General features: G+C 42.6%; 2 protein-coding genes and 1 long non-coding RNA gene across 6 annotated transcripts in view; all 3 read left to right on the top strand.

Annotated features, from left to right (window-relative positions):
- The window catches only part of ITGB8 (integrin subunit beta 8), a 143,851-nt gene extending 61,651 nt beyond the window's left edge, over positions 1-82,200 (top strand). For 2 of the 4 annotated variants that reach the window (XM_075587173.1, XM_075587177.1), the window contains 12 exons: positions 6,128-6,296; positions 31,769-32,015; positions 37,180-37,345; positions 38,006-38,164; positions 42,496-42,591; positions 42,676-42,765; positions 44,177-44,311; positions 49,653-50,058; positions 58,910-59,132; positions 61,902-62,005; positions 76,193-76,353; positions 76,461-82,200. In XM_075587173.1, coding sequence (XP_075443288.1) covers positions 6,128-6,296; positions 31,769-32,015; positions 37,180-37,345; positions 38,006-38,164; positions 42,496-42,591; positions 42,676-42,765; positions 44,177-44,311; positions 49,653-50,058; positions 58,910-59,132; positions 61,902-62,005; positions 76,193-76,353; positions 76,461-76,583 — 2,079 coding nt within the window. In that variant the 3' untranslated portion in view covers positions 76,584-82,200. Of the gene's footprint in view, positions 1-6,127; positions 6,297-31,768; positions 32,016-37,179; positions 37,346-38,005; positions 38,165-42,495; positions 42,592-42,675; positions 42,766-44,176; positions 44,312-49,652; positions 50,059-58,909; positions 59,133-61,901; positions 62,006-66,375; positions 67,169-76,192; positions 76,354-76,460 lie in introns of those variants that run through there. The other 2 variants (XM_075587175.1, XM_075587176.1) reach the window with 2 other exon arrangements.
- Positions 82,201-111,888: 29,688 nt separating this feature from the next.
- Positions 111,889-253,661, top strand: LOC142487595 (ATP-dependent translocase ABCB1-like). The gene is made up of 29 exons (XM_075587172.1): positions 111,889-111,954; positions 126,686-126,798; positions 132,135-132,225; positions 145,166-145,223; positions 147,343-147,496; positions 165,407-165,467; positions 172,222-172,413; positions 177,868-178,039; positions 179,403-179,527; positions 180,384-180,561; positions 181,803-181,916; positions 187,833-187,943; positions 188,052-188,177; positions 193,577-193,780; positions 194,130-194,300; positions 194,413-194,574; positions 194,926-195,168; positions 196,314-196,463; positions 197,902-198,006; positions 206,199-206,276; positions 218,582-218,665; positions 218,836-219,039; positions 228,283-228,383; positions 229,269-229,409; positions 232,155-232,311; positions 236,640-236,837; positions 242,070-242,276; positions 242,660-242,806; positions 252,763-253,661. Exons 2-29 carry the CDS (start codon positions 126,747-126,749, stop codon positions 252,952-252,954), a joined length of 3,978 nt encoding a protein of 1,325 aa, XP_075443287.1. The 5' UTR covers positions 111,889-111,954; positions 126,686-126,746; the 3' UTR covers positions 252,955-253,661.
- LOC142487596 (uncharacterized) lies at positions 151,211-154,476 on the top strand. Its single transcript, XR_012799263.1, has 3 exons — positions 151,211-151,288; positions 151,654-151,679; positions 154,292-154,476. It is a non-coding gene; the product is annotated as an uncharacterized LOC142487596 (long non-coding RNA).
- Positions 253,662-288,358: the final 34,697 nt, after the last annotated feature.

Genomic DNA, 288,358 nt, shown 5'->3' with positions numbered 1-288,358 from the left:
ACTGGGCTGTGGAGATCTTGAGTGTGGCATTCAGGTGTGTGTCAGTAAGTTGAGAGAATAGTTTTGTCTTGTTCAGGTCCATTACAGAGGAAAACCATTCATAGACGAAACAAAATTTCACAGCAAAATAGTTCAGTCTGAGATAGTTTGGTCCTATAAATTGATAAAATGTGCTAACATCAACATGGAAAAGCTTATCCTTAAACAGCATCACACTGTAGCTCGATTATTTCCATTTACAGCTCCTCTGGGACATCATACAGCTTGGCAGAAAATGGGTTGCGGCACATTGCAAACGCTCTCTCAAGCTTTCTAAAGTTACAGAATTGTTCTTGAAATTCTTTTCATACTTCAGCAATTCTGCTCTTGTACTTTTCTGTGACAATATCACAATGTGACCCTGCCATGTGACGTAGAGATTTAAATGTGGGAAAATGTTCCTAAATACTGTACTCTCGGAAAGTTGCTTTTCTCAAACCTTAAGCTTTATCTCAAAGGCACAAATGCTGTCATAAAATTCTGTCACCACTTTTTTGCGCCCCTGTATCTTTGTGTTGAGACAGTTCAGGTTTCCGTAATATCCACCATATACAGTTAGGTCCGGAAATAATTGGACACTGATACAAGTTTTGTTATTTCGGCTGTGTACCAAAATCAATTCAAGTTACAGTTGAATAATGAACATGGGCTTAAAGTGCAGTCTATCAGCTTTAATTTGAGGGTATTCACATCCAAATTGGAAAAGGGTTTAGGAATGACATCTCTTTAGTATGTAGCTCCCTCTTTTTCAAGGGACCAAAAATAATTGGACAATTGACTCCAAAGCTGTTTCATGAACACGTGTGGGCGATTCCTTCATTATTTCATCATCAATTAAGCAGGTAAAAGGTCTGGAGTTGAATCCAGGTGTGGCATTCACATTTGGAAGCTGTTGCTGTGAACCCACAACATGTGGTCAAAGGAGCACTCAATGCAAGTGACACAGGGCATCCTTAGGCTGCAAAAAAAAAGAAGAAAATCAATCAGAGAGATAGCAGGAACATTAGGAGTGACCAAATCAACAGTTTGGTACATTCTGAGAAAAAAAGAATGCACTGGTGAGCTTTGCAACACAAAAAGGCCTGGACGTCCACGGAAGACAACAGTGGTGGATGATCGTAGGATCCTTTCCATGGTAAAGAAAAACCCTTCACAACATCCAGCCAAGTGAAGAACACTCTCCAGGAGGTAGGCATATCATTATCCAAGTCTACCATAAAGAGAAGACTTCACGAGAGCAAATACAGAGGGTTCACCACAAGGTGCAAACCATTCAGAAGCCACCAGATTAGACTTTGCCAAACAATATCTAAAAAAGCCAGCCCAGTTCTGGAACAGCATTCTTTGGACAGATGAAGCTAAGATCAACCTGTACCAGAATGATGGGAAGAAAAAAGTATGGAGAAGGCTTGGAACGGCTCATGAACCGAAGCATACCACATCATCTGTAAAACACGGTGGAGGCAGTGTGATGGCATGGGCATGCATGGCTTACAATGGCACTGGGTCACTACTGTTTATGGATGATGTGACAGAAGACAGAAGCAGCCGGATGAATTCTGAAGTGTATAGGGATATATTGCCTGCTCAGATTCAGCCAAATTCAGCGAAGTTGATTAGATGGCGCTTCACTTTACAGATGGACAATGACTCAAAACATACTGCGAAAGCAACCAGGAGTTTTTTAAAAGCAAATAAGCGGAATATTCTGCAATGGCCGAATCAATCACCTGATCCCAACCCGATCGAGCATGCATTTCACTTGCTGAAGACAAAACTTAAGGCGAAAGACCCATGAACAAACAACAACTGAAGTCAGCTGCAGTAAAGGCCTGGCAAAGCATCACAAAGGAGGAAACCCAGCGTTTGGTGATGTCAATGCGTTCCAGACTTCAAGCAGTCATTGCCTGCAAAGGATTCTCGACAAAGTATTCAAAATAATTTTTTTATTTATGATTGTGCTAATTTGTCCAATTACATTTGAGCCCCTGAACTAAGGGGATTGTGTAAGAAAATGGTTGCAATTCCTAAACGTTTCATACGATATTTTTGTTCAAACCCTTGAATTAAAGCTGAAAGTCTACACTTCTATTGCATCTCGGTTGTTTCATTTCAAATCCATTGTTGTGGCATACAGAGCCAAAATTATGAATATTATGTCAGTGTCCAATTATTTTCGGACTTAACTGTAAGTAAGCTCTTGCAGCCATTTATTCTCTTGCAATTCAAGTACAGCCTTTCCTTTCTTATCAATAAGCAACTGTATTTAATCATACACTTCATAGAAACGTTTCATTATAGTTCTTAGACTTTGCCACAGAACTTCACAGAGAATCTCATTTTTCTCCAGAAAGCAGTTAAACTGCCTGTGGTTGAGACCTCTTGCTCGAATAAAATTAACTTCAGGGGTTTACTACACAGCTCTTCTTGGTGCAAAATGCAATGGAAATGATTAAACTGATGGTTTGTGTTGACAGCTAGTAACTTTTACAGCAGCTGCAGCTTTACTACCTACCATTTGTAGTGCTCCGTCTGTGGCCAGACTCATAGCTCATACCCAGTTCACACCTACAGTAATCTGTCCAGAGCTCCCACCAAATTATTATAGATGCCATCAGCTCTTGTGTCTTTAATCTAAACCAATTCTACAAACTCGTGTTATCTGCATATTTTCATCAACACGACAAATGACAACCGCAAGCTGTGCCATGCCAGTTAAATGTATGTATATCTTTATTTATATATATAGCGCTGTCCAGGTACATAGTGCTTTACAATACATTCATACTTTCGTCAATTGCCACGGAAATTCAGCAAAAAAATTAACTTTGTCCCAGAGTTTACTGTTCAGGTTCTCAGATAAATCACTGATTGTCTCTGCGACTGTGTTTCTTGAGCGATTAATACTTGCTAAAGCTTGCTGCTTATCAGACAGAATAATTCTACAGGTTTTAGCATGCACTTTTTCAAAAACTCCCCTTACAAAAAAGGATTTAGAAATAGACACAGCTATTTCATGAGCAATCATGTAGCTTGCCTTAACTACAGCCTCAATTACTTAATGAACAAGTCTAAAAACTGATTGCTGTTTCTTTAACAACTTTTGTAATTCAGAACTGTTGTCTTCACGTAACTTCCAGTATATTTCGCGTATTTCTCACCATGGTTATTTTCATAGTGTTACCAAGCATTGTATTCATTCACAAACAGTTACCAGTTTCATACGAATCAAACAAGTTGGTTTTCCATTCACTTTCACTTTTACTCTTCTTTAATAAAGACATACTGTAAACTATCCATTGTCACTGCATTGAAAACTATCTTTGTATGACCATCAGAAATCACAGCTTCGGAGGCAACCCTCCTGTGACGATGCTCGTCTCTGATCAGGAAGCAGATCTGCAGGGCTCAGGTAGGGATGCCAATTAACCGCATCAGTAGTCGGTAAGCAGGCAAAGGGTCAGGGCAGGTGGCAGGTAGCGAGGTTTGGGTAACGGTCCAGGGTCAGCAACAGGGATTCCATATGAACAGGCTAGCCTCAAGAACAGATTATCCACAGCAACAGGCTAGCCTCCAGAACAGGGAACTCACAGGGATAGGCTAGACACATGGAGAGGCAAGCCACGGGGAAGACTCAGGAACAGGGAAGGCTCACCAACAGGGAAAGCTCAGCAACTAGAACCCAAGGTGGCCAGGAACACAGGGAAACGTATACAATGCTCAGGCAGGGGTTGAGAGTCACTGGCTTCTATTTAAGGTCAGGTGCAGCCAATAACCAAGTTCACAGCAGCCAGGTAAGGGCAGGTTCCAGCCAAAGCTTGGGCTGGAACCCTTAAACCTCTCACTCTGAATGTGAAAGCTTGACTCTGACGTGTCACACAGGTATTGGACATAAATAAAAATAAAAACTGTAGAAAGATTTTTCTTCAAAGATCTGAGACACCTACTTTGTAACCATTTTAATTTCACAGGAAGCCTAAGTGCATTGCTCACCCAAATATTTTAGTGTTATGTGCCACGTATTCCAACCACCCCAAGCAAATTCCTGACCACGCTGTCCATGCCCCTCACCTCATCACCTGACAAGAATGCCACTTTTGCCACCATTGTTCTGTGCTGCACCAGACCGAGCTGGATGAAAAAGTTAGGCGGGCCATATTCGGCCTGTAGGTCATATGTCTGACACCCCTGATTTAGGGTCTATGGGGCTAACTTAATAGTATCTCTAGTTGTATATATGACCCCTCAAACCACCCTCAAAATAAATTAGTTAGAGTTGTCTGTGCTGAAAAAGGAACATACCTGAGGTATATAACAAAAGACAAAGATACCCAATGCTACATCCAATATGACAAAATACTGTACATAGTTAAATACTTCAATGTTAGTATTGTCATGAATAAGGGTAATTTAGTTAAACCCTTTTGCCCAAGCATTATAAGCCTGCAGCCACTTCACGGCATGACCAGAATGCAGAATACTAACATTGAAGTATTTAACTATGTATTTTGTCATATTGGCTATCTTAGACTTTTGATGTATACATTCGGCCACATGAAAGGTAGTATGTGAGGGTGGCACACTATTGCTTATAAAAAAATATTAATAATGTTTTTCTCCTTGGTGCTCACCCTCTGTTGACCCCGGCATCTCAAAGCTGGATCCAAGTATGTCTGAGTTGATATTGGAAGTACAGGAAGCACACGGGAGCCTTATGTTGAATTCAAACAAACTTCTATTGTATTAATGCATCAGAGCAGGCACATATATATAGTAACGCTTCTGGACAACCCTGTCCTTTCTTCAGACCATACACCGTACATCATACAATCATTTTATATATATATGTATGTGTATGTGTGTGTGTATGTATGCATGTATATGTGTGTTATGGTGGGTAAAAAAAGTGACAGAAACCCTCCACAGACCGCTTCATTTTGCAGAGCCAGTATAACCAACCCCACACTGAGGAGACCCATTAAGGTCAAAACAGCTGTCTGTGGGTGGGTTTACTGGCTATGCATCTTAACCCAGGCTGTGCTCAAAGCTGTGAAATGCAGCAAGCATAAGCTTACAAGGGACCATGTTATATGGTTTTGAAGCAAAAGGTGGCACTTTGTGCTCATTTGCATGTAATTTCCCAGAATCCCTTGCTGCAGTGCTGGGTGATAATGGTGAAAGGCAGGGTTGCAGACCTGTCAAAGGCATGCAAATGAGCATACAGTAATATTTCCTAATATATATATCCTGTGGTGGGTTCTGGTGTTAGAACATGCTGGAATTGTGTGATTATTAATTTTCAACTGTTATCAGTTGTTTGGAGGTGAGTGGCCCCTCCTTCCAGGGTTTAAGCTCACCCCACCCTACTTTTTAAGTAGCACATTTTTCCATGTTCCTGTGCTGGACTGGTCTATTAAGGCCATTCTCTCTCCACTGCAGAGGTAAATGAGAATTTTCACAGGTACTGTTACCACCCTTCAGGTGGCAAGATAAAAATGTTCGAGTGTCAGCTGCGATGTGAATCTCGGAGCTAACCGAATAGCACGATTTGTCAAAAATTGCAATTTTGAGCATTTTGTGACCACCCGCATGGATTGTCTGTGCGGGAGCGCTACCGATGGGGAAGAAGCACTTCTCGAGTGAGTTTGGCATGTTATCGCTGCTTTCTGAATAGCTACACATGCAGACTCGCTCGAGAAGTGCTCACAATTCTCGATAAGTCACTTATCGAAGCTACTAGAATAGGCCCCTGTGCTCTATGTGCTGAATAGCTGAATAGCTACACATGCAGACTCGCTCGAGAAGTGCTCACAATTCTCGATAAGTCACTTATCGAAGCTACTAGAATAGGCCCCTGTGCTCTATGTGCTTTTTGTTTTCACAGGTATTATATAAAGTTTGCTATGTATTTTTCATCAGGGAACTGAATTGCTTCATAGTAAACAAACACTCTTTTTGATCTTTTTAAACAATACCTTTAGCAGCCAAAAATTATTATATGTATCAGACTTAAATAATGTAAAGATATACTCTGAGACTGAAATAAACTTTGTTTTTCACAATGTCTTTTCTTTTTTTTTTTAAACAGGACTTTATGGTGGAATCAACAGTAAATGAAAGATGTGACACAGTTTTCAATTTAATATCCAAAGGCTGTAGAAAAGATTTAATAGAACACCCCCCAGTACAAGTACTGAGTAGCAAAGAGGTGAACACTCAGGTCACTCCAGGAGACGTTTCAGTCCACCTTAGACCAGGTTAGTGGTGTATACAGTTGTTTATTGGAAGTTCTTCAATGCACAATGTAAAATTACCGTACTATTACTAATGTTGCTGTGTTTTTGCCTTTGTCCTTTACACCTGTAACTACAGTATATATATTTTTTAATACAGTATTTATGTATGTATAATACATGTTAAGGTGGTACCCCTGCAATCTCTTAATATGCATGTCGCTTAAAACCACCATTAGCAATCTGTTGTTTTTTAGTGCTGACTTGTGTAAATGACATGATTGTATTCAGTGTTGTTATTACAGTACTTTATTGAAAGCTGTGATTGCACGCAAAATCCTTCAGCTACTATTGAAAAAAACTCTTGGAATTTTTTATGATCTTTTTTTAAATATAACTATTGTATTTTGGTTCAAAATTGGGAGAAACAAGCACTTGTCAGTGAGCCAGATTCAATAAACGGGATTTGCATTTGCCAAAATGAATCGCTTTACACCTTGGGGGAGAGCAGGCTATTCATGTGGTCAGGGTGGGGGCGGGGTGACTGGGCCATTCATGCAGTGGAGGTTGAGGTTGAGTGGGCTGTTGATTGGCTGGAGGGGGGGAGTGGGGGGAGTGGGTGCAGGTGAGCTGTCCTGTGTAGTGGAGAGCAGGGGGGGGGGGGGGTTGGGGTAACACAATATTGAGCGGACAGGGCCCATGACATTGGTAGACCAATAGGGGAAAAGGGCATTGGTAATTTTAGTATTATTATTGTAATAATTATAATATAAATACAAACCATTAGCCAATAATAGTTATACACTCCTCTACCTTGGGAATAATGGTCAGGTAATGTTCTGCCTATGTAAATTAATACTTTACTATCACATATGGAGTGTGAATGCATCATGCGAATATTGAAAGTTTTAGCCAGGCTTCCATGGAACATTACCAGATATCCGTTGAGAAAAACATGTTAATTGCATTTTACTCTTATTTTCCGATTGTTTCTCTATTATAGTGTATCTCATAAAGGTTTATAAATGTTGTACTGTAGTCTTATAAATTATATACACTATAGAAAACTGTTGGTGTAATTTAAAATGTAAACAGCAGTTTTATTTTTATGTACAGTACAGAAGATATGGGGCAGATTCATGGGACAATTTGTCATGGTAAGGTACACTTGGGTGAAGGAAATTTTTATTAAAATGTCTTACTTGGCCCAGTGATAATCACTCTTAAGAACTTTTTGAATACAGGAGCAGATGCATACTACTATAGCCTGGGTCCCCCCTGGTCTCCTGTCTTCCCCTACCTATGGCTGCAGCTGTGTCTGGTGGGGGGGGGGTTGCGGCAGGTCCCTTGCAGGGCGCTGCCATCTTAGTTGCGATCGCACATGCGCAAGATGCCGTGCATGTGCAGTGATAGGGTGCGAGGTGGTCACAGCAGGAAAGGTCCTCCGCGGGGACTACAAGCCCCAGCAGCCCCTGGGGCTACAGCTCACATGTTACACCGCAGCCAAAAGGGCACTAGTATTCCCCTGTTGAGGAGAATATATACATTGCACGCGCTTGGAGCACACCAGTTGGAGGTGGGATGAGGAACGGGTAGGGTGTGTAGGTGCAAGGCATTTGTGACCCCTGCACCAGGCCAGAGACCCCCTTAGGCCCCAGGTATGACCCGAATCCCCTCAGTTTGTGGTTTCTGCATGGACCGGCCCATCAGTTAGCGACATGGCCCCTTTAGTATCATAGAGAGGGACACAGGCAGGACGTGGTGGCGAACTGGTGATCCGGTGGTCTGGGACCAGACCACTATATCTATCAGAGACTATCTTCAGTGGTGATACCATCCACGTGGGAAGTCACCCAATGTAGATGCGGACGTCATCGTTGACTACAACCATCGCTGGATCAGTGGATCCCATCCCTTTGTTGTGGCGCTACCGGGTGCTGGAGTACCCTGCAGTTATCATCAAGTGCACCAACTTTACACACGGTAGTTGTGGACAGCACTGTCTCACACATTTGGGAAGGTTGCTACTTATGGACACCGGGGTGGTTGGGTGCCAAAGGGCCCCTCAGTACTTTGAGGGATATTCCATCCAGGTTGGACATTGTGTTGGAGGTCGGTGTGAGGGTATGGCTGTTCATGGCCTAGTTGGTGTGGACTGGTTATCATTGTTATTCTTATGCATGTTACTCTTACTAGTGTGTGTATTATTGCATGGGGTCTTGTAACAGGGTTCTCCCACATAGTAGGATCCCATACAAGTGGAGGCGCTGACACCTCACGGATCAGGCACACCCCAGGCTCCCAGCAGCGGAGGCCCAGGCCTCCTGTGAACCGCAGGTAATGCACCACATGCACAGTAGCTATCATCTCCCAGGGGATGAGGGAAAGTGCACTACAATTGGAGGCGCAGCTGAGATCTTAGACCTGGGGTGCCCTACTCAGCAGTCAAATTTGTAAACTTATCCGAACACCATGTTCACGCCCTCGCAGCAACAGGTCCATGACTGGGCTTTAGAGCTCCGAGAACCACCGCGACACGTGGTCGCACTGGGAGGGGTCCCCGCACTCACGTCCATGTTCACTGTCCACGACCAAGTAAAAAAATCTCCTGGTATGAGCGATGTCAGGATCATCAGTAGAAAATCTGTCACCGCTTGCCAAAGCAGTGCCGTGTTACTGGCCACCGGGCAAAAGATATGCCCAGAAAATGCCCCTCAGGTTATATACCTGCCAGAGACTCTGCCTGATGGGTGCCCACTCATATACCCTGGGCTAGCATCCCCCAGGGCTACCTCCCCTCTTGGACCCTCCGCAATGGGTCCCCCGCTTATTGAGGCCTCCACCTCCCCCTACATCCCCAGTGAGTGGAGAACCGTAAATATGGTCATGAGTACTCCCGCGAGGCTCGACGCACCCCTACCCCGGGTAACATTCACCCCACTCAGTACTAGGACTGACCCTACCGCAATTAGTGGAGGCCCTAACTATGTCTTCACAAGCGCAAAATTACAGGAAGCGAAAGCCTTTCTCCGGGACGACCCCCACCCCCGTGGGTGAAGAAGGGATTGATTCCTGGAGGGACTACACCCTCAAGGTACTTGATGAATGGCCCTGTTCCGAGGTGGTGAAACATCAACGGATAATGGAGAGCCTCTGACCGCCAGCATCCACCATGATTAGTATGCATCACGATCAAGACGCCGATATGTCGGCCCACAGAATCGTGGATCTGCTGATGTGCATCTTTGGAAAAGACGAAGATGAAAGTGATATGTGGTCCAAATACTATGACCTCAGGCAGAAGGATGGAGAAGACCTGTCCATCTTCATTCAACGGATCCAGTTGGTCCTCTGGAAGCTGCAGAACCACAATGTAATTCCAGCATCCACCGTGGATGAGTACCGTCGCAAACAATTCCTTAGATGGGCCATCCCCACTCATCACATAGTGATCATGATTAGGCGCTCTCTACTGCAATAAGCTCCCATTACCTTTGAGGAGCTTCTAGGGGTAGTAAAAGGACATGAGTCGTATACACGCTTACATACTCCCAAGTAGGACAAAGAGGCCCACAAGGCAGAACCCAAGGGAGTGTCGGCTTCAAAAGTCAAAGAAACATACAGCACTGAGGAAGATCCTCCTCCCCAGTCACCTATAACCAAGTCCAGGATGTCCTGGAGAGTATCCCCCAGCTACAGGGCCTGCATGGACTCAAGTGGCATCATCTGCTTCAGCTGTAGCCAGAAGTGCCATTTCTTGGGGGCTGCCCAGAGAGAGAAAAAAAACTGCAACTAGAACGTTCCATCCACAGTCAATGATATGCTAGGTTCAGACTGCAGAAACAACCTCCCCGCCCTCATACAGTGCATTAGTGCAAAAAACGATGAAACCTCATCATCATCACTCAGGATCCCTGGTTCCTCAACAAGGGGCCTAATCCCACTGTCCCAGCCTAATCCCAGTGTCCAGGCCTACAATACCAAACTCGGATGTGATTATAGCTCCTTTTGCCAGAGAGAGTTAAACCCGGCAGGATCACCCTCTTGAACATCACTGTTTTACATACTTTAAGAATAACATATATAGGACTGTTACTATAAACTCTACCTATATAAAAAAAATACATCATATCATTTACATATAGGGGTAATGGTGGACTTAACCTTTATTTAAGAGCAGCCAAATCTAGCCCTACCTTCCCTTTGTAACCACAGTGATTATTAAGGCATTAACAATGCATGTCTTCATAACTGCTATGGGTAACCAAGGAGCAAGGAGTTAATGATGCCTTCCTTTTACAGTGCTTTATTCTATGTAATAGTGCCTTACATAGTGCCTTAATAGTGCCTTGCATTAGATGCTTGTCCCGTTTACTGAATGATAGTCTGACTCAAAAAGAGGTTCTCACACATATCTTTATTGTAAATAAGGCAAGTTAGAGCCACAAGTATAGTCATTATCAACAAGGGTATGGAGTCAGTTTCTTCTCAGGGTGGGAGTAACAATTAGCCAGACAACAAAGTCAAATTTGATCCAAAATTATTTGTTACCTACAATAAAACTAGTGCTTGTGCTCACACCTACTGTATTGAACAAAGGGAGTTATGCATCAAAGTCTTCTGGCTACAGAACTTAAGTGAAACAGGAGCAAAAAAAATGCACCATATTTATCAAAGCAAAAAATCCCATTGTGTCATATGAGACCTTATTCTTTGATACATCTGGTGCCTTTTTCTTTGAGGGAATTTGATACAGAATTTGATAAATAACTAGAATTTTATATAGAGCCTCCACAATGTGCTCGAATGACCTGGTAACATATTTATTAGTAGTGAAACTGACCCAGAGCCTTGCCCTAATTAAAAGATAAAATTAGTAACTGTTTCTACAGATAAAATCAGAGAAGCAGATTTTTTTTTTTAAAGAGATGACTCATTGCTAACTCAGCACTACATGTCTACAATTTTCCTCCATTGGTTTGCAATTATAAAGCAATTATTTTATAAATAGTGTAACATTTTTATTCTGTAATACATTTCTTATTTTAATTCTCACTGGTATTGAAAATACATGTTTTTTTTTTTTTTTTTTAACAGATGTGAACTTATCTAGCTAATTACAGTTCTCCAGGGACCTTCACTGGCCTTGGGTACATATCCATTCTTTTTGGCTGACATGAAGTATTGGCCCTACTATTAAAGCTATTTAGTTTAGGTAGTATATATCGTTGTGTGACTATTGTAACTTTTTTTAGTGATGAGAGTGACATATAAAATATTCAATGATATTTTTAATTTGTTTGCACTATGACCCAGTTCTTGAAAGATTTTTATTCTTTCCCATTGCACTTCTATGAGCTAATTATGGCATTGCCCAATTAGCAATTTACACGTTATGCTACAAATTGCCTAAGGAATATGAGATCATAAAAACAACCCTTTAAAAGTTCTAAAATAACATGTCAATGAAATAATGGAAAATGTTCACTCAAATGTATGCTGTTAAGTCTTATATTGCAGAAAACGTTGTGTACTTTAGGTAATGAAAAGTCTAGACATCTTGGTGCCGAATTATCAAGTATTTGGCCCAGTGCTACTGAAACACATGAACGGACATGTTGGCATAGTCAAACTGTCATTCTTTTCTAGGTCTATAGGTCTGTTTTTCTTCTACAGTGAAGTCAGTTTGCCATCTATTTCATATATTCTAGCCACACCTAAACAGATAATGGTATGATATCATGTCTAATAATATAGGCTTTAGGGATCTCGTCAAAATAAAACTACATCATAGCTACATTGGCAGCTATAATTAGTAGCCAGGTGCTCCGTGATCCAATAGCAAAGTTATGTTTAAATAACCTTCTTTTTACTGGCAATTAAAAAAATCAACCTGTAATCTGCCCTTATGTAACCCTCTTAATATATAATAATACTACTAATAATAGCATGTTCTTGTATAGCACTGCCCCGTGGATCTTACAATCTATGTTTTTGGTGCCTGAGGCACAGGGACATAAGGTGACTTGCCCAAGGTCACAAGGAGCTGACACCGGGAATGTAACCAGGTTCCCCCTCAGTGCCAGTCAGTGTCTTTACTCACTGAGCCACTCCTTCTCTACTGAGAAGTACAAAAACAATTTGAGTCTAAATTTATATGAAAATTCTCCTCACCCTTAATATGAACTATTGTGGTTCTATTTAATTATAGACAGAACAATCAATGTGGTTGCTACTGTACTTCCCAGAAAGATAAGTGTAAATAAATACTTTCATGTATGTGTTATCCCAATGTTAAATCTATCTCAGTGATTTACCAAATCCCTTGTACTTATGCCACTCTCTCCAGATTCTCAGTGACCTCAAACTTCAATCCTGTCCAAATCGGGGCATACAAATAGGACCAAGGAAGTAGAAGAGGAAAATATATATAGTGAAGTATTTAAAAAAAATCAAATGGAAGGAAAACAATGGTTTCTTATGCACTCGCATGTATCAGATGTAAAGCATTTAGTCAGCAACCATTCCATGGTGTTATACTGTTTAACCTTTTGGGTGCCCCTAGTCACTGTGTCGTCCCATGATGTACTGGCTATGTCATTCTTTCACATCTTACATTCCTAAGGAGTGAAGGGAGCTCTTCCATTACTGGATTAGGGGCTTCCATTAAAAGCTGCCACAGTCCGACTAGAACCCTCTCTATCCACTTTTAAGACCCACCTTAAAACACCTGCTTAAGGAAACATACGAATAGCACCATGGCTGATAATTTACACATTGTACGTAAACCTTGGCCCCTTGGTTTGGGGCTTACCAGAATGCCCTCCTACTATCTCTGTACGTTCTTCCTACCAACCAGTTAGATTGGAAGCTCTAACATTAGTTCTATGGTTTTTTTTGTTCTAAGCATTATATGTTATGATTTAAACTGCAGAGCAATGCATGTGTATTTTGGATTAACATGAGTTACCTCTTAGATGAGGACCCACCTTAAAACACACCTGCTTAACGAAGCATATGAGTAGCTCCGTGGCTAATACTACACACATGATACATAAATCTTGCCCCCTTGCAGACGCACTTACCAGAGCGCCCTCCTACTGTCTCTGTATGTTCCTCCTACCAATTAGATTGTTAGCTCTTCAGAGCAGGGACTCCTTTTCCTGAATGTTACTTTTATGTCTGAAGCCCTTCTTCCCTTTATGTGTTATTTGTACTATTTGTTATTTATATGATTGCCACGTGTGTTACTACTGTGAAACGCTATGTACGTTAATGGCGCTATATACATACAGTCATGTGACTGCAACATGCTGCAGGGTTCATGGCACTCTGATGTCACAGGCTCTCCGGCAGTCAAAAACGAATAGATTAAAAAAACAGAAATTACTGTATCAACTCCAAAATTGATCATATAAACAGCCCAGAATTGAGGACTCACGACGTTGTTGCTATATCCCCATTTCCGAATTTCTGCTTTTTCTGGCACTTCCAGTTTCATGGACGAATTAGAAAGAGGCTGTCACGCTGCGCTCACCACGGACAAGGAGGGACCCCAGAACTGAAGAGAAAAGGGTAATACTTGCACCCACAGCTGCGGCGGCACGCCTGGAAGGTGGACAGTAGGTGTCCGGAACTGCACGGGAGAAATGGTAAAAGTTCAGATACTCGCCGGATAATTGGGAAGTTCCAGTAGAATAGTCGGTGCCGAGAGCCTTAGGTTTGGAGCCGGGAGGTAGGTTGGAATCCGTAAGCCGAGGTGGAGGGTAGGAGAGTTCGGGAGGTCATAGGGCAAGCCAGAGGTCGAAATCCAGAGCGGGTCCACAGTCAAGCCGGTTCGGTACACAGGAGTTCACTAGAAGACACAGAGACAAAAGCACTAAGGCAGGCATGAACGTGGGTAACGCAGGTCACACAAAGCTATGCTCAGCCAAAGAAGGAATGGCTGAGCAGGGTATAACTGTGGAGAGAGCCCAATGGGAAGAGGGGGAGGGACAGAGAAGCGAACCCATGGGAGACAGGGATAGGTGGAGAAGGTGCCACAGCTGATTGGCTTGACGCGTGGCTTTTGGGCGGTGCACGCGCATCAGGCATGTGCACCGCGCGGGGGAGGTATGCGAGGCCTGAACTGGGGCCGGGAGTTCCTCCTGCGGAAGGACAGAAAGATCCGAGAATGTGCGTGCGCATGTGCGCGTCCTGTGGCGGCCGCGGGGACCAGGGAGGAAGGAGGAGGGTCCCGCTCGCGGCGGAGACCCTGTGGAGCCGGGGTCTGGGAGCGCCGGGTAAGTTTTGGCATCAGGGGAACCCACTTTGGGAGAGGTGTTCCCCGCGGTCTTACAGTACCCCCCCCCCTTGAGGAGCGGCCTCAGGACGACTCCAATATGGCTTTTGGGGAAACTTAGAATGGAAGAGTCTCAGCAATCTGGGGGCATGTATTTGGTGGTAGGGTACCCAAGACCTTTCTTCTGGACCAAAGCCCTTCCAGTGGACCAGATACTGCACAAACCCCTCGTTTTTCTGGAATCCAGGATAGACTGAACCTCAAACTCCTCCTGCCCCTGAACCATGACTGGTTTAGGGCCATCTGGTGTTTTATGGAACCGTGGGTTTTGGGACACAGGTTTCAGCAGATGGGGGAAGTTCCAGGCGATATACCACAGGATTGATTTGTTCTACCGCTGAAAATGGACCCAAGTACCTGGGGGCCAGTTTAAGGCTAGGGGCCTTCAGTTTAATGTTCCTGAAGGAGAGCCAGACCTTATCTCCTGATTTGAAGACTGGCGCCTGTCGACGGTGGAGATCTGCCTGTGCTTTTTGTCTGCGGGTTGCCCTTCCCAGAGCTTCTTGGATCTTTTTCCAGGATTCCTGCAGATCCTTGATTCGGTCATCCGCCGCTGGGACTCCGGAAGGGACTGAAGTGATGGGAAGCTGAACCGGGTGGAAACCATAATTAATGAAAAAGGGGGATTTCAGTGTGGAGCTGTTCCTCAAAGAGTTATGGGAGAACTCTGCCCATGGGAGCAAATCTACCCAATCGTTCTGACTGTCTGCGACGAAGCACCGGAGGTATTGCTCTAATGTCTGGTTCCTTCTCTCGGTTTGCCCATTAGTCTGGAGGTGATACCCGGAAGAAAAATGGAGGATGATATCCATCCTACGAGCGAAGGCCCGCCAAAATTTGGATATGAATTGTGTACCACGATCGGATACGATGGAAAGGGGATCTCCGTGGATGCGGAATATTTCCCAAATAAAAATGTCTGCCAGGGTGGTGGAATTGGGCAGCCATTTGAGAGGGACAAAATGGACGTGCTTGGAGAACCGGTCCACGATTACTAAAATGGTATTCATCCCCCTAGAGGCCGAAAGTTCTACAATAAAGTCCATGGACAGGTGACTCCAAGGGCGTTCCGGTATGGGCAGGGGTCGTAGGAGACCATAAAGCTTTTTACGAATGATCTTGACCTGGGCGCAGATTGGACAGGTTTTCACATATTCAAAAATATCTTCCGACATGGTAGGCCACCAGGAGGTGCGGCCAATACAGTCAGAGGTTCTACTGATACCTGGGTGACCGGCTGACTTTGAAGAATGACCCCACTCTAGAATCTTCTTCAGGAAGCGTGGAGCTGCATATAGATGGCTGACTGGCATCTTAAGGCCTCTCGGGAGGTTAGACTGTGCTGCCATGACCTGGTCCAGGATATCGAAAGAGTTGGCCGAGATTATATATTTGGGGGGTAAGATTGTCTCGGAGGTATCTTCGGAGTTGTCCTCGAACAGGAATAGTCGTGAGAGTGCGTCCGCCTTTTGTTTTTTGAGCCGGGGATGTAGGATATGAGATAATTGAATCTCGAAAAAAAAAGGGACCATCGAGGATGACGTGCTCGAAGACGACGTGCACTCTCAATATATAATAGGTTTTTATAGCCGGTGAAGATTGAAATGGGGGTCTCTGTTCCATCCATAAGATGTATCCATTCCTGAAGGGCGAGTTTAATAGCCAGGAGTTCTCTATTTCCGACGTCGTAGTTCCGTTCTGCTGAAGATTTTTTTTTTTAAATGAACCCGCAGGGGTGAAGTTTGGACTGTGTGGACTGTCTTTGTGAGAGGATGGCATCAGCACCGATATCAGATGCGTCTACCTCCAGGATAAAGGGAAGCCTGGGGTCTGGATGACGCAAGATTGGGGCGGAAGCGAAAGACTTCTTGAGGGAGTCGAAAGCTTGGAAGGCTGCAGGAGACCAGGCTGCAGTGTTAGCTCCCTTCTTAGTCAGGGCAGGGATGGGGGCCACGGTGGATGAAAAGTTCTTGTTGAATTTACGGTAATAGTTTGCAAACCATAAGAACCACTGTACGGTGTGACGATGGGGAGGATTTGGCCCGGGATTAAAGGGGTTACACCCCAATTGGCCACCCTCTAACCCCACCAGGGAGACAAGGGGTTAACTGGGCTGAGGCCCAGAAATGTGATTTAACCCTTGTCATAACCTGAAAATGTATATTCCACTGTTCCCCTGTTTTATTGTTATATCAGTGTCTGCATCACACACACACTAGGATCCATCCGGGAGCACAAGGGTTAATAGTTGTTTAGTGATTATAGCCCTTTGTGTAATTTTCCCGCCTTTTCAGGCACCATTTTGCAGGCTCCCATAGGCCGCCATTGAGCTCCATGTGTTTCAATGGTGAATCTTGCTGTTTGGGTCCTGTTTCCTGAGAAGACCAGCAGATGGCGTCCGAGAGGAGGAGCGGCGGTTTCCCATTGTAAGTCAATGGGCTCATTGACTTCAATGGAAATCCTCGAAGGAGCTTTCCAGGAACAAGTTGGCTGCCTTCCAAACCGCTTAACCGCAAAGCGGATACATTTTCAATAGGAGAGCTTTGATCACTGATTAGCCAAGTTCAACGACAAGTGGCGTGGGAATAAACAGTTCTAGAGCACCTAGAAATAAAATTCTTTCTGCCCCTAGTTCCTAGACCTCCCCCCACTCGACCACAACCGGGTCCCCATATCCTGGACCCCCGATAAGGGTCGAACCGAGAAGAGAGGGTCGCGCCATAGGTTCCAATGGCGGCAGCAGAAACATCTCAAGAAAACGGCTGAGTGTGAAAAGCTGAAATTTGGGAATCCATAGCTCCGGTTCCGGAGGGTCCAGAGGATCAGGGTTTGGGGTAACTGTAGTCACTGCTCCGGCATCGCTGCAGAACCATCCTTGACCCTCGGAGTATGGACCCCCTTGAAAGTTCGGGACTTTTCCCATAGACTCCAATGGCGGCCAAACCCCATTGACCGGCTACGGCGGCGTCGCCCCGTTGAAAGTCTATGGCGGCGGAACCCATTGTTTTCAATGGGGATTTAGTGAAAAACCGTGATTTAATTTACAGTGGAGATTTTTGTATTAAAATTTGAAACGGTTTTAAGTGTATTTGTGTATCTCCGGTTCCGAAGGTCGTAGCTAGTCGCATATTGGACCATAGGGTGTCCCAGTTCTGTCATTGAGAACTGGGAAGTTTGGACCTGCTGGACCTAACGGAACCAGATATTTTAATATGTTTATGTTTTATCTTTCATACTGTGTTTCAATGTATGGGTAAAACCCAGAGGAAATTCCTTTGCATACCAGGGTAGCATATGGCCAGAAAGGCGACCCAATGTCTAGGACTTAAGTATGTTTCAAAGGATTTTGTCACCTCCATTGTTTGCATGAGGGCGGAGATTACTCAAACCAGAGCAGTCTTCAAGTGTTCCATTTCACACCTCACAATAAAGCATATCCTGCCAGGAATCCAATCTGGTAGACTAGCTGGCATTCCTGATGCAGAGGAGGGGTTACAGAAATGAGACCCCAGAGCTTTACTGCGCATGTACCAGCTAGCAGGGGGCATGTATCAAATTGTGTTCCCACGTTAATGAGTGGCTAGAGTTAATTGAAAACCAATCCACTGTACTCAATGTTAAGGATAAGGCACATAAGGTCCACCCTTTATCCTTTGTCTGTTCTATACCATCTTGATTGCTGAGAGAAACGCTATGCAATGTCTTCATGCCAGAGGTCTTTCATGTCTTTCTTGTCTTGATGACTATGAAGAGTGCTGTATGAACTGCCAGTCCAGATATGACTGCTTCATCATTTCCATTTTAAGTAAGTGTCTATATTTTGCCTGTTATTTGTATATCTGATGTGTTCACCTTTATCAAGGAATAAATTATATTTTATCATATCTAAGTCTCGTCCCAGTTCAGACCCAGTTATAAATATATATTATCTTTTATATATATTTGTGTGTAAATTACAGCCTGTCATAAAGTCACCGTGACATACGGCTTTCAAGGAAGTGGGTTGCGGCCATTCTAAGACAGTTTTGAGTTTGGTAGGGTCCATAGAGAAACCTGTGCTAGAAATTATGTATCCTAGAAAGGGAATGGAAGATAGATGAAAAGAACATTTCTCTAGCTTGGCGTACAAACGGTTCTCTCGAAGATGAGACAGGACTAATTTGGTGTGCTGAATATGGTCAGGGAGGGATTTGGAAAAAATGACGATATCATCAAGGTACACGATGACGAAGCTGTTGAGGAGATCGCGGAAGATCTCGTTGACAAACTTCTGGAAGATTGCCGGGGCATTGCACAGGCCGAAGGGCATGACTAGGTATTCATAGTTCCCATCCCGGGTGTTGAAGGCGGTCTTCCAATCGTCACCCTGGTGGATGCGGACAAGATTATAGGCTCCGCGGAGATCGAGCTTGGAAAAAATTGTTGCCCCCTGTAGGCGGTCAAAGAGCTCGGAAATGAGTAGCAGGGGGTAACGGTTCTTGACCGTAATCTTGTTGAGACCTCTGTAGTCAATACAGGGGTGAAGAGAGCCATCTTATTTTTTGACAAAGAAGAATCCGTCTCCAGCTGGGGATGACGAATTCCGGATGAACCCCTTCTTCAAATTATGTTGGATATACTCGGACATGGCTTGGGTCTCGGGCATGGAAAGGGGGTAGGAACGTTTTTTAGGTAGCGTGGCACCATGAAAAAGGTCAATAGGGCAGTCAAAGGCTCTAGGGGGGGGCAGCACCTCAGAACGTACCTTGTCGAACACATCTGCAAGGTCCCAGTAGACCGCTGGGAGGGAAGTTTTGTACTCCACGGGTAGTTCCTCTCTGGCTATCGTCTGTTTGGGGGGAAGACAAGTCTTGAGGCACTAAGGGCTCCATCGTATGGGTTCCTTGTTGGTCCAATCCAGCTTGGTTGTGCAGTTGGAACCATGGGAGTCCCAGAATCCCCTCCACCGAAAGAGTGTGGATCACATCCAAGGTAATCCTTTCTTGGTGACCGTCCTCTGTAGAGAGGGATAGAGAGCAAGTCTCCAGGGAAATGAAAGCTGGTTGGTGAGGGCGTCCATCTATGGCCTCCAAGCCGACGGGAACAGCTTTAGATTGGAAAGGAATATTGTTTCTGCTGGCAAAATCCTGATCAATGAAGTTTCCTTGAGACCCGGAATCTATGAATGTGGACGCGAGAAACGGGGAGTTATTCCAGGCAAGAGAGATGGACAGCATTATCCGAGTAGGAAGTTTCTTCGGAGAAGGGGAAGGGGAAGAAATTGTACCCAACGAGACCCCCTCATACCTCATTGAGTTTTGGCATTTCCTGGTTGCAGGGGACAGCTCGCCAGCAGATGACCGGAATGCCCGCAGTAGTGACAGAGTCCACCATCTCGTCGTCGCTGTCTCTCAGAAGCAGATAGCCGATGACTTCCGAGCTGCATAGGTTCACGCTTGATAGATTCGGACAGTCCCTGCCAGAAGGCTGCGGAGAGGGCGTTGTCATTCCAAGAGGTCTCGGCCGCGATGGTCCGGAACTCCAGGGCATACTGGGCGACGGGGCGAGTACCTTGAGAGAGATGGAACAAAGAGGAATCTGCCGTGATCTTGCGACCAGGCGTGTCAAATACTTGCTTGAATTCCCGAAGGAAGCGTGGGTAATCATGCGTCATGTTGGCTCTCCGTTCCCAGATAGGGGATGCCCAGGCCAGGGCATTTCCGGTCAATAGAGAGACGATGTAGGCCACCCTGGAGCGTGCAGTAGGAAAGCGCGATGGGGACAGCACAAATTGGATCTCACACTGATTGATTAATCCTCTGCACTCGTGGGGATCCCCTGCATAACGGTTAGGGGCCGGAAGGCGAGGGTCCGAGGCTGTGGGGAGATCCAGAGAAGGCAGCGCCGCGGCTGCCATAGCAGAGGAGCCTGGGGAGTGCTGCAACAGAGAGATTCTTGAGACATGGAGTTGAGCTGCGTCTCCACCTGGAGGAGTCGATCCATGGCCCTGGGTTGATCAACCTCACCGGGGTCCATGTCCATTGGGCTGAGCATAATGTCATGCTGCGCTCACAGCAGCAGCAGGAGGGACCCCTGAACTGAGGTGAAAAGGGTAATGCTTGCACCCACAGCTGCGGGGGCACACCTGGAAGGTGGATAGTAGGCGTCCGGAACTGCACGGGAGAAATGGTAAAAGTTCAGATACTCGCCAGATAATTGGGAAGTTTCAGTAGAATAGTCGGTGCCGAGAGCCTCGGGTTTGGAGCCGGGAGGTAGGTTGGAATCCGTAAGCCGAGGTGGAGGGTAGGAGAGTTTGGGAGGTCAGAGGGCAAGCCAGAATTTCACATCCAGAGCGGGTCCACAGTCAAGCCGGTTCGGTACACAGGAGTTCACTAGAAGACACAGAGACAAAAGCACTAAGGCAGGCACGACCGTGGGTAACACAGGTCACACAAAGCCAAAGAAGGAATGGCTGAGCAGGGTATAAATGTGGAGAGAGCCCAATGGGAAGAGGGGGAGGGATGGAGGAGCGACCCCATGGGAGACAGGGATAGGTAAAGAAGGTGCCACAGCTGATTGGCGTGGCTTGTGGGCGGTGCACGCGCATCAGGCGTGTGCACCGCGCGGGGAGGTGCGCGCGGCCTTAGCTGGGGCCGGGAATTCCTCCTGCGGGAGGACAGAAAGATCCTAGAATGTGCGCGCGCATGCGTGCGTCCTGTGGCGGCCACGGGGACCAGGGAGGAAGGAGGAGGGTCCCGCATGCGCTGGAGACCCTGTGGAGCCGGGGCCGGGAAGCGCCGGGTAAGTTGTGGCATTGGGGAAACCCTCTTTGGGAGAGGTGTTCCCCGCGGTCTTACAGAGGCTTGGCTTCTGCAGTCCATTAACTGGTGCCTGGGCAAAGCTCAACCTACGCGTTTCTCCTGGATCGGCTTCCGCAAGAGTATTTTTATCAATTAAATATCTGTAATCTTTGTATCCATTAAACAGTATTAAACTATATGTATGTTTATTTCTATCCCATATGAGACCACCATGGAAGGGTTGTGGAAGGCATTATTTACATCTGATACATGTGAATGCATAAGAGACCCTTGTTTTCCTCCCATATCATTTTTTTTAATATGGCAGTATACAGTGTACAGCACCGACATTGTTTATTGCACTAAATCACGACGGCACGCCGAGATCTACCCCAGCTGCCGCCAGTAACAACCGCGCGCCGCCGCGTTTCCCCCACGCACCCCCCCTCCACTTCGCGCGCAATTTACCCCCCTTCCCGACCCCGTACCCGGCTCCTGCTCTGCCCCTCTGCTTCCCCGCACCCCCGCTTACCTTCATTTGATCTCCAGGGGTGTCGGGGAAGCCTTGTTAAGACGGGCGCGCATGTTACTGTGACGTCACAGTGCGCCGCCATGCGCCGCGGCTACCCGCTTCCCAGACGCATGTAGCCGGCGGCTTTTGCTGCAATAAACAATGTCGCTACTGTATATATACTGTTGTGTGTAAAAGAAAGTAGGTAAATACAACCTCAGATGAACAACAACACATGACATATTACACTGTGTCATGATTTATTTAACAAAAATAAAGCCAAAATGAAGAAGCTATGTGTGAAAAACTAAGTACTCCCTTACTGCTTCCATATGAATTAAGATGCTAAGTAGCAGACAGGTGCTGCTAATCAAGTGCCCTTGATTAATTGATCATCTGCAAGTGTGACCACCTCTATAAAATCAGACGTTTTAGCAGTTTGCTGGTCTGGAGCATTCATGTGTGTGCTAACACAATGCCAATGAGGAAAGACATCAGCAATGATCTTAGAGAAGCAATTGTTGCTGCCCATCAATCTGGGATGGGTTATAAGGCCATTTCCAAACAATTCCATCCATCATTCTACAGTGAGAAAGATTATTCAAAAGTGGAAAACATTCAAGACAGTTGCCAATCTTCCACGGAGTGGACGTCCCAGCAAATTCACCCCAAGGTCAGACCGTGCAATGCACAGAGAAATTGCAAAAAGACCAAGAGTTACGTTTCAGACTCTACAGGCCTCAGTTAGCATGTTAAATGTTAAAGTTCATGACAGTACAATTAGAAAAAGACTGAACATGTATGGTTTGTTTGGAAGGGTTGCCAGGAGAAAGCCTCTTCTCTCTAAAAAGAACATGGCAGCACGGCTTAGGTTTGCAAAGTTGCATCTGAACAAACCACAAGAATTCTGGAACAATGTCCTTTGGACAGACGTGACCAAAGTGGAGATGTTTGGCCATAATGCACAGCGCCACGTTTAGCGAAAACTAAACACAGCATATCAGCACAAACACCTCATACCAACTGTCAAGCACGGTGGTGGAGGGGTGATGATTTGGGCTTGTTTTGCAGCTACAGGACCAGGGAACCTTGCAGTCATTGAGTCAACCATGAACTCCTCTGTATACCAAAGTATTCTAGAGTCAAATGTGAGGCCATCTGTCCGACAGCTAAAGCTTGGCCAAAATTGGGTCATGCAACAGGACAATGATCCCAAGTCCACCCCCAAATCTACAACAGAATGGCTGAAAAAGAAAAGAATCAAGGTGTTGCAATGGCCCAGTCAAAGTCCACACCTCAACCCGATTGAAATGCTGTGGCGGGGCCTCAAGAGAGCTGTGCATAAACAAATGCCCACAAACCTCAATGAACTGATGCAACGTTGTAAAGAAGAGTGGGTCAAAATTCCTCCACAAAGATGTGAGTGACTGATAAAGTCATACAGAAAACGATTGCTTCAAGTTATTGCTGCTAAAGGTGGTTCTACAAGCTATTGAATTATAAGGTGTACTTAGTTTTTCACACATGGGGGAAGGGCAGCAACTAAATAGCACAGGAAGCCAATCAGACCAGAGCTGCATAGGAGGCAGCAAGGAGCAGGTGATTCTTGATTGCAGGTTCAGGGAGGGTTTGACTGGAAAGTCTATAGCTCTGTAAGGATGAGTTACAGCCAAACCCAGGAGCGGATTCCTTACAATTAACTTATGGAATGGGATATTTGGTCATGGCCGTCTAGCCGTGAACAAGTTCCCATTGGTGTTTAGCTGCATATTGACACTCCTCCACAGCCATTCTGCCTTTGGAGCCTCTATAAGGATCCCTCAACATGGCCACTGAGGCAGAATATCTGCCTCTACCAACATTGCCGCTGACGCAGGCATTCAGCCTCATTCCAGATCTGTATAGGACCTCCCAACATGGCCTCTGAGGCAGGACATCTGCCTCCACCAACATCGCCACCAAGGCAGGAAGTCACCGCAGTGTGGAATGATTGCCTGCACCTGCCTGCTCCCTTTATAAGGCCTCATTTCCTCCCCCACCCCCCCACCCCCAACTCCTTGCCTGTGCAAGGTTCTTCTTACCTTGTTCCCTGCTGGAAAATTTGTCCTACCTGTCTTCCTCTTTGCCTATCGTTGATGGCCTCGGGTCTGTGACCCCTACTACTCTACCTTCTCCAGCCCTGACCTCGTACCCGGACCTTACTACTCTACTCTACTCATCAGGAATCGGATACCAGGTAGAGGTCATTCTCTACTCTCCACCTCTACCTAGCGGGTCTGTCTCCTGGACAGTACACAGCAATGTACACTACCCTCTGCCACCGGCCGCTTCTATAAGAAGGTGTGTTTTACGGTAGGAGGTTAACTTTAGGGGTTTTAGTTGTTAGGGTAGGGGGTTAACTTTAGGGATTTTTGGGTAGGGGATAGTGTTATTATTATGGATTAAAATTAGAGGTTTTAGGGTAGAAGCTAAGGTTAGGGATTTACCTTGGTGATGAAGTGGTCGGCGGCTTAACGTCCCTGTGGTGAGGTCACTTGTGGAGAAATGCCGGTGGAGATTAGGTCGCGGCAAAACTGCCATGACCAAATGTCCTAGAGTGATTAATTTACCATGCCTTAATGACCACTATGGTTACTAGGAGATTATTAAATAATTATAGTTTAAAGATGTTAAAGGTTCTAATACTTGCATCACCCATCGCATCCAGGCCTTTCAGACAACTTGGTTATCTAATTTATAGCTATTGGATACATAGGTCGCCAACTTGGACTAGACAAACATAAAACTTAAAAAATGTCCCAAGCAATACCAATTATTAGTGGACATTTACATACATATTTCTATGCTAATTTGCATCTCCATCAAAGATTTTTCACTTGAAAGATAGATGCTTTGCATATATTTTTAAGCAAGATAATACTATATTGTACAGTGCCAGCCTATACTGTAGCTCTCTCTCCCACATAAATCATCCTTGAATTTTCCACTGTTTTGTTTCAGGCGCCAAATTCAGGTTGCTTTAGAGAGGTGACAAAAACAGAGACCCATGAGAGCCACTTAATAAGACTCAAATTCTGCCTTAGCTTTACTGCATCTTTGAATTTGCATCTTGTTTTCAGTAGCAAATTTAGAGTTGCTTTTATAGGAAGGAGGGATCAAGGCAGTGACAAGCACACCATTGGGAAAAAAAACATAGCCTTCACTGGGAGTCTTGTTTTCTTTGACATATATAGTATGGTGCTAAATTATTTTACCCTACTGTAGTTTTACAACCAAGAGACTTTGAAGATATCACACTGTCCACTCCCGTCTCCTGCTTGTTGTTTTCTGAAAGATGGGGTTCAAAAATGGGGGTGAAACACTTGAGAGATAGCTATTGTGCTTTTGAGAGAAAAAAAGGTCACATTTAAGGACAATTATGTTTATTTTAAAAACTAAATTCCACTGTATTTGGTTATTTGCCAACTTTGTAAATGGGCTTGTCTCTTTCTAATGTAACTGAATTGAATAATTTACTGTATTGTTTATTTTACTGTGCATTGGTCACCTTGAAGTCAATTCCAACTGAGCTCCAAAGGATATGTGCCAAATAAAATGCAACTTATCAAGAAAATTACATTGACACTCATTTCATTTTAGGAGCGATTAACAGTCACTTTTAAATAGCTGTTTATTTAGTATCATATACATTTAAGATCAAATACAATTATTTACCATTTCATTTGAACACCATTCAATTTTTATTCTGCATTCATTTATTAAGTTTATAAAGTAAGAAAACAGAGTACTTAAATTAGAACAGTAAAATGTGTGCTTTCATACACACACTTGCACTGCAATGCCTTTTTAATATTTTTAGACTGCTAGCACACAGTTTTAGAAGAGCATGTAGACTTTAACAAAATTATTAGCCACTTCTGATAATTATAATTGCCAACTCTCGCTTCTCTGCCATTAATGACTTCTAAACAAACAGAGAAACTTTCTGAAGTAATGCATGGTAAATTCTGACTGAAGGCCATAAAAAGTGATTTTACGCCAAGTTGATACCTGTATAGAATATTATTGAAGTGGTGGCAACAGGATAAATCAGTCATCCATCTGTAGCCCCCTTTCCCTATGCCTCAGGGAAATACGCGGGCAACTACGCATGCTGCTGTACCTGTATGCTCACAGGAGGCCTAAGCCTCCGCTTTTGGGAGCCTGGGTTGAGCTCTATCTCCTTGTGCACAGCGCCTCCACCTATGAGGCACCCCAGCATTTGCGGGATAACCCCTCACAGGAACCAATACAACCACAGTAAGCAATAAGGCCGCGCGTATAGTGCCCGCGACGGGCAACAGGTGACATCACCCGTCGCCGGCGCCGCTAGCGAAAGTTATATTTTGATTTGCGGTGGCGTCGCGGGCGTACTGGTATTTGATTGGTTCAGGGGCTGTCACATGAGGCGACAGCCCTTGAAAAATCAAATATTGGCAGCTACCAAAATTCGCTCTGTTGCATTTACTATAAGCGCACGTGGTGGCGGCAGCAATGCATTTGTTTTTGGGTGACGTCGCGTCGCCTGTCGCGGCCTAACACAACACAATGTTTATAACTTGTCTTTACTGTAACAATACCACACACATAACTGGTGTCCGTCCCAGCAATCCCACCCAAATGTGAGGTAGCGCTACCCCCTGTAAATGATGGTGCTTGTTAGGTACCTGCCTGGGTACTCCAGTACCCAGGTGCCGCTTGCGGAGGTGCGTTGGAGTAGGTCCCACGCAGCGGGGCCTCCGACAACAATTCCCTTCTCTCCTAAGGGTCCCGCTCCTCCTCGTGGGGTGAGCTCCAGTCTGAGTGTCTCACCCAAGTGTTCTGGAATACTGCGGCCTGGTCCCGGGTCGCCGTGTGGCCACCCACCACCAGTGCAGCAATTATAATAATGGGAAGAGTCCCTACAGGGGGCCTTCAACACGGATCTCACGTGTCTCATGGCTTGACTGGGACCTATGGGGCAAAGTCTAGGCCTAGTCCACTGCTCCCTGGACACTACATTCTCCCTGGCCCCAGACTGGCTCGCGGGCTTTCCACCCGCGGAGGATATCCTGTCCCTCCTGTGGCCAGAATCCCATTGGCTGAGACAGTCCACGCCTCCAGTATCAATCCTGTGCAGAAAAAAAGAAAATACTTTTATGCATCTAGCAATATCTTTAGCGCCAACCTTTAGCTGGCGACAAAATATTGCAAGATTTTAAAGTTCGATATGCTAATCACTGTTTAGTGAATAGCAATTACTGGGGGGAAAATGCGATTTTGGCTTTTTTTGACCTGTGAGTTGACTTTTTTGCTTCATACTGTTAAAGGTTGTTAAAAAAAAAAAACCATTAGTGCGCGATACTGCAGTGTTAGCAATGTTTAGTGAATAGCAAATCAGGCAATATCGTGCTACAAAGGCATTTATCGTGCATTAAACCACTTATCACTGTTTATTGAATAGGTCCCATTAAGTGTCTATTTAGTCATAGAAAAAAGGGGGGGTATGAGCCCCTAAGATTGATGCTACAACGTTGCAGTATGTGGATATATATTAGACAGTGGAGTAATACACCGCAGCAACTAGATATACATAAAATCCAATGGAATCAATAACCTTCAATGATAAACCCATAAACCTAGACGGGGGGCTTTTTAAAGCAAGGCTGGTAGAAGTACAGCGGAGCCCTGTCAGAACAGAGCCCCAAAGTAAATCAGATATCCAGCTACTGCTTGCCTCACCTGCGTCTGGTAGTAGAAGGGTTAAGTCAGCTGTCCCGCATCTACGATGAAGCTGTAAGGCTGCCAGGTGCTGTTTGAGGAAATTTGCTGCTGTTGCTGACCGCGGTGGCGTGCTCCTGCTCGTAAGTAGGTAAACAGGTTTGGTAAGAAGAAACGGCGGTCACTGCTGCTCCACAAAAATACTCCAACCAGGCGCGTAAAAACTAAATAATTTTAATGATCAAAAACAAAAAAGAACTTCCACATGGTAGTGTACCTCTGACGCGTTTCGTTCTATACTAGAACTTTATCAAAGAATAAGAAAGGAAGCAGAGAGTGTTACTCTTTGATAAAGTTCTAGTATAGAACGAAACGCGTCAGAGGTACACTACCATGTGGAAGTTCTTTTTTGTTTTTGATCATTAAAATTATTTAGTTTTTACGCGCCTGGTTGGAGTATTTTTGTGGAGCAGCAGTGACCGCCGTTTCTTCTTACCAAATCTATTTAGTCATAGTTCAGAGTTTCCAAAACATAAAACTTATTAAGTATGATTTTGAAATAATGTCAAAACGAAAATGTAATCGCCCTTTCCTCAGTACAGTACTCAAAGAATGTAGTTAATGACTTTTACCTCTACAACAATGATAAGTAAGTGTTTACTATTATTATTTTTTTTACCATAGGGTTACCAGAGGCACTTACTATAAAGGGATGTATCACGTTTGATGCAAATGTGACTCCATTTTGTTCCTTCTTATTTACTGCAGTTCTGAAGTGACGGAAACCTCTATGCACAACAATCTGCACCAGATAGACCAGACAGCATTTAAACCTTTGGTTATCCTCCTGGACTGTGCAATTTTCAGCTCCGGGACCCACCCTGCGTTGCTTACATCAGCGGTGCGCAAACTGAGATTTTTCTGGGGCGGCACGGGCTGTTGCAGAGGTCCCGCACTCTTCCCCAGGTTCAGCCGGCTTCAGGACGCATGACCATGGCAACGCAGTGGGGTCATGTGACATTACGGTTGCCATGGTAACGTGACGTCAAATGACGCCACGGGTCACGTGACGTTACATGACCCCACGGTGTCATATGATGTCACACGAGGTAAGGGTTGGGGCGCACCGACAGAGGAGAGCAGGCAGGGGGGTTGCAGCAAATAAAGTTTGCGCATCCTGGCTTACTTTATTAGGAGCCTACAGTATGTACTTCCAGTCTATACCCAGGACATACTTGAAAACCAGCGTTTACTGTCAATGTATTACTTCCTGGTAAAACATTTTATAAATAAATACATTTAAACATGGCCGTTGCAGCTTCCTATTGGCCCACGGCTTGGTAACCATTTTGAAATCCCTTGAGTGAGGATATTTTATCCCCTGTAAAAAAAAAAAATTAAATGAGCAGACTAGATTGCTGCTTCAAGGGACGTGTGTATTATGTGTACATGTATATATGTAACCCCCTGTGTCAGCTATCAGCACAGGACATGGGCCCGTTAAGCATTACATTCCACTGGACAATGTGACTGAAATTAGTCATCAGAAAACTTCATAACGAGCTTAAAGACACTGATGATGGCACAAAACCATGCAACAACACGTTGCAAACTCTGCAAACATATATGCCAAGATGTCACAGCCAGTTACAACCGTGGAACAATCAATGTGGAAGGATCATACTGCTGCACATCCAGGAATGTGGTCTATATGATTCAGTGCAACAAATGTGATCAAGGATTCTACATTGGGGGAACGAGCCAAAAACTTCAAGGCAGAATGAATATGCACAGACACTCTATACTCCACCACGAAGAAGGAAGATACTGCTCACCAGTGGGACATCATTTCTCACAACCAGATCATTCCATAAATGATTTAAAAATCAAAATCCTCAATGGAATGTTCAAATGCACCCAAGAACAGAAAACATTTGATCTCAGAATGATAAGACTCTTTGGCACCAAAACAAGACGATTTAATGCGGATATTAGGTTTCTCACACTATCACAATTGTTTGTAATTATCCTGCCTGCATCTCTGCAAATGTTCTTATCCACACCTTCTCCCCCCCTGCATCCCCTTCCTCCTCCATGCTGTTACTTGTCACCATTTTATTACCCTATAAATTTCCCACACATCCTTATCTAAATCTGTTTTTTTCTGCCTTCTAAACCTCTGTTTTAGCATTGATTCCTTTGTAAACCACTATTGCACCTGAAGAAGAGAGTAGAACTCTTGAAAGCTTGTCCTATGATATACATTTTTAGTCCAAATAAAAAAGGTATCACCTAAGACTGAACTCATTTATTCTGCTATATTATATATATATATATATATATATATATATATATATATATATATATATATATATATTTATATATATATATATATATATATATTCTCCCTGCCTCTTTCCATTTCTCTTCCATCCCCCTCCCTTCCTGATTCTTTGTCTCTTCTCCCCCTTTTTCGCTCTGTTTAGTGTTATCGTGTATTGTTGAAATGCTTGTGTAACAGTGTTTCCCCCCACACTATGGGAGATTCTGCCATTACAGCGTGTGTTGTGCATGCTACCTCTTGGTAAGCAGTAGGGCTGAGTTGTCTGCCGATGTTTGTGGGGACACAGGACAGGCTTCTGGGGTACATACCCGACATAGTTCTCTAGTGGAATAGCGCCTCCATCTGCCGCAGGCTCCATATGTATGGAGGCGATCTCTTACGGTAGAACACAATCCCATCTCCTTTCCCAGAAAGATCACACACCAGGCAGGAGGTATAATAACTGGAACGGTTTACCTGTGAACTGTCACCTCAATGCACTCTCTGCTGGCCTCTGCCCTAAGCAGTCTCTGGTGTTGTATCCAGCTATAGGATGGGCCCTGGAACTGCACTACGGGTCAAGGGCCCCCGCAGCAGTCTTTGCTGTTCCCTGACTCTCTCTCAGGATCAGGGGAAAGGTGCACACTCACTCTCCCCCAAGGGAAGAGGAACAGGGAAGGCCAGTATTCAGGCAACCTGTGTGTGACCTGCCTCTCTCAAGTGGGGAGAGGCACTGACTAAATTTGGGTGACAATCCCCTTAAGTACAGCCAGGAGGAGGGCACCAGGTCTGACCCAGGATTGGTGAACCCAGGCCTGGTTCCACCTCCTCCCCTGTCACTCAAGGGCACTGCTGGCAGTGGGGAAAACCCACGATAAATACTGGTAGTCCTGCTCTTACCAGGGCTTCCTGCCAGGGAGGACGGACTGCTAGCCAAGAACCAGTCCTGGCTACACTTGGTTAGAGATACTTTTCACTTCTGGACTCTGTATGAACTTTTATTACTATTGGTGAGTGGTTTTATGGACACTTCATAGTGCACGTATGTGCACCTTCTTCAATATTGTTCACCAGTATGTGCTGATACACATAATGTTGTTTTTGGTGCAATCTTTGCACATTATTATTACTGTTTCATTCCTATATATGATTAGTTTATATGGGTTGACTTGGTCAATTCCCAGTATACACTGGTTACTATTTATAGTCACGGTCTTTTTATTTATTTACTTTCACTTACACTTACCAACAGAGTGCAATTTCATTATATGTATGTATGTATGTCTTTATTTGTATAGCACCATTAATGTACATAGCGCTTCACAGCAGTAATAGTTACAATCATATAAATAATAAGATATAAATAACACAAAGGGAAGAAGGCTATAGACTTAAAAGTTACAGATAATATATATTCTAGGCGTATGTGACAGTTACAGACCAGATTAAAATGTGAGACAGACTTAGTTTTGAAAGAACTTAAACTGGTGGTGGATGTGAGAGTCTTCGGTAGGTTGTCCCAGTTGTGGGGTGCACAGTAAGTAGCCAGGGGCACTATGCTACATCTATCTATCTATCTATCTATCTATCTATCTATCTATCTATATATCTGTAATCTAGCCAGTTGTGGATTAAAGGAATGTTATTATGTGTACAATGTTCAATGCATTGCCAATAATATTTTGCTAAACTGTTTTCTTTTCTATATGTAATTGCTGTTAGCACTCTGCCAGCATTATTCTTCTGAGCTTGTTTGAAAAATAATTACATTTACTGACAGATTTATCATTTTGCTTTTATTAGGAGCTGAAGCAAACTTTATGCTAAGTGTTCACCGCTTGGAGAAATATCCAGTGGACCTCTATTACTTGGTTGATGTCTCTGCTTCAATGCTCAACAGTATCGAAAAACTGAATTCCATAGGATTTGACTTGTCTAAAAAAATGGCAAACTTTTCTCACGATATTAGATTTGGATTTGGATCATTTGTGGATAAGGCTGTATCACCATACATTAGTACGCACCCGCAGAGGATTAAAAACCAATGCAGGTTTGTATAATTGTATAATCATTCTTACTCTTTGACCTGTCTTACTCTTTACCCTTGTTTCTGCTTTGTTCTTTTTTTCAAGATTTTTTTTTTTAAATGCATGCATTTCTTAGAATTGGTCAGGCTTTAGTCTTCCAATTGTTGCTTGTGTACATAGGTAATAAATTGATAGCACTGATAACGATTTAACAAACCTTTGGCTGTACTGCACTAATGTAGAATCTATAGGGTGGAAGGTTAGAAGCCAAATAGATTGTTATATCTTACAAGCTACAGAGAGTGTTCAACAGCACGCAGGACAGAAAAAAAAACCTGTGGAAGTAAATGGGCATGAGAGTGTAGCATGCCCGGGATGAAGGACAGCCGGGGGCATGAAGTGTTGCTTGCCCAGGGAGAGGAGAATGGCCAAGTGCGTTAAGGAGGAAAAGGGGGGGTGGGAGAGCCCGGCAGCAGGCAGCAGGCAGCAGGCAGCATGCTGGTCCAGGGGCACATAAAGCAAAACAGTCAAGTAAATAATATGTACAAACCAGACTAGGGGGAGCAACATAAATGATCCAGAGCAGAGCTGAGAAAAATGATAGAGTGCGGGCTTGCATTCTCATTTCCCAGCTAGCTCTGCTAAGAGTAATTAATTAGCACACTGCAGTGAGGCAATCTAAAGTTTTGGGCTGGAACTGCTACTCCCACACACACGACAATTACAGATTTACCCTTCTAATATAAAGAACACTACCACTGCAACACCTGCAGTTTTGTAATTGAAATGTGCAGTGATAAATGTCAAAGAATATACAGCTCATACTAATTTGTTTGGGGCTAGTTAAAAGTTTATACTTATAGTCTAGCACAATAAAAATATTTTGGGCAAATACCTCTGCCTTGCTGGCTGCTTTGGTATACTTAGGCTGAGTCCTTGGTGGTCATTGCGACGCGCGCTGCAGCATGCACACCACACACGACAGCACAGCCCTCCAGTGGCCGTGTGTGTGGGCGCACAAAGTGCTGTGACGCGTACGCTAGCAGGGAAGACAAGAATTGTCTTTCCATGATGCAGTCACGTTGCCGCGTGCAGCCAATGGCAGGGAAGATATGCCCCATCATGGCCGTGCCCATCATGGCCCCGCCCCCCACGCTCTCCCTAGTTCTCCCCTACAGATCGCTGATCGCAGCTGTAGTCTCTGCATGCGCGGCCATGCCGCCAGGCGTGCGTGCAGCAGGCAGGACTGGGGCCGTAGTCTAAGGGTTCTTGACTCTCCCATAGGGCAGTAATGTGCAACCCATGGGTCGCAACACCCTTGGGGGCGATTGGCAAATTTGTGGGGGTTGTCAAAACATTGGAGGATTAACTTTGTGTGGGTCCCTGCTTATGAATGGGACCCCCGCAGCATTAATCTCTGACTGAAACTAGAGAAACTAAATTGAACTACAGCAGCCCGCCTCTCTCCTTGTCTCTCGTTCTCTCCCCAGCAGCAGCAGCCCGCCTCTCTCCGTGTCTCTCGTTCTCCCCTCAGCAGCAGCCCGCCTCTCTCTGTGTCTCTCGTTCTCCCCTCAGCAGCAGCAGCCCACCTCTCTGTGTCTTTTGTTCTCCCCTCAGCAGCAGCCCGCCTCTCTCTGTGTCTCTCGTTCTCCCCTCAGCAGCAGCAGCCCACCTCTCTGTGTCTCTTGTTCTCCCCTCAGCAGCAGCAGCCCGCCTCTCTCTGTCTCTCGTTCTCCCCTCAGCAGCAGCAGCCCGCCTCTCTCTGTGTCTCTCATTCTCCCCTCAGCAGCAGCAGCCCGCCTCTCTCCGTGTCTCTCCCTGTCCCCCCAGCAGTAGCTGCCCGCCTCTCTCCATGTCTCTTGTTCTCCCCTCAGCAGCAGCAGCCCACCTCTCTCTGTGTCTCTCGCTGTCCCCCCAGCGCAGCAGACTGCCTTTCTCCGTATCTCTTGCTGTCCCCCCAGCAGTAGCGGCCCACCTCTTTCCGTTTCTCTCACTGTCCCACCAGCGCAGCAGTCAGAAGCAGTCTCTCCGGCTCTGTTCAGGCACCCTGGATGATGTTATTGATGCTCAAATATTATACAGAGACAGGCTGCTGCTGCTGTAGTGCAAGTTTGTTGCTGTAGTTTCAGTCAGAAGATTAACGCTGCAGGGATCCCATTCAGAAACCGAGACCCCCGCAGAGTTTATCCTTACTGTTTTAAGGGCCACGAGTGGGGGGGTTGCATAGGGAACATTTAAATTTAGGGGTCACGGCTAAAAAAAGGTTGTGTACTACTGCCATAGGGGACTGTAAACCGTGGCAAGTCCATGGTTAACAGGCACCTATGGGTTAAAAACACAATCCAACAAAAAATGACATTGTTATTATTTTACATAATTGAAAGGAGGAGGTCCTCCAGGGCTTAACTACACCTTTTTTCAGTGCCAGGTACCCCTTGGTTACTAAATTACAAAAGTTGTTTCTGCTGCTTCCTCTGCAGAATCCAACATAGATGCCATTGTCGAACAATAGGAATCCACAAATTCCGCAATGCATGACGTTGTTGCTTCCTATTAACAATTATCTTCTTTCAATACAAAACTTCCTATTAGCACTTGGGTTCAGCAAGTTTTTAATGGCCATATTGTTTCCCCAGAAAGGAGCCCAGCAACTACAAAAAGTAGCGTTAGCTCAAGAACCGAGGGATATACGGTAGTGCTGAAAACAGCACGGTTCGGCAGAAGATCCCTTCGTTCCAATTATGTAACTAAATTTTTTTTAAATCCCAGGAGGAATTACTGCTATCAAAAACAACATCTATTGCATTGACAATGACATACTTATAAAATACTACACAACAGGAAACACCCTCAGTACCATTGGGCACTGCTAGATTCTTCCAATGATGGCCCATTTGGCCCCAGGGGTGCTGAAGGGGTCCAAACATATTTACATATTGTGTGGTATGTTTATGTATGGATTAAGTGTACTACTCTGTGTATGAATAAAAAAAGCACTTTCTATCAATTTGACAGCCTCAAATTTTAAATGAAATAAGTCATTTTACACCAAAAAATTAATCTATAAAGAAAAAAAGTGGCAGACCAGGTGAGTGTAGCCAAGTCTGCTGCTGCTTGAAAGTTAATATACCCCCGGTTGCAGTTTTTCATTCATGTTAATATGAATGTACTGTATTGTGTCACACTTGGAAATTGTAATGCATGTGTGTTCCCAAGCATAATCACAAAAATATTTAATTATTGATTTGCTGACCGTGATGTTACAGACAGTGATGTTTACATCCTTTTCCCCCAAATAAAATAAGATTCTAGTCATGCTTCAAGTGTCCATCTGGTGCAATATATATATATATATATATATATATATATATATATATATATATATATATATATATATATATATATATACAGTGTTCGACAAACCTATACATTTGCCCCGGGCAAGTGGATTTAACCCTCGGGCGAGTAAATATTGGCCCAAGCAGCACACGTTTGGTACTAGGTGGCGAGTAGATTTTTTTTGTGTGGCGAGTAGATTTTTTGGGGATTTGTCAACCACTGTATATATATATATATATATATATATATATATATATATATATATATATATATATATATATATATATATATGTCCATCATGTCTGCGCAACCCTGCCTTTCACCATTATCACCTAGCATACAGTGCTTCCACCGCAGCAAGGGATTCTGGGAAATTACATGCAAATGAGCACACCGTGACACACACACACACACACACACACACACACACACACACACACACACACACACACACACACACACACACATATATATATATATATATATATATATATATATATATATATATATTTTTTGTATATATATACATATGATACCGTTTTTGCACGAAATCAGGAGACAGCACTCAGGTAATGTAGATATAAAGTATGTATTCATGGTAAAACAAGGCACAATATCCCATTCGGGGACCAAAACATCGGTATATTGTGCCTTGTTTTACCATCAATACATACTTTCTATCTACATTACCTGAGTGCTGTCTCCTAATTTCGTGCAAAAACTGTATCATATTTTATACATTATTTATGAAACATGCACCTACCTGCACATACTTATCTTTGGAGTGCCGACTGCCACATTTATTATATATATATATATATATATATATATATATATATATATATATATATATATATATATATATATATATATATAATCTATCAACAACAGAAAACATTCCCTGAAGGGAGCACACGTGTATACCAGGGTAAGTACATTTTGTTTATACTTACCCTGGTATACCTGTGTGATCCCTTCGGGGAAACTTTTCCGTTGTTGATACATTGTTTCTATCCCTGGAGCACCGCTTGTATTCATTTTACTTAACTTTTTATGTAATTCTAGCACTAGGTTATTTGGTAATGCAGCAAAGAATAGCACAGCGTCTGTAGTGTGTTTTACAAAGGTAATCTGACATTTACAGAGGTTAGGTAAACACATAACTTCATGTAGAACCAATGTGTTGATCATATTACTTATCTGTCAGTCCAGGACATCAGCTGCTAAAAATATCACAAGAGATTTCCGTTTTGCTAGCAACACAATAAAATCTAAACATTAGCATTAAGGATAAGTGGACCTGTACCAATATTTTTTTTTTGATTAAGCAAGAATGCTTGATTACGTAGAGTTTGAAAAATGCAATGCTCTGATATTTATTCTAGGATTCACCAACATTCTTCCAAACCATTTGGAAGTCAAAGGGGCCAGCAACACATTTCAAAGCAATGCTGGGGCATTGTTGCCCCCCCCCCCCCCCAGTGATTCAAGGGTTTAAGTTGATTTTATGGATTTTAGCAAAAGAACAGATGATACAGTATGTGGCAGTTCCTCGTGGTTGATGGGGTCAGTTGTGTTGTAAAAAATGTGCCCTAATATGTAGTCATTGTCTTTGCAACACATGTAGTAGTCTCTTAGTGAAAGACACAACTATCTTTTTTTATCCCATAATGTAGGATTTGAAATGAGTCCGCAAACATGTTCAATCAGTTTGTAAGCCGTTTGTAAAATGTATGAGTACCTAAACTAATTAGTCCGTGTGAATCCTCAATCATCAGTCTTTTAGTTCATGAAGTAATATACAAATGAATATTTATGATGGACTATCTGCTTTTTTTTTCTATACAGTGATTTTCACCTGGATTGCATGCCACCTCATGGATACATTCATGTGCTGTCCTTAACAGACAATATTACCGAGTTCAAAAATGTTGTTAGTAAGCAGAAACTTTCAGCAAATATTGATGACCCTGAAGGTGCATTTGATGCTATGCTGCAGGCAGCTGTTTGTCATGTAAGTGTATGTTGATCACTAATACAACCTGAGTACTTTTCTCAGTTCTGGGAGATTCCAACGCTCATTGGGGTTGGAGCAAGTGGCCTGGTCAATACGAAATGTCTGGATTACAAGTTCCACCTTTACATGTAACCCAGTAGTGTTTGTTAACATTCAGATGTTGAGTTGTAGTAACGGCATACATCGTGGAGAAACCTGTTACTGATACATTTGAATGGACCATCACATATTCATTTATAAATATGGGTTAGGCATGAACGTTTAAAAATGGCTTCTTTTCATGTTGATCTATTAATTGGTATTGTTGTCTTACTTTAGTTGCAATGTAGGAATGCACATTATCTATAAAGCATTGTTATATTTCAGTAGTTTCTGTGCCAGAAAAAAAGAACAGTAGTTAAAGTCAGTAAAAGAACAGTCAGTTAAAGAGTGAATGAATAAAGATTCCATTTGTCACATAACTCTGAAAATCCAGTTGCTCATTCAAATCTAATGTATGATGTTTAGATTTTCATTAATGTACAAGTATTTATTAGAACGTATTAAAGAAAATGCAAGGATGCAAAGTATTTAGCAATTTTATTTAGAACGGAGTTGATTTCAAGTGAGTTGATTTAAAACTCAAAGCTTTTTAATTGACTTATTTTTATTTTTTAGAAAGATATTGGCTGGCGTAAAGAAGCAAAGCGTTTACTTATCATGATGACAGATCAAACATCTCACTTAGCTTTTGATAGCAAATTAGCTGGAATAGTAATTCCTAATGATGGAAATTGCCATCTTAAAGACAATGTTTACACCAGATCTTCAGATATGGTAAGAAATATGTGTCCAGGCATCTGTGCTTTATTTAGTTGATTTAGATAAGAAACTTGCATTACATTGACACGTCCAATGAGTGTATTTTCATTTGTTAATGACTTTATGAAGTGACAATGCGGAGAATGATGAAGGTCTTCGGAAGACATGCAAATACATTCATGGGTATTTTATATTTGATATACTTTGTATGTGGAGGGCTCTTTTGTCACTTTTTCATACACCATAGCCTGATTTTGTATGGTTTGTTAATTAACAATGTTTGGTGTTTGGGTTTTTATTTTGCCTAAAGTTCATTTGTTTTATTTTGTTCAATGGGGAATATGTAAAAACTCATTCAAAAGAATAATGAAATCCTGGAATCTGGATTTAAATCTAATTAAAAAAATTGTACTAAGACAATTCAGTTGATGGTAATATCTCTACCCACCTAATAATATACCCCTAGGTAAATGAAAGATGGTAACTCATGCCACCTGTAATATATAGCATACCTCAGGACCAACACACGGTTTTGATCCAACTGAATGAATCGGATGCATAATTTAGATAGATAGATAGATAGTTAAAACAATATGAAGGGTTTGGGGAACACTCTTCAATAGTATAGACCAGTCTACTGGAGAGGCTGCAGCTATCAGAGCACCTATAAGGAACTGTACAAAAAAAGCAAAGGGACAGGCACACCAAAACTATGCCAAAAATCTATTTTATTGGCCAATAAAATACTTTTTTGGCATAGTTTTGGTGTGCCTCTCACTTTGTTATATATATATATATATATATATATATATATATATATATATATATAATCAAAGGCTCCTTACCAGGCAGACGAGAGAGTCCAGAGAATCCAGAGTAAGCCTGCTATTCTAATACAATTCTTTTTGCTAACAAGTGTGCTGTCTCTTCCTTGCTGTGCTTACTCTGGATTCTCTGGACTCTCTGGTCAGCCTGGTAAGGAGCCTTTGATTATATTTATTCATATGGGACTAGCACCTGTCCTCATCTGTATTTGTGTGCCATCTGCTCTGTTACACTATATATATATATATATATATATATATATATATATATATATATATATATATATATACACACACAGTGGTTGACAAATCACCAAAAAATCTACTCGCCACACAAAAAAATCTACTCGCCACCTAGTATCAAACGTGTGCTGCTTGGGCCAATATTTACTCGCCCGGGGGTTAAATCCACTCGCCCGGGGAGAGCAAATGTATAGGTTTGTCGAACACTGTATATATATATATATATATATACTATACTAGACTATATATATATATATATATCTCAGAGACAGGGCACTTGAATAGTTTTATAGATATGGATAATCCAGGGTGCATGCCGTCCAAGTGTCAGCATAGTAGCACTCTAGGATAGGAAAAATGGGACAGACACTTCAAAGGTATTTCTCTGTTTCGTCTCCCAATAGAGCCGTTAAGAGCACCAAATGTCTAACAACACTGAACAAACGTATACACTGACCCTCATACCAGGACCCCAGAAAAAACAGTGGAAAACTACCTAAGTGATTCCCTAGTAATGTCAGAAGACTAGTGCACCCAATGTGCCCAAAAAACTAAACTGAAAGGGGGGTGGGGGTGGAGTGGAGTGGAGAGATGGGGGAAGGGTGGGCCTGGGTTAGGATGTATTCCCCTGAGAATGTACAATTCTTGTAGCATAATAAACATTCAGAAGGAAAAAGGCAACCGTAATAAAGTGTCTCAACCAAGGTCACTCTTGTAATCATAGTACTGCAACATAGTATGTCATGCAGGCAATACTGTATGTCATAACAACTGTGACAGGAAATTGTATTTAGGAGAAAGCACAATCATGGGATACGATCTAAAGTTATCACCCAGGGCAGTCTCAGCAGTTCATAAATCTGCCAACAGGAGTCTTCCGTGGTATCCAGGCTCCAATGCGTCGCAGAATACTATGTTGTACTGATCAGGTAATCAAGAGATCCTACCTGCTTTAGAGGGGTAGCAGTGTCCTCCGACCGCTGCTGTTGTCCCATAATCATCATGTCTATGCTCAGCATAAAGTGAATGCTGGTGAAGGCAAAAATCTAAACGATCTCAATGTAAGTCACCTGGTGTGTTCTTAAACAGATGACAAACACACCGGGGGACTGACAGTGTAATTTTTATAAGTTTGTACACTGCAGTTACACATTTGGTGCTCTTAACACAGGCTCCGATGGGAGCTGAAATATAGAGGAATACATTTCACCTTCTTGAGACTTTTGGCGTGTCTGTCCCGCTTTTTATATATATAATCCGTTAATTTACAAAAAAAAAAAAATCTTTAGTCCAGCTTTACGAAACCGTAGCAATTTATTTTACACGGAATATTAATACATGATTCTGCAGTAATTTAAACAACGTATTTACGAAGCGTAAAACCTACACAATTATCACCTAAACTGCACGGTTTATCCTTAACAGAAAGATTTCCAATTTGTTTAATTTTAATGTCAATTTGTTTCTTATTCAGGAAATAGATTTTGTGTGGTATTTTATAACAAGCAGTATATGTACAGTATTGTGCAGTACAATGGTTAACATTTACCCTACTCCAAGTTCCACAGCAAGTATTTTTTATTTTACTTCAGTTTGTGTCAACTAAAATGTAAGAAACTAATAATCCATTTCAAGGCCTGATGTCTTTGACATGAAAAATTGCAAATAAAAAGAACTGCATAGATTACAGATGCATAACTTGCTACGTTGAGAACTCCCATTTAATGTTGCTGACAGACTGGTTCCGTTTCAGATCATGACAAAAAGTGTTAATTTGTATCAAACGAAGAACAGCAAAACTGACTGTTATTCATTATTATGATGATGTGTAAAGCATGCAGTTTTGTCTATTTAATAACTGATTAGCTGAGCTGTGACGGGGTGAATGGGTTTAAAGGGAGGTCGGTGTTTGAGTTCAAGAATGACCATCAATGCATGACAGATCTGCCCTGTAGTACATTGTTGAAAACAAAAACACAGGGGGAAAAGGGGAGAACAGCGCTGTGCTTTTTTCTGTCTTTTAATTGTGTTTATAAAAAGGGATGTAATGTAAGACTATTTCAAACTGAATGTTTACTTCTCACTGGATGAAGTACTGGTGGCAGGTTTTCTTCCATGTTATAGACTGGTAATGCTGCCACTGCCCCTAAAATGCATTCAGAGCAGTTCTCAAGCAGGAAGCAAAGTTTGTGTATGGGTGCTCGAAAATCAGTCTCGGACATTTGGTCATGACTGTTTTGCTGCAACCATATTACTGCCGGCACTTGGCCGCAACTCACATCGTCGCCTAGACCTGTCACCGCCGGCCACTTCGCCATTGAGACAAGTCCCTAACCTTTACCCTAAAACCTCCTAATGTTAACTCCTAATCCTAACATTACCCTCTACCCTAAAAACCTTAACCCCTTACCCTAAAATCACTTACATTAATCCCCTATCCTAACTGCTAAAACTCCTAAAGGTAACCTGTACCCTAACTGTTAAACCCCTAAAATGAACCCCTGCCCTAACAGCCAAAACCCCTAAAGTAAACCCCCTAAGCACTAAAAACATATCTTATGGTAGAAGAGGCAGCAGCGGAGGTTCCAGCAGTGGATCGGCTGTGGCAGAAGGTCCGTCTGCAGCTGAACACCGGTGGTCATATGGTCGCGGAAAAACGGCTGCAGCCAAATGTCCCATTCCGCTCAAGAATGAACAAGGAATAACATGCTCAAAATTTCTTCAATTAAACATGCTGAAGTAGTGACCCCTGTTTGGGTGAAGTGAGCACATCTATATATCAGATGGGTCTTACGCTTCTTCACAATTCATAACCAATTAAGGTATAGAAATCACAAACCAATTTAGGTTCCCACTTTTAAAACCTCGGTCTTGAAACTGTTTAATTTTGTAAGTAATCTTCAATAAAATATCATTTTAGAAGTAGCCATCAGGCTTGAGCAGCCATCAAAGCATTTGTGTACCCACTTGTTCTTCACACATAAATTCAATAAAAGTTGAATCAGCGCACGGCCAAACAGAGACGGGGACAAAACTTGATTAAAAATATACATTTTATTTATGCCATGGATAAAAGGAGGCACTGCTCCTCCAACGCGTTTCGCACCGATTTGTGTCTCCATTCGGCTGTGCGCTGTTTCAACTTTTTTTTAAATATAATTTCTCAAGCATCCAGTACTTTATCCCCTTTTTTAGTTTTCACTGTTGTTGTTCTATTTCATTCGTACAGCATGCTCAAACCATTCATTTTCTAAAATTATTGTAAACTTTTTCTGGCAGGAGTATCCATCCCTGGGCCAACTTGGAGAAAAATTAATAGACAACCATATTAGTGGAGTTTTTGCTGTACAAGGAAGCGAGTTCCACTGGTATAAGGTAATATGATTTCTAGTAGCGATATGTATGTGTTTTGGTGCATTGTCTTTTGTCACATTAACATTTGAATTACATGTTTTATAGGATTTGTTGCCGTTGTTGCCAGGGACAGTTGCAAAACAGTTGAAATCACCTGCAGTTAATCTGAAAGAACTAGTGGTTGATGCATATCAGGTCAGTGCTGTCAACAGACATGTTTTTTTTTTTTTTTTTTAAGAATGTACATTGATTAATGATATCATTGTCATTAACTACATCCTGCTGTCTTATTGGTTTTACAGGCATAGTCCCATCTATTAGGAACTCTTTTTTGTTTTTGTTTTTTTAAACAATTTTGATTTTAAATCGACTGATAGTCTGCACTTATTTTATTGTTAAAATATTTGAAAAACGAGTTCAGTAGTATGTTAACAACTTTGGCTCTTGAATGCAATCAAAGGACAAAATAAAAATGTCTCTTGAAATATTTCCTGTTGACCAGTGGAAAATAAACCAAAAGTTATTTTACTGTCGCCACCTGCTTTTGTTAAAGGAGGACAGCAAGTAAAACAAATAAAAATACAGTACAGTATGTATGTACTGCATCTTCTTTGGCTTGCTGCTGGACATTTTATTGTGATCCAGCCTGCAAAGTCTGGAACTACACTACATGCAATCTGTATTTGATGTATATTTTCATGGCCATTAATGCAGTATACAGTACAGAATGTCTGCGATAATCAACCTTGAGCACTGTAAAAACAAGTGAAATCAGCTGCCTCCCTTTCACACTGTGGACAAGTCCTGCATGGCTCTTTCTGTTCACCTCCCTGCATGAGGGTAGACTTTTTCTTGTTTGTTCTTTCCAATGATTAGCGCAGCATTCTCACATGAGTCACTGTCACAAGCAGCTTACCCTGGATTTGCTTAGGTATGCAATGCAAGCAATTAAAATTGGTGGCTAATTCATAACAAATACTGTAGACACATTTGATTGTTATACATCCAGAGTGTGTTAATGAACCAGTCTATTTTAATTAAAACGTCCATAGATTGGAAAGCTTCCAACACAGAAAAATGATAGGTCTCAGTTTTCTAAAATAAAAGATTTAAAATATTTGTAACAGAAAAATCATGATCTTTATTTGTTTCTCGGCAAATTCAGAAGGATAATTTTTAAATAACAATAAAATGTCAGAGGTGCATTAGAAAGAACAGCACTATTTCTGGCACTTGAAACAATACTAGATATATTCTCTTGTGTTCTTGATAAGTGCTACAAAAGATAAAGCATTGTAATACAATCTGTATCTGCTCTTTGTTTTATGTGTTTTCTGGAATACATTTAAAAAAATACAATGTACTGTACAGTACAATGTTTGAAATACATTTTTTTTTTAAAAGCACATTAAACTTGGATTTCTTTAACAACTTTTTATGTATTTTCAGCCAGCTAGCAAATTAAGATTATACTAGTTTCTTTATGTGGGAAACAGTGCATCTATTCACAATAATTCACACAAACAAGCTTTTCATTTCAGTATTACATTTTTTTTTATTTTTGTAAGCAAAAAACAGAATTACATGAAATGCTGTCTCTTTCCAGATGCTTCTCTCAGAAGTGAAAATGCAGGTGGATAATCCAGTGTGGGGTATTCATGTTAATGTTACTGCCATATGTCCTGATGGAAGTAGACATTTAGGGATAGAAGGTTGTAAGAACGTGAAAAGCAGTGATAAGGTACTGTATGACTCTTCATTCCTAAAGTTGTAAGCCTCTCTTCCTTTAAAAAAAAACCCAACATAGTTTATTTGTTTTCATTAACCTTTAAAGGGGCCTCCTTCCATAATCCATTCAGCAATGTTTCCCACAATCCTTCAGGCCCCTATTAAACTCCATTGAACCTTTGTACTGTAGTTGGGAGTAAGTCACCCTGGAATCTGCTGCTACCTGCCATGGAACATACTGTAGCAAATAGACACATATTTTTTCATTACATGAACCGAAGATCCTCTGAGACTTATCAGCATCCGGGGATCTCCTGGTTCCACAGATATCCATATTTTTGATTTGTGATTGTATTGAAATAAATAAAAATGACCAATTAGACCAAACCAGACCAAACCAGCAGACTGCAAACATTGTAGCTGAATCACTAAAGAAAGCCACAACGTCATCTCAGTGATGCCATTGCTGCTTTTCTATTGGATAAGGGAGCATGACCTGACCTCGCAACCTTTTTGAATCTTCCAGTGTGACTGACACTCCTGAGCCGGGAGGTTCATGGACATCAGGGATTCACAGATCAACTCCAGCTGACCCTGGTTCAGGGAAGATTAAAACAAATTAAAAAATAAAATGTTCCCAGGCTGGATTGCTCCTTTAACATTTTTATTATTATTTGGCAGCCACTTCCTAATTTATAACAATATACCTACTACAAATCTGTATGCAATATTTTTTTGGGTGGGCAGAGTGTTTTATTGTTAATGTATAAACGTATTTCCATTGTCCTAATCGTGTTTATTTTGAATAACATGTGATAATTCAGTGCATGAACTTCTCAAAATTAGGGTTACCTATTAAACTTAGCAGAGTGTGTTTGGCCTCAGTTTGACCTGCACATCTGTTATGGGAAATGATTACACAAACTGTAGATTAAAACTGTCAAATGATTCCATCTGCACTTTCCACCTTATATTACACTTTTCATCATTACATACCATTGCCAAGTTTTGGGCTGTATCCATTTCCACAATAATTTTTTTTTATGCTAGAAATGATTCAAAGGTCATGTTATTAATCTCTACATAATGGAAAAGATAATGGACAAATTGTTCCAGAGTGGAGCCTGGGGTAAAAAACAGTATCACATAGGAGTGTTATATTTGTTATTACTTATACAAATTAAAACAGCCAGAAATAACAGCATTTGTTTGGAGCACTCATTAAGTACTACTAATAAGTAGTAAAATATCTATTTTTTTTATTGAACCATATTAAAATAGAATGATGAACATAGACATAATTAAAATGCTGCCTGCCATATTACCTCCGAGCCCACACTGATTATATACAAAATAGTATTGCCGAGAATCAATAAGGGTATCACTTAACACATTAACACTAATCATGCACTGAATTCGATCATTAAGAAACAATTGAAGATGCCATCTTGGAACAACCAGGGCAGCATGTTATTACATTCACATCTGGCCCAGCACACATTTTGGCTTTTGAGGCTTTTCCACAAACATTTTATGTATACTACAACAGTAATTGTAGGGGTGCAAAGAAGCATACAGTACATGGAAATGACCAATTTATGCAACACGGGTTGTATGATAAATTGCTGACTTAAATTTAGTGATATCTCCAGGTGTGTGTGCGCGTGCGTGCGTGCGTGCGTGCGTGTGTGTGTGTGTGTGTGTGTGTGTGTGTGTGTGTGTGTATGTGTGCGTGCGAATGCATGTGTGGTAAACAAAAACAAAAAACAAAGAGAAGCATGCCTAATAGGCTGTATTCTGCCATAAGACCTCTTCTGGTGAAAGTTCCTAATGGCAGAACACTGCTTAGTAAATATAGCCCATTGTCATTAAGCTTTATAAGATTAGAAGTACTAACTCATCACAAAGTTATTTTTTATATTACTTTCTCCCTGCATCTGAATTATTTGCTGTTCTTCACCTTGTTTTTACTTGTGTGTGTGTCAGAAACCCTATATTTTATTTAAGCTCACCTGGCCTCAGTAATTTGTAGCTCTCAGTACATATTACTTTGTGCTTGAAGTCCTTTCAAGGCTACAGTCAACAATATAGATATCCCTTGGAGGTATGCTAGTAGTAGACAGTGGTGCATCACTAGCCATCAGCTGGTTTAGCTGACACTCCTAGAGCTGCAGCCTAGAAAAGCAGTGGTTGGGAGTTCCAGCCCTTTTGGGTCTACACCAGTACATCCCTTCAAGCAGAATTACTATATGCAGCATGTGAGTAGCTTTAATGAGAAATAATTACCTAAGCTGCCTATCAATCCATTCTCCTGTGATCGATCAGCCAATATCCTGCTCTAAATGGCCGCCTTCTGACTCTGTGCTTCAATTGTGAAATGCTGCATCTGCAATGTAACATGCAACAGTAAATGACTTTCTAAATGGTTGCTTTAGCAAACAAAGGATAATTAGTACATTAATTTTTATATAAAATGGCATTAGGAGTTATAAAGAAAATTAAGGCAGTATTATCTAATACAGGGGAGAGCAAACTTTTCAGTCTTCACTGACTGCACTACCCACCTGCTCGCGCCCCCACCCCCCTTAACTGGTGTTCGGCATCTTCTGATGTCACAACGCCATGTGACCCTTCGGCATTACCATGGCGACATGTTGCTGGAAGCCGCCAGAGACCAGGTATGGGAAGTTAGAGGCCTCGCTCCCACTACATGGTATTTCATTTACATGTCTTTGGGAAGAGTGCATAGTGCGCGCGGAGGCACGACTGAGAGGCAGAATCCTTGAGAGACAAATTAATTTGTGTCTCCATGTTATTGCCGCGTGACGTCATGGGCCACGCCTCCCGATGTCTCCTGCATACAGTGCAGGTTTCGTGCGCGAGTGACATTTTAATATCATTTGTAACTCTCAAAATATTTATCACCACATTTTCTTTCAAATATTCTCTCATTTATATACCAATTTAATTTTCCTTGCCCTTCTTATACGGCAATCCTCTGACGTCCCTGCAGGCCCTTCATGACTTCCTTTAGTCTTTTTTAGTGGAAGATAAATGAAACTGAGTTTCCAGTCTGGTGTTTCTGTATTTGTACAAGCAGGGGATTCCGAGAGTGGAGCAGAGAACACAGCAAGTCCCTAAGGCACGTTCTATAGTGCCGGGCGCGTGCTGCGCTGTGCGCGCGCGGATTTTTAGTTTTAGTTGGACGTTAGTCAGCCTTTGTATATATGGGCCTCGTGCGCGCACAATAGGTAGAGGGGAGCCGACAGACAGCGGCGAAGATGAGGAAATTATCTTTTTGCTCTGCTGCCCGCGCCCAAATGTGTGTGTGTGTGTGTGTGTGTGTGTGTGTGTGTGTGTGTGTGTGTGTGTGTGTGTGTGTGTGTGTGTGTGTGTGTGTGTGTGTGTGTGTGTGTGTGTGTGTGATTGCAGAAGTAAAAAAAAAAATATTTATTAATTTTTTTTCTTTAAAAATTCTTATCTAGGACTTACATTCACTCACACAACCCATGCACACATACATACACACACACACACACACACACACACACACACACACACACACACACACACACACACACACACACACACACACACACACACACACACACATACACATTTATATATATATATATATATATATATATATATATATATATATATGTATAAACCATAATACTGAGTTAAGTTATGGTGAGTAAAAAAAGTGACAAAAACCCTCCACAGGAAAGCAAATATGCAAATATAACTGTATGCTCATCTGCATGTCTTAGGCAGGTCTGCAACCCCGCCTTTCCCCATTATCACCCAGCATACAGCACTTCCACTGCAGCAAGGGATTCTGGGAAATGACATGCAAATGAGCACACAGTGACACTGTGTGCTCATTTGCATGTCATTTCCCAGAATCCCTTGCTGCAGTGGAAGTGCTGTATGCTGGGTGATAATAGGGAAAGGCGGGATTGCAGACCTGCCTAAGATATGCAGATGAGCATACAGTTATATTTGCATATATATATATATATATATATATATATATATACAGTATATATATATATATATATATATATATATATATATATATATATATATATATATATATATATATATATATATATATACACATTACCTGCAGCTCCCGGCTCTATATACAGGAAAAGCATGCGACATGTGCACGCGCGTTCGCATAGGAACGCGCGGCCGCACAGCCGCATGCAGTATGTAGCAGCCCTAATACAGCAGCAGTCCTAAAAAAATCTACAATGGTTTATAGTTTAATAATCATTTTTCAGATATATTTCTTAAAAAGAAAACATGGGATAATATTTCGAATTGGCTGTTCTTTCATTGAATGTATTTAGCCCAATATTGATTTTAGGTAGTATAACTGATATACCTCAAATGTTGGTGGGGCTGCTATTTGTTTGATGATTTTTATGATTAGGGGAGAAAAGAGCACTGGAGGTTCACACCTTAAAGAATATTTTGTGTAACTCTATATTTCTCTTACAGTAATTTGTAACCATCTCCAACAAAACAGAAGTGGAAAAGGTTTAATTTGAATATCTCCAGATCTGGGATATTCATGCATAAGTGTAAAAAAAAAAAAAAAAAGCCAGGATGGCCACATTTATGTTATTAACACAAGAGTGAAAAAATCCTGTTTTTCTTTTCAGTTGAAAATTTGATATTGTGATCTTTTTGTGATGCACAGTATATGAGGGCTTGATACATACAGTATTTTCACTTTAAGTCCTGCTATTGTATTTCTTTAGTGAGAATGGCTACACACAACTTGCTTTATTGGAAGCCAGTCAGTGAAGGGTTTTAACTGTTGATGGCACAATCATTGATGGATGAAAAACTAAACATTCTTATTTTCCAAGTTTCCCTTGTATTGACCTCCTTGGGTAGAATTAGTGGGGTTTTTTACTGGGACCACCACATAATTTGTTACTGCAAAGAGAAATTAAGTGGGGCAATTTAACAATGTTTTTAGCGCATATCTGGGGCAAAAAAAAATTTCTTTGATACCTTGTGTAATATTTTGACTGGTACATGCAAAGGTTGTGCATTGATACTTGGTCCTGAAAATTTAGTTTGCAGCTTTCTACGAGAAAGATGTCATTTTAAACTCTATGTCAAATAAATACCACCTAAGATGAGTTAATAATTTCACTACACATACAGTAATAAACTAAATATTAGGCACCACAGCAAGAGAAACAGATATGCTGAATAATAGGGTAGTTCTCCTGGTGGGAGATATTTTTTTAGTCCCTGTAAATATTTAAATGTAACTTTTTTGCATTTTGTACATTAGACTAACATTAAAATGTTTTCTCATCACTCAGGTGCTTTTTAACATAACAATTGCAATGGACAGATGTGATGGAGCAGAAGGACACAACTACATCATACTTAAACCTATTGGTTTCAATGAAACCGCCAAGATTAGGATACACAAAGGCTGTAACTGTCAGTGTAGGAGCATGTCAAGGGCCAAAGGAAAATGTATCACGGAAGTGTTTCCAGACTGTCAAACCATTCCATGTAAAGAAGATAATTGCAACTCGGATGAAAGCATATATCTGTCTGAAAGCTGCAAGGTGTCGCCAACCCTACAAATGTGCAGTGGTCGAGGTATATGTTTGTGTGGACAATGCTTTTGTCATAAAACCAAACTGGGAAAAATATATGGGAAATACTGTGAAATGGATGACTTTTCTTGCCCATACCATTATGGGAAACTATGTTCTGGTAAGTTAAACACTCTCATATTTCTAAAGCAAGAAGAAGAAATCTACGCTAACTATACAAACAATTCAAAGTGCACAGGATATTAAACTAAACAAATAAATGACTATATTAATGTGGTACTATGCAAGGCTGTAGAGTTAATATCATGAAAAAATTATATATATATATATATATATATATATATATATATATATAAATATATTATAGTGCTAATTTTCACATAGAACAAAGAAAAAAACAAAGAAGTCCAACTAAAAAGTCACATATATCAGGTTTAATGCTATGCTGAAAACGAATATGTTTATTTGTATTGGACACACAAATTGGATGAAACTATTGAACATACAGTATGTATATCTGTATTGTACATTCCACACAGCCAGTTATCAAACATATCTTGCTTATGGTAGTAACTATACTGTATGTAATCACAACAGTATATGCAGGCATTATGTATGTATGTATGTATGTATGTCTTTATTTATATAGCTCTACGGTTTTCTAAATGAAGCTAATTTATTGTGCCACACAACGTTTCGACCAATAGGTCTTTCTCAAGATGCCTAGTCACTTGAGAAAGACCTATTGGTTGAAACGTTGTGTGGCACAATAAATTAGCTTCATTTCGAAAACCGTAGAGCATTGGATCCTTCTTTTCCTTAGTATTGCCCTGGAATATACCTGACAGGTACTCCTTGAACCAGCAGCACCGGTAAAACTGTATGTATTTTTTTCATTGTTGAGTGCAGCATACCCTTTTATTTTTCATTTATATAGCGCCATTAATATACATAGCGCTTCATAGTAGTAATACACGTGACAATCATATAAATAACAAATAATACAAATAATACATGAAGGGGAGACGTGCTTCAGACGTAAAAGTAACATTTAGGAAAAGGAGTCCCTGCTTCGAAGAGCTTACAATCTAATTTATTGGTAGGAAGAATGTACAGAGTCAGGAGGGCATTCTTGTAAGTGCGTCTGCAAGGGGCCAAGTTAATGTATGAGGTGTTAATCATCAGCCATGGAGATACTCATGTGCTTCCTTAAGCAGGTGTGTTTTGAGATGGGTCTTAAAGGTGGATAGAGAGGATGCTAGTCGGATATTGAGGGAAAGGGCATTCCAGAGGTGTGGGGCAGTCCGTGAAAGGGTTTAAGGTGGGAGAGGGCTTTAGATACAAGACATCCTTGAGCAGAACGCAAGAGTCAGGATGGTGCATAGTGAGAAATTAGGGCAGAGATGTAAGGAGGAGCAGAAGAGTTTAAAGCTTTAAAAGTCAGGAGGAGAATTGAGTGTGTGGTACAGGATTTGATAGGAAGCCAAGAGAGTGATTTCAGCAGGGGAGAGATTGAGACTGATTTCGGAAATACTGTAGTAGAGTGATGCTGGCAGCAGCATTTAGAAAAGATTGTAGGGGAGACAGGTGAGGCAGGAAGGCCAGACAGCAGGAGGTTACAGTAGTCAAGACGGAAGAGAATGAGGATCTGTCATAGCTTTGCCGTCGAGCAACAGAGGAAAGAGCGTATCTTGGAAGCATTGCGGAGGAAATAAACAACAGTTTTTTGCAACCTTTTGAATGTCACAAGAGCATGTGAGAGACGAGTCAAGTGTAACCCCTAGACAGCGTGCTTGGGCTACTGCGTGAATGATAGTACTTCCAACAGTAATGGTGAAGGAGGAAATAGGGCTAGGTTTGGGAGGAAATATGAGGAACTCTCTTTTTGACATGTTGAGTTTGTCGGCGGAGGGCCATCCAGGATGATATAGCAGAGAGACATTCAGAAACTTTATTCTGTACAGCAGGTGTAAGGTCAGCATAGAGGTGATATTTGAACCCAAGAGATGTGATTAAGTCACCTAGAGAGAGTGTGTAAAGAGAAAAGAGAAGGGGTGCTAGGACAGAGCCCTGGGATACCCCACAGAGATCGATAGAGGAGGAGGTGTTGGCAAAAGAGACACTGAAAGTACGATGGGAGAGGTAAGAGGAGATCTAGCATAGAGTTTTGTTACGAATGCCAAGAGTATGGAGAATGTGAAGGAGAAGAGGGTGGTCCACAGTATCAAACGCTGCAGAGAGGTTGAGTAATATGAGCAGAGTGTAATGAGTTCTTTAGACTTGTGCATGTTGATTAGTGAAGAAAAGTAGGTTTGTTTAGCTTGAGAGAGGGCAGAGTTGAAACAGGATAGCATAAATTTGCAGTGAAGAAAGTCTGCAAGAGTGTGAGATTTCCTCCAAAGGTGTTCAGAGGAACAAGTGCAGGAACGCAGCATGCGTGTGTAGGAATTTAGCCAGGGTTTGGGATTCAAAGGGCGAGAGTGGCAGAGTGAAGGCGATCATGTAGATCAAGAGAGGAGGATAGGGCAGAGCTGTAGTTCATGACCAGGTTGTCAGCATCTGAAGCAGAGCTGAGAGAGGAGATTGAGAAGTGTAAAGTGGACTCAAAAGCTGGTAGGTTAATAGAGCGCAGGTCTCTGCAGAGACGAGGGGTAGATGGAGGTGGAGACGGAGAAGTGAGAGAGAGAAAATGAGATGAGATGATGGTCAGAGAGAGAAAAAGGGGAAATGAAGAAATCAGAGAGAGAAATGTTTTTAGTGAAAACCAGGTCAGGGAGTGGCCATCTTTGTGGGTACTGGCTGCAGTCCACTGTTGATGGCAAAAAGAAGAGGTTATAGAGAGAAAGCGGGAAGCCCAAGGGAGACAGGGGTCATTAATATGGCAGTTGAAGTCCCCAAGAAGAAGAACATTGGAGTCCTGAGGAGAGAAAGAAAGAGAGCCAGGATTCAAAGTGAGAGAGAAAGACAGAGGGGGATGAGTAGAGGTAGGTAGAGGTAGGTGGAGGAGAGAAAAGATGGACAGTGTGAGCCTCAATGGAGGGAAAAGCAAGAAAGGGAGGAATAGAAAGGGTACGGTAGCGGCAGAGAGAGGAGAGCAGGAGCCCAACACCTCCACCCCTGAGGACGCGGAGTGTGGGAGAAAGAAAGGCCACCATAAGAGAGGGCAGCTTCCAAAGCAGAGTCAGACTGAGTGAGCCAGGTCTCAGTTATAGCAAATAGGAGCAGAGTGAGAGAGAAAGAAGTCATGCACAGGGAGGAACTTGTTAGAAAGGGAGCGAGCATTCCAAAGAGCACAAGGGAAAGAAAGAGAGGAGGAAGGGTGGCAGGGGATGGGTATGAGGTTTGAGGGGTTGACACCAGAAGGAGTAAAAGTTGTATGTAGAAGGCGAGGATGAGAGCATACAGAAATAAGGCAGGGACCAGGATTGGGAGAGATACCTATAAGCAAGGAGGAGAAGCATGGAATGAAAAAGAATGTGTGAAGATAATTTGTAGGGGTGTGTTTTAGTGCAGGAGGTATAGCTTTGTTGTGTCAGAGGGTGCAGGTAAGAAAGGAGTTCATGTGAACTGAGAAGTGGTGAAAGAAGGAGAGATGGGATATACAGTATGAAAAGAGTTAGAGACATTATGATTCAGGTGGATAGAAGTGCGTATTTTGAAAAGAAGTGAGGTCAAAGCAAATAAAAACAGTAGTGGCAGCATGGCAGCAAAAGTTTTGTGCTGAGATGTGCAGTCTGGGATAGATACTGTCCTCCTTTCCAGCGTAGTTCAAAATCCAGGATTCAGGTGTTGTCCACTTGTTTCACTCCTATAGAACTCCTAATAACTTGGTTAAAACACATAGGGGCTTATGCAAAGAAGAACGTTATTTAATGTGAAAACGGCAGGAAAATAGCCACAGAATTGGAGTAAGTTTGGGCGTATGCTGAAAGCTGCGTTACCTCTTTTTTCGGATGAGATTCAAAATTGCCAAGTTTTTCTGGCTACATTGAACTCGCTATAATATAGGGCAGAATGGCGAGTTGCAGTGCATCTATGCTACCTGCATACCACCCTATTTTAACATGGCGAATTTACCAATCTCGCCACGTGTTTGGCAATTTTTAAAGTAAAGAAACCTGCTGTTGCGAATTTTATGAATCTCTCCATGTTCTCTGCAGGACAAGCTTCTCTGGTGCATATTTTCGCCAAAAGATGGCGCTATTTCCCTTCTCTATCCTCTCTGCATAAGCCCCATAATGCTTCAATTGGTTTATGTGGATTTCAGCTTAGATCATACAGTCCTGATTGCGAGTAGAATAAGGGGAAGAGAAAACGAGTGACACGGCGGTCACAGCTCCTCCAAAACAGCCAAACACATTGAAAAAGTAAAAAACTTTATTAAATCAAAAAGGTGAACATCAGCAAAAGAGTGTTTTGGAGGAGCTGTGACCGCCGCGTCACTCGTTTTCTCTTCCCCGTCGTCACATCCGGCCGGAGCACGCCGACACCACGCGCAGCTTGGAACCGCGCTGTTCATCTATCAGTACTGCAGGCAGACCACACAAGTTCCCGTGAGTACTGACCAGCTGATTTTCCATACCGCAGGACACAGGGTGCAGGTGAGGCCAATGGTTACCGGATACATGGATTTACCTTTAGGCATTTCCTTGGACGTGCCTTTCTGTACTTCTACCGGTGTTATATGCTTCCCAGCCCCCCACCCTGATTTAGGCCAATGACGGATGAAGTTTTTTTAAGCTTTTATAGCAACAATTCATGAAGAAGTGGTGTCTTTCTCCTTGTTCTATGGACTGATATATTTACAGCCCTGGTAGTAGCCTCAGGTATTTTTGGGGCTCATTCTCCATTTTTTGTTATTGCAAGTAGAAAAAGATTGCTTGACAAAATTACTCTCTCCAATCTTTTCGTGTGCTGGAGGTGTAATCCTCAAGTCTTTTCAATTGTTTTTAAACTTGAAGTAATAAGCATTCGCAAAGGAAAGTTTGTTCCAAATGTTACATTGAAGCCTGTAACAATATTGTTGTGATTTCACGTACCTTGAAACTGTTTGTCTCTTTTAAACTGTATCCATGTGAAGCTAACTTAATTACTGATATTTGGGTAGGCGTATGAACCGGCATCAAATTGGTCTAGCCTGCTCTGACAGTGCAGGACCAAATCACTTCCGGGCTTGCGGCATATTCAAATACCCTGAGTTGAGGGTTGTGGGAACAGGGAGCTAGACAAAGCACTTGCCGTGCGAAACATGTTGGCCGGTTTTACCTCATTCTTATGATCAAATACATTTTTCATTTTTCTGGAGTCACCCTCCATTATTCATTATCCACTTGTTCATTATTATGGTGGTGCGACGCATGATTCTACCTACTCGTAAAAGTCACATAGAATTTCCCATGAAAATATATTGAAAGGTGCAGGGAAAAAAGTATTTCAATCTACACGTAACAAAACCATAGAAAAGTTCTTATATATATTAACGGTGGATAATTGGTCAACCAATGAGGTATTTAGATCCAGTGAATAGGATTTTTGCTTTTTGTCTTTCTCAAGACAGATGTAGCTGCAGCTTCACTGGACGACAACCAGAGGAACCTACAGTACTGTTCAAACAGAGAGAAGAAGCACATGCTCCCATAGTTGGATCGTTTTTTATATTACGCGATTTGGATGATCATGGTGCATAGTATACACTTTTAAAGAACAGAAACATAAAATGACATGTCCGATGACATGAAATGATAAAATTCGCCCTTACAAAGTATAGCTAGAATAGCAGCTTATCTGGAATTTTTTTTTGCAATCGTCCTTGGCGGTGTCTTGTAAGTGCTCCTCTGATATCTCTTGGAGCTCCGCCATGCCCAGTGCCAATGTCAACTGTGTAACATCTGCTGATTGTCCCAATGCATTTCATTTCCAAGCAACTTGATTGTGGGATACTCGTTATAGGTAAATAGAGTATTTATATAGCTGTGTGTTCCAATAGTAAGTTATGTTATCTACAGTAATTTAGTTGGCTAATGACATAGCCTATTATAGAAACAATGGGTGTTGCTATAGCAACCCATTGTTGCTATAATAAACTATATCATCAGCCACCCAATTGAGACAATATTACTGTTACTATGGGAATACGCGGCTATATAAAGACTGTGTTTACCTTCTAAGATGAGTAACCCCATGCATGTATCACGCAGTTTATGTCGGCAAGCCCCTGCATCACGCGTGAGGAGGGGGTTGCTCCAGGTGACATCGGAAGAGCAGTAGTTAATAGTTGCACAGTAATGTAACCTAGATTTCCCAGTGACAGAATCTGTATCAACATATTAGATTTTGTCTGACATAGGTATTATGGATGCACGCTGGATATCCCAGTGTTCCGATCTGTGAGAATAAAGTAAATGACGAGTTGATATCTTTAAATCTGATTTAGTTTTACTATGGGCCTTTTTGATCAATCTATGGTCTTCCCAAAATGTGTATCGCCATTCCTGAAAATTAGTAAAGAAATTGAAGTTGATAGTCTTACAACATTAGCATAAAATGGTAACTTTTTTATGTACTTCCAAGGTGAGTGTTTTCCAAAGTTCTCCTCATGACTCACAGCCACACCGGGTTCTGGGAATAACCAATGCACTTTTTGTTTTTTTCATATTAAAATATTAGGTGTTTGTCTCAGAAACTTGCTGTGGCCGTGGGTCACGAGGAGAGGTTTGAAAAACAATGTCCTTGGTGATCAGATTATCGTTACTAGAGATGGGTGACCCAGTCGGACTCCATTCCCACACATGCTCAGGGAGGAGTGGCTCAGTGAGTAAAGACACTGACTCTGGAACTGAGATTGGAACTGGTTCAATTCCTGGTGTTGGCTCTTTGTGACCTTGGACAAGTCACTTTACCTCCTTGTGCCTCAGGCACCAATAAACATAGATTGTAAGCTCTACAGGGCAGGGACTGTGACTGCAACATGTCTCTGTAAACCGCTACATAAAACTAGCAAGGGCTATTATGATTATGTTCAGCACCGATTTGACAAAAATCTGATCTGCACACTGGAATCCGAAGGCAGATTGGGCACTAAACAATCCGTGGAATCCACCACCAGAATATTATTCCAGATTCTTACAAGTCTGAAATCCAGCGGATTCTAAATTCCTGAAATATTCTTTTTTGGTGGAGTGGGTGAGAAAGAGACCTATTTTACTAGCCTCTCTCTGTCTCTGTCTCTCTTTGTCGCTGTCTCGCTCTCTTTCTCTCTCCTCTACCAAATACCATATTTCTGGGATTCAGAATCCGCCGATGGATTCTGGACTTCATATCCGTTGGGCGGACTTTTAGTGATAGAAAAAAAGACTGAATCGGTCTTTTTGGTCTACGGAATTCCGCAGATGAAAGGAAATTACCAATTTATGGAAAAATAGAATTCCAGTGGAAATTTCGCCTATCTCTAATCATGAATATACAGTACATATGTACAGTATGTAAAAAATTATGCAATTACTATTCAGTGCAAAAAAATAATCACTCAGAAGCTACCCTGATGGAAATTGTTATGTTCAAAATCTATGTTTCCCGACTATAGTTCTGTTATTTTCTTTATTTCAATGAGTAGTATTTTCCATATCAAATTCCGCTTGTATCACAATTTTGTTTTGGCAAAGAGTTATAGATTATATTGCTTGATATAGCTTGGCCCCCTGCAGACGCACTTACCAGAACTCCCTCCTACTGTCTCTGTACGTTCTCCCTACCTATTAGATTGTAAGCTCTTCAGAGCAGGTAGATTGATATTGGAAAGTAAAGCACTACTTACACGAGAGAGCATATGAATTAAATTCCAAGAGAGCGCGTACCCAAAAAAATAAGACTTGAATGGATCATCTAAAAACAGCTACATAATGGGGCAAAAGACCCCCACCAATGCGTTTTGAGCGTAAGCTCTTTTTCAAGGTGACTAATTTCAATACTCACCAGCTGGTTTATAAACCCGTAGCCCGCGCCGTCGTCCACTCCCCGTTCACTTCCTGAAAGTATCTGGAGTGACGTTAGCGTGATGACGTCAGCGCGCGCTGACGGAGCATCAAAATCATACAACTTTATTAACAAAACTAAAAAAACAATCAAGTATGTGAACATAGACCTGATGGTACCTCGTGTTGACATATAACAAAGACACAATGTGAAAACTGAACACATAAAAAGAAACATATTAAACTAAAATATATGTTTCTATTAAAAGAAAACACCTATATACCATTGAGATAGACCGACTGCCATTGATATATAAATATCTAGCAATGGATGTTAAAAAGATGGTTAAAGTCTGTCAAAAATCTTAATGGTAAAAAAGGGGTTGAATGTAAACTGTAAAAAAAGCTGGAGCAATGAGAGCAAATAAATACATAACAATATGGAGGATAATTGGACATGTATAAAGATGTAGGTTATAATAAGTATAAAGAAAACATTAATAATAATAATACTATAACACCAATAATAACAGCATCCTGTTATTATACATGAGGACATACAGAAACATGATAAACAGAAAATCTAACATGCATATACTATTATTTATTTATTACAGTCATATGTATTACATATAACTTTGACTATGCACCAAATATCAGTATGTCCACATATATAAGACCTATGAAAACCTTAATTAAGCTCCACACTATCCAACTACTCTATGTATTATTTGAGAGATGAAGCATACCCCATGCAAAAAGAGCACCACACATTCTCTTCCTATACTCTTCGGAGCAGGGACTCCTCTTCCTCAATGTTACATTTATGTCTGATGCACTTATTCCCATGAAGTGTTATTTGTAGTTATTTGTTATTTATATGGTTGTTAAGTGTATTACTACTGTGAAGCGCTATGTACATTAATGGCGCTATATAAATAAAGACATACAGACATAATACATTGCTGCATGTAATAATATTTTTTTTTTCCCCCTGATTTTTTTTGTCTCCAAAACAATGATGGTTCTTGCTTATTGTAGGTAATGGTGAATGTGAAGATGGCAAATGCAAGTGTTTAAATGGCTGGGAGGGTGATCGCTGCCATTGCTCATCATCAAAGAAAGACTGTATAAATTCTAAAGGCCTGATATGCAGTGGAAGAGGAACCTGCACATGTGGAAAATGTGAGTGCACTGACCAAAGAAGCTTTGGCCCTTTGTGTGAATACTGCCCTGGATGTGGCAATGCCTGCACAGACAACTGGTATGATGTTTGTTTTAAACTTTACTACTATACAGTATGAAACATATATACCACATACATATGGGTGGTTACCCATAGTACATCCTATAACCATGTAATTCTGATATTTTCTTCTTATATAGGCAGTACTTACACTTACAGTGCAGGAAGTGCATGGTCAGAAAGTGTCATAGTGCATGGTGCTGCTTCATAAATAGTCAAGCATTACTGGCCTAATTTGCATGTGGGTGTTTGGTCAAAATGGAGGAGATCTCCAGTAGCCAATTGTGCAATATTCGGATTTGTATTTCCAAAACAAAGACTTGTTTGGATAAATAGACCAGTTAACTGTATGTATGTATGTGTGTATGTATATGTATGTGTATACATATATGTATACAAAACCCCTCCACAGTAAAGCATATAGCAAATGGAAATATTACTGTATGCTCATTTGCATTTGCAAACCTGTCTAAGACATGCAAATGAGCATACAATAATATTTCCATTATATATATATATTCATATGTGCAGCTATCAGACTTGGTAAAAAAGGTTTCTTACATTTGATGCAGGATGAAATAGTTACTGACATAATTCAGGACTTTCTTAATATCTGCTGCATATCTAACCCTTCATGAAATAAGGTTATGGAATCTCTGAACATCAGATCACATAATCATTTTACTTAACACACATTTATTTGCATGACTGTGATGTCATATTGGCCAAGAGACAAATGAAAAGCAAAATAGACACTGATAAACAGAACATTAACAGCATTTTTTGTTTCTAGGAACGATCGTGAGGTTAAACTGTATTTGTGTGTTTGTTTTTTGCTACTATTGCTCCCGGTGATGCAACAAATATTTCTAAATGTCTCTTTCTTTTTCCTGTATTACGTAAAAGACCTATTGCCTTTAATGTTTTTGTTTAAACATGCAAGTAATGTATCCAATTTTTCTTCTCATGGCTGTCCCTGCTGCAAATCTCAAGCTTTCATCTGTTTATATTACTACTCCCTTCAGTATAATGTTTTCATAGTACCAAACCAAAGGTCACACAGTTCACGTCCCTTACAAATATCAAACCAACGTTTATTCAGTTTAAAGCGGCAACGGCAACTCACCCCTCCCCCCCAAATTCCAGTATTGCTTGTTTTTTTAAATAATACGAATAATCCCCACAAATTGTAGTTTGTAGTTAATTGTAGTTACCAGGACCCCCTGGTGGTTCTTAAGATAGTTACCTGTTTAGTTTCTGGACATTTAAAGGGTTGTCTAATAAGAAACTACAACATCATCTCTCTGACATTGCAGCTTCATATACTGACCCCTGGGATGCGCAAGATTTGACAGCCATTTTGATTTTCTTAAAATGGAGGAAAACACCCGCAACAATTTGGTTCAAGGACCAAGTCAAAAATGAAGCAATTCTGGGGATCAAAATCTGCACAAGATGTTTTAAAGAAAAAAATGATATTTATTTGAACGGGACTTTTTCCTTTGATACATACAGTACAGTTATTTTGCCCCATAATTTCTCCATTTTCACCTTGATATATATTCCCTTAAACTGTACGTATCTCGTCACCCGGAGGGGCTCTGCGGCTAAAAATAGTGTGATTCAGCTCTAAAAAATCCCCAAGTTTGAATTCTGTAATAAAAAAAATGATAATAGTTAAAGAAACAGGTTGCTAGGATTGCTGCTTTAATTGCTATTTAACAAATATTTTTTCTTGAAATAAATACATTGTGGCATATTCATATATACAGTTTATTGGTTTACGTGTATATATATATATATATATATATATATATATATATATATTTATATATATTAAGATGTGTAAAGAAACACTGGAATTTAAATGTTTACAATTGTTTCTCGAAATGCAAAAACAGAATGCTACAGTAACCACAAATTGAACTATTGTAGCCTTTGCATTTTTCATGTTTTGCCATTTTGTTCCTTTTCTTGTTCGCTATTTTGTTCTCTCTGCTTCCATCCAATGCCCTTATTTATTCATTTACTGTCATGAGTATTTCTCACGTTCTTTTCCAAATCCAGCCCTTCACAAGCTTCCTTCTTTATGTCCTCCAATTTTCACTTCTTTTGCGTGCATTTTGCACAATTTGTAATGAATTCTCTTGTACTGTTATTACTGCTAGATGAAATGAGTAAGGCCGCGATTCTAGTTCACGTGGCGCGTGCAGTGTGAGCAAAATGCAGCAGCTCTATCGGGCCGGCCATAATGCGCGCAAGAATTTTGATACGACAAATAAGTTTGTTTTTTTCACGCGACGGCTACGTCACGTGAGCAGTTCAGCCAATGAGGGCGAACCAGCCTGGTGATGCCTCTACCATGCCTCCCCATCCCCTCCATCTAAAGTGTACACATCGCTCGGGCGACAGGTGCGCACAATGCCATGCACGCCGTCGCGCGCGTGCCTGTACTATAAACGATGTCTGAGTTGAAATTGATGTACTAATGGGGTAATTCAATATAGTCTGAAGCAGTCATTGGGGTAGATAGGGCCAAAAACACCCATTGACTTCAATGTGTATTTCAGATGGAAACAGCCCAGTTCAGACTGTATTGAATTATCCTCTAAGTATTTGACTGTGACCGTTCAAAAATGCATGCTATTGCCACACAGAACATGCACATTGAAAAAAGTTATTTGATGGAGCTAATACATTGTGTTAATGTATATATCTCTTCTGTAAACACTGTATCTTTTTGTAATGGCTAAGTACTAAAAACCCAAACATTTGTGTAATTCACAGGAATTGTGAACACTATCAAGTTTCTTCCAATGTTTCTACACCTGCAAGTAATCTGTATAAAGCAATATGTAACAAGATAGTGTATTATATTGATCAAACTTCAGGTATGTATGTTTTAAAAACACAAGGCTATCATTTTTATTTTATTAAGTTGTTGCATTCCCTGGTTTGTATTAATCAATGCTTAGCCTCACTCTTTATCAAAAGCGTCTTAGCAAAATGGGTGCAAAATGGAGTAATAAAAACAGAACCAACTTCCTCAAATAAATAAAATCAATTGGATATACTGTATAGTATCTCAAACAAAAGAAGGGAGCGCAGAGAAGGCAGGACGTCAGAGAAATAGTTCAATTGTAATAACATACATAAAGCAACTTAAAAATTTACAGTTAAGTTTCGCCACTTGATCAAACACATCCCCTCACCGCCGATTACAGCACAGCAAGATCCGCAGAGTCCCACCTCCCCCAACTAACCCGGAGCAACACGCGGTTGTCAAAACGGAAGTGTACCAGGAGCCGACTGATAGGGAGAAACTGATCCTCTCACTGGAGCCGCTGCCTAGCTATATTAATACACTGTCCCCACAAGAAGTTATTTGCTTTTAGGTGTGGGATAAGTTCGGCATTTGAACCTCCCCAAAGACAAACAATTGAGAGCGCTGCTATAGCTAGGCAGCAGCTCCAGTGAGAGGATCAGTTTCTCCGTATCAGTCGGCTCCTGGTACACTTACGGTTTGACAACCGCGTGGTGTTCCGGGTTCGTTGGAGGAGGGGGGACTCCTGTACTATAATCGGCGGTGAGAGGAAGTGTTTGATGAAGTGGCGAAATGTAACTGTAAGTTTTTAAGTTACTTTATGTATATTATTAAAATTTAACTAGAGACGTCCTGCCTTCTCTGCGCTCCCTTCTTTTGTTTGAGTATTTGCTGGTCCCGGTGGATCGCCGGAGAGTACTAGAGCTGTGGGAAGAAGAAGATCAGGCATCGGAGGACTCCCGATATGTGCAGTCTCAACTTTTTTGTTTACACGATATATAGTATCTCCCTTTAAAAATATATATATATATATTTAAATGAAATTGTTTTGCAGCAAGCAGATTTTATTTGATAATGTTTATGACTTGCCTAACGAAAGTGTAAAAAGGCAAATAGTGCTAACCTGGCCATTTATACAACGAAAATTGTGCATCTTTAAAAATGAATGTCTCGATAAATTCCAGACGGCATGCACTGTACACACTTCAAAGTCAAAGAAGGTCAGTCTCAAAGGCAAGGTCAGTGATGTCTGACAAACTGAAAGTAATAGTAATTTGTAGCTTTAAAAAAAAACAAAATATCTCAGGAGACCAAACATTTAAAGGTTATCAGGAGGTCCTGTGGTATCAGGTACAGACTGTACCCCCTCTGGTTTATTAACAACATTCTGTTCTATTCAGGAAGTAAGGGGAATTCAGAGAAGTAATTACAGTCTTATGTGTTGATTGATAACCTGGAGCCATCTGGTAACTCTAAGGAAATCCCTCAACTGCCTGCTGTATAACACTGGTTAGTTATCCATCTAGTTAAAAGGCTATACCTAGGCGGACCTTATGGTGCTAATGACAGCAAATTGTTAATTTGTGTCAAATATAAACTTTCTCCTGAAATATTTATTTACTATTATGGTTTCATTAAATATGTGCTTACTGTATGTATTATCACCAGAATGTTCTAAATGCAAGTAACGTTTGTTTTTGCTATAAAACGCATCTAGTTATTAGTTTTCAATGTTATTATACAAATGTTGAAATGCATCTGGTGATTTTGTGTTTGAAATTACAATATCAACAAGCAATATTTTCTTTTACTTGACAGCTGGTGTGTTACTTGTTTTCTGCTGCATTGTATATACTCGTTGTAAACAAAATGTCAAAACAGTAACATGGAACTGAAACTGACATTAAAAAGGCACATTTTTCAACAGAAGTAAATATATCTAAATGTACCTTAACTGAGTGAATTATCTTGCACATTTACAATGTTCCTGCCAACAACATTTATAGAGGTTCAGCCTCTTCTATTCCAATGTCCTGTTGCTAGAACATTTTGAACTATTGGAAATCATAAAAATAAGGGTTTGCACATATTTTTCAAAATATTGATTTATACACTAACACTAATACAAATTCATAAAATAAGTGCATTGAAAATAATGTGCATATAAATAAGACATACCTTAGGAAATATATGATAGAGTGCATTTAACACTAAATCTCGCATGAGTTGTAAATTGTTGATAGATTTTCAAACCTGTGTAGAACTATTTAAACCCTCATTTAGAGGAGATATACTTGCAGGGCTGTTAGGAGGAAGACACACTCAGGGCCTATGTAAATGGAGGATAGTTTATCTTTGGTGACTTATATATTTGTCACTTCTGAGTGAGTCTAGTTATATTTTGTCCAGGAAATAATCAGCACACCTCAAAAAAATAAAGAGAGAAAGAAAAAACAATAGTGAAGCAAGTTCACAACAAGACTCCTGATGAAGCAAAGGTGAGATATACACTTACATGAAAGTGCCCGAACACAGGCACTTAAAGGTATCTTTTCCTCCTGTCCTCTTGTTTTTTCTTTCTCTCTTTATTTTTTTGAGGTGCGCTGATTTTTTCCTGGACACTATTTCACCTGGAACTGGGAACAGTTATTCTTTCATGCAGCACTCATTTATTTAGTTTATTACAGACATCCACATAGATACTGCTTCCTTTGTATATTGTATTTTCTAGTTATATTTTGTCCGTGTCTGTGTGTGCTTGTGTGGTTTTGTACAGTGTGTGCCTTGTTTTGTTTTTTCTGTAAGTGTTTGGTTGGTTGCAAGTGGATCAGAGTGAATCTGGGTTAGTGTGAGTTCTACTGTTTGATTGCTGTGAGAGATGGAAGAGGAGTGGTGGTGAAGTGGGGGGAGGGGGAGTAGAGGGGATTAATGATTGTGGTAGTGGAGTGCAGGAAAGGAGGAGTAGTGGTGGTACACTACAGAAAATAGTGGTAGTTGAGTGGAGGACATGAGGAGTTCTGGTGGAGTGGTGGAGAGGATGAGTGATGGAGATGTAGCGGAATGGTTGTGGAAGAGGGGAAGGATGCTGGTGGAGTGGAGGAGAGCTGGTGGACTGGAGCAGAGGAAGAGTTGTGGGAGTAGGTGAGAAGGGGTTGTATTTGAAAGGTGAGATGAGCAGTGGGTCAGACAAGAAAGAAAAGAGGGGAGGAGGGTACAGGTGAGAAGATGAGTACAGAAGTGATTGTGATCACTGAACAGGCAGATAACACGCAGACTCATTGGAGGCACAAGGACAGCCTCTAGCACAGTGTTTCCCAACTCCAGTCCTCAGGGAACCCCAACAGGTCAGGTCTTAAGGATATCCCTGCTCCAGCACAGATGGCTCAATCAAAATGACTGAGCTGCTGATAGACCCACCTGTGCTGGAGCAGGGATATCCTTAAGACCTGACCTGTTGAGGTTCCCCGAGGATTGGACTTGGGAAACACTGCTCTAGCAACAGAGCACCAGACATGCAGAGAATGAAATATAGAAATATAGAATATGATGGCAGATAAGAATCACTTGGCTCACTGTGTCTACCCATTTTCACATTTGCTGTAAACCTTCATCCCTTATTTAATCCTTGGTTTTCTTTCGTATTTAGAATAGCCGTATGCCTATCCCCAGCATATTTGAATTCCCCTACTGTGTTAGCCCCTACCACGCCTGTTGGGAGGCTATTCACAAATCTAATGTTAAATTATCTGATGAAGAAAATTAGATCTTCAGACTGTTTAGGTATATATCAACCTTGGTTAATTAACTACAATAACCTCCATGGGTTTTAAAAATAAGCACTAGTGAGAAACTATAGAGGCAGTCAACAGTATTGGAGTATTTCCCCTTACAGAACAGCATTGTAAGAAACAATATGTGGATATCAAAAAAAGTAAATGAGAATATGGCAAAGGAGAGATGCCACAGCACTCAGTGGTGGAGATCCAGCCATAATCATGTTTTGTAGCCGCTATGAGGAGTATATGAAGGCACTGATGTACAGTATGAAGATATGATCCATGCTATAGCGTGGATCATAGACACCATCAAGATTCAAGAAAAAGGAAGCTGGTAAGTTTCAAAGAATCCTACAGTATATTAAATTTAGCTGAAAAGTATATTCTGTGTGTCATGTGAACAGGGTGTGTAAACATAACATACATGCTGTATTTGAAGTCAATAGTCCAGCTATATTTATAGTACTGTAATTTGAAGAGTGCTGTTATAATCTTGTAGTGAACTTCACTTTTCTTATAACAGAAAAGATTCAACTATAATCCATAATCTTTTATATTATAATAATAAATACAATTTAATATCTTAAAAAAATTTTTTTTTAAAAGGAGTAAGGTGGCAACACTTTCATAAACCAGTTAAGTATTTTTGTTTGTTTTGCAGGTGATGCCTGATGACATGCTCCACTGCACACAACAACTGTTCCTCTGGAACTAGTGCAGGAACTGGAGTTACCACAGTCTGCCCAGCAGCCCCAGAAAAATAGCACCACTCCTGTCTGCAGAAGAGGAAGAGCAGTATATAACCCTTGACATTGACACAGATTGAGGAGCCAATGCAATAGTTGCAACTGCATCCTAACATTCAAGGCTGTGCACAAATATTATTTCGTCAATCACTAAGGAGGAAGCTGCATGCTATGTATGAGAACATGGACTATTTAGCTAATTGTGTCAGAGCTCACACAGCTGTAAACAAACAAACTGATCACCGAAAGCCCGAAAATAAAATAATTTAAATAAAAAAGGTATGGCTGCAGAGAGAAAACAATAGGCTTCACCAGCAGCAAAATGCTGTATGTTCCAAAATTGCTACTAATTTAGAGCAACACATATAGGAACAAGCAAACAATTCAAATCAGCTGTGTGCAAACATCCAGCAGGCCATAGGCGTTCCTTGACCCCAAATGCCCACTCCACTAGTACTACCAACACCACCACTCCTGAGCCCTCCAGTGCGTCAACAAGCAATCAAACAACACTTCTGCCCTTTCCAACACCTGTTGGTGCTTAATCCCAGGGAGGAAGATGCACTAGAAGCCAATGTGATACAACAGAATTATTTATCCTTAGAAAAGAGGGAAACATCATTTTATTCTGTCTTTACTTGTTGATATATACCTTATATAAATATATGTATATATGTGTGTGTATATATGTTCACGTGTGTGTGTAACTATCTTTGTATCTATATAAAATAAAAATGTCATGACTTTTAATCATTGCTTGTTGTGTAGGGCAATAATTTTATTAGAAAAAAGTAGCACTTACCTTTATTGTAATGACATTTCTGAAGTTTATCATTCAAAATTTTTTTTTACAGTTGCTCCTCAAAAGTTCAAAATAGAATATAATTTTAAAAAGTGAAATTTACAATATGTCAAAACTAAGAAGTTTAAACCATAATCAAAGGAAATACTGTAGGCAGGAGCTGTACAATAGGGAGGTACTTTATAAGGGAGGGTAATAGGCAGGGATGCTGTCAGGGAGGGACAACTGTCCCAGGCCCGGTCAGTCAAGGGGGTGTCCCCTGCCGGCGATGCTAGAGTTTGTTGTCTGCACCTGCGCAGGCAAGAGAAGCTCTTCCAGAGTCCCCTCCTTCCCCAGGCCCCCCTGCAGGGCCCTCCTCTAAGCTGTCCGACATCCATCTGGAAGAGTGGATTCCCAGAATCTAATTTTATGGTCCTCGGCCGGGCCTGCAGGCCCATCTCAGGGCCCCAGGTAAGCCCACTATGCTCCCTGACACAGCACCCCCTTTTAGCCCCCTCCCAAGGCCCAGCACCTCCTTCCGCAGGCCCAGTACCCCATTATACCCCCATATATGAGCACCCAGGGAAGAAGTATGTATGATGCAAGATGTAAATTATGAAAACTCTTTGTCAGATAAATGTTCCTGGCACCCTTCCTTATCACCACCACTTACAACACCAGCCTGCACGTATGTCAGCACCCTAAGAAAGGTAAATAGAAACACTGAGCACCACCACTATGTAAATAATGACACCTAGCATCATATATACTTCTTCCATGGGTGATCATAAAGCACCCCAGGGAAGCACATGGCTTGTCACTTTATTCATTCATGGAGAATTCACAATTCGTTGCATCTCCCTGCAAGGGGGCACTCTCCTTCAAGGATATGCATCGTGTCACCCTGTCAAGACCCTCCTAGTCCCTACCTTGGATGTCAGTATACTGATGGGACTTTTATTCAATCAACTCTCTCATGACACTCTGGGGTCCTATTCAAGTGGTCCGCTAGCATGGGTGTAACACACATCCTCTATACTGAATTGGACACACCTTAGCCTATATTATGTGGCCCTAGATAAATAATAAACACATCCCCTCACTCTAAAACAATAACAAGTGACCACTCATTCCTACGCATATAGTTACACATTTAAACTAGACTTACTCTATATACAATGAGGCTCCTCATTCTTTATCTCCCAGGAACCCAAGTCTAGAAGCATCTACAGCTCTAGATATACCCAGTTTACTGGTGACATGACAGGTCACTATGACTACAGTGGGAGTGGCTAGAAGTATACTTAGTATCCTATACCAAGTGACAGAATGAACACCTTCTGGCAAGTGGCTAGGTTTATGCCTAGTCACTTCTGTATCATGTAATGAGAGAGGGGCATTACTCTGCAGTAAATCCTTTAGGTCCCTTAACCCCTTCAGTGAACATTGACTTGCTACTTTGTGAGTAATATCAGCAAATGGGACAATGAGGTAGACATTTTGTAATAAATGATAAAATACTGTATGAGAAAATAATATTCAAATAAAGATGTATATGTTCTAATGGCTACCTAAACCAGGTGCCAATTATTTCTGATATTAGAATAAGTGAAATGCTTAACACGGCTTATTGAAACCTAATGAATCATACGTCAGTATTTAATTTTGAGGTAATATCTCATTTGCATGCTCGTTTACTTGTTTGCCATTAAATTTAACTCACAAATATTGTGTTTGTAAAAACCATTTAATTTCTGCCTTATTTGATGAAATACTCCATTGGTGAATTAGGTGACAAAAATAACTACTTTTGTTTTTATTAACTCAAATGTTATGCAGTATCAAAGTTTAGTGAATCTAGCCCTGTGTTAGGTCTCAGAAAGGTCAAATGTTTTTATTTAAACACAAAATGCAACATGGTTTACATACTGTAGTATTGTTATAGATAGGAAGACACATATTTTGCAACTTATTTAAAAAAAATTAAATGAACATTAAATTTGCTAGCTGTCACAATATTGGCCTAGATCAACAAGGTGCTAAGCTTTAGCATGCTTTTACTTTATTGGGGCTGATTCACTAAGCTCCGTTAAGTGGCTTTAAGAGCGCAAAGTACCCTTTAAGCCCGATAAGGCTGCAGTGCGATTCACTAAGCAGGGATAACTGTGCTTTATCGGTCTTAAAGGGTATTTTTTTTGCCCTCGGCGCAAAATGCGCACGATCAGCCTATTGCGCTGATTTTTGCCAGTACTACCGATTCACTAAGCAACGCTAAGTGAATCGGCCTTAAAAAACGCACCAAACAAGCGCGCCAGCAAAAGGCAGGCGCCAAAGAAGCTGGACTTAGAAAAAATTTCATTGTTTACATTTTTGCTGGCACACCATCCATACAACAGGCCCACGGAGGTGTGCGGGGGTCCCCGCGGGGGTGTCCGGGGGTCCCCGCGGCCGTCCGCGGGCCTGCGGTACCAATGGTGTGCCCCCAAAAATTAAACAATACTCTAAAAAATACCCCCATCCCCTAACACATACAGTACATCAATGTGCAAAATTACTATTATCCACATATGGATAATAATGCATTTGCCCATTAAATATACATTAATACAATAAATACATTAAATACATTTTGTACTCACCCTTGTCCGGCACCCACGATGAAGGCCACCCGCATCTTCCTCCCCGTCCATTCACCGGGGTGCTGAAAAATATACAAAATAAGAAAAAGTGCCAAACTAATGTCCCCTAACCCCTTTATGACCTTAGCGGTTATTAACCGCTACAGTCATTAAGGGGTTAAGCCATCCTGACCCAATACCCACCCATCACCCATTTATTTGTACAGTGGCTTCATCATGTGTATATATATATATATATATATATATATATATATATATATTCTAATATATATATATTCTAATATATATATATATATATATATATATATATATATATATATATATATATATATATATATATATATATATATATATATACTGTATATGCATGATTAACCAATATACAAATAAATACTGTACATGGCCAAATACAAATCTCTCCTAATATCAAAAAGCACCAAGCTCAATCAATATCTAATAAATCCAAATATAAATACTCAATTTGTTTAGTGTTTAGTTAAAGGCTGGTTGCTATACATTATTTTATTTGGCTTAATTTTGGAAGATAGATTTTGTTTGATGGTTACTTTGACATAGATTATTTTTTACAATGGTTTGTTTGTTGGATTTGAAGTGTGTAATTGATTTGTATTGTAATTGATTGGTGATTGGATTAATTGATGGTAAATTAATGGTGTTGATGCTTTGTTTTTCTTTAATGATTGTATTTGTATCTTGTTTGGATTAGTGTATTTGATTTGGAGCATTGTTTGACATAGTATATATGATGCAAAGATTAATTTTATCATGTACACATTGTCAAATTGAGTGTTTGTATTTGGATTTATTAGATATTGATTGAGCTTGGTGCTGTTTGATATTGGGAGAGATTTGTATTTGGCCATGTACATTATTTATTTATATATTGGTTAATCATGCATATACAGTATATATATTTATTCTAATATATATATATTTGAATATATATATATATACATGATGAAGCCACTGTACAAATAATTGGGTATCGGGTCAGGGTGGCTTAACCCTTTAATGACTGTAACGGTTAATAACCGCTAAGGTCATTAAGGGGTTAGGGGACATTAGTTTGGCACTTTTTCTTATTTTGTATATTTTTCAGCACCCCAGTGTATGGACGGGGAGGAAGATGTGGCTGGCCTTCATCGTGGGTGCCGGACAAGGGTGAGTACAAAATGTATTTAATGTTTTTATTGTGATTAATGTATATTTAATGGGCAATGCATTATTATCCAAATGTGGATAATAGTAATTTTGCCCACTAATGCATAGTATGTGTTAGGGGGTGGGGGGATGTGTGTGGTATATTGCTATGTTTATTGGGGGCAATTGTCCCCAATAAACATGCTATTATGCCTTAATCCCTTCATTGCCTTAGTGGATAGTGGATAGCTGCTAAATTATGCACTTCTTTTTACCAGCATCAGTATGTCTCTAACTCTATTCATATATCTCCATCTCTCCTTCCTTCACCACTTCTCTGTTCACATGAACTCCTTTCTTACTTGCGTCCTCTGACACCATACAGCTATATCCCCTGCACTAAAAAACACCCCTACAAATCATCCTCACACATCCTCTTTCTATCCATGCTTCTCCTCCTTGCTTCTGGGGATATCTCTCCCAATCCTGGTCCCTGTCTTATTCCTACATGCGCTCGTCCGCGCCTGCCAACTGCAACCTCTACTCCTTCTGGTGTCAACCCCTCCAACCTCATACCCATCCCCTGCCACCCTCCCTCCTCTCTCCCTTTCTCCTGTGCCCTTTGGAATGCTCGCTCCCTCTCTAACAAGTTCCTCTCTGTGCATGACTTCTTTCTCTCTCACTCCCTGCTTCTCTTTGCTATAACTGAGACCTGGCTCACTCAGTCTGACTCTGCTCTAGAAGCTGCCCTCTCCTACGGTGGCCTTTCCTTCTCCCACACTCCGTGCACTGATGGCAGGGGTGGAGGCGTGGGGCTCCTGCTCTCCTCTCTCTGTCGTTACCGAACCCTTCCTATTCCTCCCTCTCTTGCTTTTCCCTCCTTTGAGGCTCACACTGTCCAGATTTTCTCTCCTCTCCCTGTTCATGTGGCGGTCATCTATCGCCCACCTACCTTTACTCATCCCCCTTCTGCCTTTCTCTCTCACTTTGAATCCTGGCTCTCTTTCTTCCTCTCCTCAGACTCCCTGTTCTTCTCCTTGGGGACTTCAATTGCCACATTGATGACCCCTCTCTCCCTTGGGCTTCCCGCTTTCTTTCTCTAACCTCTTCTTTTGGCCTTCAACAGTGGACTGCAGCCAGCACCCACAAGGATGGCCACTACTTAGACCTGGTTTTCACTAAGAACTTCTCTCTGTCCGATTTCTCCATTTCCCCTTTTCCTCTCTCTGACCATCATCTCATCTCATTCTCTCTATCTCGCTTCTCCCCTTCTCCACCTCCATCTACACCCCGGTTCTGCAGAAACCTGCGCTCTATTAACTTACCTGACTTTGAGTCCACTTTATGCTCCTCCCTCTCCTCTCTCAGCTCCGCTACAGACCCTGACAACCTGGTCAGGAACTACAACTCTGTCTTGTCCTCCTCTCTTGATCTACATGCCCCACTTTCTCTCTGCCGCACTCGCCCTTCTAACCCTAGACCCTGGCTAAATTCCCACACACGCATGCTGCGTTCCTCCACTCGTTCCTCTGAATGCCTCTGGAGGAAGTCTCGCACTCTCGCAGACTTCCTTCACTACAAATTTATGCTATCCTGTTTCAACTCTGCCCTCTCGCAAGCTAAACAAGCCTACTTTTCTGCACTAATCAACATGCACAAGTCTAACCCACGCCGACTGTTCTCTGTCTTTGATACTCTACTCAAACCACCCTCAGCTGCCTCTCCTTCCTCCATCTCCGCTCAGGACTTTGCTGACTATTTTAAGGAAAAGGTGGAATCCATACGTCAGAACATCCCCTCTGTTTCTTCTTCCCATCCTACACCTCTTCCTAACTCTCCTCCTGCCTTCCTTGACTCTTTTTCCACTGTCTCAGAGGAGGATGTGTCGCTGTTGATCGCCCCTTCTCACTTTACCACTTGCCCTCTTGACCCCATTCCCTCCCATCTCCTAAAACCTCTTGCTCCTACTATAATCCCTATGCTCACACACATTTTTAACTCCTCCCTCTGCTCTGGAAACTTTCCATCCTCCTTCAAACATGCAACAGTCATACCATTACTCAAAAACAGCAAGCTTGACCCTACCTGTCTTTCTAACTATCGACCTGTCTCCTTCCTGCCTTTTGCCTCTAAACTCCTTGAACGTCTTGTATTCTCTCGCTTGCTCCATTTTCTCAACACCTATTCTCTCCTAGACTCTCTACAATCTGGCTTCCGCACTGCTCACTCCACGGAAACAGCCCTCACTAAAATAACTGACGACCTCCATGCTGCCAAAGACAGAGGTCATTACACTCTGCTCATATTACTCGACCTCTCTGCAGCATTTGACACCGTGGACCACCCTCTTCTCCTTCACATTCTCCATACTCTTGGTATTCGGAACAAAGCTCTATCCTGGATCTCATCCTACCTCTCCCATCGTACTTTCAGTGTCTCTTCTGCTAACACCTCCTCTATTGATCTCTCTGTGGGGGTACCCCAGGGCTCTGTCCTGGGACCTCTTCTCTTTTCTCTGTACACACTCTCTCTAGGTGACCTAATAACATCTTTTGGGTTTAAATATCACCTCTATGCTGACGACACACAAATATACTTTTCAACACCTGACCTTACACCTGCTATACAGACCAAAGTTTCTGAATGTCTCTCTGCTATATCATCCTGGATGGCCCTCCGTCGCCTTAAACTCAACATGGCTAAAACAGAGCTCCTCATACTTCCTCCCAAACCTGGCCCTACTACCTCCTTCCACATTACTGTTGGAACTACGATCATCCACCCAGTAGCCCAAGCACGCTGCCTAGGGGTCACACTCGACTCCTCTCTCACATTGGCCCCTCACATTCAAAACATTTCTAAAACCTGTCGCTTTTTCCTCCGCAATATCACAAAGATACGCCCTTTCCTCTGTTGCTCGACTGCTAAAACTCTGACTCAGGCCCTCATTCTCTCCCGTCTTGATTACTGTAACCTCCTGCTGTCCGGCCTTCCTGCCTCTCACCTGTCTCCCCTACAATCTATCCTAAATGCTGCTGCCAGAATCACTCTACTCTTTCCTCGATCTGTCTCAGCATCTCCCCTCCTGAAATCCCTCTCCTGGCTTCCAATCAAATCCCGCATCTCACACTCCATTCTTCTCCTCACTTTTAAAGCTTTACACTCTTCTGCCCCTCCTTACATCTCAGCCCTAATTTCTCTCTATGCACCACCCCGACTCTTGCGTTCTGCTCAAGGATGTCTTCTTTCTACCCCCTTTTTATCTAAAGCCCTCTCCCGCCTTAAACCTTTTTCACTGACTGCCCCACACCTCTGGAATGCCCTTCCCCACAGTACCCGACTAGCACCCTCTCCATCCACCTTTAAGACCCATCTTAAGACACACTTGCTTAAAGAAGCATACGAATAGCACTGTGAACATTCTGAACACATGATACATAAAGCTTGGCCCCCTGCAGACGCACTTACCAGAACTCCCTCCTACTGTCTCTGTACGTTCTCCCTACCTACCAATTAGATTGTAAGCTCCTCGGGGCAGGGACTCCTCTTCCTTAATGTTATGTTTGTCTGAAGCACTTATTCCCATGATCTGTTATTTATATTATCTGTTATTTATTCGATTACCACATGTATTACTACTGTGAAGCGCTATGTACATTAATGGCGCTATATAAATAAAGACATACAATACAATACAATACAATAAGGTAATGAAGCTGCTTTAATGTATTTTTATTAATATTGTGTGGTAGCAGGAGACCCCTTGCTCCCGCACACTATTATTAAAATGTACATTAATGCAGCTTCATTACCATAGCGGATAGCCGCTATGGTAATGAATTATTATTTATTGTTATGTGTTTTTTAATACTAGTGTAGATGTGCAGGGGGTCTCCTGAGCTGAACCCCATTGGTTTCAGGTCCGAGGACCCCCTACTTCAGGAGTTACAGGCCCCTTTATGGGGTGCCAGTATCCCCTGCACTTTAAATCTCCCGCGTCACGTGACCGGGACATTGAAATTCTGCAGGGGATACCGGCACCCCATAAAGGGGCCTGTATCTCCTGAAGTAGGGGGTCCTCGGACCGGAAACCAATGCAGTTCAGCTCAGAAGAAACCCCTGCTCATGTACACTAGTATTAAAAATCATATTTGGCAGCACGATCGCCTGTAAGAACCGTGCATTGAGACACAGCGTCTCCATGCAGTTCTTACAGGCTGCTTTGTTTATAATAGTTATCGTGCTAAATAACTTTTAGCACGATAACAGGGGGAAAAAGGTGATCGTGCGCTATGGCTCTTTTGGCCAAGGCTGGCCGTAAACGCACCAAACAGCCTTAGTGAATAGCGCTTATGGCTTCAGCCTTTTGCGGCCGAGCGATATAACCCATTTTAGCGCTAGTTAATGTAGCTTAGTGAATCAGCCCCATTGTGTTCTTTGCTCGAATCTGGAAGTGTTTGGACACAAATGAGTGGGGCTCTTCAATAGTTTCCAAACTACAATCAGTGCTGTATTGACATTCATTAAGATTCGCCATTGGATAGAACCCGTGGACAGATTTGTAGACTTCAATCTGCTGATTCTTAAGAATCCGCCAACGGATTGCTGAATCCGCAGAGTGGACTCTACAAATCCGTCCACGGGTTTTGGAATCCGTGGAGTAAATTGGGAATAATAATAAAAAATCCGCAAAACGCGAATCACCCTTTTTGACATTGAGCCACAGAAATAGTTGCAAATAGTCAATATTTGCCAGTTGTATACATTGTACATTGTATACAATGTTTTGCCAAGCTCTAGTGGTGAATAATGTAGCACTCTGAGATCAGGCTGATAAACTGATCCTTTTTTGCCAGACGTACCCAAATCAAATATTGTGGCCCTGTTAAAGGTGTATGCTGTCTCTCTACATTTCATTTGTAATATTTATGGCTATTAAATCACAGAACAGAGTACAATGTTGTAGCAAATAAGGTTTACACTATCTTGTTCAGCTAAAAACTCAATTTGTGTTCGATTTATATTTTCATAACTTGAGTTTTCTTACAATTTATGATTTACTTAGCTGGTGTGTCTAAATACTGTATGTTCTCAAAATTACCTTTAAGTATGTACACAAATATTAATTCTCTGTATTTTATTTCCATACAGAATGCTTCTCAGACCCAAGAATTGTCAAGGTTTTCTTCATCATCTTTATTGTCACATTTTTGCTTGGTCTCCTTACTGTACTCATAACTAGACAAATCATTCTACAATGCAGTAACAAAGACATGTCTTCATCTGATTACAGGGTGTCCACAACTAAAAAGGTAACTAATTATTACTTAGGAATTCCAGTATTGAGACAATAATGTAATCCATGCAACGCTCCCTGAAAAATGAACTTCTCATAATCAATGTCATTTTCTCCCCAAAGGATAAAACGGTTTTGCACAATGTGTATGCAAGGACAGTAACATATACCCGGGAAAAACCAGAAGATATAAATATCAACATCAATAAACTGAGAGTTCATGACTCATTGAAGTACAAGTTCTGAAAGAAGAATATCAACTGAAAGATGGTGACTTTAAAAATCAACAACATTCTCCCAATCATGGGACATGTATCACTACTACAGTATATGTTTTTGTTATGTACACAAACAAATGTTGGTTGCTATGTTTGGAAGCTGACATATTGTTACATACAACGATGCTGCTGTAACAGATAAATGTGCATTACTACTGTATGGTACCACTGTTGAATGTAGAACTTTTTTTTAAAAAATTTTTCAACATGACAAAGCACTGATTACACTTTAGCTAGCAATCCTGTGTATTTAAAGGTAAACTTTGTTACCCGGATAATTCAAGTTAGAGGTCTGCCTATTGAGTTTTGTTTTTACATAGAGTGCAAAAGCTGGTAAGTGGCTGACAGTCATCAATGTAAAGACATTTTCAAGGCATTGATTGTTAGAATATATTGTGTAGACAATTGTAAATATATTTGTTAATATTATTCACTCAATATTCAAACATATTTGAATGCCAGTTCAAAATATTGTTTGGCATATTTTTCTTCATGATATATTCAAAGATCCTAATTCCTAATTCCATAGGCTCCTTCTTACAGTATATTTATCATGCAATCATCAGAACTACCATGTATGCATTGTACAGTATAACACTGTACCTCTTTCTGGATGCAGCTTCATAAATGCAGTGGTAGCTCAGTAACCTATAATCCAAGATTGCTAATCAATACACAACATGGATTTTCACTGGTTAATAAATGTATCCCATAAATAACTAGGTTATGCACCTTCCTTAAAATGTATGCATTTGCCCTCTTTGTATGGATATCATGGATGTAGAATCGCAGAATGACTTTTCTCGCAGCATCAGTCAAAGCACTAAGGACTGGCATTCATTCAGGGACTACAGTTTGGGAACGAGCTTAATGGTCCACAATACCATAACAATTCACCCTATAAAATGTTGAGCCCTTTCTTAGTATTTCTACGTTTTTTAAAAAGTTTAAATGTGTGAGGAATAGTTTGATTCTCAGCATGTACAGTACACTTCCTTACAATTTGAGACACATTCAATAAGCAATGTTAGTAGCGTTAACCCATCTAATTAATGCTGATAGACTGATTATGATCCAAATCATATTAATCTAGTATTTACTAAGCAATGATTTTGTTACACTCGGAAATAATGCTACTTCATTTAACACCTACTAAAGTCAGGTCTACTTATACATTTGCTGAGTATATAAAGTAGAAATCTCTAGTAGCCACGCATATCCTGAAGGAGTGTAGATTCATTGTGAATTCTTGTTGTCGTGTGTTTTAATGAGTTGATAGATTATTTATACATTTTTGGGCCTTATGTAGTATGGTCCAAAGTGTCCAATTACACTGTGATGCGCAGGCTACATCAGACCTTATTACTAAGACCCCCAGGCCCAGAGCCTCATCAAGGTTCTACGCTTTAGCACGCCTTTACTCCCATTCTTATGGCGGGCTGAAGCTTAGCATCCTTTGGTGGATCTGGGCCATAGTGGTACAGAACATTTGAAACCTCACAGGTCTCTTCTTTGTGGATATTGTTAAGCAGCTTACAGATGATGGAAAGATCTCTAAAAAAATTGTATTGAGCCGCTTAATTTAATGTTACGATCAAATCTTAGCATAAATATAAAAGAAAGGCCATGTAAAGAGCACTCAGGGAGTCATCAAAAGCAAATATCACAAAGGCATACAAATACAAATGTCACCAGTCATCACTTAAAATCAGTATATTTACATATTAGCCAGAAAGCCACAGATACAGTGACCATACTTTTTGGTCCTCTCTATTTGAAATATCAAATAAGTGTAAGTTATGCTAATAGATAGTTATAAATAGGCAGAAGAGGAGAGTGTGTCCTCTGACCTTTTGATATATTATCACTTAGTACAAGGATTCAGATATGCCATCTTTTATTGGGCAAATATTGTACAGCATGTTGTATGAATTGAACCAAAAAGCATATTCTATTAAATAGTTTTACAGGAAATATTTCTGTATTCGGTTAACTCCGTGAATCTGAATGAAAATCATAAAACTCAGGTAAAATAATGCCAATTCTCACTTTGTAAAATATATTATTATTTTCCTTGAATTAACTCATATTGGAGAATCTACCCCGTGATAGAAACCCTATAAATCACTCTCCCCAAAACGGATCTTGACAACAGTTGTCAAGACTGAGCCATACAGTAAGTATGGCTAAAGTATTACAGATTACAGCGTTAAAACTCTGATATGATGTATAATTTAGATGTAGATAAAATACAGTACATGCCTGCAATGTACTGTATATGCATTGTACGAGAACTTAAGTTGAAATTCATAGAACAAGATGAAGTTTGGAACTAATTCATATATTTTTATATTCTTCAGTGCTCCAGAATACAGTAGCTTTCTCCCTGAATCATAAGCCCACATTTTGGCATATTTCTTGATTCTGGAAAAACTAGTCTGTTGTGGCATTTAAATTCTAAAACTTCCAATATAGGTTTTTAATTTTTTTGTTTCATTTTTACTTCTTCCATTTTTAAGTGTTGCTTGCCCACTAAGCACTGCAGAAGCAAGTTCCTTAAAGCAGCATTTCCTTGAAGAAAGAAAATCCCCTAGATGGGAAGCAAGGGGTCTCTGGAACGGCATTTATTTCAGGTCTGAGGACCCCCACTTACGAGATACTTACCTCTGTATGTGCTGTTGGTATCTCATGAATGTTTAAAAGCCCCACTTCACACGGGCCAATAGGAAGCTGTGATAGATGACAGCAGGTCTTCCTTCTGGCCTGTGTTAAACCAACATATTGCTCACCCAGCTTGGGCTGCTACTGGCATGACCTACTGAGGTAAATATCTCAGATCCAAGAAGCCCCGGAAGCTGAAATTAAAGGGACTCAGCTCCAGAAACCCCATGCTTCCCACCTAGTACAAAAAAAAAAAAAAAACAACAACAACAACCTATGCGGAACCACACCTTTAAATGTTCTGGTGTACTCAATGGATTTTTTAGCATGTCTGTGATATTAGTGCCCTATTTATACAAGAACAGGGGGTTAAACATTAAAATGCTGTAGTGCCGATCTTTAAACTATCATACAGAAACTCTCATTCAAGTCAATGGGAAGTTCTTTGAGGTAGCTCCCTGATTGGTACTATCACAGTCTCATGAATAACCACCACAGTAGTAAGAATGTATTCTAATAATATACATACTGTTTTTAGTATTTAAAGCAGCAATACCCCCAAAAGTTTATTTTTTATTTTTTTACATTGCCTGAACTGGGGAGTCCGCCAGTGGTAAATCTCTGCAGGACCAGCTTCAGGGGCTCCCTGTATCCTGGGATATCCATTATTAAAAATGTCTCAAATTGTTTTATGAGACCTATTCCTGTACTGCTCTCAATGAATCACTGACATCTACAAGCTATCAAGTGATGGGCATATAATTATATTTTTACAATTGCTCCTTGCCTTGATTGTACAGAGGCTCTGTTTATGCTAAACTGGACTGGTGCATCATTCCATATATAATTTGTATTTCATTGTTTTTCTATTCAGTGAATCCTATGTGATTTTAATACCCTATACTATATATATTTTGTTTTGATAAAGATACAGTATTTTTGGTGTAGAAGCAGACACTCCTTTATTTATTTAAAGCTTTAAGTTATTGTTTATCAAAGCAAAATGTTTATGTAATGGAATCCTGCATCCATTGTGAATGTTGGATCAGGAAAGTTATGATGTGTGTGGCACTCACATTAATCTAGTCATTCGGATTCCAGACTACAAGTCAAGTAGCAAAAGCTGACATGCCCTGGGACATGAATGATGGAATTCCTAGAGGGTGACAAGTAATGATATCTGGTGTGTGTTAAGAGAGTTTCTCACAGAAGAGAGTATTGTGTATCCAGATCAGTTGTATCTTTTGCGAGCAGAACTTCCTTATCAAATAACTTCTGTTTATCCTATGTATTGTGTAAAAAAAATATATATATGTTTTTTTTTCTTCTTTTAAGTCAACTATAACACATGTTTACATTTGTTCTTGAGTCTTTGGGCAGATCCATCAAGCTCCGGTGTGTGTTATTGTACTCAATCTAGAGTTCATTGCCATTCAAGCCAAGTTAACGTTGGATCGTTGTGCTATACCCCACACCCAAGCTTAATGAATCTACTCTTATATTGTCATTATAACAATGCTTTTCTTAACTACGGCAAGCAGTGATGTTCAGAATAAAAAGATAACTCAATGTCACCAATGAGAAACAGTATGTTCTGTTTACAAAATAATAGAAAAATAATGACAATTTATTTTGTGTTCAGAAAACATTTAAATCATGTATTTCCTTGAACCAGCAACCGGGGATAAAATGTATGAAACGGCCCCATACATGTACAAATGTAGCGGCCGTTATTCAAACATATCACAGAGCCTTTTTCATGTGCGCTGCTGTACTCCACATGGAAAATCACGGGGTTGATTTGTTTGAATTTCATGGATCCTGATTTCTTTGGGTGCAATTCTTTGCATTTCCGGGGCAGAAATGAATGAATTGTAATGTGTACAGTACAGTACTGTGTCAATTTGCAGGTGTTTAAAAACCAGAACACTAAAATGCCATTTTCTACACTCGATAAAACACGAGTCAACACGTGGTAATGACGCGCCAGGACATGGGTATTCCGAGGTATACAACGCGTGATATGTTCGAATAAAGGCCGCTGCATCTGTACTGTACAGTACTGCCATGACTGAAAAAAGGAAAGGCCAGTTATATCTAAAGAAAGAATACACTATTTCCACTGCAAAACAGCTACGATTTGTTTATACTTTGCTTCTACAAAGAAACATCTATACATATCGGGTTTTCTATAGTGAAACTAAGCATATAGATGTAAATGATGACAATTTTGTGTAGGTATTGATAGACTGTGTTACTGTATACACCTTTGCGCAGGCTACAGTATGTTACAGGCCTGGGACCCGGAAAAAGGATTCATGCTATTGTAAAATGAGGTATTCTTACAGCAATTCCTTACTTTTCTTGCTTAGCTAGTACTCACATCTATTGATACTAATCTTTAACACAATCTTTGAACTCTATACAATATACACAGTATATCCTTACTGGTTTTTAAATATGATTAACAGGGTACTACTTTTTGTTTCTGTCTTAAAGGTGTTATTGTATGGTAATAACTACAAAATGTGTTACTAAATGTTATCAAATTCATAAAGGTACCATTTGCACTTTCCGTGATGAAAAAACTGGACTTAAGTGGCCTGTGTCCAAATTGCAAGTGTGTGATTTCTTTTATTGTGTTGTATATATTTCTTTCGGTCATGTTAATGTGGATGTGCAGCATTTGGATTCAATTCAATGAAACCAGTGAGCTTTCACTGATATCCCTTACAATATCATGTGAAATTAACAATATTTCCATTTAATATCCAAGCAAAATATCGAAATTATTATTTTGAGCATGTTTTGAATTGTATAGATTTTTTTGGCTATCTCAATTTTTCATGACAGAGAAATATTCTCTTAACATGTAAACTATTATTATGTTTTGGGAATGCCTATTGTTTTGTCAACTGTTTGTTTTTTTAATTTTTTTTTTAAATGCATGTGTACACACATTCCCAAGTGAGTTAAGCTCAAAATTGCTGCTAAAACAAAAAACGAAATTGCCTCTTCCTTTCAATGTTCCAATTGAGTAGTTTTACCAGAACCTGCCAACCAACACAGCTCTTTTTTTTTTGTAGTTTTAAAAAGTCGTCTTGTTATCCTTTATGTTGCTGTTTTGCAGATGATAACGGGTATAACTCCCAGCTAGGCAAGCTGCATCTTGATGATAATAACCATCTATTTTTCTACCATCACCTTAGTTAAATACAGTTTCTTATAATATCTAGTTTTTACTTTATGATTTTCTGAATTGAGGCGCAGCACCATAAAACCAGAGATTATTTTCTGGTACAGCCCAATGGCCATGTGTGTGCTTCAAATGAGTATATACTAGAATATATACAGTGCAGGCAATCAACTTATTTATTAGCAGCACAGTGTGAGCTTTAACTGGATTAATCTATTTAAATCTTCACTCTAGGAGGTTAAGACATTAGTCTCTGTATACATGTTGGTATTTTTTATTATAGAAAACATAGATCTTACATGGTCAGTCACTGATAGCAAGGCATCATTTCTAGAAATAAAAGCAGGAATATTAATGGTAGTGGAGACATACAGTAGTGGCAACACATTGTATTTGGAAAATGTATATGTTTATGTTAATTGACAGGTTTCTAAAAATTAAAATAAAATGTACTTGAGTTGTACAACTGTCTCTTTTTAAGAAATAGTCCATAACAATATGTATTGTTCTAGTTATTACTCCTGTTTATAATTCCTGGAATTTGGGGGTTTCTCAAATGTGTTTTAAAATATTTTTTCTTTGTATATTTAGATCACAAACTGTGTGTTCCTTATTTGTTAATTTAATGACTACTAAATAGTATGTTAATATATTTATTAATGAACTGACACTGTAGAGCATAGTGTTTATTTTTTTATAATAAACGTTGTATGGTTTTAACTGACAGTTATGTAATTTTTTGTGTTAAATGCATTAAATAATTATACAAGATAAATGGGATTCATAATCTTTAGCCACTAGATGGCAGCATCTTATTACAAACAATAAAGCATATACTTACAGGTGTCAGACATTAGTCATTTTACACAATTTAGTTTGGTCATACAGTAGGTCAATGAAGATTTACAAAATCCAATCCTCCCCAAACTGCTGGGGATCACAATACTTTGATCATTATATATTAAAATTTAGCTTGAACACGTACATAAAACCAGACACAGATTACTGGTTGGCAAAAGAGAACATATATTCAAGAAAAAAAAAATCTTCTTCTAAGAAGACAAAGAAATTAAGTTAAAAGGAGCCTTGACTCTAGCACAGCCATTTGGTCTAGTTACTTAGATTATTAATTGATTTAATTGTCACTAGCATTTGCACCCAGTAAAATTCAACTGAGATTTCAAACTTATTAAAGGGGCAGTCCACGCGAGAAAGCACACATTTTGGGGGTCGCTGCCCCTTCATCCGGTACAGTGATAATGTAGATGCAGCAATAACGCAGAAATTATATCAATCCTTCCTTCTCTGTAATAAAAACTGAGAATTTTGATGACAGAAATTTTTGTGAATTTGTCTTCATGAATAATACATTTCATCAACATAATTTTGGGTAAGACAAGAAACGTCTGAATAGCTTTTTCAGTTTTTCAGTTCTACAATGCTGTGATCAGCATAAAATGTCCATACACAGTAGCATGCTGCACAGAAGCAACAACGTAAGCCTGATGAATAATAGTTTGAGCTTTCTTCAAGTTCAAATCTGCAAGAGTTTTGTGGGGGAGGCTGCCCCCAGTGGTTGAGAAAAAATGGGGAATGACCCCCAAGTATACCTGAGGCTACTACCATGGCTGTAATATATATATCAGTCCATAGAACAAGGAGAAAGACACCAACCACATCTTCATGAAATGTTGCTATAAAAGCTTATAGAAACTTCATCCGTCTTTGGCCTAAATCAGGGTGGGGGGCTGGGAAGCATATAACACCGGTAGAAGTACAGAAAGGCACGTCCAAGGAAATGCCCAAAGGTAAGTCAATGTCTCCGGTAACCGTTGGCCTCACCTGCACCATGTGTCCTACGGTATGGGAAATCAGCTGGTCAGTACTCACGGGAGCTCGTCTGGTCTGCCTGCAGTGCGGATAGTTGAACAGCGTAGTTCCAAGCTGCTCGTGGTGTCGGTGTGCTCTGGCCGCATGTGACGACAAGGGGAAGAAAAAACGAGTGACGCGGCGGTCACAGCTCCTCCAAAACAGCCAAACACATTGAAAAAATAAAAAACTTTATTGAAATCAAGAAGTGAACATCAGCAAGAAGACACTCTGACGCGTTTCGTCCAGGAATGGACTTTATCAAAGAGTGGTTCACTGTTAGAATATACAACCACATGCCAATAGATGTTGCTTCCTTTTTAAACTTTTGGTTATGGAAGTTACCACACTAACATTACAGGCTATAAATATTACTTAAAGGTACATTTTCCAAGAGTAATATAGTAAATTTCTCATGAATTACCTAGGCTTTAAGGTAACTTCCAATACAGTGTTTTTATTGCATAAAGAAGACTCTTTAACATATTTAATTACATATAATCAACCCCAAAAATATAAGCTGCATGTGTATAGTAGAAAACAAAGGGCTTTGTGTATCATCGTGAATATATTAGCACAAAGTGCTGTTTTTGTCCAAAATCGCAATGTAATATATCTGCGCACAATATGGACATATTCCAAATACCCCAAAATACAGCCAAAAATGTTTTTCTTTTCTCAGCAAAATAGGGTAAGGTGCCTGTCTCCTCAAGTGTGGCTATACTTATTAACAATAAACATAGAATAAAAGGAGAGAGATAGCACACCATCCTAGTAGTAGAGTAACACTAACGATTCATATTAGGCAGCACGCATAGATAGTGCAAAAATACGTTGCTCTTATTTGAAAGGAACAGGTCACTCTAAGAAGCGATGTTTCAGCCCATACACAGCCTTTCAACAGGTAGTTGTGCAGTACAATGATAAAAGGGTGCAGTTGAAATACGTGGGCAGTGACCGGAAGTGATCTCATTCAGTTTTCAAATTGTTAGGGTGTCCTGTTGCCAAGTGATCACTGGTGGAATCCCCTCCTCCTCTCTCACTGACATTCTCCAACGTGACCGGAGGAACCCATGTAAGGCTTGGGTCCCGCTGCATCCGGCGGCGTGCGCAGCCGCGTGCCCTTCACTCACTAGACCTGAGTTCCTCCCGAGCCAGCTCCAGTCCCTCCTCGCTGCAAGGCTCGCTGTGCACTGTGACGCGTCAGCCAGCAGGGGATACACGATGATCGTGATCCCAAGCGGAGACGCATCACGTGGCCTCACAGTGAGCCAATGAGGAGGGGAGCTGTCTGGAGCTACGGAGGGAAGTCTGTGCAGCCGTGCATACCCCCCCCCCCTCCTCTGGTGCCCGTTTTGCAGTGTACTCCTGCTCCGGGAGTGAGAGAGTGCGAGGTGCTCTGGGAGTGAGAGAGTGCGAGGGGCATCGGGAGTGAGAGAGGGACCCACGGTGGGGCAGGGTGTGGACAGCACGAGAGCCCTCCGCTCAAACCAAGCCCCCCCCGCTCAAACCACCCCCCCGCCGCTCCAGCTCCTGCTCCCTACAGACCGCAGATAGCGGTCAATTGCTTTTCAGCGTGCTGCCTGCATGCAGTGCGGGCGCGCTGACTGAGGCAGCGGGGCCTCAGCCTAATGACGCAGAAGTAAACCCTCAACATTCTAACCGATGACAAGCAAAGTGATATCATACAATAATAGTGTAAGAAACATATTCAATCGGGCCCCACAAACTGAACTTTTCTTCAAACAGTCACATATTAAAAAGGACCACACCTTTATAATAACCAGTGAAGAGACTCCAGAAGATTGAAAAACAAATACAACAGTGCAATCAGGAATCTGTTATAGACAATCAAACGTAGCTCTACATATCCCATTGTTATATCTATCATTGACAAATGATGTAATAGATTTTATAATAGTGAAACAGTGAATAATGGTATATCAATTACACCAACATACAATTATATAAAAAATCCAATACCCCACCATCCAAACATCTATAAGTTATCTATTTATACATCTATAAAACAGGGAAAAGGACCCATTTTTCCTGACCAATTGCCTTCAATCTATGTATGGTAGGGAATCCAGGATACGGTGTGACGGAAGGGGGTAACCAGGCTATATAATAAAGGTCAAGCCCGTTTGGTTACCCTGCTCTGTGTATAAGGGTCCCAGAGAGTTAGCTCTTGGACCCAGTAACAAAGTATAATCACATTGTACTTTGTGTAATAAAACCATGTTTTTGTGTTTTTCCCTTTCCAGGTATGCCATCAAGCAGGGATTGCTATGGTATGAGTTTCAAGGGGGGGGCGTTGCGGAGGAACCTTTGACAGAATGTGCCTAGGAGGTTGGGGTCCAGAGTTACCGGGTCCCCAATAAATGTAACCGGGAATCATGCCTTATTCTTGGATACATGTACAGTAGGCACGTTGTTCCAGCAATACTTCCCCTTGAAAATGAAAGTGCAACTCACTACTAGGGTACCCTGCTTCAGCACAGCCCAGAAAAAAGACTGAGGCACATGGATAAATATGTATTCCTGTAGCTGAAGGAATCCCTAGGTTAAGGGAGGTACCCAAGCTAGAGCCAAGGTGACATACAACCAGTACAGGGTTTGTGGGTGCCCAACCGTATATAAGGTTAGAGGGCTTTGCGAGTCACAGGGAAAGTGTGTGGGGAAATAAGTCAGGCAGAAATAAAGAGACAACATTTTTTAAATGTCTGTTCCCTGTACCCTAGAGACTCCCAACGTTGGGAGTCTAAGTCTTAGGTAGGGTTTTGGGGTGAAAGCATGTATGACAACAAGAGAACTAAGGAGATGTGTCTTAGAATACAATTCTAATATAAAGAATGCTAAAAAGGATCAGTCTGCAGGAAAAAAGTTACCAAGTGTAACTAGACATTTTTATGCACAAGCATGGGGGATCACCACTGGATCGCCTAGCATTCGGGATTCAGAAAGTGTCCTTAGGTAGCTGGGGTGGTGATATTGGGACATGTTTTTTGCAGAAAGAATGCAAGTGGTTATTTGTGCTTTATACGGTGACCCCTAGGGGATTAAATTAGGAATTGCTTTATAACGCTGTTCTGTAGTTGATTATTGATTGTGAGGTTTTATCATGAATCGTCTGTTTATTTCATTTGGTTATGACATCACTACATGGTTTATATATTTCACTATACATGCTGAGGTAGTCACACCCCTGTTGAAGCCTGGAAGCATGAAACGAGCATCAGTGTTTTATGATGTGAACAGCAAAAGTGTGTTCCTGTGGCGCACTTGTGATGCCGAGCACCATCTTAGAATAAATCAACGACTCTTTTACATTCATTTATTAAAGAGACAAGAGGACACTGTACACTATAATTTTTTGAAGTTCTATTTTATTATGTTCTTATTTGAATACTCGTGTACTGAACAAAATCATTTATTTTGTGGTTCTATTGATATCTTATATGAAGTATTATTGTGTTACTTCACTCTAGTCACTATCTATTTAGTATCTGGGTACTTTTCTCAGGAGGGGAACCTGGTGCTTTCCCTTATGTGTTTTTTCTGCTCTCTAATTATTATTATGTGGGAATAATTTAGATATAATCTGCTCTCTACATCATGTGTGTGTATATTTTCATTATTTGATATCATTGGTATCTGATAGAGTGTTGTTGCTGTAGCTATTGCTGTAATAAAATATATTTCTATTTTGTTACATCCCTGTGTTCCCCATATTGAAGACTTGTTCTTTCTCGCCGCTTTTTTATGGGGTGCATTTTTCTTATTCGTGTATTACAACAGTGTGGGTAACCCCTTTTCCTTACTCAATTTAGTCAGCAAGCGCAGGAGGTCAGGCTAATTTTGGAAAAACATTGGGACGTGTTACGTCTTGATCCAGTTCTAGGGCTGGACTTACCATTAAAACCAAAGATTGTTTTCAAAAAGGCAAAAACCATATCCAATTCCCTTTCACCTAGTTTGTTCGTTTCCCATATAGACAGTTCTCGACCCTCTACTAGGGGTTCCTATAGATGTGGTTCTTGTAAAGTTTGTGAAATTTTGTTACCAACTAAAACTTTTGAAAGTAATGTAACCAAGGAAAAATTTCTTAGACGCAGTTTTATTAACTGCAAAACATCTTTTGTAATCTATCTCCTCACCTGTGGGTGTAGGAAACAGTATGTGGGACAAACCACTAGAAGTCTTAAAACACGCTCAAAAATAAGGATTTAAACCATCCAGTACCACTACACTGTACCCACTGCCACATGGGGGATGTTAGATACATTAGAGCATCTGGTATAGAATTTGTGCCACCCCATGTTAGAGGGGGCAATCGTATTAGAAGACTTGACCAGAGGGAGGCCTATTGGATTTTCACCTTAAAGATAAGGGCTCCCTCTGGCCTTAATACTGACTGGGACTTAACCCATTTCCTGTGATCATCCGGCCTCCCTCTGGTCTCTTGTTGTTGTGTGATACCGAACCTCTGTTTCGTTTCCCATTTTATACTGTTGAGTTAAAATGTTACATTAGGTCTTTCTTCACTTTATAGTCCTTACAATTATTGGTTAATATGAACTATAGATGTTAATTCATTCCTTTGATCGCACCTGCGACCCATTTCTTATTTATGGCATGAGATCGTACGGTGATTAGATTGATGTTGCTTGTAGTTCTTAATTGTTGGTTTAAGTGGGTTTGAATACATATGTTTATGTACATATGCTAATACTTTCAAGTACGAGCATATTTAATTATTCATACTTTAAGATAAGGTCTAATATATATTTTTATATATATATGAATTTATTATTTTATGGTTATTATTCTTTCCACACTTATACCCCTGTTTTTTAAAATTACTTCACGTGCCCTTTAATCAATATTTGAAGTCTTGTCCACTTTACCTTTCCTTTAGAAATTATATTGTTTACACAGGATTACTATAGGAGGGTACATGGTGCTGCTTTGTTTTTATTTTTTCTTTATTTATTTTATTTCACTATTTTTCATTGGTTTATATTATTATTGGATTAATGTATTGGAGGTGATTTATTTGATGTAGTATGTGTTTACATAGTAGCATATAATGTGGCCACAAGCAGGGTGGTTTTTTATATGCTTTTTCTCCTTTATTTAATATTTATATGTTTATGTGTATAAAGTGATATATTTTTTATATATTCATTTTTTAAGTATAGTACACATTTAGTCTTGTTTGGGGATTTGGTTAGAGTATAGGGTGATGTTTTTTTGTTAAAACTAATTTTAATATTATTTTTGTTTATTGTTCAAAACTTTATTCTTAGTGATCTATCGCAAGCTCCACTTCCATACCCATGGTGGCCCCGAGAGTGTTCATAGAGGACTAATAAAGTTTATTGTGATTTTTTTCTTCTGATCCTATCAGGATTGGGTAACGAAGGGGGAGCTTTCTGATTGGTCGAAATAGCGATGACGTCACTGTCATGGCACGAACGACGCCTGTATTTATACCTGTGTGTCTGTATTGTTTTTTATACACCTTGTTAAAGGGCGCACGGCCCGAAACACGTAGATGTGTGGTTTCTGGGTGCTCCAGGGGTCATGCTTGATCCTTTTATTTAATAAATTAGTTCTTTTTGCTACCATTAGCCTCCTCCGTTTTTGCTGGCAGTGCACTGCCTTTGTTCATCCTCTTTTCGTATATTACAACGCCTTCATGGGAACGCTATATATTATACTTTAAATGTAGTCATTTTTGGTTCTAGTTAGAAATGGGCTGAACAGTCCAAATCTATTTCCCGGAATTCCTACTTTGCATTTGTAGCCCTGTGTAATTTTGGGGTTACATGCTTCTCTTCTTTTGTGCAGTAATTCCTGTTAAGAGGGCAGGTTTGCTAGAAGTTATCATGAGGATTGGCCTCACCCCCTTTTGATGTGTAGTGTGAAGCAAAGGAAGTGACAGCATGCTCTGTGTCCACTGACAGTGACACAGGGGTGGGTCTTTCTTGAGCTATATAATACGCATCACTTCCTAAAGTTAGTGTGTTATGTCTGGGTCAAGTGTCTGGTGCAAGAGCTGTGAGTCTGTGCAGCTCAAGTGTCAGTAGTTGCAGAGTGACAAGCTGACCCCACACTGTGCCAGGGCTCTGGCATAATGGTGGCCCTCCCTTAGGGGAGAGGTAGCAGAGATATCTCTGTCTCTATTACAGAGTCAGGAGGGAACTTCCTTGAGGTGTGCAACTATGCTGATGTGCGGCTAAGTACCGGCCGCTATGATGGGCAGTCTGCCGTGGTTGATGTCAATAAAGATGCCCATGATTCAAAGAGCCTTCTTGCCTGAGACTGGAGTTAATCAGGGAGAAGTTGCACCCAGGGGTTCTTTTCCAGATACTCCTCCCTGCAGTCGTAGGAGGCTAATGGTAGCAAAAAGAACTAATTTATGGAAGAGATGGAGGCGCTGTACCAACTGTGAGTAGAACTCAGCACTACCTCACGAGCCAGTCCTGGTGAAATCCCCACTACCATCAAGCGGGAGACTCAGGAGTCCTGTGAGCCAGCAGATGCACCATATAACATAACACGTAATGGGGGGCAGTTTCTCACATAGGGGTCAGAATCAGAAGGGCTCTGGGAAACACCATTACAATTGGAGGCGCTGATGAGATCATCAGGACAGGCTTCTGCTAGGCTGACTAGGAAACAGGGAATGTATGCTACCAGTAATGTTCTGCAGAATGGAAGGAAGCCTAGGGGTAGTCAGGAGTACAGGAGTACAATGTTCACTCGCAAAGCACACCCTACGGCCTGATATGGAGTAAGATAGATCTGGAGACAGGGCTATAGCTTTTCTAGTCACCTTGAGGCAGCTAGTCGTAGGATGCCTTAGGGGATAGCCTGGTTAACGCGGGTCAGGAAATCCTGGGAGGGTCTGCGCTAGGTGTAGCCAACAGTAGGTGACGCCCTAAGTACTTCATGGAGAAGCCAGAGTACTCTATCCAGTAACAGACTACTTACCACAGAGCACATACTGGAGGATAGTGTGTACAGCATACAGAGAGAGAGTTAGTCAAGCCTGAGGTACATGAGATGTAGAGGTGCACTGGCATACTTTATTGCATCAGAAATGGCGACTGCCCAGCAGAGAGGAGCACCATGTGCAATCGCAATCGAAGTGTAAAGATGGCAGCAAGTAATGATGTCCCGCGCGGTGAGGAGAGTCCAAAATGGCGGCTCGCGTCCGATGGAAAAAGCGCACGAGGTGGGTGTACCACGGAGGTACCAAATGTAGAAGTGACTTTCGCCAGTTTATTGTGGAGTGGCGCCAAGGCTGTGGCCGCGCCATTTTTTGTCCTGCCTAAATTCTCAGGGGGCTACCCTGGAAGATAGCTGTGAGGACATTGTGATTACGTGCGAAAATAATGATGGAGTATCTGATTGCCAGACAGTGATCACTACGCAAGTTGCCCCTGCTGCTAATGTGGATTGCAGCGTGACCCAAAATGGTGGCTCCCGCTTCCCTGGGAGACCGCGTGGGCTGTGTGCAGAAGAGACTTTTGCAAAATCCTGGCCGGGAGAGTCGCGAAACAGAGATCACCACCCTGAGGGGAAATGTGGCGCAAAAGCCGTGGCCGCACCCTCCTGGACTGTGACAGGCTCAGAGCCAATTCTGGGTCATGATGTGCAGCTGTGGGACCCTCCTCTAATCTCCACCAGAGGGAACGGGGTCGTTGCATCTGCCAATAGAGAACGGAGCTGACTGAGGGAGGAGCTGGATGTGCGCTTCCTGCCCCTCATTTGCGAGGAGCTGGTGAACAAGAGAGACTGCTGCGCCGTGTGTCTCCCTTGCCAAACACCACTACCAATTGTGTCAGGGACACTATCGAAATACACCCCTACCAATTGCCAGGAGGCTTCCTGGTGGGGAAGGCGGGTGGAAAGAGGTACTGTGGTGCCTGTGTATGCAGTGCAGGCTGTCGGGCGGAGAAGCCAGCACCACTGTGAGATGCCCCCAATGTGGCATCCATTATTTGTGGGCCGTGGAGCCGTTTGTGCCTGGGCACGCGGCGGAGGCGCGAGGAGATGCAGCCTTGCTGACGGCTGAAGCCTTGCCCAGAGTGAAAAGAGAGGAGGTCGATCCCGGAGAATGGGGATCGCTGCTAATGACAGTACCTGAAAAGAATGGAACTGGGGCCTGCAACCGTAGCGAGAACCCGTAACTTCGCTGTCGGTCCCCTGCGGAGGTACCCTTACCAGCATCGGAGTCTGCCTCATTGGACGACGAGCAGGGAAGTCCTACGTCGGTGTTGATGCGCCTACCGGCGGGCCACTACAGCGGTGCTAAAAGCAAAGACCAGCGACTTACCGGTGGTCTTGAAGAGCTGAGCATCGAGATCCCACGACAACCTGTGCTGGTGCGCCTGGAGCAGCAAAAGAGTCCCAAGGCCGTGGCGACTCCCAGTTTGTCAGGAGAAGAGGACCTCGTCGCAAGCCAGCGGAGTGGTGAGATACCCTCTTACCTCCCACATGCTCCGATGGAGGCGGCCGAGGAGAAAGGTCCGACCAAGGCCCAAGCGGAGCTGAGAAGCGACCTACTGTATCCGGCGCTGGACATCGAAATGGAGGAAGAAGTTCCGGTGGGGGACCCCACCCAAGATGGTGTCTCATCCTGTGAGAACGATGACGTCACTTCCGGTAGCCACAGCGGAGCCGACCGGAAGCAACCATCGCCGCTGATGATCAGCACTAGCCTGTCCAAAGAAGATATGGACAGATACCAGGAAGCAGTGAAGAGTCAGGGAAGTAGGAAGCCGGGTGAGCCTGATCTGCCCAACGTTGCCATGGGCCGTGGCATCGCCAAATTGCGGATCATAATCCAGCAGTGTAAGAACACTTCTCCCTTCCCTCTTCCCAAGGCCACTGCCCAAACCCCTGCCCCTGTCACGTCTTCCTCTGGGTCCCAGTCAAGCCAAGGGTGGTCGGGGGAGTCACAGGACACTTCGGAAGAACGGCCTGGGTCGGCCTTGGACTAGGGTGAATGTTTCACATCTGATGAGGGGTCGGGGAGGGAAATGATTCCTGTTAGGACACCCCCGAAAATGAACCCTACCGTCTATAATCATTTTGGAAGGGGAAGGCCTAAGCGATATGGGTCGGCATCTAGGTCAACCAATACTTCAGGTGTCTCTTCTCGGGGAGAGACTGAGAGAGTGAGACTGCCTTGGCAGTGGAGGAGCAGTCTGTGGAGCATAGCACTAAATGGTGGGCTCCAATGTATGAGGGATATTCGGAGTGGTTAGACCACACCCGATTTGTGCTAATGATGGCACATGTGGTTGACCACTAGTGGGATGTGGGCGAGTACACAGAAGAGGAACGCCAGGAAGAACTAGCTAGACGGTGGCATGATATACAGCATGGAATAGTTACCCCCAGGGGATCCTTTATCCTGTATGATGTAATTGCCCCTGAAGAGCCCCTGTCTTGGGTCCTGCCAGGCAAAGCAGGAAATAAGAAACTGATTAGAATTAGCAGGGCTGAGAGGGCCATAGTTGCGCACTATAAACAGTCACATGGTTTGGGGTACCCCTATGTTCCAGAACCTCTGATGCAAGAAATAGAGGACAATAGGGATACCTGGTTAAGGGAGGCAGTGGAGGATTACATCAAGTCCAAATCTAGCCACTCAGAGCATAGAACAGAGGTTAGGTCTGTTATTTAATGAGAATATGGAGTGTTGGGCGCAACATCTATATGCACAAGATGGAATACCGACCAGAACATGGGCCCCCTAGATCCTACAGCATAACAGTGCTTGATGCTAATGAGGGGGAGGTAAAGAAGCCTGACCCCAGACATTATTACTGATGGTTAGATTCTCCTAAGGAGTAATCTATTAAGTGTAATTCTGGTTGCAGTAATTATGTACAGTGTGGGAAGATGTATTCCTTTATTGATATTATTGTTTTTGCGTCTTTTGCAGTTGCCCGTTTGAAGGAAGGTTCCGCAAATTTAGGGCCAAGCGGGGACGTTGGATTCCACCAGAGGGAGATTGTAGCCCTGTGTAATTTTGGGGTTACATGCCTCTCTCCTTTTGTGCAGTAATTCCTGTTAGAGGGCAGTTTTGCCAGAAGTTATCATGAGGATTGGCCTCATCCCCTTGTGATTTGTAGTGTGAAGCAAAGGAAGTGACAGCTTGCTCTGTGTCCACTGACAGTGACACAGGGGTGGGTCTTTCTTGAGCTATATAATACGCATCACTTCCTAAAGTTAGTGTGTTATGTCTGGGTCAAGTGTCTGGTGCAAGAGCTGTGAGTTTGTGCAGCTCATGTGTCAGTAGTTGCAGAGTGACAAGCTGACCCCACACTGTGCCAGGGCTCTGGCCAGATGGTGACCCTCCCTTAGGGGAGAGGTGGCAGAGATATCCCTGTCTCTATTACAGAGTCAGGAGGGAACTTCCTTGAGGTGTGCAACTATGCTGATGTGCTGCTAAGTACCGGCCGCTATGATGGGCAGTCTGCCGTGGATGATGTCAATAAAGATGCCCATGATTCAAAGAGCCTTCTTGCCTGAGACTGGAGTTAATCAGGGAGAAGTTGCACCAATGGGTTCTCTTGCAGATACTCCTCCCTGCAGTCGTGGGGACCTGGAAGAGATGGAGGCACTGTACCAACTGTGAGTAGAGCTCAGCACTACCTCACGAGCCAGTCCTGGTGAAATCCCCACTACCATCAAGCGGGAGACTCAGGAGTCCTATGAGCCAGCAGGTGCACCACATAACATAGGAAAGGAGAGGGGGTTCCCTGCTCAGCTGTAGATAATTACTTGCTAGAAAATGTGCTATCAGGTATAGAAACATATGTATTTGTATTTGTATCATGGAGAGAAAGAATCCCTAAGTGATGCACTCTAATCTACTAATCAAAAATAATAAATCTTTATTCAAAAACATGTGAATGAATTAAAACCTAAGAAGGTGCGCTATAAGAGATAAAATACACAGTATATCTATGTGTTAAATGGCTTGAGTCTAGTGATCTCAATAAGCCAAGTATGCTGGGCAAATCTTACAGAGATGTAAGGCACGTGATTGTACCCAAACGTGAGTACAGTTGAAAAGTGTAGCAAAGAAAAAACCCCAATAGGGCTAAGTCAAGAGGTAGATACAGGGTATTCCTGCTTGGTATAGCAGTTGTACTTAATAGTACTGTGTGATATCATATATTTAAAAAATATCACTGTATGAGAGATCTGCCAAATAAGCAGTGTGCATAGGATGTAGTTAACTGCACCCCATTACTAGCTGTGAGACTGTGATAGATGTCAGTATCAGTGATATCCCAATGGTAAAGGTGATAAATCAGGAGAATCCTTATCTGAGGTATATCTTTAAAGGATCTACTTACAGAGCCATACATGTAATGTATGTGCAGCCTAGCGAACACTCACGATCACTGAACAGTCTCAGCAGACAAAATGTAACTCTCATAGCCCTCTATCTAGCTAGAGGGATCCACATCTGTGGCCCACATCTTAGTTAAATCTTTGCTAGAACGGCTCTACTTCGGCAGACAGAGACCAAACATAGCGACGTCAGGTGCGCGACCAACACAAAATCGGAAGGGAACTGCCGGTTTGAAGAAGCTACCTGCAATTATTCCAGGATTTATCCCCGGTTACCCTATCCAGGAGGAGGAAGCTGCAACCCATTACATGGATCCTAAGGGAGCGAGCAATCCGGTATAGATGGACCTTCCCGTTTGGCCTGCTGGTCATACAGAATGGGAGGGCCATCTCTATCAAGGAGCTAGAAGAGGGGGATGAATTCCTCAATAAATTAGGGGTGAAGGAGGGTCCGGTGAAAAGCCCCCACAGAGAGCCGCCGATGGATGCAGACTGGCAGAAAGCGGGCAAGTCGAGAGACAATCGGGATGCAGCAGACACAGATGAAGACTGAACAGCCTTATGGATCCAGTGTGTGGGTTACCGGCTGTTGTGTCCAAAGTTACCGATGTTCCGGTTTAAGTTCCAGTTAAGCCCGTGTTGATCTCCTTCTAACGTAGTCCTTCACTCTTCAAAGGCGCCCGACTGAAAGGACTGGCCTTTAAATAAAAAAGCCGCAGCTCTCTGGCGAGTTGTGATCCTGAGCCCCCCGCAGGATAGAAACAAATATCTAACTATAATTTTCAAAATCTTACCTGAGTGCACAATGGCAGCCAGCGGTGGAACGCACACCCGACAAAATGGCGATGATGGCGGACACAGACCTCATGGCAAGATCCCGGAAGTGGAGCGCGTTCTGGCGGGAGAGCAGCTGGAGGAGTGTCCTCCTTCACGGGCTTCCGGAGTGAAACTGAAGTCGCCCGGATGTGCATCACCGGAAGTCGATAAGACGCCATCTTGGAGGGGGCAGCGGAGCAGATACGCGAGGTGTCATCAAGAGGCGACGCGAACCCCCAGATGCCGTGAGACTGCGACAGCACCCCCGGACTGAGCAACGAGCAGTGCCCAGAGCCCAAGGGAGAGCAGCGGACAGGGGCCAAGGGTCCCGGAAGCCTCGAGAGGGGGCATAGGGGGCTAGGGAAAGGGCCGAGACTGGGGCAAAAGGATTGTGCAAGCGCTAGAGTAGGTAAGGGGCAGAACAGATTATGGGGCAGAGGGGGAAGAGATTAAGGGAAGGTTAGGAGGCAAATATAGTCCCCGGGTGAAAGCAAATGAATTTGTCCCATTCCTCCATAAGGGCAGGGAACCGTTGCGCTACAGCATAAGGCGCAGTTGAGAAACGCTGCCGAGGAGATGTCCGCATGATAGTGGGGTGCGGTACACTACAGTGCATTACTTTATAAAGCGGTAGGCTATGGAATGGAGAGTAAACAACAGGCCTGATAAGAGAGAAAATAGAAACTAGGCAAGAGAACGGCGACAGATAGAGAGAGAGTAAGGAAAGGGGGAGCGTCATTGAAAAAAAGGGGTGGAGGGAAATTTACAGGAGAACGTTGGAGGAAAATAAAGGGAGGAGTGAGAAGGGGGTCATAATCCGAGTTTCCCACAGTGAGGGAGGGGTAGGATGAATTAAAAGTTGTTACGTGGGTGGTTTGTTTGTACATATAGCTAATACTAGAAGGGGGGAGGGGTTTGCCTCCAGTCCGCCTTGGCCATGAGTCTCCACATGAGCACCAGGGGGGTCTCCTCTGAGTGGCTCATGAAAGTCCTCACTGAGTCAGCCAAAGTGGGAGGTAGCGGCAGGAGGAGGTTCTTCCTGCGCTGCGCCCAGGCTGAACGCCCAGGAGGGGCAGAGACGGTGGAAATGGGGGCCTGGTACCGCCCATCTGCCGGATGTTCTTTACATGTGTTTCTATGCTTTGTTGTCAGTGTCTCAATGTTTCCCTGGTGTGTGCCCCTTTCCCCCCCCCCCCTGCAGTCAAGGAGCATGGACGTGATCGGAATGACCTCGACGGAGCAATCCTCACAAAGGGCCTTCCCACTTACCCAAGATGCCTACGGACATGCACAGGTTTGGGTCTACATAAAGGGGTAGAGATATTGTGATTCTCTCCCACAATGTCAAGGGATTTAACAGCCCTGGGAAGAGAAAAGTGGCCATGACGGACTATAAAAGGTCTGACCCAGACATTCTTTTTTTTTTTTCAACTTAAATTTTTTATTTTGAATTGTGTGAGTACATACATGTCATGCATTCATGGTATACATTAGAGGGAAACGTTCCTCTTGCAATTGGAAAACATGCAGCATGTGTAGTATCTGTATATTTTGGACAAACGGGGAGACAAACAGACTGACCGACAAACCACATTTAGCTCCCAGCCGGTAGGGAAAGATGGGGGGGGGGGGTGGGCCGACCGAGGTTCCGCTTCTAAATGTGTGACCGCTGGCTCTCTGCATACGAGAAAGCCGAGAGTCCGGTGGGCAACCGGTGTACCTCACACTCTCTGTCCTCCCATGAACTGCATGTGTTCGTGAGCCGTCGAGGTGTCTCAGGGCCTCTTTAAGGGAGAATGCATTTTACGTCTATCAATGCCAGATCGTGGCCCTATCTACCCCCTGTATGTCTGTCTGTGCTAGCCATGGTGACCAGACTTTTAAGAAATTTGTGCCAGTGTCATTGACCAGACTCGTCAATTTCTCCATCTGGCAAACTGACCAGATTCGGTTCCTGATCTTTGCGATTATTGGGATTTCATTTTGTTTCCAACGTGCTGCGATCTCCCCCCTCACCGCCGTTGCGAAATGTACCGCCAGTTTATTTGCTCCCCTGGAGAGACCTTTTTGCGGCCTGTTCAAAAGGAACCGCCATGGGTCTACGGGGGTGGTAGTGCCGAGGATCCTATTCAGCCAATCATTAACTGAATCCCAGACCGGCGTAAGTTTGGGGCAAGACCACAGCATATGTAACAGGTCTGCGTGTTGTCCACATTGTCTTGGACACAATGGGGAGTAGCTGGGCAGAAATTTAGCTAATTTAGTGGGGGTGTGGTACCATCTCATCATCACTTTATATGCATTCTCCCTCAAAGTCGTGCACATTGAGCTTTTTGAAGTCGCCGTCACCATTTTTGTCCATTCCTCTACATCAATTTCCTCCCCTAAGTCCTTTTCCCACTTAATCATGTATCCTGTTTTGTCCGTCACTGTCTTACTAGAACCGATCACTTCCCCGTACATCTGCGATGTGAGTCCCTTGGTGGATTCGTCATTGGGATGTGGGGCTGCACTGATTGATAAAACGCTCTGAGCTGGAGGTATCTAAAGAACTCGGCGTTAGGGATGTTTTGGTATTCTTTAAGTAGATCGAATGTCTGAACGCCTCGTTTTCCCCCCAGATCTATTAGCCTGTTTATTTTGCCTTTTTTCCAGATAGTAAAGTCTGCGCTGGTCTGGCCCGGAGCAAAAAGTGGGTTATCCCAAAGTGGGGTCATACCTGACGCTTTATGGGTCAGACTACATCTCATACGTGTGGCCTCCCAAACCGAGAGTGAGTTGGTCATGGAGGATAGCAGCATTTTGGCACTAGTCCGTGCCTTTTTGGGGAGCCAAATTAAATGTTCCAGAGCCACAGGGGAGCAGAGCTCCTTTTCTAGGGCGACCCATCTCTTTGAGTCTGGATTCGTGTGCCATTGCACGATTTGGCATAATTGCGCCGCTTTGTAGTAGGACAACAAACAAGGTACCGCCAGCCCTCCTGCTTCCGTGCGTTTACGCATAATTTGTTTTCCCACCCTCACTTTCTTGCCTCCCCAGATAAATTTATCTATAGCTGATTGAAGTGAGAGGAAATCCTTCAATCCTATCGGCACTGGGAGGGTTTGGAAGAGGTATAGGATGCGTGGAAGCAGGTTCATCTTAACGCAGTGGATCTTACCGATCCATGAAATATTGTGGGTGGACCATCTTTTGAGGTCCCCTCTCAAAGTCTGTGTCAATTTGGGATAGTTTGCCTGATATAGCGTCTGATAAGACTTGGTGACGTTGATCCCCAGGTATCTAATGTTTTTCGGTTGCCAATTAAAATTGAAATTTATGGCGATCAGCTTCTCCATGTGCGTGGGGAGATTAATATTCATAGCATCCGATTTGGACTGGTTTATTTTGAATCCGGAAATTCTGTTGAATCTCCCCAACAGGTCAAAAAGGTTTGGCAGAGAGGTAAGGGGTCTAGATATAGTCAGGAACACGTCATCCGCATAGAGTGCCACCTTATGTGACTGGTTTCCAATGTCTATACCCGTGATGTCTTTGCTGTCGCGTATGTGGGCGGCCAATGGCTCCATACACAAAGCAAAGAGGAGGGGGGAGAGCGGGCAGCCCTGCCTTGTTCCGCTCTTAATTTGGAAGGGGTCCGAGACGAACCCCTGGTGGGTAACCCTTGCCAATGGATTCTCGTAGAGGGCAAAAATTGCCTTTGTTAATTTCTTTCCCATCCCAAACGCTCCAAGCGTAGCCTCAAGGTATGGCCAGTCTATCCTATTAAACGCTTTTTCCGCATCCAGACTGAGCGCCATAACTGGTATTGATTTGGCATTGGCTATTTCTAGCAGATCAATGATTCGTCGAGTATTGTCTGAAGACTGTCGACCCGGGACAAACCCGACTTGATCTGGGTGCACCAGTCTGGGTAGGATGAGACCCAATCTATTGGCCAGGAGTTTGGCGTAGATTTTAATGTCCGAATTAATCAGGGATATTGGTCTGTAGCTTTTGCAGTCCAACGGGTCTTTTCCCTGTTTGTGTATTACTGAGATGGACGCCTGGAGCATATGTTGGGGGAAAGGGGTGCCTCCCAATACTTGATTAAACATGTTGCGAAGGAACGGGGTTAAGAATTTTCCGAATTTCTTATAATAAAGATTCGAGAAACCATCGGGACCCGGGGCTTTAGAGGGTTTTAAGTGTTTGATAACCGCCAGTATTTCCTCCGTTATGAAGTCACTACCCATTGCCTCTCTGTCTAACCTACTCAGGCCCGGCAGATTCGCGCCCTTCAAGAAATCTTTCAGGGCTTTGTCCGTGCCAGCCGAATGGGCTACTTTGTCCCCGTCATATAATTTCGCGTAGTATGTTTTGAACTCCGCTACAATGTTTTTTGGGTTGGCCGTGGTATCGCCTGACTCCAGCTGTAGGGCCTGGATATTATAATTACTGGTTTTAGCGCTAATCATGTTAGCCAGCAGGGTATCTGGTTTGTTTGCTTTTTCGAAGAATCTTCTCTTAGACCAACTTAACGATTTCTCCGCCTGAGAGGCCAGGAGTAGATTTAGTTTAGTCTGAGTGTCGCCAATCAGTTGGCGGGTGGCAGGGTCTGGGGCGATTTTATATTTATCCCATAGTGTCTTTAGCTCCGAGTGCTCTTTCCTAATTTTAGCGTTGCTCTCTTTTTTCTTGCGGGCCGCAATACTGATCAGATTCCCCCGTATTGTTGCTTTGTGTGCCTCCCAGAGGGTTATGTGAGAGCTAACGCTTCCTTTGTTTTCTCTAAAGAATGTTTGAATTTCGTCCCCAATCCTGATCTGTAAATCCGGGATTTTTAAAAGGGATTCATTTAATTTCCAGTTTGCTCCTGGCCTGTCCAGTCCTATCTGTGTGCACCGTAGCTCTATTGGTGCGTGATCGGACCACGAAATATCGCGGATTCCCGCGTGGGCGATCTTTGGGACCAGTCTACTAGAGACGAAGAAGTAATCGATTCTACTAAATGAGTCGTGTGGGTGTGAGTAAAAAGTATAGTTTCTAGTGAGGGGATGGAGTTCCCTCCAAATGTCGACCAGCTGAAGGTCCCGCAGTCCCTGTTCGAGGGCCCTGGATCCAGGATCCGTCTGGCGCCTGTAGGGACCTGAGCGATCTAGGGCTGCGTTTGATACTGTATTAAAGTCTCCCCCAATGATTAATGCGCCTTTAGCGTGTTTGCGAATAGTTTCAAAGGATGATGCGAAGAAGGCCGGGTCTTGTCCATTAGGGGCATATATTACGGCGATCGTGATCGGTTGCTGGTTAATGGACCCTGTGAGTAACAGGAACCTACCCTCCTTGTCCTTCTTCACCTCATCCACCACCAGTCCCACCCTATTATGTATCAGTATTGCTACTCCGCGTTTTTTCACCCTTGCGGATGCTAAGTAAACCTGTCTGAATTGCTTATCAAAGTATTTGGGGAAACTGGTGGTGCTAAAGTGTGTTTCTTGTAGTAAAACAATGTCCGCACCCTTACGTTTATAGTCAGTGAGCGCTATTTTTCACTTACGCGGGCAGTTCAGCCCCTTGGCGTTGTGTGAGATAAATGTTAATGACATGAGGTGCTTTTGTTCTCACCTCTTGTCCTGTGTGTCGTAGGTTGGGGTGTCCGGCGCCCCTCGGGAGCACTCAGCCTCTCTGCAGTGCACAGTGGTGCGCTCAATGTCAGCGGGTTGCCTCCTTGGCCGGAGGAGGGGAAGGGCATGGAGAACACATATGGGACACAGGACACATAAAGGGAAGAAAACAACATTGATATGATCAACAACGTGGGTGAGGCAATAATGGTCCCAGACCACCGCCCCCCCCTTGCCTTCGGGAAGGTGGAACTCCTCCAGTGCCCCTGGCTCCCTCCTCCCCTCCACAGGGCTCCTCCGCTCCATCCTCTCCCAAGGACTTTCTCGGCTACCTGGGCATCCGCCCCGGCCCGAGTCTGTAGACGCACAGCGACGGCCAGACTTAAGCCCCCGCCGGCAGACAAATTGTATCATTATGTGCGTGGTATCTCTTACCATGAGCTATCCTCTAGCACTTTTAAAGAACTGACTGTACCGTCAAACCCCCCCCCCAACTTATTCACGTTCCTAACTAATTAACCAAACTTACCTCCAGCTCCCCTCCCACCCTATAGCGAACTCCCCGTAGCTTTTATTCGGTTCCCCTTGACCTCTTGTGCTGCCTCTCATTGTCCCCTTCTGGGGCCTTGCAATTGCTTGCATCGGGCAGTCAACTTGCAATTTTCCTATGTCTAACTCCCAGCCCCCCTCTTCTATTCCTTTTCCCCCCTTCTTCTCGTCCTGCCCCCCCCCCTCTACTCCTCCTTTCCCCCCCTCTTCTCCTCCTTTCCCCCCCTCTTCTCCTCCTTTCCCCCCCCTCTTCTCCTTCTTCCCCCCCCTTCTTCTCCTTCTGTCCCCCCCTCTTCTCCTTCCCCCCCTCTCCCCCTTCTTCCCCTCCCCTCCCCCTCCTTCTGCCCCCCCTTCTCCCCTCCCGTCGCTCCCTTCTTCCCTCCCTTCTCCCCCTTCTTCCCTCCCTTCTCCCACTCCCAGTCTGGTGTGGCCCCGTGTCCCTCTGAGGCCCGGGCATCTTCCTCCCTGGGTTTCTCCAGCGCTCCGCTCGGCCTCCGTATGCTTGCGCTGTGGCTCCTCCCCCTTTGGACAGTGGTGCCGCCATCTTGGAGGGTCCCGTCCGTCTCCCTACAGGCTTTCTCGCGGGATTTTTCAGTTTCCTCCCTGTGACGTCACCGGGTACCGCCCTCAGCCAATTGATCAGTCGGAGAGGATCCAAGATGGCCGCCAGACGTGGAACACTGCTGCTGGGCTGCGGAGGCGGCTTGGAGGTAAGCGTGGCTTGGAACAACAGGTTCCTCAGGCTCTCAACTTTAGAGACGTAACGCTGCAAACTTTGTGAACTGTAACGATGCCAGGTGAGCCGGTTTACCCTTATGTCGCGGGTAAATTGTCTTTTAACGAATTAATATTATTGTTGTTGTAAGTTTTCTCGTTTGCCTCCAGCTCAGTCCTCACTTAGGACTCCGAGGCTGTCGGTTCTTGGTAGATTTCCCAGCTTCCCTCCATGTTAGGTCTGGGGTTGCACACTCCGTAGCCGCCTCTGCAGGGGCCTTATCCTGCAGCCCGAGTTTGGCCAGGAAACTCCCCCCTTCCTCCAGCTGCCGCAGGGTGTGTGGGACGCCATTGCGGATCACCATCAGGCCAAATGGGTATAGCCAGCGATAGCGGACCCCCTCATCGCGTAGTAACTTTGTGATAGGTGTAATTTTTTTCCGTTTGAGGAGGGTAGCGGGGGAGATGTCCTGGAAGACTTGCATCTTATGGCCTTCAAACAGTGCCTCATTCCGGGTCAGTTGGCAGAAGGACTCTTTAGTCCTGAAGAAATGGAAGCGTACTATGATGTCGCGGGGGGGGTCTCCTGGTTGTGGCCTCGAGCGCAGGGCTCTATGACACCTGTCTAGATGCGTGTCTCGCTCCGACTTTTCTGGCATAAGCTGCTGGAGCCATCTGGTCACAAAATCCTCCGGATCCGTCTCCTCCTCCTTGACCCCCCGGATCCGCACGTTGTTTCGGCGGTCCCGGTTATCTGCGTCCTCCCGTCTGTCGGCGAGGTCCCGCATCTCCTCTTTTAGTTGGGTAAGTTTTTTTTCAGTTTTCTGTTGGGCCTTAATGGAGGAGTCGAGTTTCCTTTCCAGGGAGTCTGTTCTAATCCCTATGCTGCCTAAGTCCGCCCTCAGAGCGGTCAGTTCAGACTGGAAGCAGCGTTTTATGTCCATACAGAACTCCCGCATGTCCCGGCAGCGCATTATCTGGTCGTCCCTTCCATGATCAGCCCCGTCTTCCCCTTCAGACTCGGAGCCGCTTTGCATAGGCCCCTCGTGGTTTTTGGCGCGGGCCGCTTCTCCCTTGGCAAAATAGTCGGTTAAGACCGACGAGGTCCGCTTCGATCTCGTTGCCCTTGACATCCCTGCAGCTTCGGCGGGCTATGGGGGTTTTCCGGTGAGTGTCGGCGTAGGTTTCGTGCTTTATTTATTTATTTTAGTGCCGGCTGTGAACGGAGCTTGTAACTCACACGTCCATGCAGCCAGCCGTCGCGCATGCGCCTCTGACCCAGACATTCTTATGTTACAGGAGACACATTTTTCCAAAACTAGTTCCCCGAAGTACATAGATCATAGATTCAAGAGTTGGTTCTCGGCTTCGGCTAGCAAAAAAAAAGGTGAGTTGCAATATTAATTCACAACCGATTGCCACTGAATGTTTAACTGGTTAAAAAAGACAAAAATGGCAGATTCTTAATTCTAAGCGGAGACATTCAGGGCCAGCCCATAACCCTGGCATCTGTCTATGCCCCAAATGAACAAGCAGAAACATTAATGGATAAATTCTTCTTAACTCTTAGTAAAATCGCACAAGGCGGTGTGGTTCTAGGGGGTGACTTTAACCAGACATTAGACCCAATACTGCACAGATGCACCCCAGGGGGGCACAAGAGAACGAACGTTAGGGCGTCTTGGTCTAGAGGGCTGAGAACAAACAACTTAATTGATATTTGGAGGGAACAACACCAAAGAGAGAAGGGTCCCACCTTTTACTCCAATCCCCACGACAGGTACAGTAGGATAGACTATCTCTGTGTGTCTAGCAGAATGGTTTCACAGATCTCCCATTAGGGAATCCATGATATTTCATGGTCAGATCATGCGCCTATTGAGCTGCGGTGCACAGATTTCAGGCTCGACAGACCAGGAGCGAACTGGAAACTCAATGAGATATTGTTGAAAATCCCAGAGATTGAACAGAAAGTGGGGGATAGAATCAGGGTTTATTTTCAGGAAAACGTTGGCAGTGTGGTTTCACAGTCCACCCTATGGGACGCCCATAAGGCAACTTTGAGAGGAGAACTCATAGGGATAGCGAGTAAGCGCAAGAGGGAACGGGAAAAAAGATCAATATATTAAAATCCGAATTGATGGTCCTGTCTACCCGCCACAAAGAAAACAAACAGGCATCGACCCTTATGGAATTGCTTGATACCAAAACAAAGCTAAACTTACTGTTGGCCTTGGTCTAAGTGGACATTTTTTGAAAAAGCGAACAAGCCAGATACCCTACTTGCCAATAAACTTAGAGATAGAAACCAAAATTTTCATATTCAGGCAATTCGGACAAAGAGGGGAGATCTCACTTCTGACCCCAAATTAATAGTAGAAGAATTCAAAACATTCTATGAGACCTTATATGATGGGGCGAAAGTTACCCAGAATAAGGCCACTCGCACACAACTGAAGACATTCCTCAAGGAGGCTAGGTTACCTAGATTGTCTAGAGAGGAGAGGGACGCCCTACAGTCAGATTTCACCTTGGAGGAGCTGCTGGAGGTTATGAAATCACTGAAGCCATCCAAAGCCCCTGGCCCGGATGGCTTCTCTAACTTATATTATAAGAAATTCCTAAAGCTGCTGGCTCCTCATCTTTTAAAGCTTTGTAATTCATTTCTGGAGGGTGCCCCCATCCCGGGCCCTATGCTCCGGGCGTCTATCTCAGTGATCCATAAATCAGGGAAGGACCCAGCTGATATAAAAGCTATAGACCCATCTCTTTGATTAATTCGGATACTAAAATCTTTTCCAAATTGTTGGCTAACCGACTTAACCAGGTGATGCCGAAGCTGGTCCACCTAGATCAAGTAGGGTTCATATGTGGGAGACAGGCGGCAGACAACACTAGACGGATAATAGATTTAATAGATTTGGCACAGAAAAAAATATCTCGTCTATGCTGGTTAGTCTGGACGCAGAGAAAGCATTCGATAGAATCGACTTGCCCTACCTGAGGGAGTCGCTTGGGGAGTTCGGCTTAGGGGGGAGAATGATGGGCGCAATTCTCGTTCTGTACCAGGGACCGACGGCGAAGGTCAGGCACCAGGGCTTCCCATCGGGGGAATTCCTGATAAAGAGCGGCACCAGACAGGGTTGCCCCCTGTCCCCTCTCCTTTTTGCACTTTGCATTGAGCCCCTGGCGGCACATATCCGCCTCAGCCCAAATATAGCAGGCATCCACATCGGTGAACAGTCACATAAAGTGGCCCTGTATGCTGATGACGTGATATTAACAATATCACATCCCCTCACCTCTCTGCCAAATGTCTTCAGTCTTTTGGGGGGAATTTAATAAGATATCTGGTTTTAAAATCAATCAATCAAAGTCAGAAGCCCTAAATATCAACCTGCCGAAGGTTACGGAAAAATTAATTGCTATAAACTTTAACTTTAAATGGCAAGCCTCCTCTATTAAGTACCATGGGGTTAATATTATAAAACAATATAGTGCACTATACAAGGAAAATTACCCCAGACTAATACGGACCCTGAAGGAGGATCTCAGGCGATGGTCAGGATACGGAATATCCTGGATCGGTAGGATCCAGTGTATAAAAATGAATCTCCTTCCCAGAATCCTGTACCTGTTCCAGACCCTTCCAATTCAAATAGTGCAAGATGATATCCTCCGGCTGCAGTCCGCTATGGTGAAGTTCGTCTGGGGTAATAAAACGCCACGCATAAAAACTAGCACGCTTATTAGGCCCACACCTAGAGGGGGATTAGCGATATCTTGCTTGTAATCGTATTTCAGAGTGGCCCAATTATCGCAAATTACCCAGTGGCACACACACCCAAGCCTATGACGTTGGGTAGAACTGGAAAACGAATGCTGTGCCCCGGTGGCATTGCAGGACTTAATTTGGCTACCAAAAAAGGTTTATAAGACCGTAAGTGACCCGCTATCTGCGATGGGCAGCTCATTGGCGGTTTGGGGGACGAGCAGATACAAATTTGCCCTTACGAGGCAACATTCCTTGATGACACTGTTTTTGGGAAACCCTGACTTCGCTCCGGGCCTGCAGTGTAAGGATTTTTTAATTTGGAAGCAGAAAGGCCTCACCAGGCTTCTGCACTTGGAGGGACGAATTTCAACAAAATCCTTTGAACAAATTAAATCAGAAAAAGAGATGCCAAATTCAGAATTCTTTAGATACCTCCAGTTAAGAGCGTTCTATACTAAATTTCCACAACGCCCCAGGCGAACAAATTTTGAGTAGCTCTGTTCCAGAGGGACAGACACAAAGGGACTTATCTCTGGTGTATATAGGGAGGTGGTCCGTCCTGCAAAAGACGACGATAGGAAACTTAGTTACAGGACCAGATGGGAGGCGGACTTAGGGGAGACGGTAGAAGACAAGGACTGGGACTCCATAGTACTAGCAGCATCAAAGAGTTCTATATGCACCACCTTAAAGGAGAATGCGTATAAGGTCCTGATGAGATGGTATCTGACCCCGAAAAGATTGTCTAAGTTTGTCAAAGGTTACCCCCCATTGTGCCCAAAACAATGTGGGGAACAAGCAGACTTGTTGCACATGCTGTGGAGCTGCACCAAAGTGGCCCCAATATGGGAAGACATAAGGAATTGGCTGCAGAGAATTCTCGGTCTCACGATCCCTTTGGAACCCTGGTTGTTTCTGCTGGGCAGACGCACCCCGGGGTTAAACAGATCAGAGCACAAATTAATTGCACATTTTGCAACAGCCCTGAGGTGCAAAATCGCAGCATTGTGGAAGCAACCTGAGTTACCCAACATCCCCAAAATCAGGAATAGAAGTTGGTTTGTTTGCCGGATGGAACAGTTAACGAGTCTGGTTAACGACACCAGCACAAATTTTCTAAAAATCTGGGCACCATGTCTGGCCCAAACGGATATCCCCGGGGTAGATGCCGCTAATATTCTGCTTTGATAGTTGAAAACACATTCTCCTATGATGGGGTGAGATTAGTGATAGACAGAGAGAGGACCGACAGGGTCGTCAGGGAGGAAACCATATCGAAAAGTCAGGGGGCAATACAGGAGATCCTGCCCTCATTCTTAGAGGTCGTGGAGCTGAGTGGAGAACTGAAGCTCTCCTGAATTGCATGTCCCCCCCCCCCCCGCCCCCTCCCCTCTTTTCCTTTCTGTGTGTGTGTCTATGGTCGTGTTACTCAGTATGTCTAGTTCGGTTATTCTTCGAAAAACTTGAGTCGATGTGGTTACTTTATAATATGATAATGTGTTGTTAGATTTTTATATGGCTGTACCGCACACTCAATAAAACATTTTGGTTGAAAAAACAAAAAAAAAGGACACTGGATTTAATCGAACGTACCTTTTGGTGGCCTAAGATGAGCAAGGACATTCTGGACTTCACGAAAGCTTGTCCGGTATGCGCACAGAGTAATTCCGTCCGACACAAACCTTCCGGGCTTCTTCTGCCCCTTCCCATCCCTGAACGCCCTTGGAAACATATATCCATGGACTTCATAGTGGAACTCCCACCCTCCAAATGGATGAATATGATCCTCGTAGTAGTGGATAGATTTTCCAAACAAGCGCACTTTGTACCCTCAAGAGTCTTCCCAATTCGGCCACCTTGGCCAACGTGTTTTCTAAAGAAATTTTCAGGTTACACGGCATTCCTCTCACAATTGTATCGGACAGGGGCACACAATTCATTTCTAAATTTTGGTGAGCGTTTTCTCAGAGACTTTGCATTTCCCTCCTCTTCTCCTCGGGCTATCACCCACAGACCAACCGCCAGACTGAGAGAATGAACCAGACCCTGGAGCAATATCTTAGATGTTTTGTGTCCGAATCTCAAGACAACTGGGTAGATCTATTACCCTGGGCAGAGTTCGCGATTAATTCATTGAGGAATGAATCCATGCAAGAGTCGCCATTCTTCGTTAATTATGGGTTCCACCCCAGTCGTCTTCCTCTCTCCTCCATTCCTTCTGGAGTACCTGCAGCTGATGTTCAAGTCACTAATCTACAAGACTCCTGGAAGAAAATCCAAAAAGCATTGCAAGGGGCCGAACGGAGACAAAAGACCCAAGCGGATCGGTGCCGTCAGGTGGCACCGGAGTATAAACCAGGGGAAAGAGTCTGGCTTTCCTCTAGGAATATCAAGCTTAAAATTCCTTCTCAGAAGCTGGCGTCTAGATTCTTGGGCCCTTTCGAGGTCCTCGAACGATCAACCCGGTAGCTTATCGGCTCATAAACCTTGGGAGGATCGTCCGGAGCCCAATCCTCAAGCGGGGGGGGGGGGTACTGTAAGGAATCAGCGGACACGCTCACTACAGCGGGACCCCGTTGCCCCGGCTCCCAGCACCGTCGCACTCTCCGTGCGCCCTCCCTGCCGGCTCCTTACCTGCTCCGGTCGGGCGCCTCTCCTCTCCTTTGCGGCACACGCTGCCTCCTCTCACACGCTGCTGAGATGGGTGCGTGGGAACCTTACAGGGCGCGTGCGCACCCGATCCTCTTTGCCATCCTCCTGCACTTCTGGCTCCACCTCCCATCAGCTACAGGCAATCTCCACCACTCACCTGGCTGGCTCCCACTCTAGGCAGATGAGATTATCCCTGGCCCGCTCAGGCATGCCCCCGCTCCGCCTCTTACACCCATGTGTCTTCCTACATATATAACCCCAGTCTTCCCTCTCCTTCCTCGCTCTGCATAGTTTCTTGTGGCTCTTGCTGTACAGAGTTCTATGCCTGGCTGTCTTGTATCTTTCAGCTCTCGCTCCAGTTCCTGACCCTGTATGCTACCCTTGGATTTGATCTCGGCTTTCGTTAGACTTCGTGTACCTCTCTACCCCCTGGACTCGGCTTTGGACCTCACTACGCAGCTCTCTCCTGTCCTCGACCTACGGCTTTCGGATCTTACCACTCGGACCTCTGGCACCCCGGACGCGACAAGTATCTGGCTAACCCTCTCTCACCAGACCCGGCAACGCACCCTACCACAATCCGGGCACGCCCTCACTGCTGTGGTTGCATGTTATACCTTTATCCAACTCAGTACTGGGGACTGGTCAGGTCTGCGGGCAGTTCAGCGTTACAGTCTGTTATTCTTTAAAAAGAAGGCACACATTTATTTTCTTTGGAGGCTTTTAATGGTGTTAAGTGTGGAGTGGTTGTTTCGTGGAAAGAAGATTATTTGCCTGTGCAAACTTTTGTTTAATAAAGGGATATCTCACACAAAGGAGTGGAGGAGGGTGGGCAATGTCCACATCCAGCTCGCAGGATGGTTGCCTCTGGCCTCGCTACCCAGTCCCTACCTGTGGTGCGGGTATTGGAGGCCATGTCAGAGAAAGCAGCATGGGTGGAGCCCACCCAGGTGGTCCTAACAGGACGACCGGCCGGATGACTGACCGGACGTTGGCTCCAACTTCCATAATCACTGCCTGGTGGGCTCCAGCTGGGCTGCAGTCTCCACCTCCACACTGCCTCTAACCTTGCCTCTGCTGCACGCACCACAGGTAGGGACCATGGGAGACAGTTAGAAGGAAAGAGAGAGGAGAGAGATGGACAATGGGGAAGTTAGAAGGGGAGTGATAGAGGAAGGGTATGGAGAGTGAGAGAGAAGGGAGAATGAGAGGGACAGAAAGGGAGAGTGAGGCAGAAGGAGAGTGAGACAGAATGAGAGTGAGGGAGAGGGAGAGGGAGAAGGAGATGGAGGAGGAGAAGGGGAGTGAAGGAGAGGGAGATGGCGAGAGAAGGGCGGACAGTGAGGGAGAAGGAAAGTGAGAGGGAGGGGGAGACAGAAAGTAAGAGAGAAGGAGAGGGAGGCAGAAGGAAAATGAAAGTGAGGGAGAAGTAGAGTGAGGGAGGAAGAAGTAGGAGAGTGAGAGAAGAGAGAAGAGAGAAAGAGGGGGGGAATTAAAAGAGAAGATGGGGAAGAGTGAGTGAGAAAGGGTGGCAGAGAGTGGGGGGGGGGTAAGAGATAAAGGTTTGGAATGCTTTGCATGCCATACACTTAATGTAGATTCTACATTGAGTATGTATCCCGCAAAGCTTACTAAAATGGTCAAGTGGTCCTCCAGGCAGAATAATTGCCCACCCCTGGAGTAGAGTATATCAAACCGCTCAAGTTTCAGCTCAACATGTACAAAATATTATTTTAAAATACTGATAGATGTCATGATTTGATAAAAATGTCATCAGTCACCCAGATTTAACCCGTTAACAATGTATCTTCCAGTAGCACACATGGCCATAGGAGGAACTGTACTTGTACAGTAAGTTACTATATATCTGGGAATCTGCATTTTCATGTCAATCCTTCAGAATACAACATGATTAGTGTGGAGAGACTGAAACTCTCTGACTGTAAAATACATAATGTTAAACCAGTGGGAGGAGGGAAATGTGAGATGTATTGGGAGATCACACCCATAAAGCATCAGCTAGAAACTCTGTTACACTCTCTCTGTAGGGCTGGAAATTAACGAATTAGTTGTGTCTCTGTACAGTTTATAAGCAAGAGCATGCAGATTGCAGAATGTGAGTAGAAATTCTAGAAGAAAACAAGCAGACAAAACAGGACTTGTTGTGGACTTGCATTGGGCATAGCTTCTTGTGAGATGAATATTGGCATTTTTATTTATTTTTATGTTATCTTTTATACCCACATCCTTTCTTTAGAGAGAGATACATTGAATTGAAATAGGGTTTAATGTCTGATTTTTGGGCTTGTAATTGAACATTTTCATATGTGAAAAAGAAAGCTGTTTCAAGAGATTTCAACCATAAAAGGAATGATTAAAATAGTCTTATAATAATAATAATAATAATAATAATAATAATAATCTGTCCTTAAGAACTAGTAGTCTATATACAGTATATTTTATCTATCATATAAAGATTACTATTATCAAGAAATAGCGTGGCTGAGATAGGTAAGTACTGTCAATTAACAATTGTATTTTATTTTCTCAGTACATTTAGATTACACTGCATTTTTTTCAAAATTGAATTGCTTATTGCCTAAAGGTAGATTTCACAAAAGCTTCTGCGAGAGATCTAAAAATATTGGGATATACTGAGACTAATTACGTGTTTGTCATTATTTTTAATGTTGTCATTAGATATGCAGTAATGAATTTAGTAGCATTTATATAAGCCAAATGTATTATATTATTGAAATACAGTAAGTAATGCAAAGTTCTAGTAGTCATGTTGACCCTTGAGATTTATAGTGAGTACAGTATTATGAGTCCTATGTTATTTAGCAATGTTTGTACTCTTATACATGCCATAAACGGGGAGCAAGCCAAACACAGATAGAAGGATAAATGAAGAAATATTTATTTAATTTTCCTGCTTGAACAGGCTTAGTTAAAGTCAGCAAAAGTGTCTCCATACAAGAGAGGCAGAGCAGCCGCTTGTACAACAATCTTATAGGAACATTAAAGTCTGTACAAGGTGGGGGTGGATTTCAAAGAGCATGCTCCATTTATTTACATTTTTGCTCTGTATTACATGTACACTAAGAGCTACGTTTTTTGTGTGACTTCTTTGGGAAAGCAGGAGTCTAGTGTGAGCATCAGAGAAAAGTTAGAGTTTGACTGACACAATTTTAGCTGGAAAATACCTAGTAGAAACCTTTTTTCACCTAAGGCTGTTTCATATCAGTACCAGAAGGCTGTTGAAGTAGTGGGCTCTTACACAGTAAGAGAGTGCACCTTGCAACAGAAATGTTGACTAGAGGACATTGAATCTACATGTTACAACCCATTGGTTGTGCTTTCCTCCATCTTGGCAAAGGTGATGGTGTGTTGGAGGTGGTGGTGGTGGTGGTGATGGTGTGTTGGAGGTGGTGGTGGTGATGGTGTGTTGGAGGTGGTGGTGATGGTGTGTTGGAGGTGGTGGTGATGGTGTGTTGGAGGAGGTGGTGGTGGTGATGGTGTGTTGGAGGTGGTGATGGTGTGTTGGAGGAGGTGGTGGTGGTGATGGTGTGTTGGAGGTGGTGATGGTGGTGGTGATGGTGTGATGGATGTGGTGGTGGTGATGGTGTGTTGGAGGTGGTGGTGATGGTGTGTTGGAGGAGGTGTGGTGGTGATGGTGTGTTGGAGGTGGTGATGGTGTGTTGGAGGAGGTGGTGGTGGTGATGGTGTGTTGGAGGTGGTGATGGTGTGTTTGAGGTGGTGGTACGGATACTAATCACAAAGTCTGAGTCAGCAGCAGAAGCAGCAGGTACGGTTGATACCCTACAGTATGTACTGTATGCAGGGTTTGATCAGAAACCCCATTAAGTGGCTCATATTCCTTTGAAATTACAGGTGCTTATTGATTGTTCTCAACTAAAATGTGAACTGACTGCTCAATCCCACGTGCCAAAATGAAATAATATTAGTTATACTCTGGTGCAGAGGGACACATTCATATATATACATTAACCAATTAGTGAGATAAGATTCTCACTCAAGTGAGCAGCGTGATAATCTTATCTCACTAATTGGTTTATGGTTATTGATTGTTGAATGCCTTCAAGGCACATGAAGTTCAGGCAAGTGGAAGTAGATAAAGGTAGTAATCTGTTGGTATCATTACATAAGGGAAACTTGATTCATGTTCCCTTTTCTCATATACTCAGCTTGATAGTTACCAGTTTATGGGACCAGTGTAAGACAGTGCAGAAAAATGATCATCAATAGGAAAACCTGTGTCCACTTTAACTGCTCCTACACATCTTGTAATCTCTATTACCATTTATGCTTGGGCATAGGAAGCATCAAAACCCACTTACCCTACAGAGACAGAATCAGTTAAGGATGGCATACTGTAGGTTTCCCCTATATTGGAGAGCGAGAATTTGCTCGGGCCATCTTAGAAAGCAGCGGAGACTGATGCTTCCAAAGGCGGCATTAGCAAAATCTCACTCTCCAATATAAAGCAAACTAGCAAAACCTCATTCTAAGCTGTTTCCTCTAATAGAGAAAACTCAGTCAGCACCTGTTTCCCAAAGACATGCTAAAGAGCAAAAGCAGCAGCAAGCTCGTGGGGCACTGAGAGGGTGTGCAGCCAAAGTACAGCTGCAGAGAGGTTGTGTGTAATTTGAACTCTCAAAAATGGGCTTCAAAAAACATACAGACCCATATTTTAAGTGGTTATGTTTGCTTGTGTTGATTTAAAAACCTTCAGTACACATTTTTATTTCAAATGAGGGAGTTTGATGTGTGTTTTATTTAGTTATATTTGTTTCTGTTTCCGCCCAGAGGGCAGCTCAGCTCACTTCCTCTGGGCTACACACCATGACACACTTGCTTCAGGTATGGGGAAAAGAAGAGAGAGGGAGAAGGAGAGGGAGATAGAGAGAGAAATAAATTCTTTAAAAAAAGAACCGCCACTTAAAGTCTCTCATTGTTAAGCACCCCCACGCCCCCCCCCCTTCCCAGGATGCAGAGAGAGAGAGAGAGAAAGCACTGAAACATGTGCTCTCTTTTAAAAAGCAGGTGTACATGCATCTGCCTAAGGGTGCAGAATCCATTGGGGGATCCTTTGAAGGGGTTATGTATAGTATTTTCTAAAACACAGAGGAAGTTATGTGCTTATGTGTTTCTTTTGTAAGAATCTGTGATGTGCTCACAAAAGCTGCCCCCTGCCTGGGTTCCAGTGGCCACCAAGCCTTTCTTTTGTCTGATTAGAAAAGGCTCACTGGGCTAGTGCTAAGAGATCTGGACATGCAGGTAATTCTTTCAGCCTATGCTGATGATATAGCCCAGGACCTAGTTGATCTGGAGCAAGCAAAAGTGTGCCAATAGGTCTACACTGTGGCCTCTTCAGCTGGGATCGACTGGTTCAACTGCTCAGGCCTTTTTGAGGGTCCTATAGAGGTAGACTTGTGGGAGGCAGGTGTTTTCAAATATCTTGGTCTACCTGTTTGCTGCGGAGTGCCCAGTCCCCGACAATTGGACCGAGCTTAATTACAGAATAAATGAATAAAAGAAATAAAAACAGAAACAGATAAAATCAAATAAATCTCTTTCTTAATCTCTCTATACAATATATAACGTCCTGCCTGCCTATGTCAGCCTACACCCAGCTAGCTACCCTGCTCTCACCCTCTGCTCTCCCAAACAACACTGACAAGGTAGAGCGGCCACAGATGCACCAACAGTATATTGTTTGCAAAATTAAGATTTTATACAATTTATGGCTCCAAAAGCTCAATCAAACTTTTTGTGGGTTTTTCAACGTTTCTGAAATGTTCAGAGGACACATTCACAAAGTGAATCTCGGTAAGAAAATAACATGACATTACTAAATTAATCTTACTGCCTTTTCCATTATTTGTTCAGGTTTTACTGTATGTTTGGATACAGGGGTGGTTTCGGCGCTTCTGCGCATGCCTGAGTCAAAGAGGCTCCCGGATGTTCTTCAATAAACTTTATTGTAGCAAAAACACACAAGGGCTAACACCGCAATCTACCCCTCTACGCGTTTCACCCTTACAGATAGGGCTTCGTCTCGAAGTGGGGAGAAGCGGTAGCTGCCTGATTAAATACAAGAAAAGCCCACGAAAATGGTTTAAAACATTAAAACATTAACCCCTTCAGTGCCAAAGCCTATTTGCATATTAAACACATAAGTCAATCCTATGTATAAACCGTTCCTGGAATACAGTGTCTATTGATCTTAGAATCTCTAAGTATTCCTAATCAAAACCTTGTATTTAGATTAGACTCAGGCTGTACATTGAAGGTATATAAAGAAAGTTAAAAACTGCTGACAACACTGCAAGTGTCTAATAGGGTCCCTTAAATCAATGTAATACATGAATTTGCAGCTTCAAACTTATATAATGTGTAAAGGCAATTTGTCACAAACAAAACCATATGATACACATTTTTTGTCATAAACATTATATGATGCTGCTACAGCATTAAATGATAAGGGCAACCAGTGAGACGAAAAAAGAAAAAAGATGGGAAAAAGAAAGGGAGAAAGAAAGGGAGGGGGTGTGGGGGGGTGTGGGGGGGGGGGTGTGCGGCATGGGTAGGGGGGGTACAAATCCAGAAACAGCAATGGAAGCTAAAAGCATTCTTAACAGAATTAATTAATTGTATTTAGAACAATCCTATCAGAGGAAATGATATGTTATATTATCACACCCCAAGAAACATATATTGATGATCTAAAGGAAACAGCGCAGATCCCAATCAATATTGAGTCCGTTGGGCTGCAGAGTGTTTAACGTGTATATCCAATGGGCCTCTCTCTGGTGCAAGATCTTAATTCTATCCCCTCCACGAGGAGGTAACGCAATATGTTCAATGGCACAACATTGAAAACTCTCTACAGGACTCAATATTGATATTGATTGATTCGGCAGTAGCGCCGAAACCACCCCTGTATCCTGACATTCCAGACGGCGGCACGCAGGAGCAACCGAGGTGAGCGGGTCCCAGACCGGAGATGCAGGTGAGGTAAGATTAAATATCCCCCTGCACCGGTCAACTCTGTGGCCACGCGGAGCTCCCTCGTACACTGCCCCAGTGTCTAAGACAATTAAGGTGACTTGCCCACATACACGGAAGCGCAGGACAGACCTCTTGGCTATTTTACTGTATGTTTACAGTAAAAGTTATTACTTACAAAAAATAAATGTAAGTCATCCACGCAATACCACATTCTGAACATCGTAACAATTTATACTTGCATTTAATAAAAGGTGAGAGATGAAAAAAAAGAGAAAAGCATAAAGGAAGATAAATAATAAAAACCATGGCATTATATTTTTCAGCATTTAAACTTGAGCCATATTTGTGGTGGGGCCAGATAGTGGTTAATCCTGGACTTCTATGAGTGTTTATATAGTTTTATTTTAGAGCTGTTTATTTAATTTATAATGTTTACCCAGCAAATCCAGTATTTGCTATACTTACATAGTTACATAGTTACATAGTAGATGAGGTTGAAAAAAGACATAGGTCCATCAAGTTCAACCTATGCTAAATTTAGACAACAGATACTTTATCCTATATCTATACTTACTTATTGATCCAGAGGAAGGCAAACAAAAAACTCCATTAAGGGGAAAAATTAATTCCTTCCTGACTCCAAGAATTGGCAATCGGATTACTCCCTGGATCAACATTCTTCCCATGTATAATTATTTGGTATATCCCTGTATACCTTTCCCATCTAAAAAGATGTCCAACCTTTTTTTGAACAAATCTATTGTATCTGCCATCACAGTCTCCATGGGTAACGAATTCCACATTTTAACTGCCCTTACTGTAAAGAACCCTTTCCTTTGTTGCTGGTGAAATTTACTTTCCTCCAACCTTAAGGGATGGCCCGAGTCCTTAGTACTGCCCGTGGGATGAATAGTTCTTTTGAAAGCTAATTGTATTGTCCCCGAATATATTTGTATATAGTTATCATATCCCCTCTTAGACGTCTCTTTTCTAATGTAAATAAATCTAATTTAGCTAGCCTCTCGTCATAAGTTAGATTGTCCATCCCCTTTATTAATTTGGTGGCTCTTCTCTGCACTCTCTCTAGTTCCATAATGTCTTTTCTTAGGATTGGTGCCCAAAATTGTACTCCATATTCAAGGTGTGGTCTTACTAGTGCTTTGTAAAGGGGCATAATTATTTTTACTTCCCTTCCATCCATTGCCCGTTTGATGCAAGATAAGATCTTGTTTGCCTTTTGCAGCTACTGCATGACATTGGGCACTATTGCTAAGCCTGCAGTCTACAAGCACTCCTAAAACCTTCTCCATCAAGGATTCCCCCAATATATCTCCATTTAATTTGAAAGTCGCCTTTTTATTCTTGCATCCCAAATGCATAACCTTACATTTATCTGTATTAAACCTCATTTGCCATTTACCTGCCCAAGTTTCCAGTCTCTCCAAGTCCTTCTGAAGAGAAATTACATCCTGCTCTGATTCTATTACCTTACACAATTTAGTATCATCAGCAAAAATGGAGACTTTGCTCTCTATCCCAACCTCAAGGTCATTAATAAACAATTTAAAAAGCAGGGGTCCCAGTACCGATCCCTGAGGTACTCCACTCATGACTTTAGCCCAACCTGAAAAAGTTCCATTTATGACAACCCTCTGTTGTCTGTCCTTTAACCAGTTTTCAATCCAGGTTCATATATTATTATTATTATTACCTCTTGTGTGAAACCGTATCAAAAGCCTTTGCAAAATCTAAGTAGACCACATTAACTGCATTACCCTAGTCTAAATTCCTACTTACCTCCTCAAAGAAACAAATAAGGTTAGTTTGGCAAGATCTATCCTTCATAAATCCATGCTGACTATTACTAATAATTTTATTTTCCATTAGGTATTCCTGAATATTATCCCGTATTAAACCTTCAAGTAGTTTCCCTACTTTTGAAGTCAGGCTTACAGGTCTGTAATTTCCCGGTTGTGATCTAGCTCCCTTTTTAAATATAGGCCCCACATCTGCTTTACGCCAATCTTGTGGTACTGAGCCTGTGGAAATGGAGTCCTTGAATTAAATTAAATTAAATATTAAATATAATGGTTTGGCTATTACTGAGCTTAACTCCTTGGATGTATGCCATCGGGGCCAGGTGCCTTATTTACTTAAATTTTTTCAAGTCGCTTATGAACTTCTTCCTCAGTTAACCAATTGTTCATTAATATGGAGGTTGTGGCTTCCTCCTGCGGCACTACTATTGAACTTGATTCTTCCCTGGTAAACACAGAGGCAAAGAATTTGTTTAATACCTCAGCTTTTTCCTTATCTCCAATAATAATCTGCCTACCCATCTCACACTGAAAGGGTCCTATATTTTCTTTTCTCATTTTTTTGTTATTAAGGTACTTAAAGAACATTTTAGGGTTGACCTTACTTTCTATTGCAATCCTTTTTTCATTATCCATTTTTGCTAATATTATTGCCATTTTGCAATTTTTTTTACATTCCTTAAAATTCTGATACGATGTCTTCGTCCCTTCTGACTTAAAGAATCTAAACGCCTTCCTCTTCTTGTCCATTTTATCCCCTACCTGTTATTTAGCCACACTGGTTTTGACTTATTTCTTTTATACTTATTACCCAAGGGTATACACTGATAAGTGTGCTTTTCTAACAATGATTTAAAGACTGTCCATTTATCTTCTACATTTTTCCCTGCAAAAACATCATCCCATTGTATTACTACTAGATTAGACCTCAGTTTATTAAAATCTGCCTTTCTAAAGTTTAAGGTCTTTGTTGAACCCAAGAAATCTATTTTTTGATCATTTATTTCAAATGAGACCATGCTATGATCACTGTTACCCAAATGTTCCAGGACTTTAATATTTGTTATTACTTCTACATTTTTTGATATGACCAAATCCAGTATTGCCCCTCTCCTGGATGGTTCCTCAATAATTTGGGTCATATAATTGTCTTTAAGCACCCCCAAAAACCGTTTTCCTTTTGTTGTAACGCTAATCTCATTGCCCCAGTCTATGTCTGGATAATTAAAATCCCCCATTATGCAAACATGACCCAGTTTTGATGCCTTTTCCACTTGCAAAAGTATTTTAGCTTCCTCAATCTCTGTCACGCCTGTATGCCCACAGACATGGCAAGACCCCAATACTGAGGTGGGAACGGTATTACACCACACACCCACAGCAGTGGGAGCGAGCCCGGAGTGTGGTATGGCGTTGCTGGGCCTGTTGGAAAAGTAGTTAGGATACTTGCAACGTCTTGTAGGGTTAATCGTAAGAATGGTCGTGTCCGTGCGCCAAAGTCCAGGGGTACAGAGAGTAGAGTAGTCAGAGTTCGTAAGCCAAGTCCAAGGATTCCAGAGGTCAGCAAAGTAGAGTTTGTAGCAAGGTTCAAGGGTTACAGAGAGCAGGGTAGTCCAGGATGAGCAGGAATCAAAGCCAGGGAAATCCAAAGTAACACAAGAGCAGGTACAAGCAGGAACACAGAGGGAGCAGAGCATAGGACTGCACACACAGGGAAACAGGAACTATGCAGAGCGATGATAGAGAGGACAGACAGGGATTATAAAGGAGGGGACACCAATGGGAGAGAGAGGAGGAGCAGAGAGAGAAGTGGGAGACAACAGGGATAGGTCAGGAGGAGAGAAGGAGGAGACAGAGGGGTCAGACAGCGAAATTGCCTGCAGGTCACGGGAGGAGGAGTCAAGGGGTTGATGAACTCTAGAAGAGGAGCGTGTGCGTGCGCTCTCTGTAAGCTGAATCTCCTCCAACCTTTTTAGCATTCTCCCCCCTAGCACAAAAGATCCCTCTTCATTGAGGTGCAATCCGTCCCTAGAATATAGATGGCACTTCTCAGAAAAGGAGTCCCAGTGCTCTAAAAACCCAAACCCCTCCTTCCTGCACCACTTTCTTAGCCATGCATTAACCTCCCTGATCTCTGGCTGTCTCCCTGCGGTAGCACATGGCACTGGTAGTATTTCAGAAAATACTACCTTGGAGGTCCTTGCCTTAAGCTTTTGGCCTAGATCCCTGTAATCATTTTCTAGGACCCTCCATCTTTCTCTAACTTTGTCATTGGTGCCAACGTGTACCAAGACCGCCGGGTCAATCCCAGCCCCCCCCCCCCCCCAACAATCTGTCTACCCGATCCGCATGTAAAAGGAAATCTAATGGTATTATATAATTTGTGTTACATGAGGCAATCACAATAGATAGGGGAAGTGGACATAACTATGTATTTCATATCATTAGTACTGTATGTTTTAAAATATAGTAAAATGTATATAAAATAGGAAATTTTGGGGGGGGAATAGTTTGAATGTTGTAAGTTTACTTCCATAATGATCATAGAATTCATAAGTCAACCCTGTTTTGTTCAGATAAACTGTATTTTAATTTGGTAACAGTATATAAAATATAGCGAACAATCCCATCCTAACTTCATGAATGTTTGAAAAGCAAAGAGGCATATGGTTTAAGTGGCACAATGCTGGGGCAAAAATCAAAGAAATATCCCTATTGTTTTCTATAGGATTGCTTATTTAATCCATGTGGTGCAGTTTCTCCTACCCTAGAATTGCCTTGATACATACAGTATGGGCCGTAATGTTTTCTTCACTGTAGAATGTTAAAAAGCCACACATTTTATAGTGACACATAATAAAATGACTTTACAAAATATTTATAAAATTACACGTGAGATGTTTGTTCTAGGAATTATCAACATCCTCATTTTTTGCCCCCGGATAACACTTATCCTTAGAGATGGGTGACATTTACACAGAAATTAGAATCTGCAGAAAATTCAAAAGTGTGCAGCTTCCTTTCATCTGTGGACCTGTCTTTTTTAAATCTAAATTTGTTTGCGGATTCAAGAACCTGAAATATGAAAGTTAGAGAAAGAGAGAGTGAGAGAGAGATCTATATTTAGTAGAGTCCCAAGAAGAGATTGGCGAAACAGTCCAAATCTGTTTCCTGGGATTTGCTGGATGTTTTAGACCAAATACGTCCCCCCCACCAACATCCGTGTGCAGATTGGGCACACAAAATAATCCATAAAATCAGAAACTGCGTTTTTGCGTTTTTGAGACTGATCCGCAGAAATCCACAGACCAATGGAACCAATCCACAAAAGAAAACGTCCATCTCTAGTCCCAAGCACTATACACTATATATATACAGTTAGGTCTGGAAATAATTGGACACTGATACAAGTTTTGTTATTTCGGCTGTGTACCAAAATAAATAAATATATATATATATATATATATATATATATATATATATATATATAAAGCAACTGTAAATATTACTGTATGTTCATTTGCATGTCTTAGACAGGTCTGCAACCCTGTCTTTCCCCATTGTCACCCAGCATACAGCGCTTCCACTGCAGCAAGGGATTCTGGGAAATGACATGCAAATGAGCACTCAGTGCCACCTTTTGTCTCAAGCTCATATTACACAAGCCAATCCTCAAGCCTATGCATGCTGTTTTAAACACATCTTTTAAACAGAGGCTGGGATGAGATGCAAAGCCATTAGACCTACTTACATACATGTTTCAACCTTGATGGGTATCATCAGTGTGAGGCTGGTCTTAAAGGCAAGCAGGTTTGAGACTAGACTAGGTAATCACCACTGTCATTAAGGTTATGGTGGGTAAAAAAAGTGACAAAAACCCTCCACACTAAAGCATAAAGCAACTGTAAATATTACTGTATGTTCATTTGCATGTCTTAGACAGGTCTGCAACCCTGTCTTTCCCCATTGTCACCCAGCATACAGCGCTTCCACTGCAGCAAGGGATTCTGGGAAATGACATGCAAATGAGCACTCAGTGCCACCTTTTGTCTCAAGCTCGTATTACACAAGCCAATCCTCAAGCCAATATATATTGGAGTTCATCAGTAGCAGAGTTCCTGAGTCCCACTGTGGATTAAAGGCTTTAAATTGCTGACAAACGGTAATTGCATATCTTACCACCTAAGTCCTGATTGTTCTGACATACTGCCCTATGATATATTTCTCCCCCCCCTCTTCTCTTCCTCTCCCTGCAATTTGCGCCTAGGTCACTTCTTCTCTCTCTATATATATATATATATATATATATATATATATATATATATATATATATATATATATATATATAAAGTATATATATCCCCACTAACTAAATGATATATTAGTGGACTTCTTTTAAAATTTTAAATTCAATGTAAAATTCAAAGGTGGATTTCACAGGATCTGGGAGGAACGGAGCTGGTGAAAGAATAGGATGCATGTGCCTCATTTTTTAGTTCTCAATCCACCTTCGGATTTTTGTGTGCAGATCGTAATTTGGTAAACAATTCGCGGATCGGATTATGGTAACAAAAATAAGCAGATCTGATTTTGACAAGTTTGCCCATCTTTCCTTAGCTTAACAGTTTAATAAGGCGGGAGAGAGAACAATCTTTAAGCACTAAGAGTTGAGCAATAACTGCTTACAGCCTGCACTAAATTAGACTACTTTAGGATTTCATGTATACATGTTTATCTTTATGACAATACATTTAAATAATAAATAACCTTCATGTATTTAATGGCCCTAGTGTGATGTGATAAAAAAATACTTTGTATGTGTATATAGCAATATGGTATTAGAATCAGATGATTTGTAAGCCCTATATAAACTCTGGCATTTAAAAATTGAATGTGATTCCTATGGTAATATGACCAGTAGAACATTTGAGCTAAAGTAATCAAGAACTGAAACAATAATGTGTGGTGCACATTTAAGACAAGCAATAAGGGGCAAATAATAAGACAACAAACTACTTCTGTCTGGAAGTTAAATAATACAAGATCATTTCTTGTCTACTTCTGAGAATAGGACACTCTAATTGCTGCTTAATCTTTGCAGATCGTCCTGTCTGGGTCAATTAACCAGGTCAGGTGTGTCAAATTAGCCATCTACTGAACTATTACAGAAGGCTGCTTAAATCCCCTCTATGCTTCAGTGTATCTCTCTGTCTATCTGTCTGTCTGTTAGTTTTGATTACTTTGATGGTGCTAATAAATTATGCTGTAAAGATGATTTACTTACATGCTTCTTGCTTAAGTGTTATAATTTATGCATACCATGATGCAAGGATAGAGTGATCTCAGAGACTGAATAGGGCCTATTCTTTAAACTCTGATATTGAAGTGCAAAATCGCAAGGAAACGACGTGCAATTTGATTGAATAAATATATGGTTTTTTCATCCACATTCATTAAGAATGATCTACAAATAAAAATCGCCTATGTTTGACATCTCATTTGCATGTGCTTTTCGCCCAATTTGCTGCTATACCCACCCGGAATCAAACAGTTAGAAATCTCGCCTCTACTCATTGCATGCCACAGAGGCTATTAAGGCATTGCCATGAACTGCTATGGAATAAACAGGCTTAACCCCTTCCACCCCACCCCTCAATCTATTAATGGCTGCTGGTCTATTAGTCAAACCTGGCTAATAGCTCTGTATGGCATGGTACTACAATTCTAAAAACAAGTGTTAAAAAGACTCATAGTTAAGGCAGCACCATCCCATAACACTTCACTCATCAATAGAGAGAGGATGTGCGAAAGGGCAACAGTTATGAAGATAATTAAAAATGAAAATAAAGACATTTTATTAAAAGGGTGATTTTCCATCATTGGAATAGTCCATGGCTTTAATCAATGTCGAGACTGGTTCATTGTTGGATAGGGTGAGGTTGAATTGATGTAGGCTATTGGGCTTTGGATTGTTATGGTGCTCGTCTCAAATTAGGAGGCGGACCCGCAGGGCCGAGGTAGGTATACAAATAAACCGACCACAACCCAGGGACAGGCCTGTAAGAGTATCTGTAGTCAGTATGGAAGCAGGGGTTAGGGCTGGTGGCAGAGTTGCAAAGTCCAGGGGACAGGCAGAGGTCAGGGCTGGCGGCAGAGGTGCAAAGTCAAGGAGTCAAGTGGAGGTCGGGGCAGGCAGAAGGCAGCGAGGTTGCGGTCACTGTCCGGGTCAGCAACAGCAATTCAAAACAGGCAAGAGGATAAGGCGTAACTGCAAAGACCGACAGGAGCTGCAAACACACAGAACTTTGCTCGGCTACTCCCTATGGTAACTGCAGCCTTATAAAGCAGGCTGCCAGTACCCAAAATGGCCACAGAGAGCAGAAAGGGCAGGAGAGACAGAAAACCTGGACCGTAGTGAAAACCCGGCATGGATCGAGCAGAATCCTTACATGGATTAGGCCACTGTTGAGGCCTCAAGGTAGACATTGTTACTGTTTCACTTTATTTCTATTGTTTTTATTTGGGGTTGCAATGTGGCTAACTGCCATACTCTGTTCAGTGAAGCAACAATCAAAAAATGTGATATTGGAAGGCGCTATACACACCACTTAGTATGAACAGTGTAAGAATTAGTGAAAAATAATACAGTGTTATAAATATATATATATATATATATATATATATATATACGTGAATTACGTAATCATGTGACTTTAGTGAAAATAAGTGAATAAGATGGGTGAAATATTGGCTCAGACCTCCGATGGGGACTTGTTCCCACAGTCCTCATCCACAAATATCTCTCCAAAATTTCAGAGGGAGTGCAATCCAACCCAAAATAAAAGAAAATACATAGTGCACTCTGATATAGCAAGTGATATTTCTATATAGACTTGGCTCTTATACATTTCCTACTTACATCCAGTAAGTAGTTTAAAAGCCTTTCTCCAAAATGCTGTTGTTTGGGTCTTTCTATCTTGTGGTAGGTTTAGATGTTCCTCAGCGTGAGTAAAATGGCAAACATGGTGCAGATCAGTTTGTCATAAATTTATAAAAGGTAAGACATACTCACATTCTTCACAAGAATAAAAGGCAAAAATCAAATATAGAAGGTTAAAAGATGGCGCTGAGTGTTCTTGAACTCCGCGGGAGTCGAGGGGTCAGGGCGTCCCTTTGCCGCTATGCGGTATGTATGCCACAGTGGTTAGTAACACATTGGGAATGCCTTACCAGCTTCTATGGCATGCAATGGGTAGATGGTTAGGATAATGAGAAGTTTAAATTTCCGAGCACCTTGATTTCCAAGGTGACAATGAATTGTGTTCCATTGCTGTTCCAACTAATGACTAAATTATTTGGTTTATGAAATTACGTGTCAATATCGCACTTGGAGCCCTGTGGGCACTGTGTTAACTACTTGAAAGGCTCTTCTGAATCATGCTTTCTCTATTATTTGCATAAATACTGCATGTTGCTGATTATGGTTTGCTACTATGTTGTCCATCTGGAAGGTTTCTGTTTCTCCTTTAATTTTATTATTTACAAATTGTATATGTGCTGGAAGAGTTACATATGCTATTCTGTAACAATGGTTTTCTGGCTGTAATTGCTGTTCACTTTTTCTTCTGGCGTCTCTCTGTGTACACAACCTCTGAAGAAGAACCCCCTGGGAACCAAAATATTGGGACTCTAACCTGTGGATGTCTGACCACTAAATTCACCTTTTTTTACTTACTGTGTGCAGTACTGATTTTATTGATATGTCTGGGACATTCCGATTTATAACTCTTAACACTTAATATATACTAATATAATATTATATATATATATATATATATAGTTATATAATTTACATTTAATCATACTGGACTAACATAGGTATTTCTATTTAATACATGTAATCATGTAATAAGTGTATTTTTTTTTCTGAATATTCTATCATAATCTGTTTGCTGATACAGTACCTGCCATTGACACTTATACTGACATTTTCAGCAACAAATACTCTGCATTTTCAATAGAAGCAACTATCAAGTGTCAACAAAAACATATCAGCATGAGGGAAGATATCAATTATACAAGAAGAGAAGATGACAAACAGGATCCTAGTAAGTAGACATATGCTAAACTTTTTCTGAAATTGAATGAATGAGGTTCAGCTCCGGAGACCCCTTATTTCAATATTATGTTATTCAAATTTAAACTGTGCGGTCGCCTGTAAGACCTATGCAGGGAGATGCAGCTCTTCCAGACTGCTGGAGTGAAATCGAACGTTAAATGCATTTAGCTCATTAAGCAAACACAAAGTCGTGCTGTTTGGCATTTTTTTGCCAAACGCTACAAAATTTGCGATTTTCCTTAGTGAATACCGTTTTCATACAAACTTCATAGCGTTCGGTAGGAACATGCAAACACGTTTGGTAATCCAAATAATTTATTGAAGTTTAGTGAATAGACCCCTTAGAGTCTTATACCTAACGGGAAAAAAGAGGCGTATTTAAGTGTTCCCATAAAAATCTTTTAAATAAACATTTCTCCAAAGCATGAAACTAGTGGATGCTTTACCAATAAACTCTGTGATTGAGAAAGAAAATGCAATTTATAAATGAATTATAGGGCTGTTGCAAGATATTCATTTGGCATAATATCATTTCAGAAATACAGCAAAGAGCAAGAAAGGTTCAGAAAAACGGTGACGTTATTTAAAATGTCTACTGCTGCAAAGATGCAATTACAAAAATTGACCTTTACATTGTGCCACATACACACTACCCATGTGCATGTGTGTGTGTGTGTGTGTGTGTATATGTATGTACAGGCATACCCCGCTTTAAGGACACTCACTTTAAGTACACTCGCGAGTAAGTACATATCACCCAATAGTCAAATGGCAGCTCACGCATGCGCCTGTCAGCACGTCCTGAACAGCAAAGTTGAACTCCCTACCTGCACCGAAGCTGTGCACAAGCGGGGAGACTATAGAGCCTGTTACAAATGCGTTATTTACATCAGTTCTGCACGTATATGATGATTGCAGTACAGTACATGCCTCGATAAGTGGAAAAAAAGGGAGTGTTTCACTTTAAGTACATTTTCGCTTTACATACATGCTCCGGTCCCATTGCGTACGTTAATGCGGGGTATGCCTGTATGTGAAATGAATGAATGAACCAGCTATCCAGTTGACCTACTTACCTCCCTGTAAGGTAAATAAAATAATAATAATAATAATAGCATGTTTTTGTATAGTGCTGATAGTTTTACGTAGCGCTTTACAGAGACATTTTGCAGGCACAGATCCCTGCCCCTTGGAGCTTGCAATCTATGTTTTTGGTGCCTGAGGCACAGGGAGATAAAGCGACTTGCCCAAGGTCACAGGCTCCCCTGCTTCAAACTCAGTGCCAGTCAGTGTCTTTACTCACTGAGCCACTCCTTCTCCCTAAATAAGCATGTAATACCCCCATAAAATCAAATTACACCCCAATTACTCTGCCACATAAGGATTCATTTAAGGGCTTAATACCTCAGGAGTCATTGGTCCACCTTATACTAGAAAAGTACTGTATGTAATAAAAAAAAAAAAAAGCTCTATTTAGCAAAATGTGTCCGAAAATACAGTCATTTTCTCCCAAAAGATAATAGGTTCAATTAGAGCTCAAATACATTACTTATTACATTTTAGATTTAATGTTACACAAAATGTACAATGCTTGTTACAGAAAAGAAAAATTACTTAAACAACAATAAATAAATGCAAACAGTTTTACAAATTAATAAAGAATAAAACAGAAAGTGTAATAAATTACTAATGAATACTATTAGACTCTTAAAGAGATTGTGAGGATAGGATATATGGAAATTCTCTTGTTATAGATACAGTATAACACTCCTCTGGATGAATTCTGATTTAGGCTGTGGCCCCGCTGCCTGCGCTGCACACTCGTCTGCAAGGCAGGCGGCGAGTGCAGCCGAGTCCCCCGGTCTGCAGAGAGCTGCAGGGGAATGACAGGGGGGGGCGTGATGGGGGAGTGATGGGGGCGTGGCCGTTTCATCACCCGGCAGGTTCACCCTCGTAGGCTGAGCCACCGATGGGCATGGCCTAGCGCTCTGTTGTGACTCCTGCTCTCAATTTTCTTGAGAGCAGGAATTTCTGTCGGCGCAGCACGGCGGCCCCCCCTCGCATCGGGCCCAGCCCCATTATGGGGCGGCACTTGTCCTAGCAGCGTCCGCCACAGCGTGCGCTACAGTAGCCAGCGGGGATCTGGCCTTAGGCATTCTCAAATCCCACTTTATAGACACCACTTTGCCTCTGTGCATAAAAACAAGCATGAGAGCCCACCTATTGAAAGTGCCTTATCTCCCACTCATCAATTCCTCTGTGAAAGTTTTATAGATGAATTTAAAGGAGAGAGAAAATGATTTCATTCCCAAATCAATCTGAGAGTATATAATTCCCTATAACTCTCTCCCGGTAACCTCTAGATTAATGATACCTCCTTGCGTTCATATGATTTTGACACATGCATAGATACCCCTTTTTTTTATACTTGCTAGGGCAATTATCAAATAGTTGCAATACAGTTATCTTCTCATATCTCTATGGTTACACACAAGTATTTCTGCCCGTTACTTTAACTTAATATGGGTTATATCAGATATAAATTATCATACAGAATATTAATCTGTTGTGATAATAGTGAATGGAGTGTCCTTTTTGTCACCTCTGGGTTTTTCTGGTGTGATACCATCACTGTTCTCTAGGTTCTGGAATAGGGCAGCTATGGGACTTTAAATGCACAGAGAGTTAATCTCCCTAGAGAAGCCAGTAGCAGCTGCTGGCTAATTGAGCAGGCTGAACTCTTGATTGTTCATGGAGTTTTAAAAGTCAGGAAGTGACTATACACAATGAGACTTACTGCTGTACCCAGAGAAGGGGGACACAGAAGAGTTCACCCCACAATGTGAAGCTGGCACAGTCCCCTAGGCACGCTGGATGGGGATCGCAGAGCCTGCTGGGACTGCCTGGGAAGAAGGAAGGATGAGAGGCCGTGCTGAAGCAGGGATGTCCTGTCCTTAACATTGGACTTACAGAGGAGAGGTTCTCTGAGCTCTCATGGGGCTGAGCTCCCCTAGGAAAGAAGGACACAAGGCCGTGCTGAAGCGGGGACATCTGCTCCAAACCCTGGAGTAACAGATAAGCAAAACACTTTATTGCTGTGTTTAGAGCTTGTATATGTTCAACTTTAAAATAGTACCTGTTTGGGGTGGTGTCACGGAGACCAGGTTTATCAACACCTTTTTTATACCGGGATCATTAATTGAGCAAAGCAAGGAGGTCAAATAAATTGTAATTTATTTCAGGTAAAGACATACACACAATGTAACACAATTTACAGGGTTAACACACTTACTGGGAACGGGGCTAACGAATACAACTATCCTTTAAATTAAATTCATAAAAATTACCTCTGTAGGAGCCCTTTCCAATGACCGGTAGGTACTCACAAAAGTCCTGGAACTGATTTCGGCATGCAATGCCAGACGCAACCGCTACGTTCTTCAGAAGTGGGACTTAGAAGAATTCTTGAGTCAAAATCTTTGAAGCCGGCTCGCATCTATTCAGTATAGAGCATCTCTGAATTTGCCACTGTTTGTTCTGTGCTTCTCATTGGCTGCAGGCTCCTTATGGGTTTCAGCGTCCCATTCACAAATCTCCACAGCCTATCAGAGCGTGGGAATTTTCCTGCCAGCCAATCACCGATTTGCCGGTATTGTAAAGCCGGTTGGGCATCTTTTTTCATTCTGCAAAGGGGCATGCGCGAACCTGGCACCTCTGCCTCTTTGCATACTGAGCCCATCCCGTTGTCCAGGCTCCACAGAGTCTGGGTTCTGGCAAATGGTGGCCGGATAGTCCTGTGTTAGCCCAGGATGAGGGTACTCAAGCAGAACTTCAGTACCCCTCCTGGTCTAACACCTTGGCAGCCCCGAGGCTTTCAGGTCAGGACTCTGCATAGACCCATAGGCACCAAGCTTGGTAGCCATCTGGTCTCTGGAATCCATGACTTGGAAATCTCACAGTTCATTCACAGGTTATCAGTACATATACCTATTAAATATAACTCTTTAATAAAATATACTGTGCCCTGTCTTCTGTGTGATACAAATACATAAGTCCCTATTCTGGTGTCACTTTAGAAATTACATAAACTTTTTCACACAAGAAATCACTCTCAGCTTTATCACTTAGCTGGACTACTCTCTGAACCCCAATACCAGGTGCAGGGTACCTAGGCACGTATTTGGGCACTCTTCCTTATAATAGGGAAATACAAGGTATTTATTAACCCCTTCATGCCCCTTTACCTTGTCTGGAAGATGCTGCAGCAGGAATCCTGACGGTGAGTCGTAATAGCGTTTCAGAGTCAGAGTTTGCCCGGAGCAATGTGCTTAGCTGCATCCAAGAATCTCACTCGATTCCCAGATCCAACTCCTGGGGTATCCCATAACTCTGGAACCCTGATACATAGACACATTTTGTAAAGACTTTCTCTGACAATCTCACCCTGAAACTTACAGCCTAGAAATCTCAATGTCCCAGCATCCCAGGAAAGGCAAAACACACATACAGTATATCTTTAATGTCGCATAATTTGCACACAGTCATAGTAATGCATTCAGGACATCTGGGTCCAAGAGCTGACACTCTAGGACCTCAACACACGGATCAGGGGTAACCAAGTGGGCTGAACCTTTTTAGTGAGCTCGGTTAACCCCTTCACCATCACAGGTGGTAACCAGCTTAGCTGTACATCCAGGTAGTAAGGGTTGAATCTGAATGTGTAGATAGTCTCCTAAGAGGAGTAGGCATTTATTTTATGATTTTGTTTGCCTTAAAGGGACGGTGGGCCTGTTAGTGTATTATTTATCCCTGTAAATAAACCCCATATAGAGAAATACTACGTTTCTTGCCTTAATCTGGGAAACAAGATCCTACGCTGTGACGGAGACATCACACTGGCTAGAGAAGGTCTCAGGAATTTAAGACATTAGTTTAACGCCTACCCTGGCAGATAAGATCATTTCTGAGAACTGTCACTTCAATGTAAGCATGACTTACTCGTAATTGTTTTATTGTTCACTGTGGGTCATGGTACAGATGTACAGTAACAAGACTTTCGTTTTTTGGCACCGGGGCCAGTCATAAGACCATGACCTACTGGTGCCAGAAGATTATTTCTGTAGGGGGTCTGAAACACATAAGCATGAACCCCATACAGTGCGACCGAGGCAGCGCTATCTCTGACCCCATGGCTTTTAGCTTTTTAAGCTCTGGCTCTGGGTACAGTACAGTAAGTCTAGCGACATCTGTATACCCACAGGACACAGAAAAAATGTTGTTTTAAAATTAAGGTTAACCCCTTAGTTGCTGTGTTTTTCTTTACAGATGACTTTCCTCAAAATGGTTATGATAACCCTGCCTTCCAAAATGATGGAAAATCAACACAAAATGGAAAAATTAAGAAACACAAGAAAAAGTAAGACTGGTTTGGGTTCATAATAATTTGAAGAACTTCTAGCTATTGAGAACAGTTAAAAACATTACAACTCAAGTATTCCCTGAACAAAAGAATAATAAAGCGACTTGAGCAATAGAAACTCCGCTACAAACTCATATATTTCTAATTGGGGGTATGCACCTTTCAAAATGTATTGATGGTGCTTCTACTCTTAATAAATAAGGCACAAAAAGAAAAGAGTATACTAGTAGGTGCACTCATTATACCTCCCCAAAAATATAATAGCTGTAAATGACAAAAATATATAAATATATATTCAGAATCCTTTATTCAACATATAACTAAACAGTCCTTAAAAATATAATATACAAATACTAAATACTTCCATAAACACACCTAATACCAGTCCCTACAATATGCAATAAATGTATACAAAAATCAACCTCAATATAAGTATACTCTGTTCCTTGCACCAAACCATTATAAATTTGGGACAATAACTTAACAATATCCTGTATACATATTTGAACATTGTAAAAAAAAAATCACTCTCAATATTCACATAAAGTTAATCATTTAACCCAATAGTAATGGTTCATGTACACAGTCGATTAAGTGTATAGTTTATTTGAGCCAGCCAAAGTGCACATATATATCTAGTTAGAAAATACTTATTGCTCCCACAAAAAAAAGAAAAGGAAGGGTTTCTCATTTACCCTTATTCCCCATGCATGTCAATTTCTATTTCAAAGTATTATAGTCAGTCAGGATTTTGAGGTATACTCCCATATGCAATTAGAGAAAATGTGTCATAACAATTGGAATTAATCATCATAGCAATTTAGAGTTCCCCACATTTACAAACATCTTGTCAGTGTTTAGCTTCCTATACTCGCCATTTCTCCAATTAGTTATGTGACTGGCAACAGAAGATACTCCTTCTCCATGCGGATACTCCTCTTTGGGACCTAGTTGCTCCACAAGAATATTATCTGCTTGTGCACAGAACATCTCTTTAAATCCAGTATCTTACTTGTCTTGATAGGACACGAGTCGGGCCTTCATGTTCTCCTTGTTTGCACGTGTTTTCTCATACCTGGAAAGTGCGCAGCAACATCCCGCTTGTTTATTTATTTTGTGATCCTTGTGGGTTGCTCGTTGCTGAAAGAATCCCAACTCTTTTGCATAAAATGAACCTCTCACATTTAGCATATTTTATTCTGCTGGTATGTACTGTAGCAGGGTAGATAGCCTTTCTGATAACTATGCGTGGGAAACGTATCTGTAGCTGCGGAGTCCAGCAGAGCACTAGTTAAACCGAGCAAGCAGATTTGATTAGAAAGATCGCAGCTGCTTAACCCTTTAAAAAGGACAATTGTGCTCTCTATGTGCTATACCTGATCAGGAAGGCAACTGCCCTGCAACCCAGCTACTGAAGGGCTGGTCGAAACTGAAAACTGCTAACTGAAGGTGTTTATTACCCCTGCAACTACTGTCACTAAATTGTACCCTAGGGAATCAAAGGTGTGAAATCCCCAAAGTCCTCTATAAGGGTTGCAGAGACGTTATACAAACAGTTGTATGTCTGTTCTGTAAAACAGCCTTCAGGAGCCAGATACTGAGACTTTATATGACAAAGGGTGCAGCCCTCCTATGGATTGATTTTTTTTTACTTTTTCCTTATACTGATTTCAAGCTGGTTTTATTTTGTTCATCTTGGGTTGACCAAATAAAAACCCTTGCTCAGTTTGTCCACGTGTTGTTGCCTCTTCTCTGCAACAGGGTATATATAAACCGCTAGCCTATCCACTTTAGTACAGAAATGCAACACACTAGAGATGTGCGAACACGTAAGAATCTTTTTCACGGATTTTCCGTTGATTTAGAAATCCAATCCGTGGAATGAAATCCAGAGCCGGACTGCATCTTCTTAAGTCTGAACGGAATCCTCTGGCGGGTTCCGGCTGCGAGGATTCTGTGCAATCCGTGGCCGGCATTAGTTTTGCAACTCCTACTTTTTGTCTTTGTCTTACACATTTTGGTGAGGGAAGGGAGAGGGTGTGGGACTTGGAGGTGTGGGAAAGGGGGAGAAAGATAGATGGATAGATGGATAGATAGAGAATGAGACATAAAAAGTAATTTAGTAGTAGAGTCAGAGAGAAAACGAGAGAGATGGAAAGAGAAAAATATAAAAATTCAACAAGGGCAAAAGAAATAGTTTAAAAAATATATATAATGTATATATACGTATATTCAGTACTATACACTTTAGAGCTAATCTACTCTACTCTACTCTACTGTTTGTGTTAGTATATATATATATATATATATATATATATATATATATAAAAAAAAATATATATATATATATATACACTAACACAAAGAGTAGCGCTAAAGTGTATAGTAAAACCAAGTGTTGATAAACATGTGTATAAGGATAATGAATCAATGTTAATTGTTATAAATAAATCAAGTGAATAGTGCAACACCAAAAATAACTATAATAAAACCAAACACGTGAAGTAAAAAGATGAAAAGTCCAGATCAGAAACAGTCTGTATGGGGAGGCAAAGCTTCTTGATATAATCCCGCCATATCACAGGTATCTACAAAAAACAATAAGAAATAAGCGCCAGCTCCATAGCATAATACTGTAAAAATAGGAGGAATCTTTAATGAAACAGAATGGGCACCAGGACCTATACTCACACAGTGGATAAAAACACAATCAATTGAGACAATCTGTAAACAGCAGCGGGACAGCACAGATGGATATAGCAGACAGCTTGCCAGGACCAATAGGTGAAGAAGTAAATGTTCAATGAGGGAGGGCAGTCCACAGTATACCTCTTAGTGTGAGGGTATTGAATACACCAGAGACTTATTCCCACCTGCTAATGGAGTGTTAATACAGTGTCCTCCTGTGGTGACAAAGGATTGTCCACGCTGGGCTCTCAATGGCAACATCCAGAAGTAAAAGCTGCTGTGATAATGCTCACAGCTACCTAATCTCTCAATCCTCGTGGTGCCGCCATTGCTGTGAAGCAGTTTGATTCACCTCAGCTTTTACTTCTGGCTGTTGCCATTGAGAGCCCAGCGTGGACAATCCTTTGTCACCACAGGAGGACACTGTATTAACACTCCATTAGCTGGTGGGAGTAAGACTCTGGTGTATTCAATACCCTCACACTAAGAGGTATACTGTGGACTGCCCTCCCTCATTGAACATTTACTTCTTCACCTATTGGTCCTGGCAAGCTGTCTGCTATATCCATCTGCGCTGTCCCGCTGCTGTTTACAGATTGTCTCAATTGATTGTGTTTTTATCCACTATGTGAGTATAGGTCCTGGTGCCCATTCTCTGTTTCATTAAAGATTCCTCCTATTTTTACAGTATTATGCTATGGAGCTGGTGCTTCTTTCCTTTTGTTTGTTTATTTATATATATATATATATATATATATATATATATATATATATATATATATATATATATATATATATATATATATATATATATATATATATATATATATACCACTACTATTAAGGTTATGGTGGGTAAAAAAGTGACAAAAACCCTCCACAGTAAAGTATAAAGCAACTGTAAATATTATTGTATGTTCATTTGCATGTCTTAGACAGGTCTGCAACCCTGTCTTTCCCCATTGTCACCCAGCATACAGCGCTTCCACTGCAGCAAGGGATTCTGGGAAATGACATGCAAATGAGCACTCAGTGCCACCTTTTGTCTCAAGCTCGTTTTACACAAGCCAATCCTCAAGCCAATGCATGCTGCTTTAAACACAGCTTTTAGACAGAGGCTGGGATGAGATGCAAAGCCATTAAACCCACTCACAGACATTTTTTGTTTTGAAAATTCTTTTATTATGCAGCGAATCTTTACAACAAGATTATAACAATACATAAATCATTTTCCAAATGGAAAAAAAAACCGCAACGTAAACAACGGCGCAGTGCATATCCCACACAACTCACATACATTTTTTTTTAATGGTTTCCCCAAAAGTAAAAAAAACTGTGACGAACACGGCGGTGCAGTGCATTTATACATATGCACCGCACCACAGACATGACATATCATACAAACATTATCTCTAACTTTATTGCACAGAAAAACTTTTGGGGCGGGGGAGTAAGGGGGGGTAGGGAGGGGGGTGTTTAGTCCTCCTCCTCAGGACCGTCAAAGATGGAATAGTCCTTTAGCAGGCTGTGGAGCAGCCTGCAACAGTCCTGTACCGACATCCTCTTCTTCCCCCTGGTCAAACGTTCCCTGGCGAATAGTAAAACGTCTTTGAAACAGCACATTAGACGCCAACCGGCTTCGATTGCGTCCTCTGTGTGTGTTCCTGTGAAAAGTCCGTGGAACACCGAGTAGTACGTGATGCACTTCCTTGGTATACAATCCTTTAAGTCAGTGTCAAGCGCGCGCAGCAAGGCCTGCGCAAAGGGGCAGTTCCAGAAGAGGTGTATGATGCTTTCCTCCACTGGGTTGTACCTGGGGCAGTGCCTCACGAGGCTGAGTTTACTCTGGTACTTGTCCGCATTCACAGGGAGTCCCCCGTGTATGACCTGCCAAGCAATGTCTTTGTGTTTGTTCATTAGTCTTTTCGATGCTACATTCCTCCACACCGTTCCAAAGGTGTTGGGGTGGAGACCTGGGACCGATTCCATGATGTCTTTAGCCCTGATAATTTTGTAGATGACCTTGGGATCCACAGGTCTGGTTTTACTCCCTCCAGATTGTTCTGCCTCACGAACTTCTTCACGTCCTTGTAGAACCAGGGCGTGCGCCAGCTGTAAGGGATGGAGCTGTCCCACCCCAGTGCTCTCCAGAGCGGCAGGAGTAGGAGGCGGGACATGGAGTAGCCAGAGGAGTCTTTGTCGCAGTCTCTCAGGGTGATCCGCACGCAGTTGCTTACAAAGAAGGCGCGCAGCATAGTGGGGATGTTGGGTATTCCTCTACCCCCCTTGTGCGGCTCTTTGTACATCACCTCGCGCTTTCCCCTCTCAAACTTGGCCCCCCAGACAAAGCGGAACACTGCCATGGAGATATCCTGGCAGGTTCTGGTCGAAGGTGGGTATGCCTGGGCCACGTACTGCAGGACAGGAAGGATCTCGTTCAGCAGTACCAGCTTTTTCCCCTCAATGGTGAGGGGTCTGAGGCGCCACAATCCGATCTTCTGCTTCACCTTGTTCAGCCTCTCGTTCCAGCTCTTCAGGGCAGCGCCCTCGCTCCCCACACCAAACCAGACTCCAAGGATTTGAATGAGGCCTGCTCTGATGGGGAAGGGGAGGGGGTCGGCAGTCAGGTTCCAAAGCCCAAATAGCTTGGTCTCTGACTTCCCGCAGTTGACTTTTGCTCCTGAAGCTTTCCCGAAATCCTCGCACGTCTGGACCAGCGTCCTCATCGACCGGCTATCTGCGCAGAAGATGGTGACGTCATCCATGTAGAGCGAGCACTTCACTTCTCGTCTCTGGGGTCCTGGCACGACGATCCCTCTGATCTCTGCGTCTCGTCTGATGCACTGGGCGAAGAGCTCTATACAACAGACAAAAAGGAGAGGTGAAAGAGGGCAGCCCTGCCTAACCCCTGAGAGGACAAGGAAGGGGTTAGTCTTCCATCCGTTCACGATCGCCACACTGCAAATATCAAGGTACATCAGGTTAACATAAGAACAGAACATCTCCCCCATCCCATACTCACGCAGCACCCTGCCCATGAAATCATGGGAGACACGGTCAAAGGCCTTCTCCTGATCAAGGGTGACCAGGGCCGCGTGTACACGGCGGTCTTTGATGTAGTGGACTGCGTCTCTGATTAGGGCGAGGCTGTCTGCGATCCTGCGTCCGGGGATGCCGCACGTCTGGTCTGGGTGGATGATCTGGCTGATGACCTTCTTCAGTCTGTTCGCTAGGACTTTTGCTAGGATCTTGTAGTCCGCGTTCAGGAGCGAGATGGGACGCCAGTTCTTGAGGTCGCATCTCTCCCCCTTCCGTTTGTATAAGAGCGTCAGCATTCCTTCCCTCAGCGTTGGGGGCATCCTACCTTCTGCTTCCATTTCCCTGTAAAGCTCGAGCAGGTCCGGGCCGATCAGGTCCCACAGCTTCATGTATAACTCATCTGGGATACCATCTCTGCCCGGCGTCCTACCCGTCTTAAAGGATTTGGTTGCAGCGTGGAGCTCCTCCAGCGTCAGGGGGGCGTTCATGGCTGCTTTTCCTGCTGGGTCGATGGTGTTTGTAATCCCTGACAGGAATTTGTCAGCCTGGTCTCGGTCTGATGCTTTTGGGGAGTAGAGGTCTTCATAGAAATCTTTCACGACTCCCATGACTTCCTCCTTCCCCTGCTGCACGTTGCCATCTTTGTCTCGCAGCTCCCTCAGGGGCGTGTGGGCAGAGTGGAGTTTCTTGAAGAAGAAGGCTTTGCATTTCTCCCCCCTCTCAAGGTTCTCCACCTTGGAACGGAAGATGATTCGTCTGGATTCCTCCTCAAAGTGCTTTTGCAGGCTCTCCTTGGTTTCCTCCAGGTCGTCATCCACGTTACATCCGCAGCGTTTGAGGTCATGCAGGGACTGCAGCGTGCGCTGCAGGCCCTCGAACTCCCCCTTCCTCTCACACGCCAGGCATCTGCCCTTTGCCTGCAGGAAGCAGCGGATCCTTATCTTCATGAATTCCCACCACTCTGCAGTGCTGGGGAAACAGGCCTTTTCTTCTTTCCATGCTGTGTATGCTGTTCTCATCTCCTCCATGATCTCCTCCCTTTCCAGCAGTGCGCAGTTCAGCTTCCAGGATCCTGGCCCTGGGGGGAAACCTCCTCCCAGGCGCCCCTGGAGATGAATGGCTCTGTGGTCAGAGAAATGTACTGCGACCATGGAGTGCTGTCTGTGCTGTACCTGCTTAGTGGTGAACAGGAAGTCAATCCGAGAACGCACGGAACCATTTGGGTGGCACCAAGAGTAGTTTGCAGCGCCTGCTCCCATAGATCCCACCACGTCCTTCAGGGATGCCTCCCCAATCATCGCCATTAGTAGCCTGGACGTCACATCTATCTTTGATGATTTGCTGGGGGGCACGCGCCCCCCCACCTCAATCGTGCAGTTGAAATCCCCACCCATCACCACTGCCCTGGAGGTTGCGAGCCAAAGGCGAAGGTGCTGGAAGAGTTCCAAGCGCTCATTTCTCCGGGGCCGGCATACACATTGATGAGCCTAATCGGCTCCCCTGCCCACGAACCGTCTACGACCAGTAGTCTGCCGCAGACGAGTTCATGGACAGAATCAACAGTGAAACATCCTGCCCGCTCAGGTGCCTGTAGGACCGAGAAAAAGGTAAGGCACATTCCTGTAGCATATACACATCACATTTCTGTAAAGTAAGGAATGTTAGTACTCTGGCACGTCTCATCCGCTCTCCTATGCTCCTTACGTTAATGGAGAAAATGTTAAAAGACACCATTAGTTTGGGAATAAAGGGTTAGATGGATATGCAGTGATACTAGTTACCATCCTCGCTGGCGTGGGTGGTCCTGCTGATCTCCTCGCACAGCTGGGCCAGCAGATCCATGGTTTCCCCAAGGTTGTCATCGAGGAGGAGGGTCTCTGCTGCCTCTCGCCCCTCTCTTATGAGCTCTTCCACGGTCACCTGTGTCTCGCTAGGTGGCTGTTCTAAAATGGTCGCCTGCTCCTCTGCAATGGCTGCCTCCTGCATCTACGCTTCCCCCTCCTCCTCCTCCAGGTCGCTTTCAAGGTCGCTGTCAGCGTCGCTGGAAGTGGGTGAGTCGCCGATTTGCATTTGGGCCCTCTTCTGCTCCAGCCCCTGGTGCGGGCTTTCCCTCTCAGGGGCTCTCCTCTTTATTCCCTGCTTCTCCATTCCGGTCCGGGCTCTGGGGGCGGCATCTGCAGCAAGGGGGAAAGGGGGAGGGGGTGCAACAGCCTCGGGGCTGGGGAGAGGTGTTAGAGGGGGAGGGGCTGCAGCCTCATGGAGGGTGGGGGGAGCTGCAGTGGGGGGTTGGGAGGAGGGGGCAAGGGGTGGTGGGTTGAGGGGGGAGTTTGGGTGGGAAGGGGGGGTGGGGGTTGCAGCAGCAGTGGGTGTGGGAGGGAGTGTTGCTGCAGGGGTGGGGGTGGAAAGAGGTGGGGTCTGCTACTGAAGGGGCAGCGGGCTCAGGAGCCGCAGCAGGCCGCAGCAGGCCCTTGCTCCTGATACTTACCACCTTTTGCCTTTACAGGTTGGTTTGCAGGGGGCTTCTTGGGTGCCTTCTGGGTTGCTGTCAGGGGAGCGCCCGGTGTCGCGCCTTTCGCCGCGGCCTCTGCGTAGCTCCTGACCCTCAGCTGGCAGTCCCAGAACATGTGGGTTGTCTCTCCGCACAGGTCGCAGGTTTTCTGGCGGGGACAATCCTTTGATTCATGGCCAGTGTTTTTGCAGTTTCTGCAGGCTTTCAGGGTGCACTGTTTCCACTGATGCCCCAGGTTCCCGCAATTACCGCAGGTCTGGGGCTGGTCAGGGTAAAAGATCCTCCCTGGGCTGCCCGCGAGTGAAAAACTGGGAGGGAGTTGGTGCAGCCGGTCCGTCGCTTCTGAATCTGGCCACAAGCGAACGACCATGCTCCACTTTCCCACCCAGAACCCCAACTTGTCCTTGATCCTGCTTGGCTCCCTCACCACGGTGCAAGAGCGCCGCAGAAAGGTAGCGATATCCTTTCCAGGGATATGGGGGTTCCTCACTGTCACAGTGATCCTCTTCACGTCCCTCTAGATAGGGCAGTTCACGTCGAACTGGGAGAAGGGGATCTCCTGTTTCAGGGTCTGGAAATCCTCCCAGTACCTCCTGTAGGCTCCCACCGTGGTGAAGGTGACAAAAAACAGGCCACCCCTGAGGTCCTGGATGCTCAGGATCTCGTCCGGAGTAAAGCCTGCTTTGCTCACCAGCTCCTTGGCAAAGGTCTCAGCGTCCAATAGAGGGCGCTGTCCGTCTGCCTCATCCAGGGTTCCAGGCGGGGGATCCTCCTGTTGCTGCTGCTCCCAGCTCCAGGGTTGGAGCTGGGGCCGCCGCTGCTGGTGCTGGCAGTGGGGGTGAGGCAGATGGGGGTGGCAACGTCGCCTGAGCCGCTGGAGCTGGTTGCCGCTGGGCCTCCTCCGTCCGTCCCCTGGCTGCTGGGGACCGTCTCCGGGGGTGCCGTGTGCTTCTCCTTCTTCTTCTCCTTGTGCAGGGTGATCCCGGCAGGCTCCATGGCGACCTCCATCCTCTTGATCTTAGCCAAAAGGCCACCCACAGACAGCTGTTTCGACCTTAATGGGTCTCATCAGTGTGGGGTTGGTCTTAATGGCAAAGCAGGTTTGAGACTAGACTCGGTAATCACCACTACTATTAAGGTTATGGTGGGTAAAAAAGTGACAAAAACCCTCCACAGTAAAGCATAAAGCAACTGTAAATATTACTGTATGTTCATTTGCATGTCTTAGACAGGTCTGCAACCCTGTCTTTCCCCATTGTCACCCAGCATACAGCGCTTCCACTGCAGCAAGGGATTCTGGGAAATGACAGGGAAATATACAGTTGCTATATATATATATAAATATATATACCCTTTTGTATTATGAGTGTTGTCTGCGAGCGCAGGAGGAACTCTGTCCGTGCCACTCCAGTGAGATCGATAATATTTTTGCCTCATACTTAGTTTGCAGTGAGGGTAGAACAGCAAGGGCAGCGGTCGGTGTACCAGTGGATGTGCATGGTGGTATCAGCCATAGGAGTAGAGATAGTACTCTGGCTGCTGCAATCCCAGTTGTGAGCATGCCTTAGGACAACGGTGTGCAAACTGGGGGAGATTTTTTGGGGGGATTCCGCGCTCTTCCCCAAGGCATTTCAATTAAATGCCGGAGGACCGCGCGAGGCCTCTGCAACCTCTACGTACCGAGGTTCAGCCGGCTTCGGGACGCGTTACCATGGGTCACGTGATGTCACTCAACCCCACGGCGTCAAAGGTAAGGGGGGGGGGCTGCAGGAACAGAGGGAGCAAGATGGCGGGTGCAGAAAAATAAGTTTGCGCGCCCCTGCCTTAGGAAACTTCTGCTCCTGCTGCTTTAATCCAAGAAGAACAAAGCGGTGCAACTCCCATGCAGTAAGGACTCAGACCAGGACAGTGTCACTCAAGTGTAAGCTTTATTGACACCCGACAGCCACCAGAACCACTCTGACGCGTTTCACACGGTACACCGTGCTTTGTCAAAGAGAAAGGGGTGTGAGACTCCCATCCTTTCTACATCCTGCTGCTTTAAGCCTGTGTCAGAGGAACAGGTTGTTTTGGCAAGTAGCCCTGTCTTAGAGGAAGCAGGTAGGATGGAGGATTTGTCGGCTTTTGCCTAATTGTTGGAGAGTGAGTTTCTGTCAGGGTTATTGAGTTTCTTTGTCAGCAGCTATTTCCTCTGTGTCCTTGACCTCAGGTGATCCTGTCTGTATACTGACAGACACTGCTGATGCTTCCAGTGCCAGACTCAGCTGTAGTTTGAACAGGTGTGCAAACAAGAGATGCAGCAGTACAAGTTGCACGCGCAATCAGGTGGGGCTGGTGGGGTTTCTGGAGCAGGGCCCAGTTATAGCCTATCGTGGCTCACTATTATGGGTATTGACTTGGTGTTCCTTGATCTGCCATGTTTAAATATCCCACGTCAAGAGACCGGGACATTTAAACAAAGCAGGGAAATACCGGCACCCCATACCGGAACCTGTAACACAGCAGCATCATTATCTTAGCGGCTAGCCACTAAGGCAATGACGGGGTTAAACCAGAGTACATTGTTTGTTAGGGGTAGAAGGGGTGGGTGAAAGAGGTAGTTGCTCCAGTGTTGGTCGTTAGGCCTACAGATAAGGTTTTGGCAGACGTTAACCCCTTCATTACCTTAGCAGTAGTAACCACTATGGTAATGAAGGGTTTAACCCCTTCCACTACCCACCCAAGAGGCCTAACCATCTACCCCATTCACCCACCCCCACGTGATCAGGACATTTAATCATGGTGTAGATACTGGCACCCCATACCTGTAACTTGGGAAGCAGCCTCCCCTCCATCCCCCAGAGGATGAAATAATGAATGTGGTTCAGCTACGGAGGCCCCCTGCTTCAATACGGTGTTATTAAAATAACATAAGAGCCACACGATCGCCTGTTAGAGGCGCGCATAGGAGGGGACTTATTCTGTCTACTCTTAGACTGATGCAGCCAGGTATTATTCACACAGCGCGAGTCCCATTCAGAATCAGGAATGCCCACTGTGTTAATCCTGAATGGCCATTAGTCTCCTTACTAACTATCACAGCCCCTAATATAATCAACTATCATATATTTCCTAATGAATAATCTCAATAAAGCACATTACATGATTCTGACAATATTCAAATATACTGTATAGTTACAGTATGAGGATTCTACACCTGTGATAACCAGAATAAAGTACAGTACACATCCCTCTAAACATATAGGTCACTCACAGAAGTAGAATAAACACAAAGAAAACCTCATTTTAAGGTCAGCATAAAAAATAATTCTATAATTCTGTAGTTGATATTTGACTAAAAAATCGCAGTAGAAATGTCTCCAAAATGTTAATGCATTAGCAACACATAGGTGACATTTTGTTATTTGCTCTGTATTTAACTAAAATAAACATAATGAGATCCATGTTTCATTGTTGAACATTAAAGCCATAGCCCTGGCCATGGGTCAAAACTTTGTCCGTCCAAATAAAAGATTCCCATGCATCCAAAGGATTAGCTGAAAAAGATCAAAGTGAAATATAAATTCTTAGCAATTAATGATGTGTTCACTATATTTTTTAACCATTATAGTTCTCTTTATGGAGTTCTCAACTCCTCTAAAAATGCCATCATTTTTGTTATTTCATCCCATAGGAATTATGAAAAAAGACAAAAGGTGGAATTGATTAACTAAATGTCTTATAAAAATAGACCATTAAGATGGTACAAATACTCAATCAAGTGATTAATTAACAGATGCAATGCAATGAATAAAAAAAAAATGAAAAGCGTATGATTATTGCTCCTAAAAGAAACTCATTTTGATGCACAACACATTTAGTAAAACCTAACATTTATTTACATTGATAAAATTAACAACAATCACTTTTAATTAGAGACGATCATATATGTTTTGCGGATTTGGATCTGCCTGTTCCTTTGGTCCATGAGGTGGTCTCAAGGGGGAGGGGAGAGTTGGGAATTCAATTTAGTAGGGCAAAACAAGCACTTTAAAGCAATGTAATATTCTTCACTTCTGCTGATACTTTAAAACAGCCAGATATTGCTGTGGAAATAAACCAACAAAAGAATAAGGCAAATAGAAGGAAACGGAGAAGAGTTCAGTCAGGCACCTATCGAAATAGGATGCACCAGCAGTATACTGTAAAGATGCAGCAAGTTTGAGGGGACATTTCTCTTTAACAGATTTGCATCAAACACACGTTCCTGATATTTTATGGCGACCTAAGCAGAAAAAAAATATTGACAAAAGAATGCTGGTTTCTTAATGAATCTAAAGGGAGACCCTTTTGAAAATGAATTATGTTACTTGCAGCTCAGGGGACTCTTCTGTTTTGAAAAAAATTCAGTATTTGTTCATAATATAAAAAAAAGATCACGATGGTCGATTTACCAGTGGAAATAATTTTTTTGCTGCAAACGTACTGGTGGACTCTATTGTTTTACCCAGAAAAAAAATTGTTTGGCAGAAAAACGAATTCTCTTAGAAGCCAGGGGTTTCTGAAGTTAAAAACAGTGCAAATCAACTCAGGGAGAATTCGTTGTTCAGCTTTTTAGATTAAAAATAAAATACATCTTTCACTACACGCATACTTGTTTCTCTTGACAGTAATTTTTTTCAGTACCTAATTTCAATATTGTTTGCTGTGTTGTTTTTTCAGGGAGAAAAAAGATGCTAATAAGAAATCTTCAAAAGCGATTATGGGATTTTTTGAACTGGTTAGTATTCGCAGTGAACAAAAGATGAAAAATAAAATGATGTTAAAATTGAAATATGCTTGTTATTAGACAGTGCCCCACTCTATTAAGCAAACACATTTATACTTATTTGTACTGTAGATGCAGTATGTATACATTTAAATGAGGCTGAGAAAAATGTTTTTAAATATTGGATTTATTCAGCAATATATATCTATGTGGCACATGGTTTATTAAAAAATAAAAAAAAAAGAAGAAGAAGCTAAAACCGTTATAGGCAATTCAGTCTCTTCTAAAAAGTGTTACTTCATAAGATACCTTGATGCCTATTCTAGTAGGTTTGATAACCAACTCATTGAGGTTTTTGAGCAGTTCTCGCACATTTTTGCAAGGTTGCCATTCAGAAAGCCTCAATGAGTTGCCAAACTCGTTTGGGGAATGTATGTTCTCGAGCATTCTCGCTCCTAGCCAAACTCACCCAGCCTGAGCTGCCAAACACCAAAATAGCTCTATTTTGATAAAATCCCGCTATTCTAGTAGCCTTGAGAATCTCATCAGGGCTCCGGAATAGCGAGTTTATCAAAGATTTAATCTCGCCAGCCCTAGGGTGGCAGGATGGGATCCGAGAGCAGGACTTAGGACAAAAATGATTTTTTCCTGCATGGGATTGATGCCAGGAGTCTCCGGAACTGAAACACATTAATACCAGCTCTGGAGACCCCCGGCTTCAATCCTATGCAATAAAAATGCATTTATAGGCAGCTTCATTACCTTAGCGGCTAAGCTATATACACCCACCATGGGCCAGATACCACCTTCACACCCCCCTCCCCCACTACCCACAAAACACATTAAAACACAATACTAAACAATACACCGATTCATTACCAGTGTGGTTACCTATGCCCTCAATGGGGGCAAAGATAACTCCAATGGAAATGAATGGGCACCTCCTCTACCCCCAACAACCTTAGCATTAAAGTACAATAATGAGCAAATTTACTATTATCCAGATTTGGATAATAGCTCATTTGCCCATTCAAAATAAAACATTATCCAGCCAGCATAAAGAAAATAAAACTTCTACTTACCCCTGCCAGGATGAAGGCAGTTCTCATCACCGAACTCTGCGTCCATGTCCTCCATGGGCAGCAACAGTACAATAAAAAATACAAACTAATGGCCCTAGCCCCTTAATCACCTTAGCAGTTAGTAACCGCAATAGTAATTAAGGGGTTAACCCTCCTCCCCTGCTACCCACCCGGGCGGCCTGACCACCCTCCTCAAGGGAACTACCCCCACCCTCTAAACATTGATTGGCAAAGTGGTACCTCATGCCATATAGTATGGGCATCATTAGCCACTATGGCAGTCAATAGACAACCTAAAAAAAAAATCAACAAAAATAAACCAGAATTTAAAATAAACAAACACTAAAAAAAAACAAGAATTAAATAAAACAAACCCCAAAAAGAAACAATAATTAAACAAAGCAAACAACAAAAATAAGCCAGAATTAAAAAAAGCAATCACACAAAATAAACAAGAAAAAAATCAACAAAAATACACAAGAATTAAACAAAACAATAAACAAAAATACATATCAATGAAATAAAAACAGGCATTTGTATTCTTTTTTAACCTTCTAAAAATAAATAGATGATACCGTTCTGTGGCTAACGAAATGCTTTTATTTGTGCGAGCTTTCAAGATACCCTGATCTCTTCTTCCGGCGATGTTACCTTTTGACACCTCCAACCATAAAACACATCCACACCGGGGGAAGGACCAGCACAGATAACTTTCCAATAGACACTGTTTATAGTATAGCTTTTGCTTGCTTCATTCATTGTAACATTGCCGGAAGAAGAGATCAGTGTATCTCGAAAGCTCGCACAAATAAAAGCATTTCGTTAGCCACAGAACGGTATCATCTATTTATTTTTGATTATATGTGTGTGTGTGTGTGTGTGTGTGTGTGTGTGTGTGTGTGTGTGTGTGTGTGTGTGTGTGTGTGTGTGTGTGTGTGTGTGTGTGTGTGTGTGTGTGTGTGTGTGTGTGTGTGTGTGTGTGTGTGTGTGTGATTAATTTCTTACATGTGATTGTTTTTTTATTAAGTGCTTCTTTGATATTTCTGCAGTTTTCCTTTGCTGATGGCTGGGACATCCTTTTGATGGTAATTGGCATATTGTGTGCTCTTGGCAGTGGTACTGGAATTCCACTCCTGACTGTTGTCTTTGGTGGGATGACAGACAGCTTTGTCCATACTGGTATTCCTTCAAATATGTCTAATGGTAAATACTTTTATTCAATATATAATACACTTATTGTGTTAATTGTTTGCTATTTTTATGGAAGGTTTCAACTGATGTGGAAATTAAATCAATAATATACATTAACACAGTACCTATTTGTAATTTCTATGTGATAAAGCGTATTTTCTTGAATCTATTCCGGAATGTCCTGTAGTACAAATGTCACTTTGAATGCTAGTATATTCTAGGATAAGATCAAGACATAGTTTCAATTGTGTAGCAAATTCGTTTTGTATGTTTATGTACTATAATTGCACATTATATGTAGTGTACTTATTTTAAATCGGACAATATATACTGTATCAACATGTCTCTTAAAGCAGCAATCTACTATTAAACATTTCTAGTAATTTTGCTAATCTATACAAAGGACGATTATCCATTCCTTTTAAATGCTCTTAAATACATTTTACTTATTGGAATAATTTTTAAATGTTATGGCTGGGATAGTGGAAATGAAATAGAAATTAACCCTAACTAAACAGCGCTTAACCTGTGTTGTGTGATTACACGTGCAACAAATACTATAATACCGTGCAAAAAATTAAACAACAAAATGTGAAAAACCAATTGTGTTAACAAATGGATGGAGCTGCCACAGGCTTCCCACAATGCAAGTTACCTCCAACCTGCATGCAATAATATGGTGAAGAAAAAAGGATACCTGGCGCTTAAAATTACGCTATGTCCATAGGAACCAAAAACAGTCTCTTGAAAATCCCTCAGAGTCCAAATCTTGAAGTTGATGTCTGAAGATTTTCTTCACTGCTGTAACATCCCAATCTTCCTGGAAATGATAAAGAGGCACACCATTGCGCAGTATTCCTGGTCTTTAACGGAGCGTCAAGAGATAGAGGAAGTACTCGGGGGATTCGTGATACAAGTGGACATGGAAGGGGTTAAAGCACAGATTGTCTCAACTGTATCCAGAAAGAGGCATTCCTGTAAGTAGGCACAGTCTACATTGGGAACTATGGGCCTCATGCAGTAAGCGTTGATAAGGTTTTTTTCGGCATTTTATTGCCAAAATTGGGTTTGAGATTCAGTAAGCGCCGATAAGTTCTTGATTTCGCCAGTTTTCGTAGCCGATAATTTTGTTATGGCCAGTCGGCTGCCGATAAGCCTGTTTTCGCCACTGATCGTCACTTTTTTAAATCGGCTGGATTCAAGTACCAAAATCAGCTTATCGGGGGTGATCGGCACTACGAAATTGAGATGTTATGGCCAATTTCTCCCGCCAACTAAAGTTGGCAAGTTGGAGGGGAGAACGATCGCTAAGGCTGCCGGAACGGCACTTAGAAAAAAAAATCTTCTGTACATCAATGGAAGTCAATGGAGCGGGGACATATAACAGTATAGTACTGTTTACGTTTCATTGCTCACAATACAAACGTCATTTGCATTACAGTGTGGGGGGCATTCCCTACATTGTGTCACGGCTGACGTGTATTATTTGCATAACATTGTACTTTTACATGTTTTCAGCATTTGCGTGTCACATTACTCATCATGTGATGATGTGTCAAGGGAAAATACTATATTCAACTCTTAAAGGAGAACCTCACATCATGTCACACATTTTTCTGAATTGAGCGACAATTGTTTACATGATGTCATACATGTCACACATACACCGTATATTCATGTTCCTTTACATTACACAATGCTTGTAATGTGTGACGCATCTTTAAACGTTCATGTACATCTTTATTCTCATGTTTACATCTAGGTTTGGTCCTCCCTATTTTCATGACGTCACTTATTGGACGCGCAATCACATTGCATGTTTACATTATAACCGTTGCATTACAAGCACTTCAACCTAACTTATACACACATGTACAGTAATTAATCATTGTGACACCTTGTAAACTCATTCTATAGCAACTATCCTCATTACAGAAATGCATGCATATGCACACGACTATTCATTGTTGGCAACATGTGACAATAACATGGCTAATTACACATGTTACACCAAACTTTTCCCACGTCAATCTCAGCCTTTTCGTCTAATTACATGACTGACTGTTGCGTTCAGAAGTTTTACATGCATTGCACATTCAACTATTTATTTTCAAGCAATGTTTGTACAAAGCTTCACGTCACATCATTGGCAAATATCATCATTCCCTGCAGAATACACACAACAAATACTTCTAACATCAACTGCACACAGCTTGCCACAGAAGTACTTTATTATGTTAATGTAACACCTTGCATTTTACTATGTCACCTGACATCATCACATACCTATTTAAAGGACGCCCATTACCTGCTCATTCACAGCTACTCATTTCAAAATGTTGCGATTGTTTAGGAGACGGAGGAACATTCTTTTCTATGACATGCTTGCTGATCAAGAGAATGATATAGGGCAAGGGAGGGACAGACCGAGGGACAGTGACAGGGACAGGCACGCGGATACGACAGGGACAGGGAGAGGGACAGGCCAAGGGACAGGTAGAGGGACAGGAGATCAGAGGAGAAGACAGAGGAGACAAGTTGTGCCTCGTCCGTGTGTGTACAGGGAGAGAACCCTGTTAGATGGGATGAGTGAGGAGGAGATAGTAAGTCGCTATCGTTTGAGTTCAGCAGCAATCTTACCTCTTTATGAGGAGATAAGGGGAGATTTAGATTTTTTCACAGCCAGAGGTCGTGCAGTCCCTGGGCTTGTTAAAATGCTGTGCTCATTACATTATCTTGCTTCCGCGTCATTCCAGACAACTGTGGGCATAGTGGGCGGGGTCTCGCAATCTACATTCTCGCGGGCCTTTACCCAGTTTCTCTATGCACTCAATAGACGCGCTAGGAATTATATTCATTTTCCTACTGAGGCGACAGAGTGGCTGGAAGTCAGGAATGGCTTTTATAATATAGCAGGGATACCATGTGTGCTGGGTGCAATCGATTGCACACATCTTGCTTTGATTGCACCTAGTCAGAGTGAGCATGTGTACCGCAATCGTAAGCACTACCATTCACTCAATGTACAGGTGGTATGTGATGCCACGATGAGGATAATGCATGTGGTACCCAAATTCCCTGGTTCCAGTCACGATTCCTCTATCCCGAGGAACTCTTCAGTCTTCCATGCGTTCGAAGAGGGACATTTTGAACATGGTTGGCTGCTGGGTGAGTACAGATTTAGATGTTCTAACACAAAACACATTTTTATTTAGGAATGTTGGCATTGTAGAATTTGATCACTAATGTCAGCTTATGTGTGCTCCATTTATTATAGGTGACTCAGGATACGGAATTAGGCCGTGGCTCTTGACTCCGGTGCTAAACCCTCAAACTGAAGCAGAGGAGAGGTACAATGCAGCCCATATATCTACAAGATCTGTTATAGAGAGGACATTTGGCCTACTCAAGACCAGATTTAGGTGTCTGGACAGAACTGGTGGGGCTCTTCTATACAAGTCTCAAAAAGTGTCTGATATTATCCTTGCCTGTTGCATTTTGCACAATGTTGCACTCAGGCACAATGTACAATCAGACTTAGCTGAGCCTTTGGTAGACGAGCATCCCACCCATGTAGCTGCTGAAAATGAACAAACAGCCAGTGGTGGCCAGACACGCCAGAATCTCATCAATTCATTTTTTTCTTGTAAGTAAAAACATATATGTTCCAAGTTCTACTTTTATAGTTTTATTATGTTATATTAACAATAATGTTTTTTTATATAACCTTCTGTTAGGACACAGATGAATATGGGTTGCACACCTTTCTTTTCTCTGCTGTGTGCACAAAGGGATGTGGCACCTGTATGTTATTGTTGCACAGGTTATATAATCCCTCTTCAATTGTACATTAGTTGTGTGTATGTGAATACAACTGGGGTAACAAAGCACTAATATTTTAGCATTGTGTTGTTCCTTATGCTAACACAATACACATAGTATGGGCATAGTCATTCATTCTGGCAGTATGCTTGCATACAATGTTATTGGTGCAGTGTAACATGTACATCCATATGATGTGTACACCAGCCTGCTTAACATTTTGAATGTGATTAAATATACATGGTGTTGCACATTTAACACCAAATACACACTTTGCTGTGTTGCTTACGGTACTGAAGATGGCATGTCAATATTTGCCATTTATATATTGTTCCTTTGCATTATAGGTATATCTCCAGTATGACTGATTATGGTATGTATATTTGCTGACATCTCTCATAAGATGTGCCTACCTCAATCTTCCTATAATTATTTGAAGTAAAAACCCAACATATTGGTTTAAAGACAAATGTAACATACATGTACTTTCTGTATCATGTATATGCATTTAGCTACTCTTGAGGTTTCATGTGCATTGTATTAGAAAATGATTACTCCCATTTCATCACATTTTATGTATGTTTCCTTATAAATTCCATTAATGTAATATAGAGGTGTTTGGAGAAAAGGGGATAACTGTACTTATTTGTTTACTTACGGGAGCTCATTCATCACGGATGAAATTGACTGATCATAACACTCCATGCATGAATGCCTGTAATCACAACAATGCGTAGTACATCTTATATTTAGCAATGTAGGTGTTTATTAATGCTAGCAATTAATAGTCAACATTAATTTAAATTTGTGACATGTGTATGTATAAGTCACACGTGTGTGGATGTGTCCTACATGTACCAAGTGTCAAACTGTTAACAGAAACCACAATTTTGTCGCAAATGTTACTGTAATTTTGCATTTCTAATTTCCCACTATGACAATGTTGGTAATATTTTTGGAATGTCAATCACGTCACTTCATCATTATCATGATGATAATTATCAAGTATTCTGACAATTGTAACGTCAATCACGTGCACATTAGCATAGACACACTTTTTAAGACAACTGTTTGTGTCTGTATCAATTTGTGTAGGATCCATGTATAACACCGACAAATGATAAGAGCAGCTTTATTATGGTAGCTTATATCATCATATTGACTGTACTATTTATTATTAGAACGTTTAATAAACACAGTAAACTATAGTTAGTTAGGTTAATGAAATATACACAGAAACGTACTTCATTACATGATGTTGATGTAATATTCAGAACATCATGCATTGTAGGGGACCACAACATCTAGGCAATAACATTATTTGCTACAGTCCCAAACCATTTTATCAACATACCCATGTAACAAGAGATTTTTTACAATAAATGGCTAGTTGGTTGTAAGTGTCCTTTACATTGGGAGAAGGAGTGGCTCAGTGAGTAAAGACACACACTGGCACAGAGAGTTTGAAGCAGGGGAGTCTGGTTCAAATCCCGGTGTCGGCTCCTTGTGACCTTGCCCAAGTCACTTTATCTCCCTGTGCCTCAGGCGGCAAAAAATAAATTGTACGCTCCACCGGCCAGGGACCTCAGCCTGAAAAATGTGTCTGTAAAGCGCTGCGTACAACTAGCAGCGCTATACATGAACATGCTCATATTATTATTATTATTGTTACATAGTTTCGACAGTCATACGTTCCATTACACAATAGAATACACAAATGTGTTAGCAGAGTGGGAATGGTTGTTATATATAAAACACACCATGCCATAAAATGCTAGTAGTAATTAAAGAACACTCAATAAAAATTCATGAGGCACTCTTTTGCAACATCATTATGTTAATTAAGTGCTTATGCAATATAGGCATAAGGGTATCACATTTTTAATTGTTTGTTAATAAGCGCTGCAAGCAATATAAAATTAGTTCCATATGTAGTATAGTAGTCGGTGGCTCCTCCTCACAATCATCTCATATAAAGGTAGACTCTTCTGAAATCATACATTGATCCGATTGTATCTTCCCCGACATCTCTGAAATACAGCAAACACATGATGGTCAAAGATGGCACCTTACTATATATGTATCCGTGACAACGCGTTACGCAGCTCTATATGATTGTGTAGATACACACGTCAGTCACTTATATGTTAGAAGTACAAGTGTACATCAGTATGTAATTTTTCATTAAATTTGTAGCAGGCATAACTATGTATAGGAAGTGAACGTTGCCTGTATACTGACAAATGTGCGCGCACATCTTAGTGTGCGCACGCACTTCACGCTTGGTTCGACTAACTGTTAGCGTATGCGCAAAACAATGCGTACGTTGTGCGTTCAATACATGTTGAAAATACCATTAACCATAAAATATTTATTTCAAATACTATGAAGGCGAAACTACATTCGTTCTAAACGAGTACATCTGTATTCTTTTTAAACAGACGTGTGTGGACAGAAAGCACGGCCGATAACACAATGCGCAAATGCAATACGTGTGACGTCATGTTAAGCCAGCGTGAAACGCACGCTAACACTCCTCCCACTCAATTAACATTCGGCTAACGCCCAGTGTACGCCCCCAGTGTATGACACAGTGCAGTTACCGTAACTATAACAAAACAACACAGCCAATAGACTTTGAGGCGCGCACGTCGCTTGGGGGCGGGACTTACATCCGTAATCCTTTTTAAGGACGCCTTGGCCCATGACAAGGGTCCCACGTCATACGTGGTGGACCCGGTTTTTTATTTTGTAGATGTTGCATGATAACAAAACAGGTATGTGTTAGAGTTATGATAATATGTTGCTAATATGTTTAAAGGGATAGGAAAGTACGTATATTTATTCCATCAGCAATGTGTACTACTCTTTCAGGTTCTACTATATTGTAATAGGAAACAATTTGTTTGTGATCGATACATGTTATGCAGTCTGCAATGTAACGCTGTATCCACGCATTGAAAGTGAAAATGGTGGTTCTTGTAGAATTAACACTTCGTCTGCCTGCAACTGGTCGCTCCAGAAAAGCAAGGCATTTGCATCCACGCTTGACCCAAACGCTGAATCCAGTATGACACACATCTCCTCCATGAAGCGCTCATAGGAATCGCCACTGCTTTCTTCAAACAATTGGTCCGGAGGTAGGTTCATTTCTTCGGGTACCCATTCCAATGCATTTTCAGCTGAAAGGCTTGGTACATAATCATAGTAGTTATGTTCTTGTACAATGTGGGTTTCAGGAATGGAGGGTGCAGATATTGCAGCAGGTATCGATTCACACGGAACAGTAGTAGCGGATCCATTGCTATTGGCATTAGGAATAAATATGCCATTAAGCACAATATGTGTGCCCTCTTTCACGGTGAAATGTTTATCCTTGGCAATCTTCCAGAAACCATACCTGTCTTCTAGCTTATCCTGCACACGTTCAAAACACTCATTAGTTGATAAAGTGAATCTTACTGAGGATTTAAAATTGCGCGCATGCCCAGGTTCTTGGTAATAAGGATACTTGGCTCTAATCAAATCATAGATTTGACCCGTGTTCGCTTTGTGTCCTGAGGTCGACAAAATAGCTTCTGATATCATGAATTTATACCCTCTGTGCGGATTCATATTCTTTAACAATTCATCAGCCATTGCAGATTAACAGAAAAGATGTCTGCAGCTCTCTGTTCTTTGCTCATAAGAATGAAACTGGTCAATGCCTAACAATTTGCTGTGTTTCCTTTTCAAGGTCATAAAAAGTATCAACTTTTACTCCTTTTTTGAACCACCAATTGGATGTGTTGAAATAATTGGTTTAACGTTTGTGGTTTGTGATAGCCGCTTGTCTGACAAACATGTATCATTTTTTATCTCGTTTCTCACAACATTGCTAGACTTTTAATTAAGTAACATTGTTGTTACAGGAAAAATAAAATAGAGCACTGTCTGGAAATAGTGCTTACACAGCCATATAATGAAATACACACACACCTGCAAAAGTAAATGTTTTTTTTCCTCATACATTTCTGTGTGTATTTGAAAGTCTGGTTCACTCCCTGTCTGCATGAGTTTAACTACGTGTCTATATGTATATATATATATCTCTCTCTCATAAATATATATATATATATATATATATATATATATATATATATATAGTGCAATAGGTCTGTAAAAACAAACTGTACATGTCTGTGTGTGTATATTACAACTTTTAAGGGCTTATATGTAAAGAGGGATTTTTATATTGCTGTGATTTATTTAAAGGTTAACATAATAGAAGCTTACACTTGTATGGTCTATTGCATTGACCTGTATGGTAAATGTGATTTACCATCAAAAATTTTTTTATTTTTATTTAGAAGGGCTGTAGTGTTAAAACCAATAATATATATATATATATATATATATATATATATATATATATATATATATATATATATATATATATATATATATATATAATACAGGAGTACACACAACATATTGATGCCTGTAAGTATCCCTTGTATGAAACCTATTTAAATGGTGATAAACATGAGTGAATTAAGTAATAAAAATGTGTTTAAGCCCAATACTTTTATAGGCTCACAGGTAGTATAGTTCACAAACATTAGGCCTGTATTATTAAAATACTGTGTTTTCACAAGGAAGCATGAAGTGTATGTTTTTTGTAAATACATCTATACCAGTTTAGATAGTACTATATATACACACACACACACACACACACACACACACACACACACACACACACACACACACACACACACACACACACACACACACACACACACACACACACACACACACACACACACACACACAGTGTGTGTCTGTGTGTGTGTGTGCATATATCCATACATACTACATATATATTAGTATAAATTCAGAGATGTTCTTGAAACAAGAACACATAAATGATTAAAGGACAACATTAAAATGGCCAGCCAAGGCAAAGGTAAGTAATATTTAACACATAATCCTGCTGTACACGTACAAGAAAGATGTTTGCAGTTAAATAGGTGTGTTTTTAATTGCATGTGAATAATATGCACATGCAATGATTACATCAAGTAACACACCCAAATACAATGTTTTGCTGCAAAGTCAATGGCAGCTTCTCTAAACATAGCAACTGGCTCCTGGTGGACCATTACTGAATACACGATTAATACATCAATATTAATAACACTATTCATTAATTAGGACTGTTAACATTTCCAAAACTTCACGTGTAAAAGAACATACTTGAAAGTTTGGAAACAACACAGTCTTCAGCATACATACAATATTAATTAGATAATCTGAAGTCAACAAAACAAGGCCAAAGACATATTTAGTGAATTATAACATTTATTTTTTTTGTTCCTTTTGAGAGCGAGTAACAGGCCTGCTTGTTGTCTCTTGGATTTTCCTTTTTCGTTTTGCAACAACTTTAGCCACAACAGAGCCACTTTGAGTGGCCTCTGGCACTTCACGGGCAGGGCTTGTGGCCAGTGACTCACCTACAGGGCTTGTGGGCAGTGACTGTTCACCGACAGGGCTTTTGGGCAGTGACTCACCTACAGGGCTTGTGGGCAGTGACTGTTCACCGACAGGGCTTTTGGGCAGTGACTCACCTACAGGGCTTGTGGGCAGTGACTGTTCACCAACAGGGCTTTTGGGCAGTGACTCACCGACAGGGCTTGTGCCCACTGACACATGTGAGCAAGTTGGTAGACACTGCACAAGTGATGGTTGGTCTGTTTCATGTGTGTCTTTTTTTGTTTGTGTCCAAAAACTGGTCAGTAGTAACTGCTTGTGCTGTTTTGTTTTTGTCGCCTCCTTTGTAGGTGTCAGCTCCTGATTTTGTACAGATGGCAGCGGTAGGATGTTGTCAGCAACCTGCACAGCAATGTCTGCTACTTGAGCGGTAACATTCGGACCTGGGGAATGAAGCTCAGATGCATGTGGTGAAAAATTACCAGCATGTAAAGATCCTGCCTGTGAGGTGTTGAAGTTGAAATGTGGTACAGTAGTCATTCTCAAGTAATTCGCTTGGGTTTGCTGAACAACTAATGCTTCGAATGAGGTGTTGATTTTTTGCAACTGTTTAGGCACTTCAATGAAGACTCTGTGGAGATGTGCCAATTGTGATATCGTTTCTTCCTGCAGTGCAATCATCCTTTCCAGCACTGTCATCAGATCAGAATGGCGAAGATTTTCTGCTTCCACAATTTTTCCCTCAGAAGCTACAATTGCATCGTATGTGGTAGTTGAAGGACGATTTGGCGGTAAAACTGTTTCAATTGGAACCTCTTCATGCTCACTTGATTGTATTTCTGTGTCTATGGCGGTGGCATCATCATCATCTTCATCATCATGTTCTAAAAATAGTACATATCCCCCACAGGAAGGTTGAGACATCGTTTAAGTTACTTATATATTTTTTCCTGTGTGAATCTATCATTATACCACTGCACTTTTATTTAGCGCCTATCTAAATCATTCTGGTTTCTTCACTAAAAATAAATGTACACATTATTAAATGGCATGTTAATCTCTGCTGTGTTACTATGTAATTATACTGTGTCATATGTAACAACTAACATGTTTCCATACGTTTTATAACCTCACATTAAAAACTACCTTGACTTACGAATAATGTTTGGACTCAGTATGAAATATGAATGAATGAAAACTTGCTCTAAACTCACAACTCCTACATGATACTTAACATCACTAACACAATACATGTTGCCTTACACTTCATTTTCACTGACACTAAGTAATCCTATTTAAAGAACATGTGCAAAACAAATAATGAACATGACAACATAACATATAGAAGTGCACATATTATATGGCCACCAACTGATACACTCACCTTCTAGGTGTGTTGAGCTGCATGACCCAGGTGAAGACACTTGTTCCGTCTCAGGTGACACATGTCCTCCAGGGGCAACTATATATAACAATAACATTAGTTTTACATTTACATGTGTAAATATTGAACAAACAGTTATTGTATGTTCTGTATTTATGAGTACCTAACAGCATCAGTTCCTTAACCGAAAATGTGTGTGTGAAAGTGAACATAAATAGTTGTAATAACAATGTACATGCCTGTGTACTTAGAACTTTTGAGTTCCCTAACATACAACATACTATGTTTCTGCAGTAATGCGTGAGGATAAATAGATTAAAATTGTACATAAAAATCATATGTTGTGTAGTGATATCAGTATCATAATGTACATAACTATCATGAGATGAACATTCACAATGGTTATCATGAAGGTGGTCATATTGCAAAAAGTGTTGTTTTTGGTAGAGGATATGTGTGGTACATTAATATAAGATGTGGCACACCTGAATGTGGCTGTGACTCAACAAGACAACACATGCAGTGTGTGATAATGTGTCGTTGATAGTAGTAGTTCAACTATAGATATGAGTGAACTAATGTGTGAGGTACGCTTTGATAAGTAATGAGTTGTTGGGGCATTTAGTAGCTAAAGTGAAGCTTTCAAATGAGTGTGATTAACTTCAGTTGTGCTAGTCAGGTTGTAAGAACGGTATTCCCTTCCCCAAAAAGCCTAATCAGCCACACCTTTCAATTACTTGAAACAGGTGAAAATGGTGTGAACTAAGTTGACCCTAAAATGAGGCTGTAATTAGTGTGTGTGCTGAACCCCACCCCCTCTGTTGAAGTGTATGCTGTGATGAGATATTAATTGCAGCTGCTTTAACACAATGGTAGATGAGCTAAATAGTCGTGTGCAGTTTTTAAGTTATGAAAACAATGACATAAAATATGATACGTGTGCCTCATTATGCTGTCTGTATATGACTTAAAGCAAAAATGGACCTTTTCATAAACAACTATAGATGTGTTAGTGCAAGTGATGTTTGTAGGCCGTTGCATGCAATATATTTGATGCATGCTTAAAATAGGCAGTAATGTCATGTTTGTCGGAGTAAATTAAATAAAATACACAATAATATTCTACATATTTATGTTCTGTACCTGTAGCTAGTAATAATTTCTGATTAACATGTGTTACACATGTGTACTACCCTGTTGTTCCCCATCTTCGCCCACCATCAATTGCTTCCACTGCAGCAATGCATTTTGGGAATTCACATGTAAATGAGCACACAATGGCACGTGCTATATTAGTTACTGCTTTTAGTAGGACTACAACATATATGTCTATTTTGAGATATATATATATACAGAATCAGACATATACATATATAGATGCAGGTATGCTTATATTGTGAAGACAGTATAAAAAGCAGTGTAAATATGCAAAATAACTGTAAGCAACGACACGCCTAGTACAGTAATATTTCTCACCTGGTGGAAATTGTGAGGGATAAATTCCTATATCACGGTCACCAGGTAAGCCTTCCACGACGACGGGAAGTAATTTTGCCCGAAGCAGCTCCTCCAATGGACTTAATATGAGACGTTGTGGTGTCGGCCCACCTCCAGTGCCAGTAGCATGCACGCGTTGGTGTTGTATTTTCTTTTTCAATTTGGACCTAATATCATCAAATCTCTTGTGACAATTCCGCTTGTCCCTCACATGATTCCCACACGCATTGACACCAATGACTATTGTGTCCCACATTTCTTTTCTGCTTGCTGAACTTGTCCGCCCTTGAAAAACATATAAAATATATGAGGTAAATGAATAATAATAGAAGCACCAGTTTCCTACACTGCTAGCTGTTCCAAGAGATAGCAAACATGCTGTTTTATGTGTAATATGTGAAGCACATGAGCATTCACTACTAAACCTATACATGTAAGCAAGGTTGCATTCATATTGTATGCAGTTATGGCAAATTGACCGCCTGTGTTTAGTTGTCCTTGTAAGGCATGATAAAAAGCTGTGTTTCCAGACTAATTAACATAGAAAGATATTCTGAACCCATATTTGCATATGAACAAAACTCAGATGACCTAGGATCACATGTATTTGAAGAATAAATGGAAAGGTACACTTACCTACTAAATGTCCATAGATACTGTCATAGTGCTCCAGAATCCCAGTGACAAGAGCTCTATTTTCCTGGTCATTGAAGCGAGGATTACGTGGCTTCTCCACATGTTTCTTCCGAGCAGGTTTAGGCTCAGAGCTTGCCTGGTGCTGACTGGACTATCCTTCTTCCAATGGAAGAGACTCCAAAAGCTGGCCACCAGCAAGCACGCCACCACCAGACACCCCATCAGCAACTGAGCCACCAGCAGCACTCCCACTCCCAGCACCAGCACTCCCACTCCCAGCAACAGCACTCACACTCCTAGCACCAGCACTCCCACTCCCAGCAACAGCACTCGCACTCCTAGCACCAGCACTCCCACTCCCAGCAACAGCACTCCCACTCCCAGCAACAGCACTCCCACTCCCAGCAACAGCACTCACACTCCCAGCAACACCACTCGCAGCAACAGCACTCCCACTCCCAGCAACAGCACTCCCACTCCCAGCAACAGCACTCGCACTCCTAGCAACATCACTCTCCTGAACAGTACGTTCACTCTGACGCGTACTCGCACGAGTAGCACTCCCACTCCCACCAGCATCACTCTTCCCACGCTTTGCGGGCATACTTACAGCACTCACAAAAAACAGATAACAAATGTACAGCCAATCACACGAAACACTTCCACATATAAAACAAGACAAAGATGTAAACAAAACAACAAAGGACAAAGCTCTCCCAATACACAACAAGTCTCTCAGTCAATATGCAAATCTTAAATCACCCAGCTCTGTGCGTCTCTCTCTCTCTCACTTCCAACAACACAGAGAATGATTACCAGTACACGTTGCCTTTAAATATGGCGCGCTATCCAATACATGCTTGGTTCGCCTGATTCAGCAAGATTTTTGATTGGCGAACGTAACAGCACCCCGCCACGCACGCCGATACACCTGTGTGTGATCGGCAAATCATCGTGAGAGTGGGCGGATTTGTTTTCGGCTTGATTTTGAATGTATTTGGCACTTACTGCATACGGAGAGGAAAAATCGCCAATAACATGACTAATCGGTAAGCTTGCCGATTTCACATAATCGTCGCTTACTGCATGAGGCCCTATAATGTATAAGGGGAAGCCATTAGAGAACAGGAATACTGCGCAATGGTGTGCCTCTTTATCATTTCCAGGTAGATTGGGATGTTACAGCAGTGAAGAAAATCTTCAGACATCAACTTCAAGATTTGGACTCTGAGGGATTTTCAAGAGACTGTTATGGCTGGGATGCATAGCCTCCAATATAAGGAATATACTTTCCTTTATACTAAACTTTTGAAGTGAAACTTCTTTACTGTCACCTACAATAATTTCACTTGCACAAATTACCTTCATGGTGACAGAACTAGTGTACCAGAAAAATGTCAGGCCTGTGTGGTCTGTGCATGCACAGAGACCTCTGGTTATCGGCGCGCATTTGCAGCAGCTGCCGGCAAAGTACGCAGGAGCAGGAGCAGAAGCAACCACTTGGGAGACGGAGACACCACACACAGAGACACACACACACACAGAGACACACACACACGAGGAATTCACAGTTAGTATAAATATAGAAGTGCAAATAGCTAAAATGGGGGGGGGGGGTGCCGAGCACGCACATTTTAAGTCAAACTTCTTTGCATTTTGTCACTGAAATTGTGTTTTGATTTTTAATTAAAAACATCACTATCACAAATACAATTTCTGTGACAAAACATTGACAAAACATTCCCCCCTTTCCTCCTCCCCCATCTCCTCCCTCTCCCCCTCTCCTTCCCAATTTGTCTGCCGCTACTGTTCTGATGATGATTCAGATAAATAAAGCCACGGCCAGGGTGTAGAGATGCACGTTTGCGCACTCGGCATGTTTAAATATCTTCTTCCTGATGGACGTGTCCGAAGTGCTGTTGCGTGTACTTGGACCGGAGCAGTGCTTGGGGAGACAGTAAAATGTGTTTCTCCGGCACAATGGCGCGTCACGTGACCAGGTAAGAGCCAACCAAAGTACAGCAGACTGGCAAACGAATGAAAGTCTAGCATGTGATGTGACATCACGGTACTCCCGTCATTGGCACGCCCCACTCTAGTCTAACGTCCCACCTCTTGTCTGTGACACGCCCCCCGCGTGAGCACGTAGTGAGTAGGGCAGCCAATCACTCCTGCTTGAGCAGACGCTGACGTCACACGTCTCTCATGCTGGCCGCAGCCTAATAGACCTGTGTATTTCATCAGTCATGATTTATTATTAATTAATATACAGTATTGTAATAACTTTATTACCACTGGATTACAAAATGGTGCATATATCTGGGCCTGGGGATATTTTTCACTTTTAGGAGGTGTAGAATGGGACGAGACCTTATCCTATATGTATTGTATCATTGTTTTGAGTTTTAAAATCAAGAATGTTTTACTTTGTGACCAACTTGTCAGTTCCTCATGCCTAGTTCTCTTCCTGGTCATAACTGAGGAAAAGATAAGGGTAACATGGATAGACTGTGTCTATATATGTTTTTGTTTTTTGTCCTGTCCTTACACTGTCAGCGGAGGTGCCTTGCTGCCTATTGTTATTTGGCATACCTTGGCAATGGCACAGCTGTCTGCTGTTTCCTTCCGCTTTGGTGATTGGTCCTTCTCCCGATTGCCAGCATTGGGCGCAGGGGTGGGCGTGCATGCCTGTCACACATATGACATCATTCCAGCTTGGCGCCAAACTTGGGGGGAATCAGAAAACAGCTGGGCTTTACTCAATGGCCATGGCGGATGGTGGCCTTGTGGGGTCAGGTGCCCGGCTGCGCGTGCGTGACGTCATGACGTCATCACACTTTTTTAGCGCGAACGTTGAAAAACGTATGAATTTTAAACTAGTATATAAGGGTTGCCTGCTGACAGTCTTTTACCCCTTGATAAAGCACTGCGAATTTATGAAACGCCTAGGAGGGTTCCTACACCTCCTCTGGGGGATGTTATTTTATCAATAAAACTTTATTATTTTTCCAAACCTGGCTCCCTTGGCAGTGCGCTGCCTTTTCAGTTTTTACCAAAAGACAAAGAAGTTTCACTTAAACTGCGCCTCCTCGGCACACACACTCTTTTTTTCCAGACGTTCCCTATTTCCGTTCCCCAACTAGCATTGAATACACTTCTACTGATGAGAAAGGCCACTTATAATCTTCAGCTATTTATTTAGAAAGGTGGTTTAGCCTTACCTAACATAGAACTTTACTACGGTATATAGTCACTCGATTTAATCAATTTCTAGATTGGCATTCACAAGTTAATTCTAAGAGATCGGTTGATTTGGAGAATCACGTCATCTCTTCAATGCCAATTTGGAATTTAATGTGGTTATCTAAAAATGATCGAGCTAAAGAAGCTTAATATTTCCCAAAAATATCAAGTTCTCGCTGCTTTTGAGAAAATTGGGAGCAAATTTTTCAATTTATTCTTTGCTGCTTATTCCTTTATTTTTAATCCTAAATTCCCTGGTGGTTGTAACTCAGGGAACTTCCTAAATTTGGAAACAGCAGGCTTGATCAGAGTCCTTAATTTGTTTAAGATGGGTACCAGGGCCGCAGACAGATTTTCTAGGACCCAGGACTAGAATTACTACCTCCCTCCCCCCATGTTGGCCGCCGTGCGAGACCCCCATTTCACACCTCACATGCCCACTCTATTTCCTCCCTCTTCCCATGTATTTCTCTCCCCTCTGTCTCACTCCCTCTCTCCTCTCCTCTCTCTCTCCCCTCTCTCACTCAATCCCTCCCCCACCTCGCATTTATTTGTCTCCCCTTGTATTTCAGTCTTACTCCCTCTTTTCCACACTCACTCCCTCCCTCTCTTACTCACCTACTCTCCTCTAACTCTCTCCCTCCCCCTGTAAATTACCCCACACTCACTCAATCCCCCTCCTCTTAATCATTCCCTCTGCCTCACACAATCCCCCCCACAAAACACATACCAAAACCCCCCCCCCTAATACAAACAACCTTCCCACACCCCCAAGACATAACAAATTGCCCCCTATACATAACCCCCATCCTCCAAATGCATATAGAAAACCTACCCCCAAATGCATAGAAAAATACTCCCACCCCAAAATGCAAATAAACCACCCACCCCAAATGCATATAAAAAAAGCCCCCACCCCCAAATGCATATATAAAAGCACCTACCACCCAAATGCATATGAAAAGCCCCCACCCCCAAGTGCATATAAAAAAATCCCCACCCCCCACATGCATTCAAAAAAAGCCCTCACCCACAACTGGCATCAGAAGCTCAGGGTAGGAAAGTCAGTGAGGAAGGCCTGCAGCTGGGGGAGACTTTCCCCACAGCCACTGGGCCCGGGACACTTGTCGGTGGCCCTGATGGGTACATTAAGGTCTTTTTCAGACATCCAAAATAAGTCAAATCTAGATCATTCTGAAATGTATAAATACATTACCTTAAAATGCAGCAGTATCTTTCTCCTTTAAATTTTCCAAATGTAACCAAAGAGAATGTACAATCTTTAAACCTCTTTATAGTAGATACTCATGATACGAATGAGGAACTTGCCATATACAGTATGAATGCAACCCACTCCCGGACCAAGGACCAAACTAATTGAAGGAATTAGTGTAGTGCACAGACAGTGTCACTGGGGTATTCTCTTATGGCCAGAATACTTCAAACTCAAGTGGCGAGCGAAGGAGAACTCGGGAATCAGGGTGCCTGATAAAGATGTAACAACATTTTCTGCTCCCACTGGTACATTGTAGCGGGAAACACACAATGCGCCAGTGACAGAAGACACCATTGTCTTTCCATTAGCTGCGCATGAAAAAGGGGCCGGACTAATGCTACATCTGTACTTTTGTAAAACAGCAAAACTCTTTATTGAACAGTCTCCGTACAATAATAAGCCATAATCAGCTTTGCGCTTCTCCCTCTGAAAAGCCCCAGCTTAAAGCTATCACATTTCTGGAAGTCTAAAACCAGGGCAGGTTGCTGTAAGAAAGCATTAGGGAAATACAATAGGAAGCTGTACTGTAACCTGGGATGCTTAAGTTAAACGTAAACACAGTTCTGGTAATGCTGTTTTTCTTTCTTTTTAGCTGCAAATAGTTCAAGCTGTGGAGTTGCTCCAGTTACAGACATACAGGCAGAAATAACAAGGTAACAACACTTCTTTCTTAAAGGTAACCTCTTCTACTTAAAAAAAGATAGAGATGCCTGACCTTTTAGGGGAAGGAAGAATAACCCTTGGCCTGAGGGGCCATCGAGTGAAGCGCTGGGGGTGGGAAGATGAGGGAGAGGTTACTTAAGGGTCAGCGACCCCGTGGCTGACCTCTCATCCTCAGATCACCTCCTCAAAATGTACCCAGCCCTTTTGGGCATCAGTTTAGGGTAATGTTATATTTATTGTTATGAGTGTACTGTAACATGTTATATTTTAATGATTTTTTTTTTTTTTTACAAAAAAAGGGTAGGGTTAAAGGTGTTGTGGTGTCACTTTTGTCACAGCCGGAGGGGTGTGGACTGGTCAGTTTTGCCAAGGTGGTTCATTTGGTGCAATGGGAGGGGTCCAATAGGATGCACTCTTGAGCCAGGGCCGGGTGAAGCGGACCTAAGGGTGTACTCCTAAGAGGGATCTCTTGATGGTACGAACCATGAATGCTCAATGGGTCATGTAGCGATGGTGAGCAGAATCAGGTTCACTGGTTGGGGCTACTTGCCGACCAGGTCCAGCAGGTTGCAGTTTACAATTAATAAAAAGCTGTGGTCATTTGTACCCAACAAGGTTATCTGTATTTATTTGTGTGGTGTATTAAACAAGATAAGTAACAGGGGTGGGTACAGGGGTTAAATAGAATAGGATGGGCTATAATCGAGGGTACAAGGGTCAAGGGATGATACATTTGACATTCTTTCCCAAAATTAAAAGCAAAACATAATACAATAAATAGCACACAAATATTTAATGTGAGAAAATACATGTTTCTGAATGTTTATTAAATTACTCTAATACATCTGTGTTATGAGTGGATCTTAAAAGAACAAAGAAAATATAAATAGAGTGTGTCCATTATAGTGATATAAACCTGACTTCTGAAACATCAGATATAAATATAGAGATCTCTTTTAATGGCAATAATGCACATGTATTTTGCATATACAGTATGCAGGTATCATCAAGATTATGTACAGTACCAATACTGCTCACTATCCCCTGATGATCATCGTATGCAGCCATTTATGGTTTTCTAAATGCTGCTTTTAAACTCTTCCCTGGTCACGTTTAAATTGCTTCTGTATTCTTTCCTCTTAAAAATTAGATACTCAATAGAACTAACTAATAGTATACATATTATTGTAACAGATTTTCTGACCTGCCTGACCCACCCAATCTCACATTGGCCCATGTGGTCTAACTGGTCCCCATTACATGGTAGTGTCTGGTGGTGCACCTGTTGGAAACAGGACTCCTGAGTCTCCCGCATGATGTTGTGTGGGGAATGTCAACCCAGACAGGCAGCTGAGGTAGTGTCCGTGAGTCCTACCTACATACAGTGCAGCGCCTCCACCTCATCAGGATCTCTGCCTCCGCATGGAGATGGTCCTGATGAGGAACTCCTTCTTGGTGGTGCCTTCCGCTGGGGAGTAACTTCACACTCACACAGTGGAGTTGTCTTGAAACAGGGCATCTTTATTGACAGTTTGTCAGACAGCCCCTTGTCCCGTACTTTCCCTTCAAAAGGTCTGCCCTCCCAATGGAGTTGGATCACCTCTCCCCTCAGGGAGATCACCACCTGTGCCAGGTCCCTGGACACAGTGTAGGCTCAGCCAGCCTTACTGCTGCTGGCTCTTGAACTAGAACTGCACTACTAGTTAGCACACTAGTGGTCGCCTTAACCTTCAACTCTGAACCTAGTCATGTAGAACACACTAACTTTGGGCAGTGCTGTGCCTTATATACCTCAGGAACAGGCCCATCTCTGATGTCAAAAATGGTGGACTCAGAGCATGTTACCACTCCCCTTGAATACATATGACACCTCACCAGGGTGTGAGGGCAAACCTCCATGATTGATGCTGGCAACCCTGTAACTTACCAGGCTTACTGCAAGCATGAGAGAGAACTGTATACCATTTTTACTACATGGCTATATTCTCCCCCTGGTGAATCCCAACGACCCGTCTGGGACCTAAATTTGTTAGACCTTCTTCCAGGAAGCACTGCAAAACATAACATAATTATCGTACAAATTTCCATGATACAGTTATCTTGATGAATTAACAGCTACAATGCCTGCTGTCCAGCAGAGGGCACTGTTTCTAAAGCTGACCCCATTACCTCTGTGCCTAATAGTAGTGCCTAGGGTCTGGCTTCTTTACCTCCCTACCAGCATTATCTTTAACTGTCACACTGTACTCCCGGGGTAACCCATTCTCCGGGCGGTACTCTATCATATGCATGTGAACACTGCGCCCAATGCTCCATAACCTCATTAACTGAGATTTTTTTTCTTCTGCTCTATGCCCAGTGCATTCTCCACCCTTGCACCGAATTTACTCCCCTATGGTCTCTCTCAACCACCCATGCCTTTGGTCCTCTATTTCCTGCATAAGAGGTTCAGGAACGTAAGGGTACTCCAACCCGTGGGATTTCTTGTACCGTGTCACTATGGCCCTTTCAGCCCGACTCGTCCTAAATAACCTGGCGTTGCCTGCGTTACCTGGCAGCACCCATGATAAGGGTTCCGCAGGGCCTACAGGGTCCTGTAACCTGTCTGGTCCCTTGGGATCCACCACCCCTGAACTGATGTCGTACCACCTCAATCTCAGTTCCTCCTGACGAGCTTCCTCCGTGAATTCTCCTGGGGCCCACCAGTAATCCACAATCCCATCTTGTCTTAAGATAAACCTTGTACGATCTAGCCAGACCTCATGTCCCTCAAACTTGGGGGCCCACCACCTGGTTTCCTTAACCTCCTCTAGTACCGATATGGGACCCTCGCCTTCCTCTAACTCCCCCCCGGAGGATATCCCTGAGGTACCCGTTGATCTCGAGTTGGATCCCAACCTTTTGGGCCTACTGGTAACCTTGACACTAATGGAGCTGGGACAAACACTCGAAACAGACAAATGTCACGTATACCTTCCCCTACCCGACCCGTCATTGGACATGAAACATTCTCCAGAGTCCAAGTTCTCCCCAGTCCTTTCATCAGAGGTGGCTCGGGACTCCCCAGACAACCCTTGGCTCGATGGTGACCCGTAGGAAAAGGTGATAGGGGTCGGTGCTTTAACTATGGCCGGGGGTTGGGCATATGGGAATACGGCAGGCATCCGCGGGGCTACAACCCGCATCTCTCCGCTACCTGGCCCGGTGCCATCGGACTGGCCATCCGGTTCTCCCGCCTCGCTGCTCCCAGGCTTCCGCAGGGCCTGCCAGCTCCTCCCGGATCCAGGCGACCTGGTACCGCTGCTCGGTCGCGAGGATGCCGCCATCTTACATCCAGCTCCGCTGTGCCCGCCGGAAGTGAGGTCATCAATCTTGCGGGACTCGCCACCATCTTGCGTTGGGTTCCCCACCGGAACCTCTTCTTCCAGTACTACGTCCACCGCCGGAAGTGATGGTTCTACTCTCTGCTCCGCTCGTGCCTGGACTAAGCCTCTCTCCATCGTTGCCACCGCCGGCACCTGAGGAGGGCAAGGGTGTCGCTTACCGCTCCGTCGGCGTGGTAGGGTTCCTTCTCCGCTGTCCGCTCTGCCAGTCACCATGGCCATGGGACTCCGCCTCTCAGGTTGTCGCTGCACCGGTGACACGAGACTCCTCTCCGCCACAACACAGGTGAGTGCCGGTTCTTTCACAGCACCACTGTAGTGGTCCGCCGGTTGGCGCATCACCACCGGTGTCAGGGTTGCTTGCTCCTCGTCCGAGGAGTTGAGCTCCGACCCAGGGAGTGGCACTCCCATCGGGGACCGTTGGTGAGGTCCTTGGCTCTCACCTCGTCTACAGGTCCCTTTCTCCTCCGGCTCCGTCTTGATCATGAGGAGCGATCCCCACGCTCCAGGATCTATGGGTTCTCTCCAGGCCGCACCCGGGGCTTCAGCCTTTAGCATGGCTGTGTCCACCCCCGCCTCCACGGTCTGTCCGGGCACAAATGGTTGCACAGCCCATACATACTGGATGCCACATTGCGGGCATCGGGACGCGGTACTGACCGCACCACCCGGCAGCCGACACTGCATACATAAGCATGCCACAGTCTCTTTGCCGCCCGCCTTGCGCACCAGGAAGCCTCCTGGAGCCAAATAGAGGTGAGCAGAGATGTCCGGATCGTCATTGATTTTGCTGGCCATATTGATCATAGGAGACACTTTTTGCAGTGGTTTTCCCAGTATGTCAGCTCCTCGCAACTGAAGGGCAGGGGCTGGTTTGTTAACTCCTCCTACTTCTAACTGCAGCCTCATTTGGCACAGCTGGAAACTACTCCCCCTGGTTGAGATTGGGGAGGGTCCCACAAGTTTATAGAATGACCCAGCACTGGGGCTGAGCTTGTCACTGTCCATGTGGGCGCGGCCGCAGCTTTCGCTGGGGTGGGGTTTTCCTTTTGGCGCCACTCCCGGCCAACTTTCTGCAATCTTTTTGTTTGCAGTATTTTCTGCAGTCGGCCCACGCGGTCTCCCAGGGAAGCAGGAGCCGCCATCTTGATTTGCCCGGCCACTCACAATAGCAATTGAGGTAGACTGTTGTATAGCGTTTGGCGGCTGGCAAATAGATCCTTCACCAAACACCACCACAATGTCCTCCATACTGTCCTCAGGGTATCACCCCGCGGTCCTATGCAGGACCAAAACGGCGCGGCCTCAGCCTTGGTGCCACTCCATAGCAGGCTAGCAAAAGTCATTTCCGTAGCTTGCTCTTCATTAGGACACACACCACGTGCGCTCTCTCCATCTGCCTCCGTCCGCCATCTTGAACCTTCCGCACCGTGCGGATCCTCCATTCTTGCGGTCGCCATTTGTGTATTGTAGTTGCTGTGATTATACATGGAACTCCTCTCTGCGGGGCAGCTGCCATACCGATACAATAAAGAATGCCTGATGCACTCTCTCTGTGTATGCTGTGTCTCTCCTCTCTCCAGTCTGTGCTTCCTGCGGTAAGTGGTCTGGAATGGGCTATAGTACTCTGGCTTTTCCATGCAGAACTGGGGCGTCTACCTACTGTTGGTCAGCCTAGCGCAGACCCTCTCCAGGATTCCTGACCACGTTAACAGGCTATCCCTTTAGGCATCCTACCAACTAGCACTACCTCAAGGTGACTAGGACAGCTATAGCCCCTCTCCAGACCCCCAACTCCTTCCAGGCTCCCAGGTCATCCCTGCGGTCTGTCAGCTCCCCTGACTACCCCTGGGTTCCGTCCCAACACAGCACTGACTGGAAGCATACACTCTCCTGTTTCCCAGTGTGCCTAGCAAAAGCCTGTCCTGTTGACAGGTATCTCAGCAGCGCCTCCAACTGTAACGGATTTTCTGACCCCCCTGACCCACCCAATCTCACATTGGCCCATGTGGTCTAACTGGTCCCCATTACATGGTAGTGTCCGGTGGTGCACCTGTTGGCAACAGGACTCCTGAGTCTCCCGCATGATGTTGTATGGGGAATGTCAACCCAGACAGGCAGCTGAGGTAGTGTCCGTGAGTCCTACCTACATACAGTGCAGCGCCTCCACCTCATCAGGATCTCTGCGTCTGCATGGATATGGTCCTGATGAGGAACTCCTTCTTGGTGGTGCCTTCCGCTGGGGAGTAACTTCACACTCACACAGTGGGGTTGTCTTGAAACAGGGCATCTTTATTGACAGTTTGTCAGACTGCCCCTCACAGCTGGCAGCTCAGCCGCTCATCTTGTCCCGTACTTTCCCTTCAAAAGGTCTGCCCTCCCAATGGAGTTGGATCACCTCTCCCCTCAGGGAGATCACCACCTGTGCCAGGTCCCTGGACACAGTGTAGGCTCAGCCAGCCTTACTGCTGCTGGCTCTTGAACTAGAACTGCACCACTAGTTAGCACACTAGTGGTCGATTTAACCTTCAACTCTGAAGCTAGTCATGTAGAACACAATAACTTTGGGCAGTGCTGTGCCTTATATACCTCAGGAACAGGCACATCTCTGATGTCACTAACGGTGGACTCAGAGCATGTTACCACTCCCCTTGAATACATATGACACCTCACCAGGGTGTGAAGGCAAACCTCCATGATTGATGCTGGCAACCCTGTAACTTACCAAGCTTACTGCCAGCATGAGAGAGAACTGTATGCCATTTTTACCACATGGCTACATTATGTTAATTTTAATACTTGTGATTTCCTTAGTTACAATTTTAGGCCTAACTATTAAGATATTATAACAACATATATTTAACTAAAATATGCAACAAACTTGTAAGCAAATGTCTTATATGGCCCAGAGCCGTATTCAATGTGAAGCTTGCAAGGGCAAAATACTCTGCTTCATTCAATGAATGGGACTAAAGGTTCTCCAGCACTGTGTCACAGATTCACAGCATCAGACCATATTGAATGTAGAAGGCCTGTGTGATTTCACTTTATTAAATCCCACCGCAATTTCACACTGGAGATTACATTTGTCTAAATAGATTTGTCTAAATAAAAATAGGCATTTAAATGAAAATTATGATTTGGAATATTTTAGATTTTACTTGTCTTCATACACACTCAATGTTGAATGAGATTATTTTACATAGTTATTCATTTCTCACATATTGCTCTGCAAAATGCTACAGTAATTTTGCCTGTGTAAATGATATACCACACAACTGTTGGTCTTGTTCTATATAGGCCATTTCATAGGATATCGAATAAGTCCTTAAACCTTTACAATTTTCTTTTAATTACACAGGTTTTGTTACTACTTTGTCGCCATTGGCTGTGCTGCGTTTGTTTTAAGTTTCTTTCAAATCTGGACATTTTTGGTCTCTGCCAAAAGACAGGCTATGAGAATTCGACAGAAGTTTTTCAGAGCAGTGCTTCATCAGGACATGTCTTGGTTTGATTCAAATAAAATTGGAATATTGAACAACAGATTGACTGAGTAAGAAGGAATTTTGTAGTTATTTATATGCTACTAAGCTGACCTAAACAATTCCCCCAAAATATTTTTTTCTTCACAGTTGTGTCTTCATATGTATTCTTCTCAATTGTGTCTTCATATGTTTTCTAGAATGTTCTGTGGAATCATAACTCTAGCAAATTAACAAACCCCTTTAAAAACACCCTGGTTAAATTTGAATGCATTATTTCTTGTTTCTTTCAAAAGCATTCATTTCAGCTGTACTATATATCAATAATCATTGTAATTTTAAAAAAAAACATATTATTATGGCAGATGTATATTTCCAATAGCAGAGACATCTTGTATTTCCACTTCTTGTAGATGTTTGTGATGTCATAATGGTAAGCTATGGGTCTACTGTGCATACAGTATCTCAAGCACATACAGTATTACTTACTATATGTTTAATGAGCAGGCATCATTTTGAGTTTACATTTCTGATAGGGGAGAGCATGTACGTGAAGGCTCTGTATTTTGTATATGTACTGTACATGGAAACAACATACCTGACCATTGAGTCAGAGACCCCTAACACTTAGGAGCAAAATCCATCAGCTTTCATGTTGGTTGCAGAAAAGCAGTGAATATCATATTCTGTGAACCATGTACAGGTATCACAATACAGGGGTAAACCACTCTCATTACATTACTCTGTTTCCTTATTTGATTTGAGTTGGAAATCTTGATCCCATTCCTTAACAATTCTGTGGAAGTTGACAGATTTCCTGTCTTTATACTCTGTAAATTTGGTTTGCCATGGTTTATTTTGGAGGGACCTGTATCCTGTAATACCACGGACATACTGAAGATATACTGAAGGATACAATTAGCCCTACAGTTGTAATATGAACATTAAGGCTCATTTACAGTACTAACTGTAGCACAAAAATGGAGCATTAACCCAAAAGAGTTCACTCTGGGAGCACAACTGTTGCTTAAAACGTCACTTTTATTAACTCAACATTTTTTTTTAAATCACGAGTGTGCTAAAACAGAACACTTAAGAATCAAACCAATACAAAATTAAAAGGTCACAAGGTGGGATGGGCAGCTGAGTGAGATTGGTACCAGTTAGAAACACGCTTTTACTACAAAAAATATGCTTCATTCAGAAAGGTAAGTATTTACTCAGCTGGAAAGATACTGTATATAGTTGATAAATTTAGGAACTCTGTAGTTCTAATGTGCTGCCATATGCTACAAATACTACTAGTTTAACCTTTTATATTGTTACATGAACCTCAGTGATATAGATTACTCAGGCAAGACACTCAGTCATCACAATATCACAAAGTAAGAGCCTGCTTAATAGATGCCTAGTCATTACCAATAAGCACTTGCCTCAATAGACTACCGCTGACTCAGTTCGCAATCCCTTCTTGCTAATCTCCATTACTGGCTGTTTAGTTTCACTTGCTTAGCTACCCCTTGGCATATGATTCTGCCTACACTTGTTACCTGACCCTGCACGACCTCTGTGACATCAATGCACCTAAACGCCAGACACGAAACCCCTGATGAAGCTCTGACATGTTCTGCTCCAGTGTTTCATTTAAATTTACAGTGCTGCACCCAACATTCCCAGATTTCTATGGAAAGGTTTCTTCTGCTCTAGACTACATGGTAATTTTGATAATTAGCTTTAAGAGTTTGAAGCGGCACATCCCTTTATTTTATGCATACTCTTATTTATTAATCAGTGCTATTCAATAAGACATCTTCTGAGGTCAGAAGACACATTAACGCCCATTCCCTTGCATAATGTGAGAGGTGTCTTACAATATCAGAATTAAGAAAATGTCCACTGTGGGGAGTCATGTTATTAGATTTTTGGTGCCTAATGTCCCAACATTTATATAGCATAGAATATTGGTTCCCAATATTTAAGAAACAAATAAAGACAGCCGTATAAATAGAAAGCCACTTATCTGAATCCAGTTTACGTTTTGTTATATATTGCAAGGTCTAAAAGGTATTTTTGCTGTGTCCCTGCAGATATAGAATGGAGCCAATCTCTCCTCTGTGCTACAAAATGCTCTTTCTGGATGCTCATATGTCTCCATATAGAATCTGCTGCTATGCCTTGACATGTGTATCCTGTATAAACAGTGCCTGATGGTAGAATGCAAAGGACTGCAGAACTCACTATCAGCGACCCATAGATTACTTTGAAGATTCAAACAAATTTATTAAGACAAAAAAGAATAAAAACAGCATAGTACCATAGAGCCCGACCGGGTTTGGTGTTATGCACCCTATCCACAAGGGTTTAAAGGAAGGAACTGCAAACACTGCTATTTGCAGGTTTCTGGGTATTAATCTCAAAGGTATACACACCAATATTGACATAATGACCAAGAATACCAAAAAAGACATAGTAAACACCAAGATTAGTTACTACAAATGCAGCCCGATAGTTTGACGCGTAGTCGGCATAACATCCACCAATTGTACGGTCCCGACACCCGCCTGCTCGCAGAATCCCCGCAACCCGACTAATGGTCCATCAGGATTAACACAGCGGGGGTTCCGGCTTCTGAATGGGACTCCCGCTTTGTGAGTCCTACAAGGCTGCATCAGTCTGGAAGAGACACACAGTGAGAGTAGATAGAATCATTCACTCTTTCTGCACACCTCTAACAGGCGATCGTCCCTCTTTTATTTTAATAACATATTATTGAAGCAAATGGTTGCTGAACCCCATTTATTTCAGCCCCAGGAACCAACCTGCTTCCCGAGATGCAGGCACCGGTATGGGGTTACAGTATTTCTGCCATGTTTCATTTTCCTGTGTCAAGTGACTGGGACATTTAAACATGGTGGAGATACAGGCCCCCCATACCGGGGTCTATCTACTGCCACTGTGCGTCTCTTACAGACTGATGTGGCCAGGTAGGATTTACACATCGGGAGTCCCATTCAGAATCAGGGACCCCCAATGTGTTAATCCAGATGGGCCATTCCCCATTGTCAAGCACTGTGCCTCAAACACTCAACTTTTGGTCCGCGCTTCACCAGCGCATGTATTGCGGCATGTTTGAGATACATGTGGCTGCATCTGTAGTATCTAACACCACATAATGTCCTAACATAGTACCTAAGGTAACCATATCTGTCCCAGCAAAAACCAGGACAAATATCATGCATGTGCAGTCGGCACTCACCAAAGAGCACTTGCCAACCTCACATGCACAATCGATGTTTGCCGGTCGCCCATGTGCATGCACGATCGGAGCTTGCAGGTCACACATGGCACAAGCAGCCGGAAAGTGCTGATCACACATGTGCAGCCAATGGGGTTCAAAAAGCGGGACAGCACCCCAAAATGTCAGACAGAGCCCTTAAAACTGGAACATCTGGTCACCCTAATAGTACCAAAAAATCTAAAGACATATCCTAGCATTTCAAATGCTGTATAAATATATATATATATACAGCTAAACCCCGTTATAACGCGCCTCGTTATACCGCGATTCGGTTATAACGCGGTTTTCCCGTGGCTCCCGTTTTTTAAAAAAAAAAAAAAAAAAAAAAAAAAAAATATTTTTTTAAAAAAATTTTTTTACATTTTTTTTTTTGCACACTGCACACACTCACTGCACACACACTGCTCATTGCACACACTGCCACACTGCACACACACTGCACACTGCACACACACTGCTCATTGCTCACACTGACACACTGCACACACTCACTGCACACACACTGCTCATTGCTCACTGCCACACTGCACACACACTGCACACTGCACACACACTGCTCATTGCTCACACTGACACACTGCACACACACTGACCACACTCACGCACACTCACACACACTTACGCACACTCACGCACACTTACAGACACTCACACACACTCACACACACACACACACACACACACACACTTACACACACTTAGACACTCACACACACTCACACACACTCACACACACTCACACACACTTAGACACTCACAGACACTCACACACACTCACACACACTCACACACACTCACACACACTCACACACACTCACACACACTCACACACACTTACACACTCACAGACACTCACACACACTCACACACACTTACACACACTTAGACACTCACAGACACTCACAGACACTCACAGACACTCACACACACTCACACACACTTACACACTCACAGACACTCACACACACTCACACACACTTACACACACTTAGACACTCACAGACACTCACAGACACTCACACACACTCACACACACTCACACACACTCACACACACTTACACACTCACAGACACTCACACACACTCACACACACTTACACACACTTACACACACACTCAGACACTTACACACACTCACAGACACTTACCCACACTCACACACCCATATACACACACACACTTTCTCTCCCATATATACATACACACACACTCTCTCACTCTACACAGACGGGCCGCGACCAGCACCACCACCCGCTCCCCCCCCTCCTCCCGCGCAGGCAGCGGGAGCACCGGGGACAGCGGTGGGGAGAAGAAACCCCCCGCTACAACCTCCATGCAGGCAGCATGGTTCTGAGGTAAGCGGCGACCTGAGGGACATCCCCACTCCCATCTCTTGCCCCGCGGCCTGTCCCGCGGTGACAGGGTGAAGCGGGGACAGGAGGGACATCCCCGCTCCCATCTCCTGCCCCGCGGCCTGTCCCGAGGTGACAGGGGGAAGCGGGGACAGGAGGGACATCCCCGCTCCCATCTCCTGCCCCGCGGCCTGTCCCGCGGTGACAGGGTGAAGCGGGGACAGGAGGGACATCCCCGCTCCCATCTCCTGCCCCGCGGCCTGTCCCGAGGTGACAGGGGGAAGCGGGGACAGGAGGGACATCCCCGCTCCCATCTCCTGCCCCGCGGCCTGTTCCGAGGTGACAGGGGGAAGCGGGGACAGGAGAGACATCCCCGCTCCCATCTCCTGCCCCGCGGCCTGTCCCGCGGTGACAGGGGGAAGCGGGGAGCGGAGGGACATGCCCGCTCCCATCTCCTGTCCCGCGGGATGAATATGCGCTAAAGCGCGGCGGCCATTTTTTTTTCTCGCGACCCCGTTAGTAACGCGGTGGTCTCGGGGTGGACCCCGAGACCCGCGTTATAACGGGGTTTAGCTGTATATAAAAGGCCAATATTCGCTGCATTTGTAAAAATTATATATATATTGTTAAAAAAACACAGCACATTCTCTATTAAGGCCAAAAATCACTAAATTCCCTAAATTCTGGTCAATTTGTTTTTTCCTTCCCTTAATAGAGGATTAATGTTCTATGTCTTCCTACACGTAAAAATGTTATATCGGTATAGCACCATTTAGTTTATATGGGCCGTATGTTTTAAAGATTATACATGCAATAAATAATTGTGTTTTTGTTTACAAAAATGTGTTATTATAATGTATATTTTATTTTTTTAGTGATATTAACAACATACATGAAGGTCTTGGAGATAAGATATGTATATGTGTACAAATTTCATCCACCTTTTTAACTGGCATCATCATAGGATTTGTGCATGGATGGAAGCTTACATTGGTGATCTTGTCAGTGAGTCCTCTTCTGGCATTATCAGCAATAGTTTGGTCAAAGGTAAGTTAATGTTAACACAAATCTTTTCAATAAATAGGGGCACAAAAAGAGGTCATAAAGATTCTCCCGTTTCTCTGTTTCTTATGTGAGCAGCTGTCTACTATGACCACCACTGCTAAAAATCAATTATAAAATAATATTTAGTAAGTACAGTGCTTCTAATAATTAGAATGTGTGTCATGGGATAAATTATAGGAAATGAGAAGCTGAAGCTAGGTCTCTTCCGAAGGGTGTTTTTTAACCTTTCTATTGGTTAAGGCAGGGGTGCGCAAACCGGGGGGGCGCACCCCCAAGGGGGGAAGGGCGGGAGATTTGTCTGGTGGGGTGCGGGCAGAGGCCCCGTGCTCTTCCCCCAGGCATTTAAATTAAATACTGTGGGATCGCGTGAGGCCTCTGTAACACTCCACTTAACGGGGTTCAGCCGGCTCTGACGCGTCGCCATGGCAACGTGGTCAAATGACGCCGCAGCCCCATGTGATGTCACATGCATCAAATGACTCCGCGGGTCACGTGACTTGATGACGCGGATGTAAGGTAGGCAGGGGGCGGGAGAACCAGGGCAAAAGAGACAGGTGGGCGCTGCAGCAAACGTTTGTGCTCCCCTGGGTTTAGGAACCATATAATTATATTGTGAAATTCTGAGGAACCTCAACCCTCTCTAATAGCGAGTCTGAGATCAGCTGCATTGTAAGGAACCCCGACTCACTCTCTAATAGCGTGTCTGAGATTAGATGCATTGTAAGGAACCCCAACCTCTCTCTAATAATGTGTCTGAGATCAGATGCATTGTAAATTCTTCTGTATTTGATACCATTTTTAAATTACCTGAAAATTGCAGGGGACCCTTTCATGTAGCGTGAAATGTGACTTTTTTTTGGTGGTTTCATATTGACATCTAAGTAACATGACAAGATGTAACAGGTACAGGTAATTAAAAAAAAAACAAGGAGCGTGGACTTCAGCCCTGGTTCAAGTAAATTAAAAAATATGTACAGTATATAAATAAAATGGGGACAGCTGTTTAAAGGAGTACTACTTTATTTAAATATATATTTAGCTTTGTTATCTTTCAACTACATTTTTTCATAGCTAAACATGATGCAGAACTCTTTATATTTGGGAATAGCGCTGCAGTAAATGACTGAAGGAAATAAAGGTTTTGAAACAAAAAAAAGCTGCTGAATGTTTTTCATAGTAATTTGCATTCCCATGTGTTCCTAAAAAAAATAAATAATAATAATGATTAATTTTCTTGCATTCTGCATTGTTAAAGTGTATGTATTATTTTCATATCAAAAAGAATTGCAATCTTGCTTGTCAAATGTTATTAACAGTAGAATCTTTATATTGTCTTTTGTTCCAGCTAATCGCATCATTTACAATGAAAGAATTAGCTGCTTATGCAAAAGCTGGTGCTGTGGCAGAGGAGATCCTCACAGCAATACGGACTGTGGTTGCTTTCAATGGACAAAAAAATGCATTGGCTAAGTATAATTGGCTTTTTCTGAGCAATCTTACATATATGGCATTAAGAAGTGTATGTTTACAGATACAACAAACATTTAATCAATAGAACTTTGGAGTTGCCTTAACTTTATTATTATTATTATTATTATTATTATTATTATTATTATTATTATTATTATTATGCCATCATTAGAGACAATTTTACTGGTTAAAAAAGTCTTGTGTACATGCTAAAAGCAATCAGCTTTGCCTGCTAACCATTAATAATACATGTCTCCTTTATTTTTACTATTGCAAAGTAAAACATAATAATAATTGGGAATACATAAGTAAAACATGAAATATCAGGTTGCATGATTACTCAATTTTCTGTTTTTTGGGGGAATTACTGCTTTATGATTTGTCATGTTCCTATCAGTTAATTAATCTAGGTAAAAATTACATATTTTTTTTTTTTAACCGTTGAATTGATTACTGCTGTGTTACTTTTCAGAAATCATATTGTATATACAGTATTTATAGTTGAAAAGCACACAATCAGTCAGGAAATTATTTTACAAATGTGTGAAACCTTGGAAAAGGTTAAGGAGAGGAGCAAAAACATTAAAAAAATAAATAACACAATTGACGCACTGTAAATAAAATGGATGGACATGTTAATATGCCCATTGCCCAACACGTTACCATACAAATAATTACGGTTTAACATGTTTACACAGAGGTATCTCCTTTAGTGATAGTCTTGTATTTGACATATTATTAGACACTTTGTTTCAGAGCCTTGATTCATATTTTCTCATACTATTTGTGCACTTTAAGGGTGCCACATAAAGAAACAGCCTGAGGCTCCTGTAAGCTGATCTCATTCATATTTCAGATACAATGCTAACTTGAATGAAGCAAAGAAGATTGGCATAAAGAAATCAATAACCACCAACATATCAATTGGGTTTTCACAATTTGCTTCATGCGCATCTTATGCATTAGCATTTTGGTATGGGACAAAACTAACGGTGTCAGAGCCTGAAGTCTACACCATTGGAACCGTCTTGACTGTAAGTAAAATGCCTGCCAACAGCTTTCTAGAATAAGTCATACGTTGCACAGCATGGATTAGAGTTGTACAAAAATTATAATTCCATGGTTCTTTCCATTGTTCCACAGTAGTGATGCAATTATCGTCCACACTCTCTTTGATACTTCTATGTTAAAATGTGGCATTACAAAAACGAATAACACATATCATTTTTAGAATTACCACCATACTTACTAAGATTTATTTAGTCAGAAATGGGTTGCAGTATTAATTCTCATTTGCATACCTGAAAATGTTTAACTTAGTGTTAAATAACAGTAGAAATATAAATAGGTATTAACAGATAGAAATATGCTTTTATGAGCGCTAACAATGCAATCGTGGTGGGTGGGAAATACTGTAACAATCTTTTCTACCATACGGTTATGTAATAAGGTATCTAATAAAAGGTATTCGACCCCGTGATGCTTGAGGCTTCCAACGCATTACAAAGAAATGCCTTTACGCACCAAAGAGGAACATATATTGAACAACATAAACACCCTACAAATAAAATACAAAAACGTTATAATCATAAAACCTGTATTCATCCTATCTATTGTATGCCATAGAGGCTATATAGGTATTGCAATGCATTGCTCTACTAATCACTAAGACATACAAGAGGTAACCCCTCTCTCTTCCTACCCCCTGGGGCTTAGCAATACGGCCAAAGATACTTTCACCAAAAACAATTTTTTCTTTTTCGCTATTTAAAAAAAAAAAAAAAAAAACGCCCAATGCAAATTCTTTGTAGTTTATTGAATTGCTGCCAAACATAATATATAACATACTGTAAGTCATTTGGTGAAACATTATATTTAGTGATTGTGATACATGCTCTAAATTCCAGGAAACATGGCAGCCCTGGCTAATATACGACAGCCTCCAGTAAGCATAGGCGTCCCCTCCCCCCACACTCGCAATTCCATCCTCACTTTTGCTCTCCTTGCCGTCAACTTAATTCAGTCCTCATAATGCGGGTCTCTCGGACCGACCGGAACCCCTTGCAAATCCTGTAGCCTCAAATATTACCTAATCAATGTATTAAATGTCTCAATAATATCTTCAATATCTGTCTATCCGTTTACCCCCAACCTTTTTGTTTATGTACCCAACCCCTCTTTATTCTTTTGTACTTTCAATATCAAAAACCGATACAAACTTAGCGCTTGCTACATTTTTGTATAATATATTTTTCTCCCTCCTTATCTAATGCAGATATTTTTTGCTGTGAAGGTTGGTACATTCACATTGGTACAAGCAGCACCAAACATGGAGGGCATTGCCAATGCTCGTGCTGCAGCCTTTGAAGTGTACAGGATTATAAATCAGGTAATATAGACCAGGCACAAATAAAGCTTACGGGGGGATATGTATCATAGCAAAGTTGGAGCAAAAATGTACACAAATTGCATCATTTTAATCTCGCCTCATCAAATGAATTATCGTCTTTGCCCCAAGTTTTGCTTGTCAGCTTGGGATTTGGGGAGCGATAATAGGAGGATTTGGGGAGGAGTTTCATGATGCACAGATTATAGTGAGATGTATTCAACTCTATATCTCTGTGCTTCACTTTTGTGTCTTATTTTTTACTCAAATAAAATCCACTAGCTCTGAAGTGGCGTAAACTTTGCTGGCCAACAATTTGCATCAAATGTAGAAAATGGAGAATTGTATCGAAATAAACTTCTATTTGCACTTTCTTTACGTTGCTACATCTCCCTCACTATGACCTAGATACATTAAACACCTTTAATAAAACGGAGGTAATATCGCACCTGGTAAAAACTAAAAATACCTGGTCTAGAAATAATTGGGTGCAATAGTAGTAGCGGGAATGAACGTGACCATTAAAAATGCATTAATTCCCGCATCGCGATTGCATTACTAATATTTCTATGATAGGGTTCTGTAATACATATTACAGAACCCTATGGCAGAAATTACATTAATCCCTTTAATGCCTGTGACTTCCAAGGTATATTACAGACAAACAAGTAAAGTGCTCGGGACTGCATCTGCCACGATCAAGTTATGGGATCCATGCTTCTATATCACCAATCTCCCAAACACTTCCTCCCCCCACCTCCCACCCAGAAACCTAACCATATTGGTTCCAAGGGGGCTTCAGCCCTGAAGATGAGGATGGTTTGGGTGTGGTGTTCTAAAAATATTTTTATTACAGGTCACCTTTGATTGCCAATGCGGCTATCTATGCTCCCCTTGAAAAGGCCTTGGTAGTCATTGTGACATTCAATGGGTTTATGCCTTAAATGTATTTTTTAGATTATGTCATGTATATTTACAATGTAATATTTTTTGAATGGCCAAAAGCCATAGTTATCATTCTTCTAGAAGATTATGGGGAGTTGGTGATAGGGGTAGTTGCCCCCAAGGGTGGTGGGGGTAGGCCATGTTTGTCTTAGTGTAGTAGGCCATGTTTGCCCATAGGAATGCTTTACTAGCCATTGAGTTAGCCAAGGGGGTTAGGTAGTGTACTTTAATGTCAATATTAACCCCTTTCTAGGTCTTAGTGGTCAACACATGGCTAGCCACTCATTTGGGTTACCAAGGGGTTAATATATACTCTAATGTGGGTTTTTTAGCACCTACTCCATGCTGGTTTAGGATATCTTGCCAATGTATATATTGCCCATGATATACATAGGTAAGATAGGGCTAATGCCAGCCTCGTGTAGGTGATAGAAAAAAAATTCAGAATTTATTGCGCTACCGCAGTCACCATAAATATCGGAACTTGATGTACAGTATGACATCAACATAACTAAAACTGTGATATTTAGTCATTTTTATGCCAGTTCCAATATTTTATCATTCGCTGTAAAAAAAAATGTTATTTGTAGCGGTGCAACCATCATGTATTGCACCATAATTTTTTTTGCCGATAACAACGCTTTTTTGGCTTATCGGATGTTGATGTATCAAGCCCTATGTTTCATAATATTTTTTTTACCAATAGTGCAATTCAGATGAATAATAAGCCAGTGGTTCCAGAAATTTGCAAAACTGTCCAAAATGCTTTAGCGAAATTGTAAGCGTTTTTCCCTCAAATTCGATTCTCTTATAAGTTTTTTGCCAAGCCCCGAAGGATTAATAATGTCAACAAATTAGTAAGCTTTCAATATCACCAGAAAGTGAGCAAAACATGGTGTGCATGCAAGCATTAAAGAAATCTAACGATTTTAGAGAATCTTGCAAGCAAATCTAGCAATTTATGAAAATTTCTCAAATTAACATATATTAAATGGAATTACAATGCACATTGGCTTAATTTTTGGCTAATCACTAAAAAAATCTCTGATTTCGCTATGGCACTAATCGCAACTCAGAAAGGTGAAATTTTGCATTGTTTTTGACCTCATGTGAAAGTTTTGCACATTTCTATTTTTCATTTATAAGTTATACACATATTATCTAATAAAGGGAAAGAGCAGTGTAATAAGCGCTGATGCGGTGACTGTGAAAAATGACACAAAATAAGTGACAGTATTATATACAATATGCTTTATATTTAAAGTGAGGGCTGCCTAGGTAAAAGGTTAACACAAACCAGTGCAAATAATACAAAAAAAGGGGGAGAACCGGCGCCTCTAAAATATAAAATTTGACCAAATATAAAGTCCAACAAGAGTGAAGAGGAGTCCTGGGAGGAATCTTCAACGAAGTCTCAATCGGGACAGACAAACATATAAGACAAACATAAAAAAAGACAAAAGAAAAAAAATCATAGTGTAACTTACAAAACAAACAAAAAGCACTGAAAAGATTGATAAAGGATTATTACAAATTTAATACAATGTAAAATAAATGAAACAACATACACATGTATGTGGGCTAGAGACACTAATAAGGCTGTAACATCCAGTAGAGGTAAAATTGAAAACCTACTTACAGCAATGCTGAAAAGTAAAAGCCTGTAGAGCAACTTGTCTTTCACGAAACATGTAGGGTGGTTTTTTATCTGGCTGAGATTTGTATCACCCCCTTCCCCCGTGTGCGCACTGTCCTCTCAGACTTTGCCTCAGCTCCTCTGAGCTTTCCTGCCTTCCTGGGTGTTCCCCCTGCTCTCGCACTGAGGTGTGACGTCACCCACACATCGCGCGACCTGATGGTCTGTGTGCTTGGTGCCAGGCGATCCCTCCACAGCGTGCAGCTCCGGTTCCCCTCTGCGTTACATCCCACTCACTCCAAGGTCTGTGTGTGGTTTAGCAGCGGCTGTTCCAGCGGTGTGGATCCCTGAAGGCTGCAGTTTCCACCTTTGCAGAGGATTTGGTCCGAATTTAAAGACAAGTTGCTCTACATGCTTTTACTTTTCAGCATTGCTGTAAGTAGGTATTCAATTTTACCCCTACCGGATGTTACAGCCTTATTAGTGTCTCTAGCCCACATACATGTGTATGTTGTTTCATTTATTTTACATTGTATTAAATTTGTAATAATCCTTTTATCAATCTTTTCAGTGCTTTTTGTTTGTTTTGTAAGTTACACTATGATCTGTTTTGTTTTGTCTTTTTTTATCTTTGTCTTATATGTTTGTCTGTCCCGATTGAGACTTCGTTGAAGATTTCTCCCAGGACTCCTCTTCATTCTTGTTGGACTTTATATTTGGTCAGATTTTATATTTTAGACACATATTATCTAATGTATTTGAACTGATCTATAGGACTAAGAAAAGATGTATCTTATCTGAAAAACAGGGCCTCTTTAGAGTCTTTGTGCTTTAAAATGAGCGATTTTTAGAGATGGGCAATATTTTTCTTTGAATTTGAATCCGATGTGAGGAGGGGGGAGGAGTTCAATGTAGTAGTGTCTCCAGTTGTGTATATATATCCCCTAAAATTGCCCTCCAAATAAATTAGGGAGATATGCCTGTGCTGAAAAGGAACACACCTGAGGTACGCTAATGAGAATGAAAAGTGTATTTAATTGAATCCCGTTCCACACTTCCTAAAATGCTTTGTATAAGAACTATATTCACTAAACAAGCCTTAGGCACCTAATCTAGTGTACTGGTTTCAGAACCAACAGGACTAGAACCCCAAACCACTACTTTCAACTGATTTTCATGGTTGCAGCTCAAGAAGTGTGAGCTAAATCAGCTGCTGGTGTAGTACTACTGTAACTGTCTACTAACATATCTCCAAGGTATATCTATTTTTTTATGTGTTTGAAGTGCTTTCAAGTTGTCAAGTAATATCTACTGGGGCTCTGAGTTTCTGAGGCCAGTGAGATTAAATACAACATGTTTTCTGACACACACACACACACACACACACGGTGAAGCACATCAAATAAAGCAGATGCAGAGAGAAAGTAATATAATAAAGTGACCTGAGGACTTGAGTTAGTACTTCTAATCTGATCAAGGATAAAGACAGTGGGACATATTTACTAAGCAGTGCTATATAGCACATTCAGTGCTGGAATAAATTACAGCCTATTCAAATAAATGGACTGTAAGGTGTCTTCCCGTAACAGAAGGTGTCTCATGGTAGAAATTAGCTTATTAGATATGTTTGTTTATCTCAGAAGATGGTAAAGTGCATTGTACAGGTTTGAGCACTCGTGAGAAGTAGATCTCAAAGGTATGCTGGGACAGTGGTGTTAGCCACAATCTGGTTTTGCTCACACTGCTAGAACTGCTGCCTAGACAAGCAGTGGTTGTGGGTTCTAGTTCTGTTGGGTCTGACACCAGTACATTATTCCAATCACTAGACATATTAGGCTTTTATAGTTGTAAATATACAACTCAAATAGTTGTTATGGAAAACATATTACAGTACTCACATGAACCATAATAACATAATCCCTTTCCACAATGGAAACACTGTAGAGTAGATTCTGATCAAGTCCTTTAACCTTTTCAGTGCTTTAATCACATACCTGGTATGGCAGGTCATGGGGACTTGCTCGCCGTCAAAATGATTTTGTTTAGCTTACATAGACCAGGGGCCTCATGGAGCAGATCTGTAGTACTCCGTCCTCCAGGGACCACTTGGTTCCCGAGATGCACTTGTTTTGACACAAAAACACTAGAAATATGGCCATGGGGTCAAAAATATGATGTTGCATCTTATGTCTTGAACATGGTGCCTCGGGCCGCACTGATCAGCGCTCCTGCTCTGCCTCACCTGCTCAAACTGGAGCTTTTTTGTGTCCTGGCAGGCGAGGCAGTGAACGCGCTTTGGGGCGGGGCGGGGCGGAGGCGGAGCGTAGGCATATCGGGACGCGGAGCAGGAGGCGGGGCTAGTCCCTCACTCCCATTGGATGTGAGCGGTCACGTGATCGCTCCTCCGCTTCCCTGAACGGCAAATTTTAAATTTGCCTGTCTGCTCAAAATTTCTCAGCATCTGCACGCATGCGGAAGCGTGCGGAAGCAGCTGCTAAAGCCGCACTGATGACAGATGCAGGGGGTAAGTGCATCTGCTCAGCGCAGCTCAGCACGGCTCAGCACAGCCCTACTATGTCCCAGGCCTTACTATTGGTTGGCGGAGCGAGACTGACCCCCATGGCCACATTGTGTCCATTGACTGAAACTGCTCATTGCTCAGATACCAGAAAGTCAGTGGACTAAGAAAGAGACTCCCTATTAAAAGTAAGTAAAAAAAAATCTTTACAATAAGGAAGCAGCATAGACAGCTGCTTTTTAAAGTACTGTAACACTCTTAATGACTACATTTGGGGCCAGATATAAAAGCAAATACTGGGGAAAAAAAGATTTAATAGATAAAAAATTGAAATAGGGCTTTTTTTCTCAAATCTGGAGATGTTGTGGCACCAGTAATGCTCCAGCTTTGTATTAAGGGGACTTTGACAAGTACTGTAACCAAAATACCCATTAAAGGGGTGCATTCAAATTTACATGACGATGGAAAAGCCTGAAAATCTGGAGACATGAAATCTGCCAGCGCTCTATCTACATTGAGGGGGTAAAAATAATTCCTTACCAAGCCATCTGATATCCAGTTTCTTAACAGCTCATAATATAACGTACGCCATTTTTACTCTTAAGCACTTTACTACCTTTGTCATTGAATGAAATTAAAATGTAAATAATTGTAATTCATATTCATACAGTAGCTTTGATCTGAAGCAGAACAAAGAGTTGCTGCAATGGTGTGCATCATGGCTCTTGTCTTGTATTTACATAACTTTGCAATTCTTTTTGTCAGGTTTGTGTTCCCATTTTCATACAGTAACTCTGTGTTTACAAATCTGTGGTTTCAGCCTCGAATAATAGACAGCAGTTCTAAAGAAGGACATAAACCAGACAGATTAATTGGACACATTGAATTTAAAGACATCCATTTCTCTTACCCTAGCCGACCTGATAGCCAAGTAAGTTTTAATTATTTATTCAAACATGATATCAAGCAGGTAACTGTTAACTCCATAAAGAATAACTCAATCATTCAACATGTTAACATTGACATTGTTGATCTGCAGATTCTCAAAGGTCTGAACCTAAAGGTGGAAGCTGGAAAGACCATCGCCCTAGTTGGTTCGAGCGGTTGTGGGAAGAGCACTACCATTCAGTTATTACAGAGGTTCTATGATCCACAACATGGGGAAGTAAGATGATTTTTGCTTCAGAATTATGATATTATTTGTACATCCCTCCTTCATGTCAACATTATCTTTCTTAATTAATTATAGTTTAGTAAAATTCAAGGTCCAAGCTACGATAGCAGTAATACATCTACAGTACAGTACAATATAAATAACTTGAAACACTGAAAACATCCAAACCAAAATCCTTAACAAAATCGATATTCCTGATTTTTTAACGGAAAATTGTCAGTACCAGCATCTAGTCCATCAAGGCTAACTTTTTTGCCCCCCTAAAAGCCTATCATGCTACTTAATGTACTGTGGGGCCTTTGTTCTATTTAAGCTAAGCCTATTAGATTAATTGCCCGTCCCAAACATATTTCGACCTATGAAAAAAAGACTGCCTCTGGAGCACAACATCACCAGGGAATAGATCCCAGTAGCTCAACAGAAAAAAGAACCAAATTAATTGTGCTCAGAACTCATACATTTTAAATAAATATTTTATTTAAAATAAATATTTTACTTTATTCTTCAAAAATATGGAAGATGAAATAGCAATGATGGCTCAACGTGTTTCTTCCTACACAGGGCTTTCTTAAGAGCAATACCACCTAGAACAATTCCTTCCTCCATAAATACATTACCTGGAAGTGAACCAATTAAGGAAACTTTTAACCCCTTATTATCCAAAATAAAAAAACACCAAAAAAAGCTATACACATTATACAATACTCAAAAATACCGCATACTGATTACACAAAATTATTTTGGAATTCTATCTACCATCAAATCCATAATTTCAATTACATCTGCAATTCAAAATCTTTATTTAAGCCATGTGGGTCAAGAGTTTTCAACATTACAATCCAAAAGGATTCCCTTTGCAATAATGTTTTAAATCAATTGCCTCTCATTGGTCCACATGAAACTTCACCTAATGCCATAAATTCAAAACAATCATTGTGTCGATTATGTTTTTCCCATGCATGGGACTACTGTGGAATAAGCTACATTTCTCTTACTTATTGCATGAAAATGTTCATAAATCCGTTGCTTGAACATATGTATTGCTCTTCCTATAAACCTCATGCCACATTTCCATACTGTACAGCCATATACATAACATATTTTGATGAACAATTCAGAAATTATTTGATTTAATAAGGTTTTTTTGTTACTATAGAGAAAACAAAAATGGAGGTCACAAGAAGGTGCTCTCACAAAGAATTCATTTGGTTGCACACCACCTGGATTAAAACATAACCTTTAATACAAAAGTGAAGGACATATAAAACATATATCACTGTAATAATAGTTTAAACAGTGATTTAAACGTGTATATAATCTGAAGCGGCAGGGACAAGATGCTTCTAATTAGTGACTGGTCGAAAATATACCAGAATTAGAGGCAACTTGCAAAGTAGATGGCAGTATAATAATACCATCACAAGGAGAGATATAAGTGGCAAACCAGCCTATATTAATGCTAGTTCACACAAATCAGCCACTATAGAGGATTAGTTTAATAACATTATGTACAGTAGAAAGCTCAGAAAATAAGGTGAACATCTATATATAACAGATGAACCCTCTAGAGTATATACAGGCATACCCTGCATTAACGTACGCAATGGGACCGGAGCATGTATGTAAAGTGAAAATGTACTTAAAGTGAAGCACTACCTTTTCCCACTTATCGATGCATGTACTGTACTGCAATCGTCATATACGTGCATAACTGATGTAAATAACGCATGTGTAACAAGCTCTATAGTCTCCCCGCTTGCGCACAGCATCGTTACAGGTAGGGAGCTGATATTGCTGTTCAGGACGTGCTGACAGGCGCATGCGTGAGCTGCCGTTTGCCTATTGAGCGATATGTACTTACTCGCGAGTGTACTTAAAGTGAGTGTTCTTAAACCGGGGTATGCCTGTATGCAATCCCCACGATAGTATAGAAAGGCAACACTAAACTATTGACATACAGTATGTATAAATAGATTCAGATGACCATAGATGTATAAATCATCTGAGATGTAAGTAACTGTATAGCAGAATGTAACACAGTAAACAGAGTCACTGAAAGCCTACTCACTGGTTAGCAACAAAGTAAGCACAGAAGCCTTTGCAAAGTACAGGCCTGCAATACGTTAGCACACAATGAGCTCCCTTGGTGTGCTGCACCATCACAAAGCCATTATACCTAGGATTGGGGGGCTCGCTCACCACTGACACTGATTTACACCCGCGCAGCGTTACTGTTGACTAATGTTTTGTGCCTGTGTATATTGTGTGTAGGGATCTTCTGCTGAGCATCACAGTGTATTGATTTTGACCCAGGGCGTACATAAAACTGTTTTATCACCCATACACTATCGTTATTTCCCCCTGTAACAGGACTTATCCCTGTTGAAGAAATTATTTCTAAAATCCAACAGGGATCTGATTAAGTGCAGCAAGCAATTACCTACCAAAATAAAGAAGACAAAGAAGAAAAAGAAAAAGTCTACAGAGACGCCTGTGAGAGCTACAAACTCTGCAAACAAAGTCTACCCACCTGTAGGACTACAGCTGAGGTTCTAGCGAATACAGTGAAAACAGCTGCAATAGCATCTCCCGATATCAGGGAGAAAAATACACCTGAAACCGCCAAAATGGAGGACAAGAGGTGGCGTTCCTGTAATGAACCCGACCCCACGGAAGAGTGGCCCGTCCGGTCCTATGAGGATACGGATAAGGATGAAGATATCTCTTATAGGGAACCCAAAATGAGTCACACCCACAAAACACCTCATGAATGGTAGAGGTGCCTGAACTTGGTACGCACTAAAAGACCGCTCTCTATGATGATGAAGGTGATCGGCAGGAGCAAGAGCGGGAGCAGCAGAGCACTGTATATCTACGCCAACTAACGCAACTGCAAGAAAAGCCTTGCAGATACAGTGAAGCTGCTAAAGTTTCAAATAGAGACGGAGACCCCAGTATCCCTGATGGGATGGAGTCATCCAAAACAAACGGCGGAAAAAGAAAAGCGGTGCTTTCACTTACCATGGAAGGAACAGACACATCAGCAGATCTCACGGAGAAAAAGGGGGTCCGAGATGCCCTGCAGCCTAGAGACAATAGAGGATTTGTCACGCGGATGACAGAATATCAAGAGGGCCGAGGCAGAAGTCGTGTAACACAAAGAAGTGTCTGTCTGGTGCCAACAGTGATGAGTCCTCAACCAACTGTACCAAGGAAGCGGAGACAGAACCAGTCAGTGACAATCCCTTGAAAAGCCCTGAAGATGCACTGCAAGCTGCCAGGCATAACTGTGATCTGCTCCGTGAAAAAGTGAAATTGGAGAGAGAAAATAACGCTTAGCTACTGAAGACTGTGCTCGCAATTTACTCTGCTGCAAAGACCGAATTGGAGGATCTAAGGATTGATCTAGACACTGCGAACACTATTATTACTGTCATGGATGAAAAACGGAGCAAGTCTGACCGAATGATTGCTAATCTGAAAAAGAAGTATGAGGCACTGAAAGAGATTACAGTCTCTCCGCAAGAGGTCCACAATTGCCATAGAGAGTTGGGATTCTCTCAGAATGAGGTTCATACTCTCCGCTGGATGCCTCATCAGCAGTTGCCGCACAGAACTGGAACTGGAACTCTCTATAAAGGAACTTCACAGTCTCGCCGAGGAGCTGGACATCTCTCAAAAAGATGTCTGCAGGCTTAATATGGATCTTAAAGTCTCTCAGAAGGAGATCATATATATATGATCCAATGCACAGCCGGCACACCATATGCAAGTAAATAAGTTTTGGTGCTTATCCCATAAAGCAATAACAGACCATACAATACCGGTTGCAACACGACATCAAGGGACAGCACGCAGGTATGTCAATCAAAAATGTTCTATATTTGATAGAAGACACAAAAACCGACGTTTCGGTCCCCAGTGGGACCTTTCTCAAGGTGGTTTTATATATATAAAACAATACATATAAAACCCATCCAAATACATTAAAAAAAATAACCCAATGTATCTAAAAAAAAGACCAAAATGCATCTAAAAAAAGACCACAATACCCCAATACATCTACAAAATACCACAAAACATCTAAAAAAGAGAACAATCCATTAAAAGAATAATACAATACATATAAAAATACCCCCAATCCCCTCAATACATATAAAAGTACTCCCAAGTCCTCCATTAAATATACAAATTCTCCTAAGCCCTTCAATACATATACTAATTCCCCCAAGCCCCAAGTGGTGGCTGCCGTTGCTGCAGGAGGGCGGTGGCTGCGACGGGGGGGGGGAGGGTGTTGCTACAGGGGGGTGTTTTGCTGCGGGGGTGATACGCCGGTGGCTGTGGGATGGCTTGGGGGGGGGAGATGGCAGCAGGTCACAGCAGTTGCCGCCAGCCCCAATTCTCCCTCACAGGCTGTCCCATTAATTGTCTGGGCCGTATGCTTATGCACGCCGGAAGTTTAGACCAGCTGACTTCGGGCGCTGACATCAGAGAGACCAGCCACCAGCTGCCCTGCAGCCACATTGGCAACCCTACTTGAGGCAGCCAAGAGCCGGGGCCCGGCCGCAACCGGCAGCAGGGCCTGCCAGAGGTCGGGGGAAATTTGCAGTGCCGGCTGACTGCCCCCCCCAGCCAGAGGGCCCAGGACACCAGCCCCTGCAGTCCCGCCTGTTGGTGGCCCTGAAGATGGCTGCTGGGAATTTACACAATCAACACAGTTTCGCTGGATCACCCAACACGTTTCGTGAAGATCTATCACTTCCTCAGGGACTACGAGTCTGTTCTGCAGCTGCCGTTGGTTCTTAACTGCCTGACTGTTATACAGCAGTTGTGTTAGTCAAACAGCCTTTTATGCTGAATACCACATCACCATATTAATCCTGAACCAATAATTAAATCAAATGGAAGAAAAAAAGATAACCAGAACTTAATTGTTGGTTAGCCTGCATTACTTACAGTTTTAACATTTTCTCCAGTAAATCAGCATTTTAAATTGGGACTCGTTCCAAGGTGGCAGTAGTGTTTTAATGGGCTGTATCTCTTAGTAGGTGGAAAAAATGTGTCTTGACACTTGGTAGCTACAAGGCATGGCCCTTTGGCAAGGTTTAGGTCACAGTCAATGATTTGCTTCAAATCATGGTTCTAAATGTAAAATAATTGCATTATGGCTGGGCAGGACATAGACATGGTCATCATCCTGACCATGTTCTAATGTCCTACAGATGTTCACTAACACAAGTATCTGAAAATCTAAAATCTACTTCATGTCATTGAAAAAGTGGGAGGGAAGGATGTTTCCTCACTTTGTCCTTAGAATAATATATTTTCTTTTTAACGCCCTATGTTATTTATATTCTACAATTAATCATTTCCCTTTATGACCTGTTTAGATTATTTTGGACGGACATGATGTTCGCACACTTAATGTAAAGTGGTTAAGAGAAAATATTGGCGTGGTTAGTCAAGAGCCGGTCTTGTTTGGAACAACAATTGGAGAAAATATTCGCTATGGCAGGGAGGACGTAACTGATGCAGAAATTGAACAAGCAGCTAAAGAAGCCAATGCCTATGACTTTATATCAAAACTCCCAGATGTAAGACTCCTTTTTTTTATTCATGACTGATCATGACTGATTAGTTTATTGTAATGTACTGTATTATGAAACAACTAAATGCATACACAAATGTAATCAAACACTGAGACAGTGGCTCTCAAACCTTTCCTCAGGACCCAAGCAAAACAAGGTTCTGGGGCCAACCTTCCATCATTCTATTCATATGCAAATTAGGTGCATTCACCTTGGTGCAAGGGCATTGGTTATTCCTGAACCCTGGTGGGGCCAGTGGTTCCCAAGGCACTGCCCTACTACGATTTTGCATATATTATACTACCAATGCTTCGTGCTTGTGATTCAATGTGCATTTCATGTGTTCTTTTTCAAGAAATTTAACACGATAGTGGGTGAGAGAGGATCCCAGTTGAGCGGAGGACAGAAACAGAGAATAGCTATAGCTCGTGCCATCATACGAAATCCAAAGATTCTGCTACTTGATGAAGCAACGTCAGCTTTGGATACACAGAGTGAAGCCATAGTGCAAGCTGCTCTGGATACGGTGAAAACCTTCATATTTTCCCTTATAAATTAAATACTGTATATAAATATAAGAAAATGGGCAAATAAGATACAGTATGTTTACTTCTTTATGGAAATGTTTTCTCTTTTAGGCCAGAAATGGTCGTACCACTATTGTGATAGCTCACCGACTGTCTACTATAAGGACAGCTGATGTTATTGCTGGATTTCAGAATGGAGTGGTTGTGGAGCAGGGATCACACAATGAGCTCATGAAAACAAAGGGAATCTACTATTCCCTTGTGATGCTTCAGGTAATTACTCCTTTTTCTAAAAGAAATAGAGCAGCATTTAAAAGTAGGGACCTCTTCTTTTTATGATGAGCCTACAGTACTACAATAAAAAGCAACCTGAGTATAACTATACCCAATCATCTTCTTTAAACTTCTATTTTGGAAATGTAGACCTAAAAAAATAACTAAAATCCTGCAATAAAAACAGATGTAGTTTCTCAATGCAGAACTAAGAGCATCTATTTTTTGGGAGGAAATCTAATTATTTTACAAAGTGGTATCGCACAGGTCTTCAGTGCAACACCTAAACTTAATGTCCTTGTATGTTTATACTGTTAATTCTATGCTTCTTCATTGATAATGTGTTTGTAGAATTATGAGGACAGCAATAAAGAAGATGGGGACAAAGAATGTTCCTCTGATGAGGAGGAAGAAGCAAATTCTGTGGAAGGCGAAGAGTGTAATCTGGAAGAAATTACCCCAAACATTCACACTGTTGAAGGACTGGAGACTCTCAGAATGCAGAGTTTGCAAAGACAATCCAGCAAACGTAAAAGCAAGAAATCCTCAAAGAAGCGATCCAAGGCAAAAATACCAGCACAAAAAGTGGAAGAGGTAGGACAAACATGCATTACATTTGAATAAAATGTTAATTATAAAAGCCAATATTTGAGAGTTGCTATAGGACAGATGTAGCTAAGATAACTGTCTTTGGTGATGCAGCCACCTGCGGTCACATAAACGCAGTGGTCATTCACAGGAGGATTAATGCTGAGAGGGTCCCATTTGGAAGCATGGACTCTCCACAGTGCCACCACAGCAAACACTGTCTCTGGCAGCTTCTTGAACTGCAGCATTGAAGACAGTGAGTGTTGTTACATCTGTATGTCATAAAACATCATTCATCTAGCACCAGAAGCTACCTTACAGCCCATTCATATAAATGGTCTGTAAGGTGTCTTCAGGTGCCGGAAGGTGTCTTTTGACATACAGCAGCATCACTTCGTAATGTAAATAAGAAAGATCATCTGTTAGTCATGATAAAAAGTCAAGTTGAAAAGCAATGTCATTGAAAAATCTGTTTGCATATTACATATTCTAAAATGTCTGATCTGCTGAATGCACCCTCAAGTCGTAAATTAGCTCATTTACACAGATACAGTATACTTCTATCTGATTTATCATCAATCAAATCAAGTTAAATAAATCACCAAACAAAACAATGGTAAAGTGCATTGACATGATGGTTTATTTTGCACCGGTTCTCTAAATAAGTTTTAAATATTTCATAGCTTTTCATATGTAAGGCTGAAGGCTAACTCTAAATTGCACAACAAACATCATTTACAATCCAGCCTGCTATAGTTAGGAACACCTGCATCAAGCACCGGTACAGGTTATCGTGCATGTATTGGCATTAGCGCCTATTCAAGTTAATAAGAGTTAATGCCAGGAATGGATGCAATAACCTATACCGACACTTGATACATGTGCCCGTTAACGTGTTATGCTTAAGTGAGGTAAAATCACAGTGCTAATGTATACAGTGTTCTTAGATGTTTCTTAGAAACAGTGGTCATGTACAGTAGTACTGTTGACTCCACCCAAAAAAAAATATTTATGGATATTTAACTTAAATTAATTGTTGCTGGAGTATTTGGCAAAGAAGTATGTAAAAAGATTTTTTTTTTAAATTACAAAGTATTTTTTTATAAATCAGACTGGGTTTGTTGTCACTTTTGCTGTTTTTCTTATCCCAGGTAAAAGAAGATCTCCCTGAAGTGTCTTTAAGAAGAATCTTTGCCCTGAACAAACCTGAATGGCTGTACATTACCATTGGAGTCATTGCTGCTGCAATCGCAGCTGGAATATTCCCAACATTTGCCATCATTTTTGGAAAAGCTATTGGGGTATGTCTCAAAATGTAGCAGGAAATAAGCAACATGAAGATAATGTTTAATATAGTACAGTATATGCAGTATTTGATTTCAATCACCCTCTTCAATCATTTTTTTTTTGTATACCACTGTAGCTTTTTTGTTGTGTTTATAAATGTGTGACAAGATGAGGTAGGTATTTGGTTTACTTATTTATTTGGCCATAGTAATTTCTACCTTGTTAAAATATTTGTAATTCCAACCTCATACTGATACTGTTACATATCAACGTACAACATTAAAATGAACTTATTCTAAAATACAGTATGCCATCATTTTTTTTTAGCTTTCCTGCATAGTCTGCTTATGGAAGGTTTGCCTATAAGAAAATGAAATACAGATGTAGCAGATGTTATTGCACCTGCTGATGCATTAGCCCCACCCCTTTCCACACTAGCCCCACCCCTTTCCACATGTGACTAATGCATTTAAAATGGCAGTTGACCCGGCTGGCAGGTTGTGTCCTGCTGCAACTCACCAATGGGAGCATTCATGGCTGCTACCTACATCTGTAAGTTGTTAAAGCATTGCACAGTCATACTAACACATATTGCTGAATGATGGTTTAAACTACTTATCAGTATCCGAGGAACACAATAATAATGAGGGATGATGCCGGGTTGAGATGTTGGTCTTAAACTATACAAGATCAGAATTTCAGTTCTACCTAATGTCTATATCAGCCACACACTGAGAAAAGAAAAATCAGTTACCTGATGGTGCCTCAGTTAGGTTAGCAAAGATATTTAATAAAGAAGCACTTTGCAACAAAAAGGCAGTATATAATGATAAGCAGTGATGTATGAACTAGCTCTTTTTCAATTCATTTATAATTTCACAAATTCTGCATTTTTACAATTTTGTAAAATTTTCGTAAGGGAGTTTTAATTTTTTTTTTAAATGCACAAAAAATTGCTTTATACAAAATGTGGTGAACATGGAAAGATAATTTTTTTGCCAATTTGTTTATAATTTGCATTATAAAAAAAGATATTTGCACATTGGTCATGGGACCCCTCTAAAAAAATTGTCCAACTTTACAATTGTTTTCACAACAAATGGCAAATCTCTAATTATAAGTTATTATCAAACATTACCTAATGCGCCTCATGCACCAACTCTATTTTCCCACTTTGTGGCAGTATTACAAAGTAAATAGTTTGCTTTGAAGACCATTGATAACTGTTTTTTTTTTTGTTTAAATAGTATAAAGATTAGAACTTGATTAGTGTTTATAAATTAAATGTTGTATGCTTTATATCTAGCACTCACTGAAATTGAAATGTACGGTACTGGGGTGGTAATTACAGTGATGCAAAATGTAGCCAAAGAGATTATCGTTTCAACACAACAATTTGGCTAATGTAAACTACTAATGTTTCTTATTGAAAATATTTGCTTCTTTTCACAGGCTTTTCAAGAGCAAGATCATATCAAAAGAACCCACAAAACTGATTTACTGTCACTAATGTTTCTAATGCTGGGCCTAATTAGTGTTGCTGCATACATGATCATGGTAAGAGCAGGGTTTTGTATTTTGTCTATCTTTGTATAGTAATTGGCATCGATCTATTTAGGTAAGTATTAGAGATGTGCGAACGGCACGGATTCGGTTTGCAAAATTTCACAGGGTGTTTTTTTTTTAAATTCAAAAATAGTGCAAAATGTATTTTTAGAAAGAAATTCTAACATTTTGCAAAAATTATGAAATGTTTACTATTTATGTAAAAATGTTCATTCATTTTATTTGTAATTTATTCATTTTTGCGAACGTTGACTTTTTTGGCAAACAGCACATTTTGCTCTTGAATGTTTGCAAACAGTTTCCAATTCTCTAGGAAGTAGTATGCTATGCGTGGTCCCGACACTAAATAGAAGAGTATGTTTGTTCTGTCATATGATTGTATGCTACTGTATGAATATTTGGTGCATGTTGAGTCCTAATCATCCGTTTCAGAGAACCAGAAGTCGGAATACCTTTGTCATTGTATATAGGAAGGGTGGCCAACTCCAGTCCTTAAGGGCCACCAACATGTCAGGTTTTAAGGATACCCTTGCTTTAGCACAGATGGCTCAGTCAACAACCTGTTGGTGGCCCTTGAGGACTGGAGTTGCCCACTTCTGGTATAGAGCAATGAATCTTACATGATGGCCTTCTTACTGCTTTGCTTGTGTGTGAAGCCTAATATGCCATAACATGCATGGTTTGTAGAGATAGGCAACATTTTCACAGAAATTAAAAAAAATGGCAGTTGTTTCATTTTTTCTATCACTGAAAATCCAAACCCAGAGAGACCTGTTTTAGTAGAGGATATATATATATAGGTCCGGAAATAATTGGACACTGACACAATTTTCATAATTTTGGCTCTGTACGCCACCACAATGGATTTGAAATGAAACAACCGAGATGCAATAGAATTGCAGACTTTCAGCTTTAATTCAAGGGGTTGAACAAAAATATCGTATGTAACGTTTAGGAATTGCAACCATTTTCATACACAGTCCCCTTATTTCAGGGGCTCAAATGTAATTGGACAAATTAACACAATCATAAATACATTTTTCATTTTTAATACTTTGGCGAGAATCCTTTGCAGGCAATGACTGCTTAAAGTCTGGAACGCATGGACATCACCAAACGTTGAGTTTCCTCCTTTGTGATGCTTTGCCAGGCCTTTACTGCAGCTGTCCAGTTGTTGTTTGTTCGTGGGTCTTTCTGCCTTAAGGTTTGTCTTCAGCACGTGAAATGCATGCTCGATCGGGGTGAGATAAGGTGATTGACTTGGCCATTGCAGAATATTCCACTTCTTTGCCTTAAAAAACTCCTGGGTTGCTTTCGCAGTATGTTTTGGGTCATTGCCCATCTGTAAAGTGAAGCGCCGTCCAATCAACTTCGCTGAATTTGGCTGAATCTGAGCAGACAATATATCCCTATACACTTCAGAATTCATCCGGCTGCTTCTGTCTTCTGTCACATCATCAATAAACACTAATGACCCAGTGCCATTGGAAGCCATGCATGCCCATGCCATCACACTGCCTCCACTGTGTTTTACAGATGATGTGGTACGCTTCGGATCATGAGCCGTTCCAAGCCTTCTTCATACTTTTTTCTTCCCATCATTCTGGTACAGGTTGATCTTAGTTTCATCTGTCCAAAGAATGCTGTTCCAAAACTGGGCTGGCTTTTTTAGATATTGTTTGGCAAAGTCTAATCTGGCCTTTCTATTCTTGAGGTTTATGAGTGGTTTGCACCTTGTGGTGAACCCTCTGTATATGCTCTCGTGAAGTCTTCTCTTTATGGTAAACTTGGATAATGATAAGCCTACCTCCTGGAGAGTGTTCTTCACTTGGCTGGATGTTGTAAAGGGGTTTTTCTTTAAAATGGAAAGGATCCTACAATCATCCACCACTGTTGTCTTCCGTGGACGTCCAGGCCTTTTTGTGGTGCAGAGCTCACCAGTGTGTTCTTTTTTTCTCAGAATGTACCAAACTGTTGATTTGGCCACTCCTAATGTTCCTGCTATCTCTCTGATGGATTTTCTTTTTTTTTGCAGCCTAAGGATGCCCTGTTTCACTTGTATTGAGAGCTCCTTTGACCGCAAGTTGTGGGTTCACAGCAACAGCTTCCAAATGCGAATGCCACATCTGGAATCAACTCCAGACCTTTTACCTACTTAATTGATGCTGAAATAATGAAGGACTTGCCTACACCTGTCTATGAAACAGCTTTTGAGTCAATTGTCCAATTACTTTTGGTCCCTTGAAAAAGAGGGGGCTACATATTAAAGATATGTAATTCCTAAACCCTTCCTCCAATTTGGATGTGAATACCCTCACATTAAAGCTGATAGACTGCACTTTAAGTCCATATTCATTATTTAACTGTAACTTGAATTTATTTTGGTACACAGCCGAAATAATAAAACTTGTATCAGTGTCCAATTATTTTCGGACTTAACTGTATATATAGCAAATGGAAATATTACTGTATGCTCATCTGCATGTTTAAGACAGGTCTGCAACCCTGCTTTCCCCATTATCACCCAGCACACAGTACTTCCACTACAGCAGGGGATTCTGGGAAATGATATGCAAATGAGCACACAGTGCCACCTTTTGCTTCAAACCATTCAACATGGTTCCCCTATAGGCACTTTTTTTACAAACCATAACTTAACTAACTATGGTAAGACCTATCCTCATTGCTTCATTTTTGCATAGCCAGTATAACCCCACACTGATGAGACCCATTAAGGTCGAAGCGGCTGTCTGTAGGTGGGTTTACTGGCTATGCATCTTAACCCTGGCTATTCTCAAAGCTGTGACCATGCAGCAAGCTTAAGCCTATAGGGGAAACATGTTCAATGGTTTTGAAGCAAAAGGTGGCACTGTGCTCATTTGCATGTCATTTCCCAGAATCCCCTGGGTACGCCCGTGAGATGAAACGCACTCCCTGCCGGAGTCAGGGGTGAAAGGCAAAAAGTCAAATAATCACTTGATGCGTGTCATGGAACCTGAGGGGGCGCCTGCAGGCAATGGAACGCATGCCGTGCCGAAACGAAGCTAATTGCGCATGCGTGAGCAGTGGCAGAATAAAAACAAATAACCAGCGCGTCTGCAAGGAACTAATTTGCCCTCTATCTATGTACCATTGCGCATGCGCAATAGACCAAATGTACGCTGTAGCATAAAAAACGCTACTTGGATATGCAGAAAAAGAACCAAATTAGGATAAAAAGCTAAGCAATGTGGCTAATCATACCAACATGGCGAAAAAACATATGTACTTGCTGCTGGATTCAAGCATATCCTGGAATGATGCCAAACTAGGGGTACTTTAAAGGATCAAATCCTCCCTAAGTCTCCTGGTCAGAAAGCGTATCGCACAGCAGATGCTAATGCCAATTATTGACTATGGAGACATAGGGCCTCATGCAGTAAGCCCCGATACAAAATTTTCGGCACGAATTGCGAAAATGTATTTTTTGGGCGATTTGCCCTCGCAGTATTCAGTAAGGGCCGAATCCTTCCGATCCCTGCTGAAGCACTGCGAAAGCAAAGCTGCCGATGAGCTGTGGCGATACAGCCTGGCTCCCGATAAGGCTCCCGATAAGCCTTTGGTGCCGATAGATGTTTGCAGCTGAGAGAGACAAGCCGCTCTCTCAGCGCAAACTTCGGCACCAAAAAAAGTATTTAAAAACAACTTTTATTTATACTCTACATGTGCAGGGGGTCTTCGGAGCTGAACCGCGTTGGTTTGAGGTCCGGGGACCCCCTGCCCCCCGAGATACAGGCCCCTTTATGAGGTGCCGGTATCCCTCGGCGTTTAAAGGTCCCGATCACGTGACCGCGGCCTGTAAACAAACCAGAGGGATACCGGCACCCCATAAAGGGGCCTGTATCTCGGGGGGCAGGGGGTCCCCGGACCTCAAACCAACGCTGTTCTGCTCCGGAGACCCTCTGCACATGTATAGTATAAATAAAACACACACACATCAATAAAGACTCGTTCCTTACCTTGGCGGCTATGTGCAACGGTAATGAAGCAGCATGAATGTCTTTTTAATTATACTGTACAGTGAGCAGGGGGTCCCCTGAGCTGAACCGCATTGCTTTGTGGACCAGGGACCCCCTGCTTCCCGAGTTACAGGCCCCGGTATGTGTCATCGGGTGGCAGTGTCGCCGCCATGTTTATAGCGTCCCCGCAATAAACATGGCGTCCACACTGTAACCGATGGCCCAAACCGGGGCCTGTAACTCGGGAGGCAGGGGGTCTCTGAGCCACAAATAAATGCGCTTCAGCTCAGGGGGCCTCCTGCTTCCGCACAATATTATTAAAATACATTAATGCTGCTTCATTACCATAGCGGATAGCCGCTAAGGCAATGAAGGGGTTAACGCATAGTAGCATGTTTATTGGGGACAAATGCCCCCAATAAACATAGCAGCAATACACAACATACAGTATAGTAATGGGCAGAATGACTATTATCCACAAATGGATAATAGTGCAGTTGTCCATTTACAATACTTACACAACAATAAAGACTTTAAATACATATAGCACTCACCCATGTCCCACTGCCACGATGAAGGCCATCCTCATCTTCATCCTGCCCATGCCCCATCCGCTTCTGCAAAACAAACACAAGAATTACAACATCCAAATTAATGTCCCCTAACCCCTTAATCACCATAGCGGTTATTAACCGCTACAGTTATTAAGGGGTTAAGCCACCATCACCCACATACCCTCCCCCACAAAGCCCCCCAACCACCCTCACCCAATACCCACAGGGGAGTCCTACCAAATACCCTTGGGCCTAATACCCCCTCCCCCAGCACATACAGTACAATAATGTGCCAAATAACTATTATCCACATAGGGATAATACATTATTTGGCCATTATTAAACACATTCAATAACGTTAAAATGTAAATAAAATTGTACTAACCTCATCAATAAGAAGTCTCCGTCGCAGCATCATCCTTGGGGTCCGTTGCCAACATTAGAAATAGCCACAACATTTCAATATCATTAACATAACACTGAACCCCTTAATCACCTTATCGGGTACTAACCTGAAAGGTAATTAAGGGGTGAAGCCATCCTGCAATGCCTACAACAGTTATGCATAACATCTTCAGTGAAATAAATAATATACTTCTTGTGATGTATGGCGATTTGAGTGGCATTATTGTATTGTTAACATTGATTTGCAGCGTGTACATGCAGTTTACATGTTATGCTACATGTATACACTGTAAATGCAATGTTTTATGAGGCATGTGAGCCTACAGATTGAATGATTAAATGGAATTTGGTTAGGCAATTGGTTTTTATTTCACTGAAGATGTTATGCATAACTGTTGTAGGCATTGCAGGATGGCTTCACCCCTTAATTACCTTTCAGGTTAGTACCCGATAAGGTGATTAAGGGGTTCAGTGTTATGTTAATGATATTGAAATGTTGTGGCTATTTCTAATGTTGGCAACGGACCCCAAGGATGATGCTGGCGACGGAGACTTCTTATTGATGAGGTTAGTACAATTTTATTTACATTTTAACGTTATTGAATGTGTTTAATAATGGCCAAATAATGTATTATCCCTATGTGGATAATAGTTATTTGGCACATTATTGTACTGTATGTGCTGGGGGAGGGGGTATTAGGCCCAAGGGTATTTGGTAGGACTCCCCTGTGGGTATTGGGTGAGGGTGGTTGGGGGGCTTTGTGGGGGAGGGTATGTGGGTGATGGTGGCTTAACCCCTTAATAACTGTAGCGGTTAATAACCGCTATGGTGATTAAGGGGTTAGGGGACATTAATTTGGATGTTGTAATTCTTGTGTTTGTTTTGCAGAAGCGGATGGGGCATGGGCAGGATGAAGATGAGGATGGCCTTCATCGTGGCAGTGGGACATGGGTGAGTGCTATATGTATTTAAAGTCTTTATTGTTGTGTATGTATTGTAAATGGACAACTGCACTATTATCCTTTTGTGGATAATAGTCATTGTACCAATTACTATACAGTATGTTAGGGGGGTATAGGTGTTGTTGGGTATATATATATATATATATATATATATAATATAATTATTTATTTATGTAGTTATTGTGGGGCTGGGGTGTGTATTTTTTTAATATTGTGGCTAGTGGGGGTGGGTGAAAGGGGTATTAGCCCCAACGGTGGTAGTTTAGGGCTTGCGGGTGGGTAGCGGGAGGCCTTAACCCCTTCAGGACCGTAGCGGTATTAACTGCTACGGTCGTGAAGGGGTTAAGTGCCCTCGCAACCCCCCCGCAAGTCCTAAACTCACACCCAGGGCCAAATACCCCCCTCACCCATCCCCGCTACCCACAATAACGCTGGCACGGTGGGTTAACCCCTTCATTGCCTTAGCGGTTAGCCGCTAAGGTAATGAAGTGGCTTTTAAATGCCTTTTTCCTGCCTCGGATGCATGCCGGGGGGCTCCGGTGCGGGTATCAGCTCCGGAGACCCCCGGCATCAATCACAGGCAGGAAAAAGGGCTGATTTTTCCTAAGTGTCGCCCTTGCCGATGCTTCTCCTTCAGCAAGTTGCCAACTTTAGTTGGCGGGCTGGATTGGCCATAAAATCTCCAATCTGGCCTGCCGATCAGCACCAAAAAGCTGATCGGGGCTTACTGAATTCAGGCGGGAAAAAAAAGTCCCGATAAGTGGCTTATCGGCAGCCGGGTGGCGAAAAAATTTTTTTCGCAAGAAAAGTTGCCGATAATTCCCACTTATCGGGGCTTACTGAATCAGGAGGGCAAAAAACAGCTATAAAATGCCGAAAAAGCCTTATCGGGGCTTACTGCATGAGGCCCATAGTATATGGCACGGCACCTCAAACCCACCTTAGCAAACTTGACACCCTCTACAATTCCATTTGTCGTTTTGTTCTCCAATGCAACTACAACACACATCACTGCGAAATGCTCAAAGAACTAGATTGTTCATCACTAGAGTCTAGGTGCAAAGTTCACCTTCCTGTCTTGCCTTTAAATTATTTATTGGCAAGCTACCCAGCTATCTGAACAAGCTTCTCACTCCTAGCACATGCAGCACTTATCACCTGAGATCAGACTCCAAAAGACTGTTCATGGTCCCAAGGCTCAACAAAGTATCCGGCCGTTCCTCCTTCTCTTACCGTGCACCCAAAACTGGAACAACCTACCAGAGACTCTCACATCCACCACCAGTTTAAGTTCTTTCAAATCTAAGGCTGTCTCACATTTTAATCTGGTCTGTAACTGTTTCATTCGCCCATAATATATATTTCTTTAACTGTGCACGCAATGTCTTGTATATAATTTATACCCTGTTCATTTATGTAACTGTATTTGTAACCATGTATTATTTGTCTTAACTCTGTGCCCAGGACATACTTGAAAACGAGAGGTAGCTCTCAATGTATTACTTCCTGGTAAAATATTTTATAAATAAATAAATAAAATAAATAGATGGGAGCCATCAAACTGAAAGCATATCATAGAAAATGGTGAAATAAACACTGACAAATAAAGTGCAAAACAGTGTAAAATAGTGAACATAAGTGATGAAGTGGTCTGGCAATGAAACACTGATGAAATAGCCAATTTAACAAAACACTGTAGCAACATGGATCAAAATAGAACCAGAAGAATGATGGGGTTAGCATACCAATTATCAATTAATGATCTTAATTACTAATTCAGGTAAATGGTTTGAAAGACTACTGATGTCATTATCTTACTCACATGGCTCCGTGTCATATATTTTACTCTCTCCTTACCCCAACAAAAAACTAGGTGTATATTCTCCATATATATACTTCTGCTTTTTTCTCTTTTTGTTTGCATGCGCTAATCTCCTTAACAACTCACATACCAACTAAGGATCACGGGACAATCCTTCTTGATTGAGCTGCAGCAGTTTCAGGGCCAGTATCTCTCATATTTATTCCTATGTATTTATTATAGCCCCTATCCCAATTAGGGATCTATATTACATGTTATCCTATGAGGGAGCGCCACCCATATCCTGCTTTTTTCCATTAACTGCTATTGTCTTGAATGGCAGTTACTGCCAGATTACAGTAGGTGCGCTACCCTACATTGGACTTTGATGACATCTGGCCGTAGAATCACAGGAGAACTACACTTGAATTATAACTTGCTTGTTATATTTTACCACTTTAGGGCTTCACATTTGGAAATTCTGGAGAAACTCTTACTATGAGAATACGATCTCTATCATTTAAAGCATTGCTTAGACAGGTATGTACTGTTTCACTCTGCATAAAAAACAATGGTGTGTATTACTTTCTAGTACCTTCTATATGAAAATAATTATATGACATGATCATGTATTGAAGACGTACATGTAATAAGTTGTATTGTTGGAATTTGCATATATCGAAAAATTCTTGCAAACCTGTACAGAGAATTGTGCAACAGTAAATCAGTTTCACAGAGATCTGTAGGGAAATAAAACAATGAAGATAATAACATTAGATTTAACTTTGTCAACTCAACTGGTGCTTTGCTGTTTGATTTCTAAGGGACTGATGTGTATTGGGAACCAGGGGGGGGGGATGGTGAAATCGTTATACAGTATCTTTAATGTAACAAAGATGTTTTGTCCTATGAATAACACAGAAGCAAATATAATGCTTAATCTGTTTATTCATTCTATTATTTTTATCATTGTAACTGAAGTTATTTAACAGCCTAATTTTAAGGTTAATATCATTATTGTCACATGAGAGAAGAGATAGTAAAACTAGTAACGTCTATTTTCAATATCAGTACTTCTAATTTCTAGTTTTAGAAGAGCTTACATTCTCCTAACAACCAGTTATCATGGTCACTGTTACAAGATGTTCACAAGTGGAATGTTAAACAAGAGATAGCTGTTAGCCGAGCTGAGAACCATGGTCAACATGAATATTTTGGGTAGATCAGACACTGAATTAAAAACAACCATTTCGTGCCGGGTACAAATGACTCTATATAATAAAGAACTGTTATCTATTGGAGAGATATGACAATGAGAATTTGTTGGGACGAAGCTGTTACATTTTGTTTTATGATATATATTCTATAAATGCTATTTGTATAAACGCTGTGTAAGTTTAGCATTTTTATATATATTGCAACATGTTTTAATTATTAGAATTAATTACTAAATAACATGTTTTTGTTAAAATTGCTGAAGTAGACTAAAGTTGAAGATTCCATTCCACACCATGAATCAGATATGACAAACCGTATACAGTATACAGTGGTGGCCGATCTGAGTCTAAGTCGGCTAGATCCGCGGCTCTCAGATTATCCCGGTTAGGTGCGTTTTTTTGTCGTTTTCGCCCAGAGTGAACTGCGTTATTTTCGCGCTCGTGATATTAGCATTTATTCTTGCTGTCTGCAATACTGCAATGCCGTGTAAAAACTCAGGGGTGCGTTTGCGAGCTGTTGTCTTGGAAGTCTAATACTTTCGCGGTTCAACCTACGTCAGTACACAGTCTGTGTGTGCGCAGGCAGTAATTCTAAATTTGCATATTTAAAGTATACATGCATTTGCAGTGCTGTGCTGCTGTACAGTATGTCTCAGTATGTTTCATTTGAAAATTGTTGAAACGCATAGGCGTGTGCTGTACTGCACCTGTCACATTTCGGCATATACAGCGCTCTCCCCTCGCTCAGGATAATTAACTGCACTGCAGGGTATTTCAACTTCTTATCTCCTCTACAATGCAGTACATCTCTCCCACACCATTTCATTGAATGTGTGTCTGGTTTCAATCACATTCCTGCTTGACAGCAGGAATTTACTGCGCATGTGCCTGTAACTTCGCTCACCACTGCTTGCTTGCCTGATTGAGTGACCAAAAATTTTTTTTTAAATTTTTTTTTAATTGTAATTTTTTTTCTCATCAAGCCTGCAAAAACCATCTTACTGTATTACGATATTCAATCTGTGCTGTAGCATTTGATTGCGACCCTGTGTGTTTGACTGCACATGGTTGATTTGTGTGCTTTTTACGTACTGTATTTGGGGGTGTATTATTATGATGAACTGCCTTTTGAAATTAAAGTATGTCTTTAGCTTTGAACTTCATGCAGCTGTACCCTGTAGCCCCCTCCCCCACAAACGCTAGCTCAAGGATTTGAAATTCCACGGAGTCGTTAATTTTCTGAATCTTGCCATTGTGTTCTTAATCCGTCCATAGCCAAGCTACAAAGCCTCACTGCGCCTGCGTGTAATCCTTTTTGAGATGGGAGCTGCTTACTGCGCATGAGTCACCCAACCCCCCCCTCTCCACAGAGTCGTTAATTTACTGAATCTTGCCATTGTGTTCTGAATCCGTCCATAGCCGAGCTACAAAGACTCACTGCGCCTGCGTATAATTCTCTTTGAGATGGGAATTTTGAGGCTTTGTTTACGGCAATGCTTTGGAAAATCCCTTCTCGAATTTGATTTGCACAGGGCATGACCTGTGTGTAATCCTCTTTCGGATGGGAGCTAGTTTATTCCTGCTCATGCGCCTGTAACTTTACCCAACACTGCTTGCTTGAGTCCCCCCCCAAAATTTTTAATTATGATTTTTTAACTGTTATTTTATCCACAAGCCTGCAAAAAAAATCTTGATATTACGATATTAAATCTGTGCGTTTGCCTGCACATGGTTGATTTGTGTGCTTTTTATGTACTGTATTTGGGGGGTGTAGGGATCAAATTACAGTATTATGATGAACTGCCTTTTGAAATTACTGTACTCTACCGTATGTTATTTCTTTGAACTGCTGCACAACTAATCCTTCATCCCTCCCCCACACACACACAAACTCTTATCGACAGACACCTCCACAGAGTCATTAATTTTCTGAAGTTAGTTAGTCATTGTGTTTTTAATCCGTCCCTAGCCGAGCGTCAATCGCCTCACTGCGCCTGCATGTACTTTAATCCTTTTAGAGATGGGAGCTTGCTGCTTACTGCGCATGAGTCACCCAACCCCCTATCTCCACAGAGTCGTTAATTTTCTGAATATTGCCATTGTGTTCTTAATCCGTCCATAGCTGAGCTACAAAGCCTCAGTGCGCCTGCGTGTAATCCTCTTTGAGATGGGAGCTAGCTGATTACTGCACATGACTTACCCCACCCTCCCCCCAACCCTTTGAGGCTTTGTTTACGGTAACGCTTTGGAAAATCCCTTCTTGATTTTGAAATGTAAATCTGATTTGCACAGCAGTGAGAATTGCGAGTTAAAAAAAACATTAACTGATTCATGTTGTTTTGTCATTCATTCTTATTCATTGGTCTACTGTAGGGGTGGGGGGGGTTGTGGTAGTTGTCAATGATTATGATTAGCAGGAATGTGAATAAATATTTATTTTATTTTATCAGGAACCAAAAAATACAAATATAAAAATAATCATGAATAATACATAATGCAGTCTTTATTAAGTTCTTCTGGCAGATTGAAATTGGATAAACAGTTAGAAAACATTTTTAAAACATGGGGAAACATGAATAAGGCACATTTATAAGAATATTATTTAATAATATATACTGTAATGTATAATATATATATATATATAGTAATATTATTTTTTCCGTCTTTATCTTGTTCCTCATTCTGTGTACAGTACAGTAGTTCATTGAGAGAGGAGAGGTTTTGTGTACATCATTACTGCTGTTTATATACTGTACATTTGACTGTACAAACAGATTGGATTGGACACAACACCCCACCTCCCCCCAAGCCACCCTTTTTTCCTGAAACGACAAGAAAACAAAAAATTAGTGCAGTTATGTGCGTACTGTATTATGGCATTGTGTGTTATGTAGTACTACTGTACATGGCTGGTGCTGCTTTCTCTGGAAAGAAAAAAATTGAGCAGTTAGTAGGCAGTTACTGTAGTACTGTCAAACTAGTCTTTTCTTAAACTACTGTATACTCTGACTACTGTTAAATACTATGTACTGTAACCTGATGGCTGGTGCTGCTCTCTCTGTAAAGAAAAAACTGTAACTACTGTATACTCTGACTATTGGGAAAGAAAAAAATCTGTGCCATACTTACCTGTATCATACTGTACTTACAATACTACAGCACAGTACTACTTTCCTGATGCTTGCCCATTACGCGCGATCACAATGGGCAACACAGTGGCATATGGTCTATATATTTATTGCAGCGTTCCACGGTGAGTACATCGTTCCAAAAACTCATTATGCCTTTCAACAACTCGTCCTTTTTGGAGGGTTTCACCACTTTCCGGATATGGTCCTTCAGCTGATGCCAGACCATTTCGATCGGATTGAAGTCTGGCGATCTGTCATTGGAAAAAAAGGACAATTAGTTTAAGAGATACAGTACACAGTAAAAACAGTGGGAAAAAAATGAGACACGGTTACCGCACTTACTCCGCTGGCGTCTTCACCCAGTTGATACAGCGCTCAAGGATATGCGCTGTTGACGCGGTGTGCTTCGGATCATTGTCCTGATAGAAGCGGTGACCATTTGGGAACTCGCGTGTGATGTATTGCACAAGGACAATGTTGTCTTGGAAGAAAGCTTTATTCATGATTCCTATAGCAAGAAAAGAAAAGTGCTCAAAAAACTGCACAATAGTACAGTACAATGCATACAGTAAGGCTACACTAATAAAGTACAGTGCATAAGGCTACATTATATTTCATATATTTTACCTTCAAAGATGACAATTCATCCTGGACCACTAGGAAAGTGTCCAGTCCGCGCTCTTGCTCTTTAAGGTTGTGGAATATTAATTCCTCTCTGTTCTTTTGCTGCTCCTGTTGTTCAAGGTGTCTTCCCCCACCTCCAAGAAGGATCCCAACGGAGAACTCCGACGGTGATACCAAGTATCTAAGAAAAAAAGAAAACACAAGAGCGCACCAAGATAAGAGAAATTATTACAAATAATAAAAGATAGCAACCACTTACATGGAATAAAACTTTAATAATCCCCGATCTCGATGAAAATTTCTTTGGTAGGGCATCACATAAAGTAAGCAGGGGCAGTGTCAATCCTCAGAAATCAGTCCCGTGCGCTGGGGCTGTCTCTGTAGCGCTGTCAGACCTCCATGAGTTTCAGCGTGGCTGAAAGCGTAGCGCGCATGCGCAGGATAAGAAGCCCCTTATAGCTGTCCTTAGGATGCCTGTATGTTTCAGTAATTGTAGTCGTGATCGGAATAAAAACACTTGTGTGTGTACTGGCTATGATACAAATATGAGCCAGCAACACAATTTGCGACGCGTTTCGTATACGAAAGTATACTTCATCAGCACAATACTTTTACCTCCTGTACTGTCCAGTACAAACCTCACACGTCCATATTTCCATCCAATGCTGCGTCTCATCTTCTTTATGCTGGTCTCGGATACAGTGAGATTGTGATTTTCCTGCAGAGTGTATTTGACCCTTAATGCACTCTTCTCATCATTCTCCTCACTTATTTTGTCCACCAGAAGAGTTATCTCCCTACAATGTAAAGAAAAACAATCCGGTAAGTAAAAATATTAGAGACTGTAGATCAACAGGATACAATATATTGTTCTATTAATATGCATCAATATAAAATATATATATACTGTTGTAATATAAATATAAAAAATATATATACAGTTGTAATATAAATATAAATATATAAAATATATATACTGTTGTAATATAAATATAAATATACAAAATATATATACTGTTGTAATATAAATATAAATATACAAAATATATGCTGTATACTGTTGTAATATAAATATAAATATAAAATATATATATACAGTTGTAATATAAATATAAATATACAAAATATATATACTGTTGTAATATAAATATACAAGATATATATACTCTTGTAATATAAATTTAAATATACAAAATATATACTGTTGTAATATAAATATAAATATACAAAATATATATACTGTTGTAATATAAATATAAATATACAAAATATATACTGTATACTGTTGTAATATAAATATAAAAAATATATATACATATATATAACTAGGGACCCTGACCCCTATCTCAAAAATCCCACAGCCCTTAGAGCTAGACCATAATCATAAAAATACAGTGTCAATGACAAATTACTCACGACCCTTATGCATACGGTCCTTCTGGTTCTGGCGTGCTCTCAGCCCGATGTGTGCAAAGATAGAAGATCGCCCTGGATAGGGAAGAAAAATGGCGGTACACAGCGTGCAACAGGTGCCTCATGCGTTCCGGAAGCAGGAAGAATAGCGGAAGCTGGATGTCGATTTTCAATGCAAAAAAAAGTTTAATACTGTATACAGCAGTGAACAGCAAAGACAAATTGTTAAAAAGAAGAAAAAAGGACTCTTTCTTAAGATGATTTTTTCTTCTTTTTAACAATTTGTCTTTGCTGTTCACTGCTGTATATTAAACTTTTTTTGCATTGAAAATCGACATCCAGCTTCCGCTATTCTTCCTGCTTCCGGAACGCATGGGGCACCTGTTGGCACGCTGTGCACCACCATTTTTCTTCCCTATCCAGGGCGATCTTCTATCTTTGTAATATAAATATACAAAATATATATACTGTTGTAATATAAATATAAATATACAAAATATATATACTGTTGTAATATAAATATAAATATACAAAATATATATACTGTTGTAATATAAATCAACAGAAATAACAAAAATATTAGATACAGTACTGTAGATGTACAGTACATTTTTTGATCTAAATTTTTTTAAAAAGTTTTATAAATATACTTACGCGTTAGTTACCCTTGGTGCCCTTTTGTGTTCTCGTTTTTTTCCATGTGCATGATACCTCATGGTGGTTGCTGGCACAACGAGGCCAGAAGTAGCTAACCAGCATTGGATAGCAGTAATTCGGTGTCCGCTCGTGTACATATCCTTAATTCGCATGCTGAGATCCTTGGAAATCTTTTTAACAACCATTTCTGCGAGTAGAAAGAAATACAAACACAAGAATGTATATTCAATGTTTAGTCGCTGTGTATTCAATGTGCAGTGAATCCACAAAATGGATGGTGTATTTATACGGTAATGACTCACATTAGAGTACGCCCACTTTCAACACTTATACCTCGCTGCCATGCATAAAAGGTTACACACTTTGTATAGCCCACCACCCGATGATCTTTATCTGAACTTGCCCTTGTCCAGATACTGCATTATGCCATCTGCTTCCATGGATCAACCCCGATTCTACGGACGCAGGAACCCACTCGCCTCTGCCGTGCCTATCAAGCAGAAAAAGCAAAAGGCGGTTGCCGTTTCCACGCCAAGGCAAAAGCGACAGGCTAAGGTCAATAAAGGCGGGGAGGGGAAGGGACTTGGAGCACAGCAGATAAAAAGACAGGCTGGCGGCAGTGGCAGCGTGCAAAAACTTTATTGCGGCAACCTATCTCACTGCTCCAATTCAGAACTTCTAATTTGGCAAATCTGCCCTACCACTGTTACACTGAGGATCACAATAGTCCTCAAACCGACACCAATTTGAAGCACCTTCTTAGGGGATCACTCCCTTAACTACCTAAGGTCAATAAAGAAAACCTTCTGCTGACCCCAAAGGCTAAGGGCTTTCATAGATGTAAGCCTTATTATGTCAAGAAGATATACGGTGATGTACTCTCAACGCAAAACGATTGGCAGCCAACCCATCAAACCCGCAGACCACTTCCTCACATACGCTTCGACGACTCTGCCGCCGCTGTCCCGGAAATTTTCAGCCGGTCTTCTCCACCCTTCTTCCTTGACGCTGCCACCGCCCTCCCGAAAATCCACAGGCTATCCTCTCCAGTTCTATCCGACGACGGTGCCTCTGAAATCCACGGGTCACTTTCTCCTTTGCTCTTAGACGACTCTGCTCCTCGCCCGGAAATCCAAAGGTCACTTTCTCCATCCCTCTTCGACGACGCTGCCGCTTCTTCTCTACCAGATATCCACAGGTCACCTCCTCCACCCTTCTTCGATGATGACGCCGCTTCTCTCCATGGAACCCCCATCTCATCCTCCGTTGCACCCATCCACCCAGATGTCCACACGCCATGCACAAGAAGCAGCTCGTTAGACCGGATGCTGAATGGGATAAGTGGGGATCTCCCCGGGAACTCTATTGTGCTGGCAAAGATAGATCTGCTTCTGGAGACAATGCAAAATGTGGAGCAACGGATGCAAGATATGGATCAACGGATGATACATATGGATCAACGGATGCTAGATATGGATCAACAGATGCAACATATGGATCAACGGATGGATCGACGGATGGAGAAGATAGAGGCTGACATAGCGGGTATACATCATTTGCTCAGTGTTCATGCCCCTGTTTCCCCGACGCCGGAGCAGGAGGGTGGCATGGATGTGATGAATGGGAGCATTGACCCCCTTCCATCACAAAGCGCACCCCCTCCACCAGAAGATGTAGTGTACATGTATGCCGTTGAGGAGGACATGACAACCCCGTCAAGACCATGCCAGGAGACAACACGGCGACCAAGACTGAAGGAAAGCTTCCTCCCAGACAACCTACCATCGCCCGTCACCTCAAGCATACCCTCTCGCTGAAGACCTACATTCGCTCGCATCGATACGGTGCCCGACATCACCCTGTGCGATCTGCCACCGGCGCTCAGGGAGAAGTATAGGGTGATGAGTTCTGGTGCACCCCACAAGTATGCCTTGTTACTTTTTAAGCACCATGTTCCCTACTAGTTGTACTGCGACTGGGCCTTCAGAGTGAACTATGAAGGAAATCGCGTAAAAAAGGCGCTTCCTGACAATTTAAGAAAGAACATTCTGGATGAAATGCGGCGCTTTTATCCAATTACAGATCCTGTAATGAAAGGTTTTCGAGACTGCATTAATGGCGTTTTGCGCCATGCAAGGAATCGGCCATGGATGGACAATGTGGTGGACTTTCTGGTTTAATCACGGGAACTGTAAGACCATACTGTTGTGCTGAACTGTACTGTGCATGTTTTGACCTGCTGAACTTAAATAAAGGAGATGTTGTTGTGTGTTTTTTAACTTGTATTTATACAGAAATGTTTTAACTTGCTGTACACACACACAGGACCTGCACAATTCCAGGCCCTGAGGGCCGCAAACAGGCACGGGTTTCAAGGTTGTCCTGAAAACCAGGCCTGTTTGCTGCCCTCGAGGACTGTAGTGGTGCAGGTCTGATTGACAGTTTTGCACACTATCCCACTGTACTGTATATGCTTCTATAATAAAGGAGATGTTTCATTTTGTATACTTTATTTAATCACAGGTAAGACCATACTGTTGTGCTGAACTGTATTGTGCATGTTTTGACCAGCTGTACTTAAATAAAGGAGATGTTGTTGTGTGTTTTTTAACTTGTATTTATATAGAAATGTTTTAACTTGCTGTACACACACACAGGACCTGCACAATTCCAGTCCCTGAGGGCCGCAAACAGGCACGGTTTTCAAAGGTTACCCTGAAAACTGGGCCTGTTTGCTGCCCTCGAGGACTGTACTGGTGCAGACTGTTTGGCACCCATCCCACTGTATATGTTTTGACTTGCCGTTCTTTAATAAAGGAGATGTTGCGTTTTGTATATTTTATGAATAAAGAATTTGTTTTTAAAACATGTGACTATAAACCATACTGACTGACATAAATGTTTTCACAACTGTAGCAGTAAACCATACACCTGTTGATGTTTTCAATTGCTGTGCACTTAAAATGTTTCTACATTGTACAGTATTTGTAAATAAATGTTTTTGTACTTACTCCACCAATAAAAGAACATGTTGATTTGTTTTACATTGTTCCATTGGCTCCTTTGCTACTGTAACAAAATACAGTGTTTCTAGAATGTACACTACTGTCCAGGCGCACTGTACTGTATACTGTAGGCATGCTCAGTACAAGAGTATTAAAAAAAATAGAAGACATATTCAGTACTGTACTGTATGTACTGGCACTGTATAGAAAACACATACTGTATGTACAATACTGTAATACATGTAGAATAAATGCATAGTTTTTATTTTTTCGGGTTTATTACACAGTATACTGTTTATAAAAAAGTATTGTATACTGTACGGCCGGAAAACATCAGCATACTGTTTCAGGTACAGTATTCTATCCTAATCAATAACAACGGCCACTAAACTGTAGACTCCGGTACGTGGGTTTTTCAATCCGATTCAGCAATGTGCAGGCATTGTTACACAAAGCGATATTATCCATCGAAATCCCTCCATTAGCCGTTTTCTTTTCTGAGGAAAAACAAAAAGAAAATGTAATGGTCAGCCCCCTACAGAAGTTCCCAGCCTGTCCCACCAATAGTTTTCTCAGGGGTCGTCTCTTGTTCACATGCGCATGCGCCTACCGTCGATGTAATGACACGCATATGCGTTTCAAGAAGGTTCCAATGTGCATGTGCCTAGCGTTCCACCAATTGTTCAGTATCTGCAGTACAGTACTGTAGAAGCTGCTCAGCCAATGATATTGCTTACAGGAGAATCGCTTGACTTTTGAATCGCACCGATATTGATACTGTATTGTCAAAATAAAAAAACACAGAAAATAATACGGCAACAATACTCACCATAGAATTTCTCATTCAGCTGGCGCCAGCGCCGGTCCACTGCCAGTCCAGTGTTCTTGATCATCCACATTGATAGTTTGCAGTGGGACTAGTCCTCCTGTAGTCAGCTGATGAGGCTGGAAATTGCTTAGGTACATGCAAGCTTGATCGAAACTGCACGCGAAATCCGGCTCAGGCATTCTGGATAGACAGCAAGGGCTGTCACTGACGGTGGGACCGTTATTGGAAGCCGGTGCCGATGCATTGCTTGGCAGCGACTGTCGTTTCTTAGTTGGTTTTAACACGACCCTTCACCTTTTGCCATCTGCATGATCATAGATAAAGGAAAAAGCCGGTGATACACACCAATACCCTCCAACAAATTGTGGCTTAATACGATAAAAACAGGGATCGCTACATAACCTTTTCCTTATTGCACGCTTCCACGTATGAGGAGCTGGTGAAAATTTGTAAAAGTCATAGTTTTCGATAAAATACTGATAAATTTGTACAACTGTTGCCATCTTATCATCTGTTGCATTAATCGTGGCCCATATCAAATACGCGTAACTTCTGTCGGGTTTTTGGAAAACGGGCTGCACTTGAACACTCATGGCGGGTGGTGGGTCTCTGGAGAATACTGTAACCGAAACTGGTCTTTGTCTTTCTTTAATATGAAAAGCCTAAATTGATACATTTTTGCAACCTCTTCCTTCAGTCTCAAGGCCAAGTTACAATAGCACACTGTGGTATCTTTTTTAAACGAAACACCTGCAAGTCGACACATTACTGAAGCGCATGCGCATTACAATTCATGAATATCTGCCATCTGGCGGACACGCGAAGAATTTCAACCTATTAAATCCGAACCATTCTCAATAAACACACCAACCGCGCGTCAACCGCGCATGACCCGTGGCTGAGAACGCAAAATGAATGCAGCATGCTCCAGGTGAAGTGCGTAGCATTCCAGGAAAAAGCCAGGGAAAAAACGGAGATGTGTTAGACTCAGACGAGCCGCAGCAGTAGGGATAATTGCATGTGTAGGTCATCTGACAGGCTCAGCTTCACATATGCCTATAAATATAGGCTGTTTTGATTTTCTGGTGCAAGAAAAGGAAAGCGCAAACCCTATAATATATCAACAAATAAATCACAAAAAATGATATCACCAAGAGGAGATGCTGCTGGTGTGAGGAGTTTCACAATCCCTCAATAGACAACAGGGGGAGTACACAGAGCGCAAGAACTCCTCTCGTGGGTAAATTGAAGTTCACAGGAATCAGATCAACATGTATTAAAAGAAAAGAGAAAAGATCATGGTACAATACAGTTTAATTAACAAAAAATCCTTTGAGCAGTGAGCTCCAGTACACTCACATGCTCCACGATCATTAAAAGCAGCTTTTAATGATCGTGGAGCATGTGAGTGTACTGGAGCTCACTGCTCAAAGGATTTTTCGTTAATTAAACTGTATTGTACCATGATCTTTTCTCTTTTCTTTTAACACATGTTGATCTGATTCCTGTGAACTTCAATTTACCCACGAGAGGAGTTCTTGTGCTCTGTGTACTCCTCCTGTTTTGATTTTCTGGTGTGTTTTCCTCCTGCGTCAGATGAAACACCCAGAGCTCTGCGATCAATAAAATGATCTGCTTCTTCAACTCCCGAGTAGTAATAATTATTTAGTCTGCTAACATCTTAAGCTTTGCTTCTGTGTTATTCCTAGGACTAAACATCTTTGTTACATTAAAAATATAAAGGTTTCACATCCGATTCCTAATACACATTATCCCGAATAGATCACTTTCTAAAACCAGACCCTCATAGTAATTGTCTGGGGCCCTGGTCCCTTGTCCTCCATTGTTTCATAATCTCACAATCCCTCATTTATCCCACCCAGCAGACCTGATTCTATATACTTCAAAGTGCTGATCACATTGTGATCAGCCAAAAACTCCCATTGACTTGTTTATTTATATTTGACAGGATATTGGACTATTTGATGATCACAAAAATGCAGTTGGAGTTCTCATTACAAGACTTGCAACAGATGCTTCTCAGGTCAAAGGGGTGTGTATAAATTGTCCATCTAGTTCAGTTCAGTCCAAGTAGATTCATGCTTACTTTGGTTAATTTATTGTTAACCTATACATAATTACCATATCTGGTAACAATTACATTTCCATAGGATTTAACATTTACTTTAGATCTCTAATAAAAATGAAATGTATTTTCTGTAGATTACTGGGAGCCGACTGGGTTTCATCACTATGACCGTTTCAACCCTGCTAGCAGCTATCACTGTTTCTTTTATCCATGGCTGGCAGTTGACACTGTTTATATTGACCTGTATTCCCATTATGATTGGTACATATTTCATTAAAATGGTGTCCATGGGAGGTCATGCATCAAGGGATCAAAAGGCCTTAGAAGAAGCTGGAAGAGTAAGTACATACGATTCTTATTTTACAAGCCACACAAATTATATTGAAATCACTAACAGTTTTTTTTTTAATTCGTTTGCCAATATGTCCAAAATAGTGTCTAATTGAATGTCTTCTAATTATATATATTAAAAAAAAAAAGGTAATTGTAACATATGTAACCCCGAGGTAAATTTTCACTTGCTGGCCCCCCTCCGCGAGTGCCGTGTGGTAGCGGGTGCCGCCGGAGGCTGCGACGGACCCGCCAGCACTTCGCGAGGGTGGGGGCCAGTGCAGGGAGCAGCGCGTTACCCTCTGGTGCAGGACGGTTGCCGGGGACGCGATCGGGCCATCGCTAAGGCCGCGATCGCGTTGCTACCGGCCCGGCGGCTGGAGAAGAGGGCGCCGCCATTGAAGGGAGTCTCGCGCATGCGCAGTGATCGCATAGGTGCAGGAAGGACCCCAGAGCTAGGGAGAGATCGCGCAAGAGTAGGGAGGTGGAGAGGGAGGTTGCGACGGCCATTAGGCATTCGCACATGCGCGGGAGAAGCGCGCACGCGGCCCCAATACTGTAGCAGCCTCCTGGGAACTACAACTCCCAGGAGGCATAGGGAGACAGTCACCAGGTGCCCCATAGCGGCCAATAGGGCTGGAGGATGCTCAGCCCGGGAATATAGATACATTTCCCGGGCTTTGCGCGCGTCAGTCAGGCTCAGGAGGAGGAACAGGAAGGAAGGGTGCAGGGAGCGAGTGACTCCTGCACCAGGTAAGGGTTTTCTTAAGTCCCCAGGCAGGCCCCAAATCCCTGTTAGGGCAGGGGGTAACTGAAGAGGGACGGCCCTAGATAGGGAGGTCACCCTTAGGTGTGTGAGGGTGCAGGTTTGGCAGTGCCACCGCGGGTAGTGCTGTGAGCACTGACAAATAGGCACAGGGTGTGCAGCGGATGCTGAGTGTAAGCAGTGGGTTATTACTGCGGGTTCCAGGTGCGGTGTATTGTTGTTGTGTGTGTGGATGTCTGCAGGCTGACTGTGTGAGCGGTGTGTCTGCTGCAGGCGCTGTTAGTACTAGCGAGTAGTAGCGAGTTGTTAGTGAGGATTAGGGACATGGGTAGTTAGGGGAGTGGGGCAGGTTATACCCCGCAGGCCCTAGGAGTTTCGCCCAAGCCACCATAGGTTGCGGTATCACAGGGACAGGCCTAGGTTAGGGTTCCTGTCACGCTAGTGCCCGCTAGAGAGATAGAGAAATAGCGGCGGTTGCTGTTCCCGTGAAGCGGTTGGACCCACATTGGGGTCCTGGAGAATATCACCTGGATAGGATCAGACGGATGCATCGCATGTCTGACCCTTTGAGAAGATTGTTGCTGACCCGAGCATAGGAGTGCTCGGAAGGTACCAAATATATGTGCACCAACAGGCCTAGTAGTTCTTAGTGACTGTGCAGTCACCCATTGACTCTCCGTAGGAGTACGGGACATACTAAGGGGTTCGTTGGACACTGGGTGGGGATTCACCGGGTGTTGGGAAAGCGTCCGGTGGGACGTTACGGTGGGTGTCTCCTCGTGCGAGGGACACAGGTTATAATGTTGTGTTATGTTTTATATGTGTGTTAGTAAAGTGTTAGTTATTATTCCTATTGTGTATGTGTTTATTAAGTGTCCTGCGAGGAACCACTCCCCCTTCGGTGGGAGCCATTGCAGGTGGAGGCGCTGCGCTGTGTAAGTATGTAAGTGTTACCCCAGGCTCCCAGATAGCGGAGGCTCAGATCTCCTGGAGCCGCAGGTGTTATACAGTTACCAGTAGTCCCTTAGGTAGGTGGTTCAGAAAAAGGGCTACATTTGGAGGCGCTGCTGAGAGGTATCAGACCTGGGGTGCCCTGTATGTTTTTTTTCTAAATTGTGTCCTATTTTTGTTTCACCATGTGAGTGCTCTCAAAGCAGGAGGTCTACGCATGGGCCTTGAAAGTGAACGTGACTCCCAACCGCGTGGTTGCCGTGGGGGCAGTCCCTGCTGGCGTGTCCAGACACAGGTTAGGAAACTCCCTGGACTAGCTGGTACGTGGGTCAGAAGGCGAAGGTATGATGACACCTGGCAATGGAGTGCTGTCCTGATATATGTAGGTCAGACCATAAGCGAGGAAGATGGCCCCCAATTCTTAAATCTGCCCGGAGGTCCGACCGATGGGTGCCCCTTTATCTACCCTGACTTGGCAGTATCTGCCTGCACCGAGAGCCCTATTGACATTGACGGTGAGTCCCACCTAAAATGGCGGCTCCCGCCAAATCAAAATGGCACGTGTGCGGCTGATTCTTCAGCCTGCACTGAAGAATGTTGCAAGCCCCTGTCCAAACTGGCGGGAAAACCAGAGCCCCGCCCCCACACTGTGAGTGACTCAGTGCCGAGCTCGCAACCCTCCTTGAAAGACTGTGCTGCCCCTCCCCTAGAGTCCACCAGGGGGAGGGGGTGCCTTGAACAGCGATCAGCCACGCCTGTTCACCATGAGAGAAGTGACGGGTGCAGAGAAACACACCCCTGGCTGTATAGAGTCATACGGCCCCCACATTTAGCCTTGCCAATGGTAGTATGCCCGTGTGCGTTAAGAGACTGGAAGGTGACTGGTGGCTGGACGGACGGGTCACCTGAGTTACCCGTCGCACTCACGATGACAGTGGTAGATGGGGAAGAATGCATGCGTGGCTGCCTGAGCGAATGTGATTGCCCCATTGGTGAACTGACCCGAGGGCCCGAGTGTCCTGACTGTGCGGCGCAGTTCCTGCAACCCAAACCGCCGCAGCCTATAGAACCACCGGCGGCAGAGGACACTGTTGCAGAAATGGAGTGTTCCTTCCCCGAGAGTGAGAGAGACTGCCAGGGGTTACACCCTGATGTGTATGAGCCCTGGCAATTGCCAGGAATAGAGGTCACTGTGCTAATGTGTCCCTGCCTGAGTGAAGCCTATAAAAAGGGAGTCGAACTGTCCCAGTTACCGATAGGCTTCAAGTCAACCCAGGTGGATGGAGAAACGTTTACCCAGTGTTTTAGCACCACTTGTGACTGTCGTAGAGGTGCACTGGCGTGGGAGGCCCAATGTGAGTGTTGCGGTGCCTGGTTCTTAAAGCCTATCATACCCCAGGCTGCGGAACCTGCGGAGAAAGACACGTCTGATGGTGCTACCAAGGCGGGTGAAGCCGCTACTAATTTTTCCACTTCAGCGATGGAGGTGGTGGAGGGGCAGTGTGCCCAAATGGACTTTCCAGACGCTGAGCCGGAGCCGCTGAAGTCGGAGCTCCAGATGTTGGAACCCCAGATGTCGGTTCCAGACCCGGTTCCCGAGCGGGAACCACCGAGACCAGAACCACAGATCCCGGAAGCCCAGGGTAAGGTGTTTATACCCCTGCCCTTGTGTGGTGATTCCAGCGACCAACCGCGCGTGGTGATGCGCCTGCCGGCGGACCACTCCAGTGAGGTCACCGAGCCAACCACCTCAGCTGATGCAGACCATGATATGGGCCCGTGTGCCCTGCAACGGCCAGTCCGGCCTACCACCGAGGTACTAGCGGTCCCAGGCTTGGGATCAGTACCTGCCAACAACGACAGGGGTAAGTTAACTGCCCCAGGGGTGTCGGGTGTGAGCTCCCCGGTGATCGTGGAGCCTGGTGACTCCAAAGGTAGGGTCACTCGGGCGATGGGCTCACCCCGTCATCGCGTCCTGGTGGAGGTGTCTCCCCCAGAAGATCTCTGCAGACCAGGGAACGAATCCGACCTCATCCAGGTATCCGGTACAACGGACCGGAGCGACACTTACTCCTGCGTGAGGAATCTCCAAGCTTGGCCTTTTCAAGACACGGGCCGGCACGAAGAGGTTATGCTGTCCGCAGAAGATGTCACCGTTAACGGGATTGCTGGAGCGGACAAAGACTGTGTTGAGACCGCTCTGGTAGTTGTGGCCTCTCCCATGTGCACGATGGAGCGTTATGTTCGCCATGTGGTGGACCAAGGCAAGAGACTGAACCTCCCTGTCTCCCGTGAGACGAAACCGGAGGATCCGGCAAGGGTCAATACCCCGGACCCCTTACTAATTTTTCTGCGAGGGGGAGGCGGTGGGTTGGTGCAAGGGACTGGTATTGAGCTCCAAAAGACTCACAGGAGTCAAGGTGGGATACCCTCACCCAATCAGTTAGGGGCACTCCACTCTGAGACTCAGCTGGCCTCGGGTATCCATGCGGGTATGTTGGGTACCAGTGAACAAATGCCTAATGTATGTGATGTACCGGTTGCGATGCATTTTTCATTGTGTAACACTCTGTATGGTTGCTACCCAAGCGAGGTCGTTGGGATTCTGCGAGGGGGAGAATGTAACCCCGAATTAAATTTTCACTTGCTGGCCCCCCTCCGCGAGTGCCGTGTGGTAGCGGGTGCCGCCGGAGGCTGCGACGGACCCGCCGGCACTTCGCGAGGGTGGGGGCCAGTGCAGGGAGCAGCGCGTTACCCTCTGGTGCAGGACGGTTGCCGGGGACGCGATCGGGCCGTCGCTAAGGCCGCGATCGCGTTGCTACCGGCCCGGCGGCTGGAGAAGAGGGCGCCGCCATTGAAGGGAGTCTCGCGCATGCGCAGTGATCGCATCGGCGCAGGTAGGACCCCAGAGCTAGGGAGAGATCGCGCGAGAGTAGGGAGGTGGAGAGGGAGGTTGCGACGGCCATTAGGCGTTCGTGCATGCGCGGGAGAAGCGCGCACGCGGCCCCAATACTGTAGCAGCCTCCTGGGAACTACAACTCCCAGGAGGCATAGGGAGACAGTCACCAGGTGCCCCATAGCGGCCAATAGGGCTGGAGGATGCTCAGCCCGGGAATATAGATACATTTACCGGGCTTTGCGCGCGTCAGTCAGGCTCAGGAGGAGGAACAGGAAGGAAGGGTGCAGGGAGCGAGTGGCTTCTGCACCAGGTAAGGGTTTTCTTAAGTCCCCAGGCAGGCCCCAAATCCCTGTTAGGGCAGGGGGTAACTGAAGAGGGACGGCCCTAGATAGGGAGGTCACCCTTAGGTGTGTGAGGGTGCAGGTTTGGCAGTGCCACCGCGGGTAGTACTGTGAGCACTGACAAATAGGCACAGGGTGTGCAGCGGATGCTGAGTGTAAGCAGTGGGTTATTACTGCGGGTTCCAGGTGCGGTGTATTGTTGTTGTGTGTGTGGATGTCTGCAGGCTGACTGTGTGAGCGGTGTGTCTGCTGCAGGCGCTGTTAGTACTAGCGAGTAGTAGTGAGTTGTTAGTGAGGATTAGGGACGTGGGTAGTTAGGGGAGTGGGGCAGGTTATACCCCGCAGGCCCTAGGAGTTTCGCCCAAGCCACCATAGGTTGCGGTATCACAGGGACAGGCCTAGGTTAGGGTTCCTGTCACGCTAGTGCCCGCTAGAGAGATAGGGAAATAGCAGCGGTTGCTGTTCCCGTGAAGCGGTTGGACCCACATTGGGGTCCTGGAGAATATCACCTGGATAGGATCAGACGGATGCATCGCACGTCTGACCCTTTGAGAAGATTGTTGCTGACCCGAGCATAGGAGTGCTCGGAAGGTACCAAATATATGTGCACCAACAGGCCTAGTAGTTCTTAGTGACTGCGCAGTCACCCATTGACTCTCCGTAGGAGTACGGGACATACTAAGGGGTTCGTTGGACACTGGGTGGGGATTCACCGGGTGTTGGGAAAGCGTCCGGCGGGACGTTACGGTGGGTGTCTCCTCGTGCGAGGGACACAGGTTATAATGTTGTGTTATGTTTTATATGTGTGTTAGTAAAGTGTTAGTTATTATTCCTATTGTGTATGTGTTTATTAAGTGTCCTGCGAGGAACCACTCCCCCTTCGGTGGGAGCCATCGCAGGTGGAGGCGCTGCGCTGTGTAAGTATGTAAGTGTTACCCCAGGCTCCTAGCTAGCGGAGGCTCAGATCTCCTGGAGCCGCAGGTGTTATACAGCTACCAGTAGTCCCTTAGGTAGGTGGTTCAGAAAAAGGGCTACACATATATCAAATAACTTAAACCACCATCCCAACCTAATCATCAACAGCTTGACCACTGTGGCTTTGCTTAGCAAGGATGAAGGTGCTATTCACCCCTAAAAGTAGCAGATTGCTGCCTCCCAATGTTTAATGGGGGCCAAATGTTTGATGGGGGACAATATCTTGGGGAATATACCAGTGGACATTGCTAAAATTAACAATCCACAAAGCCTGAGCATGGACTATGTAAATCCTGTGTGGGAGTACAATGTGCGGAGCGTGGCACCTTGTTTAACGTGGCAGTTCCCCATGAATGTTTTTTATTTTTTTTTACTCATGTCTATTACGTTCTGAATTGTGTTGTATATAAAATAGGAAAAGAAGAGATCAGGGGTCAAATACACTTTACACCAGTCAATCAGCGCTGAGAGACAAATGGTGGAAGAGAGATGGAGTTTAAAAAAAAGTACAAAGTTAGTTTTGTTAGAGTTCCTGATACTGCTGTACAGCAGGTTGTCACCTCCAGTTTATTCCCTGCTCACCGATTTATTAAACTGTGTATTTAATTTCTAAAAAATATATGTTTTTTCTGGCTGCTAAACCCTTCACACGTAGGCCCACAAAGCTACATTAAGCACTTACCATCATATTAACACTGAGAGTGTATCCCCAAAGGACTATACCATAGCGTTGAGCCATGTTTTCTACCATAAACAGCATGGTGTTAAAAATAGCGGATGTTTGAGATAACGACATGCAAATTATATGCAAGTGAGGCGTTACTATATCATTAAATGTTCACTAAAGCCTGTTATGGTTAATGCAGGGATTTAACGTTCCATTATTTAAGATATGCCTAAACTTGCCGCTACTCTTAGCCATGCACTGGAATAGGACTTTTGCAGTGTATGGATGGGTGTAATGTCACAGTTAAGCATAATTTAAATAGAATAGAGTTATTTCATGGACTTATTTCCCTCTCTCTCACTTAAGCAGAAGCCCTATTTCAAGATAGGAGCAACACTAAAGACAGGCATATTATTGGAAGATAAAGCAGAGATATGCTACAGTAACATGACATCAAGCCTTATGCAAATGAGTTCAGCTGTTGTTTTTGCATTTAATTAGCTTCATGTTAAGTCAGGGAAAATAATGTCCGTTCCTGTTTTAAGCAACTTCAAGTTACTGTTTGAGCCCTGATTTAAGTACTGTACTGTATGATTTGTGGATCTACTATAGATTTTAGTGACATTAGTAGACCTCAAAGGGGTATATCCTATATATATTTGAGTCAAAAGGGGTGCTACTGGGTCAGTGACCTCCTGTATACAATAAAATACACATTTTAGCTTTTATTAAAATAACTTTTGTTGTACAGGCGGTCCTCGGTTCTCCAACAGAATCCGTTCTGGAATTAGCGTTGGATAGTGAAACCGATGTAAAGTGAGTCCCATGTTAATCAGTGGCAGTGAGCGTTGGATAACGCATTCCGGCGTCGAAAAATGTCCCATACGGTTGCATTGTAAAGCGTTTGATATGCCATTCCTTGTAAAGTGAACCGTTGGATAACGAGGACTACCTGTATACATAAGGCCACTAACCCAGTAGCACTCCTTTTGACACAAATATATAGTGTAGTGGGTTTGGGTTTTAAACTTGCTGAGATTGTTTATGTTTTTAAATGTCAATTGGTAATAATTGCTGCGAGGTCTGTGACCACTCCTTGGTTTTTAGCTCACCTAGCCCACATTTAATCGCAGGCCCTGTCCTATACTTGTGAATGACCAGTCTATTGAAACATTTCTTCCTCCATTAGAGCGGTGAAGAGAACATTTACACGTAGAGTAGGACCTACAGAATGGGTTTACCATGAGGTGGTTGCAGACTTTTAATGTTTTGGCCAAACAATTTAACTACATTATCCATACTTATGAGAAGAAAAATAGGTAGTCTTTAACAATATAATTTATCAGATTGGATGTAGCATTGGGGATTTTTTTGTCTTTCGTGGTATACATGAGGTCCCACTCCCTTCGATATAAATATAGATAGTGGGTTTGGTTTTTGAGCATCCTGCGATTCTGTGTATTATGTGTAACAGTTTGTATATATTGTAGTGTATGTTTCGTGTAACATTATTTTTCTGTAACCAAGCACTGTACTTATTTCTTATATTAAATCTAACATTTAATAAGTATCGTCTTTGGGCCTTAATTGAACATTGCACTTTAAGGAGAGTAACTGCATTTTCGGACAAATTTTGCAACAATAGATTTTTGTGTGTTATTTACATATTTCTCTTAATACACAGGGACAAAAAAACTCTGCAAGTAGAACTTAACACATTGTTTTTGTGGTGGGAGCGATTTAAGGTTATATGTGTGCTGAATTGAGGGGAGATATTACTCATTAGAGGGACCCTGACGGGATAAAAGTGGGTCAGCTAGCGAGTTGTGTGTATTAACCTTTGTCACATATGCAAGTCATGTGCTCACAGGTGTGCCGTTTGTGACACTGAGTTATTCAGTTTGCAATGTGTATTTGTTTCTAATAGCAACATGCTCATGAGCGTTATGTTAGGTAACGCACATGCGTAATTCGTCACTAATATATGTATTATACTTTTTACCAATGCTCACATAAAGTGTATTGTTTAACTTGTCTCAGCCCTACGATAATCCCCATTCATACACTTGACATAACTATTGTGGTTTGGCGAACAGATGTTGTTTTTCATAACAATAGCTTTGATACCCGTTAAATGGAGGAATACTAACGTCCGTTACCTAATTTGATAATGTCATGCTAGTAGGCCAGATTTAATGGAGTTTTTAGTGTCTACCCCAAAGAACCTTATCCAAGTAGATTAGGATAAGACATGTTTTAAATAATATCCGGTCTGCATGAAAAATAGCTCCGTGTTGCTTGGAGCGGGGAAAAAAGTTAAAAAAATAAATTAAAAAAAAAGCTAAAAAAATATATCAAAATAAGGTTCGTAATCTGCTTTTAAGGGTATCATATGGAGTGCACTTTAGAGGAACTGTACCACACTGCTAAATATTATTCTGCAGTTCTACTTTCAGTACTGTATTAAGACTTGTTTAGTAATTCGGGTCTTGTTATTCAAATGGCAACTCCCATATACAATACTGTACATACTAAATCTTTAGAGACGTTAAAAAAACATAATTGAGCCTGTTATCTACTTGTACTTCCATTAACTATATGTATTAGAGTTTGATAAATGTGTTATGTTTCTTTTTTCTGTATTTTGTATAGATCTCAACTGAAGCTGTTGAAAACATCAGAACAGTGGTTTCTTTAACCAGAGAGGATACATTTTATGAACGATATAATACAAGTTTAAGTGGACCATACAGGTGACAATTTTTCTGAATGGTACAGTATTTACAGTAATAATAAGTGTGGGAGTGTGGAATTCTGGACCTGAGAATTAGATTATGGTATGGGGTCTCTGAGACACATTATGGTATGCTAAAACTACTCTGGTGACAAAAGGGTTTATCAGTTATGACCAGTTTGTAAGGAATGTATGAGGAGGTCAGGAGCATGAGATAGTGAGGAGACTCTAGCAGAGTCTGTTTACCAAGAGAGAAGAGCTTCTTCAGGGTCATCTGCCAATAACAAGATTATAGTTGTTATTGTTGTAGGAATATTGGGTGAAAAGCTCATTCTGTTTAGCTTGGCATAATAAGTGTTTTTCATAATCCTTATATGGGCATTACATTAGTTTAGCTGTATAGTAACGACGTAATATATCCCGGTGATTTTGATATATGCTAATTGTTTTATGTTTTGAGTGTTCAGACCAAGCCTGTGAGATGTTGTCACTTTGGTCTCCTTGCAATTGCTTGTAATAAAATAAATCATTACTTCTTTATTCTAGTAATTTTCTGGACAACCAGTTTTTGATTCTCCACTACCACATAAGGAACATATTTTGGTCAATAAAAAATATCTCTACTTATTGGAGCCATTACCTTTTATTTTTATGATTGGCCTGCTGAAGACCCATTGACAGACAAAACACTGTCAAACTATTATTCATATTAAATATATTATTAGTATATTATATATACTGTATCGTAATGAATATCTGTTCTAATAGATAGATTATGTACTTTTCTCATTACAATAAAAAATGTTTGTTATTTGAGCAACAGTTGTGCAATGATTTGTCTGTCTTCATTTTGAAGTTAATTTACATTGCTTTACTGATATAATCCTAATCTTTCCCACATTAGGGATGCCCTGTGCAAAGCTCCCTGGTATGGGCTTACCTATGCAATTGCTCAGGCAATGAACTTCTTTTTTAATGCATCTGTATTTAGATTTGGGGCCTGGCTTGTTGCACATTGCCTTATGGAGTTTCAACATGTGTTCATGTAAGTATATTGATCACTCTTTTGTGTGACGAGAGCGAGAGAGAGCGAGAGCGAGAGCGAGAGAGAATTAGTTATGGCGATGTATCTTTGGGCTATGGGTTTACCTAATATTTAATAGACATACGGTATTAATGGTATTGATATCAGATCAAGCATAATCTTACAAGGAATTCAGAAGCGATGAGGCTGGGACAAAGAGCATCTTTTTAGAATTTCATAATTGTGGGCATTTTTAGGAGAATGTAAAGATTAGAGACTTTTTTCTTTTTTAAACTCAAATTTTATTGAAGTTTTTCAGGGAGGGGGGAGTCGGAAAAAAAATGGAAGAGGGGGTATACAAAAATAAAGACAGGGGTGGGGGTGCATGTCCAGTTACAATTTTACAGAACAAAGCATCTTATAACATTCAATCACACAGTCAGTATATATAACAGTTTTTACAACAGAATTGAGTGGGTATCTATTCCTTGTTGTCCAGCAACCAGAATCCATGGCAACAACACCTTCTGAAAGTCTGAGCAGGTGTCATTGTTAAGGCTGACCAGCTTTTCCATGCAGCAAATCTGCCAGACTTTATTTTTAACTTTGGATATTGGGGGGATAATTGATTGCATCCATACTGCCGCTAATTCGCGTCTTGCGGCTGAGGACATGTGGCACAGTAATTTATTCTCATGTCTCGTGAGAAGGTGGCATCGTTTGTGTAAGAGGAACAGCCAGGGATTCAGAGGGAGAACAGGCCGAAAAATCTCTGAGACCATAATTTGATTCCCAACCAATAAGATGATACAAGTGGGCACCTCCACTACATATGCAGGAGTGTGGCCTGTTCTCCACATCCCTTTAGACATATTGTTGGGTACCATGGGATAAACTTAGCTAGTCTCGAGGGGGTCAAATACCACCTCATCAGAACCTTATATGTGTTTTCTATGATCGTGATACCCATGGAGGATCTAGCAACTGCCTGAAAAATGTCGTCCCAATAATCCATTTCTATGTCCTCCCACAGATCCTTTTCCCATTGGACCATATATTTCAGTTTTTGATTTGTGTGAGGGGGGCCTAACAAAGTACCCATACATGTTAGATATAAGTCCTGATGTGTTTATATCTTCCAGACATTGTGTCTCAAATCTAAGTAGCCATTCGAGGGTCACATTTTTTAATCTCGTTACACCTGCCATTTTCCAGTTGCCAAACCTATTGCGACCCAGTCCTGGGCCAAATTCTGGGTTGTCAAAGATTGGAGCCATTAGGGAATTATGTGTTGTGAGAACGTGTCTAATTGCGACTGAGTCCCATAATTTGAGAGAATGCGCTATAATTTGGCTGGAGTGGGGTATATCAGGTATCTTCCTCACAGGGGACCACAAAATATTAGTCAGCTCGACAGGGGCAACTAAATCCGTTTCCAAAGCTACCCAGCATCTGTGGGCTGGGAAAGAGTGCCACAAGACTAGCTGGCTAGTATGGGCCATTTTGTAGTAGGACATAAGGCACAGGAGACCCAGGCCCCCTGCCTTGTTTGGTATAATTAAAATTTTCTTACCAATCCTTGGTGTTTTGTTTTTTCCAGATGAATTTGTTTATAGTAGACTGTAGAGTCTTAAAATCCCCTAGGACCAAAGGAATGGGCAGAGTCTGGTAGAGGTACAAGAGACGGGGCAACATGTTCATTTTTATACTATGGATTCTGCCTATCCGTGAGATAGCGTGGCCGAACCATGACCTGATGTCAGCTTTGATAGCCCTCAGAACCTTTGGGTAATTTTCCCTGTAGAGGGAGCCATAATCCCTTATAAATATCCCTAAATATTTGATCGCCCTCGGCTGCCACTTAAAGTCAAAGTTTAGAGCAATCAATTTAACCTGGTCTCTGGGCAAATTAATATTTAGTGCCTCAGAATTGTTGCTATTATTTTTGAAACCTGAAATATCCTTAAAACAAGATAGAATGGAGTACAGGGCCGAGGATATGGGAGAATTTTTTATAATATACGTTCGAGAAGCCATCGGGCCCCCCGGAGTCTTAGCTGATTTAAGATCTTTAATAACCCAGAGAACTTCACTAATTTGTCCTTTTCGTCCCGGTTCAATTGTGAGATTAGCTGATTCCAGGAAGTTCGTCAGTGGGGATATCAAATGTTTACTTTGTTTAGTCTTGTTACCATCATACAATTTGAAGTAGAAGGCCTGGAATGCCCTGATTATTAGGGTCAGATTAGTGGAAAGATTGCCTGAGATTAAAGACTTTTAAAACTTTCACCCAATTTCGCAGACCATGCAAAATTGATAATTAAAAAAAAAAAATGGCTCAGTTACATGTCAATGTGCTGTGTTGTTTAATGATGACCGAGAGTGACAGAGACTGACCGAGACATTAAACTAATTTAAAATGCTTGACAAATCACCTGTGAATTGTGAATTGTGACTTAGCTGTGATTCATTGACGAAAGAGCGAATTGATGGTGAAAATGTGCAAATTCTGAGAAACTTTTAGTTCTGGTTCACCAGAAAATATTGGGAAATGCATTTAAAGAAATCATAATGCAATGTGTAACCAAGATTTAAAAAAAAGCATTTAGGAAAAAAAATGCACCTTTGGAAATGTTATTAAATGGGAAAAGAGAGATGTTATCCATTATTTTAATCCAATGTCATAGCCAGTGATCAAATGTTAGAATATAATTAAAATTAAATATTTTTTAATGCTAATCTAGATAATTTATTTCTTTAATTTAGAGTATTTGCTGCGGTTATATTTTCTACTATGAGTGTTGGACACTCCAGTTCACTTGCACCGGATTTTGGAAAAGCAAAAATTTCAGCTCGGCGCATTTTTCAACTTTTGGATAGAAAGCCACCTATTGACAGCTACAGTGAAGAAGGAGATATACTGGTAAATGCTATACATAGTATTTATTTCACTTATCATTTTATTGCCAGTTTAATGACATCAACAGTGAAAAACACTTTGCATCTTGTGTGTGGGAAATCTGGGGTTTTAAAAGTTTCACAGATTTGCACCTTGCGAGTATAAGAAAACATTTGCAGCATTTATTTAGTCTGATAATCTCATTAATATGGACAATATCACTTGACTGCGTGGAGATAGCTAAAGTCAACAATATAGCAGAAGTTTACAAATTGTAATTGTGAAAAGACACACAAGACCAAAATGCATAATTACATTTAATTTCATACTGTAGCATACTTTATTGTACTTGTATCTGGGTTTGACTACCTTGAATTTATTCAGTTTTCAAACATCCAACATTGTTTATTCCTCTGAATTTCAATGCTGTACAAAGTAAAATGAATATCGTCCTTAACCTATTTTTTGTAGATATTGGTGTTTAATTGTATTATACTTCTGAAAGAACTATTAAACAATGTAGATGCATGACCAACATGATTTCACTACAATGTATAGGAAGGAACACGTTTAGATAAACGGGAACAGGAAACTGCTTACTTGTGGGTCTTAAAAATCCAAGCGACTAGATAATGCATTTTTGAGAGTTGTTGTCGTCTTTATTATTATCATTTATTTATATAGCAGCAACATATGAGATCACTGCTCTAAGAAGCTTCCAATCTAACAGGAATGGGAGAGGGGTGAGACAAGGATACTGCAGGTGGGGGGTATAGTACTACTCAGCATTAACTGCAGACTTGTCAGCAGGGTACTGGATATGCCTCCTTTCCTGTGCAAAAAGGAAAGGACCGTAAGGGACAAACCGGATTTTGATGATTGCTAATTTATTCCAGTATGGGACCTGAATCTAGTCTTGAAGGCCCTCTGTAGTGCATCGTTTGCACCTTTGGATGACATGGAGATTAAAACACTCACTTAAAACCACTTTTTAAGTGGCTGTGGTATGAGTGAGATGAGTCAGTTACAGCTGCAGCGGCATGTATTCGTGTGCTCTGCTGTACTCCACGCAGCTTGAACGTGACCAATCGCCCAGGAACCCGCGATTATCGCGATTGCTTTGTTGAATTTCATGGATTCTGTTTCTTTAGGTGCAATGAAATGAATGAATTGCAATGTGTACAGTACTGTGCTACTGTGATACTGTGTCAATTTAAGGTGTTTAAAAAACAGAACTCTAAAATTCCATTTTCTGCACTCACCGCACTCGCATCTTAATGCGGAAAGGTTGGAAAACATCCTATGTCATGACATCGGTATTCCAATGTACACAACGCGTGATTTGTTAGAAAAACGGTTCCTGCAGCTGTAGTTACAGGCCCTCTCATCAAAGATCCCTATATAATGTTCCATGAGGACAAAATGGTGCATAGGACAGTTCAAAATAAAAATAGAGATAGATGCTGCAAACCAAATACCATGAAATAAGATTAATACAATTACCAGTGCTCCTATGTATGGATATAAGCCTGCAGCAGATCCAGGAATGCCAAAAGGAAAGGAACATAAGGCACAAACCAGATTTTGATGATTGCTAATTTATTTGAAGCCAAAAAACACAACGTTTCGACCGTATGGTCTTTATCAAGTGAAAACAAGTGGCATCTCGCTCATACCACAGCCACTGACTCATCTCACTTATACCACAGCCACTTAAAATGTGGTTTTAAGAGAGTGTTTTAATGTCCATGTCATCCAAGGGTGCAAACGGTGCACTACAGAGGGCCTTCAAGACTAGATTCAGGTCCCATACTGGAATAAATTAGCAATCATCAAAATCCGGTTTGTCGCTTAGGCCGGTCCTATAGTGCGTGTGCGCGCGCGGCAGTTTTAGTTGGCTGAGGTTAGTCAGCCATTCTATAATGGTGCCGCGCACACGGCAGGGAGCGGGGAACTGGCCGACAGGGGGAAGATGAGAAAAAGAAAGAAATTGCGCCGCTACCGCCCCTGAAAATGTAAGTATATGTGTGTATATGTGTGTATATGTGAGTATATGTGTGTATATGTGTGTATATATGTGTGTATGTATGTGTGTGTGTGTGTGTGTATGTGTACAATGTTATTAAAAAAATTATTAAAGGATTTATTTATTTGAAAACGTTTTTAAACACACACACACACACACATACACACTTATACACACACATATACATGCACATACATACACACACATATACATGCACATACATGCACACACACACACTACCTTACACTCGCGCACAGTATACACACAAAACGTGTGTGGCACGTGCACGCGCCTTCGCACAGGCACGCACGCGCACACGACCGCACACTGTATATAACAGCCCCTACGTTCCTTCCTTTTTTGCACAGGATGGTTCCCCAGTTTTGTCCAAAACATACAGCCTTCTTCCATGCTAACCAAGAGATTGTGCTGCAATCACTATGTTAGCAACTAAAGAATGAGAAGGAGAAGAACTTACACTCCCCGAATGTTTAAAGGGGCTTTTTTCAATACTTGAGGACATTTAACAATTCAGAAAACAGATAACCTGCTAGTCCTGTTCCCATATGGAGAGTCACAGAACGAAAGTCCAATGTCAGTGCTCAGAAAAAAACAACTGTGGGTCTGCAATTTGTAATATATATGTAGCCCATGCAGATATTACTGCAATAGAAAATAGTGGAATAAGATGATTTCAAACACGTGTTTTGTAAAATGATGCAGTATGATTCAATGCTGTAAGTTACTCCCATCATGGAAAGAACACAAGCCCCATAATGTTACCTTGAGGGGCTATCTGCTGGATCCCAGTCATGAAACAAAAACAGATCCCCACGTGGCTAAGGGCTCATGTCACCTGGAGTGAAGCAGTCCTTAATGCATAAAGGCTTGAGTGTAAACAGAGATCAAGAGATGGGTACTCACGACCTCCACGACGATGCATCTCCTGAGTCGGCTTGCACTCAGCTGAGGGAAATGGACAACCGGACGTATTACCAAGGGGGAAGAGTGAAGCGGTGCACAGCAAAAACGATGGAGGCTGGATCGCTTGAAGAAAAAATCTTTATTCTATCATGGCAACAGGTAAAAATCGAGGACTCTAAAGTGATCTCTGCCGTACCTCGATTTTTACCTGTTGCCATGATAGAATAAAAAGAATTTCTTCAAGTGATCCAGCCTCCATCGTTTTTGACAGTGCGCACTTCACTCTTCCTCCATGGAAATACTTCCTGTATTCCTGTTCCCAGGAAAACACAAAGGCGAAGGTTTGAAAGCACACTCCACAAGAGCAATGGTGACATGCTTGGCAGAGAAAGCGCATGCATCAGCAGAGCAAATTTGCAAAGCAGACATATGGAAGCGTATTCACATTTGAAAAAAAATGCATTATAAACTCAATGTACAGGTCCCAGGAAGCATCTTTTGACAGGAAGGCATCTTTTGGCATCTTCGTCACTGCGTTGACTCTTCTTTGCACTGCATTGCTGAATTTCTGAGAAAATAACCTTGTGTTTATCTGATCTCTGTTTCGTGGGAGTCTATTGACCAGCTGAAATGTGTTGTGAAATACTAATTCTTGGGGGCACACCCCCCCCCCTTCTCATTTTTATGTTCTAAGGAGTTTTAGGGAAGTACCACTGGCACTTGGCCTGAAGATGGGGTCTATCCCCCAAAACGTTGCTCTCCTTATCTATGTTTTTGTGTACTCTTTTATTCCCTTTCTATAATTTGTCCCCCTGTTTTACACTCCTTCCTCTCCCCTTGTTTGGCCTCATTGTTGTTTCTTCCTTCCAATATTATCTAGTCTCCCCAGCAGATCCATTTCATCTGCCGTGCTGCATCACACATACAGTGTCCTGCATCCTGGATACGTTTTATTTTGACTATTATTTACATCTGTACGTTGTTATTATGTGAGTTACAGTATGTGTTTATTTTTTGCACTAGCCCTACTGTATAGCAATCTTCTAGTCAGTAAATATATTTTCTGCCAAGTCATTACTATGTTTTCGCATTTTTCATACTTTGTGTGCTGGGAACTCCATGTTTTTTTTTGTCATTTCTGAGGAAAGAGGGTTCCTTATTATTCCTTTTGCACCACTTCTTGATATCACTAATTGTTTACTAGAGTGCTGTCTATACCATATACTTTTTGGGGTTCTATATTGTTTGGGCCTTGGCAGTGGGCCTCTTCTACAGCCAGCGCACCCTTTCTAAGGTGCTAGAGCCAGAGAGGGGAATGAGTGTAAGTGATAGAAATATTGCATGCTAAGAAAATTGCTTAATGGTCTATTTAGCTGCACAATCTGTGTTCTCTGTCATTCAGAGTGATTTTAAAGGAAACATTGAATTCAAGGATGTCCACTTCGTGTACCCAACAAGACCAACGGCTCAAGTTCTTCAGGGACTCAACATTAAGGTTTCCAGAGGACAGACACTTGCATTAGTAGGCAGCAGCGGATGTGGAAAGAGTACCTCAATTCAGTTACTGGAGAGATTTTATGACCCTGTAGAAGGACAAGTGGTAAGACCTATTTAAATTGATAACTTAAGGTTCTTATGATTGCAAATACAGTATAGTAAACATATGAGTAATAGTGCCAACAGTGTGTATGTATGTATGAATGTATATATATATATATATATATATATATATATATTGCATGTCATTTCCCAGAATCCCTTGCTGCAGTGGAAGTGCTGTATGCAGGGCGACAAAGGGGAAAGACAGGGTTGCAGACCTGTCTAAGACATGCAAATGAACATACAGTAATATTTACAGTTGCTATATATATATATATATATATATATGTATATATATATATATATATATATATATATAAATTAATTGATGACTTGTTTTAACCAAAAACCTGTTTGAAGCAGAATTTGTCTAATAATTTGTTTTAACAATTAATATAGCAAAAAGGTAGTGCCCATGTAGATCATAGGGACAGGGGACAGTAGACCAGCATGGGTAAGCAGGATGATGGTTGGTGGGAGATCAGCACTTTAAGTTCTATGGGGTCTTTTAACTAAACTCCAATATCGCCAAACAAATACAGCCAAAAATGGAATACAATCTGCACATGCAGATACTTGATGCACACATGGAAAATAAGAAACTCTCCCGTGTGCCAATATGACCTCCCAGAACAGACCTTAAAACATATATAACTACTCGGTGTATGATTCACAAGTAAGAATATACTACACTCCGCTACTCCTGACGCAACTATCTGACTTAATCCTGTAAATGTTGTAGTTGTGTACATCAGCCAAGCGAAAGAAGAATATGGAAGTTGTGGTATTCAGAGGTTGTAACTGTAAAGGTTTCTGTCCTCCCTAACACAGATATAGCAGACACTATTGCACCTGTTAACATAACGCATTGTGTTAACGCTAGCGTCTTGTGTTAACATAATGCATTGTGTTAACGCTGGTGCATTGTGTTAACGCTGGCGTATTGTGTTAACGAAATTTATTGTGTTTACACTGGTGCATTGTGTTAACACAAAATGTTGTGTTAACGCTGGTACATTGTGTTAATGCTGGTGCATTGTGTTAACACTGGAGCATTGTGTTAATGCTGGTGCATTATTGTACAGTATTGCTATTGAAAAGAATGGGTAAGGAGATAACGCATGAAATAATGTCTGCTACATCTGTATAATTACTATCACATTACTATCACATTACTATCACATTACTTCACCTTATTCATTAAGAAAAATTGCAGGCAAAGACTTCTAACTTGTGTGTACCTTTTGTCTGATTAGTACCTATTTCATGTGATCTCACTCAGAACTTCACAAACCATAATAAAGGAGAGAGAGGGGAGAGATGGTGAGTGGGATAAGAGAGAGAGAAGGACGAGAGGAGAAAGTTGTAATGGAGGAGATGGAGCTAGGGGGTGATAAATTAAAGGGGGAGAGGGCACATGCTGAAGCGGTAGGGGGAAAATGAATGGGGGAAGGAGATAGGGGGGACAGGAGTAGGATGGGAGGGAAAGGGATTAAAATAGTTTATATAACCCCAAAAAGATAAATATATAGTCCATGTGGAAAGACAAATTGATTCCTAGGTAATATGTAAAAAAGAAATAATGTTACATCTTTTTTATTTGCATATTTCCCAGGGATGATTTGTCTCATAAGTGGAATAAAGATTACTTTGTTTGGAGTTACATACGCACATGCATCTACTTCTAAATGTCTTTCTCTTTCTACGCATTAAAAAACAGCTCCATTATTTTTTTTATTTATTTTACCTTCTACTTAAGGCACATATTATACTGAATCAAAACCCCCATTATATATATAATAACATATAAACTAGCTTTTCTATCCAAAGAAGTTTAGATATTACAAGCAGATATTGTTGAAATGGTAATGTACAAGAAGAAAATAAGTGTTCATTTGCTTCAAAGAGCAGGTGATATATTTTTTTTTAAATAAAGCATCTACAATGTGTCACCTGTAGGAGATTCCAGATTCTTTATTTGATACATTTAAATATATAATTAATGATACCTAAATATTCTCTTGAAAAAGGTTCATTTAGTTAAACCCTTTAGCCAAAGCATTATAAGCCTGCAAGCCATATCAAGGCATGACCACATTTGCCGGTCCTAACACTATCTGATTAAAATTCTTATTTGCCCCTATAATTAGAGGAAGAATGATCACATTGGATCTGTCCAAATGACAAAAATACACAATGAAATACCTATATATTCACTTCTCTTTTGTCATATTGGATATAGCTTTGTGCTTCTCTGTCTTTTGTATACATTTTCCCACGCCCAGAACCACTCCTTTTGACACACACACACACACACACACACACACACACACACACACACACACACACACACACACACACACATACACACACATATATATAAATATATATATACATCAAACACACAAAAAGGAAATGTTGCTCACACTAGGAATAAGTGGCGAAACCAGAACCTAAATATCACTGATTACTTGGATAACAAAAGTAAACCCAGGAAAAAATCAGGAATAAAATAATAAAGGTAAACTGTTGGTGCTGGGGGATGAAGAATAATATATTACACACAAAAAAGAACTAAGACAATCCCCTAAATAGCACTCTAAAATATACCACAAAAATATTAAAGTTAAACTGATTTGAAATGAACTGGATGCTCCATAAGTGCAGAAAATGAAAAAAGATTTTATTAATAAAACAGCAACGAGTACTACCTTAAAAACATAAACACACAAATGGCAGCTCCAAAAAGATAACAAACATTGACTCACTAAAAAATATAATAAATGCTAACTGATAATCTAATAACTAGGATGTGTCCAAATAATAATGGTATTACACAAAATCTAAGCTACTGGATACACAGAAAAAAACCTTAAAGTAAAAAACCCTTGCTACCAAATGATGACTACAACTACGGGCACAAGGAAAAATGTAACATTTAATAAACCTATACACATGCAATAGTGTCTAGGACAAAAAAATAACTTATACCAAGGGAAAAGCACAGGGGAGAAAAAAAGATGTTAACAAGACTCATACCCTGGCCAGCAAATACAAAAAATTATGAAAAAATACACAGCATGAATGTATAAAGTCTCTGGGATCCTGGCACAGAGGCAGACAAAATGCAATTGTCTATGGAAAATATAGGTATTGCTTGCCAATGCGCTTGTTTGAACCAACACAGGTGTGCATGGATACCACGAGGAGCCCTGACTCCCAATACAGGAGAGAAAGATACTCAGCTGTCTTGTCGTGACAAGGGAGGTCGGTTCCTAGTAGTAGAAGCTCCAATGCGTGCTGGTTTCAAAGATAAAAAGTCCACAGAGACTGCAACATGCGGTGAGAGTCACGTCAGGAAATAATAAGGAGGAGCTGCCAGAAGGAAAACACTCTACGCGTTTCGCCCGTGGGTAGGCTTCATCCCGGAGTGATAACACATCCTAGTTATTAGATTATCAGTTAGCCTTTATTATATTTTTTAGTGAGTCATTGCTTGTTATCTTTTTGGAGCTGCCATTTGTGTGTTTATGTTTTTAAGGTAGTACTCATTGCTGTTCTATTAATAAAATCTTTTTCATTTTCTGCACTTATGGAGCATCCAGCTCTTTTCACATCAGTTTAACTTTAATATTTTTGTGGTATATTTTAGAGTGCTATTTAGGGGATTGTCTTAGTTCTTTTTTGTGTGTAATATATATACATACATGTAGAGGTATCAGTACCGTGTTAGCCGAGCTTCAATAATCAAAAAATAAATAGATGATACCGTTCTGTGGTTAACGAAATTCTTTTATTTGTGCGAGCTTACGAGATACACTGATCTCTTCTTCCGGCGATGTTACAATGAATGAAGCAAGCAAAAGGTATATACAAGATACAGTCCTGTCGGCGAATATTTCTCTGACTCTGGCCATAAGATGAATGATCTGAGGGTTGTCATACTCAAAGGTAATCTTAAAACACCGAAAGAGAGACGGTTGCATGAATGCAAATTTATGCAACTGTTCGGGACACTTAGCGTGGCCTAAACAGAGATCGAAATTTTATGAGTCATTACTGACACAAGTGAACTCTCTTCCCATGAGCACTATAGGCCATGTCTGTACATACTGTGCTATATGTATGCACACACAGCTGTCTCTTACACATACTAACACTCCTTGTTTTTCCATCCCTATACACCTATAGGGACCACATAGTATCCACACACACTTTTAGTTGTGCTACAATCTCTCACATTTCCACACCTACCCACACCATTTATATCCACTCCCACTCCTCACACACCTTTTGTAAAGCACTGTATATACTGTGGGCTCTCCATTCATTTATATTCACACAGATACACACACACACTCTTACATCACTTGCTTTCAGGAACCTTTTGACACATCTAGCCATAAAACACATCCACACCGGGGGAAGGACTAGCACAGATAACATTCCTAGAGACACTGTTTTTAAGTATACCTTTTGCTTGCTTCATTCATTGTAACATCGCTGGAAGAAGAGATCAGTGTATCTCGAAAGCTCGCACAAATTAAAGCATTTCGTTAGCCACAGAACGGTATCATCTATTTATTTTTTGATTATTATATATATATATATATATATATATATATATATATATATATATAATGTGGTACGTTTTGGGTTTTCTTTGAGCTTTCTGGGATTCTGTTTTATTAACTTTTTCCAGCTGGTCTCAGCTGTATTGAAGGTTAGTGGCCCCTCCCCCCCAGGGTTTAAGCTCGCCCCTCCCCACTTTCCAAGTAAGCAGGTCTTTGACATGTTGCTGGGTTTGGACAGATACAATGTGATCATTCTTCCTCTAATTATAGAGGTAAATAAGAATTTTAATCAGGTAGTGTTAGAAACTGCAAATTTGGCCATGCCTTGATGTGGCTTGCAGGCTTATAATGCTTTGGTCAAAAGGTTTAACTAAATGACCCTTTTTCAAGAGAATATATAGGATTTCACTGTCTATTTTTTATCATATTGGATGTAGTGTTGGGCTTCTCTGTCTTTTGTTGTATATATTTGGCCAGTAGCGCACACACACACACACACAAACACACACACACACACACAATATGTGGTATGTTTTGCGGTTTCTTTGAGCTTGCTGGGATTCAGTGTGTTTATTAAATGTTTCTTTTTCAAACTGAAACAAAAAGAAATGTTACAGTGCTGTTAAATCATACCACATTTACTACTTGTGTTTTTTTAGTTTGCAGATGGGATGGATATCAAGTCTCTGAATTTGAAGTGGCTAAGGTCCCAGTTGGGTATTGTATCTCAGGAGCCCATACTTTTTGACTGCAGTATTTCTGAAAACATCCAATATGGGGACAACAGCCGTCTTGTTACTCAGGAAGAGGTTGAAGCAGCAGCCCTGACAGCAAACATTCATTCCTTCATACAGGCATTACCAGATGTAACTAGAACACTTATTTTCCCTGAATATTTATTTTATGGCCTCCAGATGTAGGCATTCTCCAACTCATTCTGGAGCAAAAAGGAGCACAAATTCTCTCAGGATATATTTATAAAAAAGAAACAAAATGAGAAATATTATATTTGTTATATATTCTGAAAAAAATTGTGTTCCTTTTTGCTCTGTAATTCATGTTAGAGACCTCTTAGAAAGTATCTGTGTAGAACAGCATTTCTAAGGCTACATTTCAGTGTACTCTATGGTTAGAAACAAATTATTCGCATGTGAAGCCTTTTTAACTAATGTTTGAAGTCACTTGGGCTTATTTTTGTAAACCTTCTCCAACTCATGACTGCCAAATGTGGCTCTTTTTTGGAATGCAGGGATATAACACACGTGTTGGAGAAAAAGGTACTCAGCTTTCTGGAGGACAGAAGCAAAGAATTGCAATTGCACGCGCTCTGGTTCAGAAGCCAAAAGTGCTTCTACTGGATGAAGCTACCTCTGCTCTTGACACTGAAAGTGAAAAGGTAACCAACACTGAGTATCTAAATGTTTTGATTTTGTTAAATAAGTCTTTTTTTATCACATAATTTTCAATTAATTAAGGTTGGTAAATCGTTCCATCATACAATGGATGTTGGCACTTTTTTGATTACCTTCTGGTTTTCAACTATGGTTGTCTACTTTAAAACAGGGAAAGTAGGTAAAGTTGGGGACATCAACTGAAAAACAAACATGATACAGTATTTAAGTGGTGGAGGACTTAAAAATATATATATTTATATCAATATTTCTAACAATGATAACTTAAAAAAAATTGGAGACTGTCTAAAAGGGAATTTGTATTATTAGTTTAGTTGTCTTGTTGCTCCTTTGTGGTACCATTGATTATATGATACATTTAGTTTAATAAATTATGGACTTTGACTTAGATTCACTAAAGTTCCTTAAGTGAAAAATGTGTGTTATTGCCAATTTTATTTAGCAATCTATTCACAGATGCCAAATCACCAGCGGTAAAGCAGTAATAAGGGACTATTTACTGTGGCAATTTTTTTTATGTGACATATGCAAATGAGCATGCAAAAAAGTAATAAATTATAAAATTACTTATTCACATGCTAGTCAATAAACTCCAACACCTGGCGATATGAGGCTACGGACAAAAATACTTCCGATTTATATCACATACCCCAGGCTGGTGTTAGGTCTACAGCTGTAGCAAGCCTTACTGTTCTTGAGGCCGCGGGAAAAATGTGGAGAACTGGAGCCCTATCGCGGCCTCAACAACAGCAAGTTTTGTGGCCCAGGCGGATTAGCGCTGCAGGGGGTAGATGCTTTTGAATGGAACCCCCGTAGTGTTAATCCTTTACTTGATGGAGAGATAATACCAGTACTCACTTTAAGGCTGTGCAGCCATCTCTTTCCCTGTTTGCAGCCGTCTCTCCATCTGCAGTCATTTACCCACAGCGCGTAAGGTAAGATGCAGGGCTGTATTACCATAATAACCCCATGGAGGACATAGATGTCCTTAAACGTGTAGCCAGGTCCCCTGCGGTATTACCTTCTCTCCTGTAAATGCGAGCCGAGTAGCACTAAGGGTTGCGGCCGGTATCGCGTTGTGGTGGTTCCGCCGGTTCGCGGAGCAGGGCGCCGCCATTGTTAGGGCGTTGCACATGCGCAAGAAGCAGGAGCACTCCAGGACTACAGGGAGCTCGCGTCTGCACAGTTAAGGTGCAGAAAGCCCGCGAAGGACTAGCCAATAGGACAGGAGGATCTCCGTTGGCAACCGGAGATATAATTTGCGCGCAGGAACTACGTAGTTAGTCGGGGACTGGAGCGGCAAGGGGTAAGAGGTAGGGTGCTGGAGTCCGTGACTCCGAGTACTAGGCCAGTACTCCCCTAGGCCCCAGACAGCCCTGAGCCACGCTAGCTGAGTGTGATAGGGCCCGTCCTAGGTTAGGGACCTGCCCCTTATCTATAAGCCAGTAAGGAATCCAGCGGACGCTGCGCTTTCCGCCGAGAGGTTTGGGCCTATGCTTGGTCATACAGGGATCTCTAGACTATAAGTGCAGAGGCTCCGTGCGGAGTGACTAAAGCCGGTGGACATCAACCGGGTTGCCATTAAGTACAGACGACGGAAGAAGCGGTGATATTATCCACGCTGGAATTCACCTCACCATTGGAGGACATCCAGCGATTCCATTGCGGTATAGCAGCACCCACGGCTGGAGCCCGGGCAGGTAACACCACCCCACACGTGCACCAACCAGGCCTATCATTGACATAGTGGCTGCGCAGTCACACACAAATACATATACGCTGGCCTACGAATTGGGAGGGCAAGACGTTGGGTGGGACTCATTGGATTTGAGGGTGGGATTATTGTGTTGGGACGGTAGCTTCCGCCGAGATGCATAAAGTGTGGACACCCGCCATGGTGTCCGTGATAGCTAACCTTGAGGAAACGTTCAGTTGGGTTACCTTTAGAGAGGGACACCTGTACTACATGTTTGACGTCTATGTTTTAGTGATCAGTAAAGAAGTATCCGTTCTTATACATTATTGTATGTGTTTATTGATTGTCCTGCGAGGAACCACTCCCCCTCTGGTGGGAGCCATCGCAGGTGGAGGCGCTGCATCATTGTAAGTAATATCCATAGTATAATTGCCCCAGATTCCCCGTGGCGGAAGCTCAGCCCTCCTGAGCTAACAGGTTATGCACCACACTGAGTAACTATATATGTTTTCTGCACCCACACAGTATAATCTGCGATTGGGGGGGGGGGGAAACCCGTTACATTTGGAGGCGCTGCTGAGATACTTAGACCTGGGGTGCCCTATTCAACAAACGTTCTAGAATGTCTCCCGTATTCCCGTGCCTGTCGCGCTCAGAAGTATATGAGTGGGCTACGAGGCTGGAAGTTCCACCGGCACGCACTCTGGCGGTGTGTGGCGTCCCTATAGACATCCCGTCTATGGCCATCCGAGTGGCTCTGCGCCAACATTCTCATCTCCGGGGTAAAAACGCCCTAGCCTTGGTGGATCAATGCACAGAGACCAAAGGGCACTATTCAGTATTAGTGGACATTGGGCACGATGTAAATGAAGAACAAGGACCATCTAGTGTATGGTTTGACGATCCGGCCGAGTCGAGCTGTGCGGTAGTATACCCCGCGCGGCCTATCAAGTCAGAACCTGACAGCTCCCACACGAACTGAGAGGAGGCGGATATGTGCGCCTCGTCTTCTACCCCTGAGAGTTATTGCGAGTCTATAGTAGGCACAGTTGCCGACCACAGCCCGCCGCTCAGTATTGCCCCGGTCCCGACTAGCGGAAGAAATGAGATTCAAATGTTAGCTCAAAGTCTTGCCGAGTTGGGAGGAGCCAGGGCTGACGCCTCAATGCAACAACAATATCGTAAATTGAAGACCTTTTCAGGCACTAAACCGACTCCAACGGGCGAAGAGGCATTCGACGCCTGGATAGAGTATACCTCACAGGTGGTGGAGGAGTGGACATGTCCTGAGCTAGTCAAACGCCAACGCATAATGGAGTGTCTACGGACCCCCGCTTACATCACTATACGGCTGGCTAAAGATCAACATGCAGACATCACTGCTCAGAAAATGTTGGAGACACTCGAGCGTGCCTACGGGCGGACCGAGGATGAAGGCCAACTGATGCTGAGGTACCTAAATCTTCGCCAGAAGCCGGGGGAGGAGCTGTCTGTCTATCTCCACCGAATTAGGCAAGTCCTATGGGATATGCGGAAACGAGACCAGATCAAGTCCACTCAGGTGGACGAGTATTGTTGGAATCAATTCCAGAAAGGAGCCCTGCCCGACAACCCTATCGCCCTCCTGGTCAAATGCTCCCTGATGCGGAACGAACCCCCTAGCTGGGAAGATCTAGTAGATGAGATCAACAAGCATGAGGCATATGGCCGGTTGCATCCTCCCGCCAAGAGTAAGGAGTCCACCCCCAGTGACCCGCCTAAAGCCACTGGGGCTAAAGCCAAGAATCCCGTGACTCCAGAAGAGGAAGTCGCCCCTAAGGGTGCGGTCCCCAAAGCTAGGCCGAGTCGAAATTCCCCACCCCCATACCGTGGCCATCCAGAATCAAGGGACTGCCTTTGCTACACCTGCGGTAAGAAGGGCCATCTCACTCGGGCCTGCCCAGAACGGGAGGAGCTCCCCGAAGACAAAACTTCCACTCGACCAAACCCAGCTCGGACGATGGTATGCCAAGCGTGAGCCGCCGAACCTGATGGGGAAACCCCTCAAGGGAACCCCCCAGCCCTGGCCGATACCGAGGCCCAGACGGACCCCTCCAAACGAGGGCCGTACAGCCAAGTAGGCCCTGCAGCAATTGTACCCGTCTTAGTAGAAGGGATCTACGCATCGGCCCTACTGGATACAGGGTCGCAAGTGACCATCATATATCATCCGTTCTACGAACAGCACCTCCGGCACTGTACCCTGCGTCCGGCTGAGCACGTGACCGTACGAGGGCTAAGCAATGAAGACTACCCTATCACTGGAATTGTACAGGTGCAGATGGAAATACTCCAGCTGAACACCGGGAAACAACACCCCATGCAGTTAGCGGCCTTGGTATGCCCAGAACCCCAAGGCCAATGCAAGTACCCGATCATTCTAGGCACTAACGCGGATATAGTACAAGCAGTGTTCCGGCAGTACCTAAAAGAGGCTAATGAATTACCCCTAGCCACCGCTCTTCTAGACCCAGTTCTACGAGACGAGTGCCAACGGATTTATGCCCTGGAACGACATGGGGATCTATACAATCGCCAGGGTGGGCTGACGACCATATTACCGGGGGGAGTGCGGAGACTTCCCGTCTGGTGTTGTTACCCGGACCGGGATGGGGAGGATCATCTTTTCTCTCTGGAAAATACCCCGGAAGAAGAAGTCCATAGAGGGTATAAAATACTACCGGAGGTGAGGGAATGGACCACTAAAATCCCCCGCCGAACCCACGTGTATGTACAGAATATCTCCCCCTTTCCGATGGAGCTGGATGCCGGACAGAAGTTGGGGAGCAGCCCTGGTCAGCCCTGTCTTAGACACACCAGAGGTGAAGGCGGCGGCCGCGGGCGAGCGGCTCGTTGAAATGAATTTCAATTTCGGTGAGTCGACACTACCTACCCAGTGGAAAGAACGACTGGTCGCGCAGCTGACCCAATGACGACATCTGTTCTCCACGAGTGAGATGGATGTCGGGTGTAGCCGCAGTGCCCAACATACCATCCGATTGAGTGATACCACCCCGTTCCGAGAACGGTCGCGCCGCCTCGCCCCACGAGATATAGATGATGTGAGGAATGTTCTCCATGATATGGAAGAGTCCGGGATCTTGATAGAGTCTCGGGGCCCATATGCGTCCCCCATCGTGGTGGTGCGTAAAAAAAATGGAGCCGTACGACTGTGTATTGATTATCGGACATTGAACAACCGCACGATACCGGATCAGTACACCCTCCCGCGCATCGTAGAACTACTGAACGCGTTAAATGGAAGTCAGTGGTTCAGTGTGCTCGACCTCCGATCCGGGTACTATCAGGTGCCTATGAGCGCGGAGGATCAAGAAAAAACTGCTTTCGTCTGTCCCTTAGGATTCTATCAATTCACCCGTATGCCCCAAGGTATATGTGGGGCGCCGGCTACGTTCCAGAGGTTGATGGAAAAGACTATCGGGGACATGGTTCCACGGGAATGTCTGGTATACCTGGATGACATTATCGTCTTCGGGAGAACCTTAGAGGAACACGTAGAGCGGTTATTCAATGTAATCGACCGTCTGGGGAATGAAGGGTTGAAATTATCCCTAGACAAATGCCGTTTTTGCCACACATCGGTGACCTACGTGAGACACATAGTGTCCGCCAAGGGGATCGCCACTGATCCTGCCAAGGTAGAAGCCGTAGTAAACTGGCCGCGCCCCGAGAACTTCACCGAGTTGCGGTCCTTCCTAGTCTTTTGCGGGTATTACCGCCGCTTTGTGGAAGGATACTCGAGCAAGGCTAAGCCCCTGAACAACCTATTAAAAATATATCCCTCAGAAACCGGGAAGAAGGCTGTCTCGGCTAGCCAACCGTTCGGTGACCAATGGACATCGGAGTGTGAGCGAGCCTTCCTGAAATTAAAGGGATGCCTGACCGAGGCGCCCATGCTTGCATATGCGGACCCCGAGCAGCCATACGTCCTGCATGTGGATGCCAGTCTAAATGGACTGGGCGCCGTCCTGCACCAGAAGCATCCTGAAGGTCTGCGGCCTGTGGCTTACATCAGTCGCAGCTTGACACCCAGCGAGCAGAGATACCCCGTCCACAAGTTGGAATTCCTGGCTCTCAAGTGGGCTATTACCAAGAAGCTACACGATTACCTATACGGGGTTGCTTTCGAAGTAAGGACCGATAACAACCCCCTTACTTATGTCAATACCTCAGCCAAACTGGATGCTGCCGGACACCGCTGGTTGGCCGCATTGAACAGTTATAACTTCTCCATGAAGTACAAGCCAGGAACCCAGAATGTCGGAGCGGACGCCCTTTCCCGAAGACCCGGGTTAAGTGCTATCCCTGATGACGAGGAATGGGAAGAACTGCCTGGGCCTGCCGTGCGAGCTATGTGCAGCATGGCCGCTATCATCGACGACCGAGTGGCGTTCTCAGAATTAAGAGTAGTCGATTCATTGGGACGTCGGTCGCAGGCTGTCCCAGATGCTTACTGTGATCCCAAAGGGATTAATATCACGCCTGACAAAGTACTCTGGGTGGAAGGACCTAGTAGATTACCAAGTGCGAGACCCTATTATTGGTATCATCCGGAGAGCCGTAATAAAGGAGAACCCGGCCCTGCTTAAGTGTGCCCCCAAAAACTTGGTAGCCCTACTCATGCGGGAGTGGGATCATTTCAAAATAGACAATTGCTTACTCTACCGGGTGGTCCAATACCACAACCACCCGGACAGAAGACAACTAGTCCTCCCTAAGAACCTACAATTTCTGGTGCTGAAGGCTCTACATGATGATCATGGACACCTTGGTACCGACAAGACCTTTGGGCTGGTCCGAGATCGGTTCTTTTGGCCTAAAATGCGAGAGGCTGTTGAGCGTCATTGTCGCCGATGCACCCGGTGTGTACAGCGAAAAACCCTGCCCAACCGAGCGGCCCCCATGGGTCATCTGCAGAGTTCGGGCCCCATGGACCTTGTGTGTATGGACTTCCTGTGTATTGAACCGGATAGCCGGGGGATATGCAATGTGCTGGTTATCACCGACCACTACACGCGTTATGCTCAAGCTTTCCCTACTAAAGACCAAAAAGCCATCACCGTGGCAAAGATATTATGGGAGAAATACTTTATACATTACGGCCTCCCCAACCGCTTCGAGAGTACCTTGATCAGGGAACTGCTACGAATGTTGAACATTGCCAAATCTCGAACGACCCCATATCACCCTGAAGGAGATGCCCTACCAGAGCGGTTTAATCGGACATTGTTAGACATGCTCGGAACCCTACAGAGCGCCCCGAAATCGGAATGGAGTCGACATGTAGAAACCTTGGTGCACGCGTATAATTGTACCCGACACGAGTCAACCGGGTTCTCCCCGTACTTCCTGATGTTTGGGAGAGAAGCCCGCTTACCAGTGGATGTGCGTCTTAGAATCTCCACGGATGGGATACATAATGCTACCCATTTTAAATATGTGCAACGACTCAAAGACAGCTTGCAACAGGCATATCAGCAGGCAGAGAAATCCACCGCTAAGCTCAATGCTGATAATAAGAGGCGATACGACCATAAAGTCCGATATCGGGAACTTCGGCCAGGAGATGCTGTGTTGCTTCGGAACTTAGGCGTCCCAGGAAAACATAAGCTGGCCGACCGTTGGAGAGATGGAGTGTATGAGATAGAATCCCAAATGCCTGGCCTCCCGGTCTATCGTATCAAAGACACTAACGGCCGGGTAAAGGTCTGGCACCGCAATCATCTTCTTCCCATTCCTCAAGTGGAAGATGAAGAGATTGAGATATTGGCCACACCGCTCAACGGTGAGCCCGATTTACCAGAGCAGGGTCAAGAGACTGTCAATAATGAGACCCCCTCTGACACTATGGAAGACCCATTGGAGGGACCCTCTCAAAGGGACCACTCCACAGAAGGGGAATCTCCCAGAGGAGCTACGGGTAAAGGGCCCTGTAGGCCAATGCCTACTGAGGTGGCACCAACAGGCCAGCCTTTGGATTCCCAGAGCCCGAGCTTTGTTCCTAACAGAGACTATTCAGAGACATTTCTCCCATCAACGGAAGAGGCTGAGCCTCAGGACTGTGCTTATTACACCCCCGAGGGAGTTGCTGAAGAACATCTCAGACGGAGCCAAAGAAACAGGTACCCTCCAACGCGGGTAGCCTATGATCAGATGGGGGCACCCCATTATGAGACTCAGCAGTGTTCTCGGAGCAAGATCCAATCTGTGATTGCGATGCTCACGGAGTTGTGTAACATTGTATAGAGTCATGCATGTGCTAAGTTATGTCTCCAATGCATTTTTCATTATATAAATGCTGTATATTGTTATGATATTGGTGTCCCAAGCGAGGACGTTGGAGATTTTACCGGGGGGAGAATGTAGCCAGGTCCCCTGCGGTATTACCTTCTGTCCTGTAAATGCAAGCCGAGTAGCACTAAGGGTTGCGGCCGGTATCGCGTTGTGGTTGTTCCGCCGGTTCGCGGAGCAGGGCGCCGCCATTGTTAGGGGCGTTGCGCATGCGCGAGAAGCAGGAGCACTCCAGGACTACAGGGAGCTCGCGTCTGCGCAGTTAAGGTGCAGAAAGCCCGTGAAGGACTAGCCAATAGGACAGGAGGATCTCTGTTGGCAACCGGAGATATAATTCGCGTGCAGGAACTACGTAGTTAGCGGGGACTGGAGTGGCAAGGGGTAAGAGGTAGGGTGCTGGAGTCCGTGACTCCGAGCACTAGGCCAGTACTCCCCTAGGCCCCAGACAGCCCTGAGCCACGCTAGCTGAGTGTGATAGGGCCCGTCCTAGGTTAGGGACCTGCCCCTTATCTATAAGCCAGTAAGGAATCCAGCGGACGCTGCGCTTTCCGCCGAGAGGTTTGGGCCTATGCTTGGTCCTACAGGGATCTCTAGACTATAAGTGCGGAGGCTCCGTGCGGAGTGACTACAGCCGGTGGACATCAACCGGGTTGCCATTAAGTACAGACGACGGAAGAAGCGGTGATATTATCCACGCTGGAATTCACCTCACCATTGGAGGACATCCAGCGATTCCATTGCGGTATAGCAGCACCCGCGGCTGGAGCCCGGGCAGGTAACACCACCCCACACGTGCACCAACCAGGCCTATCATTGACATAGTGGCTGCGCAGTCACACACAAATACATATACGCTGGCCTACGAATTGGGAGGGCAAGACGTTGGGTGGGACTCAATGGATTTGAGGGTGGGATTATTGTGTTGGGACGGTAGCGTCCGCCGAGACGCATAAAGTGTGGACACCCGCCGTGGTGTCCGTGATAGCTAACCTTGAGGAAACGTTGAGTTGGGTTACCTTTAGAGAGGGACACCTGTACTACATGTTTGACGTCTATGTTTTAGTGATCAGTAAAGAAGTATCCGTTCTTATACATTATTGTATGTGTTTATTGATTGTCCTGCGAGGAACCACTCCCCCTCTGGTGGGAGCCATCGCAGGTGGAGGCGCTGCATCATTGTAAGTAATATCCATAGTATAATTGCCCCAGGTTCCCCGTGGAGGAAGCTCAGCCCTCCTGTGAGCTAACAGGTTATGCACCACACTGAGTAACTATATATGTTTTCTGCACCCACACAGTATAATCTGCGATTGGGGGGGGGGGAAACCCGTTACAAATGTATATGGTAGTGAAGGTTTAATGCATAACAGATGTTGGAGGTTGGCTTAAGGATAGGATTTCAAGGCCTAGTCTGAAATCTGACATGGCTAAAGTTTCTTCAGAAACCCACGAGGAGAAAGGGGGTGGAGTCAGTGATCAATAAATACAGTTGTACTCTGATCACTCCCTCTCTCTCCAAGACCACTCTCTGCAAGACCTCACTCCAAGACCACTCTCTGCATGAAACATCTGAGCAGCGTGTGCGAGACAAGGGGTTCTTTGTTCTATCATTACCATCTGAGCACGTTATTTTAATTGATTGAACTTTCATCTGTAAGTAACACTGTAAGAATAAACTAGAACGTTGTCTGCTGAACAACAATCTGCTGACGTATTGGAATCTTTATGAACAACGAATAAGGTGACATTATTCTAACACTGGTAGTGACCTATAAGCGCTATCACACTTAAATGAATAAACCCCATACAATGTAAATATAATCTTCCATTATGTGACTGTTACAATGTAAAGATGGCACTTCATAAAACTAAACTACTTCATTTTCTTTACAGATGGTACAAAAAGCTTTAGATGATGCCAGACAGGGCAGAACCTGCATTGTTATTGCTCATCGGCTAACAACAGTACAGAATGCTGACATCATTGCAGTCATAGAGAATGGAAAAGTGGTGGAGCACGGGACTCATAATCAGTTACTAGAAAAACAAGGGGCTTATTATGCACTAGTCAATTCACGGGTTTAAAACTGATCAGAGTATATATTTATACTGTATTGTACAATTTCAGTGAGCTAAATCTTAAGTCAAGAGTATATTTTGCTAATATCACCTTTGTAAGCATTAAAGTTATTGTTGCAAAAGATCAGGTCCATCCCTAGGATATGTGCCACTCTTAGGCAAGCACTTTTAAAGCTGCCCCCCCCCCCCAAAAAAAACAACCCCCCTCAAAAGAAAGTGCTGCTATCCCCCTAGGTAGGTAGCAGAGGCTCCCCGAGCTAAACCACACACACACACACACACTATATATATATATATGTATGTAACGGTATGTCCCATTATACCTTTCTTTTCGCCTGTTATCCCTGTTATGTAAGTCCTGTTAGCTGCAGGCAGTAACACGTTAAATCTATGGGCTCTTGACCTCCTTATGCCCCTCTTATGAGTGATAGAAGTAAGGTGGTGACTCATGGCCTGTGTAAGCCTATCAATGATAGGTATAGACCATGAGCCTGCACCTCCTTGAACCTCCTTGGAGGGTTTGACCAAGTTAGTCAGAGTCCTGCTTGAGCTCTTCCAGAGAGCTGTGAGTCTTTCCTATGGCAGGATGATCATGCTCACCCCCAGCCTCTAAGCTGGGGGAACATCAGATTCAACCTAAGGCCCTATACTATAAGGGCAAAGCACCATCCAGAGGAATGGAATCTCTGAGACCATGCACTGCTGTGGAGAAGAACTGCAGTAAGTGCCAGTCTGAATAAAGATCCTGTTCTAATATACCTCAGTCTGAGCATCAGTCCTTGGGCTGAGGGGGGAAGAGTGCAATAGTGGGGACTGACCTGCAAACATCCTGGAGCCCACTACTGCTGGAGGTGCTAAGAACCATGGGAAGAACCAGAGGAAGAACCTAAGCCTGTCCTGATCTCCACAATACCGCAGATCAGATCAGCTTTCCTGACTCTAAGAGGTATCGCACCACACACTATGTAGCATAGGCTGTGTATCTGCCACTGAGGGGGAGGAGGGGACAACAGTGCTACATATATATATATATATATATATATATATATATATATATATATATATATATATATATATATATATATATATATATATATATATATACACAGTGGTTGACAAATCACCAAAAAATCTACTCGCCAGACAAAAAAATCTACTCGCCACCTAGTACCAAACGTGTGCTACTTGGGCCAATATTTACTCGCCCGGGGGTTAAATCCACTCGCCCGGGGCGAGCAAATGTATAGGTTTGTCGAACACTGTATATATATATATATGTATGTATGTATATATATATATATATATATATCACACACAAAAAAAAAAACAAGATTAAAGGAAGGGTACTGTCCAAAAAGATACAGAAAAATGAAAAAAGGGACAGGCAGTCCTATATGCAAAAAAGTGTCATTTATTGACTCAATGTTTCAGCCCCACTGGGACTTTTCTCAAGAGCAAATAAACAAGTGACAAGCAAACCCAGATATACCCTACACCACACCCAGTGTGAAAAAAATTGGAGACAAAAACCTAAGTGACACCCCAGGGAGCACAGAGGAGGAGCCTAAGGGGCCAAAGTGTTAAGTGGAGGGAATCCTAAAACAGGTAAGCTCTGGAACTTATGGGGCAGATGTTTATCCAAAGGGGATACGCAAAGATGATGTAAGATCTAGCCGCATATAGGCCACGCAATGTGACTTGACTCTTCTGCTCGGATTAACTAATAAGGCTACCCTTGAAAGTTCCAAACTAAACATTATTGTTAACCGATATAGTTCAATCTCTCTAAAGTTTTGTGCATCTATAAGACGCAATTGGCACATTCTATCTAGTGACAGTACCTTAAATGCATCATTGAGACAATTACCTTTATTTGGGCATAGCAGAGGCAAAAATCTGCGTGATCTCCTTGTAATCACAGACCCTGGTGCTAAATACGATATCCCACGGGCACGTGCAGACAAGCCAGGCTGTGTCAGATGCCTGGGCTGTTACATGCAGCAGCATGACCCCTGGCACATATTTTAAACATCCACATACAGGTAAATGATACAATATACGGCAACGCCTTACCTGTACAGCCATGTACGTGGTTTATCTCATTGTCTGCCCCTGTGGACTATATTACATAGGCAAGACCCAGAGACTATTGAAGGAGAGACTAGTGGTCCATACAGTAGGTCTAATATCAGAATGGCACTGCGGACAGGCAAGACCGACCAGCCAGTTGCTAAACAAATCTTCACCTTTGGGCACCAACTAGCATCCATTAGATGTATGCCCTTTGATCAGGTTACTAAACCTGTGTGTGGTGGCAACATTGATCATATGCTTCAGCAACGTGAGAGTTTCTGGATCTATGAACTGAATACGGTTTACCAGTTTATGGTTTACACACAAACAAACACTATAAAAACCCCTTCACACACACGCACACACACTAAATAACCTCCTCCAGAGTCTGATCGAGAGGGATGAGGATCAGGCCTGACCAAGCGGCTGAGGGGTCTGACTGAGGGGGGGTGAAAAGTGGTCTGGACTGGATGCTAAAGGGGGAGGTCTGATGGAAGGGGATGAGGATTGGGTTTGACTAAGAAGCGATGGGGTCTGACGGAGGGGCTGAGGAGTGGGGGGGGAAGTTTGACTGAGAGTATGAGGAGCGGCTGGGGGCCTCTGAGTGGGTGTCTGAGGAGCTGGACTGGTGAGAACCTGAAGGGAGCAGGAGGGATGATGGGGGTTGGGAGGGGGGGTTGCCAAGCTGGTACCTTATATCTGCTGCCAAAACACTGCCTACTGTCATGTTCTTGGCATGGTGCTCAGTAATGGAGATTCTCTCCCCTGGTGATGTCACATGCTCCTCCCTATCTACCAGACTTAACCAATGGGGGACACTAAATGTGGGGATTGTGCTACACTGCAGAGCAATCCCACCGATTAAGGAGGATTATGTTGAAGGAAGGCCATGTTTTCTGTCAGCCAACCCAGAATGATTTAACCAATATTGTTTTTTAACCAACATTTTGACACCCCCTGTGACATGCCGCACCTAGGCAGTGCCTAACCTACTTACGTCTAGGGACGGGCCTGGCAGCAATGATGGCCCATTTCCCTCTCCATCTAAACAACCAAAGCTTTCAGGGGCTGTGTGGGTTTGTTAGAGTTTACTGGGGCTTTGTGTGTTTGTCTGAGCTTTCAGGGGCTTTGTGTGTTTGTCTGAGCTTTCAGGGGCTATGTGTGTGTAACACCCCTATCCCCCCTAAGGGAGATTTGTTGGTACTTATGTGTTAGTGGTGCTGTGGTGCTGACCTGTTGGTTCCCAGGAGAACAGTCTCCGTGATGTATACGGAGTAGGACACAGGACATTCTCTTTTGGATGGTGTAGCGCATCCATTCTGCAGGGCTCTGCCAGGGGCACGGATTCCTCCCCACAGGAACACTCAGAATAATGCTGTCACAGGCCAGGAACAGTACAACTGCATTAATTGGTTGACCAGCTCACACTCCATATTCCTCTCATGCAAAAGAGGATGCATTTCCCTTGACTACACCCCCAGGAGCTTGAGGCCCCGGGCTAGTCTTAACCTCCTTACCCACTGATGGGGCAAGGTAGAGCCATGCCTACTTCCTAAGGAGCAGCCTACACTGGAAGAACATCACTCAATTTGAAAGGGAGCCATCTTTTATACCAGGGGTGTGTCCCACTTCTCAGCCCCAGTAACAGGGCAGTACCACAGGAGTGAACCCCCCCTCCCCTGGCACATGCTCCAATGGTTTCCAGACTAGCACCTGGAAACCGTAACAAAATAACATCCCAGTGGAGAGACTCACATGCTGGCCCATGTGAGAGGAGTTTAACCCCAGCACTGCCTGCACCTATCAGAGTTTAAAATATTGAGGCCAGGAATATATAGCCTGGGGCACTTGGCTACATGTGGTTGTCAGAGCTTAGAGGGACTGTGTGTGTTTGTCTGAGCTTAGAGGGGCTGTGTGTGTTTGTCTGAGCTTACAGGGGGTGTGTGTGTTTGTCTGAGCTTACAGGGGCTGTGTGTGTTTGTCTGAGCTCACAGGGGCTGTGTGTGTTTGTCTGATCTTACAGGGGCTGTGTGTCAGTTATTTTTAACATGCTTGAAACATTTTGTATGGTCGCTTTGTTACATTAGAGCCATACCCATACAGATGTACAGTGGTAAAACGTACTGTTTTTGGTGTAAATTTTAGTACAGCGGTGTGTAAAGTAGGGAGCATTTTCTGGGGGGCGCGGTGGTTACAGGGGACCGCACTCTTCTCCAAAGCATTTAAATGAAATGTAAGGTGTGATAAGCGCAGATGACATTGCATGAAAAGCTCTCACTGACACCTTACAGAATAAAGGATCTATGTTGTCTACATAGTCTTGCTCAATAAATGCGCTGTAAACATAGTAAAGCTTCTCGGGGGTTGGGGGTTATAGATCTGTGCTATAAAATGATGCAAACCCCTGGTAAATAATCAGTTGTGGTTAATACATGCTTTTGGATTTATTATCTTAGATACCTTGATGCCAAAAGGATTAAATAAGAATGCAGAGTTAACGAATCTTTGTAATTTGCGTTACAAATTATTTTTTCAGTGTATGTGTAACAGGGTATATCTTTTCTGCCTGTCTTTCCCCTGTTTTGCCCTGTTATGTAAGTCCTGCTAGCTGCAGGCAGTAATAGGTTAAATCTATGGGCTCTAGAACCCCCTCCTCATGCCCCTCTTATGAGTGATAGAAGTAAGCTGGTGATTCATGGCATGTGTAAGCCTATCTGTTATAGGTATAGACACTGAGCCTGCCCCTTCTTGATCCTCCTAGGAGGGTGTGACCAATTTAGTTCAGTAATGTTCCTGCTCTGGAAGAGAGAAGCAGAGAGCAGTCAGTCTCTCCCATGGCGGGATGACCGTGCTCAAACCCAGCCTTTGGCTGGGGGAACATCAGATTCAGCCACAGAGGCCCTGTAAGACCAGGGGCCATCACCATCCAGAGGTCTGGGACCTCTGAGCTTCTGCATCACTGTGAGGAAGATCTGCAGTGGATGCCTGCCATACAATAAAGACCCTTGCTATCACTCCTGTCTAAGTATCAGTCCTTGGGCAGGAGGGTGAAGTATGCAATAGTGGGGGCTGATATCTGGACACCCTGGAACCCACTACGTCTGGAGGCGCTGAACACCAAGAGAATGAACCTAAGCCTGCCCTAATCTCCATTACATCGCAGATCAGCTCAGCTCTCCTGACCCTAATAGGTATTGCAGCACACACTAGGTAGCATAGACTGTGCATCTCCCAGAGGGTGGGGTTAACAGTGCTACATTTGGAGGTTCTGCTGAGATCAGGACAGGCTTTAAGTGCTTAACAGAGTAGATGCCATAGAGGGCTGCAGCCAAATCAGAGGTAAGGGAGGGAAAGAGGGACCTGGCTACAAGCATATATACACAAGAGTTGAAACACTTTTGTTTTGTGTATATATGTGTAGCAGTGTGGCCCTCTTACCTCCATAGTAGATGTCCTGGCTATGTAAAATAGCGGGACTACAATTCCCAGAAGCCCCGCAGCGGAACTCCTATCACACGGGCCATTACTGGCAATCAGGAATGCGGCCATAGTAACACACAGCAGAGGAAGGTGCAGCGCCCATTTTGCGGTGGGCACCACATTTTAGGTATGGGTGATGTGTAGCGTGGAGGCGGCCATTTGAGACAGAGGCCATTTTGTGGGACAGAATATTCTCCGTAGTAACAAACAAAAGTCCCAGCACACACTGTCTAAAAGAACAGGGGTACTATGAAAATGCCACTAGAAAATATGGATTTAATATAAACACAAGATAATGCAGGGAGTAATGCAGCACAAATGTTTCAGAATCCAACAACAATAAAGTGGTGATTGGGGTAAAACAGTAGGGAAAAAGGGGGGAAAAACACAAAAAGAAAAGGGGGGTCAACAACACAGGGGTAGGATAATAAGGGGGCAACGTAACGTTTCAGGGGGATGCCCCTTTATCAAGCCCGTTCCCTCAGGTCTAAGAAGACCATAAGGTACTTCCCTTTTACCCTAGTACCCCAATATCCGGAGCAGACCTCAAAGACCCAAACAAACTGTCAATGAAAAGCTCAAATAGTAAGCAAAGCGAGTCCTAAATACACCAAAATAAATCAGCAATAGCAAAGCTCAAACCAACTGGTAACACGACCACACGATAACTCTCTGCCTTCAATGGTGTACTGCTGAAGGTGATGCAGGGTACTTCTGGATACTTAAGGATCCTCTGATGATGACATCATCGATGCGGGACCGCATCAGGTGCATGAATCAGTCTGCCTCCTTAGTTGCAGATCTTCACTGCAGTCTGCCAGGGGATGTGAGTAATGTCTCTCAGTCCCACCACCGGGGGTGCCAGAGAGTAAATGCAGGGAAACAAAAGTGTATCCACCAGAGTCTATTTCTGCTTGTGTAAGGGACTATACAGTATGCATCTGGTCTTCTTTCCATCCCTCTTGAAGATGTAGTAACCAGATCAGTGAGGCAAAGGAAGGTGTATTCAGCCTCTGGAGTCAATGAGAGTCTCCTCAATAGAAAAAAACACACATGTTAGTGGATTAAATCCTTGAATACACAATCTACAATATTTACAAAAAACCTAGAGGTAACAGATCCTAATTAGAGCAAACCATACGTTACTGTGTTATCAGTGACCCTGAGAGAACACACGTGGGACTGAGATAGAGGTGAGTGGAGACATAGTCAAAGATCAAAAGGAGGGACCGCCACACAAAGTCTGCCATACGTGACCCTCTAAGCGCCTGACCCACCATTCAAGGTATACGGCAACCCATGCGTCAATCGATCAGGTATCTGGGCCAGCAACAGAGGGATCCAACACGGTGGGGTCTGGCAACATCCAGTCTATTCCCACAGGATAGTAACACAGTAATCATCCTTGCTGACTCTCTAAAAGTAACAGCTGAGGTCTAGTTCTTTATTCATCCCTTTACGGATCAGAGTATCCAGACGCCTAATCCACAGCGTCACTTTCTGTAGCAGTTGTTTCTGTACATTGCCGCCCAGTCGTTTTCTCCCCAGGCCATCTATGATCTGAAATCTAAGCTGACTAGCATTATGCCCAGCCTGTGTGAAGTGGTGGGCTACTGGGGCTTCTGCGTCACACCTTCGGATGGCAGCTTCGTGTTCTCTAATCCGATCCTTTACGCATTGGGTTGTCTCCCCCACATATCCCAATCCACACTTAATGAGATATACCACGTATTTGGATAGGCATGTAAACAAATCTCTGATCTGATACTGTTGACCTGAGAGTCGGTGCTTAAGGGTAGGACCCACTTGCATACTATTGCATTGGCATGTTTTTGATATGCCCACTGTGTGTATTGAAAGTGGACACAAACGGTACAGAAAACGGTTTAGACATACGTATACTCTGAGACGCCCCTTGAAGTAAATTCTCCCTTGGTTGACTCTCAGCCTTGGTGCGTTGAGAACTCAATAGGTCTATCTGGTATCCTCTCAACTGAAATGTATTATCCATCTGATCTAATCTATTATTCACTATTGATGGCATACTCACAATTCTCCTGGCTCTTAAGTACTGGATAAATGGTAAGCCCTTGATGGTACCCGGGGGATGAAAACTGGAGTAATGAAGAAGATTATTTCTATCAGTTGGTTTGGTGAAGATATCAGACTCTAATTAGAAACGTTTATCTCCAGGATTCAAAGTGACATAGATAGTCTTACAAAGATTTTACCACCTCATAGACACTCCAATTTCTCTAAAAAACAAAGGGAACTGATCAAAGAGTTAGAATCAAATGGTAATATAATTATCAAGCTAGCTGATAAAGGCGGGGCTATAGTTGTCATGAATAAAAATGATTATAAGACGGAAATCTTAAGATAACTGGGAGATGAGAATAATTATAAGAAAGTCACACGAGACCCCATCACAGAAGTTACTATGAGGATTGGACAGATTGTCAATTTAGCACATGAGGGAGGGGTTATTACGAAAAAACAGAAGGACTATCTTATAAAAAAAGACCCTATTACTCCTGTTTTTTACACACTGCCCAAAGTGCATAAACACCTTAGATCACCACCAGGCAGACCTATTGTTGCAGGAACAGAGTCAGTCTTTCAGCCCTGTGCCATTTTCTTGGATAAACTATTACACCTGTTTGTCGTCAGCTCCAGGTCATATATACAAGATACATCTGATTTTTTGAAGGAAATTAAACCCATTGCGCACTTGTCTAATGAAACCCTTTTGGTGACATTGGACGTAAATAGTTTGTATACATCCATCCCACATAGAGATGGGATACGAGCGGTCAAGGATACTTTAGATGGGAATGGACTCTATACCCCCAGAGAATGTATGTTCATTATTGATTTGCTGGAGGTGATTCTACAAGAAAATAATTTTTTTATTTGAGGACACATATTATGTGCAAACACAGGGCACGGCTAGGAAGCAATGTAGCACCCAAATAGGCAAACATCTTCATGACAAGATTCGAGGAGACTTATGTCCTCCAACATTTGGAGTATGTTAGACATGGGTGTATGTGGGTTCGCTACATTGATGATGTGTTCATGATTTGGCAAGGGGATGAGGCTTCGTTGTCCCTTTTTGTCTCAGACATCAACAGATCACTTCCCACCATTAGCTTCACGTATGTTCGAGCTAAACTTTGATCAATTTTCTGGACACCACAATTACTGTTATGAATCACAAATTAGAGTCTGATATCTTCACCAAACCAACTGAGAAAACGACTGGGCGGCAATGTACAGAAACAACTGCAAAAGAAAGAGACGCTGTGGATTAGGCGTCTGGATACTCTGATCCCTAAAGGGATGAATAAAGAACTAGACTTCAGCTGTTACTTTTAGAGAGTCAGCAAGGATGATTACTGTGTTACTATCCTGTGGGAACAGACTGGATGTTGCCAGACCCCACCATGTTGGATCCCTCTGTTGCTGGCCCAGATACCTGATCGATTGACGCATTGATACATGGGTTGCCGTATACCTTGAATGGTCGGTCAGGCGCTTAGAGGGTAACGTATGGCAGACTGTGTGTGGCCATCCCTCCTTTGGATCTTCGACTATGTCTCCACTCACCTCTATCTCAGTCCCACATGTGTTCTCTCAGGGTCACTGATAACACAGTAACGTATGGTTTGCTCTAATTAGGATCTGTTACCTCTAGGGTTTTTGTAAATATTGTAGATTGTGTATTCAAGGTTTTAATTCACTAACATGTGTGTTTTTTTCTATTGAGAAGACTCTCATTGACTTCAGAGGTTTTCTACACCTGCCTTTGCCTCACTGATCTGGTTACTACATCTTCCAGAGGGATGGAAAGAAGACCAGATGCATACTGTATAGTCCCTTACACAAGCAGAAATAGACTCTGGTGGATACACTTTTGTTTCCCTGCATTTACTCTCTGGCACCCCCAGTGGTGGGACTGAGCGACATTACTCACATCCCCTGGCAGACTGCAGTGAAAGTCTGCAACTAAGGAGGCAGACTGATTCATGCACCTGATGCGGTCCAACATTGATGATGTCATCATCAGAGGACCCTTAAGTATCCAGAAGTACCCTGCATCACCTTTAGCAGTACACCATTGGAGGCAGAGAGTTATCGTGTGGTCATGTTACCAATTGGTTTGAGCTTTGCTCTTGCTGATTTATTTTGGTGTATTCAGGACTCTCTTTGCTTACTATTTGAGCTTTTCATTGACATTTTGTTTCGGTCTTTGAGGTCTGCTCCGGATATTGGTGTACTAGGGTAAAAGAGAAGTACCTTATTGTCTTCTTAGTCCTGAGGGAACGGGCTTGATAAAGGGGCATCCCCCTGAAACTTTACGTTGCCCCCCTTATTATCCTACCCCTGTGTTGTTGATCCCCCTTTTCTTTTTGTGTTTTTCCCCCCTTTTTCCCTACTGTGTTTACCCCAATCACCACTTTATTGTTGTTGGATTCTGAAACATTTGTGCTGCATTACTCCCTGCATTATCTTGTGTTTATATTAAATCCTTATTTTCTAGTGGCATTTTCATAGTACCCCTGTTCTTTTAGACAGTATGTTCTGGGACTTTTGTTTGTTACTATTGGTTAGGGGGTTTTGGGTCCTCCTAGTTCTGTTGGCACCCTGCAGTATCATGGTTATATTTTCCAGAGAGTGCTGTCTACTCTATATATTTTGTAGGATATTCTCCGTGTTCCGAGGGAGTTAAGATTTGACAGTTGAGAGTGGCAGTTGATCCGGAGCAAGGGAAGAGGGAGGTAGTGTCTGTGGAGCCTGTCAAGCTCCCGGACTAGGCCCGAACCTGCCTGGCCTTAAGATAGGGAGCTCCTGCTCTGGAGTGCGCTGCAGGATCATTTGAGCAGACCATAGCACAGAGGGAGGCTTCCCACTGTGGCCTGCGTGACAGGAAGCATCCGGGAATCTAAGGTGTGAGGCGATTGTGTTGGCAACCCCTCAATGTGGGACAAGGTTGCAGTGCTTGCTACTACCGGAAGTGTGTCCTGGCTGGACCTTAACCCAGGAAGTTAAAGTGTATCAATGCAAGGGGGAGGGTAGTGCTGCCCTCACACACATTGGGAGGGATTGCTCGCAGGACACTGGGTTACAGGTGTCTGAGCAATTCTGGAACCATTTGGGGCTAGCTACCCCTGGATTATTGTTGTTTCTATTATAATACTGTGCATTGTGTTGTACTGTTCATGTTATGCTTTCTGTGGGACTACATTAAAGGATATATATATTTTTTTTTTATTGATTGTGAGTGTGTTAATTGAGTATACCCTAGGTATACAAGTCCTATGAGGAGTCAATCCTATTACCCTAGGATCCTTATAGGTGGAGACGCTGCACCATATAGAGATATACAGAGCACACAGTCACCCCAGGCTCCCTCTGAGCAGAGGCTCAGGCCTTCTGTACATCCAACATGTAGTACCATAACCGTAGTAGCCGTTGTTTCCTTTAGTGTAGGGTGGAATATCTGTAACATATTTTTCAAATAGAGGATTGTGCCTAGTTAGCCCATAGAATAGACAAAGAAAAGTATGGTAGAAGTAAAACCTTTTAATAGCTAACTGGTGGTTAAAAAGTGTGCAATCTTTCAGGACCACAAATGTCCCTTTAGGCAAATTTTTCTACCTACAGATGTAGCAAATCTTGCCGTTTATTGCAGTACCACGACCGCTGCAGCCTCGACGCCAGAGGATTACTACTATGGGTGGCCCGATCTGGAAGCATGAACCTCCCACAGTGTGACCACTGCAGACACTGTCTCCCGTGTGTGTGTGTGTGTCATTAACAATAAGGGATTAATGCTCACATTTATGCTCAAATTCCTCTACTATATATCAGGACAAAGTGGTACAAACAAGAACTGAGACGTCATTAGTCAAAAGAAGTATTAAAGCTGCAGTTCAAGCTGCCGTTTTTTTTTTTAAATATATATAATTTTTCCCGTTCAATATGTGCATCAATACAATCTGAACTCTGACAAGCGATTAGCTTAGCTGCAGATCGATCCGTTCTCCTGTAATCGATCGCTTGCTCCGGGTTATTTAATTCAGTTCTTGCACAGCATTCTGGGAAATGTAGTCCTGGAATATGATTGACTAGGCAGTTACTAGATACAATTGGTGCACTGCTAGAGAGAGGGTGGGTTTCAAGAGCCAGAGCTTATCAGAAGGGGAAGGTGGCTGTCACTTTGGAAATGCCTCCTACATTAGAAACCTTAAAAATGTCTTTAAAACAATTTTTTTTTTTCATTTTAAATGCTACAAGTATTTTCTCATAGTACAGAACTGTTTTTTATTTTTTTTTTATTTTTTTTTAAACACACATGTAGGATATTGCTTGTACTACTGCTTTAGATTTATTGAAAGAGCTGGTAGCTGAGTAAATTAAAAATTATTTCTTAAACATTATAGCCTACAATTTAAATTTTATTGGCAAACAACAACTTTTAAGACAGAAAATGTGTTTTTTTGTTTCCTGTGTTTGTTAAATATATTTTAGTAGCAAAATAACTAAAAATGAAGCAATTCTTGGAAATTAACTCCTTTTGAAAGGCTGCCAGTAAGGCTGTTTCAAGCTTTTTGTACTTTTTGTGACAATTACATTACCAAAACACAAAACTTAAATTCTAAACAGTTTCCTCCAATTCTTTAATCAAAGTAAATAAACAAAGATTTGGAGGAAACTCCTAAACACTAAAGCCAATTGTCATTTTTCACTAATTGAATACATGTAATTTTCCTTTAACTAGGGATAAAGTGGAACGAACAGGCACAGTATCAGCACTATAACTAGTATATGGTTTGCATTGGATCTACAGTTAAAAAGTATGGCAACCTTCAATAAATCGACACTTTCCCGAATTAGGAAAACAAAAGCAGCAGAAGTCAGAATCAGTCAATGAAGGTGGAAATGTAACAGAAATGCAATGATTTTACGCAGACATTTATTATCTGCATTTGTGTATTAAATCAAATTGTTTGGGATCAAAGCAAACTTTTTTGCCAAATAAAATGGGGGGAATTCACGAAGTTGTCTTAGGCAAGCAAAAAAATGCGCCCATCTCTATCGAAATCCATACTGACACACCACACAAACCTAGAATAAAACATTAAAAAAAATCAATTAAGCACAAATAAAATCTGGCCTTATATAATGTTAAAAACATTTAGACTAGTAATAAATACAGGGCACAGACAGTACACAAAAGGAACAATGGGAGACTAAATGGTGTACCAGGGAACAGGGAGGGATCCAATTTCCTCCACAACATATGAATACAATACAATATGTTCCCAACACTCATAAAAGGATAATGGAGAAAAGGAATAAGCCAAACTAGTTTAATGTGAAAAATATAACACCAAAATACATAAACCACATAGGGTATATATTAATAATAATGATGATAATCTGAAGGGGAGGGAGGGAGGAGTAAAGGAAGGTGAGGGAGAAACTGAGGTGGGGATTTGATATGACACCAACCTATAGCCACGAGGACACGTCTGGAGTGTTGATTGGTCGAGGTAGCCGGGTTGGGTTAGAGAGGTCAGAATAGTCAAAGGTACTTGCCGAGGTCGGGATTGGAGAAGTGCAGATCATTGTAGGTACTTTGCCGTAGTCAGGATTGGAGAGGTGCGGATCGTTGTGGTACTTTGCCGAGGTCGGTGTTGGAGAGATGCGGATCGTCGTGGTAAGACGGGGTCAGGAGTATAGAAGAGCGGAGTCCAAATGAAGGCCAAGGTCAGACAAGTGGAGAGCTAGGAACCAGAGTAACAAGCCAGGACAAGGAGGCAGGAATCGCAGTAAGCACTTTGCACATAGGAAATTATTATGCTCAGCCAATTTGCCAGATGGCAGCCAGAGCATATATAGGGAGTATATATAGGGAGTAAGGTCCAATGAGGAGCAGGCTGAAGGGACACGTCAGTAAGCCTGACTGTGATTGGCTATCCGGATGGAAGAGACAGGTGTGAGCAGTAAACCTGATGAGGAAAGGTAATGCAGTGGGTGTGCGCGCTGACCGTGCACCATGTGTGCGTGCTGCGCGCCGGTGACATCAACGCGCAGGCACAATCAGGAGGCAAGACCAGTAGAAGCTGTATTTACAGCAGCGCAGGATGCGTGCGCACCCCTAAGATGGCGGCTGGTACCGGCAGGGGTGAGAGTAGCGTAACAGGCGAAAGAAGCGTGACACCCAATCGCGAGTTGGGGTACGCAGCAGACGCGCCGATCGCGCCGTGGATCGCGGATCCTGATAGAAACACAGGGAAAGGAGTGGGAAGAAAAGACAAAGGAAAGGAATAATATAGGGGAAAACGTAAGGGGGGAGGGGGCAGTGTTGTTACTACAGGAGAAAGGGGGGCAACGTCTCGGGGTGAGCCCTTTCTTCAGGCCTGTTCCCAATTTTAACAGACTCAATTTGAGCATCAGTGGACCTATATAATTTATGGTCTGTTGTGCACCAATAATAGGGATTTCTACTAGTGGCAAGTACTCTCTAGTTACAAACCGCTATTCTCTGACATGGTTTAATTCCCCCAAATCTGTCTCCCTGGTCGTACCTCTGCACACCTCTTGCATATGGTGGCGGAGTGGGATGAGAGGTGGCCCTTGAATTCCAAAGGAGCCTTGGAGACATTCTGGGAAAGTTTTTGTGCTTTTGCCTGCTTACATTTCCTGCAACAGCTTGGCAATGGCAATGAATGGGCAAGCTAAAAAAAAAAAAGCAGCAACAAAATAAAACACATGCCATTTCAATATAAACAAGCATTTCACAATAAATCCATTGGTTGTGACTGTGGTAAGCCATGCCCACAATATGGGCATGGATTGTCACACTGATAATGAATGGGCAAGCAAAAAAAAATAACACAAAATACAATACATTACATTTAAATAAATACAAACATTTGCCAAAAAAATACATTGCTTATCAATGTGCTTATCTATACCCAAAAAGAGGCATAGATATGCACATTGGCAGTCAATGGGCATCCTAAAAAAAATACGCCGTTAAGTAACATACAATCCATGTGTTTCTTAACTTTGCTGTCTTCACCCTCCGAATCCTACTCCATCAGCAATTCTCCTCAACAGCCGATGTGAAGAAGTCCATGATAATATGTTGAAAAGAAAGAGTGTCCTCTGCTCAGCATAACATTGTAGTGTGCTACAGGGGTGCAATTAGGGATAGTATATAGGTTATAGAAGATAAAAGATCCCTCACTTATGCACTCAACCTTCCCTTAAAATTGAAAATTGTAACCACAAATACTGGTAAGAGATGGCGTTCCTTTTTCAGGGTTTCCCCATCTCCACTATATTGAAATAATATTTAATGGTATCACATAGAAAACACAATTTTAAAACCTAATGTGGCCTGGGTTCCCGGTTTGGCTTTTACCTCCGCTGCAGCTTGAGAGAAGGGTGGTTGCTGCGGAGTCACGTGATTAGGCCTGGCAAATGGAGTGTTAGGATTCCCTGCTGAGGAAGTTGTTACAGTTGGTGCTCTGAGGGCTAGCTGTCAGTTGGAGCTCGCACACAGCTAGTTGAGGTTGTATAGGTGCAGGGGTCTGTGACCCTCTGTACTAGGTCATAGATCCCCTAGGCCCCAGTTAGGCACCAACTCACCCTAAATTGTGGCTGCTTTAGGGAAGGCCCCTTCAGTTAGGGATCCTGCCCTTTTAGTGATTAGCCAGATTAGGGCCACAGTGGTTTCATTTGAACTATTGCTACTGCAATCTGGGACCAGACTGCCAGAGAGGGAGCGACCATCATTGCGGAAGTCACTCCAGAGGGAGGCATCCCATCCAGTGGAGGATATATATATATTGGATCGGCGGATCCTCTGCTTCTCGTTATTAGCGCACCTGGATGTGGACACACCCGGCAGGTACCGTTCACCAAATGTGCACCAACACTGGTATAATAAGGCGCTGATCATGCCTAGAGGGGTGGGCATCTTTTGGGGACACTTATTGGGTGAAGTGAGCAAAGGACACCTCTGGTACTGTGGACGGTGTGGGGATACACAGTGGTGGGACAACGCCCTGCACAGAGAGGTATAGCTGTAACCATTAGTATTGCTATGGCCTGTATGTGGTTTATGGTTATCGCTCACCGTAAATGTTATTATTGTTATTCTTATAATCTGTTGACTGTTATTAATTGTTCCTGCTCAGGGTTATCCCATCCAATTGGGATCCCGTGTAGGTGGAGGCGCTGCCACTCAGTATATTCGTTACCCCAGGTACCCAGTAGTAGAGGCTCAGATACCTGTGAGCTGACAGGTACCACCAGCACTGGTAGACCCTTTACATTAGAGGGAAAAAGGGCTACGCTGAGTTAGTGCTTAAATACAGCAACTCACTGATAAACAGCATAGAGTTAATACCTTACGGTAACTTAATAGTACATATATTTATATGAATAGTAGAACTCTGATTTTATTAGATGTCAGAGATACTAATGTATATAGAATAACCTAAGTAATAGTATTGTTCCTCAAGGGACGACTCACTATTAATGACTATGTGTGATTAACAATAGGTGAGATAACTAATAAAGTGCATATATACATAAGTGAACCAAACTGTGAAAAGATTTTGTGGGAATTGCCCAATGAGTATTAAGGGCAATGTGTTGTTTGTTGCAACATCTACTCCACAAAAATAAATAAATGAGCTGCCAAGAAAGAGAGTATACAGATGCAGCGGCCATAATTTTACAAAATAACGCCGTGTATACCTCGGGATTACTTCCAACTGTACCGCCTTAAAACGCGAGTGCATAAAATGGCATTTTAGTGTTCTGGCTTTTAAACACCTGAAATTGACACAGTAGCACAGTAGCACAGTACTGTACACATAAGAATTCATTCATTTCATTACATATAATTGCACACAATCCATAAAATTCAAACAAAGCAACCGCGATAAACATGTGTGCCTGGGGCGATTGGACGCAGCATCAGTTAATTAATATAATAGTGATATCCCTGTTGGGACACAAAATTAAAAGAGCTGATGGTCAATATACATGACCTGATCACATGCCTACAGTATGTTAGTAACCAGCCGATAAATCCACATCTAAATTAGCTAGCTTCATATACAGTACTCATACACTCTGCTGTAGAGCAGGGGGGCGCAAACTTTTTTCCCTGCGCCCCCCTGCCGGCTGTCCCCTCACTCCCGCGCCCCCCTCCCAACCCCAACTTACCCGCGCTCCGGCGTAATGACGTCACGTTGCCATAGCAACGTGACATCACATGACCTCGCAGCGTCATTTTGACGCCGCGTTGCCATGGCGACACAGGGAGGAAGCCGCCAGAGCCACGGTAAGTTAAGTTTACAGAGGCCCTGCAGCTCCCCCGGCACTTAATTTAAGTGCCTTCGGGAAGCACGCGGGGCCTCTGTAAACCCCGCGCCCCCCGTCGGCAGTGTCGCGCCCCCCCTGGGGGTCGCGCCCCACAGTTTGCGCACCGCTGCTGTAGAGCATAAGTAAAGCCTCAACAGCTACAGTAGATGGCTAAATATGCACTATGAGTGAACGTTTGCTGGTGTTCCCCTGCTGATATTATGGGGAGAGATGTGATAACTTCACAATACTGTTGATTGCAACAATTGTAACCGTAAGAGAGTATTAAGCTGCTACATTTGTATCAAAGACAATTAGCTGTGAAATCTACAGCGTGTGTGAAGAAAGATGTAACCATGTCTTCACTCTGGAAACGATAGTAGATGAGGCTTGTAATCACTCGTCCTATCTATCTGCTAGTGGTTGCCTCGTGGGCCCGCATCTTTGTTATCTAGCTCTGCTGTATATGTTACTCAGATATTGCTAGTGAGGCTGTATATTTTTGGTTTGCAACTTTGCACTGCAACCGCGCTTCTGAGCCAATGACCGTGACGTCATCACTACTCGACGCACATTTAGTTCTACACAAACTTCTTCGTGGGTGGGAGGGACTCTGATTCAACATACGTGTTATGCTCCGTGGTCCGTTAAGAAGCCGTAAGGCGAAACACGTGTAGAATGGGAGCTGGAGCGGGACCCCAGGACTTTATTCAAGTGTTTGTGCCACTTCACTCACCTTTGGACTTGCCTACCCCTTCTTGCTGTCTGGCTGTGTCATAATGCTCCTGCAGTAACGAAAAGATTTCATGAATGTATCTTTTTTCATGTGATTGGACTCAGTTTGCAACAGATCAGACACACACTCTCATCAAGGGGGATAAGTATATATCTCTTTTTTTGTCCTCCCCTTAGTGTGTTTGCATAACCACTGTGTATATTGTGATGCATTAGTTTTGTAATATCTTTGGACTATTTCACTTACTGTAGCTATCCACCTACCTTGAAGGTTTATGCATCATACTCTGGACTGTGCGTTAGGTTAATCTACTATCAGCATTTTTCACTGATCTCAGTGTATGAATCATTTTAAGAGTCTGACCTATGACTATGCTATTTTGCATGTGTGGAGTGCATGAGATTATACAGTATGTGAAATTTATTCTGAGCTCTGCCTCAGGGCTTTATTTCTCTGACCGGCCAGTCTTGATGACCCACGGAATCTGTTTCCCTGAGCTCTCATGCAGTTTTTCTGCTATAGGTTGCCACTGATGCTGATGCTAGATTCATGTCCTGGTAGAGGTTTTGTGGCACTTTCATTACTCATGGAGACTGTAATGGCAGATACAATAGATTTGTTCAAGAAAAGGTTGTACATCTTTTTTGAAAGGACAGGTATACAGGGATATACCAAGTAAGTAAACATGGGAAAAATATTGATCCGGGGAGTAATTCGATTACCAATTATTGGAGTAAGGAAGGAATTTATTTTTCCCCTTATGAGATATCATTTGATGATATAACACTGGGGTTTTTTGTTTGCCTTCCTCTGGATCAATAATTACGTATAGCTATAGGATAAAGTATCTGTTGTCTAAATTGTTAGCATAGGTTGACTCGATGGACGTATATCTTTTTTCAACCTCATCTACAATGTAATTATGTAACATTATTTGTTGAAAGCAAATTCAGTTTCATCAGTACGCAGATGATATCCAGTTGGTGTTGGACATCTCCAACGATCCTATAATCACAGTGAACAGTCTGAATAATTGACTTAGTGGAATCTCTAATTGTATGGCATTGAATTGGCTACAACTTAATGCCTCGAAATCTGAGCTGCTTCTGATAGACCCTAAGGCCGAGTCCATAGACGGACAGGCCGTGCTGAGGAGTGCGGACGCTCCGCGCTGAGCCCCTGCATCCTCAAGTCGGCGCTGTGACATTGCTGTCAGTGCGTTGCGGGCGATTGTCCCAGCGACGTCACTGCCCCGCCTCCAACCACCACCCCCCGGATCCCTTCGCGCACACTGGCTCGCCTGCAAGTCCGTGCAATTGCGCTGACTGAAGCAGGCGAGCCTCAGCGTTAGCGCGCCTCCGCTCTCCCCACACCTCTATGGCCCGGGCATAAAGCCCAAACAGATGGTATGAGTAACACATTCAACTATCTAAAGATCCATAACTCTGCCATCCCAAGGAAAGATAAGGTGAGAAGCCTTGGAGCTATTAGTGACAAAAACATAATTGATCAGTCTCATATTGCATCAATCGTGAAAAACTTACTTTCACATCCATCGGCTGAGACAAAGTAAACTGTTTCTCTTGAAAACAGATCTACAGCTAGCAGCACAGGTCTTGGTTCTCTCCAGACTGGATTTGGCAAATTCTCTGCTGAATGGTCTCCAAAAACATAATATTAAAGCCCTGCCATTGGTGCAAAATGCCACTGCCCATCTTATAGTAGACAAGGCCAGGAGAGACCATATCTCGCCAGTATTACAAGATGCACTGGCTCCCAGTGGAGAAAATGCTTCATTTTTAAAATCTTGACCCTAACTTTTAAGGCTATCTATGGACTAATCACCCCATACCTTCAAAACGGCCTAATCAGTAACACCTCAATTGAGTCCTTAGATCTGCTATCGCCCCTCAGTTTAAGGTCAATACAGCTAGAGGGGGAGCTTTTTCAAGAACAGACTGTGGTGTTAGCTGTCTGCTGCTTTAAGAAGTTAGGAAGCTTAGCTTCCATTCAGAATGGAATATAAAATCTTCCTTTTTAAACAAAACCTTGCAACCAGACACTACTATCCTGGCAGACAGCTTTCCTGATCCAATTCGTGTTTTCTGCCCTGTGTTGGTCTTCCTCATTGTTCCCTATATGTTTTCTTATGGTAGGTCCTACATACACTCTCGTACTGAGTTTCCTGGGGACAGACACGTTAGAAAATATTAGAAATGAAAATATTGGCCCCTGCAGCAAGGAGATTAAAAACAGTGTACAGTAGGTCACTAGTTATTTAACCTCTTCCTGTTAATGGCATGTAAGACACTAACCCTTACATATAATTAAACAAATGTATATTGCCGAGCAAACAGTGCTTCAATACTGCAGTGGAGCTATTGTAAAATACACATGCACGCAAGTAACAAAGCATATAATTTATATAGAGTTACTTCAATATGTCAGTGTAAAGATTAAACAAAATGTACAAGAAAAAGTATAGACATACTGATAAGTAAAACAAGATGTCTTATTTTAATAGGGTGTGTATTGTAAGCTCAATACTGTATAAGGATTTCCTACACACCTTGTTATCAATTACATTTTTATTGGTGAACAATAACTGGTCAGATCAACAGAATGTGTTTTTTAACATAAGTTTGAAACACATTTAGTTAACAAAATAAATAGGCATGAACTATTTATCCCATTTATAAATATTATAATATTTATAACATTGCTGCTGGGACACTTTTGTATCCCACAGAACAAATATTCACAACACAAGTTTAAAAAAGCTTCCTCCTATTCTTTCACTAAAGCAAATAGTCTAAGAATCAGAGGAAACCCCTACAGACTAAAGACAATGGTCATGTTTTTAACATCTAACAAGGGTAACAAGGGTAGGTTTATCATCTTCAGAGCACTTCTCTCACCTATGCTTATTGATTAATTATACAGAGTATTGTCCATATTCTTCAAAAACAAAGATATTACCTGTGAAAAATAAAAGATACAAAATATGACGAATATTACCAATAGTTATACTACCTTCTTTCTTCTTAATGTTCCTTTTTTATTTTACAAATGTGCTAAGGGACCAATATGACAACTATTTTCTTTTGTCAACAAGTTTTCTTGTTAGACCAATAACCTCTTAAGACTACAGTACTTCGGAGAAGGTGTTGAGCAGTACTTGCATTTCTGTCTCTCTCCCATGACTACTTCCATCTTTGTCCCAATTGAGAGGGAGAGAGGTGGGTAGGAGGGAAAGAGAGAGAGAGAGCGAGAAAGAGAGAGAGAGAGAGAGAGAGAGACAGAGACAGAGAGACAAAGAGAGAGAGAGACCTTAAATCAGGGGTGCACAAACTTTTTCCCATGCTCACCCCTGCCTGCTCTTCTCTGTGACACGTACCCACCTCCCCCCTGCTCGACCCAAGCGTCAAATTATGCGAGGGGTCATGTGACGTCATGTTACCATGGCAACGTGTTGTCCCATGACCCTGTGGCGTCATTTCATGCCAGGTTACTATGACGATGCGTCGCTGGAAGGTAAGGTAAGGCATGTATTAGTGTGTTATAGACGCCTCGCACGGTCCCCCGGCATTTAATTTAAATGCCTTGGGGGAGAGCATGGGACCTGTATAACTGCTGCACCATCAGTGATCCCCATAGTGGTTGGAAGCCCATTATTGTAAGTAAGGTTCTTCCAGACAATATTCCAGCACCATTATTAACCATTTAAGAATATGGAGGTTTGTGTGGGTTTGGTGCTCACAAAAGTGATTTTTGATGTCCAGTCATTTTTTTATGTTTAAGTCTGTCTGAAATGTATGAAAGCTGTTATTTGAGGTCATGCTGATCTCATGAGTAATAATAATAAACATTACCACAATTACAGAGAAATACATATTTGAATGCATTACACTGTATCACGTTTCTCCTCTCCTTGCCTATTTCTTTTTTTAACCACTCATCATATTGTTCTCAGTTACAAGTAGGGCAAAATGAACAAAGTAACTTTATACTGTAAATTGATTATCAGAGACAATTGCTCAAAATTATCGTTTTAGCATCTCTATAATAGAAAAAAATGCAATATATATAAAACAGGCTCTTTAAACAAAACAAATTTGGGGGGAATGTTGGCATCCTTCAGGTCCATCAAAGGCTTATTAAACATGACACATTACCCTGCATAGAAAAGAGGGAGAGTGATTTTGGAGTCCAATTTTGACAAAAGAGATGGCGTGTAATCTGGAGGTAACTAATACAACTTAAATCTACTTAATTATTATTATAATGTATTATAATGCACCAACATACAGTACTCAGGAGCACCATTAAGTATGGTTGGAGGACAAAAACAATAAAATAACAAAATGAAACATATTTTTTTTCAGTACAGTAGGAAGGCCCTGCCCCAAAGAGCTTACTATCTATAAGGAAGGGTAAGTGGAAACAAAGTACAGAGGGATAGGAAGGTTGGTGTGTTTCGGATAGACGCTTGTTTATTGAAGAAGTTTGCTTTGTTAAAGATGGTGGTGCTGTGAGAGCAGGTAATGTGTGAAGATATAAATGCTAAAATATACATGTAGCATAGCCTCCCGGCAGCTACTTATTTTCCTAGGCCCCACCAGTGTAAGCCCTGTTAGGTAGGCAGTGGTTGGGCTAATTCCTTCAGAAAGGCTCTGTGTGCTTTTGCAGCCTGGGATTAATAATTTATCCAAGGGCGGGCCTTAGCAACAACTAGAAAGTGTCAGCCTGAAGGAAGGATACTAATTGGTTCATCTGTAGTATATGATGACCAATGAGTATTCAACCTGTTTGTGAAGGATCAGGGTTACAAACATCTCCTGACGGCTGTTCCTGACACTTTCCCAAAAGTCAAATGAGTCTGTCTTCCCCCTTCATGAGGAGTGGGAGTGTGTGTGTTATCCTGAGCACAACCAAGGATAAGACTCTGGGTGGGGCCTGCAAGGCCTTACCCCTAAGGAAGGGTGTGCAGTCTGTCTGATTTCTGATGTTATGCCTGTGTCCACTGTGGGGAAATCTGTACCACGGGGGGACCGGGTGGAACAGGAGGAGAAGACCTCCTCAGAACAAGTGACAGTACTAGCTCCAGTTAAGGAGGAAATGGTAAAAGCACCCTTATGGGACGCGCCTATATTTTGGGTATTACCGGGCACCGCCATTGACAAAAGTTTGATGAAATTCAATAGAGCAGAAAGAGTGCTAGTGCACAGGTTCCGCAAGATGGGGTACGAGTACCCCTATCTCCCTGAGAACCTCATGCGGAGTGCTGGAGTGGGTAGAGGAGGCTATCATAGCACATCTAGATCATACTGCTAGAGATCCCACAATATCTACTTAAGTTATGGGTAGTGGGTCGCAACATACACCTAGACCGGGTAGAATACATCTCTGAGTCTGAGAAGAGGAGGTGCTATTCAGTGAAAGTATTTGATGGTCAGGACAATATGGTGATGAAGCCTGATCCAGCCCCCTACTACAGAGGTAGCCCTACCATGTTACTGTAATGGTACTGTTGTATTGCCATGTATGTGCAAATGTTATTGCATTCCATGTTATGTGATGAGTGTTATACCTACTGTAGTCCAAGCGTTGAAATTGTTCACCATGTTTGGTCCGATATGAACATGTTCAAATTCAGATAATAGAGTAGATTGATCTATGATTGGGTATATTTGCCCCAGATATAGCATAGTCCCCGGCCACTATGTCTTTTTCCTGGGCCTACCAGTGTATGTCCTGTAAGGTGAAGGCAGTGGTGGGGTTTATTCCTTAAATCGGCCTTGTGTGCTTTTGCAGCCTTGGATAAGCAAGTGGTATCCAAGGGCGGGCCTAGCAACAACAAGAAAGTGTCAGCCTGAGGGATGAGTATTGATTGGATCACACATACAGTAGGGTGTGATGACCAATCAGTATTCAACCTACTCGGTTAAGGGGCAGGGTTACAAATACCCACCCTAAGGCTAGAAGTACTGGCACTTTCCTAAAGTCTTGGTCTCTTGCTTTGTATCACCTTCATCTGGGAGTCAGCAACATCGACCCTCCATCTCAGTAAGAGATGTGAGGAGGAGTCCATCAGGCCTGGTTAGAGCCTCAAGCCCTAGACAGTGCCTGTGAGCAAGGGAAGATGAGGAAAGGATGCATCAGTATGTCACCTGCATGCAATAAAGATTCAGTTGTACCAGAACCAGTGTGATTCACTGTCTTGTTGCTGGAAGAAGAAAAGGTGTCAGTATGGGCCATCCTTGCTACCACAGAGGATCCATGCTGACTGGAGGCGCTGCACCAATCAAGAACTAAGGTAACCTGTGAACCTGTCCTGTTTCTCCCGACAACATTGCGGATTACTCAGCCCTCCTGTTTACCAACAGGTACAGCACAACACCTAGAAAGTAGCCAGATAAGAAGCAGCCCCCCCAAATGTCACTTAGGGTGGGGGTACAAAGGCTACATACATCTGAAATACTTTACCCAAGACAAATAACAGAGCAGCTGTAACATCAACGAATGGCAGAAAACAGCTGACACCCTTTGGCTTTTTCAGGATCGGGATTAGGCCCTGCCCCATGACGCATCTCGCGACGTCACGAGTGACATGCGTCTGCCACAACCCACGCGGTGTCCCCGCTGCCATGATGGAAAACACACGCGGTGTCCCCGCTGCCATGATGGAAAACACAGCAAGAACCGTTTCCAGGCTCCGCCCCCTTGATGACACGGGCAACCTATGGCGTATGCTTGCTACGCGCAGATGCTACGCAGACACAAGCAAACAAGGGGTTAATTCTCTTAATTATTCCTCAGCTGCTGTGTACCCCACCCGCCTATCAGTGGACACTCTATGTCTGATTGCATTCATTACTCTGCAGCGGTGTGCTTTCCTATCATTGGCAACTTGCCCTTTAAGTACTCAGCCAGCCCTGCTACAAACTGGCTGAGCATAAACTTTAGTTTATGTGTCTTGTGCTCCCTCAAGCTATTCGTTGGCTTTGACTTATCTTGTCTTGCCTTCCTGTTGTGACCTCAGCTCATACTTGGACTTCTGACTCTTTGGCTCCTTTGACCTCGGCTCACTTCTGGACTTCCACTCTCTCCTCCACCACGGCTATGGATATACGACAATTCTACACTCTCCAACCACAGACTACGGCAAGTACTTTCTACCTACCTAACCTCTCCAACCCTGACCCGACTATGGGCTCTATGCAGTAAGCGCCGAAAAAGTGCAATCGCCAAGGGTACCTTATCGGCATGATTCTGGCGATTTTCCCTCTCCGTATGCAATAAGTGCCGAATCCCTTCCGAATCAAGCCAAAAACATTTGCTCCCACTCTGCCGATGATTTGCCGATCACACACAGGTGTATCGGCGTGCATGGCGAGGTGGTGTTAGGTTCCCCAATGAAACTTCATGCTGAATCTGCCGAAGCAAGCATGTTTTGGATTGAGCGGCCCATTTAAATGCAGCGTGTATTTTTATTCATTCTCTGTGTTGTTGGGAGTGAGAGAGAGAGAGAGAGAGAGAGAGAGAGAGAGGTAGACACACAGAGCTGGCCGATTTATATATTTCATATTGACTGAGACAGTTGTGGTGTATTGTGAGAGGTTAGTCCTGTGTTGTTTTGTTTACATCTTTGTCTTGTTTTCACATTGTAAGTGTTCAGTGCGATTGTCTTTAAATTTCTTTTCTGTTCTTTGTGAGTGCTAGAGGTATGGCCGCAAGGCGTGGGAAGAGTGATGCTGGTGTGAGTGGTACTGGTAGTTGTGTGAGTACATGTCTGAGTGAACGTAGGATTCAGGGGAGTGCTGTTGCTGTGAGTGCGAATGGTGTTGCTGGGAGTGCAAGTGCTGCTGGTGGCTCTGTTGCTGGTGCTGCTGGGGTGTCTGGTGGTGGGGTGGTTGCTGGTGGCCCACTTTTGGAGTCTCTTCCATTGGAAGAAGGAGAGTCTAGTCAGCAGCAGCCAAGCTCTGGGCCTGCACGTATTCGGAAGAAATGTGTGGAGCGGCCACGTAATCCTCGGTTCAATGAAGAGGAAAACACAGTTCTTGTCACAGGGATTCAGAAGCACTATGACTGTCTGTATGGTCATTTACTAGGTAAGTCTATCTTTGCATTGATTCTTCAAAGACATGTTATCCTAGGTCATGTGGGATGTCTTAATATCAAAATATTATTCTATAATATCTATCAATTAAACTTAATTGCTACACACATATTCATTCATGCTTTAGAACGACCATAACAATCAGTCTAAAAATGTTGCCAAAGTTCATACAATATTCATGCAAGCTTCCTTACATTTGTATGTTTACACGTAAATGCTCATGTGGTACACATATTACACCTAAATCAGCATGTTTGGTATCTCTTGGAACAGCTAGCAGTTTAGGAAACTGATCGTTTTTAGAAAAATAATGAACGTCATATATTTTGTATATATTTCAAGGGCGGATAAGTTCAGCATCAAAAAAAGAAATGTGGGATCAAATAACCTTGGCTGTGTCTGCGTGTGGGAATCATGTCAGGGACCGGGCGAATTGTCGGAAGAGATTCGATGATATCAGGGCAAACTTAAAGAAAAAAATACAAGCACAATGGATACATGCTTCTGGCACTGGAGGTGGCCCGCCAGCACAATCTCTAATCTTAACACCATTGGAGGAGCAGATGCAGGAAAAAATTCTTCCTGTCATCGTGGAGGGTTTGCCCAGGGACAGAGATATCGGAATTTATTCTGCTCCATTTCCACCAGGTGACAAATGTTACTGTACTAGGCGTGTTGTAGGTTACAGTTCTTATCTATATTTCCGCTGCAACTTATACTTTCTTCCCAATATAAGAATACCTACATATATATCTGTATATATGTCTCTCTCTATATATCTATATATCTATCTATATATATTATATCTAGTTGTCCTACAAAAAGTAACAATTAATATATATGGTGGCAAAAGTTGGCACTGAGTGCTCATTTGCATGTCATTTCCCAGAATCCCTTGCTGCAGTGGAAGCGCTGTATGCTAGGCGATAATGGGGAAAGACAGGGTTGCAGACCTGTCTAAGACATGCAAATGAGCATACAGTAATATTTACAGTTGCTATATATATATACATAAATTAGTGATAATCTATGTTACACCTATAAACAGGCCATTACTGCCTCATCAAGTCTTGCATGGAAAATAGTGCATTCAAAGGTGAACATTCATAATTTGCACAAACACATTTCGTTATGTTTAATTAAAGCTCTTTTTTTGCTTCATGTAGTATACTGAGAGCATAAATAGGAACATGTACCATATGGTATTTAATTGTGTTCATATGTAACTCACTTCAGATTTGTCTTTCGCTCATGTACCAGTGTGTGAAACCAGCTGCAATTAATATGTCATCACAGCATAGAGGAGAACACAGGGGGTGGGGATGGGCACCGAGCCAGATAACTGGGTCATGTTACAGTCAAGTCTTGTGGGACGCCTTACAGGTGGTAGAAACAAATAAAAGGTCAGAGTGCTGTCACGTCTTGGGGGAGGGACTACAGTTGTTAGAAGCTGACAAGGTGAACAGAAGTTCATCACATTCATTTGAAATGGTAATTCTATGAAGACTTTCACCCACCAGGCCACTATATATGAAAACGTACGTTAGTCATTCGTTCACTCATATCTTCTTTTAACTTTATAGAAACGCCACCTTATCACACCAGTACCATCTGTGAGCGACACACTGCATGTGTTGATGAGTGTCAGCCACATTGAGCGCTACACCTGCTTCTCTTAAATGTTCACACAGATCACTAAAAACATTAATTCACATTTCCACAATTAGTTACTGAATTATAAGCAGAGTCAACTTTGCTGTCATGGTAGTGATGTACATTATTATTGTTAGATTACTACACAACATATGCAGTGTATGTCCAACAGAACACTTAATTTTACAACGCATTCCTGCATGAACATTGTACCAGTATGTTGTATGGTTTTTACAATAAATGTGTCAATTAGGTTCACATGTACATTGATGTTAAGATGGATAATGTACAGCTTGGCAGAAACATATTGTCATTTCCTTATGTGATGCTGATATTTAGCCATAAATACTCCCACTACACAAACTTTATGTTAATTATGTACACATGTCAATAAAATTCTTATGTTATTCTTCTATATAGTTGCTCCTGAAGCTCATGTGTCACCTGACACTGAACATGTCTCATCACCTGGCTCATCCAGCTCATCATCAAGCATAGAAGGTGAGTGTATGAGGTGCAGCACATCTAATGTGTACATTTCTAGATGTTAATTTGCCATGCTAAATAAATGCCTTTCACATGTGATTAACTTCACATCAGTTATTGTCACAGAAGATGTAGTTTTTCATGACAACATGTATTGTGTGTGTTGTAAACTATCAGCTAGGAGTTGTGAGGTTACAACAACCTTTCATTCACTCTTCTTTCACACTGAGTCGAAACATAATTGTTACTTCAAGCATAAACTTTTAATTTGACACAAATGAAAAATTATGGAAACATGTTATGTGTTACACTGTGAGAACAACTCTCATTATATTGATAAACAAGTGAAAGTTCCATGCCAGTTCATAATGTCTTTCTTTATTTGTAGAAGCAGATGTTGCCACTCAAGGACAAATTCACTCAAGTGACCATGAAGATGTTCCCACTCGTGGATTAACCCAGCATTCAAGTCCTCCTGCTCGTGACACCTACTCAGCTATTGCAGCTTCTGAAGATAGAATCTTGGGTGAAGAAAATCGTCGCCATTCAGAAATGATGTCAGTGCTTGAAAGGATGATATCACTGCAGGAAAGGACAATATCACAAATGTCACAAATTGAAAGAGTCATCATCCAAGTTCCTAAAGAAATACAAAATGTAAACAGGACATTACAAGCAATAGTTGTGAATCTAAGCCAAGCAAATCAGTTGCGAATTACTGCAAGAGAACAACAATTCCACTTTACCCCATATTAGGATGTATCTTTACATGCTGCTACTTTTTCTCCAGAGTCATCAGTTCTTCGTTCCCCCGTTGTGGATGATACCGGTACAGTAGGTGCAAGTTCTGTGCAGGTCCCTGTCAACATCCAACCGCTTACATCTGTTCAAAATCAGGAACGGACACCTACAAATGAGACACGAAAAAGAAAGTTAGGGCAACAATTACTACTAACCAGCTTTTGGAAAAAGATTAAAACACCAAAACAAGAAACTGCTCCAACCTCAGTCGTGCAATGTTTAGCAACTGGTTCACAACTGCCACAGGCCACACTCAGTGCCCCTGAAGTGCCACAGCCCACACCCAGTGCCACTGAAGTGCCACAGCCCACACTCAGTGCCACTGAAATGCCACAGCCCACACCCAGTGCCCCTGAAGTGCCACAGCCCACACCCAGTGCCCCTGAAGTGCCACAGCCCACACCCAGTGCCACTGAAGTGCCACTGCCCACACCCAGTGCCCCTGAAGTGCCACAGCCCACACCCAGTGTCACAGAACTGCCACAGGCCAGTACAAGTTGTACAGTTAAGGCCAAAGTACTTGGCAAAGGGAAAACGCAAACATAACAGCCAACAAGCAGGCCTGTGACTCGCTCTCAAAAGGATAAACAAAAATAAATAATCACATTCACTAAATGTGTTGGTGTCCTGGTGGTGTTTACTGCAGACTATTTCATGCATAGTGTATGTATGATCATGTACAGATGCTTTCTAACATTCAAGTATGTCCTTGTACACATGAATGATTAGAAATGTTTACTGACTGAATTAAGGCATATTTAATAACATATGAATATGTATTAATCATCAGTTGATTAATGGTACAACATTATTACACACTTGCCATGTTTATTGAAGCTGACATTCACTTAGCTCTTTTTCAAGATGAGATGTATGTGGGTTTGTTTGGTAATGTAGATAGTCATTGCATGCTAATATTATTGACATACAACTTTAAGTAACTATCCATATAACAGCATACATTTTGATGTTGTGTTTTCTGGTGTCTTAACTCTATAACACATTACTTAACTTAATCTTCTTTCATAGTTCATAATGTTGGCATGTGATCATGTATGATTTTTGGTTACAATAACAGATCTGTTAGTGTGTATGAATATATCTGTAGTCTCTCTGTATCTCTATGGATATATGATATATAGCACCACCTTGAGAAAGGTCCCACTGGGGGACCGAAACGTCGGTTTTTGTGTCTTCTATCAAATATAGAACATTTTTGATTTACTTACCTGCGTGCTGTCCCTTGATGTCGTGTTGCAACCGGTATCGTATGGTCTATGGATATATGTATACACACACACACACACACACACACACACACACACACACACACACACACACACACACACACACACACACACACACACACACACAGTGTGTGAGTGTGTGTACTGTATATATATATATATATATATATTAACTGATAAATATATATATATATATATATACACTGGCGACACACTTTATTCGAGCTTGGCTAGTCCCACGAATTCGGGTATACCCGGGTGTATTGAGGTTTGTGACTGTTTTCTGCCCGAGTGCATTGAGGTATTTTCCATGCAGGGATTTAAGCATTTTATTCCCGCTGGCTGCAATACTGCACAGTATATATATATATACTGCATTACAATTCATGAATTTATGCCATCTGGTAGACACGCGAAGCATTGCAGCCTATTAAATCCTTATCATTATCATTTAACAGATTAGCCGCCCGTCAGCCAGGCATGAACCCAGGCTGGGAAGGCAAACGCAACGGGGCTTGTCAGAGGTGAGGAGCGGCGCATTCCAGGTATCTGCCAGGTACATACTGGGTATTTGCTCGAATAAAGTGTGTCGGTGCAGTATATATATATATACAGTGCTTGACAAATCACCCAAAAATCTACTCGCCTAACCAAAAAATCTACTCGCCACCTAGTCCCGCTCCAACCCCACTTCTAGTCCCACCCCTAGTCCCGCCCCCAGTCCCGCCCCTAGTCCCGCCCCCAGTCCAGCCCCCAGTCCTGCCCGTAGCCCCGCATTTAAAAAAAAACATAAATGAAATACATTGAATAAATTCCTAGTAAGAACATTAGTTTTTGACATAAGTTTATTTATTGTATTACATTATACTACAATTAGTCCGTGTTACGTGTGTGTGTATAAATGTCGAATCTAGAAAAAAAAGCCAGATGTGAATGACTAGTTTCCTGCACCCCTTAACTAGTGCCTGGATGCCCCCGCTTCACAATATTTAAAGCAGCAATCCCGCCTGGGATCTTACCTGATCTGCAGACCCTCAATGTCCAGGTACCTCATTCCCGCAATGTTATACATTGGAGGGGATGTGTTCCCTACCTGTCTTCTGGGTTACGGGGGATTCCGATGTCTTCTGTGTGAAGCTCGAGAGTTAGATCTGGAAGAAAGCAGTATAGGTTATTTCGGTGTAGTATAGGGCAGTTAAGATATACAGGGTAAATAAAATATCCAGATTGTGAGACAGAGAGAGAGTGAGACAGAGAGAGGGTGAGACAGAGAGAGGGTGAGACAGAGAGAGGGTGAGAGACAGAGAGAGGGTGAGACAGAGAGAGGGTGAGACAGAGAGAGGGTGAGACAGAGAGAGGGTGAGACAGAGAGAGGGTGAGACATAGAGAGGGTGAGACAGAGAGAGGGTGAGACAGAGAGAGCGTGAGACAAGGAGAGGGTGAGACAGAGAGAGGGTGAGACAGAGAGGGGGTGAGACAGGGTGAGAGTGAGGGTGAGAGAGAGGGTGAGACAGGGTGAGAGTGAGGGTGAGAGGGTGAGAGACATAGAGAGGGTGAGAGACGGAGAGAGGGTGAGAGACGGAGAGAGGGTGAGAGACGGAGAGAGGGTGAGAGACGGAGAGAGGGTGAGAGACAGAGAGAGAGACGGAGAGAGAGAGGGTGAGAGAGGGGAAGCGGGTCCGGGGGGGACATCCCCCTCTGTCATCTCCTGCCCCGCGCGTGCAGCCACGGGGACAGGAGCAGAGACTGAGGGGATGAGGAGGGAAGCGCTTGCAGGAGACAGGGACCGCGCGCGCGAGGAGCAGCCATTGCTTACCCCTGCAGAGAAGGGCTCCATTCCGCGTCACGACCAATCAGACAGGAGGATATTTTTATTTATTTTTTAATTTGTGGGGGGGGGGGAAAGCGGGGACAGCCACGGGGACCGAGGAGAAAGCGGGGACCAGAGGGCAACAGGACGGGGAGGTGTGGGGGGTACATCGCCCGCTGTCATCGCCTGCCCTGCGTGAGCAGCCACAGGGACAGGAGCGGAGACTGGAGTGGATGAGGGGGGAAATGCGGGCAGGAGACCGGGACCACGCGCGCAAGGAGCAGGAGCAGCCATTACTTACCACTGCAGAGAAGGGCTACATTCCGCATCATGACCAATCAGACAGGAGGATATATATTTTTTTAAATTTGTGGGGGGGGGTGGAGAAGCGGGGACAGCCACGGGGACCGAGGGGAAAGCGGGAACCGGAGGGCAAACGGGACAGGGGGGAGGGGAATCGCCCGCTGTTATCTCCTACCCCGCGCGAGCAGCCACGGAGACAGTAGCGGAGACTGGATGGGATGAGGGGGGAAGCGCGGGCAGGAGACAGGGACTGCGCGCGTGAGGAGCAGGAGCAGCCATTACTTACCCCTGCAGAGAAGGGCTCCATTCCGCGTCAGGACCAATAGACCAATCAGCCAGGAGGATATTTTTTTTTGTTATTTATTTATTTATTTTTTTAAATTTGCGCAGAGCAGGGAGAAAAAGTAGCTGGCCACCGGCCAATTTCCGTTCGCGCCTGGCGAGTGGGCGACCGGGTTTGTCGAGCACTATATATATATATATATATATATATATATATATATATATATATATATATAAAAAAAAATATATATATATATATATATGCCACTGTTGTCAGCAAACAGGCCTTGTGTTAATGAGATATACATTTTAGGACACTTGCTAAAATTATGGGATCAGTATGATTGAGCCCATAATTCACTCACCTGTATTTAACTTTGAATATGATTACAACAAGGCCTACTTACACACATGAATGGCTTTAGCTTAGCACTCTCTATATAATATATATATATATAATCAGAATTAAAAGTACAGGCCTTCATGGCTCAAAAGAGGCCTTGTTTGCTGTTAACTACTACTTATACACAGCTGACTCAAATAGGCCCTCAAACATACTCACCCAGTAATGTTATAAACTGTAATGAAGTGTTAATAGAATTACAACAAGGCCTGTTAGCACACAAGGCCTTCAATGTACAGATATAAATATATATATATATATATGGGATATGGGATATATATCTACATATCTATATACATATATATATATATATATATATATATATATATATATATATATATATATACACACAATATATAGTTAATTATATATAGATAAATATATATATATAATTATATATATATATTTATTTATATATATATATCTATGTATATATCAAGAGAGACTAACAGAGAGAGTGAAAGAGAGAGAGAAACAGAGAGAGAAAGAGAGAGAAATAGAGATAAACAGACAGAGAGAAAAACAGAAAAAGAAACAAACATAGAGATGTGTGTGTATGGTTACATCTAGCTAAGTGTAACCAGAAATCTGTTCAGCATAGCACTGTAGATGATTTCACACACATTGTTATTGTAATTCAAAGAGTCTACTTGTTTTGCACATGTTGATTGCCTAAGTCGAAAGTAAAGTTTCGATTCCTGTGAAAAGAGTATCTTACCCAAAGAATTTCAGCCAATTATTGTAATAAATTTCTTGTGGGAGAAAACCTAGGCGTATAACTGCTACGTTGTATTATAACCTTGGAAGAAACCGCGAAGATAACATGTAACTACACTGGCGACACACTTTATTGCAGTGTGGCCAGTACCGCAAGCCGGGAGATTTCCCGGCTTGCAAGTGGCAGCCCCTCGGCGTGCCGCGCGTCTCCGATGCGCGGTCACGCGTCATCGGGTGCCTGCGCCCCCTGCACGCACGTCCAGGGCTCCCCGAGGGAGCCCTGGTGTCCCGCGATGTGGGGGACGGCGGCAGGGGGTTCCGGGGGACCCAGCGGACCCGGAGAGGAGAGGGGGAAGCCGCGATCGGCGGGCCTCTCCTCCGCTGCTTCGGCGCGCGCCCGGCACCCTCCGGCGCGCGCCAGGTAACTGCTGCGGCCGAGAACGGGCAAATGCTCGAATAAACTCGGCCGCAGCAGTATTCAAACATTCAGCAGACATCCGTATGCGTTCAACTTCACACAACGTACACTTGGAGAGAAGAAATGGCAGAAGCTTCCACATTGCACAGCCATCCACGCAAATCATACAAATTTATGATTTATGAAGCAATCGAATCAACGCCAGAGAAAAGTGCAAACGTGGCCAAAATCTATGACTTTATCCAAAAGAAAAATCCATACTACCAACAACCTGACATACAACGAAATTTTAAAACTTCTGTACGATTCACTTTATCCGCAAATGAATGTTTTGAGCGTGTCCATGATCGGCTAGATCAACGATATGGATGCTGGCATGTTGCGCCATCATTTAAACTTACCATGGAACATGGAACATATCTTCTGTTAAATAGCATATTTTTGCCTAATACCAGTGACACTGAAGCCGCACCGACTGTCGCGTCTGCTGATCTACCTGCACCCTCCATTCAGCCAGACCAGATGCAAGATGGACATAACTACTATGATATGTATCCAAACTTATATGGGCAATACCAATGTGGATGGTAAAACAACCAACAACTGTACGTACCTCCGGACGTCTTGTTTGAAGAAGCCACTGCAGATCCATATGACGCCCTCATGGAGATGTGTGGGATTCAGGATTCAACGGTTGCCTCAACCATGGATGATACTGTTGTGCCTTCCTGCAGCGAGCAGTTGCAGCCAAATCAGTTTTGACTTCTACAAGAATGGTATATACAAATTGCGTTATGCCTTTACTCAAATTATATATGTCTACATTAATAATATACACCATTTGTTAGCCAAATGAGTGGATACAGCTTAACATTGCAGACAGGCTTACATGTAGCGTGCACAAACACATTATTTCCTATAACAATATACAAAAGTGAACCCCAGTGACTTAGCCCGGCGCTAAACAGACAGTGTTAGTGATTAAAGTGTTAAATGCACATACAAGGTGAAATAGGGTGTAACAGAAACAAATTCTCAACCTTCCTATGGGGAATATTTACAGATTCCCCTCAAGATTATGTAGATGCAGATATTTGGAAGGGAGCGATGGTAGCAGGAACACCCCAAAAATAGAAAATACAAAAAAAAATGTGTGCAGTATAATAATAAGTCAGATACAGGGAAGATCTTGGCTCTATCGGTTGCCTACTTACAACAAGTAAGTGGTATAATCAGCATTGAACAGGACAGCAGATACGTAATGGACCGCAGTTGCAGGAACCCAAACGACTGGAGGTATAGAGGAGATCTCACTCGGATAGGGGTAGCAAGGAAAAACAAAGGGAGACCATGGTGTAGACTGAAGATATCAAATTTATAGATAAAAGCAATGTAAGAAATGTACTCACAATAAGTACATATAAAATGTACACATAGCGTTTTCTTGAGGCAGTTGTAGCTGCTAGATGGACCCATTGCTGCTACACC

The sequence above is a fragment of the Ascaphus truei genome, chromosome 2, assembly GCF_040206685.1.
Source record: "Ascaphus truei isolate aAscTru1 chromosome 2, aAscTru1.hap1, whole genome shotgun sequence".
Lineage (NCBI taxonomy): Eukaryota > Metazoa > Chordata > Amphibia > Anura > Ascaphidae > Ascaphus > Ascaphus truei.
This window is presented reverse-complemented; position numbering and strand designations above follow the sequence as displayed.

Coding starts and splice junctions, on each gene's coding strand:
- LOC142487595 (XM_075587172.1), top strand. CDS start 126,747: ATGAGGGAAGATATCAATTATACAAGAAGAGAAGATGACAAACAGGAT. Junction 236,838..242,069: donor ACCCTGTAGAAGGACAAGTG/GTAAGACCTATT, acceptor GTGTTTTTTTAG/TTTGCAGATGGGATGGATAT. Junction 242,807..252,762: donor TTGACACTGAAAGTGAAAAG/GTAACCAACACT, acceptor TTTTCTTTACAG/ATGGTACAAAAAGCTTTAGA.